The sequence below is a fragment of the Carassius gibelio genome, chromosome B2 (assembly GCF_023724105.1).
Source record: "Carassius gibelio isolate Cgi1373 ecotype wild population from Czech Republic chromosome B2, carGib1.2-hapl.c, whole genome shotgun sequence".
In the NCBI taxonomy this organism is placed as follows: domain Eukaryota; kingdom Metazoa; phylum Chordata; class Actinopteri; order Cypriniformes; family Cyprinidae; genus Carassius; species Carassius gibelio.
The window spans coordinates 26,239,029-26,527,386 of NC_068397.1; the positions used below are offsets into that span (position 1 = coordinate 26,239,029).

At 36.6% G+C, this 288,358-nt stretch overlaps 19 protein-coding genes, 2 long non-coding RNA genes and 2 pseudogenes across 38 annotated transcripts in view; 14 read left to right on the plus strand and 9 right to left on the minus strand.

Annotated features, from left to right (window-relative positions):
• Positions 1-399: 399 nt before the first annotated feature.
• On the minus strand, positions 400-4,680 carry LOC127951189 (mitochondrial ubiquitin ligase activator of nfkb 1-A-like; annotated as a pseudogene).
• Positions 4,681-4,881: 201 nt separating this feature from the next.
• Positions 4,882-13,765, plus strand: LOC127951188 (dol-P-Man:Man(5)GlcNAc(2)-PP-Dol alpha-1,3-mannosyltransferase-like). Its single transcript, XM_052548946.1, has 11 exons — positions 4,882-5,042; positions 5,420-5,444; positions 6,976-7,140; positions 7,538-7,637; positions 9,713-9,860; positions 10,511-10,671; positions 10,880-11,000; positions 11,162-11,367; positions 11,576-11,651; positions 11,790-11,935; positions 12,112-13,765. Exons 1-11 carry the CDS (start codon positions 5,010-5,012, stop codon positions 12,278-12,280), a joined length of 1,350 nt encoding a protein of 449 aa, XP_052404906.1. The 5' UTR covers positions 4,882-5,009; the 3' UTR covers positions 12,281-13,765.
• On the minus strand, positions 13,559-31,823 carry vwa5b2 (von Willebrand factor A domain containing 5B2). Of its 4 annotated transcripts, none has more exons than XM_052548944.1 (22): positions 31,750-31,823; positions 28,858-29,000; positions 28,546-28,761; positions 27,780-28,005; positions 27,368-27,525; positions 25,701-25,832; positions 24,697-24,821; positions 24,413-24,589; positions 24,003-24,113; positions 22,707-22,909; positions 20,719-20,833; positions 19,790-19,975; positions 19,423-19,657; positions 18,641-18,918; positions 17,465-17,696; positions 17,045-17,350; positions 16,817-16,951; positions 16,561-16,689; positions 16,220-16,270; positions 15,826-15,901; positions 15,636-15,753; positions 13,559-15,552 (listed from the first exon to the last, which is right to left on the minus strand). In XM_052548944.1, the coding sequence occupies exons 2-22, from the start codon at positions 28,994-28,996 to the stop codon at positions 14,983-14,985; spliced, it is 3,918 nt and encodes a 1,305-aa protein (XP_052404904.1). In that variant the 5' UTR covers positions 28,997-29,000; positions 31,750-31,823; the 3' UTR covers positions 13,559-14,982. The 4 variants fall into 4 exon arrangements, with proteins under 4 accessions (XP_052404904.1, XP_052404905.1, XP_052404901.1 ...); XM_052548945.1 differs by having other exon boundaries at positions 15,826-15,895; positions 19,423-19,660; XM_052548941.1 differs by having other exon boundaries at positions 19,423-19,660.
• A 5,532-nt stretch (positions 31,824-37,355) lies between these two features.
• LOC127951510 (serine protease 56-like) lies at positions 37,356-46,290 on the plus strand. The gene is made up of 15 exons (XM_052549405.1): positions 37,356-37,819; positions 39,172-39,330; positions 39,405-39,659; positions 39,840-40,029; positions 41,180-41,288; positions 41,408-41,564; positions 41,684-41,826; positions 41,932-42,091; positions 42,258-42,446; positions 43,492-43,659; positions 43,807-43,958; positions 44,052-44,496; positions 44,841-44,903; positions 45,092-45,198; positions 45,729-46,290. Exons 1-15 carry the CDS (start codon positions 37,720-37,722, stop codon positions 45,900-45,902), a joined length of 2,571 nt encoding a protein of 856 aa, XP_052405365.1. The 5' UTR covers positions 37,356-37,719; the 3' UTR covers positions 45,903-46,290.
• A 2,436-nt stretch (positions 46,291-48,726) lies between these two features.
• Positions 48,727-55,380, plus strand: LOC127951382 (acetylcholine receptor subunit gamma-like). The gene is made up of 13 exons (XM_052549254.1): positions 48,727-48,834; positions 49,814-49,950; positions 50,038-50,082; positions 50,160-50,281; positions 50,505-50,660; positions 50,747-50,844; positions 51,476-51,676; positions 51,985-52,099; positions 52,201-52,315; positions 52,429-52,675; positions 53,272-53,405; positions 53,562-54,375; positions 55,138-55,380. Exons 1-12 carry the CDS (start codon positions 48,771-48,773, stop codon positions 53,751-53,753), a joined length of 1,626 nt encoding a protein of 541 aa, XP_052405214.1. The 5' UTR covers positions 48,727-48,770; the 3' UTR covers positions 53,754-54,375; positions 55,138-55,380.
• A 5,680-nt stretch (positions 55,381-61,060) lies between these two features.
• Positions 61,061-62,385, minus strand: LOC127951671 (monocyte chemotactic protein 1B-like). The gene is made up of 4 exons (XM_052549684.1): positions 62,113-62,385; positions 61,547-61,655; positions 61,387-61,464; positions 61,061-61,146 (listed from the first exon to the last, which is right to left on the minus strand). Exons 1-4 carry the CDS (start codon positions 62,186-62,188, stop codon positions 61,104-61,106), a joined length of 306 nt encoding a protein of 101 aa, XP_052405644.1. The 5' UTR covers positions 62,189-62,385; the 3' UTR covers positions 61,061-61,103.
• A 3,009-nt stretch (positions 62,386-65,394) lies between these two features.
• LOC127951462 (C-C motif chemokine 20) lies at positions 65,395-66,890 on the plus strand. Its single transcript, XM_052549339.1, has 4 exons — positions 65,395-66,005; positions 66,201-66,300; positions 66,411-66,488; positions 66,603-66,890. Exons 1-4 carry the CDS (start codon positions 65,927-65,929, stop codon positions 66,643-66,645), a joined length of 300 nt encoding a protein of 99 aa, XP_052405299.1. The 5' UTR covers positions 65,395-65,926; the 3' UTR covers positions 66,646-66,890.
• A 4,130-nt stretch (positions 66,891-71,020) lies between these two features.
• On the minus strand, positions 71,021-87,191 carry LOC127950433 (uncharacterized). Its single transcript, XR_008152466.1, has 3 exons — positions 87,076-87,191; positions 78,487-78,675; positions 71,021-71,936 (listed from the first exon to the last, which is right to left on the minus strand). It is a non-coding gene; the product is annotated as an uncharacterized LOC127950433 (long non-coding RNA).
• A 17,868-nt stretch (positions 87,192-105,059) lies between these two features.
• On the plus strand, positions 105,060-149,027 carry LOC127950954 (calmodulin-regulated spectrin-associated protein 2). 5 transcript variants are annotated; one of them, XM_052548412.1, is made up of 19 exons: positions 105,060-105,733; positions 116,455-116,714; positions 119,880-120,041; positions 132,751-132,828; positions 136,821-136,968; positions 137,575-137,714; positions 139,457-139,547; positions 139,641-139,725; positions 139,832-139,857; positions 140,042-140,111; positions 140,206-140,454; positions 141,286-143,110; positions 143,425-143,561; positions 144,039-144,259; positions 144,586-144,682; positions 144,883-144,948; positions 146,114-146,211; positions 147,084-147,202; positions 147,494-149,027. In XM_052548412.1, exons 1-19 carry the CDS (start codon positions 105,595-105,597, stop codon positions 147,788-147,790), a joined length of 4,308 nt encoding a protein of 1,435 aa, XP_052404372.1. In that variant the 5' UTR covers positions 105,060-105,594; the 3' UTR covers positions 147,791-149,027. The 5 variants fall into 5 exon arrangements, with proteins under 5 accessions (XP_052404372.1, XP_052404374.1, XP_052404373.1 ...); XM_052548414.1 differs by having other exon boundaries at positions 140,045-140,111; XM_052548413.1 differs by having other exon boundaries at positions 136,824-136,968.
• LOC127950953 (sterile alpha motif domain-containing protein 9) lies at positions 124,639-133,635 on the minus strand. Of its 2 annotated transcripts, none has more exons than XM_052548411.1 (3): positions 133,138-133,635; positions 132,386-132,475; positions 124,639-130,258 (listed from the first exon to the last, which is right to left on the minus strand). In XM_052548411.1, the coding sequence occupies exon 3, from the start codon at positions 130,248-130,250 to the stop codon at positions 125,334-125,336; it is 4,917 nt and encodes a 1,638-aa protein (XP_052404371.1). In that variant the 5' UTR covers positions 130,251-130,258; positions 132,386-132,475; positions 133,138-133,635; the 3' UTR covers positions 124,639-125,333. The 2 variants fall into 2 exon arrangements, with proteins under 2 accessions (XP_052404371.1, XP_052404370.1); XM_052548410.1 differs by having other exon boundaries at positions 132,355-132,475.
• An 875-nt stretch (positions 149,028-149,902) lies between the features above and the next one.
• On the plus strand, positions 149,903-168,978 carry LOC127951574 (WD repeat-containing protein 47). The gene is made up of 15 exons (XM_052549541.1): positions 149,903-150,074; positions 151,314-151,480; positions 152,470-152,553; positions 152,805-152,889; positions 153,863-154,653; positions 155,756-155,873; positions 157,063-157,244; positions 159,911-160,153; positions 160,335-160,395; positions 163,975-164,132; positions 164,522-164,691; positions 164,920-165,090; positions 165,189-165,320; positions 166,342-166,560; positions 167,683-168,978. Exons 2-15 carry the CDS (start codon positions 151,323-151,325, stop codon positions 167,823-167,825), a joined length of 2,715 nt encoding a protein of 904 aa, XP_052405501.1. The 5' UTR covers positions 149,903-150,074; positions 151,314-151,322; the 3' UTR covers positions 167,826-168,978.
• Positions 168,979-169,463: 485 nt separating this feature from the next.
• On the plus strand, positions 169,464-182,380 carry LOC127951573 (NACHT, LRR and PYD domains-containing protein 1 homolog). The gene is given in 15 exon segments (XM_052549540.1): positions 169,464-169,672; positions 169,854-170,102; positions 170,198-170,259; positions 170,539-172,639; positions 173,226-173,267; positions 173,533-173,638; positions 173,916-175,650; positions 175,913-175,990; positions 176,101-176,138; positions 176,141-176,159; positions 176,281-176,424; positions 176,531-176,686; positions 177,829-177,918; positions 178,168-178,278; positions 180,731-182,380. Coding segments are annotated over 12 exon segments (3,933 nt in total). The 5' UTR covers positions 169,464-169,672; positions 169,854-170,102; positions 170,198-170,259; positions 170,539-172,411; the 3' UTR covers positions 181,917-182,380.
• A 3,671-nt stretch (positions 182,381-186,051) lies between these two features.
• On the plus strand, positions 186,052-202,823 carry LOC127951572 (NACHT, LRR and PYD domains-containing protein 1 homolog). Of its 3 annotated transcripts, XM_052549539.1 has the most exons (11): positions 186,052-186,189; positions 186,545-186,607; positions 187,422-189,126; positions 191,063-191,140; positions 191,239-191,313; positions 191,482-191,625; positions 191,724-191,879; positions 192,689-192,775; positions 193,297-193,407; positions 193,485-193,726; positions 200,776-202,823. In XM_052549539.1, the coding sequence occupies exons 1-11, from the start codon at positions 186,177-186,179 to the stop codon at positions 201,747-201,749; spliced, it is 3,648 nt and encodes a 1,215-aa protein (XP_052405499.1). In that variant the 5' UTR covers positions 186,052-186,176; the 3' UTR covers positions 201,750-202,823. The 3 variants fall into 3 exon arrangements, with proteins under 3 accessions (XP_052405499.1, XP_052405497.1, XP_052405496.1); XM_052549537.1 differs by lacking the exons at positions 191,724-191,879; positions 192,689-192,775; positions 193,297-193,407; positions 193,485-193,726 and adding exons at positions 199,145-199,300; positions 199,980-200,069; positions 200,339-200,449 and having other exon boundaries at positions 200,534-202,823; XM_052549536.1 differs by lacking the exons at positions 186,052-186,189; positions 186,545-186,607; positions 187,422-189,126; ... (5 more) ...; positions 193,297-193,407; positions 193,485-193,726 and adding exons at positions 193,733-194,387; positions 195,679-195,746; positions 196,123-197,860; ... (4 more) ...; positions 199,980-200,069; positions 200,339-200,449 and having other exon boundaries at positions 200,534-202,823.
• Positions 197,734-206,009, minus strand: LOC127951581 (uncharacterized). The gene is made up of 4 exons (XR_008152669.1): positions 205,814-206,009; positions 198,702-198,793; positions 198,026-198,073; positions 197,734-197,839 (listed from the first exon to the last, which is right to left on the minus strand). It is a non-coding gene; the product is annotated as an uncharacterized LOC127951581 (long non-coding RNA).
• Positions 206,010-209,110: 3,101 nt separating this feature from the next.
• LOC127950649 (NACHT, LRR and PYD domains-containing protein 1 homolog) lies at positions 209,111-214,010 on the plus strand (annotated as a pseudogene).
• A 151-nt stretch (positions 214,011-214,161) lies between these two features.
• Positions 214,162-225,615, minus strand: LOC127951576 (G-protein-signaling modulator 2). 7 transcript variants are annotated; one of them, XM_052549546.1, is made up of 15 exons: positions 225,425-225,615; positions 223,649-223,778; positions 221,509-221,730; positions 220,963-221,098; positions 219,434-219,573; positions 219,221-219,344; positions 219,006-219,121; positions 217,007-217,162; positions 216,717-216,825; positions 216,416-216,545; positions 216,191-216,279; positions 215,896-216,069; positions 215,315-215,486; positions 214,964-215,202; positions 214,162-214,852 (listed from the first exon to the last, which is right to left on the minus strand). In XM_052549546.1, the coding sequence occupies exons 2-15, from the start codon at positions 223,681-223,683 to the stop codon at positions 214,703-214,705; spliced, it is 1,992 nt and encodes a 663-aa protein (XP_052405506.1). In that variant the 5' UTR covers positions 223,684-223,778; positions 225,425-225,615; the 3' UTR covers positions 214,162-214,702. The 7 variants fall into 7 exon arrangements, with proteins under 7 accessions (XP_052405506.1, XP_052405505.1, XP_052405507.1 ...); XM_052549545.1 differs by having other exon boundaries at positions 223,649-223,959; XM_052549547.1 differs by lacking the exon at positions 223,649-223,778.
• A 9,063-nt stretch (positions 225,616-234,678) lies between these two features.
• On the plus strand, positions 234,679-236,389 carry LOC127951580 (uncharacterized). The gene is made up of 5 exons (XM_052549554.1): positions 234,679-234,800; positions 234,876-235,010; positions 235,098-235,218; positions 235,392-235,533; positions 236,197-236,389. Exons 1-5 carry the CDS (start codon positions 234,704-234,706, stop codon positions 236,359-236,361), a joined length of 660 nt encoding a protein of 219 aa, XP_052405514.1. The 5' UTR covers positions 234,679-234,703; the 3' UTR covers positions 236,362-236,389.
• Positions 236,390-242,093: 5,704 nt separating this feature from the next.
• Positions 242,094-251,460, plus strand: fndc7a (fibronectin type III domain containing 7a). Its single transcript, XM_052549542.1, has 14 exons — positions 242,094-242,249; positions 242,650-242,665; positions 243,171-243,428; positions 243,795-244,052; positions 245,462-245,719; positions 246,649-246,903; positions 247,058-247,312; positions 247,435-247,692; positions 247,920-248,171; positions 248,264-248,518; positions 249,382-249,642; positions 249,742-249,771; positions 250,007-250,048; positions 250,842-251,460. The coding sequence occupies exons 1-13, from the start codon at positions 242,190-242,192 to the stop codon at positions 250,036-250,038; spliced, it is 2,448 nt and encodes an 815-aa protein (XP_052405502.1). The 5' UTR covers positions 242,094-242,189; the 3' UTR covers positions 250,039-250,048; positions 250,842-251,460.
• A 4,198-nt stretch (positions 251,461-255,658) lies between these two features.
• On the plus strand, positions 255,659-262,343 carry LOC127950650 (fibronectin type III domain-containing protein 7-like). Its single transcript, XM_052547805.1, has 9 exons — positions 255,659-255,728; positions 257,000-257,269; positions 257,517-257,774; positions 258,222-258,491; positions 258,921-259,184; positions 259,443-259,703; positions 260,709-260,969; positions 261,047-261,310; positions 262,069-262,343. The coding sequence occupies exons 1-9, from the start codon at positions 255,659-255,661 to the stop codon at positions 262,341-262,343; spliced, it is 2,193 nt and encodes a 730-aa protein (XP_052403765.1).
• Positions 262,344-262,502: 159 nt separating this feature from the next.
• On the plus strand, positions 262,503-263,717 carry LOC127950651 (fibronectin type III domain-containing protein 7-like). The gene is made up of 2 exons (XM_052547806.1): positions 262,503-263,180; positions 263,428-263,717. Exons 1-2 carry the CDS (start codon positions 263,129-263,131, stop codon positions 263,715-263,717), a joined length of 342 nt encoding a protein of 113 aa, XP_052403766.1. The 5' UTR covers positions 262,503-263,128.
• Positions 263,718-264,764: 1,047 nt separating this feature from the next.
• LOC127951571 (fibronectin) lies at positions 264,765-279,937 on the plus strand. The gene is made up of 25 exons (XM_052549535.1): positions 264,765-264,885; positions 265,596-265,856; positions 266,806-267,066; positions 267,186-267,446; positions 267,590-267,856; positions 268,580-268,831; positions 268,968-269,228; positions 269,600-269,860; positions 269,947-270,207; positions 270,993-271,250; positions 271,438-271,698; positions 271,953-272,213; positions 272,313-272,573; positions 272,937-273,197; positions 273,896-274,153; positions 274,270-274,536; positions 275,466-275,729; positions 275,821-276,081; positions 276,167-276,430; positions 277,277-277,537; positions 277,627-277,890; positions 278,495-278,785; positions 278,903-279,133; positions 279,261-279,308; positions 279,556-279,937. Exons 2-24 carry the CDS (start codon positions 265,628-265,630, stop codon positions 279,284-279,286), a joined length of 5,742 nt encoding a protein of 1,913 aa, XP_052405495.1. The 5' UTR covers positions 264,765-264,885; positions 265,596-265,627; the 3' UTR covers positions 279,287-279,308; positions 279,556-279,937.
• A 445-nt stretch (positions 279,938-280,382) lies between these two features.
• LOC127951578 (pre-mRNA-splicing factor 38B) lies at positions 280,383-286,588 on the minus strand. Its single transcript, XM_052549550.1, has 6 exons — positions 286,127-286,588; positions 284,675-284,743; positions 284,387-284,538; positions 284,025-284,085; positions 282,493-282,725; positions 280,383-281,503 (listed from the first exon to the last, which is right to left on the minus strand). Exons 1-6 carry the CDS (start codon positions 286,334-286,336, stop codon positions 280,816-280,818), a joined length of 1,413 nt encoding a protein of 470 aa, XP_052405510.1. The 5' UTR covers positions 286,337-286,588; the 3' UTR covers positions 280,383-280,815.
• Positions 286,589-287,262: 674 nt separating this feature from the next.
• Positions 287,263-288,358, minus strand: part of LOC127951579 (protein FAM102B) — a 10,067-nt gene continuing 8,971 nt past the window's right edge. For both annotated transcript variants that reach the window (XM_052549553.1, XM_052549552.1), the window contains one exon: positions 287,263-288,242. In XM_052549553.1, coding sequence (XP_052405513.1) covers positions 288,200-288,242 — 43 coding nt within the window. In that variant the 3' untranslated portion in view covers positions 287,263-288,199. The remainder of the gene's footprint in view (positions 288,243-288,358) is intronic.

Genomic DNA, 288,358 nt, shown 5'->3' on the forward strand with positions numbered 1-288,358 from the left:
ATGGTATATAAATATTGCTGGTGTACAGACTAGTGTTATTTTAGAATAAGTTATAACATAACATATTTTGCATTTAACAGTTTTCATTTTAGCTAATTTTTAGTGCTTTTTTAGTGCATTTCATTAGTTTTTAATATTTCTGTTGAGCTTAATTTTTTTAGTACTTTGTAAAGTACTTAGTTGCCACAAAAGCAGTTTCTTATTTTCACTTGTTTTTAATCAAAGCTTCAGCTTCATTTTAATAAAAAAAGGAAAAAAAAGAAAACTGGAATATACCAGTGTTCAGGTGTTCGAAATATATAAAAATGTTTATTACTTTACAATCATAAAATTAATTTAATCAGTGTCAACTTTATTTTCTTTTTATTTAGGAGATTTAACTTGATTTTTAAAGTCAGTTTAATATAATTTGTTGAAATTACTTTTACAGCCAATTTGAATACTTCAAGTTGAAGGGCAAAAGGCAGGAGCACAGAGGATGAAAATTTATGCAAGAGATGCATTGATTCATGCAAATAAATTTACTTCACTTTACCACTCTGTCCCTCTTTTGCCCTCTAGTGGTTTACTGTAAAATTAAAAGCTTTAGTGGTAGATGCAGAATCATCAAAAGTTCAGTTTGACCTTGGCAAAGTTTTTTCTTCTTCAACTATTTATTCTGCATCTCATTTGCTTATATTTAAGACAAAAAGTCAGAAGGAGATGGCAAGGTTGTTGTGGGTAATTTACAGAGGTTATTTGTAACAGGATCACAGCAGCTGTTGCATAAGAACCTGCAAGATTTCTTGCTGGCAAACACACACACGTCTCTCTCAGAATAATTATGACTTTCCATGTCACAAGCTCTAATAAATCAGCAATATCACTGAGTGTAGAAACAACTGAGGTACTTATGATTTAGAATCTGTATGTGAAAACTTCAAACAATGCTGGTGCAGAGGAACAGCAAGTACACAACAGTGCCCCAACACAAAGTAGTCCAGAACTTTACATTACAAGCTTAAAATTTGGACCTAAAGGAAATTGAAAGCTCAAAAACAATCTACCCAGTGCAGTATCTCATTCATAAATTAAGCCACTAAGCTTAAACCATATTAAACAACATTTTAATTTTAGATACTAGGTTTATTTGTACCAACCATTCAATACAATAAAGCTATAGCCAACATTTATTAATGAAAAACAACAACAACAACAAAAAAAACAATCTTGAACCACTTGATAAATGCCAAACATGAAATACTTGAATAATAAACAGAAAGTCAAACAAAAAGACATCTGTTTATCAGGATATTAACTAAAATATTAAAGCATATTTGCTCTAACTTTATGCTATTTCATCCCAAACTAATGTAATGTGACATGTTTGAGCTCTGATGAACTCGAGTTTTCACATTGAACTAGCAGAGATATTTGGAAGCTTATTTCTACCAGTGATTAAAAAATAAGACTCTCAATCTCACAATTCATACATTCTTTCTTAGTTTTTACATTAAAGTTTATATCTCACTGTTCAGACCTTTTTTCTCAGAATTGCCCATAGGCCTGATAAAAAAAGAACGATGCATTTAATGTTCTGCCTGCAGATGGGACAGATGGGTTGTGGCAAGGCCTGATAGCAGTGGAAACAGCAGCACAGGTGTCTGCAGTCCAGCAGCACACTGCCTCATGGGTTACTTACATACAGGTTCCCAGGTACGTCCACTGCATTCTCCTCCTCTCCTGAGCCCATCAGTTCAAACTCGCTCCTCATGTTCTCCTGCTCCCATCACAGTTTCAGCTGGCGATAATACCTGCGTCCCGCCCACATCAGCATGGCCACACCTGCCAATGCACAAACACACGCCAGCACCCTGAACACCCCTGCCTGCTCTTCCTGCTCCAGACGCAAGGTCTCAAAGTCGTCTGTCCTCAGGAAGTACTCTGAGCCGTCAGTGGGTGGGCGGATTTTTGGGAGGCAGTCTGTGTCCAGGATGAGCTCACCCACTGCGGTCAAAGATGCGCCCACTTTCAGCATCTCCTCTATTTCAAGATGACCTTTGGGCTTCTCTCCACACAGGTTCTGACCGGTCAGGTCTGTGAAGCCGTAACTGGCCTGGTGGAACTTTTCATGGACGATTTGCAAATTGGGACCCGTGGCCTCCAGGGGACAGAGCACACGCACAAACGCCTTGTTCACACCCAGCAAATTAAAGGGCACAGCATTCACATGCTGGTGAAGCACACCCTTGCTGTCTGTCCTGAAAGATGTGACATATTTTCACCATCATTACTCCAGTCTTCAGAAATCTGAAATAATATGCTGATTTAATGCTCAAGGAACATTCTTTATGTTAGCAATGTTGAAAATAGCTGTGCTGCATATATAAAATATATAAAAAGAATATAAAAAGAAACGTGGTACTTTTTCAAGATTCTTTAATGAATAGAAACTTCGAAGAACAGGATTTATTTGAAATAGAAAATGTTTTGTATTATTATAATCAGTGTTGAGTAAAGTACTTTTAAAACTAATGCATTAAATTATTGAGTAACTCCCTGAAAAACTAATACTTTGCATTACGTTACTTTTGAGTGACTTGTAAAATCTTTGCAGGGCTAGCTAGTTTGTTTTTAATATAAAAAATGTATCTTTTCCTTTAACAACAAAAGTGAATTAAATATGCCTCAAGCTGAAGGAAATATAAATTAATGTCTGTGCAGTAGAGAGCGAAACTCAAACAAATCGCATGAAGAATATGACGCAGGAGAAGAAAGTTCAACAGTATTTAGAAAAAAACTAAATTGAATGTGTCATTTCCAGTGGTTGAATTGGGTTGTCAAAGGTCGGTTTTAAAGACACTGGCTCATAAAATTATTAAAATAAATTCTTATAATGATATTTGTCTAAAAATATTTAATTATTGTTGATACTTCCTAGTTTGCATTTGACATTTTTTATTAATTTCGAGGGATACTGAATCTATTTTTGTGCAGGTGAGATGAGTAAATACATGTTAATATTTAGTCTATTACAACAGTAAGCATCATGGTAACACGAGAGTTGTCAGAAAAGTCACGGAAAACAGTAAATGGAGTTATTTATTTGAAAAAGTAACTCAAATATTTCCTTCTAAATTAAAAAGTAATGCTTTACTTCACTGGTTACTTAAAAAAGGTAATCTGATTACGTAACTTGCATTACCCCAACACTGATTATAATATCTTTATTGTCACTTTTGATCAGTTTAATGCATCCTTGCTGAACAAAATTATATATATATATATATATATATATATATATATATATATATATATATGAGCAAGAGACCAGGACTTGCCAAGTGCGTGCAGAACTGTTCCACACAAGTTTGTGTTCTCGGAGGACCAGTGTCTGGATGACACCAACAGTGCCTTCTCGAAACGGACTCCTTAAGGGTTCCCCTATGGGCTGCACTGTACCTACAGAGAGAGAAAGTGAGAACAAGTCAGTGGAAGTGAAAGAGAGATTGTTATATTCTACGGATCAGCTAACTCATTAAAAAAGGGAAAATTAATGTTACCCTCAATGACCACATACTGCAGACATTTCCCTGGTGTGGCATTCAAAAGATCTGATAACTTTTCATCCAGCGGCAAAACTGTAGCTTCCTTGCATCAAAAACAAATTTGTTTCTTTTTTAGAAAATTCTCATAATCTTATGTAGCAGTTATTTTAAATCCAAATAACTAATTCCAAGCCCTAATTTCCTATATATATGGTCTAAATCATAATTTTTGCAATGTTACTCACTTTAAGTTTATCCACAGTTTTGCATTTCTTCCTGTAGATGTAATAAAACAGACCAGAGAGAGCTACACTTGAACCAAAACACACAATCTCCATTGTCCAGATGGGGAAATCCTCTATCTTCCTCCTCACCCTCTTCCTCTTCTCTAGACTACTGAACACAGAAGGAATTCATAATGAACAGGAGTCTGGCCCAAGATGAATCAAGAGAACCTATGGTGATTTAATTCAGCATATATTTTCAGTCATTTTTACTATTTAGGTTTTACTGTTCATTTAGCAAATGCTTTTATTTACATGAACACAGGTTAATTTATTTAGCATCCCTACATAGGAGTTCACAGAACGTCCAATTTAAATAATTTATATCATGGGGCAAGTCTCTACAAATTATTAATCACCTAACAGACACAAACTGAAATAAATTAATTAAATAAATAAATAATAAACGTAGATGTTGGCTTGAGATCCTGGTTTGAAAATTTTAAAATATTAAAGGTTATTAAGTTAAAGGTTAGAAAGAACCTACAGATTAACAGACAACATTTTCTAGCTGATTACAGACAGTCGCAGAAATGAAAGACAAAGAGACGACAAAGCCTTGTTAGTCTGTTTACATTTTGGAATTGTTTGCCAGTTCGCACATTTGAACATTTCAACTATGTAAGTCTATGCAGTCTTAAGTGTTTTGATCGTCGATTTAAGGAAAACCGATTTATTAACACTACCAACACCATCACAACAATGAAACATATATAACAATAACACCAAACAAGGCAAAGCATGTGTAGGCTGTCAAAATGAAAGTGACATTTAAGACATTTTAAGTCTTTAACCTTAATACTTTGAACACGATGAGAAATGTACATCTTATGAATAAACCTAAAGTTCTGTCTAAAACAACAGAAATGAATATCACGTGAAGAACAGGAAACTACCTTTAACACTCACGACACTGCCGGAAACGGTGACGATTAGGGGTGGGGTTATGATTAGACAATCAGCCAGGTAGCGATTTGAACGAGGGGATAATAATTTGGCACGGGGTCCAAATTCGGCACAACAACGGCAATGTTTAACTCATTAGCGACAGTTTCTATTGGCCGCTAAACGTAAGCCGTCCGCCATATTGTAACGGTCAACTTGATTCACCATAGTAATAACTGAACATTCAAAATGTTACACAATCCTGCACAGGGCGGCTCTGTGAGATAAATGACGTCAAGTTGACCGTTCCAAGATGGCTGCCGCATCTACTAGTTTGACTCACGTGGTACGTCAACGCGCGAGGACCTTTTTCACCTTTTTGGGTAGCTGTGAATTTTACTTTAATTTGGTGACACAAATTTATGCAGCCAATCACATATTAACCTATACGTGTTTTTATTATGATAATGAAAAAAAAAATCAGTTTGTCCTCTGCAGTTTATATATTTTAAATGAGATGTTTGAGACATTTTGCATTTAGAATTCAGAAATAAGTTGAAATAATTATACAAACAAGCAAGCAAGCAAATAAATAAATATTTCTCGATTTGAATTTTCATGTTTTTTTTCTTACTCTATGGACTTTTAATTTGGAACTGTTTTTTGAATCCGGCACACGTTTGTGTTTGAATTTTTTGGTTTGAATCCGCTGACTTCATCAAGGCGGCCAACATGGCAGGAGGAGGGAAGAAGAAATTAGGGCTGCAACTAACGATTATTTTGATAATCGATTAATCTGTCGATTATTTTTACGATTAATCGATTAATCGGTTTATGTACTTATATTTTAGTTTTTTCCATTTTTTCCCCAAGTAAATTATTAATAAAGGGTCTTTATCATTCAGCATAGATTTTTAAGAGATTTTAACCATTTTGCATTGTCATATCCTCATCAAAAATATACCTGGAGTTGTTTTATTATGTTAGTAATCCTTTGTCGAACTCTTCTGTAATCAAAACACTGACCCATACTCTAGCAAAATTCACAAGGAGATTTCAAACATTGTTTTCACCATGGCAGTCCTTAGAGCTCCTAAAGTAGTTTAACATCCCAAACAAAGCTTAAGGAATCTTTGAGAACATATTTTCACGAAGTATAAGGATAAAACAGAATAAAATTGCAGTGCATTGTATTTTATTATTTACTGGGAAAAAGCTTTATAGCTTATGCTGTGAAATTGTAAACAATCCTTCGAAAAAAAGTGCCAATGGCATGAAACCTGAATGGAACTCACAATTTAAAGTAAAATCCATCAGAAGGTTGTCCAGAAAAAAAAAAATTGGGACACACACAAAAAACCTGCTGTGTGAAAAAGAGCAGTGAATACTTAGAAAAGAAGTGCATTTTAAATATACTCAAACATTTACCTCTCTCATTCAGTCATAATTAGGCTGCAAGTCTGAATTATGAACTGGTAAACGACAAACTGATCACATAACATGTTTGTAAAGCTTTAAATGTTAACTGTTAAAAAGCAATGTTATCAGCTTTTACGACTTAACATTTGCAAACAACCTTGTACTGGAGAATCTGCACAAATAGAATTCTCAGGGGCCGTTCACATATCGCACCTAAAAACGCGTGGAAAACGCTAGTCGCGCCGCTTTCTCCTTCTTTCCAAAGCGCTCGGGCAGAAGCGCCCCTGAGGCGTCTGCCTTTGCTAAGCAACCATGACGTGCCCTCTCCATGAAGACCCGGAAATTTCAGCAAAGGATAAATGGATGCGGTGTGGACGCGCCTGGAAAAACGGGCGCATCGCACCGCGTGCGTGTCGCGACCGCGTCGCTTCCATTATGAGAGTGCATACTGCGCGCCTACATAGGAAATAACGTACTTGAGCACGCAAAAGACACAATATGCGAACGGCCCCTTAAACAGTTCAGTAGTGCAGAGTTTACAGGTTACTCTTCATTTTGAAGGCTCAAAGTAAAGTACTCCCACTTCCCGCTGAATGCTGCAGAGACGCTGTTCGGGAAGCACGTGACATAAAACGAGGCCAGCTATTGGCTATTCGCTACTTCACCTGCTGTACTGGCTGAGTAAAACCTCCGGTGGCTCATTACTGCCACACTTTGGTCGCCGCAGATTTGAAATATGCACGAAATGAGCCGCTTATGGCAAATAAAATTTATTTAGCGACGAATCGATTACTAAATTAGTTGACAACTATTTTAATAATCGATTTTAATCGATTAAATCGATTCGTTGTTTCAGCTCTAGAAGAAATCCTCTACTCTACCGTCAACATTTCAGAAAACTCTTTCCTCCGTATGGCAGGACAAGCACATGGTGTTGTTCAAAGCAGAGTACACGTTCTTGGTCACGGCCGTCCTTTGGTTCCTGGAAATTGGAATTAACATATGGGTAATCCAAAAAGTTTCATGTAAGTGCAGTAGAATAAGTCACTGACATGACCATGGAGGACTGAACAACTCATTAATGAAACAACAGACTAAAGAATCACCATACTGCTTGATTTCTGTGTTTTCAAATAGGATATCACTTCATGCTGTTAATGCAGTTGTTTATTCATTCCAGTGTTCATGCATAACGTTACTCCACTGTTACACCTAACTTCCAAAATTACAGTCTGGTTCAGTTTGTATTTGATCCGTCGAGAAAGGAACATGTGTACATTACCACAGCTCTTGTCTGTCAGTCACGCTAGCACATCATATAGCCAAAATGACAACATGACACGGCATCGCAGTATGCAGAGAGATGCCAGTTATAAATGTCAACGTGATTCCTGTGTTTAATGATGTGCGTGCTGTGTGTAGATACAGAGATCGACTGGAAGGCGTATATGGATGAGGTGGAGGGAGTTATTAACGGCACGTATGACTACACCCAGCTGAAGGGTGACACGGGGCCGCTGGTGTAAGTGTCAACACAGAACATTCCTGTAGAGTATTCCAGCTTTTAGATGTCCAGTATTAAGTTACTTTAGAAAAGTAAAAGGTTCCAGATTACAAGTTACCCTATTGAACATGTAATAAGTAACGTTATTGTTTCAAAACTGATTATTGTCAGACTTTAAAAACCCTTCATAATTAATTGAATTAAGATTATGATATATTAATTTTATAGCACAGCCACAACAAAGTCAGACTTAGTTTGAGGTCATTCTGAGGTTAAATACAGTTTTAAAATCATAACAAGATACAGTTTAAAAGCTATGAGTCTGTTTTTAAATTCTAATCTTTGCATAGCTATGACAGAAAACACTGGAATCAAACAATGCCTTGGCAACAAAACGAAAATGGATCATCTTAAATACATAAACCTTTATAGGAAATAAAACTGTTATAGAATAAGCTAGGGCTGCAACTAACGATTATTTTGATAATCGATTAATCTGTCGATTATTTTTACGATTAATCGATTAATCGGTTTATGTACTTATATTTTAGTTTTTTCCATTTTTCCCCCAAGTAAATTATTAATAAAGGGTCTTTATCATTCAGCATAGATTTTTAAGAGATTTTAACCATTTTGCATTGTCATATCCTCATCAAAAATATACCTGGAGTTGTTTTATTATGTTAGTAATCCTTTGTCGAACTCTTCTGCAATCAAAACACTGATCCATACTCTAGCAAAATTCACAAGGAGATTTCAAATATTGTATTCACCATGGCAGTCCTTAGAGCTCCTAAAGTAGTTTAACATCCCAAACAAAGCTTAAGGAATCTTTGAGAACATATTTTCACGAAGTATAAGGATAAAACAGAATAAAATTGCAGTGCATTGTATTTTATTATTTACTGGGAAAAAGCTTTATAGCTTATGCTGTGAAATTGTAAACAATCCTTCGAAAAAAAGTGCCAATGGCATGAAACCTGAATGGAACTCACAATTTAAAGTAAAATCCATCAGAAGGTTGTCCAGAAAAAAAAAATTGGGACACACACAAAAAACCTGCTGTGTGAAAAAGAGCAGTGAATACTTAGAAAAGAAGTGCATTTTAAATATACTCAAACATTTACCTCTCTCATTCAGTCATAATTAGGCTGCAAGTCTGAATTATGAACTGGTAAACGACAAACTGATCACATAACATGTTTGTAAAGCTTTAAATGTTAACTGTTAAAAAGCAATGTTATCAGCTTTTACGACTAAACATTTGCAAACAACCTTGTACTGGAGAATCTGCACAAATAAAATTCTTAGGGGCCGTTCACATATCGTGCCTAAAAACGCGTGGAAAACGCTAGTCGCGCCGCTTTCTCCTTCTTTCCAAAGCGCTCGGGCAGAAACGCCCCTGAGGCGTCTGCCTTTGCTAAGCAACCATGACGTGCTCTCTCCATGACGTGCCCTCTCCATGAAGACCCGGAAATTTCAGCAAAGGATAAATGGATGCGGTGTGGACGCGCCTGGAAAAACGGGCGCATCGCACCGCGTCGCTTCCATTATGAGAGTGCATAATGCGCGCCTACATAGGAAATAACGAACTTGAGCACGCAAAAGACACGATATGTGAACGGCCCCTTAAACAGTTCAGTAGTGCAGAGTTTACAGGTTACTCTTCATTTTAAAGGCTCAAAGTAAAGTACTCCCACTTCCCGCTGAAAGCTGCAGAGACGCTGTTCGGGAAGCACGTGACATAAAACGAGGCCAGCTATTGGCTCTTCGCTACTTCACCTGCTGTACTGGCTGAGTAAAACCTCCGGTGGCTCATTACTGCCACACTTTGGTCACCGCAGATTTGAAATATGCACGAAATGAGCCGCTTATGGCAAATAAAATTTATTTAGCGACGAATCGATTACTAAATTAGTTGACAACTATTTTAATAATCGATTTTAATCGATTAAATCGATTCGTTGTTTCAGCTCTAGAATAAGCATGTGTCCTAATAACTGATAACTCCCCAACACTGGCAGCAGTATGACATCGAATGAAAATCTGTTCATCAATCATTTACTGGATTGTATACTGAATGTGTGTTTCAGGTATCCAGCTGGTTTTGTGTATGTATTCACTGGGCTGTATTATCTTACTGATCATGGACAGAATATTCGTTTGGGTCAGTATGTGTTCGCTGTGTTCTACCTCATCACCCTCCTGCTTGTGTTCCGCATTTACCATCGCACCAAAAAGGTAATGACCCCATAAAATTCAAATCAATGTAGTTTTCCATTACTGTACATTCTGTTCAGTCACTTTTTGTTTTTTCCCCAAGAATAGCCAGGATTTTTTCTCAAAGAATTTGAAATACACAAACCACTGTTCAGATGTTTGGAGTCAGTAAAATTACATTTTAAAGAAATTACACATAGTTTCACATAAATTTTGTTCTTCTGTGAACTTTCTCTCCATCAAAGAATCTAGAAAAATGAATCAGGGTTATATATTACGATCAGATATTAAGCAGCACAACTGCATTTCAACATTATTAAAAATAAGATGTTTTTGAGCATCAAATCACATGCTTGTTAAATTGATTTCTGAATGATCGTGTGACACTGAGGACTGGATTATTTAGCTTTGCATTGCAGGAATAAATTACATTTTAAATTAGATTAAAATTAAAAAAGATTATTTTAAATAGTAAAAACTAGTTCACAATATTTTTTGTTTTTACTGTATTTTGATTAAATAAAAGCAGTCATGGTCAGCGTAAGAGATTCTTTTAAATATCTTACTAAATGTATTTAGTTTTATGACCTGTATATCCAACTTCAGCTAAACAACTATTGCAAGAAAATAAACGTCTTAGTAATAGTGCTTGTCTGTTTATTCTTCTCTAGGTTCCTCCGTATGTGTTCTTCTTTGTCTGCTGTGCTTCATATCGGATTCACTCCATCTTTGTCTTGCGTCTCTTTAATGATCCGGTGGCCATGATGCTGTTATTCGGAGCCATCAATCTCTTTGTGGATGGCCGCTGGACTTTAGGATGTGCCCTCTACAGGCAAGTAGAAACATTTTCATTCTATATGGAGTGATAGATGAATGGTAAGAGAGATTTTTGACTCTTACTTTTTTCTCTCTCTATGCCATTAATGTTACCACTACTTCAGTACAATGTTTCGATGCCTGAACTCTTCAACACTGTAACACTTCAACATTTCAGCATTGTGTGTGCATTTAAAGTATATATTTTTCTGTGCTGTGGACAGTTTAGCTGTGTCTGTGAAGATGAATGTCCTGCTCTTTGCTCCTGGTCTTCTCTTCCTCCTCCTGTGTGAGTTCGGTCTATGGAAAACTTTACCCAAACTCACTCTCTGTGCTGCAATTCAGGTTAGACACTCAAACAAACCCATTCACACATTTAAGTGATTCAACTTTTTCTATATATATATATATATATATATATATATATATATATATATATATATATATATATATATATATATATAACAACAACTTTTCATGTACCACTCTGTTTTTCTCCTTTTCAGCTTGTACTAGGACTGCCGTTCCTCTTGGTGAACCCAGTCGGCTATGTTAGTCGGGCGTTTGACTTAGGCAGGCAGTTTCTGTTTAAATGGACGGTGAACTGGCGTTTTCTTCCTGAGGATGTATTCTTGAGTAGATACTTCCACCTGGCTCTGCTTTTGGCTCACATTACTACACTGGTTCTGTTTGCACTGAAAAGATGGAAGAGGTACAAAAGTCAAAACACTACAATTAAAGGTGCTGTAGGATTGACACTGATTGGTTGAGATAGGTATTGCAGTCCAAATTCAAAATATTGGAGATGGTGTTTTTTCAGAAACATTACAACAAGTTTTGAGGCCAATGTTAAGAACTAAATACACCAAAGGTCTTTTTGTCTTTCTGACTGTGTCATTTAAAAATTGTGTCTATTACAGATCTGGGAACAGTATTTGGTCTATTCTAACAGATCTGTCTGAGAGAAAAGAGACTGTACACAAGCTCAGTGCTGATCATATCCTTTTTATGGTTGTTTAAATCAAATGTATGTTGGATTGGTTTCAAATTATTTAAAATAACCCTGGCATTCCTGAACTTTGCACTGTTAGTCCTAGTTGATCTGATGAAAATGGTTCCTTAACTCAGATCATACAGACAGTTCTGGTTCTTTTCACTTCTAATTTTATTGGCATGTGCTTCAGTAGATCACTGCATTATCAGTTTTATGTGTGGTACTTCCATACGCTACCCTACCTGCTGTGGAGTGGAGGAGTCAAGAAACTTGCCCACCTGCTCAGGTAAGACAGACTCATGTTTTAATATATATATATATATATATATATATATATATATATATATATATATATATATATATATATATATATATATCTGTGTATTATTTAGTTTAGTTCATATGTTGTCTGGGAGTATATGTTTAGTTGCTCAGAGATAATTATTATTCACTCTCTTTTAGGGTGTTGATTCTGGGTCTGATAGAGCTGTCCTGGAACACGTATCCATCCACCAACTACAGCTCTATATCACTGCATGTCTGCCATTTCATCATCCTGCTCTGTTTGTGGCTCAACCCAACGCCAGCTCTTCCATCTCAGAAGTTAGACAACAAGGCTAAGCGCCATTGAACCTCAACCTGACTGGGGCACTGTTTGGGATGATCCCTGGCCTCCAGCCCTGTCTACAAGCTCCTGTACCAGAGGGGGACACGGGGCCAGGGACCTGTGCCCGGAGCTTGTATCATGGTTTTTGTTAATGGAGGTAGTGTAAAGTTACTATACTGGGGTTTTACAAAGTTTACATGCTTCTCAGGATTCTTAAGGACTAATGTGATGCATAGTCAAGGATGTTGGAGTGGGAAATGTGAATGAATCTTTAATGGAAGGAAATTCATTTTTATGTAGCATATCAACACAGTTGACCTTTAAGACCTCAAAGATGTCTTCTTGTTGGCCAATTGACTCATTCAGTCCAGTTTATTTGTACAAGATATTATATATTATATTCACCCAAAAATTCTGTCATTAATTACTCACCCTCATGCTTTTCCAAACCCATAAGATCTTCATTCAAGTTCAGAACACAAATGAAGATATTTTTGATGAAATCCGAGAGCTTTCTGACACTCCATAGACATCAGCACAAATACCACAAAACACTTACTACCTTTCTGGGTCTTGAACGTGGTAGTTTTGTTATTGTCTATGCAGGGTCAGAAAGCTCTTAGATTTCATCAAATTTTTAAAAAAAGTTTTCTTTTTTGGGGTGTACCATACCTTTAAGCTCATTAATAATTATTCAGGGATTTTTTCATATAAATGGTTCACTCAAATATTACAATTATGTCATCATTTACTCACTCCCATGTCGTTCCAAACCTTTCATCTGTGCAACATAAAAGAAAGGCATTTTAAAGATCTTGTATGTACCATTTTATGGAAAAACAAACAAACAAAATATCTCTTTTAAGAAAAACCTTGGTGAGTAAAGGATGGCTAAATGTTCTTTTTTTTTTTTTTTGTGAACTATCCTTTAAGTAGTTGATTTTTCCAGCCATGCACAGTTATGTCTAAAAACTCAACAGGATCATATTGTTACATTTATAGGGCACAAAGGAACGGCATAGATCTGCTTTTCTGCTTTTTTTCTTTTTAGTAGTTTGTTTTCTGTCTTTGGTCTTTCTTTTTTCGGGTTCTCTGTTTCTTTTCTAGCACGAAGAAAGAGAGATTCAATGCTGAAATGCTTCATATTTAGAGTGTGATTTTTATTTTTCTGTGATATAGTGTGAATTATTGTTTTTATGAATCTTATTCTTATGATTTGCTTGCTTTTGGATTTTTTTTATTTGTTTTTTGCATAATATGCATTTGCTTAATCCAAAGGGTAGTCTGTAATCACAATACAACTGTTGTCCATGATTTTATTTCATTTCCCAGTTTTTTGACAGGCTCATGAGTACAAAAGTCTGGGCAAAACAGGTGAACAATTAAAGCCCTTACTGTTTGAAACAACAGTATCTTAAAACCTGAAGAAGTGTCATTTGGAATCATTCAGAGCATTTTATTGTATAGATTTGTGAGTGATTGAAAATAAAGTCTCAGTTTCATAACATTCATAGTTACCATGGTTCCGATTCTTCCTATGATTGAACATGAAAAAGCCCAAGGTTTTGCAGATTATTTTTGTGATGTTACCTGAAAACTCATGCTTTTAAGCAGACTCCAAAAAGAACAAACTAAATACCTAAATCCAAAATATCTCAAGAAGCCTAAAAGCAAGCAGTCATTGCCAAACACACAATTCAATTTCTGTCAACAAAACAAAAAACACATATGAGCCTACACAGATACAATTTACCAATGTTGTTTAGACTGTTTATATGCTTAACAGCTCTAAAACTGAGAAATACTGACAGAATCAGTCAATGCTGAAAAGGTGGTTTAAAATAAATCAGATTTAAAACGCGACTAAACTAAGAATCAAGTTCAAACAGCTGTTGTACACTTAAGTTCAAAAGTTTGGGGTCAGTAAGATTTTTCAAATATTTTTAAAAGAAGTCATCATGCTCACCAAGGTTGCATTTATTTAATCAAAAACAAAATATTTTTACAATTTGAAATGTTTTCTATTTTAATATATTTTAAATTGTAATTTATTACTGTGATTACAGAGCTGAATTTTCCGCATTACTCCAGTGTCACATGACTGTTCAGAAATCATTCTTATACGCTGATTTGCTGCTTAAGAAACATTTAATGTTATCAATGTTGAAACCATTTGTACTGCATAATATTTTTGTGGAAACTGATATATTTTTTTAAGGATTCCTTTTAATTAATAGAAAGTTAAAAATAACATTTATTTGAAAGTGTTGTCACTTTTGATTAATTTAGTGTGTCCTTGCTGGAAAAACAAAAACACTTACTCACCCAAAACTTTTGAATGGTGTAAGTTAAGGCAAGAATCTGTAATTTTGGCCTGCTATATATGTTGATGATTGGTTTCACAAAGCATCCCATAATAGTAATTATGCTATTGCTAAGATAAAGTGCTATCAGATTTGCAGTGAACTGCATTCTACTGCGTAATAAGACCGAGGCCCAAAGATTAAGGCAAAGCTTGAACAGTATTGTGGTCTAGGCATAAGAAAAAACTGGAACACACTCACAATCCTTTATCTCCATCTTGAAGGACATCTTCGATAAATTCTATTCTGCTATAAAGTTGAATTGTGAGTCTAGCCAACAGGGTTAAATTCAATTAAAGAGCCAAAAGCTTCATCTTAGAGGCTTCAAATCCTGGTGGCTCACATGTTTCTTGGGGTCCTTTCTCACATGTTATTGGGGTTGTAGCAGAGCACGTTCAATTTGATGTTTTCATCCCAGTGACGCAACAGCAGGAAAAGCTGCCTGGCCGCTGCCCTCAACCCTGCCAGGTCAACCCCCTCTGGCAGCGATTGACACTTCAGCCAGAAATCTGCCTTGGCAGCCACCAGCTCCCACTCCACGAAAAACCCAGCGCAACGGTGCTCCAGCCAGGCCAGAGCCACCGCCGTGGCCCAGCTTGAGCTCTCTATGTCCATTTGTGCCAGTTCCTCTCCATGGGTTTCTGCAGGATCCAATGGAGGACCTTCACAAGTGTCAGTCTCAGAGCCCCGCCCACTGTCAGCCTGCGTGACTCCACCTACCAATTTTGGAGAGCTTTCCTCCAAGGGGTCGGCCCATGAGTCTCGCATGTGTCTCGCTGACGTGGGTGGTGAGGTACAACGGAAAGGGGGGCTCAGACTGCTGCGGTGGCTCAGGTACGGGGACGCTCTTTTCAGCCGGTCCAGAGGGATCTGGATGCACTCGGAGTAGGATTCAGACAGCAGAAACGCACCTGATGCCAACTGTAGGCGCACCTATGGGGACACAAAAAGAGATATAGGTGACTTCAACTTTAGGTGGTGATTAGTTTTGTAAATGAGTATGGAATTACACCAACCAGGGGCAAGTAGTCAGGTGTATCTGTCTCCATGTGTCTTTCAGTCTCTGCAGAAAGACAGTGAGGTTTAAGAGGAGCTTGTTTTCCATTGTTGCCCTTTAGTCTGCCCAGATTGAACCTGGAGAACACAGAAATGTAGTGTGATATAAATTAATTACTAAGTGTGTTACTTATGCAGGTCAGCACTTACTTAGACCCGAAGAAACTTTCCACAGAGCGCTGAGAGCGAGAAGACACCGCTGATGGACTGATGCTTCCTCCTGTGCCTCAAAAACACACTATTATTACTCCCACAATTCACCAATGAAATATTGGGTCATTTTAAGGTATAAACAATCATAAAGGTGCAGTCAAACTTTTGTGAGTGATATAAAGGTGATGAAGTTGCCCACACAGATTTCACTTATGAAGCTGCTCATGCAAATTCACAGCACTGACTAACAAATAGCTGCTTGCTTTTAAAGTGACTCCATGCTTTATGGATCACTACAATATTGACAATAGACAATTTATTTGTGAAATTGTACTAATATGTCGCAAATGCGACTGCACCTTAATACATTTTTTCTTTCTCTTATACTCACTTTTGTCCCAGGATGTCATGCTACAAGGGGATGCAGGTGTGTCGTCTCTGTCTGGGTTCAAGAAAACAATAGAAATTCAGTTGTACAATTTTCATGAGTTGTGTGGCTTAATATTTTAGTTGAAACTTTTTAAAAAGATTTTTTGATGACTAGCATATTCAAACGAGCATTTAAATGTCTTCACTGTGACTTTTGCTCAATACGATTTGTCCTTGCAGAATGTTAAGTATTCCTTCTTACAAAAAAAAAATATATATATTGCTGTGCCCAAACTTCTGAATGGTAGTGTAAGTTACTTAAACGTACTATATGTGGACGTGCATATTAAACTTTTTACTTACCTGTTGAGGTGTGTGTGTCTTCTGTTTCTTCACTGACTCTGCTGGAGGGACGGCGTCCGAATCCCACCGAGCACAACTTCTGTCGTCTGCTGCCAGAGTGAGAATTGTGTCCGGTCCCAAACAACACACCTAAAACAAACACACACATTCACAGGAGAATTTCATTCCCTCCATGTAGTTAAACTTGTCTGTTTTGTGTCACAGGCTTTCTGTGAGACTGAGTGTGAATTGTCTGTGCTGCAGCATGTGTGTGTACCTGTGTGTCGTATGCGTGTGCTCTGAGGTTGATTTCTCGTGTTGGTGTCAGTGGTGGTGAAGCTTGTGTACATTGAGACGATTCCACAGCTCTTGCTGGTCTGGATCGCTTTCATTCTGTACCGTCTGGAAGGACCTACACCCAAACAACAGGGGGAAAACATATTTGGATGGTGCAGCTGCTTTATTGCTTCAAATTCAGTTTTTTTAACTGTTATTCCTACTAGACCTCTTTCAACTTCTATATCAGTTTCTTTCTCCGCCATGTTTTCAAAGTCTCTGATAACAGATCTTGCGGTCAGCTGGTGGATAATCTCATCCCAGGACCCAGTGCTGGTTGACAGGGTGTCCCACAGAAGAGACAGATCCACACGGACCTCCCAGGATACAGCCCTTCCTCCCAGCATGCCATGGATGACTGAGCGACACTCTGCCCCTGAAGCCTGGAACTCGTTTGGGGGAGCAGCTGAAAATAGACCTTCAGGATCGGTGAAGGTGTCCCAGTCTAGCGGGGAAGCAGGAAACAGTAGGCCATCTGGATAGAGAGTGGTATGTAAAAAGAAATGGATGATTTAATATTTTGACCATGTTTAAATGCATCGGTGTGTATTTATGTTAATGCATAAACTATTCGAGTGTTTTCCCTCACTGGAGTCTGTCAGACTAGGGCGGGATAGACCTCCTCGTGAAGTGCTGTGGGTGTCTGTGTCACTCTCCTCTAGTCGGCCTCCTACGGCCTGCTCAAATGAGACCTTCTCTAGCGCCCTCCTGAGCCGGTGCATGTCCAGGTCACCCTGCGGGGATGAGAAACTTCGGCCAGCCAGAGCAGAGCGAGCTAGTGCCTTCTGTCTGCGACGAGACTCATCTAAGAGCTTGCCAGCCTACAGAAACATAGACGGAGACCAGTTAGAATGATAGTTTTGACATTTATTAATTTATATTTTATGTCAGTATAGCCTTTATTTATTTAAAGGAATAGTTCACCCAGAAATTAGCAGAAAATGTACTCATCCACCGATGTTTGTGGCTGAAGTATGAGTCCTCTATCCATAATATTGCTATATTTCTCCAAATCTCTTCAGAAACAAACTCATCTACATCTTGGATGATTTTCTGCTAATTAATTTTTTTGGTAAACTATTTCTTTAATCAGTAACACTTTACAAAAAGTCTTATTTGTTAACATTATTGCATAACATTAACTAGCAATAAGCAATATATATTTTTTATATATATTTTTACAGCATTTATTAATGTTTGTTAAAAATACAGTTGTTTGTTGCTCATGTTAAATGGTATGCTGTATCTTTCTATATGCTTAGCTTCTAATTTACTAAGATTAATAAATGACGTAGAAGTTTTCATTGTTAGTTCAAGCTAATGTTAACAAATGAGACCTTATTGTAAGGTGTAAACTTTAAACTGTAAATATTAGCATCCTAATTTATTTATTTCATTGAATTTCATGTTTACAAAAATTGGGATTTTAAGTAATTTTGGATAAAAGCATCTGCTAAATGGATAATAAATTGAAATGAATTTTAGTTACCATTTTTTTTTTTAGGTTTTCGTAAATGGCACATGACAAAAATGTGGACCCACCTGGAATTATTTTTGTTCCTTATCATCTCAAAGATCTTTTAAATGTTTTTTCTTTTTTTTTTGTGGAATCAAAGTTACAAGAGAACCAGTCAATTTTATTTTTAAATTATGTAAATTTCTGTTGCAGGCTTTTTTTTAGATTACTTATAATACACATTATATGTAAAACTTGAAAAACTTTCTTTATGTGTAGTGAATTCTTAAATACATCTGCTGCTGTCACCTTCCCTGATGCAGAATCCGTGTCCCCTGAAGAGGTGATGTTCTGAGTCCATGGAGATTCCCAGCGTGAGAGTCCTCTACCCTGTGTGGGCTCCATTCTCTCCAAGCCATGTGGCAGAGAACCCATGCCCAGCACAGAGCTCTCTGCTTGGGGAGAAACAGACAAGAAGGCCTTCTCACTGCTCAGAGAACAGTGTGTCAACACGTACTGATCCTGAACATAGGAGTCCTGTTGAATACGCCAGCGCACATCACTGGTGCTGTAGTCAGTGTCGCCACCTACGGATCACATAAGGTATGTTGGAAATGGCTACGTTTTTTAAAGTGACTGTTCAAACAAAAATTATAATTCTGTCAGTTACTCACCCTCATTTTGTTCAAAGCTTGTATGGCTTGCTTTTGTTGACTTATTAATAATACAAGACTTCTTCACTTTACAAATGATTGTCAAAAGAGAAAGTGCTAAGAATTGCAAAGATGCAGTATTTTTTGAATCAGCACCCCTAAATAATTAAGAAACAAGTATTGTATTTCATTGAGTAAATATGATGCAGTGCTGTGTTATTAACATTTTTCAAAAAAATTTATTTTATATAAATTCCACAGATAATGAGTGATGCATATACGTTTCTTTTTTGGATGGGCTATCCCTTTAAGCATGCATTATAGAGACTGTGCACAAATTTTCTATGAATGGAATAGACCTACTACTACTTCTACAACTTCTATGTGGTATCCCACAATGCAGTGTAGTAAAATCATAAACAGATCCTATAGTCTTACCAGGGCTGACGGCGTTATCGGTGGTATGTGCGCAGGAGAATTCCGAAGAGATTTCGCGTGAAATTTCCAGCAGCGCCTCCTCAAAGTCTCCTTCCACCACGCACTCTTTTACAGCATCTCTCTCTCGTTCCTCTGGAGGAACCAGAGGCTGAATAAGCTCAGATGTTGAGGGAGAGAACTCAAAAACCGACCCTGAAGAACCACGTGGACGGCTTCTGTATGGACGAGGCTTCACCTGCTTAGAAACAAGTGTACAGACACAAACTAAGAATTTATGCAACTGTATGCATCTCATTTATATCAACACATCTTCATTTGGCATGTATTGAACAGGAGAAACTATGTGTGGTAGTGTACAGTGTCTCACCTCACTTTTCTGGGCCCTGAATCCAGACATGTCATAGAGAGTGCAGTAGCCAATCAGGCAGTTGCCAGGGTAGAGCGGAGGAATTTCATTGGGTGAGAGAAGGGCCTCCACATTGTCCGGCACATACCAATCAATCCTTACATCCATCAACACAGGTTCCAGAGCTTTCTTTAGACATTTAATCAACTGTAGAGAATAATCATAACGCTGATAACTACACTACAATACAGATATAGGTGAATAGTTTTTAAGAAATCTCTGCAGATTTCCACAGACAAATATCAAGGTACTACCATATTTTTTTGGACATGGTACTACAGTACTTACTTATTTTAAACACGGTATATTCAGAAGTACCTTGGAGTTAAATAAATAAAATAAATACCATAGCACAAGATTTTCAGTACCATGGTATATTTCAAAGAACCATAATTTTGTTTTCACGAAAATAAATGCTCTACAATGTAACAATTGAAACCAAAGAAATTAAGACCATAAATACCATTAATATTAAGGACAAAATATTAGGTTTGTATATTAACTGTTGTTCTGTAAAATAAAATAATAATAATAATTATAAATTATTATTAATATCATTATTTTTACTACCACTACTAATAAATAATAGTTTTTACTATTAATAGTACTATAAAATAGTATTAATTCATATTTCAAAATTTTTACTTTATTATTAGTTACTAAATAGTAATAGTAGTCTTTATTCATTTGTTTAATTTTATATTTTAAATAATAAAATTAAATATTATTTATAATAAAAATGATGATTATTATTTTATAGTTATAAATAATATTTTATTGTATTATTATTAAAAGTATAAATTATATAAATACTTTAATACTGGTTTAAACTGAGTTGATAATAGCGGTTCTGTGTCTGTCCCTGTAGAGGGCGCTGTGAACTCTCACACCTTTGGCTGGAGCCTTTCTTCCTCACTGAGAAACTCTGTACTGCCTCCTGTAACCTTGGCAACGCCCTGCAGTAGCCTCCTACAGGCCTGAGGACCAAGACCCAGACTGAAACACCTGGAACAACACCAAGAATATGCTGAAACACAGATACTTTGATGCAAATACACTGGCTCTTTATATATATAGTGCATTTGTATGACATAAATATTCATATGAAATATTCTTTTTTACAGTGGATTATATATGCGTATGTATGGCTTCATGTCTGCAGAAATATTTCAAGAAACATTTCGCATGACTCAGATACCCATTGTTCAGATACGAGGGTAAAGAGAATATGTTTAGTATTCCCCTGACAAAAATCTGCACCATTTCACTAATTAAATGTCTGAAGAGAAACAGAAGCCAGGCGACACACACACACACACACACACACACACACAAGCTGTTTGGAATTCAGGTCTGCTTCGCCTGGGTCGAAGGCTTTTAAATGTCTTGACTAAGTATCAATAACGAGTCTGTGTTCCAGTACAGTGAAAGCTATATATGTCTGTGTGTGTGTGTGTGTGTGTGTGTGTGTGTGTTAGCTGAAGAGCATTTCTCTCTAAATATAAGTCAGTGTATTATAGGAGGAGGATCTTTTTTTTTTTACTGTATAATGTAAGCACAGTCAGATGAAATACATTTCTCAACCTCAGCTTTATTTTTGTTTACTGGAAATGACTGCAGCAAATACAAGTATGTTTGGAATCTGGATTACAGCTGTTTCCCATCTGACTGGCTAAATGAGTTTTTCATCTAGATACATTATCGAGGCATTGGGTGTATCCATGGTAATGCCTTAGATGAAATTGATCAGATGTTTAAGTGCTCTAAGTGTTTAGTTGGTGACAAAAGTGTCTGCTAGCGTGAAAACTGTTGAGCCTCTTTTAATGTCTGTTTGCTGTGAAGTGAAAGGTGTTTAGCTTGTTTTAAAGGGTGTTCTATTATGTTCCTTCACAAAGACTTGATTTTGTTTTGGGGGTGTATTAAATAGGCTCTCATACTAGGTTGTTCAAAAAATACATTATATTTTACATTTATTACAACCCCTCTCTTCTCAGTCTGGCATGAACAGCTCGAATAGTTCCTGTATCAAATGAAGGCCAACATTCTGAAATACGAAATGTAATGTGATTGGTTAGCTGGGCCAGTGTGTGTTGTGATTGGATGAACTCGGCGTCTGGTCTAAAAAATGTCATGCCCCCTCCCACAGCTGGCTTCGAGCTTCAGAGTAAATATTGCGTCAAAATCAAATCCAATCAATTTGAGCCTGATTTAAAACCAGATAAGTGTAACTAAATTTATTTGCCTTGGGAAATTTAGCGTGTCTTCATCATAGTGATAAAACGTATTGCTTTCTCTAGTGCAGCTCAACCTGGTCTCGTCCCATTAATTGATATTTGTGATATCACAAATCCTGGAAAATATGCATTGTAGTCCAAACGAGTCGTTAGTTGTAGTTTTTTAAAAGTTTTAAATTTCTTTTAAATTTAAAATCTCTACAATACTTTGATCTTTGTGACTTTGCAGATCTTTTTTTATGCTCAAACCACAACATTACAGACTAACTAAAGTTGAAAAAGTGAAAAAGCATAATAGGACCCCTTTAAAAGTGTTTGCTGATGTAAAATATGCAGTGTGTGCAAAATGTGAGTGAGCTGGTTTTTGGGTGCTGATCTGAGTGATATTTGGGAGCTGGTTTTAAAACTTGTTTGCTGATGTGAAGTGGCTTAGCCATTTTTTAAAAATAATTCTAAAAGTGTTTGCTGATCTAAAATCTTAATATGTTGCTAAAAAAAAAAAAAGAAACTATATACTTTCAAAATATATCTTAAAAGTAATGATTATTGTGAACGGCCATCTGTTCAGATTAACTTATTTTATGTTAGGTGTTACCTGGCATGGTGTCTTCTATGCTAATTTAATCAAACATTTCAGTTTTTACCTGACGTTACTGGCGTTCCTCCTGACCAGTTCTAAAACGTGGCCTACATTGCTGCAGGTTCCATCCATGATGATGAAGAGCTGTCGCGGGCAGCTGCGGTGGATGGGCTGCCGATAAACCCAGGACAGTGCCCCCCACAGGTTAGCACCACCTTGATCTGTGCGAATCTTCTGGATGTACGCCAATGCCTGAGTCACTGTGCTCTGAAGAATGAAAGAGGGAGAGAATGTCCCTTTAGCCCTGTTTTTTTTGGGAGCATCAGTTAACAAGGTTTTTACTGTAACATGTTTTAGTTTTACCCCTTTATTACCCATTAAGGAAATAACTTAAATAAAATCTTACATGAATATAAAAATTGAATACACAACTGAGTAAAAGAAAAAAACATTTAGACTTTACAGGTCAGAGTTAACAGAGTATCTTTCATTATATGTTAAGGCAAGACAAGGGGACCCCCCCCCCCCTTCAAATAAAGGTCAAGATTACCTCAAACTCTAAATAACTGGCAATTTTTAACCAAAAGTGATGTTTCAAAGAAATATTCCAGGCTTAAATAATATAACTATTTAAAAAAACAGCATCTGGAGACCATAATAAATCCGTGTTTTAATTTGTGAAAAAAATAAATGTTAAAACTTAAGCTGTATTTATCTATAATATAAATCAGTGCTTTTTTCTGTATATTGGCCTTTGTGGGTTGTACCTTTAAGGAAGAATCTGTATTTTTTTATATTTCCCATAATTTCCCATGGCAGTCATTTTTGACCATGAAGAATAGAATTGTGAATTTTTAATGACCATTTGGTCTTTTTCAATCATATCCAACATTTTTGTGTGTTCACTCAATGCAACAAAAGTCACCAAGTTTTTTATACCATTTTCAATGAAGTTACAATTAAAAAAATTAAATAAAAAATGAAAACGTAACAATTTTGAGTCAAAAGTATTTGAAGATCACCGAGGGCTAGAGATGCTCTATTTGGTGGAAATGTCAAGAGCAGTGGTGCACAATGGAGCAAAACAAGTTTGTTTTTGATCACTGCATCCTGTAAAATGCATGATGGCACCATATGGCTCGTGCTGTTTTAAAACAATTTGTCCTACCAGACCCTGGACCTGCTTCAACCTGATATTGCAGTGTCATGGCAACCAGTAGTAGCGACCTGGACAGAGATTGCTATCAGCAGGTCACTCAAAGGTAAACATTAATCCAGAACCCTGTGTGATCTCCATCTTTTCTGAGGTTCAGTTTCTCCTCAAATAAATGCAATGCGATGAGATTGGAGAAAGACTAACATCTGTGCAGGGCTTGCTGGAGTTGAAAAGAGGCCTGACTGTAGAGCAGATGCTAGTGATGTTCAGTATAGAGCGAGTCGGCAGACTCTTGATAGCCACCAACATTCCCTCCTGTCAAAGATATGAAAGCACAGGAACATTTACGATCATTTTCAACTGGCGTAAACTGCATATTCAGAGTGGAATCCTATTCGATTATATTGGTTGTTTCTAGCTTTGTAGCTGGAATTGCTGTAGGTTGCTTTATACAAGAGCTGCTAACTTCTGATGGCAACAGCGATTTTAAAGTACCACTGATCCGTGCTTTATAGCAGATAATAATAGTTTGAGTGGAAAAATCATGTACTGAAGACTAAATAGCACATTTTAGTGGCAGAAGAGCAGCTGCTCATGCAAGATAAGGCAAGAACCTTGATCTTGTTGATGTTGTGCTGCGTCATTGTATTGCTGTTGTCAATGAGGAAGATGAGCTCTCTGCTGGCCTGCTGCAGTTCTGTTGGTTCTGACAGTAGATCTGGGCAGAAGTTAAGCATCAGGACGGGGTTCAAGAGCAGATCCTTGTGATAGCGTCTTCGCACGAACTCCAGCTGGAGGCACATGCGTGCATGACATAACAACAACATTCTCAATGAAGTTCTTAAAAGACAATCAAGATGAAGTCAGCAGTGCAGGTATCTAGTAGTAATAATCTTACCCTCTTCTCAGACTCTGCCTCTTTTCTGGCAAAACGGTTGAAATCACGTCGAGCACGGATCTGCTGCTCGTATTCACTAAATGTGAGTCGGCCCCTCTCTAGGATGACCAATGGGCTGTGAGGCTCTGCAGGCAACAGTGACAGGGACTTGCAGGTGATTATAGTATCATTGATACATTATTACAGTATCTGTTGATATTTTGATTTAGGTTTTATTTTTCGAGTTTTCTGTTTTCCTTTTTATTTTTGTTCAATTTTTTTTAAATTTTCTTGTGCGTTTTTGTCATTTTTATTAAATGATTACAAATATTTATATACATTTTTATTTATTAGTTTATTTATTTAGTTTGAATTATTTTAGTACTTCAACTTAAATGAAAATGAGCTGGCGACTAACTGAAATAAAATAGTTTTTTTAAATATATTTTATTTTATTTCAGTGAAGGCTATATCATTTCAAGCAAAACTTTTTAATTGTTTTGGTTTTAGTTTAGTTCCCGATAAAAACCCTGATGCTTGGTCATATTTTGGGCTTTTCTTATTAGCCTTTTGCTACATTGCATGGAGTATAATAGGTTCAACACACTCTCATAGCATAAATGCAATAGGATTTATGTAAATGAATGTACTAAAACTGAAAACTTCTTCAAAAATTTGGGAATGGTAAACTGCAATGCTCAGTTTGGCAACTGTAGGAGAGGAAGTGCCATCTTCCAATTGAGAGTCAACTGTTTTATTGCTAAAGGCATCAGCAGTTTTTGATGCTATAAATTGCATCAATGTTAGCTGTAAAAAAAAAAAAATCATTCTGTAACATGATTTGAATTGGACAAACTAATATTATGCTGAGTTTGTTGCTTCTTTATAACATACTACTGAGACGTAAACTGAACACAGAGATTGCCTGTTTACTTTTTACTGCATTCAAGCAGATATGAGCTATATGGCATGCATAACTGGAAAATGCCAAACAGTATGATTTAACATGTGCAGTCAGTTCTCACCGCTAAGGTGTAGTATTATTTCCAGATGTCGGTCACATGAATGCTCCTCTGCCAGCGTGATGTAGGTTGCAGACGCAGACTGTGCACTGGGGTCAGCGTCTGCACGCAGGGCATGGGTAGGGCTTTCCAGACCTAAAAACACAGAGATAGCATAAGAAGGGTTACAGAGTCTGTTTACCCGACATTTCAGCACTGATTTGATTAGTTGCTATGAAAGAACATTATGCTGGTGGGAATCTTTGACATCTGACCCTCGAGGAACTTAAGATATGATAAAACAGATTCACAAGTGAAGACTGATCCTGACATTTAAATTAATTATGTTTCAGACAGACTTTTGATATAAATCTAGAAATGCATAATAATAATAAAAAAAAAAAAAAAAAAAAAAAAAAAAAAAAATATATATATATATATATATATATGGAACGGTTAGTTATTTTAATGTTAAAACTAAGGTTTTGGCTTAATCGTCAGTTCAGTCCTGTATAGTTTAATTTTAAAATGATTTCTAATGTTTGGAGTCAGTATTTTTTTATTTATTTTTTTGCTAATGAAACAAACACTTTAACAAATGCTTAAATTGATTAAAGGTGATGGTAAAGACTTTTAGACTGCTACAAAAATCCCCATTTCTGGTAAATGCTGTTCTTGAATTTTTTATTCATCAAAATCCTTAAAAATATCATTTTTTTCCAAAAATATCAAGTGTTTTCAACACTGATAATAATAGCAAATGTTTCTTGAGCAGCCAATCAGCATATTAGAAAGATTTCTGAAGGACCGTGTGACACTGAAGACTAGAGGAATGACTGGTGAAAATTCAGACATCACAGGAATAAATTACATTTTTGAATGCATTCAAATAAAACATTTCACAATATTACTGTAATAAATAAATGCAGCCTTGCTGAGCATAAGAGACTAATTGCAAAAATAAAAAAAATCATACAGACCCCAAACTTTTGAACACTAATGCACCATGATATTAAAAGAGAACCATATTCATACTAAAGTATACTGTTAATAGATATATGGTACTGTAGTCCAAAAATGGTACTTCATGAAATTACTATGGTAAATGTAAAGTAAAAATAATGTTAAAATATAGTGGTCAAAAACATCATATTACCATGGTTCACGTCTAAATGAAATCATATGTACAAATCACGTAAATGTCCAAAAAGTGTCAAATAATTTCTCTGTTCTGTCCTATTCAGTGTGTATTACAGTTGAGCCAGCTGCAATGGAACAGCGTCACTGCTGGACTGTGATTTAGGACTCTCCATCACCCTGCCTCCATCTCTCTCCTCTGTGCTAGTGGCCCGGAGCCTGAGCCAAACACTCTCTCTGCACACACCCTCGCAGACATGCTTTGGCTCCTTCTGGCAGGCGCACTGATATCTATCATAATCACTGATGTCCATGCCAAGTTTTACACTAACTGGATTATTTCAGAACACAAGCTGAACCTGCATGAACAAACAGAAAAAGGGGCTCTTCTGTCCTTCTGTCAGAGAAAGAGACAGATAAGAGACAAGCTCACCTTGTGTCTACTCCTCTGGATTTCATAGTTCTAGATCGTTTCTGCTTTTACATGGAAGGCCTTGCTGTAGTATAAAAGTGACTTATGTTGTATAGGTTGCACAGAGATATATGAATGTTACCGGCCAGCAGACAAGCTCCTCGAACCAGCAGCTGGAAACTGAGCTGATAAGGCGAGAGGTTTGTGGCCGTGCTGTTGAGCAAGGCATGTGTGCACTGCTGCCCGACTCCCAGCATCCTCTCCTGCTTCCCAGACACGCTGCCAAAGCACGTAGTCGGGCTGAAGGAGAGACGTGAAAAGGATTTCTAGAGAGGTCAAACCCACAATTTTCACTATTTGTTTTTTCAGATGTTGTAAATCGAATCATCAAGGAAAGAGTAATGTTGTTTCATAACAATATATTTATTACTTTGTGATTTTGCTGTTATTTAGTTTATTTACACACATTAAAAGGTTTGGGGATAGCAAGATAAAATAAATTAATACTTTTATTCAACTGGGATTAATTAAATTGTTATTGATATTTACTTCACCTGTTCTCATCTGATTTCCCCCCATTTTCACTCTTTCCTGGATGGATCCGTGATCTGACTATAGGTGTGAGCACTGTGGGATAAACCAGGTGGATTGCGCCATTTTCAAGTGTCGGAAGTTCAAGGGTGGTACTGATGACAACGGACACAATTTCTAGCGGTCCAATCTGGCCTGTGCTCACAATGAAAGTGCTCCTCTCTAGGTCCTCATCCAGCAACAGATGACCTTAAATGAAAAAAAAAAATATGTACATGAACCTGAAAAAAGTAAAAACTGAATGTTGGCTCTCAAAGTCAAAACCGTAAAAGTGAGATTAATTTAAAATGTGTGTATGCATTCAAGGGCCATCGAAAACAGGCACAGAGCCAACACAGCTCTCTGAAATAATGAATGCTACCTGCATACTTCAGGCTGGGCAAATACAAACCACTGTAAGGAGAACACAAAATTTAGTAGAAAGCCAAATAAATTTTTGTAGCATGTGCTTTTGAACAGTGACAAAGGCCTTTAACAATACAAATACATTTTGTAAATGCTGCATTCATGAACAATGAATATATATTAAAAAAAACACATGAAAAAATTCCAGAGCTACAAAAAAAAAAAAAAAAAAGGAAGTTCATTCCCAATATTCTAAAGATGACTGCTTGCTTGTTTCTCTGATGTATGCGGTCTATAATAAACAGAACATTATTGTCCATTGGTGTGGATGCCAACATTATCAGTCTTGGTGTGAATTGGACCTTAACAGGTTAAAACGCTCACCGTTGGAGCACTGTATTTCCAGACCTGTTCCTCCACAGCATCCCCACTCCTTGCTGTGACCACACTGAGTGTGCAGTGCCGATCCTGGGCAGCAGTCTAGACAGCAGTCCTCTAGCTTCCCACGGCTCTGGAGCTCCAAACTGACCAGCCTGCCGGAAACTACTGCCTCAAAACCCACCACAACCTCCTTCTCCCCCAGAGGATACACAAACACACCTGAGCAGGTGAGAAGGACATGGTTTATTTTGATGACAAGTGTTTATTTTCCTACTTATCTGAATGGTTCTGCAGTATGTGTGTGTGATCACTTACCCTCTACAGGGTCAGGGTCAGTATTCACATATGTAAGATGAGCCGTGATGCCCAGAGAGCAGCCGTTTGCACAGGAAGTGATGTCGGATGTTTTCAGCAAAAGTGGAGCCCATGTTGTGCGATTTTTCAATCCTGGCATTTTCCTTAAGAGAATATCATCTGTGTAAGCTAATTATGCCTGCTAAGAGGATGTTAATGACGAGATCCCTGAAGAATATTAAGCATGATAATTAATAAGCTTCATTTAATTAAAATGTTGACTTTGGTAGTCATGAGAGTTAATTTACTAACTACACTCTTAGAAAAGTCATTAAGAATAGCACCCAATATACTGTGTTAATATAGCTAAAAAAATCTGTATTAAATTTGAACCCAAATTTTGAATTGTGCATTGCATAGTGATGTGTTTTAATTAAGGATATTTAACAGAAAATGGATAGATCCTGGCATAAAATGATCAGTACCCATTCCATTTCTTTCTTTCTTTTTTTTTTTTTTAAAGCTGCAGTAGGGAACTTTTGACGCTCTAGCGTTTAATAAACAGAACTGCTTGCGTCTTGCAGAAGAACATCGTAGCCGGAACTACTTCTCTCTGTTTATGTCTATGAAGAATCACAAAGGTACTGGGTTACTCCGCCGCGGTACCCCCGAAGCAATCTAAAATAGTCCGAATATAAACACTTATTATAGGTGCACCCTAGTGATTCAGGACACGCTAAAAACACGGTTTGGACAATGGATTCATGGTGTACTCGCTTATTATATACATTTTTCTACATTTTGAACACAAACAAAGTTACGGACTGCAGCTCTGATTGGTTGTTTCTTAACGTGAGCGATGGAGTTTCTGCAAATGGCAATAGGAGCACTGGGAGGAGCCAGAGGAGCTTGATTTTTACACAGATTATCTGTCTCATATTCTACTGTCAGGACATAATGACAGGTTTAACAAATATGTAAAAAAATATATATTTACAAAAGTTACCTACTGCAGCTTTAAGTCTCTTTTTCAGCTGTCTATGGTTAAAATTCAGTCTTTGTGTTGTAGTAATATTTTTGTCCGTAGACAGTTGTTTGTATTTACAGTTTTCCTGGAACAATCTTTAGCAGAATTTTTACAGCCAGAGTTATTATCAAAAACTAAACCAAATTTAAAAAGGGAAATAAATAACTAAATATTAAAAACATTTTATTTAGGCAAAAACTTATTTTATTTCAGTGAATTGCTAATGTAACATTTCTCAATTCTGATTTTTCTTTAGTCTAATTTGAAGTACTAATAAAACTTGATGGTAACTAATAGACATATTTTTAAAACAATAAAAAAACCATAAAAATGACACAAGCACAGAACAAAATAACTTGAACCTAAAATTTAAAAACAGAGTTAAATAAAACTGATAAAAACTATAATAGAATATCAATATTGATACAAAAATAAAACTTAACTGCAAAACCACCAGTTTTATACTGTTTTAAATAGATGTAATAGGCTGGTACAAAATGGGCAAACTTGCTAAACCGAATCTCAGACAACATTTCTGAGTCAGTGGCAGCAAATTTCCATCTGATTATTTGCTTCAGCTACCATGAAACATTTTAAGAGCTGACAAAACCTCTTATTCACACTACTGGACATGTCCATCCCGCATGCTGCCTGGCAACCGGGAGGCACTCATCCTGTCACAGTGGGAATGTACGTGTCAAACATTAACTGATTGGTCAATAGTGCAGCAGCACATGCATACAAACATCAGCAGCAAGCGTAATGCTCAAGTCAACGGCCTGCTGTCTCTGTAGAGGTGCAGATGCTAGAATTAGGGGAAAGAGGATCAAATTCAGATGATCAAATTTCAAATCTTGAAATCTGTAATTTGGTATTATGAGCATTATAATTTTCTGATCTAATGGGAGAATATTGAATTTTGAGTTCACTGGTTAATGATGCAGTGGTGTTTGTTCTGTGCACAAGGTCTCTCAGGTGCTCCTTGAACAAGGTGCACTAACACCTGCCACCTGGACTCAAGTCCACTTACTGAGATTTACTGTGCCGTGATTAAATGTCAAGCATGCATGAATACAAACAGCACACTAGTGTGTGTTTATGAGTAAATTGCTTTTACGAAGATTAAAGGTTGACTTTTGACTTGCTGAGTTGTAGTCATTGTGTGCAACTAAATATTTTGTATTCTTGCCAACATCGTTTCAAATAACAATAGATCTAAATGCATTTAGATAAACTGTTTGTATAGTAAAAAAAAAAAAAACAAACAAAAAAAAACAACAATGGTCAAGCTTTACAGTGTCCTATATATGTATCAAACACATGGAACAATGCCACAGATATATATATATATATATATATATATATATATATATATATATAAACAAGGAAAGGATTCAAGATACTCTCTTGACTTGCTAACTTTAGGTGAACACACATCTTGAACTTTTTCTTTTTTTTAACACTGTACAAATCATTCTTTAAATGCATTTAAATGAAATGAAATTAGATTATTTCAAGTTTTAGATCTAAGTCATTACAGAAATAAAGAAAGGTACGTGAAATTCTATTTACAAAACAAAAAGATAAAGGATAAGCGTAAGTTGCTTAAATGAATTTCGAGGTCTTTGTGTCATGAATCATTCCTAATATTTTCATGATGAGAATCATAACGGTAACCAAAACTGAATAAACATCATTTCAGTTGTTTTTTATTTTTCTCGTCAACAGTAAACTTAACGCAAATCTATCAACCGTTATTGGTAGACATTCATTTTCATAACATCACTGTCCGCATGATTAATAACAAATGATCCATATAATTACTACTGAAATGTTTTATGTTTTGAAAAGTATGCAGTTTACGAACACGTCGAGTTTTGACTTACTTGATAAGCTGCTCGTGGATTTTAGCCCGGTTTGCTGTGAATCGGACGGTGGCGTGTTACAGGTCTCTCTCCATCTGTCACTCTCTCTGGGCGGAATATAGGGACTCGAGCGCGAGCCACACTTCATTACAGCGCGCATGCACGCACGCGCAGGGAAACAAGGACAAATGAAATTAAACATACATTTCAAGCTAAAAAACCTTATGCACAGTTGCTTTAAATTAGCAACGTTCTATAATTATATTCTACGTAATTGTTAAATGGTTACATAAACATTTAGGTTTTTATATTTCGGTTCTTTTATTTATTTATTTAGCCTATTGTTTGCTTTGTTTTTTTATTTTTCATAATATCATCAGTTACTGCTTCATGCTTTATTGCTCTGCATTTGAATGATAACATTTGATTTGACACCTTTTATTAATCAGGCACTATTGAAGTTATTAAATTGTTTTGCTTATTTGGTTTTGACTTAAAAGGCCCACCAGAGGGAGACAACTTTTCAAGAAAAAATAAAATAAAAAATTGAAATCAATTAAGATTCATATTAAAACATCAAAATGCCTGGTCTTATGAGTAACGCGAGGCAAAAGGCATTCAACAGCAGAGCATCATATTAACATTAATTTGAAAAGACCGAATGGTTTTTCGTATGTTCAGCACCATGGACAGCTCTATCACTTTCAGATCCATTTTGCCAGGAGACAGGATAAGGAATAATTAGATTAAATAGCATTAATTGTTTCTGTTTAATTTTATTTATCTGGTATGAATGACAGTTCAGACAGGATGATGAATAAATAAGATATTTGTGCTGAAAAGCTGAAAAATACCAATGAAATTGCAATTGCCAACAAAGTTGAATGTGAGAGGGTATATATGAGGGTAAATATATATATATATGTATATGTATGTATATATATATGTATATATATATATATATATATATATATATATATATATATATATATATATATATATATATATATATGTATATGTGTATATACATATATATATATATATATATATATATATATGTGTGTATGTATGTATATATATGTATATATATATGTGTGTGTATATGTGTATATATATATATATATAATACAACAAGAACAATGTTCTTTGATGTCAACATAGGCTTAAGGGCCCTCTAGACTAGAGTCAAATATCAAACATTTATTTATTTATTTATTTATTTACTTATTTATGTCTTTCTTACTCTTTTTTTGGTACCGTTCAGCGACATTGAGTTAACATGGCCTGTAAACCAAAATTAATTGGTGGATTTAACAGAAATTGTGGATTTACCAGAACCGTGCCTTTTCTACAAGTAGTCTTCTACTCCACGTTTACTGGCCTTCACCCAAAATAATTTATTTTTGCTAATAAATGAATCAACTACGGGCTCTCTTACATACTTTTCACACGCTTTTGCGGAACCAATTATTTTAATAAACCTCTTTATATGGATTATATGGAATCAAATTTTAAAACTGACACAGTCGTCATTGTCCAGAAGAAGGCGCTGTTGATATCCTGTCGAACGCTCTCCTTCACAGCTGACATAGGCTGATGGTCCCAAATACAGACTCAAGTTTGATTATGGTACCAGTCATGATTATGAAGGTAAAAAGGTACATAATCTAATACATTATATTAATTTGATGCGTGATGTTTACTCATTTTGTTTTTATAAAGTAAAACTTATTTTGTTAAGTGTATAAAGTAATGTGTTGTCAGCGCGTCTCTATCAGAAGGGAGTTTCAAGCTTTTTGAAGGCCAATTAAATATAATCCTGATCCCCTTCATAGAATATAAAATCAATACTTATTTATACTGTGTTAGAGAAATTATTAATATTATACAGACCATGTTTTTAGCAAAATGTAATAATTGTTTGTGAACTGAAATCAAAATATGATTTTTTTAATGTTGTTGTTCTGTGTAGATTTTTTGTTGAAGCACTGAAAGTGTCTTTATACAGATGTCACTTCTTGTTTTGTTTGTGTCTGTAGGTGATTTTAACTCATAATTCAAACTCCCCCCCCCCCCCCCCCTTGTAATTCTGAGTGTATATCTCAAAATCCAGACTTTTTCTTCTTGCAGAGGTTCAAGGTTAAATCTCTCAGTCCAGATTTTTTTCTCTCTGAATCCACCCAACCATATATATATAAGAAAGGTAATTGGAACATTTTTTTCTCTCACAAAGTTGATTATATTTTTGGAATACTCAGACAAAGTCAGAACTGTTTATATATATATATATATATATATATATATATATATATATATATATATATATATATATATATATATATATATATATAGCAATTCTGAGTATATATCTTTCAATTCTGAGAGAATTATCAGAATTGCAAGGGGGAGGAAAATGACATCTTTGGTGCAAAACAACTTGACTAACATTATAAATGGACTGATGGGGAAAAAATTATTAGTACAAATATAAGACAAAGTGCGACCCTTTTAATTAATCATCTAATACAGACAGATGTCATCGTCATTGAGGTTGTGTTCTGAAAGAGTTTGGTACATGAGCTAATGGGGTCGTGCATGTCACGCAGAAAATGCTCTCTGGGAAAAAAATTGCTCAAACTGAAATGTTGGGAGCTGATTTTTTTTCAGCCCACTGACCCACTTTTCAATTGTTCTCAGCACCAGACAATAGAGACAAATGGTTTCATAACTGGTGCACAATACCTGTGTGTTATTCAGCATTATTGTTGCGCAGGTTTTTTTATGTGAAGGGCTTGTTTGGGTGTCGTTTTTGTTTTTGTGTGACATGTCTTTATGTAACCTCCCTCTGTTGCCCCCTATAATTTTGAAAAAGCTGACAATTTCTCACACACAAACTCAAGTTGCCCTCTCATTTGCTCCAATTGTGCGTCAGACCCCAAGGCTGTGACGACATGAGTGGTTTCTCACACCCTTAACTTCTGTAGAGCTAAACTACATAAAGACAGTCTTGTCTTCTGCGACTGTCCTGGGTCAGCAAATTAGTTTTGAAAAAAGTTCTTGCAATATGTATTCAAAAATATGAAATTTTTAAATGTTTTTGAAAAATTGATTTTATGCTCACCGAAGCTGCATTTATTTGATAATACAGTAAAAACAGTAATATTGTTACAATTTAAATATACGATTTTCTATTTTAATATGTAATTTATTCCTGTGATAGCAAAGCTGAATTCACATGTCACATGATCCTTAAGAAATTATTCTAATATGCTGATTTGATGCATAAGAAATACTTCTTATTATCAATTTATATGATTGTGCTGCTTAATATTTTGAATGAAACTGACTTTTTGGGGGTTAAAGATTTTTTGATAAATAGAAATTTAGAGTGGAAATGAATATATTTTCTAATATTAATGCCTTTCGTGTCTCCTTTGATCCATTAATTAATATTTTTCTTTAAAAAAAAACAATAATAATAATATTTTCATTGGTAGTGTTAGTCGAAAATATTTTCTGCAAGTATAGACACAAACTTTTATGTTTTACCTTTTGACATTACACTATTTTGACAAAACTTGTCTGTGCAGTAAATGCACAGTTGCCTCACTTCTAAAATAATGTGTTTAAACTTGGACAACAACAACAAAAACAAAAAATGTTTGGTTTGTCAAAAATATGAGCTTTACATTTTTGTGCTTTTAAACCTAATCCATTGCTTCATACACTTCCAGTCTTCTGCAAGTGCATTACTTTAGACATTAGTTTGTAAAAATCATTTTCTGAGGTTATCAACCAAATGCCACAAATCGTGTAAAGCTGAATGGTTAATTAACCAAGAACATTGCTTTAGTATGAAGTTGTCTGCTATTCATTGTTTTTTTCTGGTCACTTTTTTCTAACAGAACACTACTACTGAAAGTCTCCTCCATTGCTCTCTCCCTTTTTCCAAAACTTTTTCCTTGAATCCAGCTTTTGCCTTTAGTGCTGTGATCAGCATCTTGGAGGAGAGGGGAAGAGCACCACAAAGTGGACAAGAGAAACCGAAGGGACCGGAGGGCAGATTAATCAGGCAACATCAAAGAGAGCAGCAGGGCAAAGGGAGGGAATGGGGCAAAAGATGAATGGAGACCAGCCGCCTGTTTTTTTTTTTTACATGCCATCCCTCAGTGCTTCAGTTGGCAGTAGGATGGCAAAACCATTGTGGAGGGGCCACATGGTACGCCTGGAACACACTGTCGGCTCCTGTTATTATTCTCCATGCCAAAAAAGGAGAAGAATGGAAGAAAGGGAGACTCTTACTCTTTAATTCCATCTTTCCATTTGATATCTTTCGATCTGTTTACGTTTTTCTCTTTTTTTCAGTATTTTAAAGCATTATTCACCAGGACAACCCTTTTATATTGCTTACAAAGTGATGAATTAGATGTTGGCTTGTTTCTGTCTTCTTACCAAACATCCACACTTTATCTCATGTGGTGCTGTTTTTCAAAGTAGGTCTTTCTCTCTCTCAGTCGTTAAGTGAAGCACTTTGAAAGTGGCCTGCTGCTCCGCATGCCCTCTCTGTATTCAGTTGCTCAGTTGGCTCAAACATAACTCCAATTTGGGTCTCTCATCCTGACTGCAGACTCAGCACACGTAGATTACACAATGTTCCTGTCTTGTCCTTTAGTTGGACTCACTAATCTCTGCACACTTTGTCACAAAGCCTGTCATGAGTCCACTTTAAAGAGACACTACAACCCTGATACCATGTGACAACATAAAATTAATGTTTCATTATCACCACACCCTGCCTTATTTGAGAAAAGAACAGTCATTCAATTGTGCCATTATTTCATGAATCAATTGGAGCCAGAAAAGGTTGCAAACCACTGGCAAAAACTATTCTCTGATGATGTTTGCTTTTATAATTTTAAAAATGGAAGAAAATTCAACTATGAATTACTATGAGGGAGTAGTTTAATCTACCAGTTACCACATAATATGTTTATTTTATTTTAAAAGGAATCATTTTCATCTGAATATAAACATGTCAAGCCATTCCTATGAAACAACAGGAGAAATGAGACTTCCATATACTCTACAATGATTTAGTCGTTCTTTTATGCAGAGCTCAGCATTAGATTTGATTTTGTGAAACAGATATTGAAAAAAGTTAAAATTTGATTTTAATATTGAACTTCAGTTTGTTTTTTGAAATGTCACTGAAAAAAGTTTTCGAAAAAGATTTACAGTAGAAAACAACTTCTGGGACTGCCAAACAAATTAGCAAGCAAAACCCAAACTTTTCTACGAACCCTCTGCCACTAGAGAGTAAACAAATGATGAACTGTTGTTTTTTAATGTTGTATGTTTTTATGCAACGAAGCTATGCTGAGCTGAGAAAGATGCAATGATCTGTACTGACAATATTTTAATGGAGCACATAAAAGCGTGAAAGTGATCAAGGAGGTCGGCGTGCCTGTGATCACCACATTCGCTCGCTTTGAACTCTCAGGGAGGAGCACAATGCTCTCATTCAGAGATTGGCTGAATGACAGATGCTCCCTCTCTCGTTCTCTCTCACCCCCTCCTCTCGGTCTTTCTCTAACGTTAATGAATTCAAACAACCCGCCCCATACCCATCCAGCTCTCTTTCTCTTACCCTCTTTTTCTCTCACCACAGAACATTTCCAGCATTGGCAAGTTCCTCGTGATTTGCTCTCATCGTCTTAATGAATTCAACTGGGAGTGCATTGGCCCTGATGCCCACCCCTCAGGGAGAGGTCCAGTGCTTTTGCATATATCTGGAGGGCTGCTCCATGCTCTTCCATTGTTCCATCAGCTTCTTTCACCAACAGGTCCTCCGAGAGGAAGTGTGAGAAAAAGCTAAGCCAGCCAGGAGGTGGGACGCCTTGATACGAAAGGAGCTGATTTGTGTCCATGCAACTGTGCTTTTAAGTGGAACTTCTTAAGAAAAACTCACCTGTGGACAGGTGAAGTGGAATCATGGGTGCAATGTCACTGCTGATGTTGATGTTGATTGGTTGGTGTGGTGGGGTGCCACCAGCGAGAGAAGTGTACAGAATGCCACAGAGTGCACTTAAAGGTAGGCCAGGTATTAGTCATTTTGGCTGTTTCTACATTCTTAGAAGAAAGATACAAAACTGTCACTGGGGCAGAACCCTTTTATAAGCTATTAATATGTACACTTTAGGTAGGTTACTGATACACAGCTATATGGTATCAACATGTACCATTTAAGGGTAAATAAAGTACAAATATTTATCTTTGGATTTTGTACTTTAAGGTTCTGCCTCAGTAACTGAGAGTGTAAAACTACAAGTTGAAGATGCAATAACACTATGACATCCAAACCAACCTCATGACTATGCTTTCTTTTTCTTTTTAATAATCTTGTTGCAAAAGTGTTGCAAATGTAGAACTGCTCAAAAAATTTTTTTTAAATAAACAAACGTTCAACCAAAATGCGACCAGAGTCATTGTGTGCGACTTGTGTGCCATCACAGTGAGACTGTGTTCAGGAGTTTAGCGTAGTCACCACAGAGGCCAGAGTTCAGGCCGTTCATTAAGATCTCAATCAGCTTTGATGTCTCTCTCACTCTTTGGGATATAGAGAGGAGAGGACGGCTGAATGTGAATCGGTGTGTTTGAACTTTGTGTTTGGTGTCTTTAGTGCTGATTTGAGCATGACTTTGTTCACTTGTCCTGATGAAAAAAACATTACTGGTAAAATACTGCACACATATAGATTTTTTTATATATACATTTTTTTACATAATGTATTATATAAATGTAGTTTTATCACAGCCAGTAATACATTGAGAAACTCCCAATGGATTTGTTTTTGCTGAAGAAATCTTTTCAGACTGTTTGCAAATGTTGGAGTTCTCCCCACCTAACAGGGAACAGATGAACATTCTTGCAAGGTTCTCTTCAGCAATGTTAAAATAAAAATGTAATTCAAAGTCATCTGGTCTTTAATAACATTCTCAATGTTAGGGCAAAAAAGTTATTTTTACATCATTCACAGAATTCGTGAATTGTTCAGAGAACATTCAAAAGTAACATTATCATAATGTTTGCAAAATTATCAAATGGAATGTTCCCTTAATGTTTTTTTAACATATGCACAACCAAGAGTTTTTAAAAGTTTCATTTTTAGTATATATTTTGTTAGTTGGGTCTCTGTCCTGTAGTTTTAGTATTTGTTTATATGCATATCTGACCATTTTATTGTTGAAACAAAAATATTTCATTAATCTTCTCTAATTTACACATAAACACCAAATCAACAAAATTTTCTGCTCCGCTGAGCTAAAATGTCTAATTTTTCTTCTTTATACCTACTTTTAATGTTTTTCTTTGATTTGCTTTGTATTAAATGTTTTGAGGGATGTAATCACTATTGCTTACATCTGTTTCTGCTTCTATCTGCAGCGCTGTCTGATAGAGGAACTGTAGTGATGGAGGCGGCTCTGTCCCGCGCTCTGTCTGCCGTAGATGCTGCCGTATCGGACCGCAGTAAGGTCGAAGCTGGCTGCAGAGGGTGTGTGCCCTGCCTGTTTCAGGACTGTGGACAGCGAAACGGCGCTTGTGGTAAGCTTGAATACACATTTTATTTGACTCTTTGACTTTAAAAACGGATGCTGATGGTGGTGGTTACTCTGTAGCATCTCCAGAGGACACACAGTCAGAGCCGAGCTGTGAGGTCATATCTCGCGCCCAGAAGGAAGCTGATGAAGGAGAGCGGAGCTGGTTGCTGAGTCAGGCCTGTGGCTTCTACAGACATCGTTGCACACCTGCACAGGTGAACAAAGACCTGTGCATCAGAGTCATGGGAGAGAGCTGCAGCGCTCGGGTCCTGCAGTGCAGTCTGCTCAACACCATGCAGAACCTGGAGCCGGCCACACAGACCACAGCACAGGGTAAAAAAAAAAAAAAAAAAAACACAAAATAGAAAAGTTCAGTGAATTATGTAAACATACTAAGAACTTTCAAATGTTTCTTTAAAAATCAACCTTTAGTTTTACTGATATATAAATGATAAAGGTCCCTTTTAATGTAATTTCAGCTTTGACATTGATCATTTGGCTTCCTTTATGTAGCTGTGTGTGGCCAGCGTTTCTCCGTCTCGCAAAACCTGACACAGCCTCGCTCTCGTATCATGGGGGGATCTCCTGCTCCTCTGGGCAGCTGGCCATGGCTGGTGAACCTTCGGCTGGATGGGGCTCTGATGTGTGGGGGTGTTCTGGTTGACAGCTCTTGGGTCCTCACTGCTGCCCACTGCTTTGCTGGGTAAAAAATACATATACATGTATTACAAAATACATACCTACATAATTTAGAAACTTAATGTTAGGCGGGATATCTTCAGTGTTTGGAAGTAATTAGTTATGTGCAATGGCATTAAAGAATCTAATTACAAAATAAATAGAACTATAATAAGTTACAGTTAGTGAGAAAAAATTACAGTTACTTTTGAAAATGTCTAAAACGATTATCTGAATATTTTTACACACACATACAGATTTAATTGACATATTTCCCAAATTGCATTTACTGCTCTAAAATATGTGAGGAGGCATTTGTGTTTTATTCTTTAAGATTGACCAAGGCATTCTATCTTAGTATCTATCTTAGCTATTAAACTATTTCCCACGATCTTAAAGTAAAAATGTGTGTGTGTGTGTGTGTGTGTGTGTGTATAAAATCTTAATTCATAAAACATTTGTTAGAAATTTTGAAAAGTAATCCAAAAGTTATTAAATGTAATCAGTTACATTAATAAAATAATTGAGATACACGGCTTATTACATTTTTAATAGGGTAACTTGTAATCTGCAACCTAATACATGTAAAAAATAACCTTCGCAACTGTTGCATTTCTACTTTAAAATCTCGCTATTGGTATGGATAAGAAATTTTCCACTGAAGGCACTAAATGATTTTGCACTTTTATAGACCTCACGTAGCCCTGCCCCTTTTCAGCACTGCGCTCGTTGTCTTCTGTCCTATGGTTTGTATTTCCACAGCGTAAGGTCAAAGTCAAAAGAAATGTATGAATGAAACGCTAGTTTTTAAATCTTCCTGGTCAACTGACATTTGTTGTTACTAACACTATGATCATTATAATGAACATGATAACTTTCATTAGCTCTACAATAAGTCAAAACACTTCACCAGCTAATTACTCTTTAACAGTGAGCTCCCGCAAAAATGTAAGTTTTTCTGTGCATTTGTCTCTCTGATGCATAAGGTCTATAAAACAGGTGGATTGTTTTATTAGCGACTTGTTGTAAAATAGGTGAACAATACACAATTTTAACAGCAATTAAATGTGCCATAACATTAAAAATAAATAAATTGTGCTTTGTGGTACTGTTCCATTTGTGAATGAACTTATGTACTTATTTTGTGAACATATAAAATGTATCTCCCCAAACAGGAGCCGTGGTGAGAGTTACTGGACAGCTGTAGTGGGAGAGTTTGACCTCACAAAAACTGACCCTGATGAGCAGATCATGAAAGTCAATCGCATCATCGCTCATCCAAAGGTAAACATAAAAAAACTTTGTTGTAATACTATATATCTAAAAATATTTAAAACAATGCAGAATGTTTTATTATTATTAAATGTGTCCCATCTGTGTCCAATGTTTTCCTCTTGGTGTAGTTTAACCCAAAGACATTTAATAACGACATTGCCCTGGTAGAGCTGAGTTCTCCAGTTATTCTGTCTGAACGGGTCACACCTGTCTGCTTGCCCTCTGACCTCGATCCACCGGCTGGTACACCCTGCTTGGTGGCCGGCTGGGGTTCTTTGTATGAGGGTAAGACAATCTGCATAGCTAATATTTTAGAAAAAGAGCTCAGTAATATCACACAATGTTTGCTTAAAATGCCGTGAAGTGTTATGTTATGTTTGTCTTGATTCTCTGTATGAGTGTAGACGGACCCTCTGCAGATGTGGTGATGGAGGCAAAGGTGCCCCTGCTGACTCAGAGCACCTGTCACAGTGCACTGGGGAAGGAGCTGCTCACGAACACCATGTTCTGCGCTGGGTACCTGTCTGGAGGCATTGACTCATGCCAGGTATCTCCACGTTATCATCCTAGCTTGCATTATGAACACCACACCTGATGAAGAAACATCATATCTGCTTCATAAGCACTGCATCTGACTTGAATATGTCTACAGGGTGATTCTGGAGGGCCGTTGATCTTCCAGGACAGTTTATCAGGACGGTTTCAGCTGTTTGGCATCACCTCTTGGGGGGATGGCTGTGGGGAGAGGGGAAAGCCTGGCGTTTACACACGGGTCACCGCCTTCTCTGATTGGGTCATGACAGAGATACAGAGTGAGTTGCTCAACATGTTGCACACACAATACTAAAACAAAGAAATCTCCACTGCCTTGAGTTTAAAACCCTCCTACTCTTTCTGTGAAAGGTAACACATCCAAATTGTGTGGAAAGCCACAAATCCTGCAAAATCTTTTTTTATATTCCATTCTCCAAATTCCAGAGTCTTTTGGGAGTCGGGAGCCCACATGTCCTGAGCTGCTTAAGACAACAGAGCTGTCTGAAGAACAGCAGATGTTAGAATTCACCACGCTCTGCCACTTCTACACACTATCCTGCTCTCCAACCCTCGACCCCTCTGCCTGCCAGCGTCTCGCTCAGGACAAATGCCAAAGCCGGTTTAAAAAGTGCCGTAAGTCATCCAGACCAAATTACATATTTCAACAGAATTAACCTACAGTACAGTACAGTACAAGTGCTACTTTGGATGTGCATACTCATTATTTAATATGAAAATTTTCCAGTGTTTGGAATAATAGTAAAGTCAGTATACTATGAAGTAACATAAATGGAAATATGTAGTTTTGTTGACTAGCTCTGCACCTTAAAAGAGTGTATTCTGTGATGCTTTTTAAACGGCATCGAAGGAGTTTTGCATGTACGTTGGACACTTTTTGGCTCACTTCTATGAAATTCATCAATTTAAAAAAATGTGAATTTAAACTAGTTTTAAAAGAAATCTACATGTAACTTTAACTTTAACTTTAAGCTCATAAATTTATCCTAGTGAAAAGTAAATACTGTAAACTAAAGTGTTTTTGATTTCATGTTAAGTAAACTTAAATTGGGGGTGAAATGCTCGTTTTCACTCAATAGCAGAAGTGCACTTAGGACCCATATAAGGAAATTCCGCTCCATCTAACGTCACACAGAGCCATACTCGAAAAAAACATTCAGAAACTTGTGACAAACCGGAAGGAGTATTTTTGGAACAGAAACAATCCTTCAAACGTACAACTTAATTTTTGAAACTTTGTCCATGTTTAGCATGGGAGTCCAACTCTTTAACAGTGTAAAAAACTCAGTATGCATGAAATAGCATTTCACCCCCCCTTTAAGGTGCACTTTAAATATCTTGCTTTTAAAGACTGATATTATTCAAAGATCATAAAATCCTCATCAGTAGTGATATTAGGCTTAAAATTAAGAAATGTGCGTTATTCACAAGTGATACTCCAAATAAAGTTTAATTTCCATTTTATAAAGACTCAAACAATATGTCAGTAAACATAAATAAATAGATTTTAACTATGCTTACATTTAGTCATTTCATGGTGTACTTTTAAAAAATAACGTAAAAACAGTAAAACAGTGTTTTATTTGAATATATTTTAAAATATATTTCCCTTTCCTCCAACTACTGCCTTTCTCACCGTCCACTGTCTTTCTCTTTACAGAGCTGCATTCCTTCCTGCAGACTCTGCTGGACTTGCTTCAGAGGGCCGATGACTATATCAGAGATAAAGTCGATCTGACCTTCTTCACTCAGACTCTTCCTCAGTTGGTGGAGAATGTGTACAGCTCTGCTCATATACCACGAAGACGCAGAAATGCATTTGAAACAGGTAGAGCCATTAAACTTTCCTGATTTTTTGCTTCAATCAGAGCACATGAGTATGTATACAATGCGTTCCAGAATGAAATATCTTTCAGAATCTGTATTTATTATTCTCCATTTTGTTATACATCTAACCAACAAATTATTCTCAAAGAGCAGGTAGGCCGGCCAGCACTATTCCAGAAAGTGGGCCCCCTGGTGGACGACTGGGAGAGCTACCTTACAGGCATTGCTGAAGATCTGGATCAAAACAAAGAACTGAAGAACTCACAGGAACTGTCTCAGGAGCAACAACTCTTCACACCGGTAAACGTGTCTAACTTAAACTATGGCTTTAGATATGATGGAGCAGCATTTCACAATGAGCTAACGCTGATGGTCATTTGATGAAATTTTCAGGATGAGGACAGTGAAAAAGCACCTCTTCAGCAGCTCGACAGATCACTGCGCTCCTCCATTGCTATCCTGCGTTCCAAACTAGAATCATTGCACATTCCTGTCATACCAGAATTGGACTACCAACTGTTTCAGAGGGATTTCCCCATTACCAGCACTGGAAAACAACAACAGGATAATCGTGCCAAATCTAGGGAGTCTGTATTGTCAGCTGACATTTTGACTGCTCTGATATATAAAGCTCTGAGAGGAAGCGGCACAGGGAGTGTCACAGGACGTCCGGTGATGACAGCATCCCCTCGGGATGACATGGATACAACATCCAGATCTGTGGAGCCTTCAACACAACCGCTGAAACTACTCAAGAACCAGGAACCTTCTGACTCAGTGCTTGAAAAACACCCTGTCCCTACCCAGATGCCCTTGCTTCAACAGCCACTCTTCAAAAGTAAGAGTTAATAATGAACAGCTGAGTGCCAAAATATTGAGGAAGAATAACAGGAAACTTTAATTCATAAAAGTTGTTAAAAGGACTTTTCTGCAATTACTGGATTTTTTTTTCACCTGTTAAATTCAAATCATATATACTTTTAAAAAGAATTAATGTAAATACAAATACAAAAATAAAAGCTTCAGACTAAATTTAACATTTCAAAGACATTAGGACAATCAGGAATATTAATATAGTAAGCCTAATATATATTTATAAATAAAATGATTATAATTATTTGAATTAATTACAAAAAAATGCATTATTCATTTAATAAAAATAAAGACTAATTATTGTTTCAGAGCTCCTGTGGAGGAGAAAGAGAGATCTACACAAGCGACAGAAACGAGGAGCCAGTGAAAAAGGTACAGTTTCTCGTTTCATTTACATTTTGCATTTCTATTCATTGGAAATTGTGTCATAGAGCCTACACACGTCAGCTGTGCCATTCATATGATTTGGAGGAATATGAGGTTAACATTAGATTTATATTAAGGAATCTGAGTTTTTATTATTTACTGTTTTTAAAGGCTTTGTTCTCTGTGTTTTGTAGTTTGCTCAGGAGTGACTGAATCAGCTCAGCTGGTCAGCACCACCAACGAGATGTACAACTGGATCCTGTCTGTTCCTTCTAACAGCATAAACATGATCTTCCAGGAGGTGAGTGTGTGTGTGTCGAGGTACTAGACACACTCTGCAGAAGTTGTATTAGATGATAATATATACGCTACTGTTTAAAAGTTAGGGGTCTTTAAGTTTTTGTAATATTGAAAGTAGTCTCTTATTCTCACGAAAGCTGCTTTTATTTATTATTATACAGTTATATTACTAATCAGTTATTCTTGTGATGGCAAATCCATCACTCATTACTCCATTCTAATAAATCATTCTAATATGCTGATTTGCTTTTCAAGAAACATTTCTTCTTATTATCAATGTTAAAAACAGCTTAATATTTTGGTTTTCAAGGATGCTTTGATGAGTAGAAAGTTCAAAAGACAAAAAAAATACTATAAATGCCTTCTACATTACCTTCACTTTTGATAAATTTAATGCACCTTTGTTAAAAAAAAATCTATATAATTTTTTGTTAAATCTACTTACCCCAAACGTCTGTAATTTATGTTATGTTTCTGTGGTGCTGGATTTTAATTTTGTATGTATCTCTTTATGTGTGTTCATCATCTCAGGTGCTGGTTGACCTGAATTCTAAGAATGAACGTGGTTTGTATCAGTCACGGATCAAGGCCACTGTTGGTGGGCGACCTTTGACCTTTTATAGCTTGGTGGGTTTAGAGAATGAGGCTTTCTACCGCAGCATGCCACGCATCATCGCCATTGCCTTTGGTGCTCTAAAAACGTAAAACACACTCATGTATGCTGCTGAAATTATACTTGAGCTGAAATGGCATCCCCAACATTAAACGTTATTACATCCTTGACTCTCTAATATGATCTGCTGCTATGAAAATGACTGGAAGGGGCCTCTTTTCTAGAGTCATCACAGAACAGCTGCCACTTTTGAGTTGGTCATTGCATACTGAGACTGGACTGACGGTGACTGTATGTCCACCCTGACTTAACTTATTTCACAGGGACAGAGGTTGATCCTCCTGTCTGTGCTGCAAACTGTACAGATATTATATTTGATGTTTGTTATATATTTATTTGTATTTTTTATATGAAAACAAAAATCAAGAATAAAATGGAGTGAAAGATTTAACCATATTTAAATAAAGGTTGTTCTCATGAGCTTGTCAAGAACTCTTTTTTTAATTACCTATATATATATATATATATATATATATATATATATATATATATATATATATATGACAGTGCATTGATAAAATAAAAATACCATTGTGGTATACAGTATGAGCTACAATATTTTTTTTATTAAATTGAGCAATTCACTTTCATTTTAACCTCCCTCTTTCTTCCTTTCTTTTTCTTTTTCCCATTCCCCTTTATTCCTTCTTTTCTCATTTTTGCTCCTTCCCCTTCTCCTCCTTTCACTTTTTAATTTTTTCACTTCCTTTTTTTTTCCAGGTGTGTATTTCACACCATTCTAATCTTAGCACTACTACTGCTGACTCTCATGTAACAATTCTATTTCAGATTTATGGGAAAAGGAAGTAACGTCTGCCAGAAATCCCCTTATTTAAAGGCTTGTTTACCTTCCCTGAATCTGCACTTGCTATGATCATGTCAGTTCGTGGCAGCTGAACATCTCTGTCAGGAGGAAGCAGTGCTGGAACTCAGGGGGTCTTTTTTGGCTCAGATTTAGTGTCTGAGGGGTTTTAGTATACGGGAACTGTCCTAATTGTGCTGTTCCACAACAGGTGTCCCTACATTACTAACAAACATCATTCTGATTCTTTATTTGGAGCTGATGACAATCCTCTGGGCTTCAGAATGAGCACTAAAGATTCTGGAGGATCCTAAAGGAACACTGAGAAATGCCATGACTGCATGCTTGATAGTTGACAGTTGCAGCTCATTGTCTGTTCCACCTTTAAAAAGAATTCGTAAGAGGTTTCTTAGGTGCAATGTAAATTCACTTTCAGTGCCAATCAACTGTAGCTTCACAGTTTGACATGTTTATATAATCCTTGAGTGTGTTTCGGGATCAGTTTGGGCCCCCTGTACTTCTGAATGGACAAAAATAATGCATGAGATGGTGTGGTGGATGCCAGAAGTACTGTCACAGAAGTGTTGCAAACAGCTGTTGTGTTGATATGTTCTTGCGTAATGATTGACAGGATTGGATGATCTAGCTACTCTTGCACTCTAGTTTAGAATTTCACTTTAATCTCTTGCAAATCTCGAATCTCTGCCAGATACTGCAAGGATTCCATTATATTCTATTCGGATGGAATTATATGGAAATAGTTTGTATCAATAAGCCCTGCATCTCTGATCCTCAAACAAACAGCCAGTCTAGAATCCATCATTCCAAAATTCCAAAGTGTTAAAAATAAACCCCAGCACTCAATGGTGAAGGATTGTAATGGTACAGGGTGGCAACACGTGATATTTCTGAACTCTCTGTCTATGATCAAATATTATGAACCCTTGTTACCTGTAAAAATTACAGCTTTACTCATTAAAAACATAGTTTAATCACAGGATGTCGAATAAAGCATCCATCCATCAATCAATCCCCATCCTTTGTTCATTGCTTAGTCTGTCTGACCATCTGTTTTTATATTTATTCATTTGTTTGTTTGAACTGTTCATTTACACTGGACACCCAGTGAACCAGCTTATGAGGCAATAATAACCTATATAATAATATTCAGATTTTCAGCTCATATACTTGAAATTGCTGTTTAACTGGAACTCTTTTGTTCCACTACCTGAAATAGTATATTTTTTAATAAATCTGTGTTTTTAACAAATCAGCTGAGCGAATGATAAAATGACTCGAAACCTCAGTTTTGAAATGTCAGACTTTTTGGGAAAAAATGGACACGTATTCAAGTTTCTTATCTGATGTATCTCCAAGACATCTTAAAAAATAGCTGACTAAGTGCAGCTGTTATGAATGTATGCTTCAGAGATGCCATTAGGGTTATAATAATACACTAGACTAGAGGATGTGATCCCCAATAGCACCCGCTGACCCACAGTACAGCTCACAGATCGGCTCGCACTCTCAAACATTCCAGAAAACTGTCTATTCATGCAAAAAACATGCATGAAATCTTTACTAAACACATCCAAATTGGAAGCAAAGCCAATTTCCCAATTTGTAAATGAAGGAATTTATGATGTTATGACCCTCTTTGTCTCCCCAGACGACAATCGTTAGATAGATATGAACATATGACAGCTGATGACACACGTCTTTCCGCAAATCATGCCTGGGACACCATCTGTGCACTGACTTACTGTAACTATATCTTTCTGCTTTACATCAGAGAGAAACGGACAGAGGTAATAAAACTAGTTCCTGTGACCCTGTTTTGAGGTCTTTGATATGTGTGTGTGCGCATGTGTGTATGGTGACAGCTGACACACAGTATGGGTACAGACTGTGTGGGCATTCTGAAAATAACAATGAGAATTCTAGTTTGGAACCACACCTATTTTTCCTGTAACCCTTCCCATTCCTAAACAACTGTGTTTTCCTCACACACACACACACACACACACACACACACACACACACACTGAGCAGGTGCTGGAGAGCCCTTCTTCACTAATGCTGCTCTGAGGATAAAGACATGGATCCGACCACTTCCACAAAAACCGTCTGGTTATGGATGCTTCTATCATTCTTATTCTCTGGTAATACAATCTGTTTTTTTCCCAGCTATTTTGTGAACTAATCCAGTTCAACACATGCAGACTGTCATAAACAATATGTTGTAGAAAGACAATTGAAAAGAAATTCTGGCAGACAAATCCTTTATGGCACCACTGGACTTTACATGTTCACACTTCGTCTTTTTGAAGTGTTAAAGTTAGAGAATGTAGTGTCAGCATGCTAAACTGTCAAACAGGGTGTTAAATAGGGTGTTAAATCCTTGTTGATTTGCACGAGCATAACGTACAGTAAAAGCTTGCCTAATATATAAACATATATCTGCTTTTGTAATAAGGATATTTATTTTAACTGTAAAGATCTAATGTGTGTGTACTCAGACCAACCAAGGACAGCAAGAAGACTGAGAAGACACTGGACAATCCACAAACTGCACTTTTACCAGAACGAACTTCAGTTTTATGAAAATAAATAAATTGCAATGCTTTTAAACTAATCTAAGAACATCCAGAGCATTTATGACATCAGTTTTGGGTTTTCATATTTTTATTTTGTGCAAAATACATCTTTTGTTTTGTAATTTACCCTTGCAATCTTAATATGAAATATTATGAAATATGAAATGTTTAGCTGGAAATGGTTTCATTATCTTCTTTGAATCCCACATGATTTGATATTTTAAACTAACTTAAATAAAAAAAAACAAGCACGGACAATTTATAACTTATAACAACAAATTATTACTTATGTTAAAGTTGTGATAACTAATTACAGTAATATTTTTTGTACAGTTGTGCATAGTACAATAAAACATTTCCAAATGTATTTATTTATTTATTTTTCAAATTATCTTATCTAAAAGGATTTCCTTATTTAAAATAAATTAAGTGAACAATTTGTTTTTTTATTATTTATACAAAATATATGTACAAAAACTTTTTGAGATGAATAAATAAATGAAGAATTGAATTGACATTCATTGACATTGACATTGTGTTTCAGATGTGGCCTGTAATCTAGAAGGATCTCTGCACAGAGATCTAATGGTGGGATACAACAAGAACATACGGCCTATGGAGAACCATGGTGACATCATCGATGTGAAGATCAAGATGACCCTCACAAACCTCATTTCTCTGGTAAAGCTCTGCATGTGTGTGTATACACACTGTAAATATGTGTGTAATATGTGACTCTATGGTTTATCATCCTTTCTCCATGTTCAGAATGAGAAGGAAGAGACCCTCACCACTTGCGTTTGGATTGAAATGGTAGGAATAATCACATCTGTGTATATGCAAACAGCGATTTCAGAGAAAAATACCTTTCTTTCTCTCTCTCTTTGCAGAAATGGCATGATTATCGACTCCGCTGGGCTAACAGGACAGGGTTTGAGGTCTATGAGAACATCACACGTATGCGTCTTCCCTCTAAAGCTATCTGGCTGCCGGACATCGGCCTGGAGAACAAGTGAGAGACTAAATTATTGATCGATTTGATTATGCAGATCATCCAAAAGACAGAAACTAAATCCTAAAAAAAAAGTTGCAGTAAAAATCATCATCTCACTGTATCTTCAACTTCGTTGTAGTTTATATTTATGAAAATAACTAGTCTGAAATGTGCAAATCTGAGTATTTTAGTCCATCAAATGTGACCTGTTAAACAGGCCTACCTTTTTGTGTTTGTGTAGTGTGGATGGGCGTTTTGAGGTGGCGCTCTACACTAACGCTCTGATAGATCCTGATGGTGGTGTGGTCTGGTTGCCTCCGGCCATCTACCAAAGCTCCTGTGCCATCAAAGTCAACTACTTCCCTTTTGACTGGCAGAACTGCAGCATGGTGTTCAGGTACGGCTGATCCATCTGTCTTGAGTGGTGGAAATACATGGAAATAAGAAGCTTTATTCTGGCTTACACTCTTTTTGCTTTCGCAGGTCTCAGACGTACAATGCCAATGAAATTAAACTGATGCTGTCAGACGAAGACAACATCACCATGGAGTGGATAGAGATTGATCCAGAAGCTTTTACTGGTACTAAACCTCCAGTAGCACATTATTATTATGATTTATTTTTTTTACCATAAAGACAAAGAAAGTAAAATATGCTTGTTGGGTGCTATTTGAATTGTAAAACCGTGACTGCTGTAAATGAAAGTCCTGCAAATCTTAGTAAACATACAGTCAACTTGCTAAACAGATATTATTATCATGTAAAGTAGTATATACGTGTGAATGGAGATATATACAATATAGCATATCTCAACAGTTTGATTACTTGAATCATCACAAAAACTATATAATGGCCCAGCTCTATGCTAAGTGACCATAAGGCAAGATATTGAGATGTTATAAATATTAACATCACAATCTTCTGTAAAGCTGCTTTGAAACAATATGTTTTGTGATACAAACAAATACAATTAACCTCCTAAAAAAAAAAAAAAAAAAAAAGTAATATCACATTTTTACTTCCCCATAAAAATGTATTAATGTCTGAATTCTAGACATTCTTTCTTCTCACTACCAGTTTACCAAGGTTTAATGTGGTAAGATCCCTAACCCCGAGGATGAGTATAGTAGGCTAATGCTTCTCTCAGCAAACAGCACTAATAATCATAATTGTGCATAAACATGCATTTTACTCTGTGCACGGATTGGTCAGAGAATGGAGAATGGGCTATTAAGCACCGCCCTGCTAAGAAGCTAGTGAACAAGCGATACAGCCCAGATGAGTTGGAGTACCAGGAGATCATCTTCTTCCTCATCATCCAGAGGAAACCACTGTTCTACATCATCAATATCATCGTGCCCTGTGTCCTCTTCTCATCCCTTGGGTTGCTCGTCTACTTCCTGCCGGCCAAAGGTCAGGCTCAATAGCAAATGCTAAAAAATTCTGATGTGGCTGAATTCCAATAGGCTTGCTATTTCAGCAAGTTCTTACAAATGTACAGTGATTTTTTTTGTGTGGCTATTGATGTCACCCAGAGCCATTGACCAGTAGGGGCAATAGGAAAAACTTATATCATATAACTATATCATAATGAAGTGAATTAGTAACCTTTGCAGTAAAACAATCACTTTAACCTAAACTGTCATTTAGTTATGAAATCAATCATTTCTAATCAGTATGTTTGTGATTAGTATGTTGAACTAATTGTTTGTTTATAATAGCTGGAGGACAGAAATGTACTATGACTATTGCGATCCTGCTCGGTCAGACTGTCTTCCTGTTCCTTATTGCCAAGAAAGTGCCAGAAACTTCCCAAGCTGTTCCTCTCATCGGAAAGTGAGTCTGTGCTTTTATTCACCCATTACATCTTTTCATCAGTTTCTGATAGACTTGTATTCAATGTGTGCAACGTAAGAAAAATAGTGTTCTTTTGGCAGGTATCTGATGTTTGTGATGTCGGTGACCACAATAACTGTGATGAACTGTGTGGTGGTGTTGAATGTTTCTTTGCGAACTCCAAACACACATCCTATGAGCAACACCATCAGGAAGGTAAAACAGAATTATCTAACTATTTTTTAATTAATTCTTGTTGTCCTATCCAAAATTACTTAATGAAAAAGTTCTTATATAATAGCTTTTCCCTCCATTTTGGTGCAACTCAGGTCTTGTTGAACATCCTTCCTCGTCTGCTGAGGATGACGATGCAGCGCTGGAAACCTGAGCAGGAGGAAGGGGATTTTAAAATGTTTGCCCTGGGCAACGGCACTCCTCTTCGCCGCAGGAGACGAAGCTCTTTGGGATTAATAGCAAAAGCTGATGAATACATGTTCAGAACAGCACGCTCAGAGCTGATGTTCAGTCGACTGAAGGAAAGAAAAGGGCTGCTGAAGAACACTTTAGAGAAAATACGTGAGTTAAACTAGATTTCAAAAGTTTGGGGTTGGTTCATTTTTGGAAAGAAATTAATACTTTTGTTCGAAAAGAATGCATTAAAATGATTAAAAGTAAGAGAAAATACATTTATAAGGTTGGAAAATAGTTTAAAACTATTTTTTTTAAATAAATGCCCTTTTGCATTCTAAAATGTATATCACAGTTTCCACAAATATATTAAGGATCACAAAAAGAGTAATCGCTACTGAAAATTCAGATTTGCCATGACATATATATCTTAAAATATATTTTAATTGTGTATATATCTTAAATTGTAAAAATATTTCAACATATTAATGTTTTTTACTATATATTTCTTATTTTTGATGCAAAATAAAAATAAAAAAACTTGTATATGCCATGTCTTTATTTTATATCCTTTACATAATTCTACATTTTAAATAAACCATAAATTAAATATTTTAATATAGATTTTTAAATACTAGTTCATATATATAATATAGAAAAAGTTTATTATTAATTAAAATGTTTAACATTAAATCCAACTAAATAAAATTTTTAATAAGGTGGTTTTCTGTCCTTAAATTTGCTCTTTTGTGGTGTGACCTCAGAAAATGGTTTGGGAGGGAACACAGCACAGGATCTGGAATCCAGTTTGGCTTCAGCTTCACCAGAAGTGCAGCAGTGTGTGTCATCCTGTAAACACATTGCGGAAAGTGCCAAGCACCAAAATGACTTTCAAAGTGTGAGTGACTGTTCCAGAATTCTCCAAACATGAGGCTGAATGTGTCTCTCGTTTACACAGGAACATTAGATGTTTATGTCAGGGTTGAACCTTCCAATCCCAGAAAAACTGGTGCTGATGTCTGAATTCCAGTCATCCTTTCTTCTCACTCTGCAGGAAAATGAAGAATGGTTTCTGGTTGCCAGGGTGATTGACAGGATGTGCTTCATCGTCATGGCGCTGCTGTTTATACTGGGCACCATCGCAATCTTCCTGATGGGACATTTTAACCAGGCACCATCTCAGCCTTTCCCCGGAGACCCCAAAAAATACCTGCCTGAAATCTCACCTGGAGACATCACAGGCTGAACGCAAGTGTAAACCAAATGATAGACTCAGAGAAACCCCAGCAGAAGTCTCGAGGACTTTGTTGAAGATGCTCTGGAGACAAAAATCCATCAGATTGTCCGTACTATGGCAAAAGTAGTAGTGCTACTGGCCAACAAATGTGATCGAAGGTCTCCAGAGAAGAGAGTTGGTTGGATCTGAAGCCATTTGAGACTGGCTTCATTGAGCTTTGACGAGACGCTGATGGTTACGAAGGTCATGCTATTTGCTTGTCAATATCTTTATCACAGTATCACTTTAATTTTGTGTGGTGATTTAACAGTTGATGCTTTCCTGAAAATAAAGAGAACTTTAACTTTCTCTCACACTTTAAATTATGATCTTCTGCATGAAATCATGTGAATTGTTTCAGGTTAGGTAATTTCACTCCTCTACCTCCACCTCAACTTGAGGAGGATCTACTAGGCTAGATCCGGGAAATAGAGAGCAGGTCGGGGGGAGGGGTGTTCAGTGTAGGAGTAGCATTACAACTAATAACACACTATCTGGAGCTTGTTTGGGAGCTGTTTCTCAGTAAAGAAAACCCTTATCCCATCACTATTGCACCTGCCCAGCATCTCCAAAAACCGCAGGACCTCAAATGGTAGGATATTCTCTTACACTGTTGTTGTTATTTAGCAGATGAATTGGTATTGGTTAAAGTGTTAACGTGATAGTTTGCCCAAAAATTCTGTTATCGTATACTCACTCTCAAGTTGTTCCAAACTCTTCTGTTGATCATGAAAATTATATATTTTGAATGTTGGTAAACAAAAAGTTGCTAGACGCCATTTACTTAAATTGTAGTTTTTTTTGTATTATGCATTTGGTAAAATGTCTTTCATGATCAACATGTTTTTATGTTGATCATGAAATGAAATGTTGATCATGTGTTTTTTTCAAGATTCAGGTTTGGAACAACATGAGAGTGAGTAAATGAAGGAATTTTTATTTTATGTTAAATTATGCCTTTATGTTTTAGTATAGTTGTACAACAAATTATGGCTTGATCACAAACCTTTTGATTAAATAAATAAAAAATCCAGAGTTGAATGAAAAAAAGTAATTAGTCAATTATTATTATTTACCCCTTTTCTCTGAAAATTGTTGCTATTTTTTCATGGCTTCTTAAAAAAACGTATATATAAATGAATATATAAATAAATAATTAAAATATTAGAATAAAAAATTACTTAATGCATTTATTTTTTGATATCCTGTTTTATGTGAAAACACATTATTATATTATATTATATTATATTATATTATATTATATTATAGGACATGTCAGTTCACACTAATTTTTTGTGACATTTGATAAAAATATACCATGTTTTATCTCCTGTGTTTTCTCTCTCCAAATTAGGCCTCCCCATCTGTGACCACTCAGCCTCTTCCCTTCGGTCTGGAAAGGGAGAAACATGTTGACATGCTCTTTAGAGCTTTCCACGGGCAGATTAGACCTACTACAGACAAGCAGGACCTCACTCCTGTGCTCCAGGATACAGGCAGGACAAGATCTGGATGGACAGACAACGAAAGACTGGGAAAACTGTCTGTTCTGAGAACGGTCACAACACTTCATATGACTGTCAGACCAGAACTGCAAGGTGACTAAAACATCAATGAAATAAATGTAGATAAGACTATTTTTCATTTTAATGGTGGCTTAACAAAAATCATCACTCTCTTAAATTAGATAATTTAGAAGTTTCATCTGGTGTTGTTGAGATATATAGTTGAATATCATAAGCATAACAATGGAAACTAATCCCATATTTTCTAATAATATTACCAAGTTGCAACATGTAAATTTAAAATAGCAGAGAACTTAGGACAGATCCTTGTGGCACTCTATAATTTACTGGTGTTAACTGAGATGACTCCCTTATTTAAATAAACAAAGTTGTACCGAACATACAGGTAAGATCTAAACCATCTTAAAGGTTGCCATTGAATACCTTTATAGTTTTGTAATCGATCTATGAATGTATCATGATCTACAGTAGTGTCAAACAAAGCACTAAGATCAAGTAAAACTAACAATGAAATGTATCCTTGGTCTGAGGCAAGAAGCAAGTCATTTGTAATTTTAACAAGTGCAGTTTCTGTGCTATGGTGGGGCCTGAAACTTGACTGAAATACTTCATAGAGATCATTGATCTCTATAATAATAACTAAGATAATTATTATTATAATAGTCACACTACTCACACATTAATAATTATTATAATAATTAAAATAATTAAAATTCTGTTTAAAAGTTTGCGTTCAGGAATTTATTAACTTTTATTTAAAAGAAATTTATATTTTTGTTTAGCAAGGATGTAATATGTCAAAAGTGAAAGTGAAGACATTTAAACATATTGTTTTAAATAATTCAATTCTGTTCTTTCCTGTCCTTCAGAGAATGATAATTGAAAAATATTTCCACAAAAGCATTAAGCAGCACAATCAGTTTACTATTGATAATAAGAAATGTTTCTTAAGCACCTAATCAGCATATTTAAATGACATGTATATAATATATATAAATATAAATAACAATGAGTTGTTCATAGAGAAAAAAGTTTAATATACATCTCAATTATATGAATGTAAAATAATTCTACATGTTTTAAGAATGTTTTGCAAAGTATTCAAACAAAGTAGGATTCAGATATTTAAATTCTAAATCACTGAATGAATACTATCACATATATAACAGACACACACATGGAGAGGAAAGGGTCACCGCAGCATATTTGCTTCACATAATGAGTCTTTGTGTGGCGGTGCAGGCACTGGATCAGGGTGGGCAGTGACGCTACAAGTTCGTCACTAGTGCGGCACTAACAGGCCTGCGGACCCTCACACACAGGCTATTAGTGCTCTCAGAGGGGCCGACATGCAGCGACTGTGTGAGGTACTCCAACTCTGTGGCACACTTCAGAGAGAGCAGGAGCTTCAGTAGAGCCACCGAGCCTCCCACTAATTCAATATAACCAATAATCAATAATATTTCACATACTTATCTCTCTCTCTCTCTCAAAATTTTCTAACAATTTTGTATTATTATTTGCTGTTCTCTCTTTCTGGTCAGTCTTTCACTGTAAAGTTAAATATCATAATCAACGAAATCAAATTGTTTATCCTGAATAAGCACATGCTTGTTTTTGATATTCTAATAAATGAAACACATAAAAATGAAAGGTGCTTCTTAGCTGATTGTTTTCACCTTTTTTTGCAATATGGACAAATACCGAAAGATCATCATAAATATGTGAACATTCATAATAAATAAGGTAATTCAAAATAAATACTGTTAAGTCTGAAATCAGTACACATTTATAGTACATTATGGAACACTTGTAATAAAAACAAAATATATTATAACTAATATTATAAAAGGTATAGTTCCAACTCAACATTCTGATTAATTAGCCACATCTGAAGCCAATGTAAAATCATGCTTCTGTAATGATATGAAATGTTTCTTAGGGAATGCTTGTTTTCAACCATTGTAACAAATACCTAAACAGCATATACCATGATTAATCCACTGCTGATGGGATTGGTAGCTGTTTGTGGTGAGTGTTTTTCACCGATAGCTCCCATTAGGGTGGATGAGGCTCTACAGGGCTACACCATCAGAATTCTGTCCTGAGGATGGAGGGGAAGACCTTCATGTCAACATGGGTATGTGATCCTCTTCCCTAGACTATTGTCTCATCACAGAGACACAGTAGACCTGTGAGAGGAAAGCAAAAGAGATAAGATCATCTTACAAAACCAAGGCAAATAAGCAATAAGTATTTAGAAGCCTAAGAAAATAATATGATTCCTATTTAAAGGTGCAGTGTGTAAATTTTAAATTACAACCAACGGAATTGCAACAAGCGATGCTACGATGCTACGGTGGCCAACACAGGTAAAGATGTCGTCAGTAAAGACAGCAGACACCTCTTTACAGAGGTAAATTAAGGAATTGTATTTACTTAGTTATTCAATAAATCGATGTAATTGAGAATGTTAATGTACTTGTTTATCATTGTGTCAGTGCTTTATTCGCAAGAACAACAAAGTGTCTAAACGCACTCTGTAGAACAATTCGTCTGTTAGGGCTACTGTAGAAACATGATGCCGACTTCCATGTAAGGGCACCCGCGGTGTATGTAGATAATAAATTGCTTAATCTAAGGTAATAAAAACATAACAGTCCATTAAGAAAGGTCTTTATACACCTCTGAAAACATAGTTCTGCAAATTATATTTTAAATAGATTGTTGCAAATATTACACCTTGCACCTTTAATAATATATTAAAAATAGACAAAGTTTGATACATATTTTACGTTTCAACCCAAGTGAAGTTTATTTGATTCAAACTGACGAACTCTAAATGTTTAATGAATAACAATAAAAACCTATTTTAAAATAATATTTATTGACCAGTAAGTGTTATTTATGATTATTTTATATGTTTGACAAAATCATTGGTAATACCTCATTTTTTATCTATATATTGCTCATGGCTTGACTGAAAAAGTGAAAGTGAAGTGACATACAGCCAAGCATGGTGACCCATACTCAGAATTTGTGCTCTGCATTTAACCCATCCACACACACAGAGCAGTGAACACACACACACACTGTGAACACACACCCGGAGCAGTGGGCAGTCATTTATGCTGCAGCACCCGGGGAGCAGTTGGGGGTTCGATGCCTTGCTCAAGGGCACCTAAGTCGTGGTATTGGTATAATCCTCCTAACTAGAGTTAGGAGTCAAACTCTCTAACCACTAGGCCATGACTTCCTCATTGTCATCTGAAAATTTATGTTAAATGGATAGATGCATTGCACTGCATTGCTTTCTTGAGGAAGTTGACAACATTAGAACTAGAGCGAAATATTTCAGTCTTTTATATTACAGATAAATGCTGATCTTTTGAGCTTTCTGTTCATCAGAGAACCCTACACATGTATCAGTTTCCACAAAAATATTAAGAAGCATAACAGTTTCTTCATTCATAATAATACAATTATTTTAAGTAGCAAATAAACATATTATGATTTCTGAAGGATCATGTGACACTAAAGACTGGAGTTAGATGCTGCAAATTTAGCTTTACACCACAAGGATAAGTTATATTTTAAACATATAACAATAGAAAACAGTTATTTTTAAAGTGTAATAATATTTTAGAATGTTGCTGTTTTTTACTGTATCTTTTGGCAAAATAAATGTAGTCTTGGTAAGCATTCTTTTAAAAACATAAAAATTAAATAATAATTGCACTGTCCATGGAGCGGACCTGACTCACATTTCACTGCTGGTTCTATACAGTATGCTCTATATAATTGTGTATGTGACGAATAAAAATATTCAATCTCGAATCTTGCCATGGTCACTGAAGTCACTCTAAATCTCAGTGCCCTCCACGTACGTCTATGTCTGTTTATCTCCTGTTATTGTCACTATTTGTCTGAGCCTCATCACAAGCATTTTAATGTCCAGTTTTCCCCTGTGCTAACTATGCAAATGATAAATAAATGCATCTTGACCAGACTTGATATACTTTTAATGAAGGCATTAACCTTTGTCCTAAATGAAGTGCTGCTGTTCAGTATACATTTTTAGCTGCACATAAGTTGCGACTGTCAATTTGGTGATTTCGGCTCTTCACAATTTACATGTTCATAACTTGTTTTTATACAGTCTATAGTTCAGATACAAACATCAACATCAGTATTATTATAGTAAGTTACAGTCAGCTCAGCTGGGTTGCTAACATACAGCCGGCGGATTTGAATGACATGGCCAGATCGAGGAGAAGAAAAAGGATCAGAGTAAACTAAGTAAAACCTATCATGCAATGGCAAGCCACGACTCTTTGGTTGCTGAAACGCAATCAGTGTTTTCAAAGAAATAAAAACACTGCACCAAGGCAGTTCATCCCACAACCGGAGAAGCTGCAGCAGGTGCGCCCCCCTGCGGAGCTCCGCAGAACTCCCAGTATTACAGAAAAAAAAAATCGTACATGACTCTTAATTTTAATAAAGAATATCTATTTGAATTTGAGACTTTAGTACTTGCAACTTTTAAGTTCTTCTTTACGCACCAAGAGCTTGTTACACTCCAAAGAGAAAGGAAAAATTTAAACTGCGTCACATGACCCCTGTGAGGGATATAAGGAGCTGATGACAGGACAAATAACTTTCAAATTATCCAAAGAAGTGTATTTTCACACGCTTATTGTTTTTATGAAAGAGGAACACAAGTTGCTCTTTCATAAAAGCAAAGATGTTGGATAGCCTTTATATATATATATATATATATATATATATATATATATATATATATATATATATATATATATATATATATATATATATATATATATATATATATATATATATATATATATATATATATATTCTTTTTTTTTTTTTTTTATGAAACTGCTGACAACAGATCAACAATCTGGACCTGTCATCCTGCATCCTGCACCCATGACAGCTGTTTAACATCTGGGGGAAGGAAAAAGCTAAAGAACTATATTCCGTTTTAACTTTAAGCTGATGTCCCGTGTGCCCTTTTTGACATTAAAAACAATAACCACTGTTACAGAACCTTTGCTAGACTCACTGTTTCACAATCCACAATGAACAATCAGTAATGCAATAAAACAAAGGAAATGACATTAAAGATTATGGCTGTTTGCAAACATGACTTTAGCAATTCTCCTGAATCACGAATACCCCAAGCTCATGGTAAAAAAGTTCATCATCAATCCTCATTATCAATCCCAAATTCTGTCATAGCCTATCCAGTTTCAGGGTTTTTTATGTCTTTAGCTCTGAATGTAGTAAAGCTTGTGATCACCTTGGTGACTGGTGGATGGCACATGCTAAAGTTCATTAGATATAAAAGCTTAGATCATGACAACACACTGATGCTTTTGCAAGCACCAAATAAATAGTCAATCATAAAAAATAAAACATTTAAAGTTATGTGTATTTTGGGGCTGTTGTTTAGTCTACTGGCAAGTGGGCACATACTGACACCTACTGCCTACTGTGTCCTCACAAACTTTCAGGCTCTATATAGCGCCAACTAAAGGAATTGTTGCCAATGCTGCAAAAAGAGTTAAAATATCTCTGTCTTGCCCAAATTTACTACTTAAAATAAGTTTTAAACAGTTGCAGAGCAGCCTATTGCAAGTATCAGGAAAATACTAAGTAAACCTTATAAGAAATACAAAACTTATTAAAACAATAGCAGACAAATAAAAATGACACATTGTTGCTATCAAAACCATTTATTAATTTATGTTTTAATATTAATGTTGATTTAGGTAGTTTTAGCACGATTTGATGATCTTCCTTTTTTTTCCCTGTAAGATAGAACATAGAACTGTTAGGAGAGGCTTCTCAAGTTTTACCTTCAGAACATCCATATTTACCCGTTTATTCATTATAAGGAGACAAAAATATCAACAACAAAAAAATTAATGTTTGCACATAGCAAAACCTTAAACTGGTCAGCAATTACATCAGTAATATTCATTTCGCAGGTTACGTTTAGCTACACTGTTTTAACACATAAATGTAAGTGCGTGTAATGCTGAACTCACTGGATATGCAACATGGCGTTCTGAACCCATAGATCATCAGGGTTGGCACAGACCTGTCTGTTCTTCACCGTAGTAAAACTACAGGAGAGAGAATGTTCTAGATTAAATACTGCAGATATTACTAATTCTAATCTAAGACAAAACCTGTGTTGTTCCTCACATGACAGCCTCTAAATTGCAGGTCATGGTGGCGTCCTGCCGGGTGAAGTCTTTCAGTCGGAGGACAGGAAAAGGCTGTGATGAATACTTGGTACAGCACCTCACCGGACCTTAACACATGACAAATCCTCAGGTCATATACTTCAATGACACTTACATTATTAACTATCCGCATTTGTTTAATTTTATTTATAAATCATATTTAAAAAATGTATTAATTGAAATAGTTTAGAATCAGTATGAGTCTGTTCATTGTGAAAGCAATTAAATGTATTCAATTAAGTATGAACATGATTAAACTATAGATGTTACATTAGTTCAAATGTTTTAATCAGTAATATTCAATTTGCCACTGAATTAAGACATAAACCCATCATATCACGCAAAATGTCTGATTATTAAGCATGGCAGCATCTCAGCTATATGACGAATGTGATCGTCCCAATCTTAAATGTATTAAAATGCACGTGGTCACATGTCAAGAGCAGCCTTGGGAATCCAAAGCACTGAGAATTACTTGAAACCAAAGAGACTGTCTGAAAAAAAAAAAAAATCAGTTTTACTTACTGCTTTGACTCAAGCTGACCCAGACACACAGCAACAGCAGCAGCACAGATGACGTCAGGACGAGTCTGCTCATCATGGGAGGGAAACAAGACACTTACAGGCGATGAAAGAAAAATGAAATTGATCAAAAGTATTCAACAAGTTGAGGATAGTTGTGCGGACAGCAGCAGAAGTGTTGATGGTGATGATGAAGATGAAGTAGAGCTCTCCTGGTCCACATTATCTGCCATCCCCAAAAGCTACATATATAGCTGTACATGAGGGGAATTTGTGGACCACGCAGCAGCGTCACTGAGTGGTGGAAGACTGGGGGAAAATCAAGGTGTCTCGAGTTAAATATTAGTAGGTCAGCTAAATCTGTCACATTTTGTGATACTATCACAAGTTTGTAACCACTGAAATTACTGGTTTAGACACAAAACATCATTAGTGCTGGTAAATATCATTCAAAAAATGTAAGGGATGCAAAACAAACTGCAGATGCAAAAAGAAAAAAGAAATAGTGAAAATGGAGATACTATTTTAAGAATAGATTATATCTTAAAAATAATAATAAAAAAGTAAGATAAAGTTAAAAAGTGTACCTATAGGTAAACATGTACAGTAGATGGATGCTTTTCCTCAACATGAAGACTTTACATTAAAATGTACAGTATGTATACTGTATGAGTTGTATATTTTAGGTGTCATTTAAATAAATAAAAAAATTAAAACTGAGAAGATCCTAAAACAAATTCTGATTTAATTATTATACAAGAATGCTAAAAATGTACCCAAATAATATATAAATGTTTATGTAGTGAAAAAGAAAAAGTAAGTGTAAAATTAATATATTTATATATATACTGTATAAACACATACAGGTATTGAAAACATGTTCTTCTATTTTAAGTCACATTGGACAAAAGCACTTTCTGAATGCATACATGTTAATAAAAAAATGTCTTTGAATCTCCTTGGTAATTTATATGTTTAATGTAACCAATGTCATCTAGAAGTCATAAAAAATCATTAAAATTATAATTTTGACTTATTAAAAAAATTATATATATATTTAATGGAAATTAGGTAGAACACTGTAGAAAAAAAATTGTATTATTTTATTGAATTCTAATTATTTACATTATTAGCATTTATATTTGGTATTAGGCCAAAATGCAACACTTTAAAATACAAACAAATAAAAGTGATGTCTATAAAAAGTGCAGATCTTTGCATATGACTTCATCACATCTGCAGTGTCTGAACTCCTTTTCCATTTTATTCTAGACAAAGTAATGCAAATGTTCATTAAACATTAAACACTGAGCACAGCTAAGACAGTTTTTCAACAACTATTTTCCATTTGAAGTGAGCTCTTTTGCATTTTTTCCAAGATATGGAATCTGTGAATAATAGTAATGCCTGTGATAGAGGATGAGTTACTTGAGTTAAATATAATTTCTATGCATACATTTTCACGACAAAATAATTGTAATAATAGCATCAAGTCAAACATTTCGACTAACATCCAACAGTCAAAGGCATCCACCTTTCCTGGAAATCAAACACTCTTCAAGATTCTCTTATCACAGCTACAGACCAGATCACAGCCTTTGATGGGAAAATAAATATTATATTTGGCCTGATATGACTTAAACCATACTCTAATTCTAGTCCAGACACTTCCCCCATTTTAAAAGATCATAAGTGTATTTCATAGAAATTAAACTCGAAATGTCACAACACCTCTCTATACCTGGAGGTGTAAATGAAAGAATGTGAAAATGTTTCAGTAAAACCAACACAGAGAGCTCTGCTTTTAAGAAACATTAAAACAGATGTCTAAAGTCCCGCAGAAAGACTAAAGCAAAGGCTGTGGGTTTGAAGGGAAGTGATTCATTGCTAGATGAGCCACTGTAAGGCTCTGTTCTCACTCTTATGACCTATTTCACCCTTTGATTTTAGGACTTGAGTTACATAAACATTATGACCTAAAAAAATACATAATTCTACACCCCCACAAGAAACCACATGTTAGCGTGTGGAAATGAGGACGCTGCGGAGCATGTGAGTATAGTTCAGAATTATCCATTCGTGTGCAGTTTTATCTATCAAAGATGTTATATAATCATAAAAAAACAAAACAAACAATTGCATTCATTAACTTCATAATAATGCATTCATTCTATTATCAAAAGGTTAAGGTTTGTGGACATTCCCACTTCCTGGTTTCAAAAGTTCCATGTCAAATGCACTGTGTCGCTCTTTATCAATCATTATCTGAACTGGTCATTCCAAGCGGTTTTAGAGTATGTAAAATATTCCATGTGTGGCAGTGACTTTGAGAACAAATTTAAATATTGGTCAATGACACTTTAAATAGTGAAGGTTTTTATTCAACAGTAATTTTAAAGGAATAGATCACCAAAAAAAAAAAAAAAAAAGAAATGCTGAAAATTATATTTTCAGGCCATCCATGATGAAAATGGGTTTATTTCTGTATAAGAACAGTTTTGGGGTAATTTACCATTACATCATTTGCTTATCAATGGATCCTAAAGTAGTCCAGTCCATTAATGTCTTGTGAAGTAAAGAAAAAAAAACTATGTTTTTGTAATAAACTAATCCATCATTCAGACATTATAACTTTAAACTGTTGCTTCTGGCCAAAATGCAAATTCATAACAAATTAAACACTCATCAGATTAACATTTTTTGGTGAATTATTCCTTTTGAAACCTCTAATATATATATATATATATTCACCAGAAGATCCTAATAAAAAAGTTCACCACATTTTATTTCAGCATAGTTGTAAATTTTTGTGTGGGTTGAAAATATTTTAAAAGTGAATCAGCAAATAACATAATATAACATAAATTATTCCTAATGTGATAGTCACAGTACACTGCATGGGTGCAGTAAGCTTACTTGTAAAGAATAAAATCTGAATGTGTTTGTATCCATACTGAGCATGGAGATAATTGTTAGTTTATTTGAACACTTGTCTTTTCATAAAAAAATTAAAAAAACATAAAAAAAAAAACCTGGCTATGAGTTCTATACTAGACTAACTGAGACTTCATGGCACTTGTATACTGTTGTTTTTCTCTTGTTGATCTGACTGCTTCTATTGTTCTCATTTGTAAAAATGATCAACTGCTAAATGATTAAATGTAAATGAAAGATTAATATAATATAATATAATATAATATAATATAATATAATATAATATAATATAATATAATATAATATAATATAATATAATATAATATAATATAATATAATATAATATAATATAGACAAAAGTAATGACAGCAGAGTCATAGTATCAGATGTAGTAAACTGTCACACACCCTTTGGCATTTTCAGTGATGTAATTTTATATTGCATAATATAAAGCTATGTTACAACATACTTTCAGTCCTGGATTTTTTTTTTTTCGTTGTTGTTTTTTTTTGTTCTAGTGGCCTTCAAGTTGTCCTCCTGGAGTTTCCTACATTGTTTCTATCAATTGCCAGTAGGAAACATGTCAGATATGTTTTTGGTTCACTCTCTCTTTCAGGGAAGTAAACATTAAAAGTCTGTGTTCTGTGCTTTCCCTGTGGTTGATTTTTCCTTTGTGTTCTTCCTTGTTGCACCTGTTTGATAGACAGGCCAGATAAGATCTCATTGTGGCTCATTTTTTTTTGGACACATGTACTTCTGTATACGTATGTGTGGAAAATCCTGTATCTGTATGTCCAACCCTTTAAATAGAGATACAGTGTCTCAAACTGGCACATTTCTCATCTGACTTGCTCTGAGACGCTCACACACACAGACAGAGACAATGACTCGCATTTCAGCTACAGTGATCGTGCTGCTGGTTGCAGCTCTCAGCGTACTCTGTGCAGATGCTTCTGCTTTGTGTAAGTACATTTCTTTAATTGTTTCTAGAACTGGAGCTATTTGCACTGTCGCAGATTAATTATTAAGTTTTACAAATTCACTGAGAAAACGGTTTTGTTTCTTAGTTTTTAAAATCTGAAGTTCGTGATGTGAAGATAGTTTTGTAATGATTAAATGATGTTACAAAATCTAAACTATTATTGTTGTGTTTACAGCATGTTGTAGGAAGTATACGAAAGGAAAGATACCAATGGCAATTATTAAAGGATTTTCCATTCAGACCATGATGAGAAACTGCCACATTGATGCTGTCATGTAAGTATAAGATGCTTTCTACATAAGGTGCTTTTTGTATTGACTGACTATATGCATAAAAACTGATTCCTAGAGAAAACCCTAACCAAAAGATGCTGTTTACCTCACAGATTACACACAAAAGGAGGCAGGAACATTTGCACAGACCCCTCCAAACGCTGGGTGATGGACATTATCCGTAAGCTGAGGTAAGCTTGCAGATGTGTGATTCCTGTAAATAAATAAAACAAATGAACATTAACAAACACAGTACTGAAAAGCTAAAGCTAATGATTTCTGTTTTTCTGATTTCTCTTTTTTAGGGAGAGAGTGCAAGTCATCAGCAGAAAACATTCAAAAGACTAACTTTACAACTTCTGTGGTTAAACAGATGTTACTACAAGAAAAATTCTTTATGGAGGAGGATCTATTTCTTTTTGAAATGTACATATTTACTCTGCATATTTTTATATGCGTGTCATTTTAAATTGTGTTGCTATTCAATTAAACTGCATTCAAATGAATTTTCTATGTAAAGAGAAAACCTGCCTTTTGCATTTAATTGATGTTCTTATACCTCAATGAAACTGTACAAAATAATAATAATATTAATAAATATATCTTTACATTCTCTATATGAATGATTGTCAGAGTCTTTGTACTACTATTTATTGTTTTAAATATGCAAATGACACAACTATTCTTGACTATCAACATTCCATAACATATTTTAGCACATGGAATGATGAAAATTTTTTGATTTCTTAACATTTCAAAGACTAAAGAACTGGTTTTAAGGTCCTCCAAACACAGATCCATCCCAGTACTGACATTAACGGGGAGATGGTTGAAAGAGTGGAGTATTTTATACACCTTGGCATCACATTGGATGATCATCTCAGTTTTAATCAGCATATCTTAGGTATCTATAAAGGCTGTCAACAGAGACTTACAGTTTTCCGTAAAATTAGCAGCTGTCTGTTCAGCCTCGTCTTCTTCTTCTTTTTTTATTATTTAGCCTGTTCTTGTGTGGTGCCATTTGTTTTTTTTTGGTGTGTGTTTTTTTCATATACTTACAGCTGTTAACAAGAACAAACTTTTAAGATACCTAATTTGGCAAGTACAATTATTGGTATTCCTACTCCAAAGTAATTCGGAGTGTGTTACTTCAACTATTTGGAAAGTACATATAATCCTAAATAACCCAGATCACCTTCTCCATCTGTATTTTATATTTCTCTCATCTGGCCGTAGGTATACACCACCTATGTGTAGGAGGACTAACTTTAGTAAGAGTGTTGTTCCTACAGCAAAACATGCTTTAAACACATGTTAGTAGGAAATTATTTTGTGTGTGTGTGTGTGTGTGTGTGTGTGTGACTGTATTGTGGCAAGTTTGTATGCTCTTGTAAGGTACTTGTCTTTGTGTTGTATACCTTCTGTGAAATACACACACACACACACACACACACACACACACACACACACACACACACACACACATATATACTGTATATAATACTGGGTTGGACTAACCCAACTATTGGGTCAAAAATTAAATGTATACACACACACACACAATTAACTTCACAAATTGTAATGTAGAAATATGAACTTTCTGTAAGGCTGCTTTGAAACATACCTGAAAACCAATTATCAAATTTTTGGGAATATAAAATTAATCACTTTTTGGGAAACAATCAATTACATGTAGCAAAAGGAGCACACACACACACACACACACACACACACACACATATATATATATATATATATAATGTTACAAATAATTATTATAGAATACACACACACATACAGTACGATTAGTTTTAGGACAATATCTAACAAAATAAATGCAAGTTAGAAGATGTAGCTATATTTTTTGGCTCAATGATAGATTCACACAAAGTGCATAGACTGACATAGCAGAGAAATTCCAGGATTGGATCAAAACAAGGTGTGTTCAATAATTTGCTTTGATCGGGCAAAGAAAGAGCGAGAGCTTAAAAAGCTTTGGGACAAAAGTTCTCCATACATCTGCTTCAGCTCTGGGAAATAACCTAACTGATGTCATCTAAGAGGAAGCGTCGGAATGCAGGGTAACGTGTCAGACAAACCTTGAAAGATAATCTGTCAAATGAAAACTGACACATGCATTTTTGTTCTTTCGTGTGAGGAACTTGATCTAATAATTAACCCGCCCTCCGCAGCGCCACACTGTCCGTCACCGCGGTCTGAGACAGCACAGCAGCCGCAGGCCGGCGATCTCAGACCGGATGGGAGGGTGCACTTATTAAACAGGCCTAGGTGTGGAGTTGGTTAGGCATTCGTTATGGCAAAGTTTATGGTTGTAGTTTTAATTTAGGCTTTGGGTTTTATAGGGCCGTACTGAAGAAAAAATATGAAATGCTTAGGAGATCCACACGGTGTCGCCCTCTTCTATATTTCATTGATTTAAACCAGCGATTGCAGCCCGAGATTACTAATAACAAGAACAACAGTTTTTACTTTGTACTCTCCTTGGCCAGAATCAGAACTGCAAACTTTCTTTCTTTCTCAGTAGAACGAGCATAAATAGATACAAGGTGCTCAAAATTATATCCTTAATAAACATATCCGGATCTTTTCTTAATTTTATTTTTTTATAATAACAATAAATAAATAAATAAAATAAGAAGGAAGAAAGACATAATTCCTTGCAAAATGACCGGAGTAAATCATACCGTTTGTTTTTAATAACTAAACAGGTGCAGGCAAATTAAAGGGATAGTTCACCAACAAATAAAAATGTAGTCATCTTTTGTATTCATCCTCGTGTTGATCTAAACCCTAATGATTTTTATTTCTTCAGTGGAACCCAAACCTTTCAGAAGGATATGATGCAACACTCACTCTGTATGAGAGGATATTCCCATATTTAGGCTAGAATTAAAAACATTTTGAAGTTGCATTCTGATCTAGGCCTTCCAAACATTTCAAATTATTTTAATGGAATAATCTTCCAAATACACACTTTTCACGAGTAGCCTATATCTTTAGATTTTTGTTAATTAATTTCAAGAACACATTATATATTCTTTTATGGTCCACTTTCTGTTTTACATCTTCCCCAAAATGAATTTTTGGCTGCTTCTAGGGACGTTTTTTAAGCTATTTTGTCCTCTCAATTACAACCACACACTTCCTGCAGCTGAGTGGTTTAATCACCAGCGACGCTCTCCAGTCAAGCCATGACTGGCAGTGACATCATTGCCTCGCTCCTCTCTGCACTGCTGCACACACAGAGGACTTCCTGCTGAATAATGGAGAAACACACACATTCCTAAACACCCATACACACAAACAGGAACTTCGGCGAAAAAAAAAGCTCCACTGCCCAGATCTAATCTTTCCTTTTACGCAATTGCAAGCTGAACGGCAAACTTCCCCCAGCACATGAACTCACACACGTATGAATGTCTAATTTCTGTTCATATTAGCCAAAGCTTTTTAGAGCTAAGATCTCCATTTCAGAGTTTCTGTGAAGAAATCTTGGGTCATGCACTGTGACTAAATCCTATTGCAAAACATGAAATGGTGCCTAAAGAATCCACTAGCAGTGAGAATAACTCAGACAGACAGTGTCATTCTGCATTAGCTATGTTTGATTATTTCATCATCTGCAGCTCCAGGCTAGGAGGTCTGATCCTGGTGCAGAGGATCTGACGAACGCTGTGGCCCTGCGTTCTCACAGAGCTGCACAAGAAACTAACTCATTTAGGGCTTGAAAAGAACCGAAAAATCCTAATTGCTAAGTCGATTGGTTACTATGGCACATAGGACATAGCATCTTTATCTTCACAGCATTGTGAAATATTTCTGTAAAAAATATTTTATAAATCTTTTCTGTGCATTGTGCTCTGTGGGTTATAAACTTATAAAATTACAAAACCAAATCAGAGCATAATTCTCAGGGAATTCTTTGAGTTCACTCAACTTATTTTAAGAATGGACCACTCTCAGATTTACACAAAGGGAATATTGCTGCTCATCCTAAAAGTTAAGTCAATCATTGCCCTCAATTTTTTAGGGGTAAGGTTCAGGTTGGGGCCTAAAACAAACATTGTTTTCAACCAATACCATACTTACAGTAATGACTAACACATTAAGTTTACATACTGTTGTATTTAAATGGTACTTAAATACAATATTATAGCACTATTATAATATATGTTCAACAATGAAAGTATCATACAAGATTACAAGAATACCAAAAAAACAAAAAACAAACTACAATCTAGAAGGAGATTTTTTGCACATTCATGAGCAATGTCTAGTTGAATTAATGTGGGCGGTAGGCTTCAACAACATCATATACCATCAATTAATAATTTCAGTGCTCAATATGTTTTTGAAAATCAGTTCCCCTATGGAGAAAATGTATGTGATTTCCACTTCCAGGTCCCACTGCTCTCAATTGGACAGACATTATGTCACCTGATTAATATTCATGAGCCAAGCTGATAAGATTTATATTGCATTAACCTCACCCACTTTTCAGAGTTTAGATGTATGCTCGATTGCTAAAATGATTCTTGGTGTTGACAGAAATGTTGTACTTTGGTAAAATCATATTTCGCATGCCGCTCCCTGCCGTTAGTCGTGTACAAGCACTGGTTTTAAAAAGAGATTCTTCTCCACAACAAGACGACAAGACAACAAACTCTCAAAATCAGGACAGAGACGCAATGCACCACTGAGATTTTATTATGCAGACATTTTATTCAGATAATGTTCCACCGAGAACATGGAAGAATGAAAGGTAGTCAAAGAAAGAGACACAAAAGCAGACGGAAATAGACAATGACTGTGTTGTTGTGTTTCGGTATCTGGAGATTTTAAGACTGAAGCTTTTTCTTTGATGTCTACAACGGAGACGCATATGTATCTCATGTACATAGACTAAAAAGGTTGCACAAACGCCAGCTAACACCAAACAGACACACAGCTGACAGAGAGGACACAGTATTCAGCAGCAAGTGCCATTTTAGGCTCATTTCAGGCTGCAGTATATAATTTGAGAGACAAAACAGTCAAATGAGAAGAACATCTAAATGATTACACATTCATCCTCCATTTCCTTCTATCCGCTCCATACACACACACACACACGCATATACACACAACCACCAATTAGATGCAGGAGGAAGGAGTCAGCACGGCTGCTTCTATTTGCGTCTTCCTTGAAGAACTCCAGATCCGTGAGGATGAAAGCGGGAGAAGAAAGGAATAGAAAAGCTGATCTCCGCTGAACTGGCGTAGAGTGTGATGTACGCTGGCATGACAGGCTGGAATCTGGGCCATAGTTACATTCATTGTTCAGAGAGCTGTTACAAAATTAAACCCACCGACAGCAATGAATGTTGATTATGACCTTTGTAGAAACTAACTCATTTGTAGAGGTGGGCGTGTCCTGGTTAAAGAGGGCGTGGCCTCAGGGCACAGTCAACGGTCGATGGTTTTTCAATGTCAAAAACTCACCGACAGCGTTGAATGTTCAACAAGACCAGCAAGAGGGTGCGAAAGACCCAAATATTTCATTCAAAACCTTGTCACGTGGGTTTCTGCGTCCTCAGAAACTTCAAGAAGAACCGTCACCATGCTGAGCCAAGTGTCTGCTAGAAGATAAAATGAGAATATGATTATTATTTGATTAAAAAGATGTTGGTGGCTCCAGGATAACTTATGTGGATAAAATCAAATCAAATAAAAAAAAATTAAAGTCAGATATTGATTAAAAGCAACAAAAGACATTTATAATGCTGCAAAAGACTTCTGTATCAAATAAACGCTGTTCTTTTTAATTTATTCATCAAAGAATCCTAAAAAAAACACGACAGTTTCCACAAAATATAATGCTGCACAACTTGTTAACATTGATAATATGAATTATTACTTGAACTAAATCAGGTTATTAATAATTTTAATAATTGTATTTATTATTATTTTTAAAGGATCATGTGACATTGAAAACAAGAGTAATGGCTGCTGAAAATTCAGTTTGCCATTTCAGGAATAAATTACACTTTAAAATATACTGAAATATAAAGCAGTTATTGTACTAATTAATTGTACTAATATTTCACAATGTTACAGACTATTTACTGATTGATTATTTGTTTGTTGTACCTTGCACACCTTTTCCTAATAAAAGCCATAACTAAAAACTAGACAAGATTAAGCTCCTGTCAAAAATCATAAATAGAATATAAATGTGCAATCATATTCATATCGCTCTAAAATCCTAATAAAACTCTAGAGGAACAACTGTTGTAGTGGACCTTCTTACACAAAACCAGAATCCATAGAGAAAATACTGTGCAAGTCAAATAAAATCTCATCATAAAAGAATAAAAAGTGATGTTCTGGAAATAATATCATTGCAGATGGCATTCCTTTATAATTTCATTATTTTCTTTATTTCATACAAATATTAGTTTACCTCTCGCACACACATTCTCTTTCTTTTCAGACAAAAGGTGGTGATCTGATTTGCACTAAAACCAAACTCTTCAACTAAATCGCTCTACCATTTCGAACACAATGGACGATGAATTCACACACACCGCACCATCTCTTCAGACGACCATGGGGGGTGGAAGGGTTTCCTATGGCAACAGTGGTGTGAGGGAGGGATGTGATAATCCGGGGGGATTGTGGGTAGAGTGGATGTCTGTGTTCAGGGGGTCCCCTGTGAATCCAGATACTCAGCATTACATTATCACGAGACAGAACACATGCAGACTTTATACTAGCCCAAATTAAAGGACAGAGCAAACAGTGCTTCGGTGGTGTTCTCATGCACTTTTTGGATATTATTAGTTATTTAGCAGGATATTTGCATTAATTTCATACATTTGCGTGATCGGTGAGTACCCAGTAATATAGAATATACAGTAGCATGCAAACACATATAATGCAACGCCATGCAATTAAAGTGTTCCATACAAATTTTTCACTCAGGGTGTTCATGAAAATCCTTGCCTTTCTCAGTCTTTTTTATATCCAGAATATACCTGGTTAGTATAAAAAAATTGTTTAGATCAATTCATTTTAGTTAATCAGTTTACTTATTCTGTTTAAAAATGATTTACTGATTGCTAAATAGTACTAAGATTGTCTGATTCATATAATTGAGTCGATTAGTGATTCAAGTTATGTTTATACAGGTGTTTTGACAGGTTTTGGCCTTTTAAATTTAAGTCATATATATATATATATATATATATATATATATATTTATTTATTTATTTATTTTTATTTTTTTGTGCTCAGTTCATTTTAGTTCGTTTTTCTGTTTTAAAATACGATTCACTGATTATTATTAATATTTAGTGCTGGAATCCCTGATTCATTTTAGTGGACCATTTAGTAACCACCTTTACAAAAACATTCCTTATTTGTCATAAGAATACTTAGGGTGGTATGAAGTGGTCCAATTTGGTAAAGACAGAAAGAGAAAGAATGTGCCTCCCTAAATACACATTTGTCTAATATATAGTCCATAATTGCTTTCAGACGTGGTGGTCTGATCTTAACGTGGACTATAAATGTGGCCTCTTTCAGTGCATCTCCTTGTGGTCTTCCACAGAATTTGGGAAGAAGTGGGGGGTTGGGAGGGGGCCCCGTTTAGCTCTTAAAATACCGTGTATCAAGCTGTGGTCGGGCAGCTTGTCTATCAGCGCTGATTACACATCGCTGCTGCTGCGGACAGGAGGCAATCAGGAACATGTTCACCCCTGATGTGTCTCAGAACGCTTCCGTCCTCTACAGCCACCTGTGGTTTCCACTGCTGTGGACGTGTCTTTAGTGTGAGACACACTGCATCATGATAGATGCAGTGCTGTGGTAGATCAATCGGTCTTAAAACATGATTCACTGATTGATAAGTAGTTCTGCGATGTCTGATTCATTTGAATGAATTGGTCTGTTTGTTCAGTTCAAGCAAATGATTCACTGATAGACGTTGTGTTAGATCTCAATTGGTTTATTGTATTTAACAAAGAAAGGATTGGTTTATGTACAGTTCTTCAAATGAGTTATTGTTGGTTCTGTTTTTTTGTAAATGTATCTTTTCAAGGTTAAAATTCAACAGTCATTATTAGGGTTGCTAAAGATGGTAAAAGTTCTAGAAAATTTCAGAAATATTCCAGAATTTTGGGAAATTTTCCAGGAATTTTTTTGGGATTATTCCAATGATTTTTGGAAAGTTTCCGGAAATTTACAGGAAATTTTCCACCCCTTTGCAACCCTAGTAATTATACAAAAATATTTTACTACAGAATGTCCCGACTGACCGATCAGAATCTAGCATTCCATTGTGATGGCATCTCTCCCCTTCAACGTGTCTATCAATTCTTGCATCTGAGCGCCAGCCTCTTTGTGACAGATCATTAAGGACAAGGCACTCTTTTGAAGCTGCACGGCTGTTTCTGCGAGATGCGCTGCTGGACAATGACGAAATGCCAGACTGTCTGATGGAATGAAAGAGAAGCTTCCCTGAGTTTCCACAGCGATACAATCTCACAGTGCCGCAGGTGACATGAGGTTCAACTTTTAAGCTGGAACTGAGGTAGGGGGATGGAAAACCAGTTAACCCAATCAGTGCTTGATAGCAAACAATGAAAAGAGCAGGAAGTCAGCTCAAATGAAGAGAATTGATTGTATGAATTGCTGTACCTCTTGAAAACATTTTTTTAAATATATATACTATAATATTTCAGTAATATTAAATATATATCATATCCTAAGTAACATTACAATGCTGATTGGTCAATCAAGGTACTGAGCAGTCAGATATTTTTGTATAATGACTGCTAGTCTATGTATCTCAGTTTAGCATTCATTATCCCAAGATTAACTCTTTCAGGCTAATACGAAAACATTTTGTATTGTTTTGGAATCATGACAAACTTTTCAGGGTTTATTTTGACATAACGAAAACTGAATTTTTATCAGCCATTATTCTTATGTTCAGTGTCATGTGATCCTTCAGAAATCATTCTAATATGCTGATTGGGTGTTTAAAGGTCTTCAAACAAAGTTGTTTTGCTTAATGTTTGTGGTAACCAGGATGCATTTTTTTTCCAGGATTCTTTGAATGGAAAGTTCAAAAGAACAGCATTTATTTGAAATGGAAAGATTTTTGTACCAATATGAGTAATGTTACTATCACTTTCAGTCATTTAAAGTATTCAATGTCTTTTAAATATAATACATTTGAATAGTAGTGTGACGGTTTCAGGGGCTTCTAATCACAGGTGTGCCAGCTAGACAGTAAAATGTGTCATATTGTCAAATCCTAGTTATTTAACTTTGAGGAAAACAGTTCAAGTGCTCAGGTTATACGAGTTCATTGCCTCTGAAGCTTGTTATAGTTTGTAGCACAAAAATTTAAACCCCAGTTTAACCTTTGGCCCCTAAAACTTTAGGAATTCAGCCCTAAGTTGCTGATTGCATTGTTCCAATAACTGCCATAGGAGAGAGTGTGTATGCATGCATTAGTGCATGTCTACAAGAGGCACTTTGAGTGAGTTTGGCTCTGCAATCAGCCCGAAAGGCTTTCTACGGGTCACCTGCTTCAAACCTGAACTCAGAGACCGTCTGGGACTTTGACTCTCTCCCCCCAGCAGACACACACACCCAAACACTGATTTGCACGCACACAGCTGTTTTCTACACTGCAGACAAAAGGATGTTTGTCAGGCATGCCTGTGCACAATGTTTCCTATTGTAAAAATCAGTGGCTGGACAACCCACAACCCATTCAATCTCTAGCAAATCACCACTCAGATACTCAGCTTCCTATTAATCACCACAGAGTTCATTCAAAACCCTCACACAGCAACACACAGAGAGAAGTGAGAGGCAGACTAGTGACTAGTACATTTACATACTACCAACTAAACTACAAGGACTACTATAAGGCTTATTTATAATTCACTGGATAAAAAAAATCTGCTCACTTAATGGTAGGGTGGATGATTTCAAAGAGGCTAGCAAGAGCAAGCTACCTCTGAGAGCATAAGATCCCACCCTCCCTGCAAATCCCTCTCCAAAGCCACGCCTCCTCTAAAACACAGACCAGCGTCTAACAAAGTGAAACAATGAGAGATGGTGTTGGTGGAGGGTTGAATGCAATGCTGTCAGATTACCTCATGTCTCATTCACTGGTGAGAAAACATTACAGTAAAAAGGGCATAATATTACAATAATAACACCTTTCTTTAATCATTTGGTCTATAAACGCGTAATGGAACATGTTGATGACGTATCATGTCTACATAAACAAGACACGCGGAGGTATGCAAATAGATACATTTTCAGGAAGGCAGGAAAGCCTATCGTTGTCCTCATACAAAGGGATATGACTGGACAAACATTTTATGGTCCTACACCTTCTACAGATGATATAAATACATTCAGACCACTTGCTATCGGAATGTGAAGAGATTTTCAACCAACATAACAAACATGTTTTTGAACCAAATCACGTAGCCGACTTTTAATAAATAACCATGCAAAGAGTTCATTTCTACAATCAATCGAACACCCTCAATTTAAAGCAACTGTATTTAGGTTTTTAAGTTGAAACATCAGTTTCAAAATCATTCTTGTGCTACACTGACTTCTAATAAGGTAAATGACTTCTGTTTCTTTCCTAAGGTACCCTCGATCCTCTATTTTGGGAGTATAAAAAAATTGTGGATAGCTTTACAGCAGCGACCAATGCATGTGTAAAGCTATCCAATATAATACTGTATATCTGAGACAGTCAATCACTTAACTGTAGGTTGTGGCAAAGATGGAAAAAAATTATATTAATAATAAAAATAGTTATAAAAAATATTTCATATATGTTACATGTTAGTAATTGGAAAGCATGGGCCGTTTTTCCTCTTTCTGTAACCCAAAACTGATAAATGATTGCAAATTGAAACAGCATACACAAAACAACCACAACAACACAAAAAGTTTGTGCTTAGTAAGATTTTTTTTTTTAAATCTCACCAAGGATGCATTTGTTTGACCAAAAATACAGCAGAAATAGTATTACTGTAGAATACTATTGCAGTTTAGAACTGCACAATCGTAATTAATTTATAAAAAAAAAAAATAATATATATATATATATATATATATATATATATATATATTATCAATAATGTCAAAAACAGTTGTTTTGCTTAATATTCTGCTTAAAATAAAGTTTTTTTTCCTAAGAAAAAAGCTCTTTTTTTTTAAAGAATAGAGACTTATGTAACATCATAAATATCTTTACTGTCACATATGATCAATTTAATGCATCCTTGCTGAATAAAAGTATTAACTTAAAAAATCATGCATTATAGCTCTCCTTGAACACAACCACCAATTTAAAAAAACAAACATTAACCAATGAAAACCATAAAACAGTTAAGCAACCCAACTCCAAAACCAACTACCAATCTGAAAGCACCAATTAAACAGCCCCACCTAAAAACATCAATCAATCAAACAAACAGCCTAAACGTAAAACCGTTCGACTCAAAGCGCTGCCCCTTCCTTTCACCCTGAATGCCCCTTTTTTAAAGCCTGTAGGAGTGGCGGGATTCCAGAGTACAGTGAGACTGTTTATGCCACGGATCACAGCAGACAGACATAAAGCTTTCACTCTGCCTCCCTCACATAGCGGCCACTACATTAAAAGGACATAAATCTGTGGGAATGGACTTGCAAGAATGTGTATGAGCATATTAAAGAAAATAAACCTGATGTCAGTCAGAGAAACCAAAGCCCTGCAGATGTGATGAGAGAACAGCTTCTACCTTGCTTTTTTGGAATAGAAATGGTTTTCATCATTCCCTCTTCTCTCATTTTTGATTCACGGCTTATTAGAGGCTGTTCCACTGACGTAACCCATACATGGAAAGCCATTATATATTAATTTTTAAATAAAGTTACAGTCAGGGTTAGCGGGAGGATGTATGGAACCCTTATATGCAAAATAGCTTTGTTTTTCTTGGAACATGCAAACTCCAATAAATCCATTATATGAAGGGCCGGGAGCCAAAACCCAAACAATCATTTATTTAAAATATATCTACAGAATGTCAGCTTTTTGGAAAGTTCATCAATTTACTGTTTTTCTTATTCAACACTGTAGTATTTTATCCTCACAGCTCTTACTTGGAGGTCCAATGAGGACAAGATGTGCGTGTGTTGGAGTTCTTGAAGGCCGACAGTTTATTTCTACGTTGCGACGCGTTTTTGCCAACTCAGCAAAACCCCTGCAGCTTCTGGAGACAGAGTGTGGGTGAGAGGGAGAGCGCAAACCCACAGTCAAACTTCAACGGCTTCTACTGTCCTGCACAGCCTCTGAAAAACAAGCAAGTCACACACTTACATATTCACGCTCGAACTTCTTGGCCCCTGAGCAGCTGAAACACAGCAAAAGGAAAATCACATGGCATCCCCGCCAGACAATATGGTCATAAAAGAGAAAGTGCACAGCTATGGTTGGCTTAAACAAAAGGATGGGGACAGACCGTCGGGCACCAGAGCCACATCCACAAAAGATGAAGCCCTGGATTACAGAGCACTGCAGAAAACCATATGACTGATACAAGACAGCATGTCCCGAAAGAACCTCGTAAAACATACACTCATAATTTTGGCTGTCCAAAATTTTATTTTCTTTAAACCAGAGAAATTATGTTTAGTTGTTTTCTAATTTTATTAAATCAGCAAACATTGCTAAACAATGCATATTTTTCTCCATATAGGACACAAATTAAATTGCAAAAAATCATAAAGTCTTAAAGCTTGTGAAACAAAGCAGGCAACAGAATTGAACAAGAAGGTTTGTTAGCTTATCCAGCTAGTGAATAATCATTACAGATATATGAAATCTGAAGATACCATATCTTCGCCCCATTAATCTCTGTAAACTATGAATATTCAATAAACAACCTCATGCCAGGACATGTCTCACACAGCCTCAGGTGAACTTTCCAGAAGGCAGCAGAAGGTGGAAGCAGGGCTGTCGCAAAACTTCACAATGCCTATGACAAATGGCAACTTCACACACTGTTCAAACAATCACATGTCTTGCTGACAGGAAGTGCAGAACTGCAGGGATGTATGTGGCAACACAAAGAGCTTTAATCTTCCTTACAAAAGAAGGAAACATAGTGTGTGATTTACAAGCCAACAGCACCACACAAGGATTCATCGAATCACAGCGGAGACCCTTGAGTGTAACGGAGCCCATTTAAGTTTAACACTACACTCTTTATTTCCTCTGCTTCTGTTCTTTTCCCTCTTCACCTCTTTTCTCTCTTCTCAACGCCTCTGCAGGAAGTGCACACTGGAGTTTATTTTTGAATCAGACAAAAGGAATGCATGCCATTTCCTGTTCATGCCGTCTCCATATGGACATATGAAGAAATGCATAGGTCTAATAGAAGAGTTTTCCAAGAGGCTGCCATTAAAATCTCATCAGACTCTCAATATCAAACAATACGTTTTTTTTTTTGTCCGCTCTGGAAAACACTGAGAATCAAGCATCCAATAGAAGAGTACAAATTAAAAGACACAAAATGTGAATTTTCAGAGATGCAAAAATGCAGACTATGACGTACTCATGAACAATGGTACATAAAAAAATGAATTGTATTCTTTTAACAAACTTAAAAAAAAAACATCTGAGAGCCTAGTACTATAGTTAAAATGAATGCTACTGATATTCTTTGATTATTCTTAGAATTCTTTGAAGCATCGGAAATAATTTTGGTCCAAAAATAACAAAAAATACGACTTTATTCATCATTGTCTTCTCTTCCGGGTCTGTTGTGAGCGCGTTCAAGTGTAGTGATATCCTATTCGCGAACAATTCATTCAATTTAACCGGTTCTTCTTATAGGAGACGCGAACCGTTTCAAACGATTCAGTTCGATTTGGTGAACTGGTTCAAGAAGAACCGGTTCAATCAAATTATTCGTTTGGAACGACATGAGGGTGAGTTATTAATTACAGAATTTTCATTTTTGGGTGAACTATCCCTTTATCCTACCACATTATTTCATCCTTTCAAAACTACAAGGGAATCTGAGTATGGGTGTGCTCTACAGTAAGAGTCCCAAACTTTGAGTCATTATGTAGTTTTTTTTGTGCTTAAAGCAGCATCTGCTTTGGCATCTGCTGAAACAAGACAAATTGGTGGCTTCTACTAAAGACAAATTGAGAAATCTATAAAAAGAGCATGCTTTAATGAGGAAGAATAAGAAAGAAAGAAAAAAAAGACAATTTACTGTATGCCAAACCGTTGGTTTGAACTGAGACTCAGCCCTGGCAGGTTTTATGTGATCATGTGACAAAGACTTGAGTGCTTACATTATATATATACAATACAAGTGGAATGTCATTCCCATTTAAACAAGCTGGTTCTCTTTATGTGGAAAGGTTATAAAATATGTTTTTCTCTTCACTACATTTGGGGAAAAATGTTTAAAAATTAAGTTGAAAAAATAAGCAAACCACACCACAGTCATTTACATAAAAAATGAATGTAACTAAATATTCAGTTCCGTCATTTAGTCTCTAAGCAGATTAAATGAACAAAACAGCCTCTTTTTCTTTTTCCTTGACATAATCAAAATGAATTAAACTCTCTAACAGTCCTCACTCATTTTTCACACAGAGAGGGGTAACAAGTAAAAAAAGAAATCGAGAGAAAAAAGAGGAAAATGAAATAAGAGAAATGAACGGCTCATTGCTTGTGCATCCTGCAGCAGTAGGGTCCCACACTGTGCCCAGTGGGGTTTACAGCATTATGGGTAATGGGGGGGGGGGTGTTCTAATGGTTTAGACTAGCTGGGAGGTTGTCGTTTGGAAGTGAGAAAAAAAAAAAGAGGAATCGACGCTTTCTGTTTATGCCATAGACACTCAGTAAAACACAGTGTTCTTTAACTGTGTGTGTATGTGGCTGCTCTTCAAAAGGTTCCAACTTATTGAGTCTCCAGATCACAGATTACAGCCAACAATTTTTGGCCATTTGGATGTTTTTATTTTTTTTATCTATTGCATTTCTTTGCTGGAATTGATGTTTTTTCATAATTTCCTAAAGCAGAGGTGTTCTTTTGGGAATCTGCTGTGTAAGATGTCTGTGGTTAAATCCTCAGTCATAAACACACGGCACATTCCACAGTCAGCACCTTGTGAATGTTCTCAAGACAGTGTTTACAACGGCCTTTAATTTGTTTCCAATGAAAATCACAAGTTAAAATCAATTTCACATGTTTCTTTGATGCAGCTCTTAGGAGACATTTGGTGAATAAATGTGAGTTTGTATCAGAAATGGTCTTTAATTAAACATGTTTCCCATGGGTTTTGTGGAAAAGAACCATCAAAAATGTATTATGCATAATTAAGCCTTAAAAAAACATGCCTTAAAAATGTCACATTATTTCATCCCAATTATGATTTGACTGTCAAAGAAGCTATTCACTAGCGAATTGGATGTCTTTAAAGACTGATTGTGTATGTTTTTTTAGACAATTCAAGATCTTAAGTATGAAAATGCATTTGTGAAAATGCACACTTACAATTACCGCCTACATTTCCTAAACTAAAAAGCCTTGCACCGTGTATCTCCAGCCACCATGTGCGAAAGCAGAACGTCACTTGTCAGTAGAAGTGTCACTGAATTTTCAACACTACACTACAAAAAACCTGTGAATGGAAGCTGAAAATGATGACGTTAACAGCTGACAACTTTTAAACTGCCAAGAATTAAAAAGAAAAAAAAAGCAGTAACTACACCAAAACTGGAACTGAGCAGATTGGCTCAAGAGTTTTTTGATTAACTTTGATTTGATATCAATTTTCACATTTGGTTTTCTTTCTAAGCATAATCAAACCAAACCCATCTGTCACAGTCAATCTTCAGACATAACTCTGATTAAATGTGAAGTTATTTTGCCCATGTAGGGGAGTGAAACTGAGTTTGAGGAATTGCTGTGTTTTTCCATATAACATTAAAGGCTCCAAAAGAAGGTTTTTGCTTTGAATGTCATTGAAGAACCATTTTTGGCTCCCCAAAGAAGTGGTTCCTGTACAAAGAGCCAAGTGTGAAGAACATTTTAAAAATCTAAAAAACATTTATTTATTTTTACTATAAAGTAGTTTTTTTGTTTGTTTTTTTGCAATGGAATGGATCTATGAATGTTAAAGGTTCTTCACAGAACCACTGATGCCAACATAGAACCTTTATTTTTAAGAGCATACTGAGATTAAAACCTAGAACTGATATATTTAATTCTTAATCACGGTCTTAAACACACACAGGCCTGCTCTTTGTACAAGTCTTTCAAAGGCAGCAAATTGGGTTCGGATATGTTCCACTCAGATGGCTACTTTAATTCCAATTTAAGCAACAACAAATAGTCCCACATTAAACTCACGCCATTGACTGAGCCAAAGTTGTTACTTAAAAACAAAGACTTTTGAAAGCACACAGGCTATTTACAGTTTTCGAGGAAATCAACTTACGAAAAGCTTAGTTGTCTCTGAACATTAAACTGGTCTAAGAGATGGTATTTTAACACCAAACTCATTTAAAAAAATACATAAAGTATACAATCACACACTAGGACAGGTAGTGGAAATTGAACATAATATCCCATATTTTAACTGTATATAAATGTGTCACTATAGGCAAAACAATGTCGTTTTAGTGCAATTTTTAATAACCAACTGCAGTCATGCTCCAGGGATTGTAAGTTTTCAGGGAAGAATAGAAAGATCGTTAGCATAAATCATTTGCTATGTTAAGGGTTGTTGGTGATGTACTGTAGATGCAGGAACGCTGGTAACGCATTGCCCCACACCACCCAAACGCTCCAGATGGGGACAAAGTTTATGCAGATTGGCTCATTAACCTCACTGTGCTGATCTCTCCACGGTAATGACACACACAGCACGCTGGGGCTTCAATAATCCATCTCAACATCCTCCCCACTCAAAAGATTACAGTGTGGATGCCACATCCCCAGCCCTGGAAATAGCGAAGCCTCTACAAATGTGAGCGCACACACTTAAGCGCACCTAGAAAAAGCGTTAGAACAAAAGCAGCTGGTGTCATATTCCCCCTGAGGTGTTTCTGTTAATTTTAGTTCCTCAGACAGAATGGATGAACATCACTTTGAGGCGAAACCCATTCTGGAATATTTTTCCCAAAACACCACAACCACACATTGAGGTATGTTATCTTTATGTGTGGATTTCGTTGAGACTTGGAATGGGTGTGGCTTCCCTCAAGAAATCCCAAGCGTTTTCCAGATTTTAGAGCTGCCTTGCCGTCTGTGTGTTTGAAAATTATTGTTGAATGGTGACTGCTTTTCACTGTTTGCATCGAATGCCCACATTTACACTGCTGAATATCACACACCTTTGAGAAAAACAAATTCTTTCAGTTTTTACTTTAAAGCAGTCAATGTGCTCAACTCCTGCAAGGGGTTGTGTACTTCTGGGACATTTTAAAAGAGCTGTGCTCAAACTATTGGTTTTTATAATATTGGTAAAGGTAAAAATGTTCACACACCCAATACATTATCCTGTGGACAGCACAAACTGTTGCTCATTATTTGGAAGTCTTTTGTTGTGTCTTATTGCTATACAGAGATACTTTCCCACCAAAACTGTCCCAAACTACAATACATTTGTGTTCAAATGTTTTTGGTCAGTGACTTTTTTTCAGTTTTTGAAACACTTAATTTTTTGAAGGATGCTTACCAAGGCTGCATTTATTTGATCAAAAATACAGTAAAACCAGTAATATTTCAAATAATTACTACAATGTAAAATCACTGTAATCTATTATTCCTTGGATTGCAAAGCCAAATTTCCATCAGTTTTCAGTGTCACATGATTCTTAAAAAACATTCTAATATGCTGAATTGGTCCTCATGTAACATGTCTTATTATTAATACTGAAACCAGTTGTGCTGCTTAACGATTCTCTGATGAATAGACAGTTCAAAAAGACAGCATTTATTTAAAATTGAATACTTTAGATCAATTTAATGCATCCTTGTTGAAAGGAAGTACTCATTTCTATCAAAAAACTAACTTTTTAATGATATTGTTTGTGTCTGAGATGTGCTTTCATCTTATGTCTGACAGCAAAGACAGCATTCTTAACTTCCAAACCTACAATTCCACAAATATGAACCCCTTTTTGAAGAAATGTTAAGACTTGTAGCTTAACACAAAGTATGTAGGGGCCACTTAACATAAAAACATAAAAATATGCTTCCGTCGTATTTTCACTTGATCTGGAGAGAGCAAGAAGTCGTGGCAAACAGTCTGAGAAAGATGTAATGCCAGAAAAATAGAACATATTTAGGTCGAAAAGTATTTATGTAATGTAACTGATGAAATATTGAGAAGACAAGAAATTCAGAGCAGCATTATAGCTGTGTATTTAATTAGGATTTGTAAAAAATGAACAAACTCTATTTGTTCACAAACTAAAAAAAGATTTAGTTTAGAACTAATTTAACTTTTCAGATATATTTCAATTTATTTTAACGTCTCACTCCAAATTTGTGTCCTAAATTTAAACCGTATTTATTATTTACCAATCTAAATCTTTTTTTGAAAGGTTTTTCTTGCATATGTGTGCTTAGGCAGTGTTATTTAAAATATATTAATTAAAATAACCATGTTTGACATTTTGTTTTGTTTTTTAATTCAATGGCATTCATACAATGATATAATGAAATGTTCAAATACTTTCTGAGGCCAGTGTATCTTACCCTGCAGATACACCCGACATTAAAACATTGGATTTATGTGCCTTATCACACGGTGTGTCCCCTATTCATAAAAGAATAGAAGCTTTTTCTGACGCTGTTTGGGCCTGTTTTCTGTGTGTAAGAGAGAGAGAGAGAGACAGAGAATAGAGGAGAGGGTGTTCTCTCCAGACGCCCGTTGCTGTTGATCATTATGTCTGTTTTCAGGTGTCTCTGAGGGTGGCAGAAGGTGGAGATAAACCCGGGAGACAGACAAAGAAGGTGGAGAGAGTGTGTGTGTGGAGGGGGTTCACTTTCCGGTACAGATATAATCACACAGCCTGTAATATATTTAACAGCCGTCTCTCTCGGTCTGTTGCGGCTTTCCGTGACCTTACTTCATCTCACTGCGGACCAGAACGGCAACAAACAGATTTCATATATTGCAATTAGACACATCTGGATCCCGTCAACAGCGCCAGACGGATTTTAGTGATCAACTCGATTCAGTTTTTTTCTGAACACAATCTACTTTTTCTTTTAAAGAGTGACTCGTCTACACAAAACACATCAACTGTTGTAGTTAATAATTAACATTTAGTTTGGAAAAAACTGCAGAGAACAGCGAAACTGAAACCCAGATTAAAGGTAATCATGCACATTTAACTTGTCACTAAGCTAGGTTTATCTTCAGGCCATGTACAAGCATCAATTTTCTGATTTAATCTAATGATTCAGCGGAGAAGATGAGAGTCTGGGCGCTGAGGTGACTCACACCACCGTCTGTGAACAGACCGACATTGGAAAGCAGTCAAACACAAGAGGTCAGATCCAGGTGATCTGGAGCAAACATTTCATTTAGAAATCTAGAAATATCATCTCTGAGCAGACAGGGAGGGTTGTAATACTTTGCGATTTACATCTGCTGGAGCCACAAAGATTGCTGAAAATGGGACAGTGTGTACACCTACAGTTGTGTCCCATTTTATTAGCTTTTTTTTTTTTTATCAAAATGGTTCTAATATGTTTACCACTTAACCAGGTGTACCAGGTTTATGATTAAGAAATTTGATTACCACAATTAATGAATGTGTGAATAATTTAAATGGTCTGTACTTTTGATTGAAGTTCACTCAGGGTAGAACTGCAACAACAGCATTCTTTGTATTAAACATGAATTTATATAGTTAAGGTGTATGCTGTACATTTCTAAACTGCTTTAATTTGTAGCAGTAGGAATACTATATCAAATTTTGAGATACATAGCACAAATATCAGCGAGTTAAACTTATTGAAACAAAATGTGTAGCAACTATTCCCAGTGTAGAAACAATTTTCACTCAGAAATCTTAATATTTCTTCTTATTTCAAATCATGAATATATATATATATATATATATATATATATATATATATATATATATATATATATACATATATTTTTTTTTTTTTTTTTTTTTTTTACGTCATCTCACTAAGTGATGTAGTGAGATGACGTTATTGCAATAAAAGTATTCCATAAATATCCAATTCTAGATGTTTTGGTGTAGTCTAAATAAGAAACATATAAAAGACAGTAATATATAATTAAGTAAGGATCAAGGATAACCCCAGTTTTGATGTTACACCCTCAAGTGGCTTTTAAAGATCTTTGTATCTTTCTATCTGTTGCGAACTGATATCGGCTATTTAACTTTTATAGGCTATATATAATTATCTAGTCATTTCTAACATAGATACATTACATTACATTACTGATAAGTACATTTAATAGGCTACATGAAAAATCTAAAGATACTGCAATATATGTTTAAAACGTCTGACGGAAATGTATCGATCAAACTGCAGATAAAGCACTTCTATTGATAAGTTATTGGTGACAGTTCCTATTTCATGCGCAGCTGCCACCAGCTTTTACCTTTTTATTTTATGAACAAAAAATCTATACATGTGCATTGTGAGAGCAATGTGAAGGCTTACATACCGTCTTTAAAATCTTAAGAAGATATAGAGGAAGCCAGTCCACGTAAGGAGCATTCGCATCGCTTCAGAAATCTCCCCGGATCCTCTAGCAGCTCGGATCTGCGCCGCTCACCGCTGAGTCGATCACTGTAGTTCCACTCGCGCTCTCAGTGATTCCACAAATGGGGCGGGGCTTTGTGTCACATGACAGACTGTAGAACATATGATTGGCCACTGGGATGTAGGTTGCCAAGTGCTCTTGATTGTGATTGGTTGAGTGTAAAAATATTTGACGTTGAGTCCACAGTGTGTTAGAATTTTGTGAAGGGGGGAATAGTGTGGGTGGGTGGGGTCCTTTAGAAAAAAAACTAGGCAAGGCCCATATTTTCTGCGAGTCTGTCAGTGTGGAGCTTTTCATCTTAAGGATGCTTAAAAACGTATATTATTCACGAAAGTGCAGCTATATATAATGATTTTTTTTTTGAGTGCAAAAGACCAGTAACTAATGTAGTTAATCATTCAGGCGTTTTCAAAGAAAAATGTGAGCAAAAATAAAATTATTGACAAGATTTAATGACAAAGATTTTACAATTATTTTTGTCAAAGAATATATTTATATAAAATAATAAATTATTATATATTATTATTAAAATTCCATTGTCTGGATCAACATAGTGAAAAATCTAGAACAAGCATATTTTACATTTAATTTGATCTCTTAGTGCTTTTTTTTTTTTCAATGTGTTTACAATATTACAATAAAATTTGTTGCTTTTTTTTCTCAGCCTGTACAAGTCCTGTTTACCCCACTACCCACAAATTTGAATGAATTGGCTTGGCTAAGAGGAGAACAAGTACTTTTATACCGACTCATTTGTCTTACTTCTGGTCAGGGCGGCAGAAGGATGCATAAAAGCATCCTTTAAACTGTTCCATTGAGGTATGTTTCTGGCCATCATCTGGAACAGATTCAGTTTTAATTGATAATTGGTTCCCCAAGATCTATAAAACAACAAAGAGAAATGAAGAAATGAAAAACATTAAGAGTGCTCCTCCTCTGCACTGTTTCTGCTGAACCGCAGAGCTGTGTGACACATTTCGGTGAATTATTTACAGAAGAAAACTCAAAATAGGATTCAGTCCTCCTTTTGTGAGCAACGAGAGTCACTACTCAAAGCTATCAGGATCAAACAGCTTGTAAAACAGATCTGTAAATCAACTTTCTTTCTTCCATGGAAAAAATAAAGAAGTGAGAAGTCACGTCGAACATATTTATGGCTCAAACTGCCTGGAAAAGAGTGGTCATTTTTACTAAGGAATACTTTCGTTTTCCTTATAAGAAAGTCATGGGTGTTTAAATGTATAAATCAGTAGCTGACTGTTGAACACATGCTATATATTCATTTTTTAAATCTTTAATAGAATTTATCTGAAAAATAAAAAATAATAAAAAAGATTAATTCTTAAATTGTAACTGCACCTTACATTCTGTCCCCATATGCTCATAGAGTTATGAGTAATACTGCACACATTTCTGTCTATCATGGTGTCTGTTGAAACCACATTTTATAAGGATGTGGTAGACAGTGTGAAGGAAAATTAATCTTTCTCCTCTTCGCACACTCACATTCGTGTGCTCAGTAGTAATTTGCAGGGCTGATAAATTCGCTCCTGCTAAAGGATAATCCGTAATGAAAGTGTTGCAGGTTTGTGCAGCAGCGGCTAGTTTCTCTCGTCTCCATGGTGATTTGACATAGACGTTCACATGTGGGTAAAAACATTTCACTGGGATGGTATTCAGTGCTGGAATTTATTGCTAAATTTAGGCAGGACATTTTCACAGTTATCTGCCTGACACCGCAGTCTAGAGACCACATCATGAATTGTTTCATGAGAGAAACTCACATAGCTACTCCTTATTGGCATAAATTCCAAAAGCCATTTCAAAATCGGGAATCAAGAATCTATTTAAGTCTTGTTTCACATCACGTAAATGTGCTAAATATATTCTTACCAGCAGGTTTTGTAAATTACTATTGGATAAATTCTGGTGCTGCTTTGGAAATCAATTTAAATTGGGACGACATGTAATTTTGTAAATGTGTTGATACAAAAACACCATTTGTGTGTGATCAGAATGATTGTTCCACCTTTTGTCACTGTCATCACGTGTGGAAATCTGATCTGCTACACTTGATTACCATGACAACCTGCCAAAGCCAGGGATTCAGTTGTATCGGTGCCAAACGCTAGGGAGAGTGCAAATTTCTGTGTGTGCATTAACAAAACCCTTTCATTTAGCTGTGGTGAAAAACTAAACACAACCAGAACGCATATCAAGAATTGAAAAATTCAAACAGAGTGAGAACAGACTCTGCATCCACCTTATTTTGCATTGCGGAAGTGAGCACATTTTTTTATGAATGTGCAAAACAGCTATATATAAAATAACTACAAGTGCATATTTGCTAGATAAAGTCTTACAGGTGAATTTTGTAAGTTGGCACCAGTTTAAACTGGCGTGATGCGTAATTTTTCTGATTTGAGACCAATACACTGTTGTGTGTGTATGATCATAATGATCAGTATATTCAGAAATTAAAAGTTAAATGATCAAGAACTTGCTTTGTGGTTTATAAAACAAGATGAGAACACAATCTGTATCCATTTTATTTTGCAACATGAAACTATTTGAGCTATTTGTCTTGTATAATGTGCGAATCTTCCAATTTATTCACTACTATATGGAAATAAGTAGAAGAATAACAACGTGCAGCAAATGATTAAAAAAAAATAAAGTGTTAATAAGTGGAAAGTAAAACCAATTTCGGACCTTTCCTAATCCATATATATATGTGGATGGATCATACATTGTGGCAGTGTCTGAAATTGTATTCTGTCTGAGTAGGTACTTACGGTGACCCAGTAGTGTACAACACAACAAAATCAATGCAACACAATGCATCAGATTAATTTTGTTGTGTTGTGCTAATTTCATTGTGTCACGACTTGTTTCCATTGTGTTGTGGAGATTTCATTGTGTTTGTGACTTGTTTCCATTGTGTTATACAATTTTTTTCACAAACTCTTTTTCACTAAATACTATAAAGTAGTGAAGTATGTGATTTTGGATGAAGCCTATTACTATTGACTGCTTTAGGATTTTTTATGTGACTGAGGGGATGGAGGTACTCTCTTGTCAGAATGGCTGGATGATTGCTGATGTGCCTTGAGTGAGGGCAGATGGTTGCTAATTGGAGTGATTAGATCTTAACGAGGGGAGTGGTTCTTAACTAGGCACCCACTGTCTTAGCCAATAACACATTGCTCCAGTCAGCTGCTGATAATGAGCTCTACCAAAATCCCTCAGATATAAACAAAAGGAGCTTAAAGAATAAGAATTTGCATTTTAAATCAGTGTTGCTCTTCTGAGGCTTCCATTCATTGTGAAATAATGAATAATGGTATTAATAATTATTATATATAAAAAAAAATCTGACATTCCCAGAATTCCCTGGAAGACACCTCTTATTTAATGGTAATAATGTGCCTCTTACTGTCATTTCTGTGGTCCTGTACCCTCTGAATGTCAGCTGATCTGGTGTGATCCTGACCTGGGCCAAGCAGTGGTGTGTTGTAAGAACAGTGTGTCTGATACAGAGGGAGATGCTGAGTAACATGTCTGGGTTTCGGGGTGACCGACGGTTACTTATGATGCAGTTATGCAACTGTTCGCTTTGAGCATAAATGGAGGAAGGACATTCTGACCCAACAAGAGGAAGTACTGTGAAACTATATCAGGGCCCTTTTGACAAACAATCTCTCTTCCTCTGATCCAGAATCAGTGCTTTGGTTTGATATTAAACGTTTGTCCAGACAGAACCAGATTTAGCCACAGAACAGCAAATTAACATTTGGGAACCACCACAACTTTCATTTATAACATTCATTCCACTCTCACATGCTCAACCACTGTGGTCAGTTAGCAGCAAAAGCTGTGTCTGGATGATATTATACTGATCATTTCAACGGTATCTATCTATCGTTCGATCATTTGGGGTCAATGGGAATTAATCATTTTATTCAACAAGAATGCATAATATTGATCAAAAGTGACAAAGGCAAGTATAGTGGTACAATAGATTTTGTTCAAGTATGTGCTTTTGAACATTCTTTTTATTGAAAAAATAGTTGAAATAGTAAAAATACAGTTTCCATAAAGATATTAAACAGCAAAAGTTTTCAACATTGATAATAACCAAAAATGTTTCTTGAGTGTCAAAGCAGCATATTAGAAGGATTTCCAAAGGATCATGTGACACTGTAGACTGGAGTACTGGCTGCTGTAAACTCATCTTTGGCATTTGGAATAAGTTACATTTTAAATTATATTTAAAGTAGAAAACAGTAAAATTCTAAATAATATTTCATAATATTTATGTTTTTTACTGTATTTTTTTTTTTTTTTTTTTAATGCAGCCTTGGAGAGCATAAAAGACAACTACCACCATAAATTCAGTAATTCGTATTTCAAAACAATTTTAAATTCACATTTTACTAAATCACATGTTAAATAACTTTGCTTTCCTTTTAATTAATTTCAATTCAAGCCTTACAGGCCCTTTCTTAAAGCCCGTGCAGCTTGACAAAGGTGCTGATAGCAGAATTAGGCAGTGAGCATTACGTTATTCTCTGGGGCGCCGGGCCTGTCGCACTGATGTGAAAGCGCGGAGCGACGCGTGGACAAGATGCAGGCAGTTGGACGGCTGGAGGTCTGCTTTGGGGGTTACTCTGCATTGTTGTTGGCTTGGCCTACATGCTCAGCCAAGCATATTCTCTTACTGCAGACACAAATCTAACATCACTGATGCATCTCTCTGTGCATCATCCTTCTTCTCCATCTCTTTTCACTCGTCCGAATCAACGTCTCATGATTAAGGATGCTGCCAGCAGGCATTATAATGACGATCACGCTCTGGCTAATGCCATGTTGTTGCTGCATAATTGAAGCCTATTTTAAAAATAAATGGCAGTATTGTGCTCATAGCTCTGCCCTGGTCTCAAACACGCATATTAAGTACAGCAAAAATGTTTTTAATATCAGCACTGGTGCATTTCTTCAGCCATCTGAAAAGTTGTTTTTCTTTTTTCACCATTAGCATCTTATTAATATTGGATGTATATCAGGACAGTCATCGTCTGCAACATAATGTGGCCAAAAATATGACAAGCACTTATTTGGCTGCATTTTACTCTAGTCTGTCACTATTTCTCACAACTCCAGATGGACACACAGGTTTTATGAATTGTTTAGCATGTACACATGAACAAATCCTCGTCTTTGCATATTCTTGTTGCGCATATACTTAAACATTTGTCAGTTTTAGAACTTTGGCTCTCATTTTTAGGACGTGTACCTGTCATAACAGTATTCAAAGTATTTTTAACATTAGTTTATCCTGGTACTGAGCCGAGATGTACGAGCCACTGAAATTGATTTCATCTTAAAGTTGAAAAGGTCATAGTGCAGGTATTTAAAAACAGACAACTCAAAAGCAGCTTTAAACAGAGGTTTTGTTTGATTGACAAGGGTTTAGCCAATCAGGATTGAGTGGAGCTATGTTGATTGGTTGTGAACTTGTGACTAATAAGTCTTGACAGCAAGAAAGATGGTAACAGTGTTTGCCATTTTCATTCTGTTCAGTGATATACATATGTTGAGAATCAGACATAACCCACTTGTTTCAACTTTGTCTTTTTTCATCTATTTGCATTGATTATCTGTTTTTGAATAGCCATTTGCATAGATTTTTTACTTTCTAACAGGACTTTAGACTTAGTTCTGTATTCAAAAATCCCTGAATTGCAAGATATAAACTTAGAATTCTGAAAAAAGGTAAGAATTGCAAGAAACAGTCTGAATTTTGAACATGAACTCGGAATTCTGAGGAAAAAAGTCAGAATTGCGTGCAGCAAAATATGAATTGTAAGATATAAACCTGGAATTCTGAGGGGGAAAAAATCAGAATTGAAAGAAACAAAGTCTGAGTTGTGAGATATAAACTTGGAATTCTGAGAAAAAAAGTCAGAATCCCAAGAAAAAAAGTCTGAAATATGATATATTAACTCAAAATTGTGAGATATAAACTCGAAATCGCTAGAAACAAAGTCTGAAAAATTAGATATTAATTCAGAATTGCAATAAACAAAGTCTGAAATATGAGATATAAACTCAGAATTACACGAAACAAAGTCATGTGACACTGGTAACAAAAAGGTTGTGGGTTAGATTCCCAATGAAAACACCAAATGATTTTGTATAAAATGCTCTGTAAAAGTAAAATAAGTCAATAAACATGCTATTGCTTTATACTTTTACGTTTATTAAAATTTGCACATGATTGGTTGAAAATATCTTCACAAAGGTCAGCTACTCAAACGGTATGGGTGTTATGATATTGCAGAGAGAGTTTAGACCGTACAACCATCTATGAATAACAAGGAATGTGAATCAGTTTGCTTGGGTCTATAAATCACGGAGCCTTTGCATGGGTCTCTGTGTTTTATTCCACAGATTTATGGGATATGATTCACATGTCAAAGTTCACAATGTCACCAAACAGAATAGTTTATGTCAAGTATCCCTGTAATCAAATGCTGCTAAAAAAGGACAGCAGCTTGTCAAGTCAAAGCCTTGTGTCAGAGTTTAAGAAGTCATAAGTCCATAACAAATAGATTTGGATGAAGCACGAAAGCTCTAGGACTTAGAATCAAGAATTTTGCTCTCAGTATAATATGTTTAAATACAACATCAGTGTGTCGATACGCCATAATTACAAATTAATTTGTAGGTTTACAAATATTCTAGTGAAGACCTTAAAGGATTATTTAATCAGATTTAAATGAGATTTAGAGTATTGTTTTAAATAAAATAAAACATTCTCCAAGCATCCCTGGCAGATTTCCAGTGAAACAGCCTTTCAGATGTTACTTACACAAGATATAAAGACGCAGATTGAAACATTTTTCATCAGGAGCTCTAAGATATACTCGATTGCTGGGAACTTTTTTTTTTTTAACAAAAAGGCATAATGCAATTTAAATCCAATCCTAAATGCCAGGTGGCCAGTGCAGCGATGCCAGAAACCTTTCTTTCTGACTTCTGTGGTAGTGCAGTACATAATTTGTGTTTTTGGTCATTTTATATTAAAAAAAGTGTACTGTGGTAGCAAAGTAATGTTTGCCACACATGTCTTTTGGACAGCACTACTGTAGCATTAACATTGGTTCTGACAGGGACAATGGAAACAGAAATGTTTTGACTTTACAATCATAAAAACAATATACATATTCAAGAAACCCACTACAAAATGCATTATCTATTAAGATTAATTAAATAGCCTAATATAATATGTAACGGTATTTTATATATTGTTTTGCATTAAGTTGTCTTAAGTTTAATAGATATATCACACACACACACACACACACTCACACGCACACACACACACACTTTTAAATTGTTATTGCAAGGCCTTATGTGTGCACAAATCTGAGTTTTTATATCACATGATTGAAATTACCAATTTTTGAAAATAATAGGAATTAAAGTACTTCCGAGGTCAAAGTTCACATAATGGGAGCAAGTATTCAAGTTAAGTTAAGGTAAGTTAATTTAACTATTTATTCTTTATGTTAAAGATTTTTTGGAGATCTTTAATATGGTAATTTAATTTATTGACTTTTATGGGGAAAAGTTAGCCTAGTTAATCTGTGATCTCTGCTTACTGATTAGCTGAAGGCACCAAAAGATGCTACTGATGCCATGCTGGAAAATGAAACGTTTATGAAAATGTGTCACTTGTTACAGCCCTTGCCTAATTCCTGAAAAAATAAATAAATAAATAAATAAATAAATAAATACATATATATATATATATATATATATATATATATATATATATATATATATATATATATATATATATATATATATATATATATATATATATATATATATATATATATATATATATATATATATATATATATATATATATATATATATATATATATATATATAATAAATACTGACCCAACTTATTTCAAAACTTGAATGTGAATTCACATTTTTCTAGGTTATTAATTCAACCTGACACTAAAGTCTGATATAACCTGAACTTAACTGATTATTGAACACGTAGTTTATCAGATGCTCAGATGCTGGAAAATCAATATCATTTGTCTGGTAATGAGACAACCTCTGCAGTAATGCTGCGTTTGTGTGTTTTGTTTACTCCTGGAACTGTGAAGCCCATGGGGGAGACTGAGAGGTGGGCAAACAGGAAGTGACACGCTTGTGTGCGTGAGCTGTGCCTGTGTGGACTGACCCTAATCACAGCGGACAGTTTGCACTTATATAAGCGGCTCAAAACAGCCAGCAGGCCTGAAGACCATTCTGGAGCAACATATGCATCTTTGTATGTAAGTATACTGCATGTGCGTTTGTGTGCACGTATGCATCTATGTCCACTTTCTTTAATGTATGCACACACAAGTGTCTCTCGCCCTGCTGATGCAAGCAACACTTCATACTGTTTTGATGAACGCATTATTAATTTTTCCACATCTCTGCACCTCACAAAACATCTCGCAGTTAAAGTGCTGATCTCAAATCAGATTTTTCCCCTTTCCTGGCACAATCTCAGTCATGTAAACAGATTCTGGCTCAGCTCTCCTACATATCTGACTATTCCAAGGCAAAAACATATGAAGAAAAATGCTGAGGATGAGAGGCTTTATCAGTGGTGAAAATGCACATATGCAAACAGGAGGATGAGGATTTGCTGTGGTATTTACTGAATACTCGAGTTAACTCTATTCATTGGGGTATAAGTGAGAGTACTGTATGTGTTGGTGTTTGCTGCTGATGGTGGCTTTGCATTGAGACTGGCTTCAGCGTTTTACACAAGTAATTTCATAGCGGACAAACTAAAGTCACAACACCTGAAGCCGGCGTGAAGAATAAACAAAACAATCACATAAACAGCATAGGAGTGTTGTTAATGATCTCATGCATAAATGAAGCTAGAGAAATATATAATTTGACTATAATTATGTGCAGCAGTAACTGAGATGTTGTTAAGAACTCTGTTCAAGTACTGTGTTGCATCTTTTTTGTAAAAAAAAAAAAAAATCCTTAAAAAAAGAAAAATAAATGTGTCAGTTTTCACAAAAATATTAAGCAGCATGACAATATTTTTCATTGTTTTCAACAATGATAATAATAAGAAATTTTTCTTGGGCAATAAATCAGCATATTAGAATGATTTCTGAAGGATCATGTGACACCTAAGATTGGAGTAATGCTGAAAATTCAGATTTGCATTACAAGAATAAATTTTAAACATTTTAAAATACATTCAGTTTTTTTATATTTCACAGTATTGTATTTTTATTCACAATTATTATTATTAAATTTTTCTTAAATAAATGGAGCTTTTATAATTGCAAATACTTTCAAGGTCAAAGTTAAAACAAAGGGAGAAAAGTGTTAAAATGTTTCTGTGAAATATTTTTTGTAGATCAGTAATATAGTGTATTGACTTTGATGTGTTCAATAATGTGCATTCAGAGTAAGGATTTGGTGAACTTTGGTTATTTTTTATTTATTTATTTTTTTGTCATTAACATTTAAAAATCATACAGACCCCAAACATTTGAATGATAATGTAAAACTTGCTTATAACTCAATTTTCCCATTTTGTTTTCTTTATATAATCTTAAATATGATGACTCCTGTGGCTGTCCCATTCATGTTATAGCTCTAGTCTATACTCTAACACTACATTACTCATTGGTGAACTGATAAGCTTATAAGTATACACTGGCTTCAATTATTTCTCTCTTCTATGAAGATAAAGTTCAAATTTCACTTAATCATAAGTGAGAACTCCATGAAATGGAGCAACCTTTGAGCAGAACGATTTTCCTCTGCCTCTTCACTCAGTAGTTATAAAAACACTGCACGTTTCATAGATTATTATTTAGTTTGAGAAAAATATATGAGTGAAGGGAAAATGGGACAGAACTGATGTTGGACAAACCTCTAGTCGGTGTCCAGGGTGATGGAAAGAGCTGATATTAGATGTCAGATACAGCAGTTCAGTTAGTCATGATGGTTGTGGCTCATTGTATGATCATTGTGGCTTTCTTAGATTTTGTCGCAATATGATGCAGTTCCAGAGCGACGCTGAGAATTTGCAAAAGCTGCTCATCCTTCTTCTTTAACAAGCTTTCTGCCTTGCAGGCATGAGACCAAACCCTGTGTCCTGACTCACCCCATCTAACAACAAAATCAATGACTGTTTATGTGTGAGTAAACAGTTTCATTAAACTCAAGTGGCACTTAAATGCACAGTAGATTCAGTCGTTAGGAATGATAATGAATGTTTCTTAAACACGTCCTAAACAATTACAAAAAAACTGAGGCCATACCCACTTCCTGTACGCAGTTTAAATGGGAAACATATGTAACATGAAAACACTTCCACTGATGATTTACAATGCGTACAGGGGCCACATCATGTGTGTGTTTTTTAATCTTTTTTTTTTAATCCATACACCTTTTTTTGGTTGCTCTCTTTGGTTGTCGGTTGTCTGTATGGTCCATTTAGTTAGTGGTCTCAAAGGAATAGTTCACCCTAAATTAAATTTTTATGAAATGTACTCTACCTCAGACCATCCAAGATATAGATGATTTTGTTTCTTCATCTGGACAGATTTGCAGAAATGTAGGATCCTCCACAGTGAATGGGTGCCGTCAGAATGGATGTCCAAACTACTGATAAAATCATCACAATAATCCACAAGCAATTCACAACTTACCGGTCCATCTTGTGAAGTGAAAAGCTGTTTGTAAAAAACTAAACTGTCAAAATGTTTTTTTTTTCTTCAAGCTGAAATACTAAAATTATGCCTAATATTTCTTTCTCCACTAAAACTCTAAATCAATAGAGAAATCTGCACAGATCAAATACTATTCACAAGCAAATGTTGATAGATTTTTATGTGAAAGGACAAATATGTGCGTTTGAATTAACTGGAGCAAGCGTTATTACAGTTTAAAGTTAAAACAAGTTTCTTACAAACACAGAGATGTTCGCTAATAATTCAGATTACTTCTGGATTATTGTGATTTATTTAGCAGCTGTTTGGACTTTCATTCTGATGGCACCCATTCGTTGCACAGGACCCACTGGTGAGCGAATTATGCAATGCTAAATTTCTCTAGCTCTGTTTCAATGAAGAAACACTACTTCTTGAATGGCCTGTGTGTGAGTACAGCTAATTTTCATTATTAGGTGAACTATTCCTTTAAGGTCAAGGCTGCTTGTTTTGAAATAGTCCAGAACAGCTCCATATTCGGTGGGCTTTGCCTCTTACTCTTATCCTTAAATACCAGCTGGGAAAATTATCTTGTGTTATTGTCTTTAGGAATAATTGTATCTACTTCCTCTTTATTACTTCACAGTGAATAAGTCGGCCAAGTTGCTCAATACCACACATTTGTTGTAGCTGAGTAAATGTGAATCGTCATGTGGTAATGTATTCATCCTTGTGTGTCACAGATTTCTCAGTGTTTTGACTTGATTCACACTCCACAAATTTGTGATTAGTTTTTCAGATATTTAGGAATGACGCACTACTGGTTGTTTAGTCATTGTAGTAAATATCAGTTAACAAATTAATGACTTGAGCACAATGCCAATAGACTGACTTCTACAGTAACTGAGAAAAAATTGGATTTCAGTTGATCCAAAGGGGTTTGATATGACTAAATAAACTAATCATTTTTGCTTTTTTTTTACTATAAAGATATGGAATTGTTTAAAAGTATATCAAACTGCTTTATTTTAGAAGAACAATGGAATTTTGAGGACCTGTCGCCAACATTGTTTGTTTCAGAAAATAGTCTGTTCTTGTGTTAGACTATACAGTAGCTGTCATTTCACAGAGTTTATGAAAAGAGCATAGAGATATTCAGGGAAAATGTAGGCCGCATGAAAATGTGCAAGCAGAACTGGAGCAGCACAAATGAAAATAAACACAACAGAACTTTTAATTAGCAAGTGAAAATACATTTACTGTTCATGCATGCAGAAAAAGACTCGACAGAACTCCCAAGGGATGCTCTCTCTTTCTCTTGCAATGTGTGTCATTATTTCTCTTTCTCTTTCATTCTGCATCTCTCTTCATAATCTAATTTGTCTTTCTTTAACTTATTTATTTTTTAAATGGCTAAGAATTGTGTTAAACAAACAGTCCTTACCAAAAATAAAGGAAGTGTTTAAAAAATTGGGTCCCACTTTATATTAGGTGGCCTTAACTACTATGTACTTACCTAAATAAAATAAGTACAATGTACTTACTGTGTTCATATTGTATTGTAAAACACTTTTGCTGCTATTGAGGGTTGGAGGGTTGGAGGTATGGGTAAGTTTAAGGGTGGGTTAAGGTGTAAAGTATGGGTCAACAGTGAAATTATAAATGTAATTACAGAAAATTAAATACAGATGTAATTACATGTCGGTTTTAAAAAAAAAATATAAGTACAATGTAAAAACATGTATGTACACAATAATTACATTGTACTAAATAATTAATTAAAATGTAAGTACATAGTAGTTAAGGCCACTTAATATAAAGTGGGTCCAAAAATTACAACACTTTACATTGCTTTGTTGTTATTGTTGTTGAATATTGTAAATTTAAATCTGCTATCATTATACCCATTACATTCTTAGTAGTTGTCATTACAAGATTTTTAAAGGGACAGTCCACCCAAAAATGAAAATTGCTGTAGTCATTTACTCTCATGTTGTTCCAAAATGGTATGTCTTTTTTTTTCTTCGGTGGAACATAAAAGAAAGGAAACTGACAGTCAACTGGCTCCAAAGATGTTTAGTTCCCAACATTCTTCAAATATCATCTTTTGTGTCCAGCAGAAGAAAGAAATGCTTAGAACCCTGGAACAATATGAAGTGAAGACAGAATTTTTATTTTGAGTTGTCATCTTAAAAAGAATTATATTCAAACATTTTCTGTTTATTTAGTCGGTTTTAGATTATTCTGCATACTGTACTTCATATCATGTTTTCTCTGAGAAACATGCAAGTAATGGGGAGCAAAGTGCTTATCTTAATTTTAACCATATTTATTATTCATACCTCAGTGCATGCCAGGAAGAGTGAAAATGAGCTGGAAACATAAAAAGTCCATTTGATTACTTCAGTTGAAAGTATATTGTAATAGAAAAGCTGAATCGGGGTCCTGGACATTTTAAGTTACAAATTCAAGATGGTGGGGTTCAGAGAAGATGTTGAAGTATGGTGGAATCTCCCATTGTTTCACAACAAATTCACAAAACAAGCCAGATCCAGTGCGGTTTCTGTGTCACTGCTGCACAGTCACAATGTTAAAGAGAAGATAAACGCAGGGCATATGGTCCAGACTCCCCTCTGGATTTTATTCAGATAAATACAGGTTTGCGCTGGCAGTGGGGGAAGCACAGGCCAGCGTGACCCCACCCTCTAACTACAGCCTTGAGCTCTGTGTGTTAAAAATACCCCACAGTGACCCAAGCACAAGAGTGATCCCGTCTGCCATTCTCTCTCCGTCTCCTCCCTGTACTTTCTGCACATAACTGCAATCTGGGGTTAGTTTGTCTACCATTCTATCTATCTATCTATCTATCTATCTATCTATCTATCTATCTATCTATCTATCTATCTATCTATCTATCTATCTATCTATCTATCTATCTATCTGTCTATCTATCTATCTATCTATCTATCTATCTATCTATTCATTGACTTTATTTTTCTTGACAACTGACCATCTTTCTCTCTAAACTCTCATTACTGTAATACGCTTAAATTATAAAATACTTTTACTCAGCAAGGATTAAATTGAAAAGGTGACAGTAAAAATTAAAAAAATTAAAAATACAGATGTTGTTCCTTTAAATGTTCTGTTCATCAAGGAATCTTGAAAAAAAATTGAACAAAAATTCCAACACCAATATTTATTGGTACATCTGTTTTTAGCATCATCAAATAATGAGAGATATTTTGTTTGATAGTTATTTTAAATTATAATAAAATTTCATAAGATTACTGTTTTTACTGTATTTTTGATAAATACAAAAACATAAACAAAAATCTTACCAACCACAAACTTCTGAATGGCAATGTATCTTTGTTTTAGTATTAATAAAAACTGAAAAATAATCACAATGCAATTTCTTATTTCATTCTTGAATGGTTTTATGGTAAAATATGAGTTTGTAAAAAAAAAGTGTTTGTGTATATCAAAATGTAAATGTACTGTATTCCACAAAACAAGTGAAAAAGAAGATTATGACTTGTGCACTTCAATAAAAGCCTCTCTCAAATGCCACAAATGTATCGGCTCTCTGTTGTGAATGTTAACAGGGTTTATAGAAATACACAGCTACATATGTAGTATCTGCGATAACACTGACGTCAGCTGGCTCGTATCTGGAAGCAGTTTGACATATCAGAGCAAAGAGCACACTACACTGCATACATGGACATGCAGACACCATCAACGGCCTGAACTGTCCTTTTGTGTGCTGCTTCAAGAGGATGGGGCTCATCTGTGTATGGGAGGGTGTAGGGCCCGTTGGGTGGGGGTCAGTGAAGAAATGCAGTGGAAAACACACAGCCCGTGTTATGTTTGTGTGAAGGCATCTTTGTATATTAAATATGCAGCACATTATGTGTGTGTGTGTGTGTGTGTGTGTGTGTGTGTGTGGTTTTGGGGGGTTGGGTGAGGCTGGTAGTGTTTAGCATGAAAATGGCACACACTTTGAATTGAATGTCAAGTGAATAATCAAAAGTTCTGATGTTCGCAATCATAACACATTCCTGAATGTTTAGGAGTTACTGGCTCTTTTTACATTTACATTTATTCATTTAGAAGACGCTTTTATCCAAAGCGACTTACAAATGAGGACAACAAAAGAGCAATGATATATAAGTGCTATAACAAGTCTCAGTTAGCTGAAATACATTACACGTAGCAAGGGCTTTTAAATAATATAATAAATAAAAAGAAAACAGATAAAATAGAAAAAGAATAGAGCGAGCTAGTGTTAGAATTGCTTTTTTATTTTTTTATTTTTTACTCATGTTCTCCACAATCGTTTATATAGCCTACAATAAGGCAAAAAAAGAATAGACTGGATAGTGATATGTTATCCAGAAATAAATTAATACAAACGAGTCTTCATGATTCTTAGTTAACTTTTTTTTTCCTATAATTTATATAATATCAGATGGCGGGATTATTTTATATTATTCAGATAATTCGCATAACTATAATTAGATAATCAATTTAAATTGGAACAAAGTTTATATTTTCAAATTGTAATCTCTCGTTCTCTCTCTCGCTCTCTCTCTCTCTATCTCCACGGTGTCAGATGTTGTAGTCTAAATAGAATAATGAAAGTAAAGAAAAAGAAAATAAATGAAGAACAAATACTGCCATCTTGTGGTACAAATACAACAACGCAGCTTAACTATAAGCTATCATGTAAAGCAATAGAAAACCGATTTTAAATCTAAAGGATTTATTTATTTATTTTATTACGCATGTGTTTATTGCCATGCATTTTATTCTTTATGTAATTTATATATTTATCATTTATCTTGTTTTTGTCTTTGCTTGTGTTTAGCTACTTTAAGGACTTATTTATTCTTCTATTTATTAGCCTAATTAATTTTAGATATTCAAAGTTCAAGAAATTTGTTATTTCATCAGGTTTCATTCTGAATTTTTTTTTTTAATTAATTACACAGTATATTAATACACAGTATATATATATATATATATATATATATATATATATATATATATATATATATATATATATATATATATATATATATATATATATATATATATATATATATATATATATATATATATATACACACACACACACACACACACATGTTTGTTTTTGTGAAAAGTGGGGACATCCCATAGGCGTAATGGTTTTTATAATGTAGAAACTGTATATTCTATTGCCATTCACCAACCCTACCCCTAACCCTAACCCTCACAGGAAACTTTGTGCATTTTTACTTTCTCAAAAAACCTCATTCTGTATGATTTATAAGCGTTTTGAAAAATGGGGACATGGCTTATGTCCTCATAAGTCACCCTCTCCTTGTAATACCCGTGTCACCCATGTCATTATACAGAGATGTGTCCTGATATGTCACAAAAACATGCCCACACATACACACACATCCACAACATACTCTAAAAGATATAAAGCTGTAATTCGGGCTTTACTTACATTAAATTTCAGGTACAAAATCTAAAGGGGAATCTACAGTTTTTGTTTACCCCTAAATGTTACATAATGGTGTCTTCAAGTTTTGAAGTTTTACAGGCTGTAAGAATGTAGGAGGCCTAAAGTCTCCCAATCATCCCCAATAACGCTGTGCAGTGTCTGCTACAGGAACATTACTCTCTGTGTACAGTTGCCATTTAATTCTGCAGTGAAATAATTAAATGGACATTTAATGTAAAAGCACAAACAGGTGGACATAGGATGATTGAATATATTAAGTATCATTTAACTTTTTCTTTTTCTTTTAAGTTGATGATTTAATGATTGTTTAACTTAACATATGATTTAAAACACAGAATGACTTCACAGTGTGATGTAATTCAAAAAGGGTCAGAAGCTTTAGCAGTGAGTTTATAATTAGCTTGCTAAAATTAGCAGGAGAGATTTCAGTCACATCTGGTTTAACAAACTCACTCTCTCTCTCTCTCTCTCTCTCACACACACACACACACACACACATATTTATTGGAGTTCAGTAAATGACTTCCATTTGTGCTTGAGAACTAGAAGCCTCGCTCTCTCTCACATGAAAGGGTTATGTGAGTGTGTATGTGTGTGTGTTTGATGAAAGGGTTGTGTGTGTGGGTAGAGGGCAGTAATTACAGCTATTCTCCAGAGCTGATAGTCAGAGGCCTTGGCCACAGCAGTGGTCACACCCCTTCCTGTCTGACAAATCTGATCCATGACTCCTGCTTCTGAGTAACACAACCTGAGGACTCACATCTGCCTCCACACCTCACAGTAAAGATCCTACAGAGTTACAACCCCATCTCACCTCACGTCTCAAAGGATGTGAATAACCTGTATTTATTCTATTGATTGAACATGCCATCATATAGGGAAAAAATATTTCATTAACAGATTAATTTGATTGACATATAGAGATATATGCATTTATTTGTATTTTTTTGGAGCAATATCCTTTCTTCGTTTCCTGTTGCTCAGTGTTAATACCATAAGTTTAATATTTTTAAATGAATACTTCTTTTTTTCTTTTTTCTTTTTTCTTCTTCTTTTTTTTTTTTTTACATTTTCACCAATATCTGTTGATAGTGGCGAAATAAATTAACCCCTTCTACGTTTACTCATTATAATAAATTTTATTAAAATATATATTAATATTTTACATTATATTTTAAATTAAAATATAAATATTAATATATAATTATAAAGAATATCATTATATACACACCACAATTACATATATTTTTATGTAATTATAGTGTGTATATAATTGTATGATTTTATATCTATATATACACACATTCACATTTTTCATCTGTATGTTTACAATACATTTTAATATCTAAGTTGTGATCTGATCTCAGGGTAAAGGAAGGAAATTAGTTATTTATTTAAAAAAAATAATCATATGAAATTGTAATAATACTGTATGTATTATTACATACAGTAATAATAGTATATTTTATTTAATAATGAGATGAGGTGTGTAAAATTTCGTTTTATTTGACGTCTCTGTGAATCTGCCTCAGCAGTGCTCGTCTGCGTCTGGGCGTTTCGCGCATGCGCACTCATCTCGCTCTTTTTTTCCAGGCCAGTGCGGCAGGCGGATCGCAGGGAGAGGGAGATTTTAGGAAGGACAGTTACAAAAGTTAAAGACGAGAAATCATGACACAAAACAGTGAACTCGTAGATCGCCTCTCCTCGCCACTGAACTTGACATCCCTCATCATGGCGCTCGTGTCACATAAGAAATATTGATTTATGTCATCTACAGCAACTTGAGGATATAATGCCGGTGAAACGGATGAGAGCTACAGCAGCCGCCTGGATTTTCTTGTTGGATATTGAATCCGACGCTCGGAGATGCAGTTGGGATTGTTTGTCCTCTATATAGGCCTTGCTAATCAATATATGAGAGCAGAATTATTGGACTACACGAGAGCTCGCGCTGATCCGTTATTTTTCACATCACCGCTCTTATCTCATAGCAACGCGGGACGTGATGCAGCGACGCGTTCTCTGTGTTAGTTTTATGCCTATTTATATCTTATTTTTATGCACAGCACTTTGGTTCCACTTTGTGGTGTTGAAAGTGCTTTTAAAATAAAACTGAGTTGATTAGATGTCAAGATGGGTGATGCCGCAGAGATCAAGGAGAGCAAGAGGACGTTCATCGTGCCCTCGATCAAATCTGTCGATCACTATGATTTCACCAGGGCCAAGATATCCTGCAGCTTGACGTGGCTCATCGCCAAAGCCTTTGGATCTGGTAGGTGGCGCTTAACGGTTTGAAAAATCTGGATTTTGAGTGCTGGGGGAAGTTGTCACATGGGCTACACTGTATCTCAGTGGTTTAATATAGGCTTTATCAAACTGGGGTCCGGGGATCACAGGGGGCCCCAAGGTGGGTGCGTGGAAATTATATTAAAAAACGAGGAAATGAGAGTGGAAATAATAGTAATAATAATAAGTATACATGAATTCAAAATAAGTAATAAATTAAATGAGCAAAATGAATGAGCAAACAGATGAAAACAAAATAAAAATATATTAGGTTTAAATAAGCAAATGAGCAAATAAATACAGTACAATAACAGCACTATAATGAGTTTTTTATTTTATTATTATTGTTGTTTTTAACAAAAGAATAATAATGGAATAATGGAACTTTAGAGAAGGCTAAAATTGTCAAATTAATATTTTAGACATTTATAATATTAATATTTCACAGTATAAAATTGAGTTTCTATACAAACTTTATAGATGCCTTTTAAATTTTAGGATGGGGTCCTTTGCATGAGGATGATCAAATTTGGGGTGCCGTGACATTTAAGAGATTGAAAACCCCTGGTTTAATGTACATTTTCATGAATTGTTTTGTCTTTCATAACTGTGTAAGTCTTAACATTTTGCTGAAACACGTATTTAATGGCAGTTTTCACTGTGACAACTTACCCCACATATTGTGACACCTTGCTCTTGTTTACCACATAAGCCACCATAAGCATGCATTCAAATTGAAAACAGACCTACTTAGAGAAATATGGGCTGGAGTAAAAGTGTGTCATCATGCCTGTTTTCCCCTGACAGTATTTAAAAATGCACTGAACATATTTAGCATCATGAGTGTTTAGTGGAGGGATTTTGTTCATGGAAAAATCACCAATTTGTTTAATTATGAAAAAAAGAAAGAATTAACTTGTTGTTCTCTTAGGAGACATGAACTAAATTTGTATAAGTTCTGCAATTTTCTAAGGTATTTTAAGTTCATATGTGTCTCATGAGAAGCAGTATACAGATGTTACAAACAGTGAATTTCACAAAAAGTCTACATGTTGGCAATTGTTGTCATGTCTGCTGAAACCATTAGCCTATTTCCCTACATAGACTCATGAAAGGCCACAATCTGGCTTATGGCTTTAAGTCCATCCCGACAGTCCGCAATGAATGCTCAAAACAGATTCCCCACTCCAGCTCACAGTAATAAGGTTGAATTTTCCAGAACAGCTCCTCATGGAGGATGCTGGAATAAACATAAACACAGACTATCAAACTTGCATGGCCTAAGCAGTGTGGCTTTTATTGCTAGAGCGGCCCGGCCCACAACAGAAACGCCTGTGGAGTGCAACACAACTGGGCCAAGATGAAGACGACTGCTGGCAGAATTGTGTGTGTGTCTGTAAAAAGTCTGCTTTTCTCATCAGAGTTGCTGGTGTTCATGAACTCAAATATGGTTATAAAGCGTGGATTTACTCTGATCTCTATTGCAGATGTCTCTGAATCACCTAAATTTGAGTCTGTTCTGTTAGTGACATTAACAAAAACTCCTATTGGACTTAATACCATCATTAACACCATCAGGTGTGCTTAATCGTATTGAATGTTTTAAAAAACTGTACTTGCAGATCATTTTAAGTTACATTTTTGTGTACTTTAAAAAAGTATATTTGCATGACTGTTTCTAAACACACTTAAGCACACTTTAAGTCTGCAGTTTAATTTCAGATCAAAGGTTTTAATTTAAAGTACATGATTTAATATTCTTTCATTTTGCTTATAAATAGTACATTTAATTACTGTTTTGTCATTCAACATTACATTAAAAGTCCATTTAAATTTGACATGCAAGTTTCAGAAATCACAATAAAGTATAATTTAGTTGCTATTAATGCTTGTCAGTATTTGGCAGTAAGTGTATTTCTAAGACAATTATAAAATTATACATAAAGTACTTACTGTAAGTGGGTCATAAAAACAATCTTTAGTTTAACCGATTACACTTAATCAAATGTAATGATATATATATTCATTTAATTGCAAATAACACACCATTAAGTGTCTAATAATATTACATGCATTTAAGTGTGCCCATCAGACACTGCTCTTCACAGTAGAGTTAAACTGCTGATCAGCATGAGAAACAAACACAGGAAATCTAGCCATACCATTGCAAGGCATCGTTAGATTGAAAATAGAGTCTGGTGGATGTCTATTCATCCAAATACTTTTCTCGGAAATGAAAAATAAACAAGACCACAAACAGCTGTTTTGATTGCCAGTAGGCCCTCACAGCAAAATTGTCCATGTCCTGTCTTTCCCTCCAGCCTAACATCTGTGGCATACTGCACATACCACAACAGAGAGCATTCGTTTCTGTTACATCACTGAAGCCTGAGGAGTGCTGCGAGTGTGTGACGTTCACATGTGACTCTGTGCACTGTTATTTTTGCTGTAAACTGTTAAGGACCAAAAATGTCAAACATTCATGTTATGTTACATATAAGGGACTCATAATGTGGAATGTGGAAACAAACTTTATTTGTTTCTTAAAGGGGTCATATGATGCTACATGCACTTTTACAAGTTATTAAGTTGGCTTGAGAGAGCCAACTTACTGATATTGTATTTAAACTTCTTATTATTATTATTCTTCTGAGACTAAGGCCGGGTTCACACCGCAAGCTGCAGCAGAGCAGAAGCAGCGCGTATTTTTTTCGGTGCCTATGTTAACAGATGAGAGCGTTCACACCGCACGCAGAAGCTGCGCGGCAGAGCGTTGCAGAAGCAGAGCAGAAGCAGCAGTGCCGCGATCGTTTCGGCGCTGGGTCTATTTTTGCAGCGCTGCTGACGCTCAGTTAAAGTGAAAGTACACCTTTGATGGACAAAATAAATATGATTTCACACAAAAAGTGCTCTAACTGCACAAAAAAAGCACATCTAGGGTGTTTTAACAAGAACTAGAGTATGTTACGAAAAGGAAATTAATATAAAAAATATGTATAGAAGATAAAGTGACCATGGCCAAAATGATCATGATCATGGCCAAAATACACATGTACTTAAACGAAAATTTGCCCAAAATTTGCATTAATGATATCTACTGTGTTCTTAGCAAATTACATAAAAAATGTATGATATTTAAAACCACATATTTTTATATTTTTTATTATAATTTTATTTTTAATATATATATATATATATATATATATATATATATATATATATATATATATATATATATTTTTTTTTTTTTTTTTTTTTTTTTTTTACAAAATCTGTTAAAGTACTTACAGTTCTATCCAAAAATAGACTTTTTTTTGCCGAAATACAAAAACAACTTTAAATAATTTATATTGCTAGCTTAGCCTTGGAGATTTATTTATTAGTAGTAGTATTCTTTTAATAACTAGGCCTATGTATTGGCAGAAGAACGGATGTCGTGCTAACAATCATAAACAACAGCACGTGGTGTCACAGGCGGTGGTCTTCAGAGTGCACCTGGAAAGACAATAATGGACGACACTCGTCTCATTGTGGAAGTTGAGAAATATCAAGTTCTTTATGATCCACACAATGTACTTTATAAAGACTTGCAGGAGAAGGAAAAAGCATGCGATGAAGTTGCAGCGGCTCTTATTGCAGATGGTAATTAATTTTATAGTGTTTTTGACGCTTTCGCTGGCACACGAGCAAACAACTCAATATTTGATTCAAAATTGATTCAATTGGAACCATTTATTTACAATTTCTAAATTACACATAAGCACACAAATAACAAAAGCAGGTGATACATGCATATATAATAAACAAGTAAATGCTGATTTCAAGATGAGCAGGAAGTCAAGGCTGTGAACCATCTACAATACACATAATTTAAAACCGTTTATTAAATTGGTTTTCAGGGTGTTTTTTGGTAAATTTGATTGCAAACAAACCCAGTGACAAGATGGTAATATGCACCATGTTCTCTCCTACGTCGGTTAATGGGATGAACCCAAAGTCTGGGTCTTTTTAGTCTCCTTAATAACAAATATAGCGCGATGGCCTTTCTTCTATCAACAACACGTACTGCACGGAAAACAAAGACAGCAAAACAAAGATCCAACAAAAGTAACAATTAAATTATTAATTAAAAAAGCTTCTTGCCTAGTCTTTTTATTTAAATGTATTTTAAATGGGAAATAAAGCAATGCGAACGTACCCATTATAGAGCACTCTGACCAAAATCTGCTGTTCAGTTGCGCGCTGCCTCCGCTGCCGGTGTGAAAGCAAAATAGGCGCGCGCTGCTTCTGCTCTGCCTACCTGCTGCTAACGCGCTGCTTCTGCTCTGCTGCAACTTGCGGTGTGAACCCGGCCTAAAACTGTTGACTGCTACTCCTCCTAGAGCTTTAACTCTACAAACTCCAAACTCAGCCCAGCTCTTCAGACTGATCTGAAGTTAGTTGCTATATCTTTTTAGACTGATCGGACTTATACTTTTCATAAAACTGAAGATTAAAAATCATAAAAATCCCATAGACTTGCATTGAAAAGCCTCTGCTCATCTGAACATTCCGTGAACTCCAACTGTCAAAAATTCAAATCTAAACACACTGAAGCCCATTAGACTCAATCAGACTAACCTATGTACTATTACTAACCCATTCAAACTCATCTATCTATCTATATTCAAACTCTATCTATCTATCTATCTATCTATATATCTATCTATCTATCAAACTCATCTATCTATATTAAAACTAATCTATCTATCTATCTATAATCAAACTCATCTATCTATAATCAAACTCATCTATCTATCTATCTATATTCAAACTCATCTATCTATCTATATTAAAACTAATCTATCTATCTATCTATCTATCTATCTATCTATCTATCTATCTATCTATCTATCTATCTATCTATCTATCTATCTATCAAACTTATCTATCTATATTAAAACTAATCTATCTATCTATCTATCATCAAACTCATCTATCTATATTAAAACTAATCTATCTATTTATCTATCTATCTATCTATCATCATCTAACTCTATCTTTCTTCTGACTATCTATCTATCTATCTATCTATCTATCTATCTATCTATCTATCTATCTATCTATCTATCTATCTATCTATCTATCTATCTATCAAACTCATCTATCTATCTATCTATCTATCTATCTATCTATCTATCTATCTATCTATCTATCTATCTATCTATCTATCTATCTATATTCAAACTCATCTATCTATCTATATTCAAACTCATCTATCTATCTATCTATATTCAAACTCATCTATCTATCTATCTATTCAAACTTATCTATCTATCTATCCTAACAACATGCTAGTCATGCTAAAAATCATGCTAGCAACATGCTAGTCGCATGCTAATCATGCTAAAATCATGCTAGCAACATGGTAATCATGCTAAAATCATGCTAGCAACATGCTAATCATGCTAAAATCATGCTAGCAACATGCTAGCAACATGCTAATCATGCTAAAATCATGCTAGCAACATGCTAGTCGCCTGCTAATCATGCTAAAATCATACTAGCAACATGCTAATCATGCTAAAATCATGCTAGCAACATGCTAATCATGCTAAAATCATGCTAGCAACATGCTAGTCGCCTGCTAATCATGCTAAAATCATGCTAGCAACATGCTAATCATGCTAAAATCATGCTAGCAACATGCTAATCATGCTAAAATCATGCTAGCAACATGCTAGTCGCATGCTAATCATGCTAAAATCATGCTAGCAACATGCTAATCATGCTAAAATCATGCTAGCAACTTGCTAGTCGCATGCTAATCATGCTAAAATCATGCTAGCAACATGCTAATCATGCTAAAATCATGCTAGCAACTTGCTAGTCGCATGCTAATCATGCTAAAATCATGCTAGCAACATGCTAATCATGCTAAAATAATGCTAGCAACATGCTAGTTGCATGCTAGTCATGCTAGAGAAATGCTAGCAACATGCAAATCATGCTAAAATCATGCTAGCAACATGCTAGTCGCATGCTAATCATGCTAAAATCATGCTAGCAACATGCTAGTCGCATGCTAATCATGCTAAAATCATGCTAGCAACATGCTAATCATGCTAAAATCATGCTAGCAACATGCTAGTCGCATGCTAATCATGCTAAAATCATGCTAGCAACATGCTAGTCGCATGCTAATCATGCTAAAATCATGCTAGCAACATGCTAATCATGCTAAAATCATGCTAGCAACATGCTAGTCGCATGCTAATCATGCTAAAATCATGCTAGCAACATGCTAATCATGCTAAAATCATGCTAAAATCATGCTAGCAACATGCTAGTCGCATGCTAATCATGCTAAAATCATAATAGCAACATGCTAATCATGCTAAAATCATGCTAGCAACATGCTAGTCGCATGCTAGTCATGCTAGAGACATGCTAGCAACATGCTAATCATGCTGAAATCATGCTAGCAACATGCTAGTCGCATGGTAATCATGCTAAAATCATGCTAGCAACATGCTAATCATGCTAAAATCATGCTAGCAACATGCTAGTCGCATGCTAATCATGCTAAAATCATGCTAGCAACATGCTAATCATGCTAAAATCATGCTAGCAACATGCTAGTCGCATGCTAATCATGCTAGCAACATGCTAATCATGCTAAAATCATGTTAACAACATGCTAGTCGCATGCTAATCATGCTAAAATCATGCTAGCAACATGCTAATCATGCTAAAATAATGCTAGCAACATGCTAGTCACATGCTAGTCATGCTAGAGATATGCTAGCAACATGCTAATCATGCTAAAATCATGCTAGCAACATGCTAGTCGCATGCTAATCATGCTAAAATCATGCTAGCAACATGCTAATCATGCTAAAATCATGCTAGCAACATGCTAGTCGCATACTAATAATGCTAAAATCATGCTAGCAACATGCTAATCATGCTAAAATCATGTTAGCAACATGCTAGTCGCATGCTAATAATGCTAAAATCATGCTAGCAACATGCTAATCATGCTAAGTACATGCTTGTCACATGGTAGTCACTTGCTTGTAATGCTAGCAATATGTTAATCACTGTCATTTTTATACTTCTTAAACTTTTAAATCTTTTTAAACTTTTAAACTTTTCACATTTTCAAACTTTTCAAACTTTTCAAACTTTTCAAACTTTTCAAACTTTCTAAACTTTCTAAACTTTTCAAACTTTCTGGTCAGGCTTTCTCAAGCCAACTTAAAGTTTGTCTTGACGAACTTTTTTATCTAGTTTGAACTGAAATGGCTGTGTGTGTACACAACCACCCTAAAATGATAAAAATTCAACCAGTGCTTAAAGGGGGGGTGAAATGCTCGTTTTCACTCAATATCCTGTTAATCTTGAGTACATATAGAGTAGTACTGCATCCTTCATAAATCCAAAAAGTCTTTAGTTTTATTATATTCATAAGAGAAAGATAGTCTGGAAAAACACGACCGGCTGGAGGTGTGACGTGTGGGCGGGGCTAAAGAATCACAAGCGCGAATAGGCTTTTGCGTTGAGAGCATGTGGAAGCTGTGACATTACCGTGAGGGAAAACCCATCATCCAAAACAAACCATGGCTTACAGTCAGAATCAGCCGTTTATTTATGATCCAGAATCAGATCCAGAGGCTGACACTGAATGAAATCAGCAGCAGCAACGACTCGCTCCGAGCGGGGCTCGAACCCCGGTCTCTGGCATGGGAGGGGACACAAGGAGGCAGAGATATTTGAAGCAGTTTTACTCACGGCCTGCGGTTCCAACACACGATCGTGACCCTTTTTCCTTGGGATTGCATCATCCTTAAGAAATAAACGATAAGCAAATCCGTCGTCAAACTGGGCCTTGTGAACAAGCATCTTCGAAATGCAGGGAACAAACAAAAACACTTGCACAACTCCGTTGATGCTCTGTAAAAACGAACTCCATCCACTGGTCCTTTAATGCTGTTTTTTTTTTTGGTAATCTGTGCAGGGTTGTCTTGCCCTGGCAACCAAAAACACACTTCTTTTGTGACTTTTCGTGACGCTCTCGCTCTGATCAGTGAATCGATCTGATCAGTGAAATGTCTGTGCTGCTCAGCCTCGCTATACGGGAGCGTGCGCTCTTCCGGCAGAAGTGCCCTCAGGACCCATATAAGGAAATTCCGCTCCATCTAACTTCACACAGAGTCATACTCGAAAAAAACTTTCCGAAACTTGTGACAAACCGGAAGGAGTATTTTGGGAACAAAAACACTCCTTCAAACGTACAACTTAATTTTTGAAACTTTGTCCATGTTTAGCATGGGAATCCAACTCTTTAACATTGTAAAAAACTCAGTATGCATGAAATAGCATTTCACCCCCCCTTTAAATCTTTACCCATTTCTCAAATCGAGTCCATCTCAGATGTCTGTCTGTGTGATGTCACAAAAACAGGCACCTCCCATGATAGTTTGATTGACGGTGGCATTTCAGCACTGACTGGACTCATCAGTCCGCCATTGTCCCACCGCCGGAGCAAATGTTGACAAGAATGACCCCTACGTGATTGAGGTGTCCTATTGTTGGATGTAATAATGAACATAGCAGTATTTACTCCCGACATATGAACTGCTGAAGACGAAATGTATTAAATTTTTTTTAAGAGAATGTGCCCCCGATCTACATAAATGGGTCTATGTATGCATGAATAATTTGTGATCCAGTTCCACATCCAGAAGAAGTGAGTCTACAACACACTGGAGGGGAAGGTTATCTGGGAATTCTGACTTAAATTTTGGCCTGTTTTTATAAGTGATCATATGGCTTCAGATTACTTGGAATTTAGCACACAAGTATTAAGGGCCACTTTATGATTCTTTTATAATGCTTTTGGCGTCTTTTTGAAGAAAAAAGCCTGGAAGGGTTTGGAACAACCTTGAATAAATCATAACAGACCCAACCACTTTGCATTTAGGAAACAACAACTAGTTAATGATGGACAAATCAAGTCCAGTTCTGCTTCTTTTTTTAACTGCTTGAGGATCCGTTTCACAGTAAGGAAGAAAAGTTGATTGCAATTGAAATTTCATGCTGGCCTTAACATACAATTTGTTCACTGGCATTATACTTGACTATTATAAGCATATGCCAAGAATATCTTGAAAATTCTATAGAATGTAATATATTATCTGCTGTGAAAACCTTGATAATTGAGATAATTGAAACATTAAGATAACAATTTCATAAAGGAACAGAGTTATGTTTCCTTACAGTAACATTTAAACACACAAAGGGCAGAGTTGAACTTTTGAAAGGCTTTTGTGAGTCGTGGTGACTTGCTGCCTCAGGCTTTTCTCTTTCTGACCCCTCACTTCCTCCCTGTGTTTGTCGTGAACTTCGAGAGCCACTTCCTGCCTCTGTCCTCCATCTAGCTGGGATGAAACGTGGGGGAAAAACCTTTCCATAACCAGGCAGCTCTTTATGAGCAAGTTCAGGAAAAACTGTGAGCTTAACAAAAATGTGTGTGTGTTTGTGTTTTTTTGCTTCTGGCTCTGAACTGTTGGAGACTGGCAGAGAAAGGGTTTCCATTGACGCAGCAGCTTTTCATAAAGGTTAAGGGGAATGGTTTTAAGAGTTTTCTGAATCCTCTGTACACATAAAGACTGTCGCCAGCAGTTAAGTTAATTCTGGAATTAAGTGTTTAATAGGAATGAATAATGATGGTCAAGTAGTCATGCAACAACAAAGTGGCTGTTTTTTTTTATTCATTTATTAAATTATATTTATTAAAAATGTAAAAAAAAAAGTTTAATTATTAATTGTTTGTTAATTATTTTTTAAATGATAAACATTTCTTCTTTCTTTATGTATTTCTATGATGTAATTTATTGTTATTTAATTTATGATAAACTAGTTAATTAATTAGTAAATATTTAATTATTATGATTTTTATTTGTAATGTTTTATTTTTAAGCAAGATCAGCAGGAACTGTACTGCACCTTTAAGACACATATTTCCTGCTGAAAATGAACACACACACACACACACACACACACACGCACACCAAGACATACTGAAAGGAAATGAGCCGGGAAGAGCAGGAATCTACATCGCCTGTAGTTTGACTCACACTGAAGCATTATGGGATGCCAGGAATTTCCTTGGCCTTCTAATCTTAGACATCTGCAGTCGTACTTCAGCGTCAGAAACAGAGCTGAATTGTCAGTCTGCAGATGTTGTCATCCTGATGCTGTTAATTTCTGTTTGTGTGCATCACGACTGCTTTGTTTTTGTAGGAAAGTGCTGTGCAGTGACTAATTTTTTTTCAGGCCTGTACCTGGGTGTTTACTCGTGTGTGTGTGTGTGTGTGTGTGTGTGTGTGTAATTGTGCTGGCTTGCTCCCCAGTGATTGCAGTCTGTATATGTGTGTGACTCAATTCATGCATGCCTGTACCTGTACCTGTCTGATTCAGATCTTCACTGAATCAGATTAAGCTTGAGTTATAATGGGATTAGTCTGAAAACAGTGTGCCTCTCTCTTCAGACCATGCACTGATACTGAATCAACTTTAAAAGCACATTAAGTTATTAAGAAATGAATACAGAACTTAAAAAAAATGTTTTACCCACCTCACATGACCAACTGAATAATCACCTTTTCTCATTAGCTTCCAAAACTGTGCATTCAATCACGATCTCTGTCCTTCTATCTTTAGACTGTGTACCGGCGGAGCTGGCGGATCCATTCTACAGAGACCAGTATGATCAGGAGCATGTGAAGCCACCTGTTGTGTCTCTACTGCTTTCTGCGGAGTTGTATTGCCGTGCTGGGAGTCTGATCCTCAGGAGCGACGCGGCTAAACCTCTGCTGGGGCACAACGCTGTCATCCAGGCCCTCGCTCAGAAAGGTCTCTACATCACTGACCAGGAGAGACTTGTGACTGAGAGAGACCTCTGCAAGACCCCCATACAGATGGCAAGTCATTTGACACTACACCTTCATTTATGTTCTGTTGCAAAACTAACATACATGGATTTATTTTAAGAGTGACATGATCCTGCAAATGTTTTCAAAAGACCTTTGCAATGCCTTCATAGTAATAGTAATATTACTTCATAGAAATATAGTCTGTGCATAATATGTAATTGGGGGTAAAATAAAATTTGTTTAATTTTTTCTGATAAAAACTGTGAGTTTAAAAATGTAATAAAAAGGTTTGCAATGCTTGTTTGTATCCTCACTACTGATTGAAGCTTTCATAAGCTTTTCTAGAACAAGCAAGAAAATTATGGGAATTTTTTTTTTGGTGTAGCTATCGTTTTAAGGTTATCTTTGTTGCTGTCATAATTTAAAAGGATAGTTCACCCAAAAATTCTATCATTAATTACTCACCCTCATACATACACATATTAAGATATTTTTTATGAAATCTGATTGCTTTTTGACCCCGCATAGACAGCAATGTAATTATTGGGTTCAAGGCCCAGAAAGTCTATGTGACATCAGTGGTTTAACCGGAATTTTATTAAACAATGAGAAAATGAGATTGCTTGTAAACCAGGTGCAGTGCATCTGGGTTCTACGTCAGAACACCAGCTCCTGCATCAACCACATGAATGTGTCGTGTTAGTCCTGTGATTGTAGGGCTGCACGATATTGGAAAAAAATGACAGGGGGAGGGAAGGGGGAGTCGTGGCCTAATGGTTAGAGGGTTGGACTCCCAATCGAAGGGTTGTGAGTTCTAGTCTCGGGCCGGACGGAATTGTGGGTGGGGGTAGTGCATGAACAGCTCTCTCTCCACCTTCAATACCACGACTTAGGTGCCCTTGAGCAAGGCATCGAACCCCCAACTGCTCCCCGGGCGCCGCAGCATAAATGGCTGCCCACTGCCAACTGCTCCCCGGGCGCCGCAGCATAAATGGCTGCCCACTGCTCCGGGTGTGTGCTCACAGTGTGTGTGTGTGTGTGTGTGTGTGTGTGTGTGTGCATTTCGGATGGGTTAAATGCAGAGCACAAATTCTGAGTATGGGTCACCATACTTGGCTGAATGTCACTTTCACATTGCAATATTTTATTTTTTTTCTGCGATATATGTTGCGATATGAAATCTAATCAAATTTTTTCTTACAAACAAAAATGGGGTGAGCACACTTACATTCTCTTTTTAAATGATTTAAACATCGACACCATCGTGTCAATTGATTAATATGCACGAGGGAGAGAGGGCAAGACAGCGCTCGTGTTGTTTGAAGATGGTGAGCGTGCGGCCGGGGCTCTCTCTCTCTCTCTCTCTCTATCACTATTTCTCTCTCTAGCTCTCTCTCTATCGCTATTTCTCTCTCTCTCGCGCACTCTCTCTCTCTCTGCCCTGTCAAAACTTTCACTCTATTATGGTTAAGCTGTGCAACTTATCCGTGAATCACATTAGTCAATGGCCGGCGAGCAGCTGGCCCGTACAGTTAATGAATAACGGATCAACTACGACAGCCTACATCGCACATCCTGCGATGAGACTAAAGTGGATTGCGATATCGATGCTTAAACGACACATCATGCAGCACATCTTTCTGGGCCTTGAACTTGTCAATTACATTGCTGTCTAAAGCTATTCAGAAGTCAAAGCTATTGGATTTCATAAAAAAAATCATAATAATTTGTGTTCTGGAGATGGACGAAGGTTTGGGTTTAGAACGACATGAGGGTGAGTAATTAAAGACAACATTTTCATTTTTGGGTTAACTGGGTGTTGTAGGGTGTAAAGTATATGGTGGATGACTGGACACTGCCATATTAGGGAAAGCTGATTTCTGCATTGCAGTACTCTCTCTCTTTCTCCCTCTTTCTCTTTCTCACTGTCTCTGCAGTAACACTCAGTGTCCTTTCAGTGTTGAATTTAGGTGCTTTTACCTGAGACCACAGAGCACATTTAGACCTTCTGATTTAACACAGACACACCACCCAAATCAATACACGAACACACACATCCACAGCTCTCATTGTTGCAGACTCTCCTTCTGTACAGTAAGCTCCAAGATGAAAACACATCACCACATGCTTTCTGATTTGTCTTTGCATCAACCACTGTGTGCATTTATGATTTGCAGGGTTATTCGGAAAAGATGAGCACATGTGACATGAGGTTTAGAAAATAACAGTGTGACCTTCTTTGGTCTCACAGTCTGCAAAACTCACCCAGTGCACCCACTGTATCCAAAAACACAGTTTAGTCTACTGTCTCTGTACGAGTGCACATTTATATGTGCACATGGGTGGGTGTGTCCGTTGGCATGGCGTTTAGCACTGCGGCAGTGTGTCGAGGTGTGTGTGTGACTCAGTTGGAGAGGAGGGGTCTGCACAACTGTGAAACTGCATTGATGAAAATAATTTTAAACAGCATATTTGGGAGAAATGTGTCGACTGCACATACGCTCTCACTCAGCAGGTGAAACACAGAAGGTAATGGTTTAAACTGTATGTCTGTGATGAAAGTGATGAAAATGCTTCTATTTTGCATTCTTTTCTGATTTAATCCAACATTGTGCATTTTAAATTATTTTATAACAAAAGTAATATTGCAGAATGTCTTTTTGTCCCTCTTTTGCTTTAATAACAGCAGCATTCAAGCATAAACTCATTTTTGATGATCATTATTTGAGATGATCCAAGATCATCTTGTTCTTTAATGAAAAAACATCTGATAATTTGTGCAAATGATACACATGATCAGTGTCATACATTGAATTATTGGATATTTCACCTAGAAATAGTACAGAATATTAAATATTTTATTCATCATTTTACATCATGCTTTGTATTTTCAAAACATTTTTTAATGTTACGTCTGAGAGTTTTACTCACTGGTCTTTTATTTTGGGGACATTTTCATTGCTCGAAATGTAACGCTGAACAAAACGAACTGTGATTGGTTGTTTGATATGTCAAACAACTATGTTATTAGTTCAATTTTTATTGGATGAGAACACTGCTTACATAGTGTCATTTCAATTTCAATAACACCCTCTAGAGGTGAGAGACAAAAAAAAGGAAATGTTTGTTTTAACACTAGTTGAAGAAATGGCACCAGATCGTGATATTGTTTTAATGTTTTGTGCATTCTTTTTTTCTTTTTTGTCATTTTAGAGTTCTCACCTGGCGATGATTGACACTTTAATGATGGCGTACACAGCTGAAATGGTCAGTGTGGAGAGAGTGATGACCTGCATACAGAAATTTACTCCATTTCTTACTGAGGAGGACTTCCCTTATGACGCTGAAGAGGCAGTAACCACTTGGATCAGTAAGGTGAGAATCCCATGTTAGAAAATATTGGTTGACCTATGGGTTTTCCAGCCTGTAATTCTGATGTTATGTGGAGTGTGGTGCAGCTTACAGCCAGTATAATTCCAGTTGAATACACCAATGTAGCAAATTAAATTAAAGTCAATATTTACTTAAAATATTTAAAAAATGACTAAAAGAGATATTAAGAATTATTTTAAAATACAATCACAGCTGTTGCTAATAATGTTTAAATTATGCTAATGATTATTACATTTAAAATGGATTCATGGTGCACTCGCTTATTATATACATTTTGTAAGTTTGGAACACAATAAAAGTTACGGACCGCAGCTCTGATTGGTTGTTTCTTAACGGGAGCGATGCATTTCTGCAAATGGTAATAGGTCCACTGAGAGGAGCCAGAGGAGCTAGATTTTTTTCCACACATTATCTGTCTCATATTCTACTGTCAGGACATAATGACAGATTTAACAAATATTTAAGAAATACATTTTTTACAAAAGTTACCTACTGTAGCTTTAGTGGCAATACTGAGCTCTCACTGTAATACACCATAAACCAACACTTTTTTTGTCTTTTCACTGACTACCTCCACATCTTTCTGTAATATTCACAGAGTAATCAAAGAAATACCGGTACGTAAGATCTGTGAATTGTAACACGCAGAATTATGATGAATATCGATCTAGTGTGGTATAAATATTGCATGAATTCCATTTTGACTGTTCAGAATGCAGTTGTATTGCAAAACATCTGGGCCCTTATTCACAAAACATTTTAAGGCTAAAAGTAGCTCATATTTCACAAAGTGTTTTAGCACTAAAACTAGCTCCTAAATCTGTGAAACGTTAGATGTAGTGAAGAGGACTCCTTAGTCACTAAGACGAAACCACAAATTGTCCTAAAATGGCAGTTGCGAGCAACTTTCCTTTGATTAAAAGCTTGTTTTCATTAACAAATTGGTCAATCAATGATTATTCTACTCTGTTAAAGACAATTTTTTTTTACAAGAAGCATATAGACTTTTTAAAAAGATCAGTAATCTATGTAAACTAATAACCAGTGTGCTAATGACATATAGTTTGATTTTAAAGGGATAGTTCACTTTCAAATAAAATTTTGGTATGTTTTAGCTTACCTCAAGGACATCCAAGATGTAGGTTTCTTTGTTTCTGCAGTATTTCCCATTTTGATATTTTTAGGTCAAACCGTTCTTGTCTGTGACTCATATAATGGAGGTATATGGTTACCACCTCAAAGAGCATGCACAGAGGAGTCCAAATTAAACAATTCCCCATCGTAAGTACACATTGATGACCTAAGACACGAAACGAGCGGTTTGTGTAAGAAAACGAACAGTATTTATATAGTTTTTACCTCTTGTACACCACCACGTCCAACTGATCTGAGTGCACGAGTGCTTCCTGATGTGACGTGCACGCACACTCTGGCTTAGTCTGCGCAAGCGTGGAAAGCTCCGGAAGTGATCTCTCGCGCATGAACGTCACTCATTAGCCTCTTTCACACAGTAATACCAGTAAATTGCCGTAAAATGACCGGAACGACTTTACTGGTAAATAAAAAAATACGCTGTTCACACAGTCAATGACATTACGTCTTTTTTCGGGAAAAGCACCATTCACACATCCATTCCAAAATACCGGTAAATTCTGTGACGTCATTAATCTCTAAACAGCTGCGATTGTATTTTTAAACATGGAGGGTAATACGTGTTCAGTATTTCTGTTGATGGTTTCATTTTTTGTTTCAAACGTTAGTATTCATGCAACTGCTTTTGTTACAGAGACATCGTAATAGACGACTGGTTTGAATAATATACTCACCATTAATAAAACACCTGATGCTGTTGGGAGCTGACCAAATTAGGTGAAAATCGGCTTGAAAGGATAAATAGCACAATGAAGTTGCGATTGTAAATTGCAACCTGTAAGACGCGCGGTATTGCAGAAAAGGTGCGTTCACAAATGTAGCCTAGCTGATCCAAATTCAAATCAAATAGTCTATCAGCGCAGATAAACAGTTCTGCGTACAAATTGAGTTCAAAAGATGTCCCAAAGCATCGGAAAAATTAGCATGAATGTGACAGAGGGAAATAGTAAAAATATATTTGAATTATTTACTTATAAACTAATGTTTTCTGAGTCTGTGTCCCAAGGATGAAATCGCCTGACTCGTCATCTCCTCATTAGACGCGCCTCCTAAACGGATTATGATTGTATTGAGATTTTTTGTTGTTTGTTTTTATTATTTCGTTAAGTAATAATTTAAAGCTTTCTATAGTTTATTTAAAAGTTTATTTTTGTAAGCTCTCCTATTCAAGACGAGATGGCAGAAAGCATGTTTGTTTTCTTTATTTCATATTTCTTTATTTTATATTATGATCACGCTGGCACCTACATGTCCCAAAAAAGCGTGCTTTATCTTGCACTCTCCACGCAATATATTCGATAAAGTGCACATGTATCTGGGTTTAACGTTAAAACATCGTTACATGCTTGAACTGTTTTATATCTTTAGATTTTATTTTAATTCGTGATGATTTGAGAAGGCTAAACTGATTAAACAGTGTTATATTTTAAACAAAATATTATGTACTTTTGCTCAATTTTGCTGAGAACATTTTACCTTTAAAGCCATAGCAGAATTGTTGTGTGCCTGTGCAGAGGCAGACTTTGATTTGGGCCCCAAAAGGCCCCCTAAAATGCTTTACACATATGAGATGCGCATTAAGCTCAGTCATGAGAGTGGTTGCTTTTTACAGTGTTTATCAGCACAACAACTGTCTACATGTCAGAGTTTGCATGTTCCCTGTTTGTAGCAAATGAAAATATAATTTATCTGAAGCTGTAATTAAATATTGAGCAAGAATGCATATGATACAGTATGTTTATTGTTTTAAATGCTGCTTACTCATTTATAAGAAGGACCCAAGTAGAGGATGCTTGCACATTTACTTGTTTAGTTTCATTTCATAATTTTCATTTTCATTTAAATTTGTAGTTAAAGTAACTAAAATTTAGAATTAGACAGCCTTTGACAAAGAGGCTTACGCTAGTAACTCATCAGTGGACTTTCCTCCTCAATATAGGAATATATTTTTCTTGTTTTTATATAAATTAATCTCTGAAGGAAACCGAATTTCTTCTGAAAAGTTTTGGTGGCATTTTCTGAGCAGCGCTCCAGTATTTACAGCCATTACCGTGGAAGCCGCTGTATTTCTGATGTTCCAAAAGTGTTTCCTGCTGGCAGAGAATGAATGTGCATTTCAATAATCCCGTCTGCAGTTTTTGTTCAGACCAATGTGAAAACCCACCAACATAACCCAGTTTTACATTAAAGGGGGGGTGAAATGCTCGTTTTCACTCAAAATCCTGTTAATCTTGAGTACCTATAGAGTAGTACTGCATCCTTCATAACTCCAAAAAGTCTTTAGTTTTATTATATTCATAAGAGAAAGATAGTCTGTACCGATTTTTCCCGGAAAAACACGAGTGCCTGGAGGCGTGCGTGTGGGCGGAGCTAAAGAATCACGAGCGCGAGTAGGCTTTTGTGTTGAGCACGTCTGGAAGCTGTGACACTGTGAGGACAAAACCAACCAAAACCAACCACGGCTAACAGTCAGATTCAGCGTATATTTATGATCCAGAATCAGATCCAGAGGCTGAAATTGAACAAGAGCAGCATCAGCAATCAGTCTCTATGTGGTATGTACTGAAACTGTATATATTTGCTTAGCGGTTTTGGAAAATGACTAAGTTCCACTTTCTTTGTCGTCTTTTTTTTTCTTTTAAGCTGTAGATGTGGAAAGTGCAGTTTGATGACAACATCGCATGTTGTTTACTTGATGTGCTTACGTGCCGATAGCTAAGTTAACAACACAGAGATATTTGAAGCAGTTTTACTCGTGCAGTTTGATGACAACATCGCATGTTGTTTACTTGATGTGCTTACACGCGGATAGCTAAGTTAATAACACAGAGATATTTGAAGCAGTTTTACTCACCGCATGCGGTTCCAACACACGATCGTGACCCTTTTTCGTTGGGACTGCATTATCCTTAAACTGGACCTTGTTGTAAAACAAGCATCTTCGAAATGCAGGGAACAAACACAAACACTTGCACAACTCCGTTGATGCTCTGTAAAAATAAACTCCATCCACTGGTCCCTTAATGCTGTTTCTCTTTTGGTAATCTGTGCAGGGTTGTCTTGCCCTGGCAACCAAAAACACACTTCTTTTGTGACATTTCGCGTCGCTCTGATCAGTGAAGTGTGTTGTGCTCTCAGTGCTGTGCTATACGGGAGCGCGCGCTCTTCTTCTTCTCTAGTAAAGAGCGCGCGCTCTTCCGGCAGACGTGCCCTCATGACCCATATAAGGAAATTCCGCTCCATCTAACGTCACACAGAGCCATACTCGAAAAAAACTTTCCGAAACTTGTGACAAACCGGAAGTAGTATTTTTGGAACAGAAATACTCCTTCAAACATACAACTTAATTTTTGAAACTTTGTCCATGTTTAGCATGGGAATCCAACTCTTTAACATTGTAAAAAACTCAGTATGCATGAAATAGCATTTCACCCCCCCCTTTAATATCATAATTTATACTTCCGAATCATCTCTTTTATTTAAAAAATGGTTTAGAGGTTTAGTTGTGAGGTTTATCATTTTATTTATTTTGTTTTTGTGAAAACTGTAAATCAATTTCTTGGTCTACAGCATGAAAGAAAGCTATTGTAACATGTACAGTACATGAAAAATGTAGAAAAATTGACATAACTGTGGGACATACCATTGTGCAGCAGCAAGCATCACAACAAAGAAGGAACCTCAAGGCTGATCTAGGTAAATGTGTGCAAATATACGGCCCCATTCCCATATTTTGCCTGGGGCCCCCAAATCACTAAATATGCGTCTATGAGCAACAGTTTCAATAAGAGCAAAATTATAGATCTGGAACTTCTTTAAGTATGTCTAAATATGATTTACTAATTGCAATGTCTTCTGGTCAATATCCTTTCCTTAAGAAGGTGTGCTAGACACTGATTAATGTAACATAAAATACTATACATATTGATATATTTTGCTATTGTATTGTGGAGTGAAACTAACATAAACTTTTCTATACTTCGTTTCCACAAACCCCTTCACTTGATTGGGATGTTCTCTTTTTCTCTGGACAGCAAACATCAAGCATATTTTGCATTATTAAACATATATTTGTACCGATCTCATCAGGCTCCGAAAATTCTTCAAAAAGAACAGCCCAGATCATGTATCGACCCTCATGTCTGCATACTGAATGTCATAGGCGAGTGGACCGTCAATAGCAAAGCCAATGTAAAAAGTCACCCTCTCTGTACTGTGACCACTTCTTAGTCCTCCAAGATATGTGCGGCGGACAGGGATCCTCATCTTTCCATACTCAGCATAAAGCTCACCAAGCTCCATCATGCCATTAACTCTGAGGAGCTTGTCTTTAATGGCCTGTTCCTTAAAAATATCAGCATTTTGCCACAGAACGTTACGGCCTCTTACTGTAATGAAGTCGCTGTCAAGGTTGGCTTTAGAAACCAGTCTTTCTAATCCATTAGACTTCCCCAGATAGAAGTGAGCAATTGGGTTTCTGACTCTGAAAATGTGTAAGAGTTGCTTTCTGGAGGATTTTTTTAGCATGTCCACATATGTAGCTATTCGGGGGTCAGTGCCATTTTTTCCAGGCCACAGCAACAATAGTGCAAGGTAGTAAGGCTCTGGATGTGGATGCTGTGTTCCAGCTTCTTGCAAAAGTTCTTTCAAGAGATCAGTGAGTTCTTTTTGGGTTTTTGCAAACGGTGATTTAGGTTTATTCAGCTTTAGAATTATGTGGGCAAGCAGATGGTTTGTTTTGTCCTTGAGAGATTTGGTAACACAGTTCTTGAATATAAAGGAATGTTTTTCAACAATTTGTTCTATCATGTTTTTTCTGAACTCCAGAAACTGAAGAATTCTTGGGAAATTGTTTGCTCTGTTTTCCTCTAGGAACATTCGGCATTCCTCAATTTCCATGTTCATGCTGAGTTTTGGTTTACATTTTTTCTCATTTAATCTTTCCTCAGATGAAGAGCAAAACAGGGAGATGTACTTTTTGAAGTGATCTGAGAGTTTTTCCCTGTTCTTAAACTGCTTTTCTTTGTCAACAATGCCCTTTTCTCTTGTGTAAGTGAAGAAAACTTCAAGGAAGTCAAAGGCTTTGTCTACTTGTGTCTTCAAAGAAACAAGGAATGGTTCATGCTCCATAAGAATATCAACCAGTTTTTTGTTTGTATCATTCTGGAATATGGGAATGTTTTTTATAGATATTTTATCTTTGAAAAACTGCTGAATATAATGATCTTTCATGGAATCCCCTTCTTTAAACAGTGGCAGTCCCCTCACAATGTCAAAGACTGTCATAGCAATGTCAATCTCACTCATGTATCCAGATATGTTGTAAGTGTTGGGTTTCCTATGAAGTGTCTCTTCCAGATCAGGAATATCATCTGTCTTTGCTAAAATTTGAGCCCTCTGGAAAGCTTTTATTGCTGCATGAGCTAAGTCCAGACACTCTTTCAGGTCATCAGGTGTGAGTTTCTTGTTCTCTTGCTTTTTGAAGTCAATTTTATGTTTTAGCTCACTTCTAGAAACTTGCCCAACTGTATCGAGGGTGTATGAATTCTCTTTGATGGTTTTGGCTGTGTGTGCCCAATCCTTTGCTAAAGCAAAGTTTTTTTCATTAAGATAGAAATGTCTTGCTAAAGCTTGAGGAATTACAAAGTCCTTATCAAATCGTCTTGATGCTTCTGTAAAGATGTTCTGGATTTTTTTCAGTCCTTCATTCTGTGTATTGATGTCCTCTATTAAAAGTGAAAACAGTGTGTCTTTCTCGTCACCTTCTGCCTTGCGTTGTCGAGTGATTAGCATGTTTTTCACTGACTGTAGGAGGTTATCTTTTCCTATTCCACTTTTGAAAAATAAGTCAAAATGCAACAAATTTTGGACTATGTCATATCTTGTGACTTTGTGTGTATCTTCCAACTCCTTGACACACTCAGTTGCAATACGTTGGTGAACAAAACGGATTGCTTTGTACACTCCACATTCTTCAGCTTCAAACTCAATCAGCAAGCATGACTGGGGTTCCATTTCATCCAAAACTGTTTGCTTCCCCCATAAATTCCTTTTAATGCCCAGAAAGTCTTCACACAGTGACACGGAAATGGCTGAATCAGCCACATAGGAATTCAATAATGCCAGTATTGAAAGAAGTTGTGCTTGTTTTTTTTCAATGTCAAGATCTTTGAGAATATTACGAGCAACATTTGCAACATACTCTTGACTGAAGTTTGATTTCATGATCATGAAACTGTAGAAATTCTCTGGTTTTTCATGTGTTTCTTGCAGTTCCTTTAGTTTATTCTCGAAAGCGTCCATTTCTTCTTTAGATAAAGTTGCTGTAATGTACTGACTCTCAATGACACTGTTTGAGAATCTCACTTTTGGGGTTTTTGAACGTAAACAATTTAAAACAACAACGAGTGCACTGGGAGATATTTCGTTTAGAGTTTTCCGTGTACAGTGCTGAAGTTCCTCTGTGTTTTCGGTCTCTTCAGAGTCATCTACTAATAAAAGTAATGGTGTTGTCCGTGAAGTCTCATTCTTTCCACACCTTACCAAGTAGGCAACTTGTTGTGCTACGTCATGTTTGGAAGCTGTGTTGTCCTTCAGAACTGCACAACGGAAGTCTTTTCTCAGATTCCACATTACATGCATGGCTAATGTGGTGCCTCCGCAACCAGGATGATGAAAAAGATTCACCATGACACATGTGCTTGTTGGATTTTTGGTTTTAGATTCAATTATACGTTTGAGTTGATCATATTTGTCCCGTTTTATGAATGGTTTTGCTGAATTTTTTTCAGAGAAATAGAAATTCCACCATTTCACTTTGTCGCCTCTATAGAATTCAGCTTCTGTTTTAATTTGAAATTCTTGAAATTCTTGACTATTCTCATCAAAGACATTCTCACACTCATTTTCACAGAGTACTTCAAGAGAAGGCATAAGGTCCTCATCCTTCTGTTGGAGAATCACTGAACTTCCTTCAGCAGATGGAAGAAGCCTCTCAGCATGTGGCTTGTTCTGTGCCAGTTTCAGTATTGTCCCATTGATTTCACTGAGCTCCAGGTCATATATACTCCGTTGGCTGATGTCATGTTCACATCTGGCTTGAATGAAATCCCTCCATTTTTGAAAGGAAGCATTGGAAGTGCATATACTTAAGATGTTCTCTGTACCGCCAAGGTTTTTATAAAAGGACACAAATGTGTCAAAAATAGGATCATTCATGGCTTCAACAGTGGAGAGGAGAAGGAATATGACTAAAAAATGTCCTCTAGGAAGAATGTATGGGTTGCAGATGAATGTGATCATGTCTTGTATTTGTCGTGCATTGTCTATTAACCATTCACTCGGTCTGAGTGGTTTGTCTTCTGGATTGTCAAGGTCTTCTCTGCCATTACAAAATACCCAGCTTGTTTGTTTGTACAAAGTTAGCTTTTGCACAATTGCTGCTGGGTCTCCGTGGAGCTGGTTAGGTCTGTGAAGATTTGCAATTCTATCACATGTGTAATTGTGGCAAGACCCATTTTTTACAGAGTCTGGATCAAAGTCCAACACACAGAACAATTTCAGTGTTGTCATGAACTGAAGATGCTGGAGTTGTTCAGGGTGACTTTTGTTTGTTACAATTATGTAGTAATCATAATGACCCAATCTGCTTCCTCCACATGTCAACAGATTCTTCAGCTTTTCCCCCTGGTTTGATGTGCCCTTGTTTTTAGTTTTATTTTCTACTTCCTTCCTCCTGTTGTCCAGAACTTTCACTTGGACATTCATTCGAGTCAGCTCGTCATGCAACTCTTTTGGATTACCAATTTTATAGATATCTCTGGTTGCAGCTCCATCTCTGATGAAAAGTGATTTTCCTTTGCTCTTCTTCCATTGATTTTCCTCATCCAGAGTTTGGACATCAAATAGTTTACCATGAACTATGCTGTGGGATGGAACAACATCCACCTCTATGACATATTTGCCAGAGAGTGTGCTGTCAGGGCAGAGCACTTCAACAAAGCGTGGTTGTCTGATGCATTGCTTTGCTTCATCTGTGTGTTCATCAAAATATGATTTAATACCCTGATTAAAGTGATCAATGATGGTGTCCTTGTCGTCAACACCGACCCCAATAATCTCAGCATGAGCATATTGAGAATCTTTGGAGTCTGCTACACCAAAGTGGATGGTTCCATTTGTGCGTTTGTTCATACACCCAGCAGCAAAGCGAAACACTTCTTTATTGAACTTCTTCTTTATTGTGTGAATATCACTTGTTCTGCCCATGAACTTATACTCATGAACTGGATCAATCAGATTGTCTGGTCCTGTCTCTGGTGGTAAAGTATAGTTCTGAATGTACCGATGAGAGGCAGCATTGCGATCAAATGGATAGAGACTACATGAGTGTTGCCCAGGCTTTCTTTTGATATTTTCATTATCAGTTTTGTCTGCACTCATAACCAGTGTTTTAAGGCCAGCTGCCTCCCTTAGTTCACTTTCTTTGGAGGTTGAATGACTGGAAGTTTCTTCAAGCATTTTTTCTTGGGAAGCGGCCGGTTTTAATACTTCTTTTGTCTGGCAGTCAATACTTGTGATCATATCCATTGAATCTTTATTAACGTTTGATTTATGGCTTTTCTTAGATTTTCCTTTTTTGCTTGATTTTGTTTTCAATTTTTTCACTGTATGTTTAGATATTTGTGTTTGATCTGTTGAAAGGTCTTGAATTTCCTCAGTTGGATCAGTTGGATCACTTGGATCTAACCCATCCTTTTTTTGCTGCATTTGGGAATGTTCAGGGGATGCAGAGTCTGATCCATTAGGCTGTTTTAACTCCTTTAATCTGTTGGTGATCATAACAGCTGGACCATGCTTAATGCCAAGGTAATGCAGATCACTGGGCTGGTAGCAAACTAGTGCTTCCCCTGATACATCTTCATCATATAACTTGTCTGCATATTTTTTATCCACTTTCAGTACTTCCGTTAACCAGTAATGTACATGCTCTTTTGTCCAATCCTCAACTAGATGTGGAAGTGTTGTTTTTCGACTCATTGTCACCACTGAAATAAAGAAAAAAATTTTTTTATTAATTAAACAAATTAATAACAATTTAAAAATGTCTGATGGCACAATCAATAACCATAAACTTTAAACCAATCAAGTGCTGTTTTCTGTACAATACTGTACACTCATCCAAAGTGCACATAGAAGAAGTTATCTTAATGTGATTCTAAACTATTCAAGCTCAAGAAGACTGTTTTCTGTATTACACACACATCCAAAGCGTGTGCACAAAAAAAAAAAAAAAAAGAATGTGAGCATTGCCATTTAGGTGATCCTAAATCTTAAAAAGTAGAGCTGTTAAAATCATGAAGGACTCCACCCACCCCAGTTACCATCTTTTCACTTTGCTGCCATTTGGTAAGCGTCTCCGTAGCCTGATGGCAAAAATCGAGAGACTCAGGAGGAGTTTCTTCCAGGCCACCAGGCTCCTTAACTCAAAACCAGCCTCTTAACATCTTCATGTCTCCACTTGATATTCACTTTATCAGTAAGATCTTCATCATTCTCTACCTCACACTGACATACTGACAGTGTCAACCTGTTTGCACATTTGCCTCTTGTACATTCCTGTGCATCTTAATATTTAAGACTACAGCATAATGCACATTGTACATCCGTGTGTATTAGGGCTGCACGATGTGTCGTTTAAGCATCGATATCGCGATGTACGAATCCACGATAGTCACATCGCAGGATGCGATGCTTTGTGTCGTAGTTGATCCGTTATTCATTAACTGTACGGGCCAGCTGCTCCCCGGCCCTTGACGAATGTGATTCGCGGATTAATTGCACAGCTAAACCATCATAGAGTGAAAGTTTATCATTGACAGGACTGAATGACTGAAGGACTGACCACATGCAAGTTTAACAGGGCAGAGAGAGAAGGAGCGCAAGAGAGTCAGAGAGAGAGAGAGAGAGAGCGTGCGAGAGAGACAGAGAGAGAGAGAGAGCGCGCGCGCGCGAGAGAGAGAGCACGCGCGAGACAGACAGAGAGAAAGAGCGTGCACGAGAGAGACAGAGGCCGGTGACACACTGGCTGCGTGGCGTGAGCGTCGCGTATCTGAAGCGTCCCAGAAGCGTGGTGGCTGCCTCGCGTTTTCTGTGTCTTTACACACCAGAACCGTGCCTGACGCGGCGCTGGGCTGGCGCGCTGCTGCTAGAGAGAGAGCGCGCGCGAGAGAGACAGAGAGAGAGTACATTAGAAGTACCATCAATGTTTATAGAAATGTATATGGATTTATTTTGCATGTAATTTTTTTCCTCTTATGAATATATATATATATTTTTGTTTTGTTTGTTTATATTCTGATATGTACAATGCTTTGGCAATATGTACCTTTGTATGTCATGCCAATAAAGCAATTTGAATTTAATTGAGAGACAGAGAGAGAGACTGAGAGAAAGCGAGCCGTTTTCAAACAACACGAGCTCTGTCTTGCTCTCTCTCCCTCGCGCATATTAATCAATTGACACGATGGTGTCGATGTTTAAATCATTTAAAATGAGAATGTAAGTGTGCTCACCCCATTTGTTTGTAAGAAAAAATATCGCAATATATATTGCAGAAAAATAAAATATCGCAATGTCATTTTTTCCCAATATCGTGCAGCTCTAGTGTGTATCTTAATATTTAAGACTACAGTTTACTTTCATGCACATTATTTTGCTTTCTATATTTCATCCTACAATATACATCTTTTTTTCATATTTTATTCTCATATTTTTATTGTTTACTTTTATTTCATTCTTACATAGATATATTTATGTATATTTTCGTCAATGTTGTTTTCTTTAATAATTGCACTGTCCATGGAGCGGACCTGACTCACATTTCACTGCTGGTTACATATGCCATATATAATTGTGTATGTGATGAATAAAAAAAATCTTAAATCTTGAAATATACAAAGTTATATTATGTAAACTAAAACTTTTATTTTGGATGCGACTAATTGCGATAAATCATTTGACAGCACAAATTTATATATATATATATATATATATATATATATATATATATATATATATATATATATATATATATATATAATTTTATTTTATATTTTTTTTCTTTTTTTTCAGGTATACATACATTATTTAGTCTTTGTATTTTGGTATCTTACATCCTCTGGATTATTGGAGCACATATGATGTTCAGATAAATCTGTTATCTCCTCTGATTTTTCTCCTCTCCTTGTGCTGCTCCTTGTGTTCTGCAATAAGAAGAAGCCTTTTTTGAGTCACATCCACATACAGTAATTATCAGTTTTGCCACTAGAGGCCATTATCAACACATTATGGACAACAATGATTAAGCACATCATTTAACCTGTAACGTACAGTTCTTAAGAATCCATTTCTATACACAAGGCTTACGGACATAATAAAAAACAAACTTATCAGTTATACTCACTTGTGAAAGTCTGAGAAAAATGTGAGTGTTTATGTTTCTTGCATGTGCTTATTTTCTGTAAATTTTTCAATACAGGTAAATGAACATCTGAGAGACATTGTGTCGCAGGAAAAAAAAGTTCCAGATGCAGTCGAACCTTCCATTCTTCAAAAGGTGAGGATATTCTTTAATAATGCATTAATATTGTATCAACAGATCACATGCTAACAAATGTCAAAGTTCTATAAATTATATAAATGATGCACTACAAAGCTCAGATGCAGCAAATCACAAGTGTTGACATACTGTATACATCTTATTTTGTTACTTTTAATATACAGTAATATTCAAGCATTTAAAATTTTGATGTGGTAGACATTTAATTGTTTATAAAGACACCTACTGTACAGCTTATTCTTAATTTATGCTATATTAAACATCAGTTACCAAAAAAATACAATTAAAATCTTCAGTAGTACTCACAGCATATCTTTGTAGATTTCAGCTTGTCTTTTCTGCTTTAAAGCAGTGTGTTGGATATGACCATATATACACCCCACCCTCCGGCTTAGTCATTGTCAGAGCACAAACCTGTTTGTACAGGTTCAGACATGTTTAGAATTTTTTTTGTTGCCTTAGGCAGTCTGTATACAAAACAGTACCTCGACACATTTGAATAGAGAGGCAGTAGCTCCTGGTAGCTATGGTGTTACAACCTTTCAATTTTCATCAAATGTAAGATATTTCTTAAGGTCATAGTTCACCCCAAAATGTTTGTTAATAGAAGATAGGGTTGCATGAGCTGTGATGAGGAAACATTATATTTTGATGAATAAATGATTTATCAGGTCTTAAAGGCTATTGGCTTTCATCAGTGTTACCAGGGTTGGGCTCCACTGACAATGTATAATGAAGGAAACCACAGTTCATGTTTTATTTGTCTTGGTGTGTTTTTTTATTCTAGTTTTATTATGGGCGCAAGCACTAGAGGGCAAATTCCCTTTATTTCTATAGTGCTTTATACAATAGCAGATTCATTGAGATAAACGGCAAACAGCAGAATCAAGTAAGAAAACTCAGCTAAGAAGACTGTTCAGATTATACAAAATGCATCTATTGCAGGCAGCAGTCATTGCCATGACAGCATGTGCAAAAGCCACATCCTGTGTGTGGCTTTTGCACATCGTGTCATGGCAGTGACTGCTGCCTGCAATAGATGCATTTTGTATAATCTGAACACACAACAAACACACACAAAACGCCTTCTCACTTGAATTAATGGGGTTTTAGTCTGAATAAAATGCTAGTAGCAGGAATATAAAATGAATAGATTTGATTATGATCATTTCATAAAATGAAGAGAGCTCGCCATACGTTTGAGATCAGTTTACTTTGTTGTTTCCTATCCCGCACGGAGACCGCCTTATATTAGGGTATTTCGCGATTTGGATCATAACTTCTTTTGGTATTTTAAATTTAAAAAAAAAATGTATTTTTCAAAATCTTTCTATGCTGTTTGTCACATTTGTTTGAATGTTAGCACACATCATCCCTAGATACTAAAAAAAAAAAAATGATCAAAATTTGTATTAGCTGACAAAAACATGTCCTTCTGGTATAACACAAATGTGTAATGGATTTAGTAAAAATCAGCAACAGGGTGGGACTTAAGCAACTTCATATTTTTAGCTAATATATGTGTCTAGACCATGCAGGATACAATTTTTTTTTAAGTCTAATCTTTTTCTTTCTTTTTTAGTTTACAAGGAAATGTGTTATGTCCAGTCTAGCGTAAAAGGTGTATTATGAAAGAGAGAATGCCACATAGGGTTCTTTTTGAAAATGTTTTAATTAACATTAGAGCTGTAGTCAAGTCCGGCTTTGTCGAGTCCAAGTCAAGTCCAAGTCCAGGACTAGTCGAGACCAAGTCAAGACCGAGTCCAAAGAGGTTCGAGTCCAAGTCAAGTTCAAGTCCAAAAGTTTAGAGTCCGAGTTTCGAGTTTCGAGATGTGATTTCACATAGAGCAGCTGTTACTACACAGAGCCGTTGTTAACTGAGAAGATGCACCAAAAAACGCTGAAAATGAAGTGGATTTAATCTTCTCTATTAACAACGGCTCTGTGTAGTAACAGCTGCTCTATGTGAAATCACGCACCTGATGGAATTAACCGCTGATTAGAGAACCGGCTTTACTGACGAGATGCGCATAACGATCGGCCGATCGTGATCGGAGCACCCCTAATTCAAAACTTAAATATACATAAAATAAATATGATATATTAAGTAGGTTAAACTGTGTCCTGTGTGACCGTGTCATAAAATAACATGCAAAGATATCACGTCTGTATACCATCCACATACAGCACATATCCACTGATCACATTTTTTACTGATCACTTTAAGTGTAACAGTAAGAGGAAGTTTTCCTTTGGAAGTCATTTCCCCTTTTGATACCATTGTGTCGCTGTGACCTGTTTTATCAAACCATTGCTGTTTCATATACTATGTCCTTAAAGTATGTTTCCACAGTACACAGTTTTAAGTGTGTAGTAGAATAGTAGGCAAGCTTTGGGACGTATTATCACATCACAAAACTGTGTCTTTGACAGATTGCTCTGTCACATAGTTTCTCTGTAAACTGGTCTGTCAATCATCTTGTCACAGTTTAGCTATAAGAGTGTGCATGGATCCACACCTCAAAAGTCGACCTGAAATAGTAGGCTAGACCATCCGGGGACTTTTGGCATACTCTTTTCAATATATTATGCTTTGAGACACACTTATTTTAATCTTAGATACTATTTAGGATGGAAAGTATGAGCATTGTAAAGCAGGGAAATACTGTTACTGAAGATTTAAGATGGATTTTTGTGTAAAACCACATTATTAGACAAATTTCAGTTGAATCATACATGTGGGCATTTGGTGCTTGGACCCCAATGATTGCTTTTTTGACTATTATTATTATTATTGTTATTATTATTATCATAGAACTGTATGAAAAATCTCTCAAGTCTCTCACTATTTGAAATGTATCTTGAAGTTTCAATACTGTCAACATGTTCCACATTTTACAAATACAATTTAATCGTTTATCAGGTTGACCCTAACAAAATGTACAGTGAAGTGAGAAAAACATGAAGTGAGGCTGTCTTTGCAAGGTTTTTATTCATTCAAATGAGATTCAAAGCAGCCTGAACTGATTTAAAATTACTAATTGTTCAAACTACAACAAGTAAAGTTTGTCAAGAAATACTGACATATTGCTCCAATTTATTGTGCACATTTCACTGTTTAATTAGTCAGGTTGAGCATACACCATAATATACTCACCTGTCTATGGAATGAAGTTCTTCAGGTATGACTTGAAAATGTATTTGTAGTTGATCTAATTAGTGTTTTGCTTTATTTTATTTTACTTCAAAGTCTCACAGTGGGCAATTGAAGCAACACAACACTACTTTTATTTGTTTGTAATAAGCAGATTAATTTAAAAATACTACTATTAATAATAATTATAATAAGAAATACAACAAAACATGCTTTAAAATAGGCGCCATGTAAAGTGTTCTACTCCTGTACCTTTTTATGTTGCACTTTTATCTCTGACTCACTAGATGTATTTTTTTCTTTGTTTGCCTATTCACTAATAAACCTTCTCAACTTTCTCTGATTTCATTGTAGTCTTTTGTGTTATTTTATTTGTAGTTTTCTCCCTTCCTCTTTCTCTCTTCCAATCTTATACCACCTATTTGTTCATATTCTGCATAATTATTTTAACTTGTTTATTTCCTAAATGGTAAAGCAAAGTCTTGCAGGTACTTTCTTAGCAGACAGCATTCAAGTATTTTTATATAGATTCTATTTTGTCAATTAAAACTTTGTCCTGTTTAGTATTGGCAAATTTTATTTTACAGTGATAGGTTTTCTCACTGCTCTTTAGTGCTCCTCATGGACCAATAAACAAACAAACAAATAAATAAATAAATAAAAAGCCTCCTAATGGGTGTTTCCAGTTGGGCAAATAAATTCAAGTTACACGATGCAATTATACTCCATTGGCTTACTCTTCCCAGTCCATGATCAGCAACTGTGACCCCCACCTCAAACACTGGAACATCAAACACAAAATGCAATATTCATTTTTTTTTTTTTGCTGCCATAGCAGCCATGGCGGTACAGGAGAGAGGACTCTAAAGCACGTCCGGTTCTGTGTCTCCCCCTGGTGGACAATCTCCTGAAGGACAACACAGACGGCTGTGCTCTGGCTGCACTACTGCATTTCTACTGTCCTGATGCTGTGCCATTGGAAGGTACTAATGCAGGAAACACTGTGAAATATGGATCTGTTTGTCCTTCCAAGTTTCACTCTATTCACACTAGATTGTGAATACATTACTTATGTTTAGGGAGCCACATGAGACATTGATTTATGATATTTGATGATGAAATGCCAGGAGCCATGAGCCATGAGCACTTGGTTTTATTGTAGACTTTCAATACGATTTAAAGGTATAATAATGGGTGTGTGGTATATGTCATCTACAATAATATTGTAATTGTTGTTAAAATCGGTGTATCACAAAAAAAAAAAAAAAAAACTTTGGCACATTTGTATATTATATTATATAAAAGTTATAATTTCTTAAGAATTAGGAAAGAGGAAGACATGAGCGAATGGAACAGACAGAGCGAGTAGGAGTGTGTGAATGGAAGCTTGAGAGAGAACAGAGGAGCACTTATTCAAACATAAAACACATCTCCACACCGAGGGTTCTGCACGATACATCACACATTCTTGCCCCGCCCTCACAGACTTTATGAATCTCCATCAGCTTCTACTTGAGTTCTGTCTCCGCCCCCTCAGATCTACTCATAATGTCATTGGCTGTTATGTGGCTTGTTCCCTCCCCATCCAGATATCTGTGTCAAAGAAACAATGTCATTGGCTGACAGTCTGTACAATCTCCAGCTGATCCAGGAGTTCTGCAGAGAAAACCTCAACAACTGCTGTCACTTCACCCTGGAGGACATGCTGTACGCCTCCAGCACCATCAAGGTAAACCTGACGTCAGTACAGTTTACTTCTCTTTACTACGCTTATATTTACGCAGTTAACATGCTTTAATCCAAAACGATTTACAAAAGAGGGACAAAAGCAATAATAAATGCCAGGTTTATTTTCCAACTAGATTAAGAAGCAAGATTGAGAAGAAGAGAAATGCAGAGAAGAGCTTTTTTTTTTTTGTAAATTAATACATTTAAATGTCTTTGCTGATACCATTTTACCATTTTAATGATATATTTTATTTGGATAGATCATCTTGATATGTTTTGATGAGGACTGTTGCATAACAATCACTGCTCAGATTTTCTTCAGAAATTTCAATCGATGTGCTGATTTGATTATTATTTTATTTCTTTTGTGCACATTTTTTTTTCATTACATTTTTTCCTGGTATGATTTACAATGAATAGAATGTGTGTTTGCCATTTGGTTCAGTGTTGCAAACGATACATGGTTTCTAGGATACAGATTCTCAGCGCTCTCCGTGGTGATTTTCCACTGAATATCCTTTTTTAGTTTGAGGCCAAAATGAATGAGTGATCACTTGAGTATTACAGGGAATTTCAGCCGACCAGTGCGTGTTTTAAATCTGACCGTTTGGGATGACTGAGTCATCGTTTGTGTGTATATGTGAGAATGCTGCCAAGTGGATTGCCTCAGACAGTTATGCTAAGCGGTTTGTCTAGATAAACACAGCCCATGTGTAGCAGTACTTCACACAATGTGTTACATTTGCCATTATGTACGATGAGTTTGTGGTCGATAATGTAAACCAGGTCAAAATGCTTAGTCTGCTGCTTCAGCCAATCACATGCTAAAACAAAGTAAAACAAAGGTTCATCTGATTTCTTTGGTCATTTAGGACTTAAGTGGTGTGTTTTTCACTTAATGAGGGCTTTTTCATGAGGCTAACATCCACTGACTGTGGGGAAATAAAGGTGTCAGGACAGAATAAATCAGCAGAGAGTACTGGGTCTGTTCTGTTCGTGTCAGTCTGCCCCGGCTTCTTTGTTGGGTCAGAACACCCTTTAATGCACTGAAAGAGACTCTTTTTATGGTTGCTGCACTGTTGCTTTCAATAAATGCTCTATATTATGTAATACACTAAGGACAGTCAGTTATTTTGCACAGTTATTATGCTATTTAAATAGCTTAAATTTGTGTTTGTGTGTTCTGTCACATCAGAATGTTATGATACCTGTAGGATGATCAGAACCTTGGCTTCAATGCCACCATGTTCAGATCATGTCAGAAACCTTCATATTCCTCATGCACTATATAGTATGTATAATGTGTGTAATATGGAAAATTTCTGTATGCATTGCAAAGAATACCTAAAGTAATATATATATATATATATATATATATATATATATATATATATATATATATATATATATATATATATATATATATATATATATATATATATATGTATTTGTTACTGTTTCATAATTTTCTAAAGTGAGCGCCGCACATTTTTTTAAAAACATTAGTCAGTACACTGTACTGTATGTATATACAGTAGTCGTTATCTTGCTTTTTGAAGTTAGTAAGAGTGTATTACAATCTATAGGAGAACGTTCACATCTAGTGGTTATTGAGGAACACTGGAAAGCTAGCACATCAAAAATAGGCAGAAAGGCTCTTTGTTCAGTGTTTTTAAAGATGGAAGAGAGATTGTTTAAAAGTTTGTAATAATTTTCTTCTCATAAATTTTTGTGTGTTTTCAGAGTAACTACCTTGTGTTTATGGCAGAGCTATTTTGGTGGTGTGAAGTTGTGAAACCATCTTTTGTTCAGCCCCGCACACTCAATACCAAAGGTAAGGTCTGTCTCATCCGGTGTCCTTCTATTTGGTGTGCATGCCATGCATTTTATTAACACCATTTTTATTTATTTATCTTTTCTTTTGTAGTATCTGACCCATCCCAATCCAATAAAATGGCTCCCATAACCAAACAAAACCTGATTCACAGGCCAGGCAGTCCTGATCAGTCTAGGTTTGTCTTTAATACAATGCAAGTTTGAGGTTTACAAATAATTGAAGTCATTTATCATGCGTTTATGCAAGTCTGAATTTATATTCCAAACAATTTAATCTTTTAGATCACAAGCTAACAATGACAACTCAGGTAAGACACTTTTATAGAACCTATAAGAGATTTTGCACCTCTCATTAATTTTGTGTCTCCTGTAGCTCAACTGGAAAAACATGGCTTTAGCACACATACTGTACAAAAAAAAAAATGTAATGCACTGAATAAACAACAAACTTGCTGTTTTATGTAAGTAAATGGGTATTTATTTCTCTCACAGCAGTTATCAGGCGGTCGTCCTCCTTGTCGTATGTGGACGGATGTGTGGGGACATGGCCTAAAGAGAAACGGTTTGTGCCCTCTACAAACTCTCTATCCCTTTGACTCTCTTACACTGTCTTTACATGCAGCAGATCGCTGATTAACTGTTTGTGGTCACCTCAGGTCTTCAGCTCATGGGATATCATTTGAGATTCCACTTGATGACAGCATGAGTTCATCTTCAGGACGTGGGTTGAGTCGATCGGCAAGCACTGAAGGATTGGGTTTTAAAGTTCACCGCGCAGCCAGGGGCATGCGAAGAAACCTCTCGTTCCAGCCCGTAAATGGGAACGCCCACAGCAAAATCCGTGAGGAGGATGTTGAGGAATCCAACAGACAGATCAGCAGACATCGCCTGGGAAACTATGCTGGGTAAATCGTTTCTGCCTTTTTGTCACATTCAAAGCTACAGTTCAACCAAAAATGTAAATCATTATTTACCCACTTTTTCATGTTGTTTTAAACCCTTGTGTTTTTTGAAACACAAGTTTGAATGAATGGAACTGAATGGAGAAGGTAACTGTCAAATTCACAAAAGCACAATAAAATCAACATACACAGTCCATACGAGTGCAAGACATTTGTTAATTATAAAAAGGTGATGATACAATTCTTTCTGCGGTGTTATCAAGTACCCACTCAATTCAGTACCCACTGAAAATCCAATGATATCATCCATACTGCAGTATTTCGCATACATGTAACATTAGCAATGCTTCCAATGTGTCAACAGTGTGACTTATGATCTAAATCCAATTGAAACTCTAGCACAGTTTGCATAGAAATGTTTAAAACAAATGCCATTATCTCAACCTCGCAGACACTTTCTGCTGTTTATATAAAGTTGAGAATTTCTTAACTTTTAAATCCTTTTAACACTTTATCCAGTCTGCTATCAATCCCACAATCCAGCACACGAGCATGAAGCTTGGCTTTCATAGAAATGCATTAAAAATGCCCACGCTTTTCCACGCAACCAAGGAGGTAAATGTACCGTATACATTTAAATGTCCCTTAAACCATGACTCTACTTTTCACTGTTGATTCGCTTCTGTGACAGGCTGCTTTATATCTTCTATTTTTAGGTGGTAGAAATATAGAAGAATGCTTAACTGCATTCAGTGGCAAGATGTTTTATTTTGAAGTAATAGTTATCCAAATGTTGAGAGTTCACTAAAACTGAAGGAATATCCTATCTTTCAGGTACTCGAATGGTGTATCAGAAGACAGCTCAAGCCCTCCTTATGACCCTCAGCCCAACACCCCCAGTATAGAAGAAGCCCTGAAGATCATCCATGACTCTGAGCGACCCCACAGCAGCTTGCAGCCCCCATCTGGGGACAGCACCTTTTTCCTCCACAACCCATCGTCCTACAACTCTGCATCTGAAACAAACGATCCAGAAGACTCGCTTTCCAAGGCCAGAGCAGTAGATGAAGTGGACCTAAATTCCACCTCTACTGACATGGACACCGGAATCCACGTCCGTACTGAGGATATCCAGGATGGACAGGATGAGGATTCATCCCTGAAGGACTATTCGGACATGGACCAGGACTATGAAGCTCGTTCCTGTCCACTTCCAGAGACATCCAGCAGCCCATGTCCAGACCTTTTGGGAACGCGCTCCATGGCCACCAGCATGGCCTCCTCATTGGGTTCTGCTGTTCGCATGACCAGCTTTGCCGAACAGAAGTTTCGTAAACTAAACCACGGCGACGGCCGCAGCAGCGGGAGTGGCGGTAACACGCCTGAGAGCGGCGACCTGAATGTCACAACCCCAGGAGCGACCGGGACAGTTCGTTCAATTACTCCTGACACGCATAGCCCCTCACGCATCACTTCCCCTCGTGATCCCTCGCACCTGCTGGCGTCGGAGATGGTGCAGTTGAAGATGAAGCTGGAAGAGAAACGCAAAGCCATTGAGGCGCAGAAGAAGAAAGTCGAAGCAGCTTTTACACGTCACAGGCAGCGCATGGGCAGGACTGCGTTCCTCAATGTTGTCAGGCGAAAAGGAGTTGTGTCTCCACTTGGAGCCGAAAGTGACGGGCCAGATGGTCTGGAAAAACAATCCAGTGACCCACAACCCCCAAAAACACCTTTGAATTCGAATGACTCGGATTCTAGACTTGAGAGATGTCGACCTGATGGTGCACCGCCGAAATCCCCTCTGGAGGAAGCAGCTGTGGAGGTGGATCTGGGGGAGTATACGCGATCCATCGAGCGCCTGAACACGTCTCTGAGCTTCCTTCAGTCAGAGATGCAGCGCTTGGCACAGCAGCAGGAGCACATCATGCAGATGCGTGAGCACCAAAGTTGGGTGATTTCACCACCGGATCCATCGCCACGCAAACAGCTGCGTGAACTGCGCAGCAGCAGTGTAGTTGGCCGAGGTTCGGTGGGGTCGCTCTCCCCCATTTTGTCGTCCACTGGTTCACCACGCACAGCACACCGTTCGCCCTCTACGATCAAAAGGAAGTCTGCATCTTTCCACGCAAGGACTCCACGAACGCCAAGGCCCAATGACCTGAAAGTTACCCCCTTCAGCCGGATGCTCAACTCGCCACAGTCAGTAGACAGCCTGCCTCGACTTAGACGCTTTTTGCCAAGTCAGACGCTTTCCAGCTCATTCGCGTATTTGGGACAGGACGAAGGACCTTCGAGTGAGGACCAATCAGCTAGAGAAAAGCCATGTAAGAAAGAGTCCAAAGATGCACTAAAAGCAGTTGCAAATTCACCATCTCCACAGGTGAATGAAGAGCAGGGAGAAGAAAAACAGGATGTTAGAGAAAAAATCATGAATGCGCCAACATCTGAGGTTCTGTCTAAGCCAACAATGAACCATTCAGCGGTAACCACCAGTGGACATTCAAATGAAGAAGAGTCACATGAGAAGAAGGATTTGATTGAGGTTCCTCTCTCTGTTCTGAAGCCTCTGGATGGACATGATCTGGAGAGCAGTAGAGAAACAGAGACTGGACCAGAATCTAGACCAGACCAGAAGATGTGTTGTGGCTTCTTCTATAGGGTGAGAGTCAGATACTTACATAGGAAGAATGAAGACTCAGCAAGCAGAAAACACTCACAAATTAGGAAAAGTTAATAAAAAGTAAAAAAAAAAATTAAAATTAACTTAATTTTACTGCCATGGTTGACAATATTTCTCTAAAATCTACAAAACCAGGGTTTTTTTTTTTTTCAAACAAATATGTGTTTGAGTTTTCTGTCATTTACTATGAAGCACAACACATGTTTTGGAGGAGACATTGTCTCTTACACCCAGCTGCACATGAGGCTCTGTGTCAGACTGAATGATTGTCTGTTTGTGTTGCTGTGACTCAGGATGACCTGAAGGCAGAGGAGGATATTGCACAGAAGAAAGCAGCTCTGATGGAAAAAAGGCTTCGACGGGAGAAAGAGATGCAGATCAAGAAACAGCAACAGGAGGCCGAGATGGAACAAAAGAAAGAAGCAGCACGGTATAAAAACACCACAACACCAACAATATAACACAATAGCAGAGAACTACACGATCACAGTAAACTAAGCCACACAATTAAAGATACAGCTAATTCAACATTTCATACCCACAGAAATCAATGAATCTACAAAAACTATTCAAAGTATGTTTTACACACTGTTTATCACTAAATAAATATATGGAGAACCAACTATTTTAATTTATACTCAACAGTATAACAATATGTAATAATAAAATGCAATATTTACTAAAATATTTTAAAGCATTTGATGTTTAGATCTGTCCAGAATATTTCTGGGTGATGACACAAATTAAAAATTGAAATTACTAGTAACTGAAATATGCTCCATCCAACATTCATCTCGTTTTAGTTCTGTATTTAAATGAATCCAAAATGGTTTGTAAAAGCCATTAAACTTGTAGAAGCAGGATTTCAAGGAAATTTGTTCATCGGATTCTTTGCTTCCTTAATCAGATTGAAAGAGGAAGAGGAACGCCAGAAGAAGGAGGAAGAGAAGGCAAGACGGGATTTTATAAAAAATGAATATATGAGGAAGAAGCAGCTCAAACTGATGGAGGACATGGACAGTGTTATTAAGCCACGCCCCCCTAGCATTAAGCAGAAGAAGCCACGCCCCAAATCTATGCACAGAGATACCATGGAGTCTCCAAAGCCTCCAGCACGGACAGCCACAGGTACGATGAGGAATCCAGGTCATCAGCCTTTGAGTTTTATTACAATATTAAAACCATGAAAATATAACTTTTTATTAATTGTATTTCTTTTATTAAAAACAACAATTATTATATCCTTTATTATATACTTTAGTCATATAAATACAGTATCTTAACTATGTTAATAATTATATATCTACATTTTGTTTTATTAAAATGTATATACAATATAAAAATAATACCCTTAATTTGTTCTTGTGAAATCAAAAGAGCATTTGAAACTGGCTTCTTAAAGAAAATGTTTGCCAATTATGTGCATGTATATGCATGTGGATTTGTGTGTTCAGGGTCACGACCTCGTGGATATTCCGTGTCCAGCTTATCACTCGCCTCCCTTAATTTGGCAGACAATGAGAGTGTCAAATCAGAGAAGAGGACATCCAGGTGAGACCACGTCCACAGTTCACTGTTAACTTCCCTGTAAAAAAATCATTCAAAAACAGAGAAAATAATGATAGGTTGTGTCGAGATTATAAATGTCACAGTCTTGTATTAACCAGTACTGAGACACATCTCTGTTGTCCTGTTCATAACCCTCTGTCCTCATCTGTCTGTGGTGTCTCGTCTTTTCTCTGGTTGCTCAGAGGCAGCAGACTGTCTCCTGGCAGTCTGTGTTTCTTTCTGAGCTCCCCTAAAGGGAGAAAGGGAAGGTCAGTTTGCAGACAGCATCACACCCACGTCATTAACTCACAGGGCTCTGACGGCTTGTCATTTCAGCTTGGGCGCTGGACAAACTCATTCGCTTGGACAGATCAGTTCACTGGTTCATCAGCATATTAGTGGAACATTATAAGCTGTTATGTAATTATCATATTTAAATAATTTGTTATAAAACAATCATTGGCAGTCTTTGTTTTCTTGTGTTCATATTTTGTTATTTTATAGTATTTATTTGGTTTTGCAGTGATTTTTTTTGGCTAATTTATCATAGCAGCACCAGAAAACGGCTCATATTTTCAGAATTGTTTATGAAACGCAATTTAGCATCATGTCTTAAAGGGATAGTACACCCAAAAATGAAAATTCTATTCCAAACCTGTAGACTTTCTTTCTTCTGTAAAACACAAAGAGATATTTTGTAGTTTTAGGATTGTCATAAAGTACTGAATTCAGTACCAGCGGGAAAATGCTGGTAGCATTTCATTTTTTAAATTTCAGTACCCACAGAGTCATTACTTTTTCAACCCTACGTAGAAAGTTGGTAACCAAATGGTTTTGGGTCGCATTGACTTCTATAAAATGGACAAAAATCCTATGTAAGTCAGTAGGACCAGAAACTGTTTGGCTACCAACATTCTTCAAAATATCTTCTGTTGTGTTTTTTTTTTTTTTTGGTTGGACTATCCCTTTAACCAGGTGCAAGTGATCAATTATACCTCTTCCATGTTCGTTTCTGTCCAGAAAAAAATTACAAGCGAAAAAACATTTTGTCAGTCCATCTGGTTGCAACAGAATCATTTGCATCACTGAATAAAAGCATCACATGAATTCTGATTGGCTATTATTTCTATGACAAGTCATACTGAATTTTTTCTTTCACTTTGGGCTTTTTAAATGACTTGAATTAGTTGCTGGAAGCTTGCACCTGGTTAGAACTTGAGTAATCTATTTCAGCTTCATCTATGTTCCGCTTCCTTTTTTACTGCTTTCAGCTTCTCAACCCCATGTGTGGAATTATGCTTACTACTGGTTTTTGGGCAGTTGATTTCATATGAAACATTGCTTTATCCAGCAGCAGTAATGGCCACCTGTTAAATTAGTACTTCAGGCTTTATAAAAGATCTATTTTAAGTGTGTCTGATTGTGTGTTTTCAGGCCAGAGTCTACAGAGGGCTTTCTGTCACCATGTCCGTCTGTAAGTGGAAATGGGGAGAACTGGGAGCTCGAATCAGAATCCTCTGCAGAATACACAGGTGACATGACAGTCTTGCAGTGTGACATGCAATATTGCATCTAAAAATATTTTCACTTTTATTATGCACTATTATGCATGCACTTTTATGATTTTAAAAGAAGTCACTTATGCTCATTAACGTTACATTTATTTGATCAAAAATACAGTAAAACAGTAGTATTGTGAAATAGAGAACAATTTAAAATAAACATTTTTCATTTTAATATATTTTTTAAATGTTATGTATTCCTGTGATGCAAAGCTGAATTTTCAGCAGCCGTTACTCCAGTCTTCAGTGTCATGATCCTACAGAAATCACTCTAATATGCTGAATTGCATTACTTCTCATCAATGCTGAGAACATTTGTGCTGCTTTATATTTCTGTGTAAACTGTCACACTTTTTCAAAAAATTTTGATGAATAGAAAGTAAAAAGAACTGCATTTTAACCAATCTTTTTTAGCACTGTAGCAAGTGTTTTTTTGTGTGTGTGTGTTACTTTTTTAGATCCTTTCTGAGTAAAAGTATTGATTTATTTGTAAAAATCTTACTGACCCTAAACTTTTTAGTGGTAGTGTATATTGAATGTTTGTACTTTTAAACATTTATTTGTTTTAATGAACTGCAAAAAAAGAAAAGAAAAAAAGTGATTTTAAATCCAGAAAATTTTAATTTTAACCTAAAATCTTCGTGTGGAAGAACATAATTTCATATATATATATATATATTTTTTATGTATATCAGCTACCATCAAGCTTTAGGCAATTTACTCAATAATAAAACTGAATACAATGAACTTTGGCATTTCAAATGGGTAGAATTGACCCACAACAATAATCTGCACACAATTGTTAATCTCTTCATCTAATTCTTATGTGTCTTCCTCTCAAGGGCCGAAGTTGTATAAGGAGCCCAGTGCTAAATCAAATAAATACATCATCCAGAACGCACTGGCTCACTGCTGCCTCGCAGGCCGTGTCAACGAGGGACAGAAGAACAAAATCCTGGATGTGAGGGGGAAAAAAGTTCCAAAATCCTAGCTGAAGGACATTCTATTTGATTAATATGGAGAATTAAATTTTTTAATCTATGTAACAAATAAATATTTATTTATGTATTATTTAAGATTTTTTTTTCTATCTTGGGGTTGTGGAATATAAAGATTTTACATGAGTCCTATTTAAATAAACAATTTTTAATTTACTTGGTGTAGCCGTTAGAGGTCTAGATTGTCATTTAAAACCTGAAGGAGAATAATAATTATTTCATATTCGTGAGTATTTGTGTTATATTTTTCCCAGGAAATGGAGAAAACCGAAGCCAACAACTTCCTGATTCTGTTCAGAGACACTGGCTGCCAGTTTCGCTCTCTGTACACGTATTATCCAGAGGCGGAGGAGATCAACAAGCTGGCTGGCATCGGGCCAAAGACCATCACACCCAAAATGATTGAAAACCTCTACAAGTACAGCTCGGATAAGAAACAGTTCAGCAAAATCCCTGCCAAGACCATGTCAGCGAGTGTGGACGCCATCACCATCTACAGCCACCTCTGGCAGATCAAGAAACAAAACACACCCAGAAAACTCTTCAAATAAGTTGACAGCTCACTGGCAGACTGCTGAGTGTTCCTGCCTATCGGACATTACAATGCACATCCTGAATGTAAAGAAAACACTTTTGCGGGCTTTGGATGTTCATTTGTGGCGAAACCTTCTGTTCTACAGTACACATCGTTTGCAGCACTGATGGATGCGCCTTTACGTGATTTTGATTTTGTGGCCTTATGCTTGTCTTGTTGTCTCTTTTATGCAATGCTTAACGCACACAGTTACTGAGTTTATTAGCAAGTCATTGCATCGTGTGAAGAGACACAGTCTTCTTCTTCTGTGTTTGTGCAGGTGTAAAAGAATATTAGGGACATAGTACACTTGAAGACTAACTTTAAGATGGTCATGCAGTTGAAAACACATTTAATGTACTGGAACCTCAAATTTTTGCTTTATTTAATGTCTGCGTTTTTATATTTTGGGTAGGATTCGTAATTGTTGCGCAACTGCTACTCCAGAGGAACGTGTTAAATTAGCTACAGTGAGAGTTGTTCGCTCAAGACTTTCTATAAAATGAACATGCTCGTGCTACTCTGTATGTGATGTAATCGTAATGATGGGGCCTTTAACTGAGTAAGTTGAGGACCAAAACTGAACATATTAGCTAGAATTATAAAACTATCGCTAGTGTCATGATCCAGAATATCTGGGTGCCATGTATGTTTGAAACATACATTTTAGAGAGACAGATCAGTTTAGCTGACTGTTTGAGGAAATTTCCATATGAATAATACAGAGGAAACACTGAGTTATTGAATATTATATAATGAAGCTTTCCAAAAGATGGTGCATATTATTGCTCATGTGGTAACTCATTTTTAATTATGATGTGCATTTTAAAGAGCTGCGATTATTTGGGCAGGCTGTTGTCCAGTAACACATTTTGTCTGCAGGTGCAAAAGATTTGAGATATTTGTTATTTTTACTAAGGGAAGTAAATCATTGTTTGAATTTATTGATGCTGTACAGATATAGTTTTACATACTAAGCATATTTTTTAAGCCATTGAATATTACTGATATTTTTCATATGAAAAAGATTATGTTTAACAGGGGGCAAGTATGACGGGATGCGATAAGAGCAGAAGTAAGCTCTTCTGAGAGATGTTCATTTCCACACGCTGTCTAATCTTTTTTAAGGTCATGTCTGCTGTTTGTTCATCATATGCTTTGTCTGTTTGTATTTGAATGTTAATCTCAACATAAATACAGATTTACAACCAAAAGCTTACCTGTTTGACCTATTTTCCCCTAGTATTATTATTCCAGTAGTATTTGCTTGTAATAACATTATTTATGACTTAGTGAGCAATTATGTTTAGGGATGGGAATCATAAAAAATTTAACCATTCTGGTTCTTTAGAAGTAATATGATTGTTAAAGGAACTGTTAAAAATTAAAAAAATGCATTGCAACAAACAACCACAACAACAAAAAACTTATTTAATTTAATGTATAAATAAAAAATATTGAGAACGCATATTGGGTTTAAGGTGTATATGAAAATGTTGTCAATAGTGAGTGATTTTAAGTCTCAAAGCTTGAAAGCTTGTAAATGCGTTTGATTCACTAAAAAGAACCGGTGCTTAGGAGTGATTCATTAGAGAGTCTGTACACTAGTCGCTCTGTATGCATCATTTGTTCGGGAATCGGGTTATACTAGTGTTTTAGACTCACTAAAAAAGAATTGGGTCAAAAGAGTGATACAAATATAAATAATTCAAAATGACGTCCCCTGTAGAAAAAATTAAACCATAAATTTTGAACCAAATATCGGTTATTAATTGTGTAACTTTCTCATATTTGTTGTTAATATTTTATCATTTTGTATTATTTGTATTTGTTTGAATATTCTGCTATTTGTATTTGTGTGCTGTTTGTGATAATTTACAATCAATTAGAACATGATAATTCCATCAGTTAAACCCCAAAATCTCAATAAACCGCTACTTTCTCGGCTTAGAATTAGTTTACACGGGTAGAATAATGAGCACTTAATGCTGCTAATCACAAATCCACATTAAGCCTCAGTTTGTTGAATAATGCGCAGTTCAGTGCGGGCCTGGGCGGGTTTTGCGGGGGTTCGTGTGCGTGAGCGCGGATTGGTGGAGAGCACAGAGGAAGCTTGTGCTTGACAACCAGCGAGCGCCAGGGACAACGAGAGCCTCTTTCCTCGAAACACTTGGGGGAAATCACTAGACAGTGCGTGTCGACACACCCTCGGTGGACCCACAGAGGATTTCTTCACTTCGTTTATATGTAGAGATTATCAGGTGAGATTAAAATCACTCTTCGTGTCGGTTATCTCCGTTGTTTTGAGGATAGGCGAGGCCGGGGAAGCACAGACACTCTCCCCCCGCAGCTAGAACAGAACAGCTTCAGTCCGTTCTCACTGGTGCCTGATGGGATGTTATGTGGCTTATTTAGGACATAATCAGTGTAAACGGCTAGATAACGTTAGATGCACTGTAGTGAACTCGTGCAGGTTCATCGTGTGGGAATTAAGCAAATCTGCGTTTCTCATATTGCATGTTTGGGGGTGGAGTGGCTTAGTGGTTCAAATAATGAGCTTCTATTACTATAAGGTTAAAGGTTTAAACCCCAAAAAGCAATTTCAGAATATACTACATTGTGCTTGTTGTAGAAATGCATGGGTGACCAGGAATTTATAGTGTATTTATTTTTTCAGACTCTCTTTATTGACTACTACAAATCTACCTGCCATTTTTTTTATATAGTTAGTTGTGTATCTCAAATTAAGATCATTTTTAAAGGAATAATATTACTGGAATACTATCTCATATTAATTAATAGTTTTCTCCTTCTTATAGTACTAATTCATTTAGCTATCAAGAATAATATGTGTTTTTAAAGCAAAATTCTAAGTGGTATTTTCATTATGATCATTTACAGTTATTTTAAATGGGTTAAGTTGGATGTGTGATGTGATGGTATTGAGGAACAGGCTGTTTTTGTTTTCGTAGAATGTCAGGTCACCTCCCATGCTTTTGTGTGTTTACATTTGCATTTTCTGGTATGTTGACTTTTCTTTGTCTTAACATTGCTTTGGTATTTTAATTAGAAGGTTGTTACTTCTTCACTTGTAGTCTTTCAGAGCTAGAGTGTTTTATAGCTACATCAAGGGGTTTATAAACTGAAGTAATAAATAATAAAGTCCCATTAGCAGTACATTTGTTACAGTGATCTGTCTTTGTTAACATTATTTTATAAAAATAGAACTGTTCATGACACAGCTTTTGATTTTAATAAAGTATTAGTCAATGTTGAAATGTTAAGGAATGTAGTTAAGAAATGCTAAACCAGGACTGCCATCAGGGTGGACAGTTGGAAACATAGTCATAAGCGCTGTGATAATAGGAGCCTTAAAGTCATGTATTTTGTAGCCTAGCCTTAGATCTGGGGAGGGAAAATGATTTCTGAATTCATGTTAATGAATTATTTCAAACCATCTGCTAAATGATGCATTAGTTTTCTTATTGTTTCTGCGAAAGCTTGCCACCATGACGGCTGAGGAGATCATAAATGTAAAGGAAGTGGAGATCATCAAGGTGATGCTGGACTTCCTGAACTCACGCAAGCTGCACATTAGCATGCTGGCCCTGGAGAAGGAGAGCGGGGTCATCAACGGCCTGTACTCAGACGACATGCTCTTCCTCAGGTTTGAACCATAAGCACCTTATACTGAGGCTGAGTTTAAATAAAAATTTAAAACCCAATGTGGTGGCATTATGAGCCAATCATATAATGCAGGAGCCAGCATGTTATGAAGTACCATTTTAAATTTTTTACTGTACCATCCCCCCTTCCACATAACCATTTTTTAAGGTTCAGGTTAAAATTAACTTCTAATATGGTGCAGTGTTGGTACTTGTGCCATATAGGTTGCCGGCACCTTATGTAATGGTTGAGTTTGCCTATTTAAAGTAAAGTTTACTCTGCATTGATTTGATAAAACTGAGTTGCATGTATTTCACCATTACTTTTAAACTCAAGTAAGAGTATAGACAATTTTGATTGAAGTTTCACAGCCCATGGCTCACTTGTGTTCCTTTGAGCGTGAGAGTGCACGAGAGTTTGGGTCCCTTTTCAGAATTCGGCCCCATTATAAACAAAGGTGCCTTTCACACCACTGCCCTGCTTGGAATAGACTGATAATAAGGCAAATACAGAATTCGGTAACACTTTAGAATAGGTAACATATGTTAACTATTAACTACCACATTTCTTTCAATAAATTCTTAATTTACTGCTTATTAATAGTTAGTAAGGTAGTTGTTAGGTTTAGGTATTGGGTAAGATTAGGGATGTAGAATAAGCATTAATATGCTATTAATTAGCACTAATACATGGCTAATATTCTAGTAATATGCATGCTAATAAGCATCTTATAGGTGTTACCTATTCTAAAGTGTTACCCAGAGTTTCATCACCATGTTAAACTTCCTGAACATGTTCTCTAATGTACTTTTTAAATGTAATACAATGTTAATACCAGTCAGATAATGAAATGTTGATTTCGACCTCATGTTTTCATGGAAAATGTTTCTTTGAATATAGTCTAAACTAGTCTAAATTGTTAGTTGTGGAAAGTGGTATTGTTATTCTACTATTAGAAGTCAAATGGTCTTTGATTCCTCTCTGCTGCAGGCAGCTCATTCTGGATGGACAGTGGGATGAGGTGTTACAGTTTATTCAGCCTCTTGAGGGTCTGGATAAATTTGACAGAAAAAGGTGAGAGATCAGCTCAGAATCTTTCTAGAATCATATCTCGTAGGAGTGTACTTGCATTTGAATGGGAAGAAAATAAATTGAGTCTTCTACACTTGAATAATAATTTTGTGCATTAACATTAAGTTTTTATGCAGTCACTGAATGTAGCAATATAAAAGCAGCAATATTACCCAAATTAAGAGCAGTTTATTTATATCAATATATCAATAAAAACTTAACGTATAGTGCTGCATTTTTCCATGTCCTCTCAGGTTCCGCTACATTGTTTCAAAACAGAAGTTTCTGGAAGCTTTGTGTGTGAACAACGCCATGTCTGCCGAAGATGAGCCACAACATGTGAGTATCATCAGTGTCACCATGACAACAAACACAGAAATGGTGCCATGTTGTCACATGTGATGTTTGATTACTTTTTTAATAGCTTTTATTTGTACGAGCACCAAATCAGTATTTTAGAATGGTTTCTGAAAGATCATGTGACACTGAGCAATAGAGTAATGTCAGCTGAAAATGTATTTTCGCATGACAGAAATAAATTACATTTTATATGTTACATAATATAAATATATCAAAATAGAAAACTGTTGTTTGAAATGCAATAATAACTCACAGTATTCCTGTTTTGTTGTATTTTGATAAAATAAATGCAGCCATGTTTAGACTTCTTTCAAAAAAGCTCTTACCAACCCCAAACTTTTAAACTGCTATGTATAGTTATTATCTTGATAATAATTAATAGTAATGCAAACCAAACAAGATATGCAATATATTATTTCTTGAAATATAGCAGAAGATAAAGAAACATACATGGAAACTCACTTTAGTTTTAGTGCTGTCAAACGATTAATCGCGATTAATCGCATCCAAAATGTAACATATGTATGCATACTGTTTATTTATTTTGCATATATAAATACACACACATACTGTGTATATTCTGAAAATATTTACATGCATATACATTTATATATTTATATTATTAGATTTTATATAAATATATTTAATATATAAACATAATTTTTTTCTTAAATATATGCATGCATGTGTTTGTATTTATTTATACATAATAAATATATACAGTACACACTCATATATTATGTAAACAAAAACGTTTATTTTGGATGCGATTAATCGCAATTAATTGTTTGACAGCGCTGCTTTATATGGTTTCTGTTACGCTTAATTTACTGGCATTTTGATCTTGAGAGTATTGTGTCCAAAAAACCATGGTAACTCCATGTGAGAAACTGATTAGAGCTTGTTTGCAAATGGCTCTGGCTTCTTTTTCATTCTGTCTCTCTGTGTTCAGTTGGAGTTGACCATGCAGGAGGCTGTGAAATGTTTGCATGCTCTGGAAGAATTTTGTCCATCTAAAGACGACTACAGCAAGCTTTGCCTTCTCCTGACGCTGCCCCGCCTCACCAACCATGCCGAGTTCAAGGACTGGAACCCGAGTACAGCACGCGTGCAGTGTTTTGAGGAGGCCTGTGGCATGGTGGCGGAGTTTATTCCCGCTGACCGGAAGCTGGGTGAGGCTGGGTTCCGCGCTAGCTCCAACCGTCTATTCCAGCTTCTCATTAAAGGCCTTCTGTACGAATGCTGTGTCGAGTTTTGCCAGAGCAAAGCTACCGGAGAGGAGATCACAGAGAGTGAGATTCTTCTGGGAATAGACATGCTGTGCGGGAACGGCTGCGATGATCTTGACCTGAGCTTGCTTTCTTGGCTCCAGAACCTGTCGCCCAGTGCCTTTTCTTGCGCCTTTGAGCAGAAGATGCTCGATATCCATGTGGATCGACTTGTTAAACCCGCCAAGGCCACTTACGCAGACCTTCTCACTCCACTCATCAGCAAGCTCTCGCCGTACCCTGCATCTCCTCTTCGGCGTCCACAGTCTGCGGACACCTACATGACACGCTCTCTGAACCCAGCGCTGGACGGCCTGTCCTATGGACTCTCTGGCCAAGATAAGAGAGCAGCTGGTACGGACGGAGGTAAAACTTCACCCATGTCACACTCATTCGCTAATTTCCAACACCTGAACCGCAGTGTGATGATGGAGAATTCAGGATGTCACAGCATCTTTGAGGAGTCACCAGAAAGGTAAACATCACCTGATACACCTGAAATATCTGCGTTTGAGTTTAAGATAGTGGACACTTTAAAAGATACCTCCTGATTTCTATAACCTGTACATACTTAAAAGGACCCATGGGACTATTTGAATTAGCTGATTTATAGACAATTAGCTGTGATTAATAAAACCACAATGTCTTTAAATAAAAAAAAGTGTCATTTATTATTATTATTATTATTATTTTAGTTATTTATTTTAGTTTACACTACTTGTCAAAAGTTAAGAATAATTTATATTTTTTTCTTATGCTCACCATTATTTCATTCTTCAGTGTAAGATGTTTCTTAAAAAATTATTCTAATATGCTGATTTTCTGATCAGTTATTATGAGTTGTTACTGGTGCTGAAATGTTCATAATGGTTATTATTTTTGTTATAAAAAAAAATCTGTGAACACCATGATATTTAATTTGATGAATAGAAAGTAAAAAAACAGCATTTATTTTGTAACATTATTACATTATTATTAAGTCTTTACTGTCATTTTTAATAAATTCAATGCGTCTTTGATGAATAGAAGTATTTATTTTTTTTAGCTTACTTACCCCAAAATTTTGAATGCTAGTGTATCACAGTTTCGACTAAAATATTAGGCAACAGAAATGTTTTCAACAAAAAATTTCTTGAGCAGCAAATTAGCATATTAGAATGATATCTGAAGTATAATGTGACACTAATGACTAGACTAGAGAAATGGCTTTTTGTCTTCTAGGAATAAATGACTTTTCAAAATATATTACAAAACAGTTATTTTGAATAATACAAATATTTCACAATATTTACTGGATTTTTGATAAAATAATGTGTCTGTGAGTGAGCATAGGAGACTTATTTCAAAAACCTTTTTTTAAACATTTGAATTATTCCAAACTTTTGAAGGTAGTTCATATGTATTATTGTTTAAAACACCCTGTTATAATATGCCACTGTTCATTTCATATTCAAGGCATATTCACTTCTGAGATGGGTTTGGCAGAACAGAATGACTTGAAAGCACAATCTTTTCAGAACAAAATAATTACAACGGCGAGGTGTGTGTCTAAAGTAATGTGGACTCTGGTCTTGCAGCTCCAGAACTGAAACTCCATCTGATAAAATGATGAGCTCACCCGGACCTCAAAACTCTCGCCCGGTCTCTGCCCCGGGTCAGGATGCCCCAGCCCCTGGGTCTGAGGAGAAGAATGAGGTACTTGGCTGCTCAATGAGTACATTGATATTTCCTGAAAATTAGATCAAGCACTCAAAACATTACTTTTAATAATATGCTTAATTTTAATTGAACAGTATTAAAATAAACACCAGTAATAAATTGTTCACTAAATTTAAGTAAAAACAGCTTCCACTTTATCACTGCATGGTTATTGAGGGCTTAGATTGGCTTTCACCAAGCTACTGTTGCTAGGCATGTCTTTGTGGGGGAATGTCACTAAAAATATTCTAGAATGTTGACTGATAAATTCAAATTATTTTTGTATGAAGAGTTTTAGTATGCTGACCTTTACATATTTCTCTTGTTTGAAGGTCTCTAGAAAGTTGACTGTCTGAGGTTGTGGTGAAGGGTTCTAGAATATTCACCATTAGTGACTGTTGTGAATAGAGTTCTGGAATGTTGCCATTTACTCTGTTGTAAGAAGTTAAAAAAGTTAATTGAAATTGAGCTATAGAGCAGCATTATTTAGTATCGTTAATCTAGACGCTATTGTAATTTGCATTCATATTTATATTTTCTCTTCTTATTTTACTTTTAGTTAAAGTTTTATTTTTGTTAGCCATTTTTGTCATGTTATAAGATTTAAAAATGTCTATATAGTTTCTATATATACATCAAGTCAGTGTAAGTGAGATGTACTGTATTGCACTGTGGACTAGATAAAATTAAATAAATGTAGGGTTTTTTTTAACTAAAATAAAAAAATATTTTATTTCAAGTATTATTTTACCGGTTAATTATATTATGGCTATTGGAATTTGCATTCATATTTATATTTTTTGTTCTTATTTTACTTTTAAAAAAGACTTATAGTCAGGTGCGACTATAAGTCTTGGTAATTTGACATGTACCAAGAAATTAACCAAGAGAAAAGAAAACATTACCATCTACAGCCTTCTATGCTGCTCACTGCTCCTGTAGTCTACACTGAAAACATAGAGCACCCTCTCGCGGCTGTAGATGGTAATGTTTTATCTTGGTTCTTCGTTCTAAAAAATTTGCGACTTATATTCCAGTGTGACTTATATATGTTTTTTTTTCCTCGTCATGACATGTTTTTGGACTGATGCAACTTATACTTAGGTGCGACTTATAGTCCGAAAAATACGGTACCTATTTCTCATTGATATCTCAGCACATCTTTGTCTCTTCTGTTTCTGCATAGTTGCGGGACTCCACAGAACAGTTTCAGGAATATTACAGGCAGCGTTTGCGTGTGCAGCAACATCTGGAACAGAAGCAGCAGCAGAGGGAACTTTACCAGCAGATGCTGCAAGAGGGCGGAGTCCAGCAGCACGAGGCCCCGCCCACCGCCAAGCACAACCTCACAGAAACCTTCCTTACCAGGTTAGCAGAGCTCCATGTCACCTCTAACATCACATCCAAAGGTCAGCATTTGTTCTAGAGCTTCACTGATGTGCATCACACCAGCTGAAGTTTACAAACACAAAGACACAAGGTGAAATCTGATGCTGCTAAAATCTAAAGGAAAGGAAGCAGAGAAAAAGGCAAGGCAGGTTGAATATCAAATGAAAGGCTAATGAGATGTAGATGAGAATGACCTCAGGGTTTTACAGATGGTACAGCGAGCTGCCAGGGAACTCAAAGTGGGTGGAGAATTCCCTAAGGAATACAAACACATATACACACACATGCTCTTAAAACCTACTTTCAACTCCCATTTACATAGTGTTTTATTTATTACCAGGCAGGGTAGTAGCTTGCATTTGTTCTTCCCAAGACAAATAGTCTCTTCCAACATGACAAGTAGGCTGGACCATTTTTTTAGTAATACCTGAATTAATATTTTTAGCAAATACGTATAATATACAGTGGAGTAGTGTATGAATAATGTGTGGAGTAGTTTATTTAGGATTTTTCCTAAATTAAATACACAATTTAGTTTTTAAAGAAAACAACAGTATAATAAATATAAAAAAAATATAATAAATGTTTTTTTTAAATGTTTCAATTGGTTTGTTTAAATGATTTTTTCCTATCCCTTACAAAAAAATGTAATCAATGGTGCAAACAGTGAAATCTGAGAATCACTGAACTCATTTTAGGCCCCTCTTCTCTTGTCCGGCTTACATACTTCTCTAGTTCTTCTGTTGCTGTGGTTACAGCGCACTTGTAAAACAGAATCATAACAAAGGGAGGTTTTGGAACCATACCGTGCCGTTCCACTGGTGATGTCATCAATAAAGGCCACAGCCATAAATAATGCAGCCTGTCAGAGGGGAAGGGGGGGGCAGAAGAAACACTTATTGTTCTGTCAACAGAAGCCTTGCTGGCAGTGAGGACAAGTTTAGGTGTTTACTATAATGCCACAGAAATAAAACGAATAAAAATGTGTGGCTTGTGCGTTTTGGCCTCATGCCACCTGCTTCGGGGGATTTTCAGGGGAAAACCCCCTTGACCAATGGAAAATGACCAGTCGTGGAAATGGTGGGTGGTGCTTGGCAGAGATTACGATGAATTTCAAATGAAGGGCTAATGAGATGAATCTCAGGCCTCTACAGATGGTGCTGCGAGCAGCTTTGCACCTAAAAGTGGGTGAAGAAATCCCCAAGGAAAACACAAATATTATAATCTGAACGCACTGTGATGTGTGTGTCTGTAATGAAAAAAGTCTTTCATCAGTCCAGGGGCACAAAAGCCCCCCCCCCCCCCCCCCATCAAAAAAAAAACCCGTATTTTGATGCTATTTATTATTTGTATTTGTATTGCATTGTTGCCAAATATCCACTTAATCCAGTGCCCTTTTTGTTTTCTAATAAGGATGTCAACGATTAATTGTCGATAAGAGATGTGATTGATTAAAGGTATTGATGGTCAATTAAGAAGATTAGTTTGGGGGAGGGTGTGGCTCATGTGCAAAACACGTGCAAAAGCGGCTGTGAGTAACTGGGCATGATCTTTTGCGAAAACAATTCACTAATGTACAAATTAAACTTTTAATGTGACAAAAACTTCAAAAAAGTACATTAAAATAGGAACAATGCAAAGGCCTTTAAAGTGGAAAGCAATATCAATTTAGAAACTAAGTAATGTTTAATAAAAATTTTCCCAGATAATTATTTCATATTTGGTTCTGACAGGGGCAGGACAGAGCCCATCTCTTTTCTCACATCTTCATGATTTTTCCTAATATTCCAAAGTAACCATTTGTAAAGGATAAGAAATAATAAATGCCTCTGCAATAGACTCATTTTGTAGTATTAAGGTTAATGATTAATAAATTAATTTGTTTTCAAATGATGTTCGAACATGGGTATAAAAATTGACATTCCTATTTTCTGTCTTACAAAATATCCTTTCCTAGTGTGTGAGTGTACACATGTGAAAAAATAATAGAATTATTAATAGAATAAAAATCTTATAATCTTATAATCTAGCTCAAAGTAAAAAAACAGTCACTGGGTTAATCAGAAATGTAAATTTAAGTATTCATGTTCGCAGTTTTAGTATTTATAATGTACTTAAAGGGTTAGTTCACCTGAGAATGAAAATTCATCCATTTTCTACTCACCCTCGAAGCATCCTAGGTGTATGTGACTTTCTTCTTTCAGAATAATCCAGTCAAAGATATATTAAAAATTTGTCCTTGCCCTTTCAACCCTTTCAATGGGGTAAGCGGGTGTTTGTTGTCAACAGTTCAGAAGACGTGAAATAAAGTGTGCGCAACTTGTAATAAAACGTCCCTCACACAGCTCCGGGGGGTGAATAAAGGCCCCCTGTAGTGAATCCATGCGTTTTTGTAAGATAAATATCCAGATTTCAAACATAATAAACACTTTTTTGCTGACCGTGGGGAACCGGAAGACGCAAATTTAAATTTAAATTCAAAATTAGATTTAATTTGAATTTGTATTTGTATGTTTTGAGAAAGCTCCTGGCTTGTGTTGTGTGTGGTATGCATCACATGGTCAGCCCATGGCCATGCCGCCTGAGACTATGACTAGCTCCAAGATGACTCTAAAGCTTCATGTTTTTTGTGTGTATGTATGCAGGTCTATTCAGAGACTGGAGGAACTAAATGTGGGAATGGATGATTTGGGAGAAGAGGTGCAGGCTCTCTCTCAGCAGTGTAATGGAGGCAGTAATAACAAAAGTGTAGTGAGAGACACTTCAGCCACACCACAGACACAGGAAGGGTGTGGAGGAACCAGCGATGTGGTCACCAGCACTCCTCAGAGGTCAGTAGGTCAAGCAGCCTGCCCTCCGCCCAGCCAGTCTCCTGTACTGTCCCAGAGGTGAGATTCACACTCAATCCTTTTTCTTTCATTGAAAGAGTTTGAATAGTTCTAGATCAGTGCATCCATAATGTAAGACTGCTTTTTGGGAGCTTTATGTCATATCGAATTCCAGTATGTTTTTGTAATTACTGTTTGGGTTCTTAATGGGGTTTTAAAAATAGTTTGTTATTTCCTGCAGTTCCCAGAGAGACAAAACTGGACACGATGACAGTAGTTTGACCTGCTCTAAAGGCCCAGAGGTACAGTGCGTCCTACAGCTCAACATTACAAATCCAATGAAGCTGACTGTATCATATTTGATATGCAAATTTCTAAGGCCTTTAAGTTAACAGCATGATCAGTGTTGCTGAAAAATCTGTTGCAGACAGTCTACTACATGCTTTCTGTCAATCTGATTGATATTTTATACTTTAAGCAAGTAAAAGGTATTTTAGGTTTAAATCTAAAGTCTAATATCATTCTAAAAACACTGCCTCCCTTTTTTTAGTGTATGTGTAATTTAAGAGTATCAAATATGATCCATCAGGCTTAGGAATTTTTATTTGTACATCGATGTATTTTTTTCCTCTCAATTAAAAACTAGTGAACTGTGATTATAAAGCATTTAAATATCAAAAAAATATATTTTCTAAACATATTATTTTAAGATATTTACTGATAACTGATATTTATCTGCCTTTTTAAATATATGTTTAAGTAAAAATCTCACTGGTTTACAAGCTGTCAAAACTTTATCTGAAACTGCACCAAATTGTGTCTGTCACGGTTTTTACGCTGCCTGAAGGAATACGGAGTCTAGGATAAACGGAATAAGGTTTTTAATATATCCAACACAGGGGATATCCAACATGGAGCACAGAGGTAGACACACGTAAGTAGCAAATGGCAAATGAAGACCCGACAAAACAGAACTGAAAGGACAAGGCTTAAGTACAAAGGATAATGGGGAAACACAGGTGGATGGAATAACTAAATTAACAGGAACATGGAACACATGAGGAATAGAATTGACACACCTGGGAACTAATCACGGAAAGACAGAAACTGGGTCACGGGCAAAAACACATTAAATGAGTCCAGGTGTGTGACAGTACTCCCCCCTCCCGGTAGGTGCGTCCTCGCACCGTAGAAACAACAGGGGGAGGCGTAGGTGGGAACTTGGGAGGAGGTTCCGGTGGAGGACGGACTTCCAGGAGGGGGCCAGCAGACAGGGACCACAGAAGGAGGAGCCAGGGAGGAGACGACGGAGGAAGGAGCCAGGGAGGAGACAGGAGCAGGAGGAGCCAGATGGTCCACCAGAGACCAGCCAGGACGGAGATCCAAGGTGGGGTCGACGGCGGGAGGAGCCATGGTGAAGGAAGGGTCGACGACACCAGGGGGCCGACAGGCGGAGACTGCACCGGTGGGTGAGGAGCCCAAGATGGAGCAGCACAGCCGCAGAGCCAGGGTGACGTCGAGGATCCGGAGGGCCTAGGTGGAGCTGAAGGCTCAGGCGACCAAGGCAGAGGCGGGGTCCTGGCAGACCGCTGTGGAGCCGGAGTGACCGAGGATGGAGGTGGAACTGGAGGGAAGGAGGAGCCTGACAGAGCCGGAGGGATGGAGTGACGAGGTGGAACCAGAGGAGTGGAGTCCCGAGGCGGCGGATGGTCGACGACTGACCAAGGTGGAGCCGGAGGGACGAGGGAGCCCGGTGGAGCAGGTGGGATGACAGGCCACGGTGGAGACGAGGGAGCTAAGAGCCAAGGCGGAGCAGCTGGGTCGAAGGACCGAGGAGGAGTCCAGGGCTCGGAGGCTGGAGGCGGAGACAGGGCCTTAACACGCCAAGGCGGAGCTGGAGACTGGCAGTCCAGCGGCGAACCACCGCGCCCCGATGGCGCGGACTGAGGGTGAGCTGCGGGACTGACTGGCACCAGCAGGGATGACGAGGAACTGGCTGGTCTAGGAGGAGGAGAGAGGAGAAGGATGGGAGGAAGGACAGGAGGATCAGGACTGGACGGAACCAGCGAAAGAGGAGTAGAGGGACCAGCAGGTTTGGGAGGAGGCGGGAGAGGGAGGCTGGGAGGGAATACAGGAGACACAGAAGATTCAGGGCTGGGCGGAACCAGCGGTGAAACAGAAAAATCATGGCTGGGCGGAACCAGCGGAGACACAGAAAATTCAGAGCTGGGCGGAACCAGCGGAGACACAGAAGATTCAGAGCTGGGCGGAACCAGCGGAGACACAGAAGATTCAGAGCTGGGCGGAACCAGCGGAGACACAGAAGATTCAGAGCTGGGCGGAACCAGCGGAGACACAGAAAATTCAGAGCTGGGCGGAACCAGCGGAGACACAGAAGATTCAGAGCTGGGCGGAACCAGCGGAGACACAGAAGATTCAGAGCTGGGCGGAACCAGCGGAGAAACAGAAGATTCAGAGCTGGGCGGAACCAGCGGAGAAACAGAAAACTCAGGGCTGGGCGGAACCAGCGGAGAAACAGAAGATTCAGAGCTGGGCGGAGCCAGCGGAGATACAGAAAACTCAGGGCTGGGCGTAACCAGCGGAGAAACAGAAAACTCAGGGCTGGGCGGAACCAGCGGAAATGCAGGAAAATTAGGGATTACCTCCATAGACCAGTCCATCAGATCCTGAACTTGCTCCATATGATCTTCAGAGACTGCATACAGCTCACCCTCAGTCGCAGGAGTGTGGGCAGGGCTTTCCTCCACGCCCTCGATCTCCACGAGGACTCCCACGATGCACGGTGTTGCCGGCTCACACACCTGGTCAGTCGCGCTCTCGAGATCCGGCTCCCTGTCAGTGGATGGCTCGGGCTCTGCGGCTGCGGTGGGCTCTGGCTCCGTGCGGCGTGATGGTGGCTGGCTGGTCTCTGGGTCGGGAGTGGGGCTGGCGAGGTCCTCTATGGGGCAGATGGTGAGAGATGAGCCATTTCTCGCCAGAGTCCACTCCACGAATGCCGCGAAATCCTCTCGAGGACCATCTTCGGACGACAACGCTCTGCATTTGGAGTTCAGGCTGGTGTTGTAGAAGGTGCAGAGCGCGCCGTCCGGGTAGCTGGTGGCATTAGCTAATAGGAAAAACTGTCTGGTATGGTCCTCGAGAGAACGTCCTTCCTGCTTCAGCAGGAGGATGAGGAATTCGGGACGATAGAGGGGATCCATAGACACTAAGAAAAGAAAAGACTGTGAAAAAACAAAAGCAAAACGGAGGGAAGAACACGCAGTTTTCTATTTTCTCTTTTGAGGTCGGGTCTTCTGTCACGGTTTTTACGCTGCCTGAAGGAATACGGAGTCTAGGATAAACGGAATAAGGTTTTTAATATATCCAACACAGGGGATATCCAACATGGAGCACAGAGGTAGACACACGTAAGTAGCAAATGGCAAATGAAGACCCGACAAAACAGAACTGAAAGGACAAGGCTTAAGTACAAAGGATAATGGGGAAACACAGGTGGATGGAATAACTAAATTAACAGGAACATGGAACACATGAGGAATAGAATTGACACACCTGGGAACTAATCACGGAAAGACAGAAACTGGGTCACGGGCAAAAACACATTAAATGAGTCCAGGTGTGTGACAGTGTCTTTGCAAATTGTTCATTCTGTTTCTTTTATACTGAACTCCTGTATACATGGTTAACATTCACTGAATAACACTGAATTCTCCTTCTGTGTCTCTCTAAACGCTTTAGTGTTGGTTTAATTACAGTTCTTAAAACTTCTCAGATCAAACACTGATTAGGGATTAATACATCACATAATCTTCAAAAAAACCTTCTCACATACAGAATGTTTTTATATGTGTGTGTTGCAGAAAGATAAGTCAAAAGCCAGGTTTGTGATGGTCAACACCCTGGAGGATACGCAGGCGGTCCGGGCCGTGGCCTTCCACCCCACAGGGACAATGTACGCTGTCGGCTCCAACTCTAAGATGCTGCGTGTGTGTGCCTATCCTGACACACTGGACACCAGGTCAGCTGCCCACACATTGCATTAAAACCCATTTAAATGAATAAATAAATAAATACATATTCCTGTTCTTACTGTGAATTATTCATCAGTGCATGTTATTTGTCTTTGTAATGTTTCGTTAAAATTTTACTTGTTAAATCTAAACCTGTATGAATTTTGGAACACAAAGAAGATACTGTATTCAAAAAAATTTTTGAAACTAAAATTATTTGGTTACCAACATTCATTAAAAAAAAATAATGTTTTTTTTTTTAAAAGTAAGTTATATAGTTAACATGATGGGAAGTAAGTGATTACAGAATTTTCCTTTTTGGGTAAAAGCCTCTGTTAATTCATATAGAATCAGAATATATCTGTTGATATACTGTAGTTGTTTTGTTCTTTTTTAGTGGTTCGGGCACAAGTAAACCTCCTGTGATCTGCTTCAAGAGGAACAAGCATCACAAAGGCTCTATATATTGTGTAGCCTGGAGCCCATGTGGACAGCTACTGGCCACCGGCTCCAATGATAAATACGTCAAAGTGCTGCCCTTCAACCCTGATACCTGCAATGCTACAGGTGATTGCAAACAAATATTCATCAATCTTTAAGAAATACACTACAGGCTTTTTGTCATGCACTGGCCAATTTTAAGATGTAATGCTATTTGACTTATCTATTTGCATCTGTAGATTTGAGTTACATTTAACATCTTTTTTCAAACAAAAAAAAATGTTTCGTTACATTTTGACTTTTACTTTAAGGAGTTTAATCCAAACACATCCACAATGCCTCTGTCTGCTTCAGGACCTGATCTGGAGTTCAGTATGCATGATGGGACTATCAGAGATCTGGCGTTTATGGAGGGTCCTGAGAGCGGAGGGGCGATTTTAATCAGTGCAGGAGCCGGAGACTGTAACATCTATACAACTGACTGCCAGAGAGGACAGGGCCTGCACGCGCTGAGCGGACACACAGGTACACACACGAAAATATATGACTTTATATTATATACACTCAAATTCTCGTAAATATGTTCATTCCTAATGTGATTTGTATGTGTTTTCTGTCCTCAGGTCATATCCTGTCTCTGTACACGTGGGGGGGCTGGATGATAGCGTCCGGCTCTCAGGATAAGACGGTGCGCTTCTGGGACCTGCGAGTGCCCAGCTGTGTGAGAGTGGTGGGGACAGCCTTTCAAGGAGCAGGTGGGCTTCACCTGCTTTTGTTTCACACTTTAGCACTTTGTCTGCTAGAATATGGTGTTAGCTGGATTTACATGGTCTCTAGCTAGTCCACGCAGGTCATTTATGCTTATTAGTTGGTTCAGACTGGTCTAGACAGTTGACCAAGTGCTGGCAAGGCTGAAATAGTCATGGTAAAGCTGATCAGAAATGGTTACAGCTATCATGTTTCAAAAACCAGCTTGAACACCGTGAGCTGGTATGACCTGGTTTTTCCAGCAAGAAAACTGTATATCTGAGCCGATTCACTGGAAACATTACATGGCCTCCATCTTGCATACTAATGTGCTCGATCTGCCAATTTGGTTTTATATTACAAGATTTAAGTCACTTTCAGACCAGTCTTATTTTAGTATCATTGAGAAAATGTAGGTTTTATAAGTATTTTATTTGTTTTATATGTTGTTTTCATTTTCATTTTAGTTAAACATTTAATAATGTTCTGTGTTTTTCTCATTTATTAAATAACGCATTTCATATTTATAAATTTAAAATGTTGCCCTTACGACTCATTGTTTAATCTTTTTAAACATTTAATTTTATTTTAAAGTTTTTTTTTTTTTTTTTAAGTAATTCAAGTTTTGTTGTTGTTGTTGTTGTTTTTCATAATACATTCTAATTGTTCAGTTAATTATGAAACTATCCCCTGGTTTCACAGACAAGGCTTAAGCCTAGTCCTAGACTAAAATATGAATCTGAGCTGTTTTTATGAATCTGACCCTAACCTAACCCTAACCCTAACCCTAGAACTTGCACAGACTGATCCTAAAACATGTCAGTGCCTTAGTTTTGTCTTAAGATGCACACTAGTAATGCTTTTTTCTAAGGCATATTTATATAAATTACTGGTACTGAGAAATTAATAATATAAAATGAATATAAACCTTATCACCTGGGTAACCAGATTTGGTCAGTGTTGCTGCTGAACTGTAATAGTACGTGTGTGACTGTTCATGTGGTTCATGTGGTGTGTGTGAATTCACAGGCAGTCCTGTGGCGTCGGTGGCAGTGGACCCGAGCGGGCGTCTGTTGGCATCAGGGCAGGAGGACAGCTCCTGTATGCTGTATGACATCAGAGGCGGGCGCACGGTTCAGACGTACCGGCCTCACTCCAGCGATGTCCGATCGGTGCGTTTCTCCCCCGGCGCTCATTACCTGCTCACAGGATCCTACGACAACAAGGTCATCATCACCGACCTGCAAGGTGAGATTTCAGATGACCCTCAGTGTTAAAGTTCATTAAATGCTTCATTGTAGAATTTTTGTGTATTTATCATGTTTATTAGTTTTTAAAATATTTTATTAAATATATATATCTATATATGTTTTTTTTCTTAAATATATTCATTTTCGAACATGTTCTCTCTGCCGAATCCATTTATCCATTAAGCATGTTTTATAAGATGCTGGTTTGAACTCTGCCATGAAAATAACCAAAGAAGCTGGAATGGCAGTAAACACAAACAATCATACACATTTTAATAAATATAGATTTTTATTTCAGTTTTATTTCTTTCAGTTTATTTTATTTCAATTAATGATGTTTTTCGGTAACTGTAATAACCTTGCATGACATCTGTTTATCTAATTTTATTTATTTAATTTTATTTTACAAAATTTTTACACATCAAATGAAACTAGTGTTATTAGTTTTTATTTATTTAGTTTTTATTTTAATTATTTTGAATCATTGTTTTTTATTTTTTTTTTTTTTATTTATATTTTAGCTAAAGGTTATTAAGCCATTTTAGTAGTTTTTGTTGTTTTTAAGTTTATATAAATTTTATAGATTTTTACTTGCATTTTAGTTTATTTCAGTGCATCAAGTTACACTAAATGAAAATGAAAAATGTTGTGGGTTTTTTACTTGTTTCATTTATTTATAAAAAAAAAAAAAAATAAATGCACCTCCATATAATGCTATATAAATGACAGTTTAGAAATTATTTTACAATTAATTACATTTTTGCACGGTTGCATGAAGGTTATAAAAAGCTCGTAATAAAAAAGCAATTGAAAAAAATTATACAAATATTTAGTATTTATTTATTAATATTTATTTAGACAGGTTTTTTTTTTTTTGGAGGGGCATAATTTCTTTTTCTCCCATGTATTCAATGTGTGCCAAAGGGGCCGCATAAAACATTTTATCAGGCCTTCCACAGTCAAGACAAAATTGTATATATATATGCATTATATATATATATGCATTATATATATATATATATATATAATACATTTTGTAAATGTAAATATGTAAACATTTTAAGCATTTAAAGTTTGTTTGAAAGCAAAAGGAGTTTTGGACAATTGTATGTGTTCACAGGTGACCTGACGAAGCCGCTGCCGTTGACCGTTGTGGGAGAGCATGCTGATAAAGTGATTCAGTGCAGGTGGCACACACATCACCTCTCTTTCCTGTCCTCCTCTGCTGACCGCACGGTCACACTCTGGACACAGGCCACGTAGAGCCAGCTCTGGCCACTAGAGGCAAACAGCACATGCATATACAGTATGTGTGTGCGCTGTGCTTCTGTTTTGACTCTGTTTGTTATAAGTGTGTATTTATTTTGTGTTCCTGGAAGTTGAGTTCTTTATCAGTGAATGGCTGAGATAAGTGCAAACCTTTTTTATGTACATATTATCTGATTGACTGCCAGTGTGTCTAATGGCCCTGTGCCATATTGGGATGCGATGCTTTGTTGTAGTGTGCTAGCTTATGTATGTGCTTCCCATTCACACAGACTCAGTGGTGTCATCTGATCTATACTGTGGCCTTCCTCTCTGTGTGTCTAATCTCCATACATCTGTACTTGCCTGTTTGAATCTAGCCTCTTGAAATAGATGCAGTATTCATTATCTGTGTAATTTTTGATGTATCACTGCAAACTGTATGAATGCAACCTGACTGAGTGAAAGATGTACATGCAGTACAATGCTTGCAGTCTAAAAACGTGAACATTATTATGACCCGCTGCAAATACTGTTTCAAAATTCAGCTGCTCGTGTAAATATCAAAAGCAACCTTTATGTAAACTGCCTTTAAAAATGCTGTCAAGTCAGTCTCATTTATAGTGGTTAATGTTTGAATTGTACTCTTTCTGCTTGAAACAGTCTGCAGCCCCTGTGAGTGCCTCTGAATTGATGGCATGGTTAAAGTATTGATTTTTTTTAATGTAGATGAAGGGAATCTGTGTCCTGTAAATGTCAGTATATAGCTCTAAAAACTTCAAATGAAATGTTTTGGATGTTGGCACACAGGTTTGTTAAACGGGTGAAATAGTTTGACACTATGATCTTGCACTTTTTGTGTTTTTTAACATCCACTTCCTGTTTAGTTTCAAGCACTTTTGTTTTTTGGATAGTTTATGTTGTATATTTTCCAGTGATGTAGATTTTATTATTTAATCTTAAGTTTTTACAATTAATTTTAAAGCAAAGCCAAACTAACATGTTGACATATTTTTATATGCTGGAGCAGCTCTCATTTGAACTCATGTAGTGAAATATTGTGTCATTCCTGTAATCTTTTCTTAATCATATTTGGACATAAATGACTACAGTAAAGGCTCATGGGACAAGTCTGCTGCTGTTATGTCTGAATAAATAACCCTATTCTCTGCTATGCCTCCATTAATTTGTATTAAGCACTTTTTGCTAATTTCTTGCTGATTTACCTTAATAGTTCATCACATTAACTATGTACAATATGTGTCCAAATAACGTTTTGTCTTAATTTTGAACAGATGTTTTCATTTTCAAACGTTCTGCTGAAAAAAGTTTATCTAAAATGCCTGTTTTCAAAAACTAAAGGGTCGAAATACGACGTTTCTAAATAAACATTCAAAGTTATTTCTACTGTATATTTGTAAACGCAGACCCTGCATATTTGCATAGATGTTACACACTACAGTAAATGAAACTCTGCCTACGGACTAGAAAAAATATATTTATATGATATAGACCAAGTAAATAATTCAGTCTTATTTTATTGAAATCTTAGGCCATTAGCGATACAGCATCATATCCTTCTAATATACAAATGGCGTGAAGCAGCTGGGTGACTGACGTAACGCCTTAATGTACACGTCAACCCTATGTCATTTACATAATAGAAAACTGCTTTCGGTTTTTCTCTGGCGCCAAGGGAACTGTACAACTTTTCTCTTTAGGTTAAACGAGTTCGGTTAAACAAGCTAAATTTTACGATTGCATGTTAGATGCGGTATATTAAGCGTTAAAAAGTACCTGGCTGATCGGCATTTCATTTTAATTCGCGGTTCAAGGTCTGTTATCAGACACGATGAGCAGCTTTGGTAAGCGCGATCTGACTTGACAAACTCCAATAGTTTGATGCAAATCTAAATCTCTATTTTTTACTTCTAAATAATTAACCAGGCTATTTATTTTTTTTTAAATGAAGAGTTACAAAAACTTGAAATATTGTTTTAATGTACACCAGACAAATAATCGTTTGTGTATTTGTTTAATGCCCAGAGGCCCAGTTTGTGGATGGCCACTTCGCTGAGCTTGTTCAGAGGGTTACCTCAGTGATGGCAATAGCAGATGAACTAAAGAATAAGAAAATGATACATAATGAAAAATATTCAGAGATTAGAGCAGAAAAAACAGACCAGGGCAAAATGAGAAAGCTCTTTGAAGCACTAAATGCTGGAGGAGACAGAGTGAAAAATGACTTCTATTATGCTCTGAGAAATCATGAACCATACCTCTTCAAAGAGCTGGGTAAGAGAATCTACAGTTGGTGTTAGTTTGATAAGTTTATAAACTTGAAGCTACCTGTATTGGTAGTTTAATATGACCGGTTGTGTGTCTGATAGGAGGTGGTGAAGCGATGGATTACATCGATGGCCACCAGAACAACCAGCTACAGTTAAACTGAGTGAGTGAAACCTTTTTTCAATTGCATGTTATGTAGGTTACTGTATTAGCATACAAAACACTTAAATTAGAAAGAAAATGCTTGCAGGCATAAGGAAATACTCTCTCAGTTTTTTTTTTTTTTTTTAAGATTGCCGATATCCTGTCATTGAGCAAAAATGTGCATTAATTCATTGTTCACTCGAATGTCTAATTTTTAGATGAAAGTTTACAACACCAATTACAAATATAAAATAAAGTCCACGATGTTACTAAACATCCTGTAATCTTTCTTGTTCAGAGACCGAAGACCTCTGCAACCAAGACACGCAAACAGACATCACTTGGAAAATAAGATGCAGCTGAAGATGAAGAAAATTCACACATTTGAAAATTGTCACCAGTTATTCTCCCTAATGTCACTGAAAACCCACCTTTTCCCATAATTACTTTGTGTTCAATATGAATATATATATATATATATATGTGTGTGTGTGTGTGTGTGTGTGTGTGTGTGTGTGTGTGACCATGGACCACAAAACCAGTTTTCAAAATTGAGATGAATAAATAAGCTTTCCAATGATGTATGGTTTATTGGGGTCGGACAATATTTAAATACTGAGAAAATCTCCTTTAAATTTGTCCAAATTAATTCTTAGCAATGCATATTACTACTCAAAAATTAAGTTTTGATATATTAACGATAGGAAATGTACAAATAATCGTCATGGAACATGATCTTTTCTCAATATCCCAATGATTTTTGGCCTATTTTTTTTTTTAAATAATTTTTACCCATACCATGTATTTTTGGCTATTGCTATAAATATACCCCAGAGACTTAAGACTGGTTTTATGGTCCAGGGTCACAGGGTTTTCCTTAGGCAAAATTTTTTAACCTTTTTATGCAGTTTTTTAATGCTAAAATCACAATAGTTTATACATCATCATCCATAGCTATTTAGCCAAATCGTTATATTATATTTTTGAATTAAGAAAAAAAAAAAAATATATTGCAGTGCTTGCAAACATCATGATATTCTGTTACACTGCAAATTATACATTGTGGGTTTTTTCTCTCCAAATACAGGTGTTGAACTTGTGTTATATATATATACACCTACTTTTTTTTTTTTAAGTACACCCACTTTTTAATACATTTATGATTAAATTTAAATCAAGGAAACTCATCCATTGACTTGCATCAGTGATGTTATAATTCTTGTGAATGGTTATATACTTGCTTTTATGTAATTTAGAGCTGCATTTGTAAAGTTGAATGCATTTATATTCTTCATTTTCTTTCAAACTGCGTTCAAATAATGTGCTTCTCTTTTCACTGGATTCCCTTCTCATTGATAAATTGATAGCTTTGTGAATTGGTTTACACATTTCATTTTTAATTTTGTAATTTGCATTACGTTTTCTTACCTGCCAAATAATTTAATTTGATTATTCTGGATACTGATATGTCAAAAGATTGCAAGGTGTCTGATGTTACTGTACTTCAGATCTATCCCCAAGGTTTAAGCATGAGTCCATGATTTGAACGGAGCAAAAAAACATTTCAGAGAGGACTTTTTCATTACTTCGGAACCGCATACTAGCATAGCCTGTAGGCCTGTGCTCTTATATAAAATATCTTTCTAGGGCAGGAATGATGAGGGACGTTTTGTGTGGATTTGAATTCTGCATCTGTCTTTCTTCTCACTTGAATGGATGTAGCTATAGAACTAGCTTCAGCTACTTATAAGCAAACAGTAGTTCTGATAACTGGTAAGAGAGGTGAACTGCGAGGTTGGTTAGTTCTATAGGGGGAGATCGGGTTGTTTTAACATTTTTTTACATTTCTGTGTGTATCTTGGAGTTCTTCTAAGCCAGTGCATTCAAAGTGTCTGCTATTAAATGCTGTAGATGTTAGTCTTCTAAAAAAACAACCAGCCCAAACTTGCCTGGACATTTGTTTCTCAAATACAGAACCAGAAAACCACTTGATCTTCATTTCTTGAGATGCAGTCTGATACCATGACTGAAAAAATCTAGTGACCATAATGTCTTAAAGGAATCTTCAGTTTATTTAGAATAAATTAGTGTTAGCTGGGATGGTTGACTGAATCTGGAGAGTTTTAGAGTTTAGGCTGCTGTTGTTCTGCCTTGTGCATGTTTACAGAAAAATGGCTGAAGCCAGTATTTCATGGGATGAGGATCGGGTCATCTGTACAATCTGTCTGGATCTACTGAAGGATCCAGTGACCATTCCCTGTGGACACAGCTACTGTATGAAGTGTATTACAGGTTACTGGGATCACGATGATCAGAAGAGAGTCTACAGCTGCCCTCAATGCAGACAAACCTTCACTCCAAGCCCTTTGTTAGGTAAAGACAAGAGGACTGAAAAACAGGTAAAGCAGTTATGGTTATGCTAAGGCTAACGCCTAAACAGGTAGATTGATGTAATATTTGATAACTTTTGTCGTGTCAGCACCCTCTTTTAATAAAGTTCTGGGCGTTTCTTGGAAGTAAACCAAGATAAAATTACTAAGTCTGTCTTCTTACAAAGTACTGTTTTCTACAGTACGTGCAGTAAATCTACTGTACTGTTACAAAATCTCAAAACAGCTTAAAAAATGTTGCATATGCATATATTTCAGACCAGAAACAGGTTATATGAAGTCTGATATTATGCAATGTTACAAATTGCTTCCTCCTTTCCGAATCATTGTGACAAAGATTATTTATTCCTCTTTAACTGTGTTTACTTTTTATCTTTTACTATGTCATTAACCATCAGTTGTTCATAACAGCCTGTGCAAACAGTACAATATGGATTTAATGCTAATGTGGTTTTTGTACTCTTTGCACAGAATGGTAAGCACCAATTTAAAGCTACCATGTGTATATTGCCTTCTTGAATTTCATTGTTTATTTATTATTTATTTTTCTTAGTGCACCACTTACAACATTGTGCTTTAAAATATTTCCATACAGAAAAAAGAAAAAGGACCTACTTATTGCATATGCTTGGCAGCTGTAAGTAATGGTCTATCTGATAAAAGGAAGATAGAATTTATTCTAAAGTTTAATTTAATAATAATTTGAGCCAGTGGAAGAATATGTTTCAAAAAACTTAATGTGATTTTCTTGACCATTTCAAGCTCTTACGTGTTTTTAATTGCTCAAAAGAAAAAGAAAAATTTAATTTAAAAAGAAAATTGTGCTGAACAGTTTTTGCATTCAGATAAGCAGATTGAGGTTAATTAGACTGGAACTTTATTATTTTCCTTTGTGTTTCCAGTCTTATGATCTGGACTATGGTGAAATTGAAGCGTTCAAGGGTTACTTACAACCTAGACTTACAAGAGATGACCTACAAAGACAGGTGATGAAAATATATGGAAGAGGTAATGCTACTTACTGTTACATTCAGAAAGGAGTTTTGAATGATTTAATAGTGTATTAAAACATATTCTAGGGTTCAACATTTCATCAAGGCCTATATTTTATTTTGATTAACTAATGTTGAAAGTGTTATTTACAGCATGTCATTAGTTATACAACTGTTGTGTCAAAGGCTCTCATTTAAAAAAAAAATGTACCACTTTATGCTTTTTGGCATTTTGTTTATTAACCATTTTTTTCTAATTTATTTGCTCGTGTTTTTTAACCATTTTTCCATAGGACAGAGCAACATGATTTGTTGGTACAAGTCTTCAGTCTTTGACAAATCTAAGTTAGTGGCAGAGTGTAATCTTGATGAACGTGTGTATCTGGCCTTCTGTTATACTGAACCAGTGATCATTCAGAAGAGCAAAGAGCAGACTGAGAAATACTATCGTGAACATGTGAGGTCTGTGGATGCTTCATCTCATCTGTTATCAAATGACAAGAATCACAGCATCAGAATAGACCAGCTGTTCAGTCCGGACAGTGATGAAAACACACCGAAAACTGTGATTCTCAGTGGAGATTCTGGAAGAGGGAAATCCTTCACGCTACAGAAGATCATGTTGGACTGGGCTTCTGGAGAACTTTACTCTGAAAACTTTGATGTAGTTTTTCTTCTGAAGTTTGAAGAGCTGAAGTGTATTTCTGAGGAGATGAGCTTATTTGAGCTTTTGAGCTGGAGTTGCAGCTTAAAATCGTATCAGATCTCACAGATACTGGAGTTAACAACACCAGAGAAAGTCCTCTTCCTCATTGATGGAATTGATGAATATGTATCTCATCCACCCAGTCATTCGATGTTAGTACTCACTAATCCATCTCATAGAGCCCGACCCATGGACATTCTTAGGAGCGTGTTAAAGGGAATCTTGCTGCCTGAGTCATTCATTCTTGTCACCACAAGATCTCTAGCTGCTGATGCAGTGATGAACCTCCTCAAGGGTCCTCAGCGTTTCACTGAGATTATGGGCTTCTCTGAGAGAGGGGTGCAGGAGTACTTCCAGAAGTTCTTTCAGGATGAACAGCTCTTCAGGAAAATGTATGAGAGAGTGAAGATAAATGAAAACCTCCTGACTGCCTGCTCTGTGCCTTTGCTGTGTTGGATGGTCTGTTTTTGTCTGAAGAAACACTTAACAGATGATGATCGTGTGATGAGAGAACTAAAGACAAACACCTCCATATATGTGCACTTTGTGTCCACTCTACTGGAGCATCATGACCAGAGTCAGTCTGTCCTCACCATGCTGAGGAGTCTGGGTCAGCTGGCAGAGAGAGGAATACAAAATCAACAAGTCTTTTTTGATGAAAAGAGTGTAGCCAAGACTGGCTTAGATCCAGCTACTAATTTGTTCTTATATAAAGGTGACCTTAGAGAAAAACATGAACCAGTTTATAAGTTTATCCATTTCAGCTTTCAGGAGTTCTTCGCTGCGCTTAATTATGTGTTGTTAGATGAAGAAGTGTCCTGGTGGAAAGTCAGTGAGCTGTTTAAATTGATGGAATCAGAAGCTTTAATTTGCTGGTCATCTCCTGTTTTGAGAAGTAGACTATCAAATCCCATCCCTTCAGTCATGATGTTTCTCTGTGGTCTCTTAAATGAGAAGGTGAGCAGCTCAATCTTTCAAAAGATCAGGTTAACGGTTCCTCACACCATGAAACTGAAAAAAAGGGAACTAAAGAAAAAGTTGATGAAAAGGATTACTGCAATGACACGGCAGTATGGATTTGAGCTGTTTGCTCTCCACTGTCTGTATGAGTTCAAGGATGAGAGATTTGTCATGGAAGCTCTTAAAACACACAACCTCATGGATCTGTCTAACATTACTCTGAGGAGCACAGATTGCTGGGTGCTGCTGTACTGTCTTCAGTGCTGTCCAAACATCAGATACCTGAACCTCATGTACTGCGATTTAACAGCTGAGAAACTCAAGATTCTTCAGCCAGCGCTCTGTATGTGTGAGAATCTGAGGTCAGTGTGTTTGCATGGAGAGAAATGCTTACTTCTTTTTAACATATAGTTACTGTATATTTTACTTAAATCTTGAATTAAATGTTTTCAATTGTTTCTTTGTATTGTTTAATGATTTATTGTAATGACACTTTCATATCTTCATATATTTGTCCTCATACTTTGACCCATATATCATGTTTATGTTATGGTCTGCTTTAACAAAACATTTCTTAAAACATTTAAGATGATAAATTATTTTTGTTTTTGTTTGTGACTCAAGGTTTTCAGTGGAGTACCTGTCAGAAGTTGGAGATTTGATCCAGATTCTCTGGGAAGCTGAAATCTTGAGAGAACTGAAGCAAGTTTTTTTTTTTTTTTTATTACAGCCACACAGAATATAAAACCAATCATTTCCATTTTTATAATATATGTATTTATATAATGTTATCTGTTCTTCCTACTTGTTAGAGTTCAGGAAGATGAGAACAGTTCTGAAAGTCCCAGATGGTCACTCGTGGAGATGTCTTGTAAGAAACTATTGCACAAAAAATTGTAATCTGTATCAAGATCAAGAACACTGCAGAAATCATTAATATTGAGTGGACAATGCTGTTATCAAATGTTTCTCTGTGTTTCTGTCTGTTTCAGGTTGTCTTTGAGCTCCTCGGAGAAGAATCCGTCATTTCCAGCAGTCTTGAACATCAGTCTTACATGTCCACAATCAGAGTTATCCAGCACTGACTGGACACTCTTCTTACAGAGACTCAGCAAGACAGGAAAAGTAGCAGACGAGTTAGATTTTTATTTTTATTTTTATGTACTTATTTATTTTTTGCTCTATTTATCTCATAACTGTGCTGTTATCCATACATGTAACAATCTTTTAAATCTTTTGCAGTTCTTCAGCTCTTGATGAGCATGTCAGTTTGTTGCTGTCTTCATTTCACTCTGTGGGTTTGAAGACGTTGAATCTGAAGCTGGTCAGTCTGAATAAGAGCTGGGCTTCTGGGATTATTTCTCTTGTCAAGACCTGCACCAGTCTACAGCAGCTCAAGTAAGATCATTTGCATGAGTAAATGATGACTGACAGTCAGAACAGATAATTGATTATTCCAAATTATAGATTTTTTCCATCATCAGAGGTTGGTACTGGTAGAGTACCCAAAAACTGTACTTAAGTAAAAGTACTTATAGAAATATTTACTCAAGTAAAATTAAAAGTAATAGTCTGAATAGTTACTTAAGTAAGAGTAAAAAAGTATTGGATAAAAAAACTACTCAAGTATTTAGTTACTAGTTACTTTGGATCATATTCTGTATATATTTATATATATATATCAGCCATTCCAATATGTTGATTTACTATCAATGATGTTCTTTTTAGCTGTCTATTCATCAAAGAATCCTAAACAAACTGTCACTCGTTCCAAAAAATGTTAAGCATCAAAAATGTTTCCAGCACTTGTAATAAATCAATATATTAGAATGATTTCTGAAGGAACATTGTGGAAATATCAACATTAATTGAGTCTAGGAGAAGCCATTCCACAGCACATGCTGTGTTCATCTAATAAAGATATTTATCGCTAGTAAAAAAAAATAGCCTTTGCAGATTTGCTTTCAATTGAATGTATATCCAAAGCCACGTCTTCAATGCTCTTGATGTTCTTAAACTTTCTCTTACAACTCTGAGTGAACCACTTGAGACGGCACAGCGTGTGCGGCAGGGAACTGATTCTGGTTTTTCCAACTGATTTGATCAAGCTTTTGAACTGAATTGACTAAATGTGACTGGGCATCGCTCATTGCCAAAAGAAAAGTACGCGTTTGGAACTGAAGCATTTATATCCTGTATTGCATTAAAATAAAGTAACGAGAGGAGTGTGGCCCACAGTAACAAAGTAAAAGTACAGTTTTTTTCCTTCACTTTAAATGTACTTAAGTAAGAGTAAAAGTACCCATCTTTAAATATACTCCAAAAGTATTAGTTACCCAATAAATGTACTCAAGTAAATGTTACTCGTTACTGCCCAGCTCTGTCCATCATATATTATCTTTTAAACTCACACTCTGCTGCAAGCTAATTGAAATGTCACTGTCTAAAAGATAAAGTGCATTGTATGTATTTTAAAAGTATATGTATTTTAAAAGTTTGAAAGTTTGCTTATTACTGTTTGTGTAACTTCAATATTGTAGTGTCTGTGTCACTGGATTGCTTTTGGAGGAGGGTCTCACATTACTGAAGAAATCACTGACAGATCCACACTGCACTGTGATCATTAAAGGGTTTGTGTGCTTAATAGCTGGACATTTGACTTAATCCAATAATAAATAGTTTAAGGAAGTTCATTTTATTTTAATCAAACGTTTAATTGCTTATATGAACAGATATAATAATAATAACAGGTAAAATATGAAGTTTAAAATCTACAAAACCTTAATTACTGAGAATTTTACAAAAACCTCCAAAATGATCCTTCAAAAGAATATTGGTGATGTAATTTGCATCTTTTTATTTCTTCCATGTTTATCAAGGAGGAAGTGCAGTAAACCCACTGACCAGTGCAAAGAACAGGACTGGAGTCACAGCTGTAATGAGAAAGTGAAGATTCACCTCGAACCAAAGGTTTTGGAAGAGCTGGAAGAGTAAGTATTTACATTTTTGTTTAAAATAAGGGTAACACTTTAGAATACTGTTCCTTACTTACTGCATATGTAATAAAGAATTATTGAAGAACTAACAGGGGATTATTCATTAACACTTATCTCACTACTGTTAACTACTAAGGACGATGTGTTAACTAATCAGAATTTTATGATTATGTAAAGTAACAGTTAGCTAACTACTAATGAACATTTATACACAATGACATTGAATTGTGACCCTTTCATATAAATGTTATTAGCAGAAGTAGTAGTACTAGTATTATGAAAATGCAATGCATTTTATAGAGGATTTGCCTGTGTAGTGAACTGGTTTGTGGATCGTTTTTGAAAGAAATCAGCCTCCAATAGGAACCCCACCACCACTCCAGTGCCTTGGGATAACTTACCTTAGTTTTTATATTTTATATATAGTACTATATGTCTGCCTCCTCAGCATATACCACATTACCATTAATTCAGTTCCTGTATGTAAGGCAAGGACTGAGGGAAAGTGAAAATATTAGTAACCAATTAGTAATTAATAAAGAATCATCAAATAATTCTGCAGCACTTATTTTGAAACTGAAACAGTAGTCCTAGTCTAAAGTGAAAATATTGGAAACCCATTAGTAATTAATAAAGAATTATTAGATAATTTTGCTAGAATTACTTAGAACCTGAAAAAGTATTCTAAAGTGAAAACATTGGGAACCCATTAGTAATTAATAAATAATTATCAAATAATTCTGCAGGACCTATTTCGCACATGAAACAGTAGGCATATTCTAAAGTGAAATTATAGTGAAGACTTCCACAGGAATTACTTAGAACCTCTTCTAAAGTAAACCTATTAGTAAATAATAATTACTACATTATTTTGACACAAATCAAACATACACTCTAAAAAAAAACCCTATAAAAGTAAACATAAACTTTGTAAAATACACGACTAGGGCTGTGAATCTTTGGCTAGGCAGCGATTCGATTCGGTGCACGATTCATAGGTTTTCGATTCGATTCAAGAACTATTTTTGCAAATTTAGAACGATTCAATTCGATTCGATTCACAATTAAATTTGATTTGATTATAACAATTCGATTCTGTACTCTTTAAGTGCATTCACAGGATTATTTAAATGCTTCCCCTAAATTCCTTAAATGCTTAGTTGGCGGCAAATTACAGCAGCCTTTATGGTTAGAGAACCATCGCTTAAAAAACAACAACAACAACCTTTTGTCCATTGTTAGATGCTATTTTAATGATGCTATGGCATGACATGGCATACTTAAACATGTATGTTAACCAAGATTGTATATAAGCTAACATTTTGTCACACCAGGGGCATAGCCATCATTTCAGAAGTGACAGAAATGGCAAATACAATCATTTTAAGTATGTAGCCTATATATTATCATAATTATTAGAATGGAATGGAATAATGGAATATTATTACATGGAATTCTCTTCTTTTGTATTACTTTTAATTTCCTGTAAGAAATCAAATACACAGCTGGACAATAATCAGTCATTTGTAATCAATATTTTTTTCTTAATGGCAGTTTTATGATTGTTTTATATACTACATTAGCAATTATTTCAATTTTCTGCACAGAATAAGGTAGAAAATATATGTGTTTCATCAGTTCATTCTGCTTTTATTCAGTTTAGCTGCAGATAAAGCCTGGCACGTCTGAGAGCGAGATCACTTCTCTTTCAGTGTGAAAACTTCTTTAGCTCATTGTCACAGAATAAAATGCTATAGTAGCTATTTAACCTTTCCTCTCCATCAGCGAATGATGATTCTGAAAGAAAAGGTGCCTGATGTTTGTTTGCTAAAGCAACAAACACTACTTTCATGCATCTGATGATCAAATAAATATTTCAAGGTCATTGTTAATGCTGCGTTGTGAGTATTTGCACATAACTGTTCAGTACTACTAATTTCCTAGTTATATTTCTTGAACCTTAACTAGTACATATTTAATAGTAGTTCTTCAAGAGTTATGACAGAATATATTAGTTATTGATTAGTTAACTGTTACTTAACATAATATTGTATTACATACTGATTAGTTTAAACATCTTCCTTAGTAGTTAACAGTAGTGAGTTAAGTGTTAATGAATAATACATCTATACTTATTCATTTAGCTGACACTTTTATCTAAAGCGATTTACAATTGCTATATCTGTCAGAGGTCGCACGCCTCTGGAGCAACTAGGGGTTAAGTATCTTGCTCAGGCACACATTGGTGTCTCACAGTGGATTCGAACCCGGCTCTCTCACACCAAAGACATGTGTCTTATCCACTGCTCTAACACCACACCTGTTAGTTCTTCAATAATTCCTTATTAGTTATGCAGTAAGAAACCGTATTCTAAAGTGTTACCCAAATAAGTTTATTATGTGTTTGTCTTTCATCTCATTCATTATTATGACCTTTGTTTTCTAGTCTGAACATCTCTGAGCCGGAACCATCTGACATGAATCTTTACTGTCAGTCTTGTGTTCACATTGTTGACTCTGATCAGTGGGTTCAGGTGGAGCCGTCAGTCTGTACAGATGAAGGAGGCTCAGAGTTCAGGATCAGCACTCCGGCGGGTCGATTCGAGTGCAGCAGGACCAGAATGCGATGGATCTGTGCTGGTGACATCACTCTCCAGTATCGTGCAGTGGATGGAGGTTTCCTCAGTGAAGAGCTGGAGAGGCTTCAGTGTGAGAGAATTGGTCCTGTGATTGATGTGACAGTGATCTCAGGGAAACTGGAGGAGGCACATCTACCTCATTACGCCTGTTTAGCAGAGTCAGACCCCTCTCTCAGAGATGCTGTGAAGCTCCTCACCAAAAGAGATGAAGGAATATCTTTACAATCTGTAGAGCTGAACCGTTATCATGCCAAAATAGTCCAACCATCCTTCTCTCTTACATCTCTAATCATAAGCTGGTTCATAAAGTGGGAAGAGCACTGTAATCTTCTTCTGTATATGCGGTGTAAAGATCCTCTCATTCTTCACATCTACTTTTTTCCAGTGAATGACACTTGTTCAAAAGGAAAAGTTGAGCAGAATGAAAAATCCAGTCTTTTGATTAGCCATCCCAGACCTAACAGACCATTTCGGTTGAAAACACCTCACCTCCTTGAGGTTCCTGGTGCATCTGTCCATCCCATAGAGGGGATTTCATTTAGAACAGACATTGACCCAAACTTCTTCAAGGTCAAGCAACATCAGCATGACGATGTAAAAATGAATCTTATCAGAGAGGAGGACGGAAAGTCTGTATGGAAGGCTACAATATGGAAAGAAGAATTTGCCGCCATAAATACAAGGCAAGTCCAAGAAGAACTGCATCTGTGTTCTGAGTTTGATAAACTTCAATTCTTTGAGAAACACAGATCAACACTCATTAAAAGAGTTAAAAATGTGAAGAGCATTGCAGATAAACTGTATGAGCAGAGGATAATTCATGAGGAACTATATTCTGAAATCACATATACAAATTTGACCAGTCAGGACAGCATGAGAAAGATCTGTTACTCGGTGCATTCAAGTGGTGTGTTTGCAAAAGGTAAATTCATTGTGGTTCTTCAGGAAGAAGAGCCCCATCTCTTTGAAGAACTTGTGCGTTCAGATGCTTAATGATCTCTTAGTGGATATATTGTTTTAGATGGGCAACTGTAAATATGAACAGCCAAAATATGCTGAATGATTAAATGTTACTGTTTAATTCTAGAATGTAAGATAAATTGATTTCTGGACAGAACTTGAATATAAATTGAATGAATTTTATTAATAATAATAATAATAAATAATTGGAGATTACTTTTTAGGTACTAATATTTTTACTAACTAAATAAGACATCACTCAAATGTTCAGCTTAACTATACATAAACGCATAAAACATCTAGACTGCTGAAGTATATTTTTTTCTAATAAGATTGTTGAATAAGGTGAATTAATTTTTTTTAATGCAATTTTTTTTTCAGATTCAGCTGTGTTGTATTTGGCATGGTTAATGCACATTTATAGTTCAACCGCTTCTTTGGTAAACTGCATTTTGACATTACAAATAATAAAAAGTTAACATTTTGATATGAGCATATACGGACTGCAGTAGTCTACTTTCACACTAAATTTTTTTTGTTGTTTTCTACAAGCCTGTTGCAACAATTAAAATGTTTTCATTTTAATTATAAGTGGCAAAAATAGGTCATGTGATTTTGGCAATGTTATCAAATGACGTGGATTTAAAGGCTTGTGGTAAAAAGGATATAACAAGGATATAAGAATATAACAGTTTTAATGGCTGTTGACCCCTTGAAACGTGTCAACGATAGCTGTAGCAAATCAGTGTGCACAGTCTGCATACGACCAAACCATGTTACTTAGAAAACTAAATATTTGCCAGACTTTTCAGTTTGAAACTGAAATCTAAATGTATTATGTATTGTATTGCATGTCATTTTTTTATGCCCGGAGGCCCAGTTTGTGGATAAGAAATTACGCAACGCTTATTCAGAGGGTTACTTGTGATGGCAAATACAAATGAACTAAAAAATAAGCACGTGATACATGATGAAAAAAATATTCAGTTCATAACAGCACAAACAAACTAGGTTGGGCAAACTGAGAAAGGTCTACATTCTGGAGAGGAAAAAATAAATTTTATTATCCTCGATCCTACGAGCATGGGTAGTCTAATGTGACCTGTCCTGTGGTTCTTGTAACAGGTGATTTAATCTGGAAACACAAGCCTCCAGATCCTGATTCCAAAGTAGCAACCAGCAAATGAGTTTACACTATCATTATCAATATAAGTCATATACTGGAGCTTGTAGATCTCTGCAATGATGGTAATGAGGCAGCGCAATCTCGATTAATGAGCAGAGACTTTTATTTTGTTATCAACCAATCAGCCAGTAAAAGAGTAATCCATTCAAACAGGCAGCAGACAAAAGCAAAAGTACCAATGGGAACATGTATCAGTGAACCAGTCAGGTAAGAGCGAGGGGGGTAATAATCTGGCAGGGGATTGGCTTACTTCAGTAAAAGACTTATTAAATGGGAAAAGCTATAGGCTGCATGGTATAATTATTTTATCAGAATTCAACATTTCAGAATAAATAGCCAAGTTAAACTACTATTTTTGGACCACACCTTAATACTGACTTTTTAGCAAAATTTTTAACTGTATTGTGGGAATTTTTAACTACTAAAGTAGTCACTGTTGTGTCTTTTTTTAGACTGGAGTGACATGATTTTTCAATTTAAAGTATGAGTCATTGATAAATGTAAGGTTGCAACAGAGCATAATCTTCCATGTGTGGATCTGGACACCCGTTACACTGAACCAGTGATTATTCAGAGGAGCAAAGAGCAGACTGAGAAATACTATCGTGAACATGTGAGGTCTGTGGATGCTTCATCTCATCTGTTATCAAATGACAAGAATCACAGCATCAGAATAGACCAGCTGTTCAGTCCTGACAGTGATGAAAACACACCGAAAACTGTGATTCTCAGTGGAGATTCTGGAAGAGGGAAATCCTTCACACTACAGAAGATCATGTTGGACTGGGCTTCTGGAGAACTTTACTCTGAAAACTTTGATGTAATTTTTTCTTCTCAAGTTTGAGTACAGTAGCTAATGTGTATTTCTGAGGAGATGAGCTTGTTTGAGCTTTTTTAGTTGCAGCTAAACATCATATCAGATCTCAGAGAGAATGCAGTTAACAACACCAGAGAAAGTCCTTATTGATGGAATTGGTGAGAATGTATTTCATCCCCCCAGTAATTTTATGTTACTAATCCATCTCATAGAGCCCGACCCATGGACATTCTTAGGAGTGTGTTAAAGGGAATCTTGCTGCCTGAGTCATTAATATCACAATATCTCACAATATCTCTTCTGTCCAGTCTACTGGAGCATCATGACCAGAGTCAGTCTGTCCTCACCATGCTGAGGATTATCATTATCATTATCATCTGGACTGAATCTTCAGCCGTTCCCAGTATGTCAGTCTTATGTTCACATTGTTGATTTTGATCAGTGGGTTCAGGTGAAGCCGTCAGTCTGTACAGATGAAGGAGGTTTCAGAGTTCAGGATCAGCACTCACTGATTCTACTGCAGCAGAACCAGAATGCGTGGGTCTGTGCTGGTGATGTCACTCTCCAGGACCGTGCAGTGGATGGACATCTCCTGTGAAGAGCTGGAGAGGATTAATTGTGAGGGAATTGGTCCTACTTTTTTCTTTTTCCAGTGAATGACACTTGTTGAAAAGTTGAGCAGAATGAAAAATCAAGTCTTTTGATAAGTCAACCCAGATCTAATAGACCTTTTCGGTTGAAAACACCTAAGCTTCTTGAGGTTCCGGTGCATCTGTCCATCCCATAGAGGGGATTTCATTTAGAACAGACATTGACCCAAACTTCTTCAAGGTCAAGCAACATCAGCATGACAATGTAAAAATGAATCTTTTCAGAGAGGAGGACTTAAGAACTTAAATTTATTGACCACCAGAGGTCATCATCCACAACACAGACTCCCACATTACAAAGTACACCCTGGACTACATTTCCCATGCTCCATTGCACCAATCACATTCACCTGATATCTATCACACACAGCTGCCACCAATTATACACACACACAGCACAATCATCAGACAAGTTTTATAAGCATTGGACTTCTTCTCATACTGCCGAGTACTGTTCTATATCCTTCTCCACTTCACTTTTTTCACTTCACTTCACTTTAATTGCTGTGATATCAAGCCATTCCATGTTTGTTTTTTATAGTCTTGTTTCAGTTTATAGTTTTCATAGTCTTTTCCATGCCCTACCCTCTTTATCGTGTTTTGAACCGTTTGCACTGGATACTGGATTACTCCTCTTGTCTACCCCTCTGGATATTCTTAGCTCACGCTTGCCCTAGGATTATTCTTGTGTCTTGTCCTCCTCTATATACCTCTTTGCCAGTGTTTGACCCATGCCTGTTATGATCACGTCTCTGTTTAATAAAAGCTCGCACATGGATCCGCACGTCTCACGACTTATCAGCCCCGTTACAAATTTACTCATTATATACTCATATTTTGCAAACTGAATTGTTCAACTTACAGACAACACTCAAATTATCATGTTTACTGTACATAATCTCAAAAACAACTAGACTGTTAAGTATATTTTGTTGTCTAATAAGATTGTTGAATAAAATAAATGCATTTTTTGTACAACTTCGTCTTTCCAGTTTCACCTGGTTTAGGTTTAGTTTAACCACTTTGTAAACTGATTTGTGACATTACAAATAAATAATAATAATAATTATATATATATAATAAATAAAACTATATATATATAATTTTATTATTATATATATATATATATATATATATATATATATATATATATATTTTTTTTTTTTTTTTTGTCTGTGTATTCATCCATGCCACAAATTGTGATAACACTATCAAGGCAGCAACATAGAAAACGAGCCGACAACAGAACAGCACATAGACTATTTAAGCTGATCCTTCTGAGGCATGTTGAAGAAGAAAAAATCCGTCAAATAAGGAATATTAAAATAAGTGTCAAGATGTTTCAAAAAGTGAAATACGTAAATGGAAGTCAGCGGTAACCCCAACGAAAAAAAAAAAAGTTAAGCATTTAGTATTTAGTGACACAGTAGCCTACAATCAGAGACAGACAATCCCTGTCAAACCTCGGCAGCATGCTTTCGTTTTCGAAGGCGGAAATCCTGCAGCTCTTTCTGTATCTAATTCCGTAACACAGAGTGAATTTTGCGCTTGTGTGTTAGACACGTTAGATTTGAGTCAAAAGTACCTGGATGGCAGGCATATAGTTTTTGTTCACGGATCAAGTTCTTCTATCCAACACGATGAGCAGATTTGGTAAGTGAGAGAAACGGCGCGATTTAAATAATTGCTGAAAAACTTCAGTCGTTTGAATCTCTACATTTTTATTTGTACAATTAAACAATTGTCCAATTTTATATTTATGACGATGTTTTTTCTTATATAGCCTACATTGTTTCTATATATACATATCAGTGTAAGGGATATGTTTGTGGATAAGAACTGTGCAGCTCTTCTTCAGAGGGTTACTTGATGGCAATAGAGATCAGGGCAGAACAAACCAACTAGGGCAAAATGAGTATTATCTGGAGAGTGAAAAATGAATTATTATGTTCAAACCTATCAATATGGGTAGTCTAATGTGACCTATCCTGTGGTATTTGATAAACAGGTGGTTACAGATGGAAGGACAAACCTCCCGATCCTGATTCCAAAGTAGCAACCAGACATAAAGGTGAGTGAAAGTTTACCTTGTTATTATTAATATAAGTCACTTTATAGATTTACAGTTCAAGAGATCATTATTTACTTTGTGTTGTCTGGTTTGAGTATTACCAGACCTTTATTTTTGAATTTGCAAGATAAGCTTCTAAACACTCTGCTTTAAAAAAAATTTAATTATAATTTTTAATTATAATTAATCTCAGGTTTAGCTTTTTGACATCTTATAAAAGCATAGTTCTGGGAGTTTTTTTTAGATACTTAACACCTTGTCACACAGCAGCTTTTAGGCATTGTTCTGGTATTTATTTTTTTGTTATAAGTTAGAAATGAAAAGGAGGCAGCTTCCAGCAATACAAAGTCAATGGAGAGCATTGTATTGTTTCCCACTGTCACGGTGTTGGCGTGGCCTAAATGCGCTCTGTCTCTATGGTATCTTTAATTTAGCATTATTTTAGAAAAATTCAACATTTCAAATTAAATTGCCAGGTTAAACTACTATTTTGGGAAATTCCTTTTAGGGATTTTCTAATTGAAGACAGCATAGGACTAGCTGAGACTGTACACACAAAATTACAGTTTTATATTTTCATATATTTACGTTTACTTGTTGGAAGATTAGTGTAAGGGTGTTGTGTGAGCTGTGCTTTACACATTACTGTGGAATTGACAGTAGACAATATAATTTTTTATTTTTATTTTCTCAAAATTGTGCAGACATTTTCTAATCTGCCCACACCTTAATTCTGCCTGTTAGTAATTTAACTTGTTACTGTTCTTTGGCCATTTTTAACCACTAAAGTAATAACATTTGTGTCTTTTTGTAGATCGGAGTGACATGATTCTTCAATATAAAGCATCAGTCATTAATAAATGTAAGGTTGCAACAGAGCATAATCTTCCATGTGTGGATCTGGCCACCCGTTACACTGAACCAGTGATCATTCAGAGGAGCAAAGAGCAGACTGAGAAATACTATCGTGAACATGTTAGGTCTGTGGATGCTTCATCTCATCTGTTATCAAATGATAAGAATCACAGCATCAGAATAGACCAGCTGTTCAGTCCGGACAGTGATGAAAACACACCGAAAACTGTGATTCTCAGTGGAGATTCTGGAAGAGGGAAATCCTTCACGCTACAGAAGATCATGTTGGACTGGGCTTCTGGAGAACTTTACTCTGAAAACTTTGATGTAATGTTTCTTTTTAATTGTGAAGAGCTGAAGTGTATTTTTGAGGAGATGAGCTTATTTGAGCTTTTGAGCTGGAGTTGCAGTTTAACATTGGATCAGATCTCACAGATAACAACACAAAAGAAAGTCCTCTTCCTCATTGATGGGATTGATGAATATGTATCTCATCCACCCAGTCATTCGATGTTAGTACTCACTAATCCATCTCATAGAGCCCGACCCATGGACATTCTTAGGAGCGTGTTAAAGGGAATCTTGCTGCCTGAGTCATTCATTCTTGTCACCACAAGATCTCGAGCTGCTGATGCAGTGATGAACCTCCTCAAGGGTCCTCAGCGTTTCACTGAGATTATGGGCTTCTCTGAGAGAGGGGTGCAGGAGTACTTCCAGAAGTTCTTTCAGGATGAACAGCTCTTCAGGAAAATGTATGAGAGAGTGAAGATAAATGAAAGCCTCCTGACTGCCTGCTCTGTGCCTTTGCTGTGTTGGATGGTCTGTTTTTGTCTGAAGAAACACATAACAGATGATGATGGTGTGATGAGAGAACTAAAGACAAGCACCTCCATATATGTGCACTTTGTGTCCACTCTACTGGAGCATCATGACCAGAGTCAGTCTGTCCTCACCATGCTGAGGAGTCTGGGTCATCGGGCAGAGGAAGGGGTGAAGAAGCGAGAAGGTCTTTTTGTAGAGAAGAGTGTGACTGCGACTGGCTTAGATCCTGCTACTAATGTGTTCTTGTATAAAGATAGTTTGAAAAGAAATAACAGACAGGTGTCAGTGTTCAAGTTCATGCATCTCAGCTTCCAGGAGTTTTTCACTGCTCTTTATTATGTTTTACTGGATAAAAAAGAGTCCTGGGGGAAAGTCACAGATCTATTGGCCTCCCTGAAAATGAAGGGTATAATCAATAGGCCTTCTCCAGAAAGAAGAACAAATCCCATCCCTTCAGTCATGATGTTTCTCTGTGGTCTCTTAAATGAGAAGGCGAGCAGCTCACTCTTTGAAATAATCAAGTGGACTGTTCCTCAAATCATAAAACTAAAGACAAACCTGCAGGAAAGTCTTCTTACAGTGAGGAGACAGCATGGATGTGAACTGTTTGCTATGTGCTGTCTGTATGAGCTCCAGGATGAGAAAGTTGTGAGGAGAGCTTTAGGAGACTGGGTATCCATCAATCTGTCTAACATTTCTCTGAGGAGCACAGATTGCTGGGTGCTGCTGTACTGTCTTCAGTGCTGTCCAAACATCAGATACCTGAACCTCATGTACTGTGATTTAACAGCTGAGAAACTCAAGATTCTTCAGCCAGCGCTCTGTATCTCTAAGACTATGAGGTCAGTGTTTTTGAATGGAGAAACAATTAAAACTTAATTCTTGATTTACACACTTAAGAAAATACAGTTACTTAATTTACTTAACAGCTGAGGTCAAAGGTTTAGATTAGAAGAGACAAAAAGATTAGAAAGGTAGTTAGATTTTTTTTTTTAATATAATTAGAATAGTGAGTGCTAAAGTTAGAAGTTCAAATAAAGATGAAAGAGATAGGTCTTAGGTCGATTCTTGAAGATGGCTGAGGATTCAGCTGCTTGGACTAAGTCATTCCACCAGGAGGGAACATTTGATTTAAAAGTCCGTAAAAGTGACTTTGTGCTTCTTTGAGATGGCACAATCAAGCTATGTTCACTTACAGAATGCAAGCTTCTAGAGTGGACATAAGTCTGAAGTAATACATTTAGGTAAATGGGTGCAGAGTTAGTTGTGGTCTTTTAGGAAAACATCAATGTCTTGAATTTTATGTGAGCAGCTATTGGTAGCCAGTGCAAATTGATAAACAGAGGTGTGACATGTATTATTTTTGGCTCATTAAAAATTTATCTTGCTGCCGTATTCTGGATTAATTGTAAAGGTTTGATAGAACTGGCTGGAAGACCTGCCAAGAGAGCATTGCAATAGTCCAGCCTGGACAGAACAAGAGCTTGAACAAGGAGTTGTGCAGCATGTTCCGAAAGAAAGGGCTTGATCTTCTTGATGTTGAATAAAGCAAACTAAAGGACCAGATAGTTTTAGCAATTGAGGTCTGAGAAAGTCAGCTGATTATCAATCATAACTCCAAGGCTTCTAGCTGTTTTTGCAGGAGTTATGGTTGATGTGCCTAACTTGATGGTGAAATTGTGATGAAACGATGCGTTTGCTGGAATCGCAAGCAGTTCTGTCTTGGCAAGGTTGAGTTGAAGGTGATGGTCCTTCATTCTGCAAGATATCTCTGTTAGATAAGCTGAGATGCTAGTAGCTACTCTCGGATCATCAGGATGGAATGAGAGGTAGAGTTGAGTGTCATCAACATAGCAGTGGTATGAAAAGCCATGTTTCTGAATGACAGAACCTAATGATGCCATGTAGAAAGAGAAGAGAAGTGGTCCAGGAACTGAGCCCTGAGGCACCCCAGTAGTTAGATGTTGTGACTTGGACACTTCACCTATCCAAGATACTTTGAAGGACCTATCTGATAGGTAAGACTCAAACCACTGATGTGGAATTCCTGAGATGCTCTTTGCCAGTAGACTGATAGGAGGATCTGGTGGGTAACCATGTCAAAAGCAGCGGACACATCAAGCAGGATAAGTATGAAGATTTGGATTCCGCTCTTGCCAGTCTTAGGGCTTCAACAACTGAGCAAGGCAGTCTCAGTTGAATGTCCACTTCTGAAGCCAGATTGTTTGCTGTCAAGGAGGTTGTTCTGTGTGAGAAATGCAGAGACTTAGTGGAACACAGCTCATTTAAGTGTTTTTGCATTGAAAGGAAGAAGGGAAACTGGTCTGTAGTTCTTTAAAAGAGATGGGTAGAGGGTGGGTTTCTTAAGTAGTGGAGTTATACATGCCTGTCTAAATGATGACGGAAAAACACCAGTGTGGAGGGATTTGTTAATGATGTGAGTGAGTGCAGGTACAACTGCAGGAGATATGACTTGAAGATGATGAGATGGAATAGGATCAAGTGGTCAAGAAGTAGGATGATTAGAAAGGATGAGTTTGGAGACTTCTGCCTCAGAGAATGAAGAGAAGGATGCAAATGAGTGTATGTTTGCTGGTGATATAATATGGTGATAATCAGTAATGATTAAAAAACTTTTCAGTTTTATTTCAAAACAATATGAAGTCAACTTAAGTATAATATGGAAAGGTGGCACTTTGTGCAAATGCATTTTACACTACATTTTAAACAAATATATATTTCACACTTATATTTGTCACTGACTCATGTCATGTTTAGGCTGTCAGTGGAGCACCTGTCAGAAGTTGAAGATTTGATCCAGGTTCTTGGGGAATCAAAAATCCTGAGAGAACTGAAGTAATTTTAAGACACAATGTCCTACCTCCAATACAGCAATATGAGTATCAAACCAGTCATTTGAACATAATAAGCTGTCTTTTCTTTGTACTTGGTAGAGTTCAGGAGGATGAGAACATTGCTGAGAGTCCCAGATGGTCACTTAACCTATCAGTCAATCGTGGAGATGTCTTGTAAGAACTTTTGCACATACATAGTAATCTTTCTAATAAAGAATCATTCATAGAATAATTATATAGTCTTGTAAAGGAAACAACAGGTTCCAGAACACAAAATAAAACACTCCTAGGGGGTGTACAGTGCTGTTATTAAATGTTTCTCTGTGTTTCTGTCTGTTTCAGGTTGTCTTTGAGCTCCTCGGAGAAGAATCCGTCATTTCCAGGAGTCTTAAACATCACACTTACATGTCCACAATCAGAGTTATCCAGCACTGACTGGACATTCTTCTTACAGAGACTCAGCAAGACAGCAAAAGTAGCTGAAGAGTAAGAAAAATACTAATTTTGCCATTGCTCTATTTATCTCATCAGAAGCTTCACTGTTATACATACATACATGCAACAGCTTTTTAAATCTTTTGCAGTTCTTCAGCTCTTGATGAGCATGTCAGTTTGTTGCTGTCTTCATTTCACTCTGTGGGTTTGACGATGTTGGATCTAAAGCTGGTCATTCTGAATGAAAGCTGGGCTTCTGGGATCATTTGGCTCGTCCGGACCTGCACAAGTCTGCAGCAGCTCAGGTAAGACCATTTACTGTGGCCCCAGTGACGTTGCTAAGGATTCTCAGCCCATTGAAATTATTTCGCCATAAGGACCTCTCAAAATCACTTTCAGTGGGGGTCCTATGCACTCTGTGCCCCTTTTTTCCTCCCAGTAGCGATAGTACTGTGTGGCCCCATGAAGTTACTGAATTCTTAAATCAAAAACATCTGAATTTTATAACATTTGAAAGAAAAAAACTGTATTGTCTACACAAAACATTTGCAGCAAACTGTCATGAACATGGCAAGAGGGTGAGAGAAGGGGCTAAGAATCAAAGTGAAGCAAATTTAGACTTTAGTTTTGGTCTGTTCCTCACACAAAGTGGAGGCTTGAATCTCCAGTGAGCCAGGGGTCAACTCTTTAAAACAACTGGCTGCAGTTCTACAGTTACATTATAGATTTGATAATGATAAATAATAGTATATTTGTAATAATTCAATACCACGACTTAGGTGCCCTTGAGCAAGGCATCGAACCCCCAACTGCTCCCCGGGTGCCGCAGCATAAATGGCTGCCCACTGCTCCAGGTGTGTGTTCACAGTGTGTGTGTGTTCACTGCTCTGTGTGTGTGCACTTCGGATGGGTTAAATGCAGAGCACACATTCTGAATATGGGTCACCATACTTGGCTGAATGTCATGTCACTTTCACTTTCACTTTCACTTTCAATTTAAATGTGCTGCAGGCTAACTGAACATAACTGAACTAAACACTTTTTTTAAGTATGTTATTGCGATGTTAAGTGTTTTGCTTATATTGGTGTTTGTGTATCAACAACAATATTGCAGTGTCTTTGCTGATTTGCTGTTAGAAGAGGGAGTCATGTTGCTGAACAAATCACTGACAGATCCACACTGCACTGTGATCATTGAAGGGTGTGTATGAACTCAACAGATGTCCATTTGATATACTTTGAGGATGCTCTTTTTATTTTAAGTAAATTAAAACCACAAAACAAATAAGTTACTTATGATACAGTGTGCATATATATTAGGATGTGTTAATCTACAAATTAAACCTATTAGGTCGACTGAAAATATATTTTTTAAACTGTTTATCAAGGTGATATTTAGCGGATATTTAGTCTTTGTCTTTATTTGTTTTTCAAAATAAATCAGAATTACCCACATATTTTGGGTTATACATTAGGTTCCAAATTCAGGATATTTAATAGTATGAATGTATAGTTTCACTTTAGAGAGGTGGGTTTAAAATTTAGTCACCATTATGGATATTAACAAAAACATTGTTTCTTTTTTTATAATATTTATCTTTATTTATTTATTTGTTATTTTTGCTGGTTGAGAGTATGGACAAAACCTACAAAAGCTTAAAGGAAAATGTTGATATATTTTGTATATTTTTATTTATCCTGGTTTCCTCCGTCTTTTTCAAGGAGGAAGAGCAGGAAACCCACTGACCAGTGCAAAGAACTGGACTGCAGTCACAGCTGTTACGACAAAGTGAAAATTCATTTCAAACCGAAAGTTTTGGAACAGCTGAAGAAGTGAGGTTATCTTATCATTTTGTATGTTTTCTTTTTATAAGTTTATCATCTCATTTATTATAATATCTGCTCCCTAGGTTGGACATCTTTGACTCAGAACAATCTGGACTGAATCTTCAGCCGCTCCCAGTGTGTCAGTCTTGTGTTCACATTGTTGACTCTGATCAGTGGGTTCAGGTGGAGCCGTCAGTCTGTACAGATGAAGGAGGCTCAGAGTTCAGGATCAGCACTCCGGCGGGTCGATTCGAGTGCAGCAGAACCAGAATGCGATGGGTCTGTGCTGGTGACATCACTCTCCAGTATCGTGCAGTGGATGGAGGTTTCCTCATTGAAGAGCTGGAGAGGCTTCAGTGTGAGAGAATTGGTCCTGTGATTGATGTGACAGTGATCTCAGGGAAACTGGAGGAGGCACATCTACCTCATTACGCCTGTTTAGCAGAGTCATACTCCTCTCTCAAATATGCTGTAAAAGTCCTTGGAATCTTGGAATCGGTGGAGCTGACTTGTTTTCATGCCAAAATAATCCAGCCATCCTTTTGGCCTACCACAGTTATTAAACAAAAAGACATCCCTATTGAACAACATTTAGATCTTCTTATCTTCATGACAAGCGAAGATCCTCTTATTCTCAGTGTCTACATTCTTCCACTGTTTGATACTTTTTCAAAGGAAAAAATTAAGCATGAAGAAACAGCTAATAATCCTCATGTCCTTGAAATTGAGCACCCTAGCCCTAGCATGAAAATTCAAATGGACACACCACATGTTCTTAAAGTATCCGGTGCCAGCGTAGATTCCGAAGAAGGGATTACATTTTTAAGCAGTATTCACCCAGTCGTCTTCAAAATCAAACAAGACATAGATGGGGACGTTCAGATGACTCTCATCAAACAGCAGCATGAAATGTTTGTGTGGAAAACAGTCATTTGCAAAGACAAACTTAATCAGAAAAAAAAAGAAATGAGAAATTTAATGGCCAGGTATGTTAAACCTAATATATTTGATTCTGAAATCACATATACCAGGGTTCCCCAAATCTTACCTTGGAGGGACAATGCCCTGCAAAGTTGAACTCTGACCCTTATCAAACAACCCCTGAGGAAGCCCATTAAGGTCTTCAGCATCATTAGAAAGTCACAGGTACAGTCTTAAAAATAGAGGTGCTTCATAATGCCATAGAATTACTTTTTTGTTCCATAAACCTTTAACATCTGAAGAAAATCTGTTTCACAAAAAGTTCTTTGTGGCAAAAGAAGGTTCTTCAGATTATAAAAAAGGTAAGAAAGAGATTGTTCTTTAAAGAACCTTTGACTGAATTGTTCCTAGTGGGACCAAAAACTGTTCTTCTATGGTATCGCTTGAAGAACCTTTTGAAGCACCTTTATTTTTAAGATTGTAAGTGAGTTTGATCAGGATTTGAGTTAAACTGTGCAGAGCAGTGGCCATCCAGAAAAATCTGTTAGAAAAAGCATTCAAGTTATATGATTTCAGGTGCTTTAACTCTTTGTAGAACTGTCCTGATTCTTAACCCTCTGCTGTTTTGTTATGCCATTTTGGATTAAATAAGTTTCGAATTATTAATAATTACAGCTAACCATGATGTACAGTATTAACTGACACTTTAATATTTAAAAATCTAAATTATTCAAAAAACTAGTTTTGACAATTCCTAAATATATATCCAAATGCAAAACCTGAAGTAGTAATGTCTGAAAAGACTGTTCTCTTGTCCTAAATGAACAATACCAGAGGGTTAATAATCTCTTATATCAAGAAAGCCAAGATACACTGATTTATCATGTAACTAATAAAATGATGTAAACAACTGCTGTTTAATGGATACTGTTTAAAGAAAGAACAATGTGTAAACTGAACTGAACTGATGTTTAATTGAAAAATATGTAATATGAAGTATTTTCTAACTAAATTCATAAAGTTAGACTGCCCTCAAATGGTAACCTCCTAACCTTCAAAATTTCATAAAACACAGACCCCTGCAATATATTTGGTCAGATAAGATGATTGAAGGTGTCAAGGTGAATATAAGAGAATACTGTATGTACAGGATTTATTTGTATATTCTCATGTGAAAAATACTTTTTATTGTATCATCGAGTCTGATTTGGCTTAGGTACATGGCTATTGTTTAGGCACTTTGATAAGTGAATTTTGGAATTACAAATGGAATAATACAGTGCTATTTCAGTTAAATTGTTCACTCCAAATTATGGTAGCAGTGTATATATTAATCTTTGTTCAATTCATTTGTAGGTTTGGCAGGTTGTCCACAGAAATGAGAAAGCACATCCCTGAAGGACAGAAGCAGAAGCCACGGAAACGTACAAATGATACTATAATTAATGCTTTCAAAAAAATTTTGCTCTTTGTTGCATTTTGTCACAATTTAATTTAATTGTGTGCATCATAATTTAGTTAAATTATTTTTTATTTTTTTACTTGTATTAGGAATACATTAATTACTTTCACTTGTCTTGAAAACACTCGGGTTTTGAAATTGTATGTAAACGAACATAACAAATGTTTTGTTATTAATAAATGTGTTTTTTTTCTTTTCAGGGTGAATAGAAAGTACAAAATAACAGAATTAGTTGAATAATAAATCTTTTTTAACATTGTTAGCCATTAAATGATTGTTCATGTCCTTCTTGTGTGTTTTTGTGTCAGTAACTATTGTCCTCTTCTGTTTTTCTCTAGGTAGGAGTGACATAATTCTTCTCTATAAAGCATCAGTAATTGATAAACGTAAGTTTGTGACCGAGTGTAATCTTCAAACTGATGAATGTGTGGAGCTGGCTGCCCGTTACACTGAACCAGTGATCATTCAGAAGAGCAAAGAGCAGACTGAGAAATACTATCGTGAGCATGTGAGGTCTGCACATGCTTCTGGACTGAATACATCTACTCATCTGTTATCAAATGACAAGAATCAAAGCATCAGAATAGACCAGCTGTTCAGTCCTGACAGTGATGGAAACACACAGAAAACTGTGGTTCTCAGTGGAGATTCTGGAAGAGGGAAATCCTTCACGCTACAGAAGATCATGTTGGACTGGGCTTCTGGAGAACTTTACTCTGAAAACTTTGATGTAGTTTTTTTGTTTAAGTGTGAAGAGCTGAAGTGTATTTTTGAGGAGATGAGCTTGTTTGAGCTTTTGAGCTGGAGTTGCAGCTTAACATTGGATCAGATCTCACAGATACTGGAGTTAACAACACCAGAGAAAGTCCTCTTCCTCATTGATGGGATTGATGAATATGTTTCTCATCCACCCAGTCATTCGATGTTAGTACTCACTAATCCATCTCATAGAGCCCGACCCATGGTCATTCTTAGGAGCGTGTTAAAGGGAATCTTGTTGCCTGAGTCATTCATTCTTGTCACCACAAGATCTCGAGCTGCTGATGCAGTGATGAACCTCCTCAAGGGTCCTCAGCGTTTCACTGAGATTATGGGCTTCTCTGAGAGAGGGGTGCAGGAGTACTTCCAGAAGTTCTTTCAGGATGAACAGCTCTTCAGGAAAATGTATGAGAGAGTGAAGATAAATGAAAACCTCCTGACTGCTTGCTCTGTGCCTTTGCTGTGTTGGATGGTCTGTTTTTGTCTGAAGAAACACATAACAGATGATGATGGTGTGATGAGAGAACTAAAGACAAGCACCTCCATATATGTGCACTTTGTGTCCACTCTACTGGAGCATCATGACCAGAGTCAGTCTGTCCTCACCATGCTGAGGAGCCTGGGTCATCGGGCAGAGGAAGGGGTGAAGAAGCGAGAAGGTCTTTTTGTAGAGAAGAGTGTGACTGCGACTGGCTTAGATCCTGCTACTAATGTGTTCTTGTATAAAGATAGTTTGAAAAGAAATAACAGACAGGTGTCAGTGTTCAAGTTCATGCATCTCAGCTTCCAGGAGTTTTTCACTGCTCTTTTTTATGTTTTACTGGATAAAAAAGAGTCCTGGGAGAAAGTCACAGATCTGTTGAACTCCCTGAAAATGAAGGGTATAATCAATAGGCCTTCTCCAGAAAGAAGAACAAATCCCATCCCTTCAGTCATGATGTTTCTCTGTGGTCTCTTAAATGAGAAGACGAGCAGCTCACTCTTTGAAATAATCAAGTGGACTGTTCCTCAAATCATAAAACTAAAGACAAACCTGCAGGAAAGTCTTCTTACAGTGAGGAGACAGCATGGATGTGAACTGTTTGCTATGTGCTGTCTGTATGAGCTCCAGGATGAGAAAGTTGTGAGGAGAGCTTTAGGAGACTGGGTATCCATCAATCTGTATAGCGTTCCCCTGAGGAGCACAGATTGCTGGGTGCTGCTGTACTGTCTTCAGTGCTGTCCAAACATCAGATACCTGAACCTCATGTACTGTGATTTAACAGCTGAGAAACTCAAGATTCTTCAGCCAGCGCTCTGTATGTGTGAGAATCTGAGGTCAGTGTGTTCGCATGGAGAAACTTAAAATTCAAACTTCAAACTTAATTCTGTATTGAAACTCGTTTTAAAATACATTTACTATTTTTTTTTAATAAATACATGTAAACTATTTAATTTCTAAATTAATTTCTTGTGTTTGACTCAAGGTTGTCAGTAAAGCACCTGTCAGAATTTGGAGATTTGATCCAGGTTCTTGGTAAATCTAAGTTCCTGAAAAAAATGAGGTAATCTGCATCTGATAAATAATAAATTATATTACAACTAATAAATTATTGTATTTCATGGAAAAGGATTAGGGCCAAGCAACAATAATAATAAAAAAAAACATCCTGATATTAAAGTCATTCAAATATGATCTTAAACTTAAAATGTTCAGATTAAACTTATTACATTTAGAGAATGAAGTTGTTATTTTTCAAAATAAAACTCATTAAATCTCGAGAGAAAAAAGTTTAGTTAAAATGTTGTTAATAAACTCATTAAATTACACAAAAAATGTTGTTAAATATCGTGAAAATAAACCTTGTTAAATTTAGAATAAAATATAAATAAATGTTAGAATAAAGAATAAAAATAAAATGTTGAGAATACATTTAGAAATTATAATTTAATGTATTAATGAGAAAAAAAAGTTTTGAGAAAAAACATTTTGAGAAATAAATCTGGAATAAACACACTCGTGTCATTTATTTAATCTCAACATTTTATTTAAAAAATGTTCTTGAAATTGAACAAATTTAATCTTGTATTATAATGACTTTAATCTCGAGATGGTTTTATTTTTTTAATATTGCTTGGCCCTATTCCTCTGTATTGTATTTAAATTATTTGATGATACCTTTTTTTGTTCCTGATAGGATTCAGGAAAGTGAGAACAGTGCTGAGAATCCCAGATGGTCACTTGAGCTGTCAGTGACTCGTGGAGATGTTCTGTAAGAAAATATAACACATAGTTTGTAATCACTTATCAAAAGAACACTGCAGCTATAGTGAGTGTACAGTGCTGTTATCAAATGTTTCTCTGAGTTTCTGTCTGTTTCAGGTTGTCTTTGAGCTCCTCAGAAAAGAATCTATCGTTTCCAGGAGTCTTAAACATCACACTTACATGTCCACAATCAGAGTTATCCAGCACTGACTGGACACTCTTCTTACATAGACTCAGCAAGACAGAAAAAGTAGCAGAAGAGTAAGAAAAATACTCATTTTGCCATTGCTCTATTTATCTCATCAAGTAGCTTAACTGTTATCCATACATGTAACAATCTTTAAAATCTTTTGCAGTTCTTCAGCTCTTGATGAGCATGTCAGTTTGTTGCTGTCTTCATTTCACTCTGTGGGTTTGAAGACGTTGAATCTGAAGCTGGTCAGTCTGAATGAGAGCTGGGCTTCTGGGATTATTTTCCTTTCCCAGACCTGCACCAGTCTACAGGAACTCAGGTAAGATCATTTGCTTTTATTCAAAAAAACTGATTTCTGTCATGTCCCCTGATACCATATACAATGGCTCCATAAAGTTACTGGATGCTTAGGTCACACTTTAGTGCCATAAACTTTCATGATAAAGATCTTTATGTTAGGGTATAGTTTTGATTGGTTCTTCACACAAAGATATTGTATGGCTTCAGATGAGACGCAATATAGGGGCTAATTAATGTAATAGATTTTTGATGATTTTATGGTAGTTTTAATAATATTTCAGAAGCTCCAGATCCCATCTATTGTTATATAACCAATGGCTATTTTATTTATAACATGCCCTTTTATTGTATGTCCTTTCGAGAACACATCTAAAACCACAACATTGAGTAAATAATGACAAAATTCTCATAAAGTGGACATGTACTTGGGTGATCTCTGAAAATCAATATGTTGCAAGTAAAAATAATTTTTATATTACAAAAAATCCCACATTATATAAGGTGCCTTTACTATGTGTACTTGAATAGCCAAGTAAATTACACTTTCAAGGTCCAGAAACTATCAAATAACTGACTTAAATTTTAAGAAATGTATTACAAAGTGGGTACAAATATAATTTGTTATAAAATTATGTTATTATTAAAGTTATTATCCTGATTCTTTGCTTATTGATGTTTGTGTAACATGAATATTTCAGAGTCAGTGTCACTGGATTGCTTTTGGAGGAGGGGCTCACGTTACTGAAGAAATCACTGACAGAGCCACACTGCACTGTGATCATCGAAGGGTTTGTGTGCTCAGTGTGCTTTTTAATGCACAGTTTAAATGCAACTAGATTAAAACAAAACACATGACAAATTAGTTTAATTATTACAGAAACTAAAAATCTACAAAACACCCATTGCTGAATTTTTTTGAAATACTGTACAGTTATTATAGTGGTATCGATGTATCAAAAACATGGTTTTTTTGTTTCCTACAAAAGATTGAAAAGCATAATGGTGGTATATTTTGAATCGTTTTTAAAAAATCCTGGTTTCCTCCATGTTTATCAAGGAGGAAATGCAGTAAACTCACTGATCAGTGCAAAGAACAGGACTGGAGTCACAGCTGTAATGAGAAAGTAGAGATTCACTTCAAACCAAAGGTTTTGAAAAACCTTAAAGAGTGAGCTCATCTTATATTTTTTATAATCTGTTTCTCTTTCACCCATTTATCATTTCATTTATCATTGTAATTCCTGTTCTCTAGGCTGACCATCTCTTACTCAGAACAATCTGGACTGAATCTTCAGCCGCTCCCAGTGTGTCAGTCTTGTGTTCACATTGTTGACTCTGATCAGTGGGTTCAGGTGGAGCCGTCAGTCTGTACAGATGAAGGAGGCTCAGAGTTCAGGATCAGCACTCCGGCGGGTCGATTCGAGTGCAGCAGGACCAGAATGCGATGGATCTGTGCTGGTGAAATCACTCTCCAGTATCGTGCAGTGGATGGAGGTTTCCTCAGTGAAGAGCTGGAGAGGCTTCAGTGTGAGAGAATTGGTCCTGTGATTGATGTGACAGTGATCTCAGGGAAACTGGAGGAGGCACATCTACCTCATTATGCCTGTTTGGCAGAGTCAGACCCCTCTCTCACACAAAGTGTAAAGGTCCTCAGTGTTGAAGATGAGGGAATATCCTTGGAATCAGTGGAGTTAACTCGTTTTCATGCCAAAATACTTAAACCATCTTTTTCTCCTAAAACGATGCTTATGAAACTAGGGATATCAGTAAAAGTGCACTGTGATCTACTGATCTTCATGACACAAAAGAACCCCATCATTCTCCATGTGTATTTTTTCCCATCAGATTCACTTTTTAAAGAAAAAATTAAAACAGAGGAAAAACTGAGTCATCCAATCAAGTGTTCAAGACCTGAAACTCCACTGCGTATGATGAAACAACACAGTCTTGATGTTCATGGTGCATCTGTCCAACCTGAAGCAATCAAATTAAGAGGTGACATCGAGCCAAACTTCTTTCAGGTCAAACATCCTGTGGACAATGACATCAAAATGTCACTCAGCCAAGTTGATGATCAGAAATCAGTTTGGACTGCAACAGTTTGGAAAGAATTAATCAACATGCATCCAAACAGGGCTGAGAATTTGTTTCAAACAGGACAAAACCAAAATACACCACGATTGTCTGTCAACTTTGATAAAGTTCAGTTTTTTGATAGAAATTGGTGTGCTCTTATTAGAAGTGTTGAGAATGTAAATAACATTGCAGACAATCTGCTGCAAAAGCAAATCATTCATGAAGAATTATATTCTGAAATCACACATCCAACTTCAACCAGTGAAGCCAGCATGAGGAAGATCTGCAGTATAGTGCGTAAAGGTAGTGACACTGTGAAAGAAATGTTCATCTGCATTCTTCTGGAAGAAGATCCCGACCTTTTAAATCATTTGCCTTTATCTGACTCTTAAACTTTTTTGTTTGATGACTCTACATTTTATTTTACATGAATTGGGAAATGACATGTAAGCTATACAGGCAACCAATGCCCTGGAGAGCTCACCCTACTATACTGCAGCTTTTGGAGAACAGTATTTTAACAAATCAAACTCACAGTTAAAGAACATTCAAATGCTCTGATTGTCTTTTAAAATTAAAGGGGAAAAAACTGTTGCAATATATTTTCCTGTCTGATAAGAACACTGAATCAAATGAATGAAAAATATTTCTGTACAGGTTTATTTCTACAGTTGTGTTGTAATGCTTGATGGTTCGTGACATATCCTGAGAAGAACTCCGCATTTGCCATTGCAACTTACCTATGATAAATTATGGCTGAGAATGGACACTTCACTCATGTTGGTTGCGTCAGCGTCATAATTTCCAGTATATATATATATATTTTTTTGAATTTGTGACTGGTAGATGGAGTGCTAAAATAACGTTATTAACTGGTTAATGGCCATTAAAAAAAAAGTTCATTCAGAACTATCTGTTTAGACCTGTTCATTTTCTGTTTTTGGTTATGTTCCTGTCAAAATTTCTATTGTTTCTGTTTTCTGTTTTCATTCCTTCAACAGGTTCAGATCCCTGATGCAGACAGACAATATGAAGAACAGATGGAAAACTAAGCTAAAGCTAAAGTGACCTGGTCCCATCTTGGTGCCCCCAGAATGTGATTTCTACAAATGGTTGACACCAATCCATGAAGCCATGTAAAATATATGGGTAGAGCTTAATCAGAGTTTCTTTTTTTTTTACAATTATTTTTGTTTTCCCAAAAGGAAACGTGTCATTTTCAACTTGTCAAACCTGTGTGAGCTTCTTTCTTCTGGTTTAAATTGTTACGTGTTTGGAACAGCTTGAGAGTAAGTTAGCAATGACAAAATGTAAATTTTTGGGTGAACTATCCCTTTAACATTCAGTTGAGTTCTCAGTGTATACTTCCTTTTTTCTCTTCTGTATTTTGTCATATTTCAATGCTCTGTACTGTCTCATAAAGGCAGACGTTTCTCTTTGTGTAAAATAAATACTGTATAATGCAATATTTGTATTCTTTTTGATTTTGAGGCTGGATAATCATAAGAAGAAATATGTCAGATAATGGTAAGTGTTTATTTCAGAGTTGCACTGCTGCTAAATACGTACTTGAAATGGTCGAATTCTTAATATTTGTTTAATATAAATGACTAAACATTTAAAAATTATCAACTCACACATGCAAAAAAAAAAGGGGGGGGGGCATAAAGTGTTTTCCCTATGTGTATGATTTAGACAACGTGGCCCTTCTTCTTTGGATTCTTTGTGCATTTTAGGGGAAGTCGTGGCCTAGTGGTTAGAGAGTTTCACTCCTAACACTAAGGTAGTGGGTTTGAATCTTGAGCCGGCAATACCATGACTTAGGTGCCCTTGAGCAAGGCACATAATCCCCAACTGGTCCCTGGACCCCACAGCATAAATGGTTGCCCACTGCTCTGTGTGTGTGCACTTTGGATGGGTTAAATGCAGAGCATGATTTCTGAGTATGGGTCACCATACTTTGCTGTATGTCATGTCACTTTTATTTATTGAGGTTGCTTTTTTGACCATAGCTTTTGATTATACATTAGATACTACTGTATAAACTTAGTAGATTTTATTTCAACTTGGTTTGAATGGAAAAGTCACACACAGACCTTGCACCAGCATACAGTACCTACTTCCTTTTTAAAAAGACAACCAGTTGAAACTAAAATCAGTATAACGACCAGCTCCATATTAAAACTCCACAGTTTTTTTTCTATTAATATAAATAATTAAAAAAAAAAAAAAATTAATAACTATAACTAGGCCATCTTCCAAAAGTCTTGGCATCACTGTGCATTCATATGCACTCACACCTGGCTTCTGCCATTCCTGAGCAAGCTCTGCACTGGTGGTGCACCAATCCCACAGCTGAATATACTTTCAGTCCTGGCACTTGATAGATTTTATTGGGTGCCCTGAAGCAGTCTTCACAGCAATTGAACCTCTACCTTTGAAGTTCTTGATGATACAATAAATGATTGATTTAGGTGTAATCTTACTAGCAGCATTATCCTTGCCTGTAAATCCCTTTTTGTTCAAAGCAATGATAACTAGACGTTTCCTTGCGGGTAACTACAGTTAACAGAGGAAGAACAATGGTTTCAAGCACCACCTGCCTTTATAGCTTCCAGTCTGTTATTCTATCCCAATCAGTGTGACAGAGTGATCTTTAGCCTTGTCCTCATACCTGTGGTGTAACACACTCTCACCTGTGTTAATGAGAGAATCACTGACATGATGTTCCTATTGTGGCAAGGCTGAAGTGGAAATGTTTTTGGGATTAAGTTCATTTTCATGGCAAAGAGGGCCTTTGCAATCCATTTCAATTCATCTAAACACTTATTTAACATTCTGGAGTATATGCAAATTGCCATCACAAAAACAGAGGCAGCAGACATTGTGAAAATGTATATTTGTGTCATTCTCAAAACCTTTGGCCAGGGCTCTACATCTTAGCAGAGGCTTTAGGATAATATTTACCTCTCCTAGTTAGTTTCCATGTTTACTATGTTGTTCACCGGTGTCATCGTTTGTTGTTAGTTTTCCCATATTGCTCTGTGTTTGTATCTTGAGTTGGTTGGTTATTGTCACTGTTTGAGGAACCAACCACAAATACGTATGGATCTAGCAGCAGGAAGACTAACTCCTGTCTCTACGTCAAGGGGACACAGAGGACATGAATTTTACAGAGGACTATTTAGAACTGGTTCCCTGGATTGAGGGCACATTAAAGATGTGCTTCTTGAGCAGGCTAGACAATTGCCTCCTCCAATCAATGCCCGCAGAATATTCCAGTTGTACAATACATACGTTATGGCTGAGCAGTTTCTCTCTAACAGAGGAGGAGGTTCAAGAGGATGCCTATTTCTAGTTTGTGACAGAGTATAATCTTCTATCTAATGAATATGTGGACCTGGCTGGTTATTACACTGAACCAGTGATCATTCAGAAGAGCAAAGAGCAAACTGAGAAAATCTCCAGATTTGAGAGAAAGAAGATCAATTTCCATACCTCCAGTTATACTGTTCCTCTATGGTCTTTTAAATGAAGAGGTGAGCAGCTCATTCCTTGAAAATATTGAGTGGACTGTTCCTCACACCATTAAACTAAAGAAAAAAGAAATGAGGAAAACACTCAAGAGAGCTGTTGTTTTGATGATACAGCAGTACGGAATTGAGTTATTTGCTCTCCACTGTCTGCATGAGCTTCAGGATAAGAGGTTTGTGAGGAAAATATTTAAAGTTTACAAGTCCATGGATCTCTGTAACGTTTCCCTGAGGAGCACAGATTGCTGGGTGCTGCTGTACGGTCTTCAGTGCTGTCCAAACATCAGATACCTGAACCTCATGTACTGTGATTTAACAGCTGAGAAACTCAAGATTCTTCCGCCAGCGCTCTGTATGTGTGAGAATCTGAGGTTAGTGTGTTCGCATGGAGAAAAGAAGAGCATGAAATTTAACTCTTCTCAAAATACAATTATTCGGTCTCATTCATGAAAAATTAGTAAATATACTAGTAAATATGTGTGTGATTTGGGCGTATAGAGACCTTCCCGAAAACTCACAGATACTTCGTAAATGTCAGATGGGATAGTGAAATGTGTGTGTGTGTGTGTGTGTGTGTGTGTGTGTGTGTTAAAGACCTGCCACAAGAGGGCGCACAACCAAAACAATAACAAAAGCATGGTTTGATTACGCTAAGAAGGAGCGTGGAATGATGGGATTTGTTGTCTTCTGCCCAACATCTGACAGCCATCAATCAGACGGAAAGTTAAATCATGGGTTTAACACAAGTTCAACAATTTGCGCAAGTAGCCTAGATTACATACAAAGCCAATGCAAAGACGCGTCCTCGCGCAGGTCTAGAGACACGATGCCCCGCGTTTGCCGTGTATGCCCCATAATACTTATCTTGTTGATCGTTATAATAGCATACGTTTTCTGTAAAGATACGAATCAAAACAACTCACCAGTCGAGTAAAACACAAGCGAGATCGGCATCTCTTTCTAGCTGAAGCTTGTCGCGAAGCTCTCTCCAACTATAAAATGCAATCAAAGCGAGGATATTAATCCTTGCTCTTTCTCTCCTCTTGCCACAAACTCTTCTTGGTTCGTCTGGTTGGCCGTACGCTTACGTTTATGGGAGCTGTCCTTGTCGACAGAACCAGCGGCAGTAAACAGTAATTATGTTCCATAAATAAGTAACACAATCCACCATAAAACGTGCAAGAAGAAGTAAATAAGGAACTACTTGAAGCAAGATAGTGGTTTGCTGGACGCTAGACACTACTTCCACATTTGTCCAAGACTCTGTTGTCATGTGGTTTCTACATCAGTAAAGGCGGTAACAAAGGGTAACTAACGTCATTGACAGGCGACTGCACTGCCCCATGTCACTGTTTAGAATGGGAATTTTCTCATAATTTACAAGTAGTTGAAAACATTAGAGCTATTGTTAGTAATCAGCTGGACAAAATATATAACACTAGCCTAGTGGTTTTTGGATATTTTACTGCAAATATCTTACAAATTGTACCTTTAATGAATTCCAATCAGTCGTAAATGGGACGCGCATATACGCTCATTCTCAATTACGATAAATCCTGCCCATTAAATGCGACTGACAACTATTTACGGGCATTATATGACACCAAACGAAGGATTTTTTTATACAATGTATGATTTCAACATCTCTTCTCAAAAGCGAATGAAAAATAAAAAATGATCAGTTTCATTATCAGAATTTTATTCAAAAGGCCACATTTTATTTTCAAACGAACATCGGGTCCTAAAAAAGGCAGCATATTACAGATGCTGTTAATGGAGTTTTATTTGTTAATCGAATAGTCCCAGAAGTGAAAATAAAGTGGTACGAGATAAGGCTTGAGTTCAAAAAACAAATTTCCGTAACAATAAAGTGTCTATTATTTTGCCCAGCCCTGAAAGCAATTAATTATTTGATTAAAGTGTTCCGTTTGTAGATGCTATTACTGGCTCTCATAATAAAAGTAAAAAGAAAAACCGTATGTAATAGTATTTTTTCAAAATGCTGTGTACTGCTCGATTAAGGTGAATTAAAATGCAGCCTTATTAATGAGCAAAACGTTCGGATGTTAAACTCACTATTTACGCGTGTCTGGGAGCAGGTGATTTATTTCATTCCAACTAATATTTGGAAAATATGAACATTTTAATGAATCTGAGAATTTACACCAGAATCTTTACACACGATTTACACAAAAATTCGTTCTGATCGTGTTTCATGAATGAGACCCATTGTGTATTTCTGCTTAAAGGGGGGGTGAAATGCTATTTCATGCATACTGAGTTTTTTACACTGTTAAAGAGTTGGATTCCCATGCTAAACATGGACAAAGTTTCAAAAATTAAGTTGTACGTTTGAAGGAGTATTTTTGTTCCAAAAAAACCTCTTCCGGTTTGTCACAAGTTTCGGAAAGTTTTTTTCGAGTATGACTCTGTGTGACGTTAGATGGAGCGGAATTATGAAGTTATTTTTGATTCAAAACAACTGAACACCTGTGACAGTGCGATTTGTAGTTGTAAAGAAAAGCCACACATGTGTATCAGTAAATTTGAAGTCACAGAGAGAAATGTTTTAAGAGTTGCAAACCTGTAGACTTTTTTTCTCTCCCACCAATACAACACAACAGTTACACCTTCTCAAATTCTTCATTGCAGGTGCACAAATCCTATTCTACAAATCACACATTTAGAAACTCGTACGCTCACATTTTTGATACAATTGCTGCAGTGAATGTGGTGCAAAACGCATTTACACACCCGCATCAAGAAATGTGAAGTCGTGGAGAAATGTTGAACATCCGCAAATCAGTACGTGAATTCATCAAATGAGAGTTGCACACTTGTAGAATGTTTTCTCAGAAATGTCTTTTATATTTTTCTAACACAAACACAAAATACATAACTACAGCTGCTTGAATCTGCTGCGATGCATCTCAAACACCGTCTTTCGCTTTCAAGTGACCAGTTTCGCGTTCTCCCTTTTGCACCTAGATATTTGGTTCAAAAGTGATTTGTGCATCTGTAGAGGTAGTGGGCAGACTGTTTAGAGATTAGTGAATTTCAGCCAATCAGAAGAGCTACTTTGGCTCGTTGCTGAGTAGGTGGAGGCTTGGGAACTGTAGCGGTAGATATACACCCCAAGTAGTTTTACGCCCCTGTTGTTCCTCATGCGTCCAGTAGGGGGAGGCTGCAGACCTATGACCTACTGTAAACTGTATTATTTATATTTAGAAACTGGTTTTATATACAGGAGACTGACTGATATATGATGTTGTGAATTTATATTAAGTTATACTTAGATATTAACCATATTCAGGCCATTAGACAGCACTGTGTAATCATATGGATCCTAAATGAAATATTTGCTGTACAATTCACAACTGCTCGTCATACAGCAACAAAACATGCCCTACATAGCATTTTATGAAGACAAACACAATTTAACCCTTTTCTAAAGTTCCAAGGGTCATTTCAAAGAAAGAGACAACATTGTTGTTCAAAAAAAAAATAACACCATGACTTGGTTATTTCTTAACAGCATGACTCCTGTAGATGACTCTCCTATGGCTTGCCACTCTTCTTTAATTGTTTCTTTATCCTGCTGTCAGTGATCCCACTCACTGATAAAAATAAATAAAGCAAAAGTTGCATAGTGGTATAAACAATGGTTATTTATATATTATGGCAGGATGTCATGTTTCAACATTTTGTCCTTTATAGAATCGTTTCAGTAGCTTGCGTCAATGACAGGTCCTCGCAGGAATTTCTCCTCAGCCTCCAAGATGGACACATGCTTCACAACAGCAAGAGCACAGATGATGGACTACCAAAGAAAGATTTATCACAGCCCAAATAAGCCAAGCATCATTTAGCATTTTTATTTTTTATTTTTTTTTACAACAAAATCAAAAGTGCCTTTTCTATATTAAGAAAAAAACTATTATTTTATAGCAATGGTCTAACATTATGGATAAACTATATGCCATGAAAAACAATGTGAATATGACACCATGAGTCTATGCTCAGCAGCGAGCCAAATTAGCTCTTCTGATTGGCTGAAATTCACTAATCTCTAAACAGTCCCGCCCACTAACTCTACAGATGCACAAATCAATTTTGAACCAAATATCTCGGTGCAAAAGGGAGAGCGCAAAACTTGTCACTTGAAAGCCAAAAACAGTGTTTTAGATTCATCGCAGAAGATTCAAGCAAATGTAGTAGTTATGCATTTTGTGTTTGTGTTAGAAAAATATACAAGACATTTCTGAGAAAACATTCTACAAGTGTGCAACTCATTTGATGAATTCACGTATTGATTTGCAGATGTTCAACATTTCTCCACGACTTCACATTTCTTGATGCGGGTGTGTAAATGCGTTTTGCACCACATTCACTGCAGCAATTGTTTCAAAAATGTGAGCGTACGAGTTTCTAAATGTGTGATTTGTAGAATAGGATTTGTGCACCTGCAATGAAGAATTTGAGAAGGTGTAACTTGTGTTGTGTTTGTGGGAGAGAAAAAAAAAGTCTACAGGTTTGCAACTCTTAAAACATTTCTCTCTGTGACTTCAAATTTACTGATACACATGTGTGGCTTTTCTTTACAACTACAAATCGCACTGTCACAGGTGTTCAGTTGTTTTGAATCAAAAATAACTTCATACGGAATTTCCTTATATGGGTCCTAAGTGCAGAAGAGCGCGCGCTCCTGTATAGCAGAGCACTGAGAGGCTGAGCACAGCCTGATCAGAGCGAGAGCGTCGCGAAAAGTCACAAAAGAAGTGTGTTTTTGGTTGCCAGGGCAAGACAACCCTGCACAGATTACCAAAAGAGAAACAGCATTAAGGGACCAGTGGATGGAGTTTATATTTACAGAGCATCAACGGAGTTGTGCAAGTGTTTTTGTTTGTTCCCTACATTTCGGAATGCACATCGTTTATTTCTTAAGGATAATGCAGTCCCAACGGAAAAGGGTCACGATTGTGTGTTGGAACCACATGCGGTGAGTAAAACTGCTTCAAATATCTCTGTGTTGTTAACTTAGCTATTGGCCCATAAGCACATCAAGTAAACAACATGCGATGTTGTCATCAAACTGCACTTTCCACATGTACAGCTTAAAAAAAATAAATAAAAAAGACGACATAAAGTGGAACTTAGTCATTTTCCAAAACCGCTAAGCAAATATATACAGTTTCAGTACATACCACATAACATACCGCCTTTGCTAATGCTGCTCTTGTTAAATTTCAGCCTCTGGATCTGTGTCACAGCTTCCACATGCTCTCAACTCAAAAGCCTACTGGCGCTCGTGATTCTTTAGCTCCGCCCACACGTCACGCCTCTAGGCACTCGTGTTTTTCCGGGAAAAATCGGTACAGACTATCTTTCTCTTATAAATATAATAAAAATAAAGACTTTTTGGAGTTATGAAGGATGCAGTACTACTCTATAGGTACTCAAGATTAACAGGATATTGAGTGAAAACGAGCATTTCATCCCCCCTTTAAGTTATTTTGTTATTTATTTATTTATTTTTCTGTATGAACACATTTTGATTTGTCATTGAAATATATTTCATGTTCATGACCTCAGGTTGACAGTGGACTACCTCTACGATGTTGGGGAGTTGATCCAGAATCTTGGTGAATCAAAAATCTTGAGAAAACTGAAGTAATTTTAATATAAAAATCTTACTTCCGATAGGGTCAAAGAAAGAGACAATAATTTTCACTCTGAATGTAACATCATTTTTTCTATATTTAACATAAATGTCACAATCCAATGATTTATTAGTTGTTGAATAAGTTATCTTTTTATTTTAAAGTTTTAAAATAAGCCATGTTTGTGTCATATTTTGTGTCTTTGTTCTGACTGATAAGAGTTCAAGAGGATGAATACAGTGCTGAAAGTCTCATATGGTCACTTGACCTGTCAGTCACACATGAAGATGTCTTGTAAGAAACTAGACGTATAATCTGTTTTACCAAGATGGTATAATTTTTTTTTCCAGAACACAAGAAAAAGTGTCTTTGTGTCTCTGTTTCAGGTTGTCTTTGAGCTCCTCAGAAAAGAATCTATCATTTCCAGGAGTCTTAAACTTCACACTTACATGTCCACAATCAGAGTTATCCAGCACTGACTGGTCACTCTTCTTACAGAGACTCAGCAAGACAGAAAAAGTAGCAGAAGAGTAAGAAAAATAATAATTTTGTCATTAACTGTTTATCTCATCAGTAGATTAACTGTTTATCTCATCAATAGATTAACTGTTTTTCAAATGAATTGTGGTCAAATATTTTTTTTGCAGTTCTTCAGCTCTTCATGAGCATGTCAGTTTGCTGCTGTCTTCATTTCGCTCTGTGGGTTTAAAGACGCTGGTTCTGAAGCTGGTCGTTCTGAATGAGATCTGGGCTTGTGGGATCATTTCTCTCGTCCAAACCTGCACCAGTCTACAGCAGCTCAGGTTAAAGGATTTGCATAATACATTCAGAATTCTTAATTTTACAGTGGCCCCATATACATTTTGGACACTTAAGCCAACATTTAATGTCATTGGGTTATATATAGAATATTACTGCAAGTGGCATCTGGAAAAAATACAAATAAAAATAATTATCCAAGAGCTTTTACTAACTTCACTTGTCTGCTTGTTTAATTTGTTTGCAAGTGTTGAGGAAGACATTTACAATGATGAGTCTCTTCTCATCTCTCAGTTTTTTGCTTTGTGATAAGGACATCAGGTACATTGCACACACATTTCAATCTTTACATGTCAGTTTTTAGACTACAGTACCAAAAATATTTGTATTATAATTAATTGGCTGAATTAGTGAAGTCTGGCTGGATGTTTTTTTTAGGCTGGATGTGAGGCACAGACAGATGTTTGAGTCTCTCTCACACATCACTCTCACTTGTCCTCGCTCAGCGTTAAGAAACTCTGACTGGAAAATCTTCTTCCAGAGATTCCACAAACAGAGTATACACAACCCTGAGTAAATATAATCTCCAACATCAAACTAGCATTTAGTTTCTTCTGATTGGTATTCCGTCCTTACTTTTGTACCATTGTGCTGCTTGCAGTTCTCCAGAGTCTAATGAACAAGCGGATGCTCTGTTTTCTTTCCTGCTCTCTGTGTGTGATCTGAAGAGTGTGGAGCTGATCGTCTTCAGTCTGAATCGGAGCTGGGCTCTCAGGATTCTCGCTCTCATTCAGGCCTGTAGCAGTCTGCAAGAAATATGGTAAGACTTATTAATTTAATGTGAATAAAATTCATTCATTTAATGTGAATAAAAGAATAGAATACTCGGTTTTGACACTTCACAATGATATTCTTACTGCTAACTACATTGTTGTGTTTTTTGCATTATAAGCAAAAGTTAATAGAGATAATTAACAGAAAAATCTAAAATATTTTGTGCTGTTTTGTCATTATAACAGTTGAATGTTATGTTATTTTGTCGTGTCAGTGTCACTGGATTGGTTTTGGAGGAGGGGCTCACGTTACTGAAGAAATCACTGACAGATCCACACTGCACTTTGATCATCGAAGGGTTTGTGTGCTTTAGACTTTTTTTTATCTAATGACATATAATAGCTGTATTTAACAACTTAACTACAAAACTTCAAACACTGGGTCTATTTACATTGTGGAATTAAATCAATGTGTTGTGCATATCTACAAAATGGTGTTTACATTATAGCTAATTGTGCCTATTTTTTATTTTGTGTGTGCACTTGGATGGGTTAAATGCAAAGCATTAATTCCAGGTATGGCACACCATACTTGGCCACACGTCACATCCTTTCCTTTTCTCCTTTCCTTTCTTTTTTAAAGGAGGAAATGCAGTAAACTCACTGATCAGTGCAAAGAACAGGACTGGAGTCACAGCTGTAATGAGAAAGTGGAGATTCACTTCAAACCAAATATTTTGAAAGAGCTGGAAGAGTGAGATAATTTAAGAGATTTAAGAGATAAAATAAAAGAGTTCAGGATCAGCACTCCGGCGGGTCGATTCGAGTGCAGCAGGACCAGAATGCGATGGGTCTGTGCTGGTGACATCACTCTCCAGTATCGTGCAGTGGATGGAGGTTTCCTCAGTGAAGAGCTGGAGAGGCTTCAGTGTGAGAGAATTGGTCCTGTGATTGATGTGACAGTGATCTCAGGGAAACTGGAGGAGGCACATCTACCTCATTATGCCTGTTTAGCAGAGTCAGACCCCTCTCTCACACAAAGTGTAAAGGTCCTCAGTGTTGAAGATGAGGGAATATCCTTGGAATCAGTGGAGTTGACTCGTTTTCATGCTAAAGTACTCCAACCATCTTTTTCTCCTAAAACGATGCTTATGAAACTAGGGATAGCAGTGAAAGTGCACTGTGATCTACTGATCTTCCTGACACACAAATATCCCATCATTCTCCATGTGTATTTTTTACCAGTAGATTCGCTTTTTGAAGAAAAAAATTAAAATAGTGGAAAAGTCGAATCATCAAATCAGTCTTTCAAGACCTGAAACTCCATTACAGATGAATAAACAACACAGTCTTGATGTTCCTGGTGCTTCTGTCCAACCCAAAGCGATCAAACTAAGAGGAGACATTAAGCCAAACTTCTTTGAGGTCATAAATCCTGTTGTCGATGACATTGATATGACTCTTAGCCGAGTGGATGATCAGAAATCAGTATGGACCTCAAAAATTTACAAAGCTTTGTTTGGATCCATGATGCTTAATTCAGAATTGAATTTGTTTCCAAAAGTGGGTGTCAACTTTGATAAAGTTAAGTTTTTGATAGAAACTGGCATGCTTCTATTAAAAGAGTTAAAAATGTGAATAACGTTGCAGACAACCTGCTGCAGAAGCAAATCATTCATGAAGAATTATATTCTGAAATCACACATCCAACTTCAACCAGTGAAGCCAGCATGAGGAAGATCTGCAGCATAGTGCGTAAAGGTAGTGACACTGTGAAAGAAATGTTCATCTGCATTCTTCTGGAAGATCCCGACCTTTTAAATCATCTGCCTTTACCCGACTTTTAAAACTTTTTTTGCTTGATGATTCTACGTTGTATTTTACATGATTTGGGAAATGATGTTAACTACAAGTGATCAATGCACTGGAGAGCTCACCCTACTGTACTTTTGAAGAACAGTATTTAAGTTACTGCTGGAATTAAAGAGCATTCACATGCTCTGCTTGCCTGTAAAAATTTGATTTAAACAACAGACTGTTGCAAAACATTTTCTTGTCTTATAAAGACACTGAACAAGGTTAAGTTTTTCTGTACAGGTTTTATTTCTACACAGCTTTGTTGTAAATGTTACTGTATCAACCACTTTGACATAGTTTAACTATTTTTTTATCATCTAAATATGACATTACAAAAAAAGAAATTCAGAGATATTTTTGTCACAACTACATATACTAACTAGAAGGTAACTAGTAGTGTAAGTAACAATGTTATTTAAATAAATACAAATTAACTGAGTCACTGACTTGGTCATAATAAAAACAATGCATCCTAAACTAAAACAACCTTTGACATCCTTACAAATGCAAATGTACAAGAGCATAAATCCAGTAAAAAATTTAAATGTGTTATTTACAAAGACATTTTCCCCAGAGTCGGTAAGAACAGCTGTACACAAAAAGCCATTCATAATCATGTAGTAGACAGGACACCGTTCATACTGTGTTACTCGATCATTATTGTGTTGATCATGTGTGTATTGCCAGCGTTAAATTTGTAAAACTCGTGTGCATAAAAATTTGCTCAATTCTGATTATGAAGTTCAGAAGACTTATGGTTTGTTCAGCGGCAGGAGGGTAGTGTGACTCTCTGCTCGTCCATCCTCTTGGCCTGTGAGCGCATGATGAGGCTGAAGAAGTCTTCATCCGGGACGGTGGGGCCACGGGAGGAGGGTGGAGGAGGGGCGCACCTCTGATCATCCAGACGGGACCCCTGAGAGAGACAGTAAAATGAAATTAATGGCTTTAAATGAATGCAATTCCTTTCCTATAGCTGCTATTTTGCACTCGTTTTCCACTCCGGTTATTTCAAGCATGTTCTCACCTGACACTTGACGAGCATGTCGAAGAACTGATCATCAGGTTCAGTGGCATCTGTGCTGGCCATGACCTGGCTGAGGATCATCTGTCTGCTGCTAGTGCTGCTGTGTTCAGACAGCGTGCGCAGGCCGGGTAGACTGTTCCCTGTTCCTGCCCTCTGCTCGTCCAGCCTCCTGCCCTGAGCGCTGGCCAGCAGTCTGAGGAACGGCTCCTGACCTGGAGATGCAGCCGACTCGGAGAATGCTGGATATACAGAAACGTGTTCAGCTACATTTATGATATTCACGTCATTTTAATGCTATTTTTTTGGAACATTCAAAGACAAATTCAATAAATAACATGAAGGAAGACTAACATTTCCTGATGGTTCTGGGCGGGGTGGTGGGTGGGGAGGCGGGGCTAAAATTGACAGACAGGTGGCTCCTCCCATCCTGTATGGCACAACGCTGGTCATCCATCCTGTTGCTCTGGAAACGACTCAGCAAGTCAAAGAAGCCCTCGTCTCCTAACACATCAGTACTCCCATGCTGGAAGCAAAGAGGTCAAAGGTTAAAACAAATTCCCTCTGAAGAACTGAGAACACATACACAATTTTAATTTATGAACTGTTCAGACATTTCAGGTGTGAAGCAAGTTTTGATGACAATGTTACAAAAACTTTTTCTTTAGAATAATATGGACTCATGAATCTTTCTCAGATCAAAAATCTCAACTAATAAATAGAGTCTTTTTTTACTTGGATTTCTATAGGATTTAATAAGTATTAGGGATGCATGGTATTGGATTTTTGCCGATATGCCGATAACTTTCAACTCATTTGGCCGATAGCCGATGCCAATATATAATTATTTTTAATATAATTATATTATATATTCCGATATTGGTCCGATAAAATTGTGCATCCCTAATAAACGTGTTTGTATGTTGTTTTAGTACTTTGTTCTGAGGAGCTTCCCGTGTGTTGCTGGTATCCTGCAGGATTTTACTGGAGCTGCTCTGCAGTTTATGCTTCTTTCCTCGGAAACGATTGACAAAGGATAGCTTTGAGGATGACTTGGCCAGTGAGGATCTGGACTGCTTGAAGAGGATATCACTGGTCCACTTCTGACCCTGCAGGACAGATATTAAATTGCTCTATGAATCCCTGATGCTGAGATTTAAAAACATACATTTCTGCTTCATTGTCTTATGAACTGATGACTATTAAAAGAGTTATGAATCGGATAAATACATTTACATTCGCGTTGATTTTGTCTGGTGTGAGTTTCATCAGCTCTAGGTTCTCCATACTGTGCCGTCGGCTCATCCTAGGTCTGGCTCCTGGAAAAACAACAAGCCAAGTCAATCGGTTTAAAACCTTAAATGCAGTGGTCCCTTACTTTATTCCAGTGATTAATCATACAGAGGAATTTGGGATACTATGGCTGAAGGGAGACCTAGTGCTGTTTTTGTGTACCATGCAGGTTGTAGTCGATCTCTTTGTTCTCAGAAAGTACTGAATTGTCTGTGCTGTAACTGAGGCCGAGGACCATCTGGAGATCTGAGACATTCATGCGAGCAGTCAGTTCCCCGCTACGATCACCAGTCTGTAAACAAGACAATTCGGCCATTTATTTCAAATACATCCTAAGCAATAATTATTTATTTATTCAATATAAATATAACCCTTCTGCAGTTTAGAGCAAGACATCAATCAGAACAAACATCAATGGTACTTCCAGATATGCACCTACTGATGGGTCTATAACTGCACGCACCTCTTTTGCAATTTCTAAGTGCTTTTCTGCAAAGTGCATGGCCTGGTCATGATTCCCTAGTGCTGTATGTGCGTTTCCCAAACTCCAGCAGGCCCTGCCCTCACCGATCCTGCAGAAAACATACCTTCCATAATGAGTAAGTAAATTATTACTATGCTTTATAATTGTTTTTGTTTTATCAGGGAACATGGGGGTATTTACATATATGCATTTATTTGACCGTTTGCCACCCTGTTCTTTAGATATCAGTTGGCCACAACCAAAACATGATTCCTAGTGTGTGAGATCACCTGTCATTGAGGTCCTGAGCGATTATGAGATGTTTGAGATGGTAGTCGATAGCTCTCTCATAGTCCTGCAGCAGTGTGTACGTGTTGCCCAGACTGTAGCAGGCCTGAGCCTCCACTGCCAGATCCTTTAGCTGCCGCGCCAACTGTAGAGCTTTCCTGCAATCAGAACACAATCACTGTCAAAGCTCAAATAGAACCACAACAGAGTTTTTTTTTTTTTTTTTTTTTTTTAACTGTTGGTTACTAGGTCATTTACTCAACTTTATGGAAACACACCTAATTCAGTTCACATTTAGATGAAATCCAGCTATTGACTTAAATGTCAGATAATAATATATATAGAGTATAATAATATATAAAGATTTAATGCATAATCTGGGACTTTTAATAAAAAATAAGACCAAAACGCAAAGGGAATCTTTTTTGGAAATCTGTGTGCTTTATTACTTACAGCTGCTGATTCAAAAAGATGGGGGAGATAAAATACGCACATTTACAACAATCTACTAAATATTACAAAATAAAAACTAGTGGTCGACCGATGAATCGACATGTCCGATATATTGGCCGATATTTGCCATTTTTCAAATATCGGCATCAGCCGATAAGTTTTCTGCTTGGCCGATGAGTTTGAGGCGGGACTTTTGTTTTGATGGTGTGCCAAACTCCCTCTTGTTTACGGTCGTCTTTAACAGTTCTGTCTAATATGGATAGAAGTCTGTCTAATAATCGGAAAGAACGGTTAAACAAAGGAATCAATGTATACAAAAAAGTATCATTACTTTTATATATTAGTAATAGGAAGGGAAACATTATAATACTTTCTTGTTTGACATCAGAATTAAGCAAATATGGATTTAAATCATTTACACAAATCTTTGAATGGCTAATGAACATTTAAATTCACAAACGCTGCAAACTTAGTCGAATCCAACTGTGAGATCCTGTGAAGTGTGCATTTATATCCAGCATGATCGGATGTTCTATGTGTAACTGTCGGTCTGTGTGAATTGAATGCTTTAAATTTTAAACTCGTGATTTCAAATTTTGCTGTGCTTTAAGCATTTGCCCATTGTCATATTCATGCAATTTTCATTGTATGCTGTATGTTAAATGAATGTTACCTTGGCTTTATTTGAAAAATATGATTCCCAATGCACACAAACTTACCAGAATACTGAGTGCCCTGTTTTTTGGTTACAGTGTTTACTTCCTTTTTAAATATATTTTTATTAAATATTTATTTGTGTCATGTATGTTTATTTTACAAAAAATCTTTATCCATTGTTAAATTATTAAAATTTTGTAAATATAAAAAAAACAAAAACAATATATATATATATATATATATATATATATATATATATATATATATATATATATATATATATATATATATATATATATATAAGCTTTATATCACCTATCGGCCCCTTTGCTTTCCAAGATATCGGCAGTCAAAAAAATAAAATAAAATAAATAAATTAATTTCCAATATCGGTTGACCACTGATAAAAACCATAAAGTAGTCATTCACCAACAGTAGATCATAAGCAATTAACTGTCATAAAAGTGTAATATACACCTATTGCGTGAGACTGTGGAATGTGTAACACACACCATTTTTGTCTTTGAACTTGGCATCATGCACTAATTTACTAATTATAATAATTATATTATTTACTTTTTAAATTTAATTATCTCGTTAACATGTACCACAATTCTCTTTTCCACCCTCAAAAAAAAAAAAAACTATAACAGAAATGTTTTCCATTCTCAAAGACCTAATAAAATGATAATTATGACTTCAAATGACCTTTAATTTAATCAACTGAAAAAGAAGACTTAAAGACCCCTGGTAACCCTGGAACAATATTTATATCAAACCCCACCTTAACAGGGCTGTAATATGTAATGCTCTTTCTCTCTCTCTCGCTCAGAAAATAAGTAAGTAAATGAATAATTTAAGAAAAAAAAAATATTTAAATATTACACTCACCTGTAATGTTCTGCAGCCCTCTCAAACTCCCCAAGGAATATACAAGCATTTCCCAGGTTGCAGTAGGCTCTCCTTTCGGCAGAGCGGTCACCAAACTCTTTAGCTATAAGCAAACGCTGGAAGACAAATAGTTCACGTACAGTGCAGTGAGTGCTTTTGCACAGCCTTACAGTTATTAGAATTTTCATAACCAAATGATGAAACCAAACACTCACCTGTTCATGAGAGGCCACTGCATCCCTGAAGTTTCCTAGCAGGTAGTATGTGTTTCCCAGGTTTCCATACGTTCTGCCCTGTGCTGCTCTGTCTCCGAGCTCATTCACCATACACAGGTTCGCCCTAAGCAACCGGAGAAAAGGAGGAGGATGTACAAAAACTGTAACATACACACAAAAATGTTCAATCACGTGGGTGTTGGTGGTACTCACTCGTAGTACTCCGCGGCTTTTCTAAGTGCTGTAATGACCTCCTCGGGAAAGTCTCCAGGTTCTGCTCCGCTCCAGCAGATGCTCTTCCCTTTGGCATGGTACACATTTCCAAAATTATAAAGTGCTCTGGCCTGCCCCACCTTTAGGTAAAAAGCAAATTAAATAAATTGAAAGAAAAAAACCTCAGACGCTAATTATATACCCGGGTGCATCTTATGGAAGCTTCCAGCATAAAATAAAAAACAAAGACGGAAATTGCATTTGTTTTTTGTTTTTATCTTAGTTTCGCTGACTTTTGTGTGTGTGTGTGTGTGTGTGTGTGTGTGTGTATCTGTGTTTTTTTAAAACAAGCTCTCAAAATCTATATCACTTTGACAATTCACAACTTTGATTTTTGGGTAGATAAAGACCTGTTGATTTATTCATCAGATTCACAAAAATGTATGATTGAAATAGTCAGCAATGATGAAATCACATTTACAAAAAGTTTTGTACAATTAGAGCATTAATTTATAATCTATTAATTTGATTTGTTTGTCAGTTTGCAAGCTCATTTTTCTAGTCAATGCCATTGCCAGAGCTTTCTAATGCAGTATTATTATAATTACCTCATCAGAATGAATCGCTAAATAGGGCTGAGTATCGATTCAGATGTCTCGATTCGATTCAAATTTGATTCACAAGCTCTCAATTAGATTCTTGATTTTTTCATAGAACAGCATTGCACCATCTTCCGTTCATTCATTGTGGAGATGATGGCGCCTTTACGCATGTCACACAGATATCCACAGATTTGTAGTATTACTATAGAATAATACCTGAGCATTGCAAATCACACTTTGTTCTCGTCAACAGTATATCCGCCATGATAAGCACTGAATGAGTGACAGGCTTTCTGTTGTGACATTGCACGAGGTAAATAAGAGGGTGACATCTAGTGAAGAAGACTAAAGTTTCACATTAATCAAATCTTCTTTTAAATGTTTGCTGAAATAAAAATAGGAGAAGATCGATTCACGCCTTTTGAGAATCGATATCGAAATGAAGTGATTTAAAGAAAGGACTAATCGAAAAATCTATTTTTTTGCTAAGCCCTAATCGCAAATGCGAAGTGTCAATTAATAATAATAATAAAATAAATTTAAACATAATATGTTGCACTATTTATTCATTCATTTTAACACCATGCCAGCATCAATGCTATTTTTATAGTGATCTCAGAATAAATTACACAAGGTATACAAAAAGACATAAAAGATGTTTCAAATCTACACTTGAAAAAAATTATAAAATACATTCAGGTAATATATTTTTAAATAAATCAGTAAAAAAAAAAAAAAAAAAAGAATAAAACCTGTTCACATTAAAAATAATACAATCTAATAAAATATGCTTCACTGTCATTTTCATGGGGCAAATAATGTAAGATGGTGGTTCTTCACCTTTTAATAAATATCCACGTGTATGTCTTGTATGAAATATTTTCCATTATGGTAATGTCTATTGTGTACATTAAACAAATCCCTCACCTTGTCGCCCTGTTCCCTGGCAATATCTAAATGTCTCTGGCAGCAGACCACCGCTTCATCAAAGCGTCCCAAAACCTTTAATGTGTTCCCCAGGTTACCGCTGGCTTTGGCTTGACCGAGCCGATCCCCAGTGGTCCTGAGAGAACAAATCAGTGCTTTCATTAACATTAAATATAAATATTATACAATCCTAAAGAGAATTAATTATAGGTAATACAACTGAAACACTGAGAATTTGCACAACATTACACATTTTTGTTGTTGTTGTTGCTTTCTTATGCTCACCCAAGGCTGCATATTTATGATAACAAAATAGAGTAAAACCATTAAGAAACATTACTTTCAGTATTTTCTATGGTAATTTTCTATTATTTTTCTATTATTATATTACAGTATTTTCTACGGTAATATATTTATAAATGTTTTTTATTCTTGGATTTATTAAACCCAGGATTATTTGATGACAGCATTTATTGAAACCTTACTAAGCCCTAACTGTTGAGCAGTTGGGGAAGCTACATCTCCTGTAAAGGTGTGTAAATATACCTAGTTAGTGTAAGATCATGGTGGTGGAACTCCAGAGCTTTGCTGTAGTCATGCAAATGGAAGTATGCATTGCCCAACTGACTGTAGACGGCACTCAGAACCTGGAGGTCTTCTGTGCCAACCTGTATGGCGGTCTCGAAGAAAGAAACACCGGCGCTGTAATCCCCCACCTTACAGAGACGCTCCCCCTCCAGAGCCAGGTCCAAACAGGATGCCTCCATCCTGCAGGGGGCAGCAAAAATATTTTATGAATGGTTGAGCGGTTATCTCTCTGTAGTAACATTAGTAGAAATAAATTGAGAAGGCAGCATGTCTTCATTACAAAAACATACAAATTTTATCTTTAAATGTTTAAAATTTTAAGGATCTAACTCAAACACTGGGAAAATTATATGAGAATAAGGTGCTGCCATAACAGACCACTGATTTGTTTGTGTAGGGAAAGTTAAAAAAGTGGCAGTTTGACTTTTGGAAAAAAAAAAAAAAAAAATTGGTTACAAGTCCTAATTTTGGGGGGCATATAGGGCATAATTTCTATCCAAAGAATACACAATATCAGGGAAATATATATATATTTTTTATCATTTATTGTATGTTAGGGTATATACATTAGCTGTGTGAATTTTCATCACATTAGTAGATGAATACTGCCCAATGTAAAGCCCTTAAAACTCCTTACAAATTAATTAAACAATGGGAAATGGACCCAACACAAAAATTCATTACCAATCAATCTGACACTGCATAATATGTGGCAAATCAATCAGGCCTTGCAAATATTTTTACTAGTTTTCCATAATAGATGAACCCCTAAACATAAAAACCAGTCCGTTCAGAGTTTGTAGAGGCCCTACCTGGTGCCTTCACGCCTCACACAATCAAAGAAAGCTGGACATGTAAAAGGCATCTAAAAGGATTCGTTGGCTCCTTAAAAAGTCCTCCGACAGGGCTGTAATCTCTAAAACCAGCTGTCCCAAACGCTCATACATCACGATGAGGCTGCCAATCAACCCAATTCTCCACCAGGAATTACACCACTACAAACTCAAATGATTTTTAAAAGAATATTCTACACAGCAGTTGTCTATCATACAATGTCACATCGGACGTCTTTGAGGGCAGAGGTTGAAAATGGCTTAGGCAAAAACTGTCATGGTCAGCACATGAACAGCTAATCTGATTGTGTTTCTGCTTTCCACTGCCGTGTGTGATTAGTGCGCACACAGAGAGGGACACTACAGAGATTAGAAACTCATTTCCTCATACAACTGATTAACAGACAACACAATTCAGAGAGCTTTCATCTTGAATATAAAAAATGGAATCGATTTGATTTAAAGAAACTCAAAAACAGTGATTGTTATTTGTTTCTCATGACAAACCGGTCTCGGGAAATTAATGCAAATTAGTCTGGTTATGGTTATCTTAAAAATCTACTTTGTACATTCAACAGTACAGCAATGCACTAACAACAACAAGGTCATGGGTTCCCAAGCAAATCAAGTAATGATAAAATAGATACCCTGAATCCTGAATATAAGTTGATACAAGCATCTGCCAAATGCATAAATGTAAATATTACTAAATATGCATGGCTAACAATGCATACAACAATGCTAACATCAACTGACTAAAAGATTAAAACTAACCCAACTCATGGACTGCAGAACATAATATGGGCAATCGTCATAAATGATTCACAGTGATATTTAATATTGATTAAACTGGGGCACACCTGCTCTTTCTCTCTCTCCCGCACACACACACACACACACACACACACACTAAAGCTCTACAATAATACTGCCTTAGAAAATGTTTTTGCAAACTTTCCCCCATAATTTTTTTTAAGACATAAAGGGAGATGCATAAGATGACAAGCAATTATAAATTATTTATTGAATTATTGAAAAGTTTTGATTATAAGCCTACTTGTATCCTTAAAATAAATTGTAGGTACTAGATCAAGAGACAAATTACACATTTATGGTACAATCTATGATAACATGGCATGTGAACAAAATTTTAGTTCTTTGAATTGAATTCCTTTATGAATGAGTAAACACTGGACTAGCTCTACATATCTTAAAGGATACATTACAACTGAAAAGAAAACGTAATTCAAGTGTTGCATGCTTACCTGTAATGGACAACGGTCCGGTTCTCATTCTGCATGCTAAACACTGTACTGCTCGCAGCCACTGAAGAGCATTATGAAGTACTGATCCGAGTCAAGTCCAGAAAGTAATCCAACAGGGAAGACTAATGAACTGAATCCCAGAAAAAAAGTATGAATAAATTGTAAACTCTTCCAAAGTCACTCTGATGTTTAGCAGTGGTGGAGTCCAGTGCACTACAGATGAGCGTATTCAGACTAATATTCACCGCATGGATCTGGGAAGTGAGTGTTTGTGTGTGTGTTTTGTACAGGATGCTCTCTTCCGGAGCTCTCTGTGAAAAGAACAAAAGATGCCAAGAGTGAAGCCTCATTCTGTGCGTATGCCATGGCAACACCCACTAAGCGGTGGACACATGGAGTGGAGGCAGATATTAAGAGTGTGTGTGTGTGTGTGTGTGTTTCAGCTTTGTGTATTTGAAAGCGAAATCAAGGGACCCAACAACAAGAGAGAAAGCAAGAGCGACTGGCCCATGAACACAGTTCATTATCTGCCATGCAAGCAGGCCAGTACCAAATCATGAAAGAAAACGCATTCAGGTTTGCGGCAAGAGAAGAGTTTTGTTCATCCTTCTCTTACAAAGCCCCACAGATGTAAAAAGAATCACAGCAGGAAAAAGAGGAGACTATTTTCAACTCTAATGGTAACTGTCGGTCACTTTTTAAACATATTCCACCTCTGTGACATTTGGAAAGCTGATTTGTCATTACCAAACTAATCCAGCAATAAGATAATCAGCTTGAGGAATAGGGTTGGGCCTATAGACAATGCCATCGTCCATCGCCGATGACTTACATTGTTAAGCTGACATCGTGATTCCACTACACTACAGTTCTTGTATATTTCTTTCCTCATTAAAAGACATTAAACACACAGTCCATTTTTTTTTCTTGACACCAAAAAGTGAACCACACTCACTCTCAACCAAGAGTGGAGATACACTGCCTGCTAAAACATGTAATAACATTAATGCCAAAGACCTTCAAAATCATTGTACTTTTATTCTTCATTCCAAAGAACAAAGAGAACTTCAAAACACAGAGTCAGTTACAAAACTGGTTTGTGTGTCTAATTCTTACAGAAAAACAACAATGTGGTTCTCGGAGTACCTCAGAGGCAGGTTAGCTTGACAAGATGAGACATGAAGAGAGCCTAGCAAGAAGAAAAGCTGTTACTGAGGTGCTGTCAAATTTAAGTCCCCTTTTACACCCTTTTGCATGCACACACACACACACTGTGTGTGTGTGTGTGTGTGTGTGTAGCTACTAATAAACATTTGCCAAAATCACTTTTCCAGTATATTGTGCCAGGAGGATAGCTATGTTAGTCAGATAGCATAGTGAATAAGAATATTGTCTGAATAAAGCAAAAAATAAATAAAAACTGTACTGTATGCCAATGTACAACCTATAATTCTGGAAAAGCAACAGCAAAAACACACCAATGTCATCACAGTGTCAGTGCTTATTTATAAAGCTGTATACAGACTCACCCATGTCCCACTCCCAAAGCAAACAGTTAAAGAAAGACCAGGATGAAGCCAGAAAAAATATTTATACAATCTATATAGAAGGTCAAAAAACGCGGACCTTAAATATGCGTAACACTGCCTTCTTTTAACGTAATCATTATATTAAGCCCGCAGCTTAAACTTTGGCTTTTAAATTGACGTTTTTGTGTGTGTTAGCGCAAGCAGCTGTCTCAACAGCCGTTACGGGCCAAACTTCAGTCATACTCACTCAACTCCTCCAGTTCGCCACCGATCCTTCTCTCGGTTCAGTCTCTTACAAGAGAAACGACAACAAAAATCAATTAAACCCAATCATATTGTAAACAAAAAAAGAATTAAAATAGTTTCCTTTTATTAATTCTCTTGGTCCCAGCGAAGCGGTGTAGAGACAAAACTACACAAACACGGACAGAAGGGGCGTGCTCGTGACTCCGCTGGCCAATCAGAGCATAGTATTCAAAAATAACTCCACCCCCTATGAATCACCAATGAAATTTGAATGTTTTATCGTTCTACTCTGCGAGGGAAACACTTCGTTTTACATAACTTCCAAAACACTTCACTATTTTTATGCAGCTTTAATTGTGATGTAAATCAACGGAGACCATTAAAATAAAACAGTTAATAATTCGCTATTTTATATCTTCGAAAGAACGAAACCGTTTTGGAGCAGGGCTGACTGACAGCTGATTTTAAGGCTTCTCGTTCCCATAGCAACCACCTGTTTCACCCCACCCCCGTGCGCGTGTAGCACCTGCCCAAAGCATCAGCATCAGATACCGCATTTATTATTTAAATTGCCTAAGAAGATCCTAGACCACAGGCTTGAGAAACTAGACAGAGACTTCATTGTACCTTTCAAATAGGCTGTTATGTCATTCTTTCATGAAAACGTCGCAAACTCTTGTAGTGCCTTAGAAACTAGAAACCCTTGGAACAAGCATCAAATGTAAGTGCAATGTCATATTATTAGAGCTACTTAGTGTGTTAATTTTTGTAGTCTCTTGTTTTATTTAGTTATTTTTTACTATTATTTTTTATTTATTATTTTCTAATTTATCCAGCCAGATAGACTACGTCTTGAATATTCGGAATTAATTATAAGTATAATTTTAATCTAATTATAATTTATTATAGGCATATATATAATTAGCATATCTATAATATTATGTGATTGGAAAAACATAAAAAATTCACTTGCAGATATAACATGTTCATTTTGTGTATTCTTGTTGCTAAGAAATGAATAGAGAGACGCGGAAGACGCGCAACAGCGCGTTAGATGGAGCGTCATCGGGAGAAGCAGAGGATATGGATGGTGAAGATGACGCTCACAGCAGACCTTCATCAGTACTGTGGGAAAGACACATCGAGCAGAGTATATTTGTTGATATCAGCGATGATGACAGCCTGCATTTCAGTGACATGCAGGGCTCCTTCAATGTTCACCTCTCACAGGTCTCTGGTGAACCTGAGAGCCCACAACTCACTGGTAAGAGAGACTATGAAATCCATCTTATTGTAAAACTTCAAAGATAATACTATGGGTTATAAGTACCATGCAACATTTCTGTAACAAATATATTTACTGTCACTTTTCAATGCATCCTTCTGAAGGTACTAATTAAAAAATATATATATATATATATTACTGACCCCTCCCTTTTGAATATGTAAATGACTGGTAATCATTCAGAATGTATGATTAAAGTCCCACTGACATTGATTTAACATATTTCAAACCCACTGTCCCTCCACTTTAACCAACCCACAGCTATTTTGTGTACAGATAATGCAGAGCTGTCAGAGTCATGTGAGACTGAAGAGGGCTCTTCAGAGAGTGTTGACTCGGTTAACAGTGAATGCACAGAAAATTCAAAAACCAGAAACAGGAAGGGAAACATACCCAAGGCGTCAGTAAAGAAAACCACCCCTGTGGTGAAGCCAGTCATTGGAACACATGAGAATGATGCAGTCAACACCAGTGATGAAGAACATGAAGAGCTTCCATATGATGGTGCACACAGCAACTACAAAACGGAGATGAATTTAAAAGCATCTCCATGTGAAACGGTTACTGAGATGCCTAGTCAGATTTACTCTACGCTTGATAAGTTAAATATGCCAATTGGTAATGCAGAACAAACAGAGGCTTGCCAGTCTAATCTTACTCACGGTCTTCTATCCAATCATAAAGTAATAAAGGATGTGGCTCAGCCTGTAGCCACACCTATTCAACCTGCAGACCACATCAATGACTTCCTGCTCAGACACTTCTCCAAGGAGGAGCTGCTTAACTCAAGCAGGATCATTGAAGCCGAGACCCTACCCGAGACATCTTTGATGGACAGCATTGATGAAACCGTGCGGAGTAGAGCTTCTCAGGCTGCACTGATCTTCGTAGCAGAGAGGGAGACGATTCAGGATGTGAGGGAGGAGCCTGATCCAAGCATTGCTGAAAGCCATAGATTGGCTGAACTAAATGTTTCAAATGAGTCAAGCTCATCTAAGGAAACTGGTTCGACTTGCATCAGTGATGGTGCATATGCTGGGGATGACGTCGATGATAATAAAGAGTGTCCTAAACAGAACTGCAGTGCCAACTCTTTAGATCTGTCTAAAGCAGATGCACAAAAGCCTAAGTGCTCCTTCAGCAGGACCAGGTCCTATAGTGAGCTGAAATACGGGCAGGGAAAGGTGCATTACCCACTCCCTGACTTCTCTAAAGTGGCACCTAAAGTCAGAATACCTAAAGCTAATGCGGGTGTTAAACCCATCAGCCAGTCACCAGCTATGGCCCGAGCCCAGTCGTCCCCAGGCATTCTGGGTAAATCAGCCTCCTCTTGTAAACTTACAGCAGATATCATCAGCAGGGTTTTAGAGGACTCCGTCATGCCACCAGAGAATGTGTTCACAGACAAGGAAGTAGCACATCAGTTACAGGTGAATCTATATTTTTATGTAATATGTAAACTAGATAGTAAAGGTTGTAGACAAGCATTGATGCTGTGTAAGAAAGCTTAGTCTGAAAGTTTGAAGAATTTAAGAAAAAAAATTTTTTTTAAAAAGGTTTTCAGTTTAAAATTTGAAAAGTTTAATAGATATATAAATATAGATTTAAGACGCAACAAGCTGGTTTGACCTTAATATCTGACCTTTGACCTGAGAACTATCTTTTTTCTGTGGAACACAAAAGAAGAGATGTTTTTTTTATTTTTATTAATATATTTTTTAAAATATAAAATAAAAGTCAGTGGGGTCTAATGTTGTTTAGGACCCCAATTACTTTTATTGCATGAACAAAAGCATTAAAAAAGTGTCAAAATTTTAATAAACTACCATTTTTCTGTTGTTGTTTGTTTATAGGTTGAATATGACAGATTGCTTGCTAAATATACAGAAGCTGAAAACCTAATTGGTCAGGTTAGACAAGTTTTTTTTAAGGATCTTCCATTAATGTTGATACAAGTCTTCTGTGTATAGATGTTTATATGGATATCTTGATAAGGGAATATAACTAAATATTAACATTACAAATATAATGCCTTTATAATATATGCTCTCAGTACACACATATGATCTGCATTTCAACATACCCTCAATCTCATCCGATTTTCAGCCCAGTTTGTGTCAGTTATGTTGTTGATTTCTTTTAAGCAGCAGATTCATGCTTCCAGTGAGCCTTCTGTGACCATCGACTGGAATGATGCAGCTAGCAACAATGAAAACACCAAACTGACAGCAACTCACCCACAAGCACCAGCCACAGGCAAGAAGCCATTGTTTGTCTTTCTCCAGCTGAATTACTGTACTACACTGTAACCCTGAGCAGAGATAGGGTTTCTAGAGCAGAGATACCCTGCCAAGGAAATATGAGCTGATTTGTTCAGCAGTTAAACAGACCTTCTAAGAGAGGGAAACAAGAAACATCAGATATTAGATGGTTTATAGTTACAAGATGATAGAATACAAATTAATAAACAAGCGATACTGCATGTTTAGATGCAATTTGTGTCCTCGTGTCTGATGTCTATTCAGCAGGAATAAGCGATAAGCAGTTTAGCCTGCAGAACTCTCAACCCGTGGAGACTGAATCACAGAGCCTGACAGACGGAGAGAGACTGACCTCTGAGCTCAGAGACATCATCAGATCATTTATGCAGAAGGTACAGACAAATAAGTTAAGAGATTTTGCCCTCTGCCTAATGTTGTATTTTTAGTTCTCTAAAAATCTGTTTGGAAAGTCTAAAAAAGTTAGTTCTCTCTCATATATAACGTCCTGATGCATTGGGCTGCATGATTTTTTCCCCCTTCATTTTCAGGTGGATGAATTTAAAACATGTGTCACTACTATGTCAATGGATGTAGAGGAGCAACAGATGGTAACTCTATAGATTTATCATAAATTGCGTGAAACCATATTTATAATCACACACTGTTCAGGCAAGATCAAAATTCAACCATGCATTACAAAATTGGGAACAAATGTAAACTCATCCTGTTTGTTGGATCTCTCTGCAGGTGCTAAAGAGCATGATGGAGGCCCAGGATCAGCTGGAGAGGAATTACCTCACAAAGAGGGAGGAGCATCGCGCTCTGGAGATGCAGAACTACAGGGGTTTAACCAGAAACACAGGAAAGTTTGATCCTGACAGGTAGACGTCTCATCTGGCCAAACTGTATTTTACATACTGATGTCAAAAATGCTAGAAAGCTCTTGTTTTAATCAACAAAACTATTTAAATAAAAAATAATTTGATTATATATTGCAAAAAGCCATTAAAATGTTTTTAATTTAAAGTTTTTGTTTTGTGAACCAAATTCCCACATGGACACAATTTACAATGTTTATAAACTAGAATAAAATTTCAGTAATATATTGTATGCATATGCCTTTAAATGAAAAGAAAGTCTTAACATTTGACAGACGGTGTAACTGTAATGGGATTATTCCCTTGAGTCTGTCAAAAGAAGAGAATGAAACTGTCACAAGGTCAACTTGCAGGTGTCCTGTCTTCACCTTTCTGTTTAAGGGAGGTCGAGGGCCAGATTTTCAGGATAGGCATGCACCTGGAGGACATTAAAGAGCAGATTGACAGAAATGTGTGCCATGTTTTCAATCCTCCTTCATCTTCCACTCCCTCTCCTCCACCTTGTGAAGATATCCCTCTCTCATCACCCCATCCATCACTGCATGAGGTAACACACATTCATCTATATTTCAGGTCACTTTCACTCATTCATTTATTCAATCATTCATTTACCGTACACACAATTTTTATCTTATGTCATTTCTGTTTAAAGGAACAGATCACCCCAAAAGTTTTTAATTTGCCTTAAGTTTACTCACCCTCTGAGAAGTAGATGAACAGACTTTGAAAAATTTAAATATAGCAATTTAACAGCTGATAAAAACATCACAGTAATCAAGTGAAGTGAAAAGCTATGTGTTTGTGATAAATCCATCATTAAGGCATTTTAACTGTAAATCATTGCTTTCATGGCCCAAGTCCATAATCTCCATAATGTCCATAATGCATAATCTTTCACTGGGGAATGCAATATTAGGCATAGAGGAATCATGTTTTAGCCAGAAGCAAGTTGAAAATGTTTTGATTGTGTATTTAGCCAAAAAAAAAAACTTTTCACATAATGTTAATTGATTAACTGGAGTTGCGTAGATTACTTGTGGATTATTGTGATGTTTTTATCAGCTGTTTGGACTTTCGTTCTGACGGCACCCATTCACTGCAGATGATCCATTGGTGAGCAAGTGATGTAATGATCTAAATTTCTCAAAATCTTAAAAAAAAAGAAAAAAAAAGAAAGACTCTTCTATATCTTGGATGGCCTAAGGGTGGAAAAATTATTAACAGATTAACCGTTCCTTTAAACAACTTCTCCTGAAATTATTCATGTCCAAGTGTACACACGCAGTGAAGCTGATATTGTTGTGTGCCCCATATCCGTTTGCATGGCTTGTTTTGCTATGTAACGAGAGAACTCAATGACTGGGCTGTGGTAGGGTTTTGTGGATGCTGTGGCTAAATGAAAAGCATGTGTCATGTTGCAGGAGTCAGTCTTCAGCATCTCCCCTGTTAGACACAACATTGAGGACAACGATGATGAAGAGACAAATGAAGATCACACAGCTGACGGACTTTTCTCCAGGGGAACAGAAAACAGCTTCTATCTACAGTATAGCCATGTTTTATTCTTTACACTATATTGTTATAGGCAACAAATACATGTGAGTGTAGAACTAAATTATCTATATTGTCATTTTGTGTGTTGAGACAATAAAATAGTCAATCACTCCTGAACCAAATTCATTATTTAAAATGAATAATCAAGATTGCTAAATTAAAAACGCATAATTCTACTTAGATTTTTTAGCATCTAGCTACTTTTAAAGAAATGTCTCTTGGTCGGTAAACAAAAGGTTGCATGTTCATTCTTCACAATACTATTAACATTAATAACTTAAAACAGAATTCACCCCAAAAATCTGAAAAATCTTTATGTTACGTTAATTAGAAATGTTGTGATCCAGTACCATATTTAGTTCATCTCAGAAAGAGCTGATGTAGGTTGTAAGAGGAGAGAGCGTATCGTGATATTTAGCACAGCTCACTCAAGGCTGATCGGGTTACAGGTCGAGAGGAGGGACAAGGGAATATCGGTTTCATTATGGAAACACTTAGTTCCCTCTGTTCTTTTTCTGTATCTTCCTCTGAGGTATTCCATCTTCTCCACTGAAACGGCTGGCACTGCCAATGAAGAACAGGAGAACAGACTGACAACAGGAGAGAACCAACACTACCAGGACGTCCTGGCACAAGCATCCTCCTCAACTTTATTAAAGCAGCTGACACACGATAGGTCAGTATTTACTGACAGATTTGTATTATTTGCTGTGCATGCTTTGCAGTCTGGTGCAGTCTTAACTGGGAAAGTGTGTTGTAATTTTAAAACTTACAATTTTTTCAAGAATAGATGGTAAATCAAAGGTGCATGATTTAGGGATATTGAAAAAAAAAACCTAAAGAATATTTTGTTTACACTGGAATAAGATACATATAAAAAGTTTAATTATTTTATTTCAGCTATTTTTCGAAGCAGCATTTCTCATTTTTATTTAACTACGGTAGATGTACTAAAATTACTAAAATAAAAATGAACTAACTATAGAAACATAAAAAACTCAAATGTTAAATTACATGCAATAAAAATGTCAAAAACACAATAAAATTACAAAAACTTACTACAATTAAACAGGAAATATAAAATAAAAACTAATTGAAAATAATAATAATGAATAAAAAATATAAAAGCATCTCTATTACACTAAAGTAACACTGTCAGATTTACAAATACTATAAAAAAAAATCATAATAACCAATTTCTACAATTTCTACAAAGGGAGGTCAAACTTTTGTTGTGTTAGCCCAGAAAATTTGATAGTTTTAGTGATTTATGCTGCATTGCATGACTATGTTATTGGAAATTAACAAATAAAGAACTAAAAAGTTCTGAACATGGTACAATGTTAATACTATTGTATTTTGAAGTACAGTGGAGTACTGTGTAAATAATCATTAGACTATAGCACTGCCACAGTACTTCTTGTATGTGTAATTTCCTTGCATCAGCAATGAACTTTCTCAAGTACAATGGTGCAAACATTATCAGAGTTTAAAAAATCTAAAACTATTGTAAACACAAAAGAACCTTGCTTTATGATGGCTGCTGTGATTGCCATTCCTCTCTCAGGTATGAAAAGAAGATCAGACATAGTGAATCCTACTTTACTCCTGTAGGACCATCTCCTCAGCCAACCGCAGATAAAACACAGGTAACACACACACTGCGACAAGATGAAATAGAGAGAAAGAAATTATATTTATCTGTGAGAAAAATCAGGCAATGTTTTTTTGTAAGTACTGTTATTGTTAAGGTATTTGTTATTGTTAATGTATCTGTTGCTACCGCATGCCACTTGCAGCAGGTATGGGTCGTTTCTTCAAGAGACAGAATGACATAGAGAGTTTTTTTATTATTTCAGAGCTTTTTCAGTCCAGAAACTGACAGTGGCTTTGCCAGTTTTGACCTAAGTCGTCCAAGCACAGGACTGTCCAAAACACCTTCTAGTGCTGTGAGGTAAATGCACACACACTGGCAGCTATTGCTTTAAAAGACAGAAACACATATGTCAATTATCAAATTATCATTTTGGTGTCTAATAAGTTACTAGTCTAGGAAAAACAAACAATATTTATGTTATAATCACAAATGGGAAGGCCAAAAGATAAGATTATACATGCTAAACTAAATGTGAAATTAAATTCATATTATAAATAATACCTTTTCAATTAAAGACATTCTATAGCAGAACTGACATTTGATAAAAAATATAACATTTTATCTGACGTTCTCTTCAGTTCTGCACTCCCTGACGATGTCAACATCATAACGAATACTAGTGGTTCAGACAGTGATGCCTCCCACTCCAACGTACGAACAACTATATCAGTGGCACCACAACCTGTGCAGCTCACAGTGAACCGCCTGGAATATGAACAGAAAGTAACTCGTGTCATGGAAGCAAGAAGCATTACCCAGAATGCACCTTTTAGAGCTCCGAAAGAAGTTGACACATCAGTAGGTGGCGCCAATGCCATGCATACCCAGGTGACTGAGGGCACAGGGGAAGATCAGCTGGGAAAGAGCCGTTCTGTAAATCTGACACACTCAGCATCACACTGCTCATGCCACAAGTAAGTGTTAAAGGAAGTTGTTTATTGTTACTTGCAAATTGGTAGATTAACAATTATTTCCATTGTGGTCTTCATAGTAGTGAGGTTATCCTCGCACTGCAGTATGAGGTTTCACGCCTCAAGAGGGTGCTAGAGGAAAGCCTTGGTCACCTGCCTCATGAGAGCATGAATGGCAGGTATCCAGTGGAGAGGAAGCACAAGGGACAGACCCGAAGCCAGAACAGAGGCGCCTCCAGCAGGTATTTCAGTTGGGGTTGAGGATCGGGGCCCATCCTAAAGAAAACCGATTTGTTTTAAATGTGAAGATCATTTTAATCAGATCATTTTCCAGTATATAACAATTCTTAAAAGAACCATTATTTTCTTGGTGCAATGAACATTTTAATATCTGAAGAGCATTTCTTCCAGTTTAACTTGCATCAAAAAGGTTCAAATAATGTGTAAAAGGTTCTTCATTGGACCATAGATGCTAATAAGAGTGATGGTTTTTCAAAGGTTTGCAAACATAATATGTATTCCCACTATACAATCAGACGTGTGAAGACAGACTCAAACTTTCAGATGATTGAGGACTGGATCTCTTCTGATATGGAGCTCAGCAAGAGCAAAGGTGGCAGCATGTCAATTTGGTTCACACTTGTTATATGTAATAAATGTGGTTTAAAGCAGAAACTGAAGTAAAGGGTATTTGTGTATTGTTAGTCACTGACGGTGAGGATTCAGATCACACCATGAGTTTACAGAGAGCCTTCAGTCCATCTCGCGGACTAATACGCACCCGATTCAGTGCTGACAAGAGGTCACATGACTCCAGAACCTCATCTAAAGGTATGACTGTGCTTTTTTGCTGTTCAGGATGTAGTGAGATAAAGGTAGTCAATGTTCTGCTCACAATGGTCACAGCCTCAGTGGAGAGCTTTCCTTTGGACACATCTCAGTTCAGCCAGTCTGGTAGCCATTGGAGAGCCAGCATTGGGCCAACAAACCCCAGCACTGACACTAAGAAAACCAACAAAAGTGCCAGCTATAGACCTGCAAGTGAGGAACAACTAAATCTACTAAAACCCCTGTATGTCATGTAGAGTGGAATGGCAAGATCGGAAATGGTGTTCCTTGTTGTTTCAGTGGGAAACTTGGAGAACATCTTCTTAAACAGCACAAAACTTGCCCCTCCTATATCTGTTCATCCTTCCCATAAGCCTCTGCTGCAGGTCAACTACAGCTCCTCCTGCAGTCTGCCTGCAGGGTAAGCAATTATTAATGAGTTAAATGGCAAACAAACTATGAAATATGCACCAAACAATGAATCATTACATGTCAAACGCATCATATTACCAATGCAAAAATGTAGTTTAAAATGAGTCACTAACCATTAACTGCAATTTGACAAAAGCATATTTACACTGGCTGTTTTCCCAGATTCAAAGTGCGAGATCAAGCATCAGAACCAGTGTCCTCTAGAAGGCGCTCAACTCAATCTGACTCAGCACTGCTTCCCAGTAACGTCTTCTTTCAACGGACCTCACCAAAGACCAGTGGAAGACCACAGCGCACCAGCAGAGTCAGTTTAGACCGTTTACAGCTAACATCCACACAACAGAACAAAACATCATTTAGTAATGCTAATGTTTTAGATTTAAGGGGAAATGTGGTTTACCTTTACAACATTTATTATTTCGAATGTGATTCCTGCATAACATTAACATACACTGCTGTTAAGAAGTTTGGGTGTAGGTTTTTTTTTTTTTTTTTTTAAGAAAATATGTTTATTCAGTAAGGATGTATTAAACAGATCAAAAGTGACAGCAAAGACACTTATAATATTACAAAAGATTTTGATTTCAAATAAATGTTTTTCTTTTAAACTTTTTATTCATCTGGAAAAAGTAATCAGTATTATCACAAAGACACGAAGCAGCACAAATATTAACATTGATAATAAAAAGAAATGTTTTTTTGAGCGGCAAATCAGAATATGAGAATGATTTGGAGTAACAGACGCTGAAAATTCAGCTTTGCCATAACAGGAATAAATAACATTTTAAATGACATCTTTTTTTTATTTTAATAATATTTCACAATAATACTTTGCTTTTGGTGAGCCTTGGAGAGCACACGAGACTTTACAAACATTGCAAAATGTTACTGACCCCAGACTTTTTAACAGTAGTTTTACTAGTGTATTATATATTCACATTAAACATAGATATGTATTCATTTTCAGGAGGAATCAATACATAAGACATTGGACAAGGCCTTGCAGGCAGCTTTTCTAATGAAGCAGACCACAGACAGGATGGCAGACGCTCTCTCTGCTGACCTGGCCAAAGCTCAGCTCCAGAGGAAGTTACTGGGCCTACATCCTCTCAGCAGCAGAGAAGACAGATAGCTGTGCTGCTGTTATTCACCCTCTTCAGGACATTACTGTGGAGTATAAACCATTGCATCTGCTTTTACACATCTGTTTAATAGTGTTTGGGGTTGTGCATTCTTGCAAATAAAAAAAAAACTGACCTGAAAGCTCCTCTCTTGTAATATTTTTTAATAATGATCATGACCAATAGGGGGCAAAATAGATCCTCTTAATGTAGCCAAAATGACACAATACTGCAAGTGTGATGCAATTATAATACCAGATTTTCACAATACCAGAATGCCCATCTCTAGTATAATGTATCATAGAACACCTCAGGATTTCCTCCCTGGATCTGACTTCTGTCATCACATACCATCATGTTATTAAGGAGAATGAGAGTTTTAGTGAAACTAGGGCTTTTCTTTCACAAATTCCCTCAGCTTCATAGGACTATCACATTTTTCCTTTTAGCTGAACATCTCACTTGAAACTCCAGCGGCATCATTCACTGACAAATTCACAAACAACGCCGCTCAAGTTTCTGTCGATATCTTGTGCATGTGTAGTAAGCCTCTGGTCATTGCTTTTGTTAATACACTCTCTTGTTGGTGTAGAATAAATATTCAGATCTGTTGACCAAGTAATGTTTGTGTAAGGACGAGGCTAGGGGAGACTTTTATTCATTTTTCCCCCTCCAACTCATAAACCACTGAAAGTATCAGTTTACTATTACAGTAAATATTAATGACTAGTAATATACAGTAACTATTAATGTTTGTTTACATTAATAAACACTAGATTCTAAGTTTGATATGAATTTATTGGAAAAAGGTTATATTTTTACATTTATATGTTAAGATGTAATTACCATCATAGGAATAAATGACATAAAAAATACAATATAAAAACAGTTACATTTAAATTAATTTCACAGAATTACTGTTTTACTCAAAATAAAAGCAGCCTTGGCTTTCAAGCATTACAGACTCTCATCAACCCCAAACTCATGAACAATAGTGTATTATGCTGTGTGCATAATTTTTATTATTTGGGAAAATCGTGACATTTGCCATGTATTGTAACCCATACTAGGACTTGGTGCTCTGCATTTAACCCATCTAAGTGCACACACACAGCAGTGAGAAGTGAACACACCATTCACACACACTCGGAGCAGTGGGCAGTGCCCGGTGAGCAACTGGGGGTTCAGTGCCTTGCTCAAGAGCACTTCAGCCATGGGTATTGAGGGCCAGCACAAAGACTTGAACCTGCAACCTTCAGGTTATAAGTCCAACTCTCTTACCATTAGGCCACAGCTGCAACCCTTTTGTCTCCAGTGCCACTATTTTCCAGAACTGCAACCTACCTGGAGTCTCCAGTAGTGCAAATTGTTAAGTTCTCAGAGACTTAACTTAGGTAAAAAATCATAAAAAAAAAACAATGACTTAATATGATTTAAAAATGGTAACACTGGAGACATAAGGGTTCCCCTTAATGGTGTCACACCTAATTCTTCACATTAGTTTGCAGTTAAAGGTACAATTTGTAAGATATTTGCAGTAAAATATCCAAAAACCACTAGGCTAGTGTTATATATTTTGTTCAGCTGATTACTAACAATATCTCTAATGTTTTAAACTACTTGTAAATGATGAGAAAATTCCCATTATAAATAGTGACACGGGGCAGTGCAGTCGCCTGTCAATGACGTTAGTTCTCCTTCTTCTTAGTTTTATGGCAGATTGCAACCATGTCTTATCAGGTGCATACCGCCACCTACTGTATTGGAGTATGTAGCATGGATATGAATCTAATGACGTTAGTTACCCTTTGTTACCGCCTTTACTGACGTAGAAACCACACAACAACAGTGTCCTGGACAAATGCGGAAGTAGCTTCACGCACACTTCAACTAGAAAGAGATGCCGATCTCGCTTGTGTTTTACTCTACAGGTGAGTTGTTTTGATTTGTATCTTTACAGAAAACTTACGCTATTATAACGATCAACAAGATTAGTATTATGGGGCATATACATGCCAAACGCAAGGATGCGTCTGATCCATAGTCTGATCGCGTCTTTGCATTGACTTTGTAAGTAATCTACTGGAGTAAATCGTTGAACTCGCCATAAAATACATGATTTATGTTTCCGTCTGATTAATGGCCGTCAGCAGTTGGGTAGAAGACAACAAATCCCATCATCCCACGCTCCTTAGCGTCATCAACCACGCGATTGTTATTGTTTTGATAGTGCGCCCTCTAGTGGCAGGTCCTACAACCTGTACCTTTAATGTGTGTCTTTTCTTCTCCACCTGTTTTTTTCTGATGAAAATAATTTATTGTTAACAATTACTCTCAAAAATCTTGTCACAAATGGTCACAATAATAAAATAATTTAGTCTGTCCATAAAAATATTATCCAAACACACATATTTGTCTGAATTAGATAGAAAAGAAATCTTTAAGAAAAGACAGAAGAGATGATCAAACTTGTCAGTCCCAGCAACACAGCAAGGCTTGCTCGAAACCTATAAATGGTCTAGATATCGCTCTAGCTATTGAGACACTGCACCACAGGGGAATAGGGGAACATGTTTGCTTGAGTAATTAACACTGGATAAAGCTATATTACAAAATTAGAGTTAAATCCATTTATAGAATGGGTTTTGTGTATCTCTTTTTATCACTCCATTAATCTGAAAATACTGTCAACAGAAGAAAAAAAATTCACAGTATTTTTAATTAAAAAAATTTAATAATATATGAACATTTAGAATACAGATAGGCAGTGTTAGGGAAAGTTACTTTTTAAAAAGTTAAAATAAATTAATAAATAAAAAGTTAAACCGTAACTAATTGCAATTACTTAAATAACTAAAACCCAAAAGTTTTATTTTTGGCAACTGTAAATGCCCTTTCACACAAAAAGTGAAATGAATATGTCTGTCTGTAGTACATGCCTCTGTACCTCACTACCAATTACTCTCAACATGGGGACAGGAGAGCTGTCAGTGAATATATCCCCGAAAAAAGTAACTTAATTTCTTGTAAATTGAGAAGTATTGCATTATGTTACACATTCTGATTTCACATTCTGCGTTAAATCTGAAATTTCTAAAAAGTTCTACTGAAGTGGAGATTTCTGACTTTCTGCAGGAGAAATAACATCCTTTACAGACATGTACTATCACTGAATTCAACTGCCTTTAACTGCAAACTGAGTGTTGTCCTTTACTATTTACTATTGTCCTTTTGCATACAGTGAAGCTGCTTCGACACAATCTGTATTGTTAAAAGCGTTATATAAATTAAGGTGGCTTGACTTGACTGTAATTGAAATCTATACAAGCAAATAGATAATACGCAATAAAATAAAAATGATATACTTATAATGTAATAATGTATATTGTGGATGTTGGGAAGCGAAATAGCAGAATGGTTCTAAAAATTGTTTTGCCTGTAGTATCTTACCCAAAACATATTGCATTCAAAAGTAACATACAGTACAGTATGTGCCATCAGTATGGAAAAACATTAGTCATTAAAATAAAGTACAAAAAATATCAACTTTTAAAAATATGAAAGAAAATTGATTATATATGTGTTTAAGTTTCAGATTTGTTTTAATTGTTGTAAGCATACTACTTTTAATAAATACATTATATTACACATCTCCACCATGGAGAAAGCATGACAGGTGTGATTCTTGTATAATGCCACTTTCAGGGCATCACTGGGAGAGTTACGCTGTAAACAATCTCCTGTAGCGACTTCAGTGTAAAATACGGTAACTTTAGAGACAAAGTTCAAATGAACATATCAGATGTCCTTCTCTCATGACTCCTATGAATATGCTACAACTCTGATGCTCCGTTCTCTATTGAAAACCCAACAATGCTGAGGCAAATGCAACCCATCAGTGACCCAGATAAGAGGGATTTACAGGGTGGGATTTTGAATTGTCTGCCCCCAGCCCCCTCTCCCAAACAAAATGAAATAGATACGCTATAACAAGGTAAATACAAATTCAAAAAGCATTCTGGTGTTTTTAAACACTTCTGAACTAAAGTACACCATAATAACACATGTCTGTTTCATTTTGGTTACACAAAAATATTATTGTGGCACCATGATACAGTAAATGCAAAACCTGAATCTCATTATCAGATCTGGCTTATAAGTACCAGCCTGTGCCAACATGTCTGTTTCATTCATACTGAGGATTTTCTAGTGTCTGTTCTTTCCCATAGTGATGCCTTTTCAATTATTGAAATAAAAGAAAAAAGTTCTTTTTTTAATAGAACAAAAAAAAAAAAAAAAAAAAAACTGTAAAAAAACAGGAATATTGTGAAAATAGTTGTCTTTTGGATTGAAAAAAAGTAATTTATTCCTGTGAATTTATTTACACCAGTCATCAGTATCACATTATCCTGCTTATTATCAATATTTTGTGCAGCTTAAAATTATAATGGAAATAATCTTTAAATATTTTTTTTGGATTCTTTCATTAAAAAAAAGTTCAAAATAACAGCATTTATCCTTTGTGACATTATAAATGTATTTCCTGCCACTTTGAATCAATTTAATGAATATATGGGGAATAAAAGTATTATCTTCCAAAAATAAAAACTAACTTACTGACTCAAAACTTTTGAAAGTAGAGTAATACTACAAGAGTCCTTTCAACTGAGGGATTCAACTTGAATTCCCTATAAGCACTGGCTGTATAACATACTGTTGGTCATTTTTCATAATAAATCAGGCATGTTGACGGCTGTATACATAACATACATGACTAATGTATGTCACAACACCCCTAAGTCCAGGCAACCTAAACCATTGCTAACTTGTTGTGCTATACAACTTGAATTGAAACCATTCCTGCTATGGTTTTGAAATTCTTAAATGTCCCCAAGAAATGAAAAATAAGCTCCGTATGATATATACTAAAGCATGTCATGTTACACTGACAGGACTTGACCACAGATTTATGGCTTTTAGATTTCCTCTGGTCATTCAGCTACATGGATCTTTTGACACTAATATTACACATACAGATTTCATCTGCATCCCTCACAATAATCTATGCTCTTTAAGCAAAACCTCTGATTAGATTCCCTGCTTCTCTCATGTTCCTCCTTACAAAAATGACCCCAATAATCTCACGCATGTCTAGCATTTCAGAATAATATCACCAGCTGTTTTCAGACTTGCAAAGACATCAAACCAGGAATCAAAAATCTGAATTCTCATTGTGAACTAATTAAGTTCTATTTCTCCAATATACTACAACAATTTTAGGTGAAACATCAGAGAAAAAGTACTGAAACATTTTTACAACTTTTTTTTTTAAGTTGTTAATACAAGAAAGATTACTAGTGTGTGCTTTACAAAATACTATTTTAGTCTACTTTAAAAATTTAAATATCTGAGTGGAAATTGTTTCTGGTGTATGAAATAGCAACCGTTCAGCAATAAATATGAGTTGTCATACAAGTATGTAATACGGTAAATGCCATTCTGAAGTATTCTCCAAGTTTAAATTTAAAATGTGAACATTCAATATCTTGTGTATTTGCCATTCTCTGGCAGAGTGGATCTTTTAGTCTATCCCCAAGTGTATTGATGGCTACCTGTGCCATCCTTCAGCGCTGATAGGTCCAGTCTTCCTCTGTGACAGAGGGAGGGGGCGCATGTTAACGCTCAGTACTCCCAGAACAATACAATACCTGTTGGACGGTAATAGAGAGAGAGAAAAAAACTGAACTTAAGCCTCAGCCATTACCCTGCAGAAATAGAGAGTCAAATCAGAAGAAGGAAGTGTGCCCTAAAGGCAGCTGATCAGCACCAAATTTTAGGCATGGAGTCAAAATATTTGCATCTTTCTAATATCATTTTATTGATTATTACTGTGCCACAGGTAAGAATAAAAATTTGTTTTTTCTTATGCATGTGGTATTTTACCGTTTTGGGGACACTTGCTGGAAGAGTGTTTAAAGTGTAAGGGGATTCTTAATAAACAGTATGGTTAAAAAAAATTAAATACATAAAACAGATTATTTGTAATGCATAAAACAATAGTCCTTTTTATTATACTACTGTCATGTTTTGCTCTTGTACACACTTTCAAGTCAAGGAAAAATAGCTCTGGATCTAAAATCTGTGCTGAGTGATGCTCAAATAAGCTTCCTTGGCCACTAATGGCACATAATACCATATGACAGAGTAATAGTCCCTGAAATAAGCAAAGAATGGATGCTTTCTAGCATGTTTTATATATATTAAAATTAATTTGTTGTATTTTTGTTCTTTATTTACAGATATGCAAAGCAAATGGTAGGAGATCTCTAATATTTGTCATATTTGGGTCATTCCATGGAATTGGTCCATTTTGTCTTTTATGTAAACTGTAAAAGATGCCTTAAACAAATACTAGACACAAACTTGTACTGTTATGGATATTGTTCTTATCACATCCCAAAAAAATTTGTTTGTTTGTTTGTTTTCTGTCCCTGCATGTGAAGATTATTTTTGGTCTGTTTACAATTAAATATGAAATAAAAGCTTAATTTGTAACATTGTGGTATATACATATAACGTTAGGTCCTATATAAAAACGATCCTTTATCATCCTTTAAGGGCATTCTTTACAGTTTAAAGACTTGACAAGTTTTAAGTTAAAACGTTTAGTCAAATCTTTCAACAGGCTAAAACTCACTTTTTCAAAACTGAAAAGGCGACCATTTTGAGGAATGACCCGGTTGTTTTCATCTTGTAGTATTAATTCATTGTAACAGGTATTATGATTATTATGCTATCCTAACCGCTTCTACGTCTGCAGACATCACGTTATCTGTGTTCACTGTCACTTCCAAAAGTATGACGGTCCGTTGGAGCGGACATACCGGCGCGAGCTCATATAAAATCACCGCCACGCCGAAAAACTCCCCGGAACCGTCGGTTTTCGCGCAGTTCAGCGGAAGCACGGTGATGGGCTCCGTTAACTCGTTATCCCCGAACACGGTGTACAGGATGCGGGTCGAAGCCATGGACAACGCGGTCAACGTGCTCAGCAGCGCCGAAACGGAGGAGACGACAGGTATTTGATGTACAAATGGTAACGATATAATGTAATAAATATGATTAATTCACACACACACACACACACACACACAGATATATATATATATATATATATATATATATATATATATATAGGCTATATACAACACTTTTTAGCAACATACTTTAGGAAGGCCATTCTACAATCTATAAATGTATGCACTTATTTATATGTGTTTATACATTGTGAATTATTATAATTGTTATAAATCAGTGCTTTTATCTACCATCATTACACAATTAATAATTGATTCATATTTTTATAGAAACGTAGCTATTGGTTATTTATTCATTGTAATTTCATTTTTTATTATTATCATGTTGTTGTATTGTGTGCCATCAGCTCCCGAGGTGCCCTTCATACACCAGGCCTACTCCAAACACAGTGACAGCATCACAGTTGAGTTCGGTGTGGTGTCTGGAGCCACCAGCTACATCATCCGGGCAGAGAACGACGATGGGTTCTTCTCTGAAAGCCTGGTGAACACTTCTCCTGGGACAGTGGTCGGTCTGCTGCCTTACACCCAATACACCCTCAGCGTGATGTCCGTCAACACTGGGGGAAGGAGTCAGCCTTCTCTACCTTTGAATGCTAGGACAGGTAAAATGACTTTCATTAAAAAAAAAAACCTGCTTGATTTAAACATGCCTTTTGCTTAATACCTTGTCTATTTTATATTTCTTCCTTCTTCTTCTTCTTCTTTTTTTAAAGGGTAATATCCCTGCTGTTTGTGACAGAAAAAAATGCTTTACCATGGTTTAGGTGGTCTTTAACTGGTTACCTGCCCAACTAGATTTTCTGCCATCCTGAGCAATGAAAATGACAAACATATAAACCTCTATAAAACCATCAAACATAGATAAGATTAGCATGGTGGCCTATTCAAACTCATACATTTGTAAAATTGTATATGTTAGCTCAATACATATCATTCTAAACAAATAATCTGTGGTTATTAATCAGTTTCAGTTCAAAAACAGTTTACTACCATACTTTACTATGGATTATGGAAAGCATAGTACTCAAATCCATCAAGATCAAATAAAAGTGTACCTTAGTCTTCCAACCAATACAGACATTTTCATAAAAATCTCATTTTATAAAGATAACACAACATAGAATGAAAGGAAACTTGAGCACTATTCCCTGTTTGTTTGAAAATGAGTTGGTATTTGTTACCTGTAACAAGAACACAGTATTGTTTACTCCAGCTATTGTGTAGAGTTGGTACTTCTGGCTCTACTGACTGTTGATGGTAACTGCACCTTTAGCTGGACTTCATACCCAAAACTGAATGAAAAGATAAAACCATGAGAACTAGGCTGTTGCTTCTCCCCAAGGCACGACTTTGACGTAACAAAAGAGGGACGGGTTTCATAAAGTTTCATTTATAACAACAGAACTTACACTCTATCTCTCATTTCACCCAACAGACACGCTGCAGGTTGTTGATTCCATCTCAAGATCCTATATCTGTTCCTATCAGACATTTATTCTAGTATGATGATATTTTTAATAGGTTAATAGGGAAAGTCCACCCTAAAATAAAAATGCTATCAATATTTATTTACTCATTGTCATGTCATTCTAAAGATGCATGATGATGTTATTTATGCTGTGGAACACAAAATAAGACATTTTCAAGAATGCTGGTAACCAAATGGTTCCCAAATTGACTTCTACAGACAAAAAAGAAAGATACTGTATGGGAGTCAATGGAACCCAAAATTGTTTAGCTACCAACATTCTTCAGAATATCTTATTTTGTGTTCCTCAGAAGAAAGAAACTCATACAGGTTTGAAATGAAATTAGGTTACGTACACGATTACAGAATTTTCATATTTGGTTGGACTATCCATTTAAATTGTGTATTTTTCAGCTAGAATGATCGAACAGTAACTTTGCCTGTGATAATGCACTACTGTTTTGTCAACGTTTTATTCCCTCTGTCTTTCATTATGCTAATAAAACTAAGTTATTAAGTTTTTTTCTCTCTCTCTGTTTGCAGTGCTGGTAGCCCCAGACCTGTTTTCCAGCTCCCCCAGCAGTGGCATGATTGTGATAGAGTGGAATCCACTGGACCACGCTGTGCTGTACAGCCTGGTCATGACCATGGAGGGCTCAGACATGCGGGTCAGACTCAACACGTCTGAGACCAATCTGAACTTCACCAACCTTCAGCCTGGCACCACCTACAGCATCAAGGCCAATGCCTGGGATCCAGATGGTAACCAAGGAGATGAAATCACCATCTACCAAATCACACGTAAGGGCTTACTTGTTTCTAATACTTTGAATGTGTTCACACAATACATTTCCCAATAAACTGCTTGGCTCTTTTAATTGAAAGAGACGGGGTCCAGTGTTCCACATCCAACATGTCCAACATTACAAATTCTTTCATTCCGTGAAGGGTTTTGCCTGACTCTATGTACTAGATAATCTGTTTAGAATTTTATAAATTGTAAATAAAACTATTAATCAAACTTTAAGGGGAATGAAAATTCTGTTATCATTTTCTTTCTTTACGAATCTGAATGACTTCGTAAAAGAAGATATTTTGAAGAATTTTACACAGTAATTTTTATTTATTTTTTGTCCAAACTATGGAAGCCAGTTGAACCCAAAATGTCTTCTTTCAAAATATCAGCTTTTGTGATCCACAGAAGAATGCAAGTCCTAAAACATTTTGCCACATGTCCGCCGATGGCTGGTGACTAAGATTAATCATCCATAAATATTTGTACCATCCATGAAACTTTATATGCATTGTTTCATTAAAAATATGCAGGTGCATGTTGCATTTGCAAATGCACTTAAACTCACAGTACTTGAAGAGATGAAGTTCATGTAGCAGCATTTACTGCTAACTGCTCCGAGACAATGTTATCATGAGCAACTTGGGTGAAAATCTCATAGCACTTCACTATGAAACACACACTACTAGATTATCTAATCATAATATAACAATGCAGTCTTTTGATAATCGCAATAAACCATATTGCATTCTCAGGCATTGTTAGAATAAGTAAAAAAAAGTTCCAGGCCAACTGGCGAGTAGCATTGTTTCATATACTCACATGTGCAGCTTGCTGAGTGTTCATTATAGGCCCTGAATACAGGTTTGGAACGAGGGGTGGTATATGATGACCGAATTTAAATTCCTCTCTCTTTCTGTCCCACTGTCCTCTACAGGTCCTCCTGTCCCGGGAGATGTGCAGGTTCAGTTGACGCTGGGTCGCTCTATCGATCTGGCGGTGTATTGGCAGATAGTCCGTGGTGCCGATGTGTACACTGCTGTGAGCTCAACGGGCCAAAACTGCAGCTCCAACCTAGACACCTACTGCATAATCAGTCCCCTCAGCTGCAGCCAGAACCACTCCATCACCGTCACAGCACAGAACGAGGCCGGCCCCAGTGACCCTTCATCTCCACAGGACCTTCTCACCTGTAGATTTTACTCACACACACACACACACACACACACACATACACACACACACACACACACACACACACACACACACACACACACAAACAAACACATATTCGCATAAATAAAGAGTTATGCAGTTCTTTGTTGTCTTCTTTGAATCATTTTCAGTCCCATGTCCTCCTGAGCTGGTGTGGATTGAGGAGCCGACCACAGGGAACTGTTCCGTCACATGGAATAAGGTTCAGTGGGTGGATCACTATATCGCCTATGTGAAGAGAGATGACGGCTTAGAGGAACAATGCAACACCACTGGCATAACCTGCTACTTCCAGTGCATATGTGGATACTCGTACCTCTCAACTGTATTCGCTTACAACCTGGCTGGAACCAGTCCACCGGGTCAAATAGTCAACTATACTACAAGTCTGTATTTCATGCACATAGATTTACATTTATTTACATTTACATTTATATTTATTAACAGATGCAGTTTTGCACAAGAATATTTGGTAGGAAATCTGATATGCATCTCTTTCTGTCCTCAGTCCCTTGCTGTCCAGACAATTTGTCAGTGTCTTTGATTTCCACCGAGACTTTAGAGATCTCATGGTCTTCAGTTCGAGGAGCTGAGTTATATGAGACGATCGCTGCAGATGGTAGCGAATGGATCCACTGCAACGACACAGCTCCTGTGTGCGCGCTCTCTGATCTCACCTGTGACAGTCTGTATAGCGTGGTGGTGCGGCCCTGCAGTGAGACACAAGGATGCAACAAAACCTGTAGTGCACATACACGCCGGACAGGTACACACAGAAATGCTCATTTGCATTTGAACCCACAAAATACTGCTGGGCAATATGCCACATACAAAAAGTACCTTGATGGTACCATGTATTTTTTGTATAGTTACAATCATTTTGACGCATACAATGTATTTTTGGCTATTGCTACAAATATACCCGTGCTACTTAAGACTCCATGGTCATGGTATCACTTTTTATGAAACTGAGCTTATTCCTCTTTCTCTCAGCTCCCTGTGCCCCTGTGATCCTCAATGTGACTCAGGTGAACTCTTCCACGGTGGAGGTGCTCTGGATGGCTACAAACACCGAGGCTAACTACACTGTAATCGCTATGGGTCTCTCTCAATTGCTCACCTGCTCATCCAGCAGCACTTCCTGCTACATCAGTGTGTCCTGTGGATCAACATATGATGTCAGCGCCTATGCCACAACCACAGCAGGACAGAGTCTCCCCAGCTACTCCATACCCCTGGAAACAGGTGCAGTGACATAGATAGAAAACATCCGGAAATAGATCATTAATGGTTGACAAAGGTCAAGCGATATATAAATGTCCCCTTTCTCTCTCCAGGACCCTGTTGTCCAGAAACTCTGAGTGTCGACCAGGTGACCCAGTCTATGACAAACATCACTTGGTCGGCTGCCACAGGTGCGCGGTCTTATATCACCTCTTTGACATCCCCCAGAGGTCACGCCAGATGTCACACCATGGACACCCACTGCCTGCTGGGATGCATCACATGTGGCACCAGCTACAATGTGTCGCTGGAGGCCTTCAGTATTACTGGACATAAATCAGAGTGCAGTTACCATGGTTTTTCTGCAAGTGAGTAAAGTAGCTTTTTTTTTTTTCACATATTTAACCATATAACTGGTTACCAGTCATTTACACGAGCATGTGCTTCTATCTAGATGACTAATAATTATTTTTTTTTTTTATATATATTACCCTTAAAAATAGTTTTAAATTCACATAAGAAAACTAATACGGAAATAAATAATAAGGAATAAAAAATAAAAAAATGAAATTAATTAAAAAACTTTTGACTGGTAAATAGTCATTTATTCTAGTAGATGATTTTTATTCAACTGGTGTCCTTTTATCGATTTATATTTTAAGCTTGTGTTCTATCTTTAATATAGTAATAATAATAGTTATTAGTTACATTTATTATTCATTTATTTATTAGTTACATTTATTATTCTCATTTATAGGAATATTATTAATACTTGTAGCTTTAAAGGTAGCTTCTCAATGTAACTTAAGAAAACAAAGACAAAAACAATATTAGAGAGTAAAAAGAATGAAGAATAACATTAAAAATAAAAAAAGTGAAATGATTAATAATAAAACAAAACAAAATCAAAACAGTCAAGTAAAGGTTTTCATTAAAACAACATCATATGATTGAGAAATAAAAAACGAATGCATATGACAGTGTGACATTTTGTTTATCTGATGTCTAATTAAAAATATATTTAAAATGAATGAAAATAAATGAGTTTGAAATAAAGAAACAAGCAAAATGTCTGTGTAAATCAGCTGTAAAACCAGTTTTTGCATAGATTCAATATAACCATACTTAGTAAAGGTTTTAAGAATGATTTTTGCAAAGATTTGAATAAATCAATGAAAAATGGACTCTTTCACCATTCTATCTGATTTTCTTCATCTCTAACCTCCCTCAGGTGCATGTTGTCCGTCCAGCGTCAGACTCTACCGGATGGATAACAACACTCTTCGGGTGTACTGGCGCTCTTCTCCCGGCCTGTACAACTACACAGCTGACCTGCACGGTACCAGATCTAACTACACCTGCAGTGCCACAAACGGGGCTCATGGATGTGACATCTCTGAGATCCTGTGTGGGGAAGTGTACACCGTCGTGGTCGCTCCCTTAACACAAGAGGGTTCGAAGGTCACATACTGCCCCAGAAGACTCTACTCGGGTACAAAATTATGTTATAATTATAAATAAAACAAGAATAAAAATATGAATAAAACATCACATTTTAATTTTGTAAAATGACGTTTCTTAATTTTTTCAGTCTCCTGTTCTGGAAACACTGTGGGAATGGGTGTGTATTCTTATTGAAACTTATCTTCAATCATATAATTTTAAATGTTTATATATATATATATATATATATATATATATATATATATATATATATATATAATATTATATAGTATTATTTAAAAAAATATACACGTCAAAAAACATTTCATTTCTAAATAGACATTTAGAAATGAAAAGCTCTTCCAATTTCATTCCCTGTGACTCTATATAACTGATTTTCTGTGTGTCTACAGTGATCTATCGAGGCCGGAGGAGTGTGGACTAAAAACCTTTTTGTGAGTGATTTCACTTAAATTGTGACTGAATGTTTACATTTACCGTCATCACTCACAAAAACGGAGTCTCATGGGACAGATTTACCAAGAGCACCCGAAACTGGAGGCCTTTGTTCAACTTTTTATTTGCATATTTTATTATTATTATTATTATTACTATTATTTATGTATGGGTAATATTGTATTCAGCGCTTTAAGAAGCTGCTTTCAAAGGCACTTTATAAAATAAAGTTTATTATTATTATTATTATTATTATTATTATTATTATTATTATTATTATTATTATTATTTGTGTCCACCATAAGATAAAATGTATCATGTCAACATGTGCACATCTTTATTGCTATACAGCCTGTGACAATAAAATATGACACTTGTGCATCTCAGTCAAAATCTATTCAGATATGATAAATGATAAAGTGTCTTTTTACTTGTCTTAAATCTTTTAGGAATAATAATAAAAAAATCGTAGAAAACCTGTCTAAAAAAACAAACAAAATAACATTTTAAAAGAAATCCTACTTAAGACATTATTTTCATTACAATTAAACACTTCCCCTATGCAAGATTTTACACCAGTGTGTGTGTGTGTGTTTGTTTGTATGTGTGTTTGTTTGTGTGTGTGATGAGATGGTGTGGGGGAAAAAAGACAAAACTATAATGAGAATGTTGCAGGATCTTGTCTTTGACATGACATAAATGTAAAGGCCATATACATTTCAGTGTATATATGATTAAAGTTGGACCGCCCACAAATGTCCGGTTCTCATGTCTTTTTGTCTTCTGTTGCAGGGCACAGATGAAAGAAGATGGAGCTCAGATATCACCGACTGAGCATTCTCTTCTCACCACATTTATATACTGTTTGCCAGCAAAACCTATAACAATGGGCTCAATGAAAATGTATGTGTATCACTAAGATCTTTTAAACATGTATTTTTCAATCAAATTGTTAACCATTCCTAAATGTATGCTATTTTATACATGCATGTCCTTTGTATTATGAAGTTATACTGTAATTTTCTGATATTCAAAGCATGTTATGAAGCCCAAATGCTTATTTACATGTCCAAAAAAGATGAAGTAATATCACCATGTCACAAGAAGAATGACTCTGTTAATGTAGTGTAATGATTCGAACAACATTAGAAGCATTGGTAGGAAATCCCCTAAGCAGCAAGCCTCCAAAGGGACTGGACCAGTGTGCTTTTTACTGGGTGGACCTCTGGATGGGAAATTTGAACATGCAGCACAAGTGTTATGTTCAGTGTCCGCCCCAGGTCATACGTGTCCTTTAGATGATATATTACATTGAATTTGCAAAATATGTATGTTTACTAATGACCAACAGCCTGAGAACCTCAATACAATAGCAGCCTTTAGTAGTCTTAATAAACAGCATGAAGCATTACATACGGAGAATGTATTTTTTTTTTTTATTAACTTTTTAGATTTCTTAAATATTTTGGGACATATTTTTCACACTATTTGCTATTTATATATTTATTTTATGCACACGTTTTAGGGCTGCTAAAGTTAACACATTGATTATTTAGACTGACTAAATGTTTAACTCTATTAATTAAATATATAATACAGTACTGTTCCATTTCTAATAACTGGTGTAAATAGTGAGAACTTTGCAAAAGTTTTCCATCTCAAATGCAGTAATGTCACCAAAGCCACACATGTATCAGTTGATAATAGAAACGTTCTCTTTCTCTACCTTTTCAAGAAGATCTGCACACAACTCACGTCTCATATGCATATTTTTCTATCCGACTAATGGCACATGTATTGATAAATGAAACCCAGATGGGGAAACATTATCATTTCAAGCTGCAAAATACCTCAAAGACATGACACGACACACAAAAGATAAAAATCCACGTCCAGAACATAGATTTCCTGAGCTGTGTTATCATCATGAAAACCAACACACCAGAAGATATTATGTTCTCTCACATGACACCATATTTAGTGGCACTTGCTAAGATAAGCATCACTGTTATCAATACTGGATTTCAACACACCCTGAACCATAAATATTAAACTTCAGTAACTTATCTTGCACCGTTTGTGCTATGGGTGTGAGCAATACCTCAAATCAGATGAGAACCTTCCACAGATTTACACTGAAAACCAGAGACATGAAGACAACTAGCAACCACCCAGAAAACAAAGATACCACATAACATAAAACCAGCAGGAACACGATGTTGTTGTGGCCATTGTCTCTTGTCCATCAAGTTGTCTTTTTTTTTTTTACAATTATTGAGGCATCATTCATGTCCACATGTAGCACAAACATTAAAGTTTAATACTTAACTATAATAGTAAACTAGCCAAATGTCAGTGTAAGTGTCGGCAAAATGCATAAAATAGCAATAATATTACTGACAGATGCATTGATATGACAAGAGAGATACCGTACCTACAGCATGCAGGTAAAACGTGAGACCCGTCATTGTCTTGCATGAACATAAGGTGTCTAAAACTTCTGAGAGAAAAGATGAGCCTCAAAAACACGTGCCATACAAAGACATGTTCCTGGATCAACATTATTGTCCAACCAAAAATATAGACTTAACCCAATCCCTACCCCTAGAACCTAAGCCTACTCATAATTTATTCCTAAAATCAGTGAAAATGATAGCTGATTAACAATATTGCAGAAGAAGTTTTCTTTCTAAGCAACATAATCTCACATTCGTCTCTGGAATATACTTGCCAATAATTTTTGCGCTAATATACTGCATGAGTTTCTGAAAGCTAGTGCTAGTTTTTACAGAATATCATGTGATGAATGATGGACAAAGACTCGATTTATTTAAACTTCAGAATATGAATCCATCCATTTGGAGGATTTGAAACGTCTGCTATTTTGACTGACTTTTTATCTCGAAATTCAGATTTTTCTTCTCTCTCGCAATCACATGGTTACTTCTCAAACTTTCTGCCTTTTCTTCTCAAAATTGAGAGTTTGAGTAGATGTAACCATGCAATTGCGAGAGATATATATTTTTTTACATTTTGAGTTATAAGTTATTATTGTGAGTAAAAACTCGCAATTCTGAAAAAAAAAATGTCTCTGGCTTGTGAGATATAAACTCAAAATTGTGCAAAAAGAATATTAAAATTGTAAGAACTGCGGGTTTATATCTCACAGCTCGGGCTTTTCTCAGAATTATGAAAAACTAATTGGCAAGAAAAGTAACAGCTGAGAGAAATAACTTGCAACTTTAAGATAAAAAGGTCAAAATCGTGAGAACTAAGTCTTGTATAAAGTTGTATAAAGCTAAATGTGTGACGCCTAGTGTTTTAATATGTGTTCAGATTTAATAAGTTGGGACCCACTTTATACTGTAGGTGCCATTAACTAATATGTTCTTACAATCTACAATCTAGCCTACATAAAAGTTTTTACATTGTACTTGTATTTGAAAATACCATCCTTTATTTACACCTGTAATTATTTTCTGTAGTTCCATCTATAATCATACTGTTGACCCTATACCTCTACCCCTTAAACCTATACCACCAAACCTGTCCCTAAACTTACCTGTAACCCATCTCGAGTGTTTAGCAGTTAAACATGAACACAATAGACACACAACAATTCATTATTAATATGAAGTGGGAGTAAAAGCTGTGTAGTGTATTAGCACATTAATATCATAGCCCTTTACTCTGTCTCATTGTTTTGTTTTTTTTCAATGAATGTGAGGAGAATCATCAGTCATTGTTCAGTCAATATTTCAGTGCATCTTACCTGAACATATTCTGACTTTCCTTTACACATCTGAGTAATAAAGCATCTTCTGTGATGTTCTGAAGGACAAAGATGGTTGTGATGGAACTTTGTTCAAAGTTAAACGTTCTGTTTATGCAACTTAAGTAAAAAAATTAATTTGATCCACCTTCACCTTTCATTATAATTCTGATGGTGCACTTTCTGTTTAAGTCTGAATCAGGCTCCACAGAAACTATGATTGGTGCTTTCACAGAAGAATGAATGAAACAAGTGATTCTCATTCACTGCTGGATCAGGCCCGGACTCCACCTATGTTAAAGTAAAATAAACTATATCGTTAAAGACACTGATATTAACACCATACAAAACCATTTGAGCTGGCTGGACACAGAGTTGGTGTATGTTTCAGGCTCTTAATCGAAGAGGCAGATCTGCTTTCCCTTATAGCTTCTTCTTTCTGGGATCAGTGAGACCGAGACAAAGATACTCTATTCCTTCATCATTTTTCTCTTGAGAGAACCAGCACACAATGTTTTAGGCACAATGATCAATTTTGATAGAGTAACATTCTAGTAAGTTTCTGCATTCCCAGTGCGGCTCAGAAAGGAATATCTCTCATATTTTGAAGTGATGAGACTATAGACTCTATACAATATTAGAAGAAATAAGATATAACATTAGCAGTTACGTATTAGACAGGGGTGACCTACGGCCACTTCCTTACAGGAAATTGTAAGCTAAATAATCCTGATGGAAGAGAAGGGGAAACAAATTCAGAGAAAAAATGAACTGCTTCCGAAACAAGATTATATAAGTTGATTGAAAGACACAGTGAATAAAATAAACAATAATGAAGTATACATTAAAATACACACACACAGACACACACACAATGACTTACAGAATAGAGCTGAAATTCTTTCAATATTTCTCTCTCTCTGTCATATATATATATATATATATGATTTGCTAAAAAAAAAAAAAAAAAAAAAAAAAGAGCACTTAATTGGCAAACCAACTTGTATGACATACAGTAAATGATTTTTGGCAACTAGTTTTTTTTTTTTTTTTAAATCATTTTTAGCATTATATTACCCAATATTCAGCTTAAGATGCAGAGGTAAGAATTAAGAAATCTAAAAAATGTTTTCATTTTTCAAAAAAATATCTAAAAAGAATAATGCAAAAAAACTACCCTCCATTACGCTAAAAAAAATCTCCATTTACAGTTTTGACTGCTTTTCAGTTAATGTACCATTGTGAATTCAGAGAAAGGTAAATTAATAATTTTATAATAAATGCTTTACTGAAAACAGCCATCAATCCAGCTGAACTGATTCAATTCAGTTGCAACCTTAGATTAGTCAAATATGCTAATTGGTTTCAATCAGTATTCAAAAGAGCAACTTATTCATAAGTGCAACATCATTATTACAGAAGACAATATTAAACCAGCATTAAAGTGAAATAATAGAGGAAATATGTTCATCCAGTAATTTCATCTTTTAACATTACACCAGACAGCTTGAGGCAAGCCAGTACAAGGATGGGAATTTAACTCTTTCCATTATCCTGAGCAAGTTTCCCTGAAACCTAATGACTAACAACCTATCCTATATCACTTTCCACTCAAAAATAATCCAAATATACCAGTATGCTCTTCATTTAAACAAATTATAATTTAAAAATAATTATAAAAATGGCACATAAATAGAAAGAACTAGTGTCAAAGTTTGTGGTCTTAATTTGTCAAACAATAACCACTAGACCCCCAACCTACCCTTTACCTATTAGACCACATACACACACACACACACACACACACATGCACAAACAAATACACACAGATACTAAGATGATGTCTTCAGCCCAGAGGCATCCACCTGTCCTCATTTTGGATGCACTGATTGGTTCTCCCAGAGCAGGTATACTAGCAACATGCCACAAAAGATTTCAGATTTCTCTCAATATTAGCAAGTGTATGTATCATAACTTAGCTGTAACTTATTAGCACCTTACACATCAAACCAGAGATGCATCTTCCAGGGACACTGTGCATCTTTGTAACGATATTTTCAGTGACACAGGTATTTATTAATCTGTTATTATTCATTTAGTAATTATTATTCATGATTTATTGTTATTGTTTTATCCTTGAAATCCTTGTGACTAATTTGTCTATTATATTTGTCTTTGTTCTAAGGTAAAAAAGGCTGCAAGTAAGTATTTAATATTTATTCTAGTAATTAGTAGGGGTGTTAAGAATATTAATACAATGTAAAATTATGTACCACAGTTCATTAAAAGGTCTTAATTTACCAATTTTTATTTTTTATTTTTATTAAATTTAACCAATTAAAATCTTTAGAAATTTATTTACTTTAAATATTAAGTATTAATACACACTATTAGAATTTAAAATCACTGAAGTATTATAAAATACTTTTTTTTTTTTCCTCCAGGCTGCAACATAACATCAATATCATCACCCACTGCATCATCTCTCCTAGTGAAATGGAACTATTTTGCAGGAGCGACAAACTATATTCTGGATGTCAGGGCTGTGAATGCAACCAACACAGCACCTATCATTATTACACTCTCTGCGTCCACTGTGGAGCGACTGGTCCAAGGCTTAAGACCGGGACAGATTTATCTAGTGACTTTTAAAGTGTTTGTGCTCAATTATATTACATGCATCAACTCCCAGACAGTACAGACAAGTAAGTTATTGACCCACACATATCTTATTGAATTTCTGGACTTGTTACATTGTTTATTAAATTAATGTCATTTGTGCATGCAGTTCCAGCCACCTCACAAATAACATATTCAAAGGCAATATCAAGCACCTCCATCAGGTTTGAGTGGTCCAGTGCACAAGGAGCCGATAATTACATTTTGGTGGTGAATGGAACTTTCCATCCTGAGACTCAGAACTTCACATTTACCTCGCTAAGTGGACAGATAGACAACCTCCAGCGAGCCACTTCGTACAGCTGTTACATTTATTCTGCCAATTCTGCAGGACTCAGCGCCAAGAGCCTTGTCAGAACCATCAGAACATGTAAGTCTACTCAGTTCTATCCAGTTTTGTGCTATTTTCATTACAGCAGCGTTTTGCTACCCTGTGAATGAAATCTTGCCAATAACAATATCTTACAATAACAAAAAAATATATTTTTTTGTTCCACAGTGGTGCAGCCACCAGATAATGTGGCTGTGAGCAAGTTAACGCAGACTACGGCTCGTGTAACATGGAACATCGTCTCAGGTGTCCTGCTTTACCAGCTTTCAGTCATTGCCAATAACAAGCCCGGAGTTCTCCCGGTTATTAAAAACGTCACTAGTACCGATGTGAATATCTCAAACCTGGAGCCGTGTACAACATACACAATAGGGGTTGCATCTATCAACATGTTCCTTGAACCAGGAGAGTCCAATAATGTCACCTACTCAACTTCCAGTAAGTCAAGATGAAGCAGAACATGTCATAGCGAAACCTTTCAATGAAATCAGCAAGCAGTAGATTGATGCCTTGATGTTTTTTTGGATGCTTCTAGACTTGCATAGCCAAGACTTCATTTAAGAAAAAGGCCAGATTCTAGTCCAGAATCAATACTGAGCATAAACCAAGCCTAGAAACCAATGCTAGTTTTTGCAGCATCTGGATATGCAAGAATCTCTAACATATGACTTCTTGTTTATCTCAGCTATTGGAACAGTGTCCTCCATCTCTGTGGAGTACAACTGTCTTACTTCTACGGAAACGATTAGTTGGGATGCGGTTTTTGGTGCCACGTCGTACCGCGCCGTCATTACAGATGGTCAAGGCCGGTCGCTCAATTGCTCTTCAACGGACACCTCCTGCCAGATCTCGAATCTGGTCTGTGGAGAACGGTACACTGTGCGGATTACAGCCATCGCTAACTGTGAAAGCACTTCCAACGGCAGCTACTTCTTCGAGACAGGTAAAGACGCCCTTTCTCAAAGGTCACGCTCACACCTGATCCAGTCCTCTGAGAGGTGAGCAGGAAATCCTGTCGTGGTGTAGCAAGTCTGAAGAGGAAAACACCCAAGAATTACTATCATGTAGATTAAATTAGCTTTACGCTCCATTGAGGCAGATATTTTTTCTGGAAGTTCATGCGGTATCAGGTAGCAGAGTCCTAATTTAGCCCTTAAAGTTAGTAAATCTACCTGCCTTCTCTAAGATTATCTTTCTCAGGTTGTTTTTATCTACTCTCCACCCAAAAATGAAACTTCAAAACTCTGGCATCATTAATCATTAATCATGTATGACTTTTTGTTCTGCAGAAGATATTTTCATTTCTGGATGAACTGTCAATTTAAACCAAAATGGAATTGTATATTTCACCAGCAAATGCATTTCTTTTCCCCTTCTCTCAAACTAACAGCACCATGCCCACCCAAAGCGCCAAAAGTCTACCGCGAGTGCTCCACTAATGTCATCTTGTTCTCATGGGAGCCCACCAACAACACAGCTTATTACTTCGCCATTGCAGTGGACTCGGACGGCCTGGTAACTGAATGCGCCACTGGGGAAACCTCCTGTTATTTCACCGACACTGTCTGTGGTCAAACATACAGCTTCTACGTCAGCGCCATCTACACCGGAGGACTAGACTGCAACAGTGGAAGAACAGAGGGCTTAGTCGTCAAAACAGGTGAGTTGGTCATTTTGGTAAAAAAATTTAATTTTCCATGATTTCTTTAATGGAACACATCATTTTGCAGTTGTTTATGTCTGTGTGTTTTGTTTTCGGGTTTAGAAGCCATTTAAAAGACAATTATATTATCAATTTAACAGCACTAAAACACTATTGGATGGGAACATTATTTGAATTGAATTAAGATGGATTATGACCTAACTCTGCAATATCAACACTGTTATTGAACTGAACAGAATCCACTTTGAACTGACTTTAGGTGAAAAAATTAGCTACTTCGAAGCTGGATTAAACTAGACCATTAATTTATTAATCTGAAGCTATTTTAAAACTATCTGTATCATCTGAAGCACTACATAAAGTGTCTTGACTTGTTTTCAAATACAAATCTTAATTTTGGCCCCCTCTGTCTCCTTACCCATGAAGCCCCATGTTTGCCGCAGAACATCTATGCGATTGCAAATTGTAATAGCATCAGCAGTGTCATCATCACTTGGGACAAGGCCGCAGGAGCCGAAGCCTACGTCGTGGAGGCCCGAGGTAATCGTAAAGATTTCTACAACTGCACGTCTGCAAACACAAGCTGCACACTAACAGATCTGGATTGCGGAGAGAGCATGAGCGTGTGGATTGTTGCCACAAATGGTGAATGCACTACTGATCCTGTGATGGGAGATGTAGCAGACACAGGTGAGTGTCTCTGGATATCGTGGTAATATTAAAATGCGATATAACATTTGCACTTACATATTGTTGCTCTTTCATTAGTTTTGATTGCTTCTATTGTCCTCATTTGTAAATCGTTTTGGATAAAAGCATCTGCTAAATGACTAAATGTAAATGCAATATATATAGTGGTATAAGAATATGCACTTACAAAAAAAAAGTACTGTGGCATGGTATTAGATGATGATGCTATACACAATGTCCCTTTATCTCCCACTATAGTTCCCTGCATTCCTCAGAACGTGTCTGCTGTGGACACCTGTAGTTCAGACTCTGCCTCTTTCACATGGAATTTTGCCAGTGGTGCAATCATCTACATCGGAATGGCCGTGCATGCGACTGGCACAGTTCACACCTGTGCTGCCATGGCGACAGAATGCACATTCCCAGACCTGCAATGCGGCGAGGAGTATGATGCGTATGTCTTGTCAACTAACCTGAAATGCAACAGTTCTGAGAGTCAACATATCACCCTGCAGACAGGTAGGTGCACAGAAAATCAAAAAGAATGAATAAAAGGGGCCAGATATTTTAAAATGCTAAATAAATTATTAAGTAAAATACAAAAATTTGGATGAATAGAAATAGCTAGATATTTAAAATTAATTTCTTAATTTAATATAATTTATAAAATAATTATAAAATAATTTATAAAAACATAATAATTTATAAAATAATCTAAAATAAGGGGGGGGGGGTAATAAAACATAAATAAATAAAAAGGGTCTGATATTTAAAATGTAAATAAACAAAAATAAAAGAGGATGATGAAAAGGGGACAAAACTAAAAATAAGTGACCAGAGACCAAAAAAAAAAGTAATAAATAAAAAGGGACACATATTTAAAAAAAAAAAAAACATTTAGAAATGTTTATAATTCTTTTATAAAATACAAAAAAGTAGGCATTTAAAGTAAGCATTAAATGATACTGGACATCTAAAATGTAAAATTAAATAATATGTAAAACTAAACATAAAATGGGATGCCAGATACTTAAATGTAAGAAATAATATTACAATATAAAAAATAAAATGGTATGAATAAAAGGTTGAATATTTAAATTGTAAAATAATACAAAGGCTCAGAAAAAAAATGTCAAATAAAGGATAAGGATAATTAAAAAAATAAGGATAATTAAAATAGATATTTAAAATGTAAAATGTATTATAAGAAATAATTAGATATTAGATAAAATATATTTAAAAATATAAAAATAGGATAAAGAAAAAGGGGCATACTTTTAAGATGTAAAATAAAACAATAAGAGAGGATGAATGAAGGGGCCCAGATATATAAAATATAAAAATCACATGACAAAAAATAAATAAATAAATAAATAAATAAATAAAATAATTTTATCTTTTTTTTTTTATCTTAAACTTAACATTTTATATTGACTTGAGTGTTTTACTGTTTTTATACATTATATAAAAGTAAAACAAACTTTTTGCTTATACCAAGTAAATCTGATACATTCTCCGCTGTAGCTCCATGTGCTCCGGTCAGTGTGGGGGCCACTAGAGACTGTGATGCAAATCAAGCAGTCGTAAGTTGGCAGGCCCTTCAGACTGGGAGTCTATACACAGCAGTACTGCAGGATGAACATGGGCCCACAGTTAATTGCAGCTCCAGCTCTAACAACTGCACATTCACAAACCTGCTCTGCGGAATGAACTACAACGTCACAGTCACAACAAATGATGGTCAATGCGGAAGTCAGCCATCCACACCCATTCAAATACAGCCAGGTAACTGTCATGTGAGCATGCATACCTGTTTGCACAGTAATAACAGACTTTTGAAACTGACTATATATCTCTTTTAGTTCCCTGTGACCCTCAGAACATAACAACTGTGCTCCAGTGTGACACCAACACAGCTGATGTGACATGGACTGCCAGTGCAGGAGCTAATGGGTACACGGCAACGGCAACAGACGGCCAGCAGCAACGCTTAGCTTCTTGTCACTCTATGGAGACTTCCTGTCAGCTGACCTCTGTGCCGTGTGGGATGAGACTAAATGTGACTGTCCAAGCTGATGGCGCCACCTGCAACAGCAGCTCTCAACCTAAAGCTGTAGTGGAAACAGGTGTCAGCTCACATTAACATTTGCTAATTTCAGTGATTCATAACAACGTGTACAAAAAATGTGGTCCTTAAATACATTAGATGTATGAATTTCATATATATATATATATATATATATATATATATATATATATATATATATATATATATATATATATATATATATATATATATATATATATATATATTGAACAGAGCAATTGTTTTTAAAACCGATAAGATTTGTTTCTTGTGCACCAAATCAGTATATTAGAATGATTTCTGAAGGATTATGTGACACTAAAGGAATAATGACTGCTGAAAACTCTGCTTTGACATCACAGGAATAAATGTCATTTTACAATATATTCAATAGAAAACAGTTATCTTAAATTAAATATTATTCACAGTATCACATTTTAAAAATTGTGGTTTTCATAAAATAAATGCAGCCTTGGTGAGCATAAGAAACTTCGGTTGCACTTTATTTTACAGTACGTGTACTAACATGTACTTATAGTGTAACACAAGGTAACTACACGGGGTAGGGTTAGGTTTAGGGGTAGGTTCAGGGTTAGTACCTAGTTATTACATAGTTATTGTAATTACTATAATAAGTACATAGTATGAATATGAGGAACAGGACTGTAAAATAAAGTGCTACCGAAACTTCTTTCAATATCATTTTACTATCCCTTAAAAGTTTTGAACAGTAGTGTATATACAGTGTAATTTTTTATATAGCCTTTTTTTCATATAACTCTCTCTTCTCTTCTCTAGCTCCCTGCATTCCCACCAATGTCGCTGCTGTTCTAAACTGTTCATCCAACATTGCTTCCATCACCTGGTACAGTGCCCTTGGTGCCACTTGGTACTTGGTTAAGGCAGAAGGCAACCAAGGGTACAAGACGTCCTGCAACAACACTGTCACACACTGTGATATCCCAAACCTGCAGTGCGGCCAGGAATATTCCATCACAGTCATGGGCATGAATGGTGACTGCATGGGCCCGGCTAGCCAGCCTTTCACCCTTGTCTCAGGTATTGAACTCTAGCTCAATAGTGATAATTAATTAGAGATTGGAGCAAAAAAAAAAAAAAATCCTGATCTATTAGCAACCACCCAGAACATCCTAGCAACCATATAGCAGCATCTTAGCAGTTTTTGCATGGCAAGCACCATTCAGTAAATGTAAAAATATATAATGAAGTTGGTGTCTACATTTTTGTCATGTTACAGCTCCATGTCCCAACACTGGCATTCGAGCCAGTCTGGATTGCAGCACCAACTCAGCACTCATTTCTTGGACACCAGGCAACGGTTCACTAAGTTTCAATGCAACACTGAAGTCTTTCCAGGACCCCCAGAAGCACAACTGCTTGACCAACGGCTCGTCCTGTAGCATCAGTTCACTGCCGTGTGGTCAGCACTATAACATCTGTGTTACAGGATACGGCCAGACCTGTTCAACCTCTTCTAAATCCTTGGTCACTCTTGACACAGGTATAATATAAAATAACAACAAAGTGCATTTAGAATTAACTCTAATTTGCAGATTCTTCTGGCATCAGATGATACATTGTGCTAAAATGTTCTCATTTTTGTGCATGAATCTTTTCCTTTCCAGCTCCATGTGTTCCCACTCAAGTCGATGTGTCATTATCTTGTGGGTCGGACACGGCATCTGTTTCCTGGGCAGCATCTAGTGGCCTTGTTTCATACTATACAGTAACAGCAGTAGATGATATTGGACATACGCTAACCTGTAACTCCAGCAGCACTTCCTGTGACATCACAGGCCTGGAGTGTGGTCAGACGTACAACGTGTCAGTCACAGCTATGAGCGTGGACTGCACTGGGCAACGTAGTGAAGTGCGTCGCATCAATACTGGTATGTATTTTCTCTAAAATCATATTTTGCATAAAGCAAGTTTGTGCCATTTAAATCCAGAACGTTTAAACTATAGTACACACTATTATTCTATAAAGCACTTTTGAATGTTGCTACAAAAAGAAGAATTCAAGTGCTTTGACAACAATACTTCACATTTTAAATGCACTTGACAGCACAGATTCTTCTGAGAAAGATTTGTTTTTAAACATGCTGATGTAATAGTTTGTTTTCCTTTGTCTCCCAGCACCCTGTGCTCCTCAGTCTGTGGTCAGTCAGCTCTTAGACTGTCAAACAGGTGATGTTCAGATCAGCTGGCAGTCGAGTAAAGGGGCGCAGATCTACTATGCTCAAGCTAAATCCACTGACAAGACTCTGGTGTGTAACTCCACCTCCACGTTCTGCACCATCCCTGGACTCGGCTGTGGACAGACGTACAATATCACTGTGGTTGCAGAGGCCAATAGCTGTAGCTCCAAAACCAGTGAGATCAGTCAGGTCACGGCAGGTACAGTGACATTTGAACAAACTGAATAAAATAAATATGCACACTATTACTAATATGTCAAAAACAGCTTCATTAATCTTTCTTGTAACCTCAAATTTAATTATGATTTACATGAATCACAATATTTTCAATTTAAAACAGCAAAATTTGACGAAAGAACAGTGCATGAATACAATCAGAGTTATATTAAAAATGTCCTGGCTCTTACAAACTTACAAGTTTTAGACAGTGAATTGGGGTTGAGAAGAAAAAAACTTTATAAACCTTAATCTCTAGTTTACGCTAACTGTCAAACACATATTATCGAGAGAGTGCTTATAAAGTTTGGAAGAGCCATGGCATTTTTAAATATAAAATCATATTCACCTAGGATGGGTAAGTAAGATGGATAAGGATGGGTGAGTAATTCATGGGGTAATTTTAATTTTGGGGTGAACTATCCCTTTAAGAGTGAAATGCTTAATACTGGAGACATGCAGAATAATAGTCTCAGCGTATGTATTTCTGTTTCCTCTTTAGCCCCCTGTCCACCTACTTCTGTCACTACTATTTTGGATTGCTCTACTAACACAGTCTTAGTGTCTTGGAGCTCCTTGGCCATATGTGGGGTTCATTACACAGCGAGAGCCATTGGCCCATTGGGGCCCCCTAGTGGTGTGGAGTGTAACACAACAAACTTGAACTGCACTCTTGTCCACCTGCAATGTGGCACCCAATACAATGTCACTGTCACTGCTACCCAAAAAAACTGTACTAGCAAATCCAGCATGGAGTACTCCTTTATTACAGGTCAGGAATCAGGAATTGTATTAAAAATAATATTACCATAATGATAGTCATTAAACTCTATTTTTGCTCTAATAATACTAATAATTGCACTTTCATATTTAACAATGTGTTCATTTCACCCTTCTTTACCCTAACTTTCAGCTCCATGTGTGCCGGTTCTGAATGACGTGGCTCTGAACTGTAGTTCAAGGTCTGCTGTGGTGAACTGGTCTAGTTCAGGGTTGGGTTTAGATCTATTCTGGGTCAGCGCATTGAGCACTCAGGGTCAACAGCTGGGCTGTGGTGTCTCCAACAATGGTTCTTGTGTGGTGGATGGACTGCAGTGTGGACAGACGTACACTTTCAATGTGAATGCAACGCAAGGCCAATGCACCAGTGCTGCTAGTAACACACTGCAGAGGGAGACAGGTAACAAAGCCTAGTCTGTCCATACAAGAGGAAGACGCTGTAAAGAAGAAAAGACTGATTCTTTAGAGTGATGTTGTAGTATAATATAAAGAAATAATTTGAACAAATGCCTCAAGCCCTTTTCACTAAATGCCAGTTAGTTGCTAGCAGACATTTCTACTTGAGTGTAGTGCTGGATATTGACACAGATTTCAGAATTAGATTCTTATTCACAAACTCTCAATTCAATTTAATTAAGATGCTGCTTTGATTTCAGTTCAATTTGAAATACTTCATGCAATTTTTCTTCTCTCAAATAAAGCTTTAAACTACGCAGAGAACACTTTTACTCAGTACATTCCCAAAATATAAAATGTTAAAATTAACAACAAAAATGTAACAAATTATTACATTGGATTTCTCAACACTACATTTAAATTTTTTACTCAAATTCCTTGTTTAAATATGAACATTTAAACATGGCTATCATAAAAGCTTGTTTCATTACATCATTTATATCTTAAATAAGTCTATTTATTTATTTATATAATCACTAAAAGTTAATATATGAATATATCATATATATTCCAAACACCTTAGCAACAACACAGCACTACTCAGATAAAAAATAAAAAAAATAAAATCTAGTTACTTTTAAAAATGTGTTTGGTGCGGATATTACATAATTTGAACCTTTACCTTTAAATTGTATTATTTTCTCTTCTCTTCAGCCCCATGCCCTCCACTAAATATCCAGTCCATAATGAACTGTGGCAGCAACACAGCAAGTGTGTCTTGGTCCGGTGGCAATGGAGCTCTGTCCTTCACGATGACAATGGAATGCTCTAATGGACAGACGTATATCTGCAGTACCAATGAAACAGGATGTGACATCACTAACATGGCATGTGGACAGACATGCACAGTAAAAGTAGTGGCAGAGGGACATTCCTGCAACAGCTCTGAAGGCACTGGATCACCTGTCATAACAGGTCAGAGAAATTTATTCTTGTCATTTTGAACATAATCATTCAAAAATCTGGGGTCAGAAAAATGTATACTTTTATCAAGCAAAATTAAAATTTTATTTAAAATTACATTTATGCATTTAGCAGACACTTTTATCCAAAGTGACTTACAGTGCATTCAGGCTATCAATTTTTACCTATCATGTGTTCCTGGGGAATCAAACCCTCAACCTTGCAATGCTCTACCACTTGAGCTACAGGAACATGATGCAAGGATGCATTAAATTAACAGACACTGAAGTGACAGTAAAGACATGTATGATGTTACAAAAAAAATAAAATAAATAAAAATAAATTATTACTGAGCACCAAATCAGCATATTACATATTACATGAAGGAACATGTGACGGGAGTAAACAAGAATCATCACAAGAATACGTTACATTTTAAGACATATTAAAATAAAATGCTGCTTAAAACAATATTGCAAGTGAAATACAACTTAAGCTCCTTTACCACCTTACTCAAAACAGAACTTATCTATAGTGCTGTCAAACGATTAATCACATCCAAAATAATATATATATATATATATATATATATATATATATACGTGTGTTGTGTTCATTTATTATGTATACTGTATATAAATACACACACATGCAGTATATATTTGGAAAATATCTACCGGTACATTTATTTGCATGTCTATACTTATATTCATATAATTTATATTATAAATAAATATGTGCAATATATTAAAATAACAGATTGTCATGCATGTGTGTGTATTTATACAGTACACATACATAATGTAAACAAAAACTTTTATTTTGGATGCGATTAATCGCGATTAATTGTTTGACAGCACAATGCTTATCTAGCCTGCAAGCAGGACTCTGAATATTCCTTTAAAATAACAACCATGTCAAGTCAACCATGTACTCATTTTGTTTTCTATAATTTCTCCAGGTCCTTGTGTACCACAAAATGTGTCGGCTAGTGTAAGCTGCAGCAGCAACATAGCAACAGTAACCTGGGGAAGCAGCCAAGGGGCGGAGCTTTACACAGTGACAGCCAGAAGTGTTAATGACCTTTCAGCTAACTGCACCTCACCCTCCACTTCCTGTGACCTGTCAGCTCTGACCTGTGGACAGTCTTACATCATCACAGTGAAGGCAAAAGGCAGCAACTGCAGCAGTGGGAACAGTGCGCCTGTTCAAGTTCAAGCAGGTTTGCTTCATATTTCATATCATGATTCTTTTTTAAAGCTGAAGAATGTATTTTTTATATAAAAACGGGCACTGAATGTATTAACATTTAAGTATGACCTTTTTTTTCTTGTGTTCTAGTGCCCTGCACCCCAAGTAATGTCCTGCCCACCGTGGATTGTGTCGCAAAAGCTTTAGTTGTATCATGGACGCCTAGTGCAGGAGGACAGTACTACACTGCCACCTTGCAGGACAGCAATGGACAGTCCACCAGCTGTCAGTCTACAGACTCACAGTGTAACGTGACAGGTCTCAGCTGTGGTCAGCTGTACCGCGTCAATGTGACGGCGTCAGACAGTCTGTGCAGCAGCCCTCCCAGTGCTACTGTGAACACTAACTCAGGTACATAGAAACACGTACAAACAAATACTTGTCTAAATACTCTATATTTTATATACACTGTAAAATATCTGTGTGTATATATATAACCATATATATATGTATTGTAAAAAAGATTCTCAGAGCCTTCCTGCTTTTACCCATAGTTCCCTGCGCACCCAGCTCGATCAGGGCAGTGTTGGATTGTCAGCTGGGTACAGCCACTGTGTCATGGCAGTACGGTGCAGGTGCTCAGGGATACGCTGTCTCTGCCTTGGCACCAGTGAACACCAGGACTAGCTGCACATCCAACAGCTCCATCACGCACTGTGAGCTGAGCGACCTGCAGTGTGGCAATGAGTATACGGTGAACGTACAGAGTTTGGGATACACGTGCAATGCCAGTGCACAGATGACTGGCTTGCTGATCACAGGTGAGGTTAAGTGAATCAGAGTTTTCAGTTTTCAGCGGAGACCGTTTCGGTTTTGTAAACAATTTTGTTCTGCCAACGTACTTCTGCCTTATTGAAATAGACTGCTCCATTCAACCATTTAATGTGCACTACCAGTCAAAAGTTTTTGAACCGTATGATTTTTAAAGAATTCTCTTCTGCTCACCAAGCCAAGATCAAAATTAATGTGATCCCAAAGTACAGAAAAAACAATAATATTGCGAAAATAGTTTTACTATTTAAAATAACCGTTTTCTTTTTGAATATATATTAAAATGTTATTTGTGACCCTGGACCATCAAAAACCAGTCCTAAGTCGCTGGGGTATATTTTCTTTAAAAAAACATTCAAAATCTTACTGTTCAAAAACTATTGACAGGTAGCATATATATCATTTATCGCTGAACATATTTTTAAAAAATCATATTTAAAAATGTGCTTTAAAATTTTTTTTCAAATTAATGATTTTTAAATAAACAAGGTAATCCCACTTCAAAAAATTTGTTGTATTAATTTTACTTAAAATTAATAAATTAATTTAAATAAAAAACAATTAAAAATGACAATTCATAACAGGATATTGAGATTATGCAGAAATTTGACACAATATGCATAATAATTTTTTGTTGATAAAATATGTATCTTGGACACATGTACATCTTCTACATAAATGTATAAAACTAAACCGTTATCATATCACTACAGGCCCGTGTGTTCCTCAGCATCTGACAGTGCACTACAGTCCTTCCACTGCCCTGCTGTCCTGGGACGTTACTAAAGGTGGCTCCAACTTCACAGCAGAGGCTGTGACCCTCGAGGGCCTGACAGTGACCTGTGAGACCTCTAACACGAACTGCACCTTCCCCCACCTGGACTGTGACCAGATCTACAACATTAGCGTGACGGCTCACAACAGTGTTTGCAGTGACACTGTGACCTCTGATCCTATCAAGACAGGTCAGTCATGCGACCACTGATTTTAAAGGAATTTTCATCCAAAATGAAAATCTGTCATTATTTACTCATCCTCGTGTCATTCCAAAACTGCAGGATGTGCATCTTGAATCTTGTCATTTACTTCATTTCATTCCAGAACCCTGTCCTCCTCAGAATGTCAAAGCTAGTCTAAACTGTGCCACCCTCAGTGCCACTGTCTCCTGGGAGCCTAGTCAGTTGGCAGTGGGATATGTTGCATTCCTGGAAGGTGGAAATGATCATTCCACTTCCTGTCAGACCAATCATACATACTGCAGTGTACCTTTTCTTAGCTGTGGTACAGTGTACTATGTCAGAGTCCGTGCCATCGGTGAGGTGTTCAACAGCTCTGACAGCACTGGGGTCAACATGACATCAGGTCAGCAAAAACATTTTAAAACAAACAATATTGTGATGAAACAAAAATATGTTTTCCTATCACAGCAGATCTCTCTAGTACCAAAGGCTGAAGACTAAATTATACCAGAACTGAACATGTTTCTGGTCTTATTTTGCATGATTTTTTGCATGTGTACACTGCTTAAAAAAAACTACATATTTCATGAAAATACACTTTAATGTTAATATATCATAACTTTGTTAAATGACTAAGAAACTATTGGCTACAGTTTGGAATGCTTTATATATATATACATTTTTTTTGACTGGTATTATGTTTTAAAAATATACTATTTCTATTATAATATACTTTCAAGTATAAGTTATTAAATATACTTCTGTATGTTTCAGCACCATGTCTGTCCACCAGTGTGTCTGCTATGGTGGACTGCACTACAGATTCAGTTCTCGTGTCTTGGAGTGCCATTGCTGGGGCAGAGAATTACTCTGTGACCGCTTTGGGGTCAGAAGGTCAAACAGTCTCCTGCTCAACCAATCAGAACCACTGTAACATCTCCTCCCTGCAGTGTGGACAGCAATTTAACCTCACCTTCAGCTCTACGAACCAGCAGTGCCAAACGACTTCCACCACCAATGTCACATTCCTGTCCAGTGAGTTTGCAAAGCATAATGTGTAGAAGGTGTTAAAAGATGAAGTACACTAATTGGGGTCCAATTTTCCTTTCACCACCTTGCAGGACCCTGCGTACCCCTGCAGCCAGTCATCAATACACTGTGTGGTAACAAAATGTCTGTGATGTCTTGGGATGTGAGAGAAGTTGTTGATTACTACATCGCCCAAGCCTTCAGTGCAGCAGGAGAGTATCAGCTCTGTAACTCCACAAGCTCAGTTTGTTCCTTCTCTACTCTGGGCTGTGGAGAGACCTTCACGTTCACTGTCACCGCCCACAGAGGCCACTGCCAAAGCGACACCAGCGCACCTGTGTACCTCACTACAGGTACAGCATTATGCAGTGTAAAAAAATCCTCAGATATCTCATCTTGGGTCTTTAATCAGAAAATTATTATTATTAATTATGATTATGCTTATAATTATTATGAATACTACTTCTAATAATGATATTAAACATTTATTTTAATAACAATTTATTTAATGTATTTTATTACTATTAAAAATAATAATAATAAAATAAATGTGCAAATTTAATTTGTTAATATAAAAAAACTATTATTATAATATAATAAGATTATATTATTATATAAATAACGAATATTATTACAACAGATATATTAATAATGGCTGTATATATTTTATGTTCATATTTTTGTATAATTAATATTTTATTAAATTATTGTTATTAATAATAATAATAGTATAAAGTATTACCAATATTAATATTGCAGATATAATAATAATAATAATAATATGAAGAAATGTATATATTTATTTTTATTAGTTACAGTTATAGTTTTTGTATTTTATTGTTAATATTTTTAGACACACCCCTTTTCACTTTCTGTGCCTTATTACCCAGTATTTATTATTGTTATTATTATTATTATAAATTATACATTTGAATTTTTATTTTTTATTGTTTATACTTTTTATTTTTATAATTAATATTTTATGTAAATACTGTTATCATTAAACGTATAATAATATATAATAACAACATGTTTATTGTTAATATCTTTTACTACTAATATTTTATTTATTTAAAAGATAACAAAATAATTTTATACAATGCTACATAATAACAATCCCCTGTTATTTCTTCTCCAGATCCTTGTAAACCAGAGAACGTGACTGCTCACGTGTCATGTGACAGCGAGACGGTGGAGCTCGACTGGTCAAAAGCCAAAGGAGCATCATTCTACATTGTGATGGCAACAGGGAGTCTGGGATATTTTGTCGACTTTAACACTTCTTCTACTAACCTGTCTGTGTCACTGCTCTGTGGACAAAGCTACAACGTGTCTGTCCAAGCAAATAGTGATACCTGCGACAGCCTACCGAGCATCCCTGCGCTTTTCAGACTCGGTATGTCCTTGAAATTAGACATAACCCTGCTGTGCACTAAACAAAAATCCATATCCTTAAACACACAAAGGCAGTATGCAATTTCCTGTTGTTATAAAAAAGAGAATTTGTTGCAAATAATTCTGTTATTTGAGTGAGAATGGTAGGAAATGAGAAACCAACCTTTGTAATGTGTGTTGTGATCCAGCGCCCTGCACGCCCCTTAATCTCGTGACATATTTCGAGTGTGACAATCAGTTGGGTTCTGTCAGCTGGGGCACAAGTGATGGGGCGAACATGTACACTGCCACAGCAGTGGGTGAGGATGGAAACACACACCTGTGTGTTACTAATGGGACCAGCTGCACCTGGGAGGACCTGCACTGCGGTGAAATCTATAACGTTACAGTCACTGCCAATGACAGCCGCTGCACGAGTGCACGCAGCAACAGCACCACCATACACATGGGTAAGACCAGACACTAATGATGAATGTACCAGCAGTCTGCATCTATTCTAGGGATATTAAATAGAAGATTGCATTAGATAACAAAATAAGATCAAACCAAGTGGCAATCACTTGACACCTGCATTTATATGTATACTGTTAAAAATCAAGATAAAAAGTATTTGAACACTGTGAACTTGAGGAGGATCAGCTGGTTAAAAATATTCCATTATTGTGTTAAGGGGAAATCTGTGCTGTGTTTTCTGCCTCTTTAGCCCCATGTGTCCCTCAAGCTTTGACGCCCATCCTGGACTGTGGCACAGGGGTGGGCTCTCTGAGCTGGGCTTCCAGTGCTGGAGCTGAGACATATGAGGTGGTAGCAGTGAATGAAGACGGGAACACGTTGGCATTCAGTACCAACATCACCAGTGGATTCTTCTCAGAGCTGCTCTGCGGTAAACAGTACCAGGTCACAGTCAGAGCAATCAACGGGCAATGCAGAAGTGAACCGAGTTCACCTGCTTACCTGTCTTCAGGTAATACAGAAACACTGATAGCTTGAATATTCATTCAGTCTGTTGAGAATGACCCATATCGCAGATCTCAAATGCTTTTCCTGTTCTGTTCTCCTCCAGTTCCATGTGTTCCTCAGAATGTCGTGTCTGAGCTGGACTGTACTTTTAACTTTATAAATATAAGGTGGAACATCAGCCGCGGGGCGGCGTCTTACCTGGTGGTTGTCAAGGGACCTGAAGGTCCAGTGAACGCCTGTAACACAACTGCACAGGTGTGCAGACTGCAAACACTGCACTGCGGCTCCTCGTATGATGTCAGCGTTATTGCAGTAAACCAACAATGCAACACATCAGGAAGCTCCATCTTACAAATAAACACCGGTATAGTCTCCAGTTTCATATCCTCTGCTCACTGCCTTTATCTCTGTAAAAAAAAAAGAAAAAAAAAGAGATTCATTACAACTGAGCATGCAAATAGATGTAAGATAGAAAGCAAATTACAATTCATTATGCAAATATTATTAAAGGAACACTGCACTATTTTTCAAATTCCCTAGAATTAAACAGTTGTGTTTTACTGTTTTCAAATCCATTCAGCCAATCTCTGGGTCTGGAGGCAGCACTAAAACTGTAGCTTAGCATAGATCTTTCAATCTGATTAGACCGCTAGCATCTTGCTCAAAAATGACCAAAGAGTTTTTAAGCTATTGAATTTAGTCTTTCTCCAACCTTGTTTCTGTGCAGTGCCGTGTGTACCCACTCATGTGCAGGGCAGTGTAAACTGTATGACTGGAGCTGTATCCGTGTCCTGGGACCCAAGCTTAGGGGCCATTTCCTATGCGGCGGTTGCTCAGACTAGTGGTGGATACGTCTCAGTGTGTAACAGCACTGGAACAGCATGTGTCTTCTCAGATCTGCTCTGTGGGATGAACTATAGTCTAACTGTCAGTGCCACTGACGGGTCCTGCAACACTGCACCGAGTCAACCAGTCGTGCTGAGTACAGGTACCTGAAAAACCAAAAATACCATCCACCATAAATGCAGTTCAACAGTTTGGGGTCAGTACTATTTTATGCTTTTAAAAGAAGCCTTATGCTCACTAAGGCTGCATTTATCTGATCAAAAATACATTTAAAATCATAACATTGTGAAATATTATTAAAATTTAAAGGAACTTAAAATGTTCTATTTTAATATATTTTCAAATGTAATTTAATCATGTGATGGCAAAGCTGCCATTACTTCAGCCTTCAGTGCAACATGATCTGTTAGAAATCATTCTAATATGCGGATTAGCAAATATTTTTTCTTATGATTATTTGATGAACAGAAAGTTCAAAAGAACTTATTCATGTGAAATATAAAAGTTTTCGCCACTTGAGATTTTTTGCCCAAAATGATCTGACCCCAAACCTTTTATATTTGTTTATCACAATGATATATATATGACTTATTATTATTTTTTTGTCTTTAAGGGTAAAAAACACATCTAGACGTGTAATAAAATTGAACAGAATGCATATATGAATATCATTATCATTATCAATAACATCATTAAATTCACAGCCTTCAAATTTTTTTTATCCTAAGGACACAAGGATGTTTTACTGTTCATTATTTAGAAATGTGGTTCCCAATTTTCAAGTACTACATTTATTATTTAGTTAATTATGATAACTGTTAATATTTCATTTCACTTCAGTGCCCTGTAAGCCACAGAATGCTAGCGCCCAGCTCGACTGCGACACCAACTCTGCTGTTGTAAGCTGGGAGCTCAGTGATACCGTCACACATTACACAGTCCAGGCTATTGGTTCTGACGGACATCGCATAGACTGCACCAGCTCCGACCACAGTTGTACATTAGATGGCATGCACTGCGGCCAGAACTATAACATTACTGTCGCTGCCTTGGATGGAGTATGTGACAACAGCAACACACACCTCGTGCTGAAGTCAGGTGAGTCTGCTGATTCTTTTGTGCATCTGATCACAGAGGAGCATGCAGGTGTATGATTGTTAACAGTAATAACAAATATTCTTATAAAAATGGTTGCTGTTCTTGCTCTCTTTCAGCTCCATGTGCACCTAGCAATGTGCAGACGTCTTTGCATTGCGACCTCAGGGGTGGTGTTGTGTCTGTGTCATGGGTGCAAGCAAACGGTGCGGAGTCTTACATGGCTGTGGCCGTGTCTAATGATGGTCATTTCTACTCTTGTAACACCACCACTGCCTCCTGTGATCTGCAGGAACTGCAGTGTGGCCAGATTTATAATGTCTCGGTCTACTCGCTGGCCTATGGCTGTGGAGGCGTGAAGAGCACTATGTCTCAGGTGCAGACAGGTATGGTGTGAAGATTTTACTTACTTTATCAAGTAAAGACAACTGTATGTTTTAGTATTTAATGTATTAGTCCTATTTAAAACCAGTAGTCTCATCTTGAAGCTGATAATTACATAATGAAAGATCTGAACACTTCAGTTCAACTTAAAAACCCATCAAATATAAAAGGACCATATTGTTTTTTTGTCATATATATTTCACTGAAGGTTTCTGTCAACAACAGCAGTTGAAATAAAATTTGATCATTTTTCATGCATCCTCTGCCTTAAAGGTAAATCTAATGAAATATTTAAAGATCATTTCAAAAAGAAAATACGAAAATATATTTTGCTTAAGTGAGGTGTACTTTTGGCATTAATTTGTTTAAGACAATTTAAGACAATTATCTCTCCAAATTTATCATTGCTTAAATGCAGAAAAATAATGATAAAAATGAATAAATATTTTATTTAAATGGGTAAGTATTTATATTTTATTGTTAAATATTTAATATGATTAAAAAGGTTTAATAATATAGTAAGGAAACCACAAAATAATCTGTAAAAAGTAAAACATCTCATTATGCAAACAATTTTTGCACATTCACTTTTAATAGAAATTCTCCTTAGTTAAAATGCCTCCATGCAAAAGTCTGAATTTAATGCCATTTTATAAAATATATTTCTTATATTCTTATTTCTGAAGCAAAATATGAAAAGGAAATGTTTTGTAAGATTCAATCTTCTTTAGAAATAAACAAGCGACTATATGTTTAGGCTTCTATGACGAACTTTTTGCATGTGACATGAGCGGCATGCTAACTTGATGTAGCATTGCAGCAAGCACACCATCGTTGCTATATTGGCTTACCTTATTCAGTTTCCTGCTGATGTAGTTAGTACAGCCCCACCCTACAATAACATCCTGGTTCCTTCTTTCTCTTTTCTCAGCTCCATGTCCCCCACAGAACGTATCTGCCATTGTGCAGTGTGATTCAGGGTCTGTGCTGGTGAGCTGGAACCCAGCAGTGGACGCCAGCCTGATCATAGTTGAACTCGAGTCTGAGAGCACTGGTGTGATCTCCTCATGTAACAGCACAAACACGCAGTGCTCCATCACCCATCTGCCCTGTGGAGAGAGATTCAACCTCATTGTGGTGTCTCTGAGAGGTGGCTGTCAAAGTCAACCAAGCAGTAACCTTTCCATCACCTCAGGTTGGACACTAACACAAGCATATATTCTCAAACAGATTTCAGTAGCTATATTTACATAATGCACTTTATGTCTGACCTCTTCTCTTTACAGCTCCATGTATTCCACAGGGAGTCAATGGTACTGTGGACTGTGTCACTAACTCTGCATGGGTATCATGGGATGTAGCTAATGGTGCAGAGTCTTACACAGTGCTGGCTGTAGGGGAGGATGGTAACAATTCCACCTGTAGCAGCTCAAACTCCACCTGTAATGCACCTGACCTAGGCTGTGGAAGGAGCTACACCTTTTACGTCACTGCCTCAAATGCTGCATGCCTGAGCCCACCCAGCAGCAGCTTTCAGCTGGAGACAGGTAAGTACACCAGCCGTAGACAGGTTTAGCCCTTTTAAGACTAAATGTATTTCAGCCTCAAAGTATGTATAATATCTCTCTCCAGCACCCTGTGCCTTGTCATCCATCGTGGTGGTGGCTGAATGCCACAGTTCTGTTATCATGGTACAGTGGCAGAAAGCTCGGAGCGGAAATTCTCTCTACTTTGCCACAGCAGAGGATCAAGACCTTTCCATCCTTTCCTGCAATAGCTCCGCATCTTCCTGCAACCTAACCAATGTGCAGTGCGACAAGGAGTACACTATCATTGTGGCTGCTTCGGCCAACAAATGCAGCAGCCTCCGCAGCCCACCCTACAAGATCAGAACTGGTACAAGCATTATTATTATGCCATTACAAAATAGATGTTTATTTTAGAAAGCAATCCATAAGAAAGCAAAAACTATTTAGAAGCAACCATTACTATTTTCATTGCTCCGACCTAGGGTTGGGAATTGAGCCTTTAAAGAGGTCCGCTATTACTTTCTTAGGTGATCTGACTTAAATATTCTACCAAATAGATTAAGAAAAAACTCTTAGACTTGCATTTAAGAAGGGACTTGGGACATACCTAGGGACCACGATATCATGGACACCTGGGGAAGTGCTTTTTTTGACTTTTTTTCTAGTAACTGAGCATCCGCCCAGAAACACTTATGCTAACAACCGTGCTATACACAACAACATCTGCATTGTGGTACTTTTATAGTTAAAGGGTTAATTCTCCACAAATGAAAATTCTGTCATGATTTAGTCACCCTCATGTCTTTCCAAACCTCTAAGACCTTTGTTAGTTTTCAGACCACAAAATATTTTTTGATGAAATCTGAGAGCTTTCCGGCCCTCCAACAACAGGGACAGACTTTTTTTTTCTTTATTCTTATAAATCCAGATATGTGCATGGAAAACAGCGTGTGCACATTTATATGCCCAATTTGTGCATTTGCACCATGCATGAGTTGTATAATCTCATGGAGGGCAACCTTCCAGTGGAGTTTAGTGTCTGCTCGGAAGTTCCTGGTAATCACAAAGACCTTGATGAGATAAGATTGGAGCTAAACTCTAAAGGAAGGTAGACCTCCAGGAGCAGGATTGGGTATCCCTAATCTACAGCTCTATCCATGTTAGATTAGCTTTCATTACATTAACATTCAAGCTGTTCTTATTTCATCTGCAGCACCCTGTCAGCCCTCATCAGTACAGGCCGATACAGACTGTCAGTCAAATGATGTGTTTGTGTCATGGAACCCATCATACGTGGCACAGTCGTACCTGCTTACTGCAGTTGGCAGAGATGGAGACTTGAAGACGTGCAATTCCTCAGACAATAACTGCACACTAACTGATCTGCAGTGCAGCAACATCTATCAAGTGTCCATTTTAGCCAGTAATGAGAACTGCACCAGCCTGCCCAGTGCTAACATCACCATCAAAACGAGTAAGAGGACACAAACACTTTTCCATTTAATTCTGTGAGCATAGTTTATACATTGTGTAATTGATTATTGCCATGTGTTTATTCTGCAGTGCCATGTGATCCAGCCAACTTAACTGTAACCTTACAGTGCGGAAACAGTAGTAGTGCCTCCTTGTCCTGGGTGGGGAGTACAGGGTCAGTGGCCTACATGGGACTTGCTCAGTCAGAAAACGGCACAACAACCTACTGTGAAACCACAAACACGTCTTGTATTCTGGAGGGCTTAGTGTGCGGCACTGTGTACAACTTTACAGTGCAGGCCATGGATGGCTTCTGCAACAATTCCTTGAGTGAAACACAAACTAAGGGAGCAGGTACAGCCATCCTCATGTCACAATAATCTGCTTTCTTTGAACGTATCTGCTAGTATTTCACAAGCTAACAAGGACATTTCAAACCACTGCTTTTGGAGTGGACTTTAAATTTTGGTTCAGTTTATTGGCACAATTTCTGTTCCAAAAGAACCACACTCCAATTTGCTTGAAAATGAACGTCTATAGAACAAGTCCAGTCTTGTATGGTTGTCCGATTTGATCCAATTTGCAGATCCGAATCACTACTTATAAGATCTTCAAGGATCTATTTGGTTAGTGGTTACTTGCATTAAGAATGTGTCTACGAATTGAATATAACATAAAAAAGGACCTCTAGAAGGTGAGAATCAAACTTTGCTTCAGATCAGCCATGAAATCCTAACAAGTGCCTGTTGCTTTCTAGTAATCCTGAAGACAGTGATAAGCTGGTTTAGGTGTATTTGATTATAGGGTTGAGGCTGGACAGTGAGATTTGTCCATTCCTGGTATTTGGTGTTGGCAAATTCATTGTGAAGACCAATATAAGTGACAATTTGGTTCTGCTGCTTTGGGATCCCCATTGGAAAAATAGGTTTTAAGTCTTGTTCTCTCCTCTTTCCCTCAGCTCCATGTCCTCCAACTGGATTTAGGGTTATCCCTCGTACAGTAGTAAATGATACTCAGATCTTGAGGGCGTCTTGGTCTGCTGTGAATTGTCCTAATTCTGAATACCTCCTGGCACTCACGGGCAGCATTCAGGGAACCGACCAAGCACTCTTTGACATCACCTCCTATTGGACAAGTCGCACAGTCTTCGAAGTGCCTTTACCATGTGCCTCCACCTACAGTGCAACCATCAGTGCAAGGAACTTTGCCGCCACAAGTGGCAAGTCTGCTGCCGTCACTGGAACCACAGGTGCACAATGTTCAGTCACCACAGGACTATCTTCTTACCATACTTAAATGGGATATGAAGATGCTTAAAATGCAAAAACATCCATAACTCATCTGTTCATTTGTTTCCTTCCCCCAGTGCCTTGTGCCCCTCTAAATGTCACGTTCTCTGCATCATTGGCGGTAGTGGCATGGAATGAGTCTCTATTTGCTGAAAACTACACTGTGTATGGGGTTACATCCTCTGGTAGGATGAAACTCTGCACGACCTCACAGCTGCTCTGCTCTGTCACCAATTTCAGCAGTGGTCACATTGTCGTAACTGCCCAAAATGCTGCTGGGGAGAGTGGAGACTCGGTGCCTGTTGTAGGTAAGAAGGTGATTTTAGAGAACAAGAATCAAATATCAGATCAGTGGCAATTTCCGAAAACAGGTTTGTTAATGTGTATCTTGCTTTGGTGAAAGTCTGGTAACCTTTGATCTTGTCCATACTTTAGCAGTGACAGCAGATCGCAGGAGGTGAGACCTGGCACAAAGTAAGAAAGGTGAGTTGATGCTCAACAGTTATGAAAATTTATGAGATACATTCATGAAATACTGTATCTTCTCCAGTGGACCCAAAAAACCTACTTCCGTCTCCCTAGCCTCATTCCACATGCAGTTAAATTATGCCAACTAATGTTTGCTTTTAAAGATTCATCCACAACAGCTCCTTTCCTTAACATCTTAAAAATTATATTTACAAGCCTTGAAATAGTTTCCAGTATTAACCCTGGACTCTCTCTACACCAGGCCTGACCAACCCTGAGTAAATGCTTGCATCTCATCCCATCGCACTCAAAACTCTTCCCTCTGAGAACTCCTGCACTTATCTAAGAATTCTTGAAACTGTGATATTTAACTTTTGCATGTTACATATATTCTGGTTAAAAGGTTCACTTTTTTTAAAACAATATTTAAGGGTGAAATAGTTTGACTGGGTAAAATATTAATATTATTTCTTTTTAAAACAAAATTCAAAATCTGTTGTTTCTGGCTGTAGGATTTACTTTCATGCAATGACAAATATTTTTTAAAAGGTCTTATATAAATATGTATTCCTGTGTGTTTTGTATATGAGTGCTTTTATTAAATACAAAGAGCATTTCTCCATCTGATCAGTCTTATAAATTATGACATGTAAAATAAATTAACCATACACAAAACACCTGCTGTTCTTATAAAATGAATGATCTTAGAAGTTACTGACAAGGACAGAACAGTGACCTATTCAAAGCAAAACATCACTTTAAAATATTAATACTTGCACAATTTGAGAGTAGGACTAAATTGTGTCACAATGCTTCATATGGGATAGCCGCTACTTTTCTCACCGTCAGTAATAGCAACTCTGAGCTCTTTTTAAATTATGGATAGTGTTGTACTGCAAAAATAAAGTTGAAATCATCCAGCAGAAGCACATCTTGAGTTAATAAACTAAAATCTCATGGCAGGTTTGCCTTGAAAGGCTTGTCATTACAAACCATCAACCTCTATGGAGAAATTGTGACACTTCTACTAAAAGAACCCAACAGTTTTGCTTAATGACATAAAAAAAAAAAAAAAATACAACTGAGCAATTGTGTTCCATACAAGAATTTTATTAGAAAACAAGATGCAACAGAGCAATGAAACAGCACAATGTCAGCACATTTTCAGCAGCCTGTGCCACAAACTCAACTCTGTGGTAGCTCTGTTGAAATTTAAAACATTCTCTGAGCTCTATGTACAAAACCATTTGTGAAAATCCAGAACACAAATTGGGAGAGAAAGGGAATTTTAAAAAAAAAGTTTTAAAATGCCATTTTCAGTCTGGACAACTGTAAAGGGCAACTGAGAGAAAATTACATTTTTTGATATCTACACAAATGGCAATTAACATTGCAGAAAAAAAAAACCAGGCTTTTCCATATGCTAACTTCAACAAGTGGTGCACAAGAGGATTAAAGATAAAGACATGAAGTAATAAGAGAGGGACTGGAATAAAGGTGAAGAGGGAATTTGAGATCTGGATCAGGGAGACACTTGAACACTGTTTGTTCTTTCTCCTTTTTCATGACTGGGATGCTCTTGTTTTACATGTTCTCGTCCATTGCTTGATTCTCGTCGGTGCGATCGCTCTTTGCTGCGACTGCGTTTGTGTGAGCGTTCCTTACTATGGCTGCGTTCCCTTTTCCGGTTCTTCTCCTCCCCTGCTTCCTGCCTGCTCCTGCTGCCCGAGCGGGAGCGCTTCTTGCTAGATCGTTCGGTTTTGTGTTTCCTGTCTCTGCTTCTGCTCCTTGACCGTTTACTCCTCTTTTCTTCCCTGTGTTTTCTATCCTCCTTATCTTCCTTGTGCCTCCTCTCTTCCCCCTCTCCTTTACTCCTCTTGTCTTTGGACCTCTCCCGATCTTTATGGTGCTCTCTGTCTTTCCTGCGACTACGCTCCCTCTCACTCTCTGCCTCCCTTTCTTTCCGCTTCTCTCGACTGGCGCTGCGACTCCGGCGTCGTTCCCTGGTCCGGTCTGGTGTTCTGGAGCGTCGTCTATCTCGGTCTCTCTCCCTGTCTCTATCCCGGTCCTTTCCCTCCCGTTCTTTGCGCTGCCGATCTCGTTCTCGCTCCAGTTCATGGTCAAAGCTGGCGCTTTGTTTTTCTCTGTGATGGCTGCGACTCCGTGAACGATTTTGGGATCTCCTGGGACTGGGACTTTTCCTAGGTGTCCTGAACACACACACAAATAAAAATATTAAACACAGCATATACAAGTACCCTAGAACCCACAGGACACTTTGTCAAATAGGAGAGAGTGAGTGTCAATTTTGAAACAGCAATACTATTAACTGCATTCAGATTAAATGCAAGTCAGAATCTGATATAGACAAGCATAACTCAGAGCAGAAATAAGAGCATTTAAATTAATTTTACCCTGGATATGTTTACAAACACGGCACAATTCAACAGGATTTTCAGAAAGATTGTCTAAAATACAATGCTGTGTGACTATATTGGATACGACATTAATGTCGCAATACACAAGTCTGAGTAACTTTTCATTATGTGGTCACTACTGTTTTGGCTGTTGTTAAAGATTGTTTGATATATAGTATGTGTGTTTTTATTTTTTACCTAAATTATTGCAGGGTCCATCTACAAAAAACTGCCAATTATACCAGTGGTCATTTACTTCCAAGTACATAATCGTCCATGCCGATGAGGGGAGTCAAACAGGAAAGAAAACAGCCTATTTTCTAAATTACCATGTTTATGTTAAAATCTTTATAACATATTTGGACCACAGAAAACGGTACACAATAAAAAAAAAAAAAAAAAAAAAAAAAAAAGACCATTCATGACCCCTCCAACAACACAAGAAATCAGTTGAGTTTAAGTTCAAAAGTGTCCATTATATACAAACAATTACAAGGAAATTACAAATGCCACATTAAATTAAACATTAAAGTAGATAAACTGAAATGTTATTTTCTTGTAAAACATACGCCAGTAATCGGTTTTAATTACGGAGTAATTATGGTTGGTCTTAAATAGTTCATTCAAAATGGCTGATCATTTAAATAAGCTGAAGCTATAAAAAAAGCTTAAGAAGTTGCTTTATTACATCGCCACTACCATTCAAACAGCACCACAAACGGTGATCACCGCTGATCTGGTTAGCCAAATAATGTCATCCCAGTCACACACAACAAATGTACCTGGAACGGCACCTATCACCATGCCTTCCCGAATCGGCTGCCTCCTCTGCATCCTGCTCATCTTTTTGCGGGGGTTTACGTGGTCGGCTCTTCATGTGTTGGTCGATTGCTTTCTGCGCAGGAACAGGTATTCGTGGGAACAACGTTGAGAACCATTCCAGCTTGGTTAGGAAGGAGCGGAGCATCTCTCCGATCGTCATTACGCACCCTCCTCCAGCCTTCACATCCAACTCCTAATCACAAAAAACCAAAGAGGAGCAAAACCATTAAAACTACAATCACAAACATGAACACACTCAGACATGCACTTATCACATGACCTCTGGTATACAGGATAACTACAGGATAACGCTAATAATTACACTTTACACTGTCCTGAATGAAATGCTTCATTTGTGATGACCAAATACTGAGTCTTCACCTCTGCTCTCACCTGACTTAATATTCAGAATTTACAGGTGCACAAGTAATTTTGTTTGTCCACTGACCATCATATTGGACTTTACAGTAACAAATAATCAGCATGTGTACAAAAGGAATACCATCATTTAAATACCTTGTTCACTAGCCAAAAAAGATGCCATTTAATAGACCTTTAGTGCACCTTTAACATAAGTCGAAATATTTTCTGTCTTTCTTCTTGACTTTTTATAGAAAATAGAGTTTATTATATTAAATTTCAATTGATCAAAACACTGCATGACTGTGCTTCAAAATAATTAGCTTCCATAACGTCTCTTACTATGCAATGACTCAAAATAGGTGCGATGCAGAGGAGGTTGTAGGTCAGCTGACATATACATGCTGTACCAGTGCGTGTGAAGGGGTGGAGTGGGTGGGTGAGCTTGTCTAACTGCACTCACGAACGCCAGCCAAGAGTGTGGAGCACACCCTATATCCAATCCACCCGCATCACAAGGGCCATCTGGGAGAGAGAACAGGGCAGTCAGCCAGAGACACGCATTACCACCACCAAACCTGGCAGCAATTTCTACTCAAAGCAAATTAGATCTCCTTTTCTGGACTTTAAAAAAAATGGATAATATATTACCAACTTGTTTACAGGTGAGAGTGGGCGTGCAGGAGCACAAGAGATGAGCCAGCACCCAGTAATGGATATCTGATATTTAATGTCAAACATAAATGTCTCTATGAATCACAGAAGCATGCTGCCATATTCACACTTATGTGGGCTAAGAGAATATTGCATGCTATTTAACATTTGACCACAGAGGAATAACCAGAGAACTTCACATCTGGTTGACCATTTGTTAAGAGTTTGTGCTGATCTCAAAACAGACATGGCATACCCAGTGAGATAAGAAACCAGTCATCTAAAGTCTTAAGAAAACTTGCCACCACACACACAGTTGTAACCGTGTATCTCAAGAGGAACATTAAGCCAAATGAGGTCAAAGGTTGAAGGACAGCAATGTGCATCACAATCAGCATTTGGCCTAAAACTTACTGGTTACAATTGGGTACATTAGAAATAAGAGAGAGAGATTAAGGCATTACCCGTGGTGACATACCTCCTCGTCGTCAAGGAACTCATCATACCAGTCCACCAAGTCAGAAGGAGGTTGGGTATACCTACAATACACAGATTTAACATTATAATTGTGTATTCATGGAAGCCAGAAAATATGCATCATCCAAACAAACAATGTAGCTTGATCTAAATATTTATGCAATACCATCAGATATACAGCAATTTGGGTACATCTGCTCAACATATTCATACTCCTTTGCTAAATACAATGAGAGAATGTGATTATTCTAAGTAGTTTACCCACATGAACCTCTATAGCAGTGTTAAAAAACAAAACATGAAGTGACTTCTGAAACGGTTACAAAAAACAATTTAGATAATGTTATGTGTTCGGACTCATACCTGATGTACATGAAGCCCAGTGACCTGATATAGGGCGAATCTGTGTGAGTGATGAGACCCATCACTTGTTTACGGGTCAGTTTCAGTGTAAATAGCTTATACAGCAAGCAAAATGCAGTGGACACAATCCCACCCGTACCGACTCCTCGAACCTGCAAGACAAACATCATAAATCTTACAGCTAGACTAATTTCCTTCTTCAGTGAACCTCTCCCTTGTTTAATTAAAATGACAAAGAGGATGGGAGCATGAAGTCGAGGAGGTCTCAAGGCACGTACTTCTACTTACCCCTCCGCACATTCCTGTCTGCCCCGCGGTCTTCCTGCTGCCTTTTTCCCATGGCTCCATATGATTGACCTGAGAAAGAAAATCAGATGATTATAGAGGAAAAATACAACTCAATCTAACCTTTTTTCAAACCTAGATTCTACAATTTACTGTTAATCTGCTACTTAAAGCTTACACTTTAAAATCATGAAAAGTGGAAGGGGAAAAAAGTTCACAATATTTTTGCAGTACAGTACAGGCTAACAGAAATATACAATATTTTCCATATTAACAATAAAGGGCCGTTCATACATAGGACGATAACTTTGGATAAAAACGTCTGCTAAATGATTAAATGTAAAGTTTAATTTAGTCCTTGTAATTCTATGAGAATAGGTTAGTTCACACCACAACTGTAACGACAAAGAGGAATGATATCGTAGGAATCACTCTCAGAATGATTAATTGTGACCCTGGACCACAAAAGCAGTCATGAATTGCATGGGTATATTTGTAGCAATAGGCAACAATACATTGTCTTTTATGCCAAAAATCCAGAGGATATTAAGTAAAGAACATGTTCCATAAAAACACATTGTATATTTTCTTACCATAAATAAATCAAAACGTATTTTTTTTAACTGGAAATATGCACGGCTAAGAACTTCAGTTGGGACATTTTTAAAGGTTATTTTCTTAATATTTAGATTTTTTTGCAACTTCAAATTCCAGATTTTCAAATAGATGTATCTCGGGCAAATTTAGTCCCATCCTAACTAACTATACATCAATGGAAAGCTTATTTATCAGCTTTCAGGTGATGTATAAATCTCAAAATTTGGTTTTGTGGTCAAGTCATATTTCTCCAGCTTATGAACGACCAAAGGACACGACATATCTGCATAGCGCTCGTAATAAAATTACCCTGTCCGTTGGTAAAAACACAAATATGTAAAAATGATCTTCATAGTTATTGCTCTTAGTGTGAACGGTCCTTAATAGTAGAAACAGCGGGTGCTGTGGTGAATTTCTATGGTGATCTACTCTATCTTAAGGACTTAGTCACTATTCACTTTGATTGAATGATTTTCCATACAATTAAAGCTAATGGTGACTAAAGCTGTCATTCTGTTGAACTAAAGTAGCTTAATCTCACTGGTTTGGGTTAAATGTTAATAATGGATATGAGTTAATGATGACAATTTTCATTTTTGAGGTAACGTTAACCATTCATATAACGTTAGGCATAGGTTATTTTGAACTAGTTAGCACAATTAGCATCCATAGACTAACACGGCCTAGTTCAGCTCACGTAAAACTACATTTAAAACTAAAGACAAGTAACAGTCATTTAAAAACTTTTTAAGCCGAGTAAGAAAAATAACAACCAATGAGCAATACTCGAAACTCCAATGTAAAACAAATAAGAAAACCGCGGGCTTCACGCTCGTCGGCCCGGGTTAATTTCGCCACCTTGAAGTAAATCTCGTCCACCACCTCGTGGTACGTCTTGAGCTCGTACAGCTGGACCTTGAAGTATGGCGACGACAGGACGTTTGTCAGGATCATGGGGTTGAGGTTCATAGTCTTTTCGTTGCCCCATAACGGCAAGTTGTTCCCGTGTTTCCCGCCAGCCGGTTTGCTCACGGCCTGCTGCTGTTGTTGCTGCTGACTAACCGCCATGGCAGTTCTTTCACAACGCCATTAAACTACTAAAAGAAAGAAAAACGAACGTTGCCCCTAACGAATATCGCGGCAACTCGTTCAACGAGGTGCGCGAGTGACAGACCGACGCCTCTTAATTCATTCGAATTTGATTTTGGGTCGTTTGATCGTATTCTCAGCGACTAGAAGACGCACGCGAAGCGTTCAGTTACCGTCACGCCGAGTAATGGGGACAAGATGGCGCACGGAAGAGGGGCGGCGGAAAGGGACGCAAGGCTGGGGTTGCCAAGTTGTCACAGTAAAATGCTTATTTTCTCTCTAGAAAGAAGAAACTGGGGAAATGCTTTAGAAAGTTTGAGTAACAAATAATATGTAATGATGCTTTAAAAAACATAAATGTATTTATGTGTGAAAATAAAAACAATGGGGTTCGTCTACAAGTGGAAAAAAGTTAATCGCTAACTGCATTGCTTAGGAATATGTTTTACGCAGGACTTGGCAACACAATCCTCCAGCGTGGTTTACAATAGCTTGTTACCTGACTGCAGATGTCTTACATAGTCCATATAAATATTGTTAAAGTCGCTTATGTTTTTCCATGCTCTTGGTGTTGTGTGGCAGTAACGCTCCAAATTTAAGGCCAAGGCTGCATGTTTTTAAGATGTGTTTATTATGATTATGGGACATGTATTTCAACTTAATAAATAATATAGATGTAAACTGTGCATCGCCAGTTCAATTATAACAAGATTTATTTTAGATGTGCAAAGACAACTACCCAGCATAGCAAGTAAAAAATACAAAATCAAATACCAGATTTCTTTTTAAAACAAAATATATTTCTTAAAATGTAACTTATTACAGTGAAGCACATATATGGCATGTTGAATTTTGTTTAAAATCATTTATGTATTTTGACCTTTATGATGAAATGAAACATCAGATATCATAAATCTTTATTTCTTTGACTTCAATTTTTCTATAGTTTGACAGTTGTCGCTATCAGAAAGCCTGAACACATAAATTAAATTAACGTTTTTGCCTTGTATACATTCATAAATGTATTACAGTTTTGTAATCTACAATATGAAATCTGATAAACCGCCCTTTTGTATTCCCCTTTAAAATTGGCATATTCTTTTAAACACATTTTTGCAGTAAAATCTACAAAATATCCCACATTTACAAACCCCTTTCAAAAAACACAACAGCATTAAATAAATCCTAAATACATCTTCTACATCTCTCTTTAGCTGAAAAGGAATGCCATGGATTATGCCATTTCAACAAAAAGTCCACTATTTGCAACGTCCATCCCCGTGCAACTTGTGCTCAAGTCTTGTTTATGATGACAAAATGCTGACAGCACTAAAATGGGATCTTAGAAACGGACTAATTTGTGGGTCATTCTGACTGGGTGTTGAACCAAGAGTCGCCTACAGTACAGACCATCTTAGCGGTCATCTGTTTACTGTACATTTTAATTTGATCACTATGCATGGTCTCACAAAAAGACAGATATATGACTTCAAGTTGTCCACTTGAAATCAGTAGTATATTAGTATACTTTTTAAATAATCTGTAACACGTCTTTTTTGTTCCACCAGTGGTTCCAAGTGTTTTTTAAAGTGTCTCTGAGAACTATATCTATCCATTTTTGGTAAAAGAATACCAATCCCAAGTATTTCCTGTCACTCTGAGCTTAAGCAAAGCTTCTGTCTGTCTTCAGGGCTTTACCACTAGGTGGAGCAGTGATTGCACAAATTCCTAGAGCCCATGTGTCAGGAGCCCAATATAGAACTGCTACTTGTGATCGAAGACAACTGCTGTCCTCTGGTTTGACACAGGATATTACATCACCTTCCCCCACGGACATTCAGTCTAGCGTTTTATAACAACCTGTTCAAAAGCTCCTGCACCAACCCTGAATGATTGAAAGAGAGAGACAGAAGGCATTATATTACATTATATTACATTACAGAATTACATTACCTCAGTCTGCAATTTTATGATGTTGTCAGAGCTCATGTAACATAATAT

Bases quoted from the DNA above. Each gene is read 5' to 3' on its own strand.
- LOC127951188 (XM_052548946.1), top strand. From the start codon at position 5,010: ATGGCTGCCGCATCTACTAGTTTGACTCACGTG. The intron at 9,861-10,510 runs GTAATGACCCCA...ATTCTTCTCTAG, and splicing joins TTTACCATCGCACCAAAAAG to GTTCCTCCGTATGTGTTCTT. The intron at 10,672-10,879 runs GCAAGTAGAAAC...TGCTGTGGACAG, and splicing joins TTAGGATGTGCCCTCTACAG to TTTAGCTGTGTCTGTGAAGA.
- vwa5b2 (XM_052548941.1), bottom strand. From the start codon at position 28,996: ATGCCAGGATTGAAAAATCGCACAACATGGGCTCCACTTTTGCTGAAA. The intron at 24,590-24,696 runs GTAAGATTATTA...ATGTGCCTCCAG, and splicing joins AGGCAGAGTCTGAGAAGAGG to CTGGAGTTCGTGCGAAGACG. The intron at 16,952-17,044 runs GTCTAGTAGGAA...GTTTGGGTGTAG, and splicing joins TGATATAGAAGTTGAAAGAG to GTCCTTCCAGACGGTACAGA.
- LOC127951510 (XM_052549405.1), top strand. From the start codon at position 37,720: ATGGGTGCAATGTCACTGCTGATGTTGATGTTGATTGGTTGGTGTGGT. The intron at 37,820-39,171 runs GTAGGCCAGGTA...TTCTATCTGCAG, and splicing joins GCCACAGAGTGCACTTAAAG to CGCTGTCTGATAGAGGAACT. The intron at 41,565-41,683 runs GTAAGACAATCT...GTATGAGTGTAG, and splicing joins CTGGGGTTCTTTGTATGAGG to ACGGACCCTCTGCAGATGTG.
- LOC127951382 (XM_052549254.1), top strand. From the start codon at position 48,771: ATGGATCCGACCACTTCCACAAAAACCGTCTGGTTATGGATGCTTCTA. The intron at 51,677-51,984 runs GTCAGGCTCAAT...TGTTTATAATAG, and splicing joins CTACTTCCTGCCGGCCAAAG to CTGGAGGACAGAAATGTACT. The intron at 53,406-53,561 runs GTGAGTGACTGT...CTCACTCTGCAG, and splicing joins ACCAAAATGACTTTCAAAGT to GAAAATGAAGAATGGTTTCT.
- LOC127951671 (XM_052549684.1), bottom strand. From the start codon at position 62,188: ATGATGAGCAGACTCGTCCTGACGTCATCTGTGCTGCTGCTGTTGCTG. The intron at 61,465-61,546 runs GTGAGGAACAAC...TCTCTCCTGTAG, and splicing joins TGCAATTTAGAGGCTGTCAT to TTTTACTACGGTGAAGAACA. The intron at 61,147-61,386 runs GTGAGTTCAGCA...TCTATCTTACAG, and splicing joins AACGCCATGTTGCATATCCA to GGAAAAAAAAGGAAGATCAT.
- LOC127951462 (XM_052549339.1), top strand. From the start codon at position 65,927: ATGACTCGCATTTCAGCTACAGTGATCGTGCTGCTGGTTGCAGCTCTC. The intron at 66,301-66,410 runs GTAAGTATAAGA...TTTACCTCACAG, and splicing joins TGCCACATTGATGCTGTCAT to ATTACACACAAAAGGAGGCA. The intron at 66,489-66,602 runs GTAAGCTTGCAG...TCTCTTTTTTAG, and splicing joins GACATTATCCGTAAGCTGAG to GGAGAGAGTGCAAGTCATCA.
- LOC127950954 (XM_052548412.1), top strand. From the start codon at position 105,595: ATGGGTGATGCCGCAGAGATCAAGGAGAGCAAGAGGACGTTCATCGTG. The intron at 137,715-139,456 runs GTAAACCTGACG...GTGTGTTTTCAG, and splicing joins ACGCCTCCAGCACCATCAAG to AGTAACTACCTTGTGTTTAT. The intron at 144,260-144,585 runs GTACGATGAGGA...TTGTGTGTTCAG, and splicing joins TCCAGCACGGACAGCCACAG to GGTCACGACCTCGTGGATAT.
- LOC127950953 (XM_052548411.1), bottom strand. From the start codon at position 130,250: ATGAGTCGAAAAACAACACTTCCACATCTAGTTGAGGATTGGACAAAA.
- LOC127951574 (XM_052549541.1), top strand. From the start codon at position 151,323: ATGACGGCTGAGGAGATCATAAATGTAAAGGAAGTGGAGATCATCAAG. The intron at 152,554-152,804 runs GTGAGAGATCAG...ATGTCCTCTCAG, and splicing joins GATAAATTTGACAGAAAAAG to GTTCCGCTACATTGTTTCAA. The intron at 155,874-157,062 runs GTACTTGGCTGC...GTTTCTGCATAG, and splicing joins GGTCTGAGGAGAAGAATGAG to TTGCGGGACTCCACAGAACA.
- LOC127951572 (XM_052549536.1), top strand. From the start codon at position 194,011: ATGACAAGCGAAGATCCTCTTATTCTCAGTGTCTACATTCTTCCACTG. The intron at 194,388-195,678 runs GTATGTTAAACC...ATTCATTTGTAG, and splicing joins ATGAGAAATTTAATGGCCAG to GTTTGGCAGGTTGTCCACAG. The intron at 200,450-200,533 runs GTGAGCTCATCT...CCTGTTCTCTAG, and splicing joins GTTTTGAAAAACCTTAAAGA to GCTGACCATCTCTTACTCAG.
- LOC127951576 (XM_052549543.1), bottom strand. From the start codon at position 222,415: ATGCCTTTTACATGTCCAGCTTTCTTTGATTGTGTGAGGCGTGAAGGC. The intron at 216,070-216,190 runs GTATTTATCCGA...TCTGTCCTGCAG, and splicing joins AAATCAACGCGAATGTAAAT to GGTCAGAAGTGGACCAGTGA. The intron at 214,853-214,963 runs GTGAGAACATGC...TGTCTCTCTCAG, and splicing joins ACATGCTCGTCAAGTGTCAG to GGGTCCCGTCTGGATGATCA.
- LOC127951580 (XM_052549554.1), top strand. From the start codon at position 234,704: ATGAGTTTACAGAGAGCCTTCAGTCCATCTCGCGGACTAATACGCACC. The intron at 235,011-235,097 runs GTGAGGAACAAC...TTGTTGTTTCAG, and splicing joins TGCCAGCTATAGACCTGCAA to TGGGAAACTTGGAGAACATC. The intron at 235,219-235,391 runs GTAAGCAATTAT...CTGTTTTCCCAG, and splicing joins TCCTGCAGTCTGCCTGCAGG to ATTCAAAGTGCGAGATCAAG.
- fndc7a (XM_052549542.1), top strand. From the start codon at position 242,190: ATGGAGTCAAAATATTTGCATCTTTCTAATATCATTTTATTGATTATT. The intron at 244,053-245,461 runs GTAAAATGACTT...CTCTGTTTGCAG, and splicing joins ACCTTTGAATGCTAGGACAG to TGCTGGTAGCCCCAGACCTG. The intron at 247,693-247,919 runs GTACACACAGAA...TCTTTCTCTCAG, and splicing joins TGCACATACACGCCGGACAG to CTCCCTGTGCCCCTGTGATC.
- LOC127950650 (XM_052547805.1), top strand. From the start codon at position 255,659: ATGATGTCTTCAGCCCAGAGGCATCCACCTGTCCTCATTTTGGATGCA. The intron at 258,492-258,920 runs GTGAGTTGGTCA...TTACCCATGAAG, and splicing joins GGGCTTAGTCGTCAAAACAG to CCCCATGTTTGCCGCAGAAC. The intron at 259,704-260,708 runs GTAGGTGCACAG...TCTCCGCTGTAG, and splicing joins ACATATCACCCTGCAGACAG to CTCCATGTGCTCCGGTCAGT.
- LOC127950651 (XM_052547806.1), top strand. From the start codon at position 263,129: ATGAGCGTGGACTGCACTGGGCAACGTAGTGAAGTGCGTCGCATCAAT. The intron at 263,181-263,427 runs GTATGTATTTTC...TTTGTCTCCCAG, and splicing joins AGTGCGTCGCATCAATACTG to CACCCTGTGCTCCTCAGTCT.
- LOC127951571 (XM_052549535.1), top strand. From the start codon at position 265,628: ATGAACTGTGGCAGCAACACAGCAAGTGTGTCTTGGTCCGGTGGCAAT. The intron at 272,574-272,936 runs GTATAGTCTCCA...GTTTCTGTGCAG, and splicing joins CATCTTACAAATAAACACCG to TGCCGTGTGTACCCACTCAT. The intron at 277,538-277,626 runs GTAAGAGGACAC...TTTATTCTGCAG, and splicing joins TAACATCACCATCAAAACGA to TGCCATGTGATCCAGCCAAC.
- LOC127951578 (XM_052549550.1), bottom strand. From the start codon at position 286,336: ATGGCGGTTAGTCAGCAGCAACAACAGCAGCAGGCCGTGAGCAAACCG. The intron at 284,539-284,674 runs GTAAGTAGAAGT...TTTGTCTTGCAG, and splicing joins AGACAGGAATGTGCGGAGGG to GTTCGAGGAGTCGGTACGGG. The intron at 282,726-284,024 runs GTATGTCACCAC...TTTTGTGATTAG, and splicing joins AGTTCCTTGACGACGAGGAG to GAGTTGGATGTGAAGGCTGG.